The sequence below is a fragment of the Miniopterus schreibersii genome (genome assembly GCF_964146895.1).
Source record: "Miniopterus schreibersii genome assembly, chromosome: 11".
Classification (NCBI taxonomy): domain Eukaryota; kingdom Metazoa; phylum Chordata; class Mammalia; order Chiroptera; family Miniopteridae; genus Miniopterus; species Miniopterus schreibersii.
In genome coordinates, this window is record NC_138111.1 from 3,119,561 (window position 1) to 3,362,646 (window position 243,086).

The 243,086-nt window shown below is 52.4% G+C and overlaps 1 protein-coding gene across 2 annotated transcripts; it reads right to left on the bottom strand.

Annotated features, from left to right (window-relative positions):
* Window positions 1-51,135: 51,135 nt before the first annotated feature.
* Window positions 51,136-196,331, bottom strand: MED27 (mediator complex subunit 27). 2 transcript variants are annotated; one of them, XR_013999790.1, is made up of 8 exons: window positions 196,079-196,331; window positions 194,061-194,205; window positions 136,917-137,047; window positions 92,859-92,952; window positions 74,071-74,178; window positions 65,778-65,819; window positions 52,255-53,691; window positions 51,136-51,596 (listed from the first exon to the last, which is right to left on the bottom strand). XR_013999790.1 is itself a non-coding variant. In XM_081150633.1 (8 exons), exons 1-8 carry the CDS (start codon window positions 196,279-196,281, stop codon window positions 51,462-51,464), a joined length of 936 nt encoding a protein of 311 aa, XP_081006759.1. In that variant the 5' UTR covers window positions 196,282-196,331; the 3' UTR covers window positions 51,136-51,461. The 2 variants fall into 2 exon arrangements, 1 of the variants encoding a protein (XP_081006759.1); XM_081150633.1 differs by having other exon boundaries at window positions 53,614-53,691.
* Window positions 196,332-243,086: the final 46,755 nt, after the last annotated feature.

Consider the following 243,086-nt stretch of genomic DNA (forward strand, 5'->3'; position numbering starts at 1 on the left):
TGCACTGGTCAGGATGCTTGCTTTCACCGTCAGAAACCGGCTCAGCTGGATTAGGGCCAAAGGGGGATGTGTTGGTCATCCCAACTAGCAGTCCGGGACACAGCCAGGACCAACGTGGCTATCCCCAGGCTCGGAATCAACCACAGTGCTCCTCTGCGTCGGCTCTGCTCTCAGGTGATGTCATTCTAAACAGTGGTGGAGCTGGGACCAGCAGACTCTCGTTTAGCCTACTTTGAGTCACATGCCTGTCCCCGAGCCAGTGACTGCAGGCAGGCGGGTTAGAATCTGTAAATTGGCCAGGCCAAGGAATTGTGCCAAGTGCGGGAAAGCTGGGGAGTGGGTGCCTTAGGATGGGCAGCGAGGGGTGGGGAAGGGTGGGTGCTCGGAGCAGTATCGGGGCAGGAGATGCTGATGAGGCAAAACGCACAGTGGCTCGCGTGGGCGCCCCAGCCGGTGGAGGCCTCACAGCCTCCTGCAATGCTCCTCCGAGGCACACACCTCCGAGGATTCCCAGTGTCTGTTCACTGTCTGTCCCCTCCAGACACCGTGAGCTCCATGCACGCAGGGGCTGTGTCATCTGGACCCCTGAGATTTTAATTTATGGAGGTGACTGAGTGACGACAAGGAGAGGTCAGCGCCATTGAGAGAAGCCATTACTCACATTTCCCGAGAGGAGGGGGCGCTCCCTACCAGGCAGGGCCACAGGGGGCACGCTCGGGTGGTCCAGGGGCAGGGACAGGAGCGAGGGGAACGCTTAGGTCAGAGCCTTTACTGGGGTTTCTTTGGGAAAGGCAAGGTGGGGCGGGGTGAGCAGTGTGGGACTGGCCAGTGGGATGATTCCAGTGGGCTCTGGGAGATAGGGGTGGCCTCTAGTCGCCTGGCCCTGGGGTGACTTAGGGCAGGGGAAATGGTGGCTGAGGCTGACGGCTCAGGATTGGTTCGGTCCCTTCCCATCTCTAGGAATGGGCTAGCTGATCCCAGGCCAGCAAGATGTTTAAGATGTCAGATCATAAGATACAGAAAATGAAAAACACTAGTTAGTCCACGGACTATGTCTGGCTCCTGAGCTGCAGCACCAACTCCAACACATCAAAGGAAAGAGCAGCCAGGTGACCATCACGCGCAGCTCTCTGGGCTGGGAAAGGGACAGCCAGGTGGCCTGGAGCCTGAGACGGGCCTTCCTGGAAGGTCACACCCTCTTCTTGGCATTTGCAGATGACGTTCAGCCCCTGGGACCACAGGAGTCCGGGAGACGGGGGTAGAGACAGTGAGGTGAGGCTGGCGGCTCCGGGGCTCACCTCAGCTTGGAGTGTCAGCACTCGGAGCACAGGAACCTGCCTGAGCTCCGACTGCAGATCTCAGAGGACAAGACTGTCTTCCTGGCATCTTTATCCCAGATCAGAAGAAGAGATGGAGCCCATTAATAGCAGCAGAAGTGGTAATGAGGGCTACCTGTGGCTGGCAAGTGCTCAGTCCTTGACCCAGCCTCACAGTAGTCCTGGGAGGGTCACCATCTAGGTCCGGGAGCGTTTGGTCACATGTTACATACATCAATTTAATAATCGCTCTGCAAAAAGAGGAATTGATTGAAAAGCACGGGCGTGTCTCATGGTAAAACCGAAGGGCAAGAGGTAAAATATCTCCCCAGCGCCTGAACTGCCCACACAATCACCTGTCCACCCGCCCCCAGGTCCCTTCCTCTCCCGCCTCAGCCAGGAGACCAGGCCCACCAAGCAGGAGGCTCGCTCCCAAACCTCACCGCCGGGGGGGCCGATCTGGTTGGCCCAGCTGCACGGGGGCCGCGCCCGGCCCGGCCAGGACTCGTCTTTGACTCACAGTGCTACAACCTCTCTAACCCAAACGTGTCTTTAAGTATCCCACGGTATTTTATGTGATGCTCGACTTTGGTTCAACTCGTCAATTCAGTTCAGTTCAATTCAGTTCAGTTCAACTCCCTTTCATTCCCATAGACAGAATGTCCTCAAAGTCCTGGGCTTCATGAGAAAAACAAAGATGGACCAGACCTGGGTCCTGGTCTGCAGGAGCTCGGGGGGACTTGGGGTGGAACTCTCAGGTCCCAGTGACTCTCCCATGAGGCCAGCTCTGATGAACGCTCCAGCAGGGGGCCCAGCATGCCGTCTGGGTGTGTGGTACTTGTTTCTATTTGGAGCATCAGGAAAGTCCAAATAGAGGCAACAAAAATTTTAATGACTCCAGCAATTTTGTTTTTGTTGAGATTTTGCTCATGTTTCCTTCTTGCGAGCCCGAGAGCCCACATTCCACCGTGCCCCAGGCCCCCAGATGGCCTCCTCCTGACCTGGTGTCAGTGCTCAGGAAACTGGGGAAGTGTCCACAGACGTCCTCAAAAGGGCGGGGACAGATGTCTGGGTCGCCTCTCCCCGATGGAAACGTGGCATCTCCCAGACTATCCAGCAGAGCAGGAAGGAGGTTGCCTTCCTGGGATCCTCAGCCTTGTGCTCACCGGTGGGGGTTCTGGCCACTCAACAGGCTTCTTGCTCTGAGCACTCAAACGCTGGTAGGAACAGACCCATTTTTAATGACACACAAGGTGACCGCAGCCTTGAGGATCTGGTCACAGTGGGGTGGTTGAAGCCTGCAGTACGAGAGGCCTGGGTGCTGTCACTTCCTCAAACCGTTGGGTGAAGGCTGCAGATGGCCTGTCTACAGAGGAAATTGTGCAAGAAATGTAAACAGCGATTAGCCAACAGCAAGCGCTGGCGCCCGCGCGCCTCCTCTGCCCCCTAGTGGGCGTTTAGGATTCTGAACTCCATTCGCTTCGGGTCATTTATTTTGATTTATTTATTTAATTTTATTTTAAAAACTATATCTTTATTTATTTTTTTAATTTTTAAATTTTATTTTTGTTTAAATATATCTTTATTGATTTCAGAGAGAGGAAAGGAGAGGGAGAGAGAGATAAAAACATCAATGATAAGAGAGTCATCAATCGGCCTGCAACCCGAGCATGTGCCCTGACTGGGAATCGAACCCCAATCGCCTGGATCCTAGGTTGATGCTCAACCACTGAGCCACACCTGGCTGGGTGCTTCAAGTCATTTAAATAAGCAACACACTCTCATTTCATGGATCTTTAAGTGTTAATCAGAGAAAATATGTGCCATTATTAAAAAAACAACAGAGAGCTATAAAATAAAAGTGAGTCTCCACTCACGAGAGGTAACCATTGAATGTACAGCCTTCCAGACTTTTCCCCGTGAAAATATATGCATGCACACCTTAACGGATTTTTAAATATATATGAGAGGGTTTAAATGGTACATACCAGTCTACATGACAGATGCTGGCTAAGTGCTCCCCAAGCCATTTGCTGGACACAGCTGGGCGACACCCCCAGCGTCCCCTTGCAGCGAGGTGTGGCCCTGTGGACAGCGGGATGCGGAATGTGGTTAAGTAATGACTGCGGCTTCCGTGCCCGGCCCGTAAAAATCTCCCACACCTGCTCCTCTACTCTCGCTCTTCTATTTCTGCCGTGATGATGAGTTGAGGATGGAAGGGAACCGGGTCCCTGGACGGTTGCCTGGAGCAGAGCGCCATCCCTTCCCACAGACCAGCCTCGGACTGTAGGACGGAGACTTGAGCAGGAAATGAAGCCGTCCGGGCCTTGCTCTAGCAGTTAGCCCATCCTGTCCAATGCAGTCTACAACTTGCATTTTTTTCATCAAATATATCTTTTCATTACGTATAGATAGATAGAAGATCTTTCATGCCTGTACCTACAAATCTATCTGATACTTTTCAACAGTCGTATAGCATTCCCTTGTGTAGATGTATCAGCATGTATTCAATCATTCTCTTCTTGATGGGCACTTACATTGTTTCCAATTTTTGATATTTTAAACAAAATTGCCATAAATATCAAGGTTGCTATAGCTGTGCATTGATGCTGGTACTCCTGCAGGGGCTTCTTATTTCCTTCTGTGTTGGATGAAGACCCAGAGATACAACAACCTGGGCAGTGGAGAGCAACCTGGAAGAATTACATTTGGTTATGGCGTGCATTTGGAGAGGTGATAGAGTGCAGTGTTTAAGATCTTGAGTAAGGAAAGAGCCAGGTCCAAGTTCTGGTCCTGCTATTTGCTAAGCAAGCTTGTACAAGCCGTTTAACTTCTCTAAGCCTCATGGGGGTAATACTAATGCCTGCCTCATATTGGGGTTTCATCTGTAAAATGGGGATAATAAATTGGGGGTGATCCAGTTTATAAGGTGATCACGGTTAAATATGAATGAATGAACGAGTGAGTTAATGGCAGTGATCCCTGAGAAATGGGCACAAACGAGGCAAACCTTAGGATTGCCCCAGTTTAATGCCTAGAGTTTCCAGGGAGGGGGGACCCAGGGAGCCAGCGTTCCTCGGACGGAGTGCGGGAGAGGGAAGGTGCACTGAGAGCTGCGGGGCTACAGCCGTCACCCTCACTGATCCATGCTCCACCCTGAGACATGGCCCAGGCCGTAAACATCTCTCTGTTGCATATAAACCAGGTGCCAGGTGAGAAACAAAGGCACCTTCCTTATTCACCAAATTCCTGAGAGAAGAATACATCAGCTCATCACCTGAACTATTTTTTTAAATGAAAAGACAGTGCTCTGGACTTTGAAAGGATCAACAGTCCTAGTTCTCCTGTAACATTTCCTTTCATCTTCACCTGAGAAGCCTTCTTGAAATTCTTTCTTTTTTTTTTTGTACCCTCACCTGAGGATGCTTTTTCCCACTGATTTTTAGAGAGAGTGGAAGGGAAGGAGGGGAGACACATCCATTGGTTGCCTCTCCCGCACGCACCCTGACCGGGGCCGGGGATTGAACCTGCCACCCAGGTAAGGTCCCTTGACCGGGGAATTGAACCCAAGACGCTTTGGTGTGTGGGCCGACGCTCTGACCACTGTGCCACACCGGCCAGGGCGGAAATCCTTTCTAGCCTCACTTCTGTTGCTCTGAAAAAAATAAACTATGTAACCTCTGGTCTCCTGGAGGCGAACATGTTAATTTTCTCAGTCTGCCGTGGCCGGAATGTAGAGTAAGAGAATCTGAGCGGCCAGGACCGGGCGGGCCCAGCTCCGTGATGAGGGCTCCATCCTGGCCCCGGGGGCCTGCCTGGTTCTGGGTCAAGTTATTTCAATGCTTTTCAACCTGTGTTCCTGAGTGTGAAATGGGTGTAATAATAGCGACCGTTCTCATAAGTGCTTTTACGACGGCTCCGTGCCCGCTCCACAGGCCGGATGGGGAAGGGGCTGATTTGAGGAGTAGCAGCTGGTCAAGGGAAGGGCCGAGGCGCCCAAACGAGGCTTCCCTGCTGCCCCGGCGCCCAGCCGGTTTCCAGGCATGGCCTCCTTCCCGGGCCTGCTGAGGGGTGCGGGCTGCTCCTGCAGGGCCGCCGTCTGTCCGGGCGGGGTCTGCCCACATCACGGGGCCACGCGAGAAGCCTCCACAGCTCTGCCATGCTGTGGGCGGACACGCAACCGTGGTGGGCGAGACCTAGGCCCCTCTGAACCGCCTGGCACCTGGTGGCCGGTCCTGCCATCCGAGCCACTAGAGGGCGGCACAGTCCCGCAGAAGGACAGCGCTGTGGCCGGCGATGCCCCTGGGAGAGGGGAGGGCGGACGTGGCTTAATACCCTCCGGGGCCCACCTTTCTCCCCACCACCTGCCCTGGCGTGGAGGGCGGAGCCCTGGGAGGAAACCCAAGGACCGCTAGCTCTGTCACTCACTAGCTCTGGGATTTGGGGAAAATCGTTCAACCTCTCTGCGCCTGTTCCCACACCTGCAAAGTGGCAATAGAAACACCTCTCTCACTTTACGGGTCTCTCGAGGGGCTTAATTCTAGTAATAATATCAACAGAAGTCATAATAATAACAATACGATCCACTGCGGGGTTCCTCTCAGCTGGACACCCGAAGCCTCCTTTCTAATCTCACCACTGCCCCGGGCAGGGCTCAGAGGGGAGCCTCGCAGCTGTGACATCCCCCCTTCCAGGGGCGGGGTGTCCTGCTCCTGCTCCAGCACCCTGAGCTCCCTCCTCGCACCACAGCCCACCACGCTGGGCACTGTCATCGCTCCCACTGGACAGATAGGAAACGGGGGACGTGCCAGCCGTCCAGGTTACAGGAGCCAGGCTGGGTGCCCCTGCCCCTGCCCCACCCATGCAGCCTGGCCAGAATCCCCGCTCAAATACGCTGGGCCACACTCAGTGACCGTTCGCGAGGCTGGTGGCCTCGTGAGCGTCTGTGGCTGTCACTGCCCAGGTGTCCTCGGCACCCCCGTTGTCGTAGGGAAGGCAGGGAGGTCACTGCGTCGCTGGGCTCCCTTCACCCCTCACATTGCCCCCCTTTTTCCCTGTGGTGTGAGGAGGTAGAGGGAAGTCAGTGCCTTCCAATCAGCCCCCCTTGGAGGTGCCCGAAGGCCTTGGGGTCCAAGGGGCAGTGGGGTGGAGTCCTCCCCCCCTGCTGTCAGAGCAGCTCTTATAGGCTTTGTGAATTTTATTCACTGAAAAAAAAGAGTTCTGATGCTAAAATTAACCCAGAAAATCTTTCAAGCCACTAGACTAGAGGATCCCCGGGGTCCCGCCTGCTCCTAAGTGTTTATGAAAACCTTCCTTGAACCTGTTTCTATTTTCAGCTGGTAAGTGCAGGTGACGTCTTCCCTACCGCAGGCTTCCTTTGTTGTTGTTGTTGTTTACTGATTTCAGAGAGAGGAAGGGAGAGGGAGAGAGAGGGAAACATCAATGATGCGAGAGAGTCATTGATCGGCTACCTCCTGCACGCCCCCTGCTGGGGATCGAGCCCACAACCCGGGCACGTGCCCTGCCCGGGAATCGAACCGCGACCTCCCGGATCATGGGTTGCCACCCAATCACTGAGCCACACCCAGCTGGGCCCTTTTTGTTTTTTTAATCTTACGACTTCCTTACTGGAGCTTCAGGTAGCCCAGCCCCACACCCAGCTCTGACACCCCAGCTTCTCCCTGGCGTTTCTGCTCTCCCCCGTTTCTGGCCCTGTCTGGGTGACCGCACTCGCTCGGCAGCCTCCTTCGTTTCCCCAGCCTGGGTTAGCACCCTGAGCCCCAGGACCTCCCTTTAACACCATCAACCCGGCCCTTCCCTGGCCCAGATCTGCGCCATTTCTCAAAAAAGCCCAGCACCCAGAGGACCACTCGGTGTTCCAGGGGCGGGGCACCGGGTCTGGGAGGAGAGACTTTGTTATTAACAAGTGAGAGAGGGCAGGCCAGTTTCCCAGGGAAAAAGGGAGAAAGAGCGTTGACTCGTGGCTGTCTTTCATCCTCGTTTTCTGATCTATGCTTCCAACCTTCTCTGTTGAATGCAGAGATCAATCCATTGTATTTGAATAAGTTCCACATTTTAAGCAGTTTTCAAGGTGCCTGAGACAGATGGTGAATTTAGACCCCAGCACACCTGAGAGCATGTTAATGCCCCTGTCCTGCGGGGGAGAAAGTGGGTGGCAGGCACACACTTTGCCTGTCAATAAACTCCCCCCGCCCCCCGCCTCGTCGCGGCCCAGCTCCGACGGACAGTCTCGCTGTTTCTACCAGGAACTTTTCCAGATGTTGCCATCCCCTCGAGGTCACAGTGACCTTCACGACCAAGTGTCCCACTCCCCTGCGTAGGAAGGAGGTGACCAACCAACACCAACAACCAATCCATCCAGAAATCCATAGTCTGCCTGACTCGAACCCTGTAGTGTTAGGAGCACTGGGGGTGGGGCAGCTGTAAGAAAACTAAGCTTCTTGGCGCCCCCAACGCGAATGGCGTTTGAGAGCAACGCGGCCTTGGCTTTGGGAGCCGCTATGAAATGCAGCAGGAACGAAGAGAGATGGGGTCTGGAGTAAGATCCACGCCTTTGGCCTGGCCCCAAGGCCACGTCCGAGCTCCGGTCTTCCCCGGAGTCCCCTCGCTGTGCCCACTCTCTGCCCACACAGATCCGCCTTCAGCCACGGTGATGGGCCCCCCCTCGTCCCCCCCAGCCCTGCGTGCTTGGTGGTCACAAAGGAAATTACAGGGTGGGGCGAAAGTAGGTTTACAGTTGGAGTACATGGAACAGTTTATTCTTATCTTATCGATTACTTACTGTATAATTTTCCACACATACAACCGTGAACCAACATAGGCTAGAAAACAAGAATAAGAGTGTATTATAAAAAAATAGACTTTTGCCCTACACGGCGCGCTCGGTGGTCAGAGCGCTGGCCTGCGGACTGAAGGGCCCCGGGTTCGATTCCAGCCAAGGGCTCGTACCTCGGTTGCAGGCTCCATCCCCGGCCCGGGTCAGGAGCGTGTGCGGGAAGCAAGCAACCGATGTGACTCACATCGATGTTTCCCTCTCTCTCTCTCTCTCCCCTCCACTCTCTCTGAAAAGCAATGAAAAAAATACCCTTGGGTGAGGAATTTAAAAAAACACTCAAAAAAAACCCAACAGAGTTTATTTTTCTGGAGCAGTTTTGGGTTCACCGTGAACGCGGCAGACAGCACGGACCTTTCCCATATACCCCCGACCCGACGTGCACAGCCTCCCCCACTATCAACGGCTCCCGCCCAGAGAGGTGCGTTTGTCATAACCAGTGACCTACAGCGATGCGTCATCGTCACCCGAAGTCCACAGTTGACGCGAGGGCTGGCTCCTGGTCGTGCGCATCCTATGGGTTTGGGCAAATGGAGAGTGACACGGTCCCGCCCTTAAAGGATCATACAGAGCAGTTTCACTGCCCTAAAAGTCCTCTGGGCTCTGGCGCCTCACTTCTCCGCCCCCAGGCCCTGGCCATCATGATCCGCTTACTGCCTCCCTAGCTGCGCGTTTTCCAGAACGTCACGCAGCTGGAATCAGAGAGCATGCAGCCTCTCCGATCGGCTTCTGCCACTCGGCCATCGCGTCTGACATTCATGTCTCGACAGCTCAGTAATATCCCACCGTCTGGGTTTGTTTATCCATTTACCTATGAAGGACACCTTGGTTGCTGAGGAATTTTTAAAACATCAGATTTCATAAATAGGTTTCATGCAGGAAAATCCAAAGAGAAGAAATACAGTGTTTATTGGGGTAACGATGACTTCAAAGCGGACCCACGGCCCTCTGTGGCAGGCTTGGTGGCGGCTCCGTCGGCCTGGCAACGCAGACTCATCCCTCTATTCCACAGACGTTGAGTGAGCACTGACAGGGCCGGGCAGGTTTTTGGCCACGTTCTAGGCCACGTTCTAGGCCATGTTCTAGGCCACGTTCTAGGCCACTCTACAGGCATATGCTTCGAACACAATGGATGGGCTTGCTGGCTGCAGGGAACGGCCCGTTAGCGGGTCTGGAAGATGGGTTGGGACTGGCTCCTTGGGATTTTTTTTTTTTTTTTTTTTTTGAGGAAGAGGATGCTGGGGCTGGGTGGGGCTCCATGGGGAGGAGGCTGTGACCCCTTAGTGCTGGCAGTAAGGAGACCAAAGCTCTCCGTTTGCTCGCCATGGTCCTGGCCTACGGCTGTCATTTCCTCGATGAGCTCTCTGGCTCGAGGTGGGCAGGGGAGGCCAAATTCCTGCCTTCCTCCACCCAGGAGAATCATATAAAATACAACCCCCCAGGCAGAGCCTCAAAGGCCTAAAAATTTTCCTGTGAATTCAAATCCTGAGATCAGGAAACAAATTTAGATTTTTCTAGACTTTAAATATTAATTTTGTTGATTGTATTTTTTTAGATCAAAACTTGGAGATGTCTATCTCAGGGAAAAAGAAACCCCAATAAATTATAAATTGAAAACATCATTTTGAAGTTAGTGTCATGGGGAAGGAATTATGAACTGCACGCATATTGGGCCTCGGCTGAAAAGTCAGGGAGAGGGTGTAAAACAGGTTTTGATTTATAGCATCTTTTAAAATATTAACATCTGTTGCTTTTTAAAAATTGATCACCTGCTTTGTTCCAGACTCTGTGCCAGGTATGCCAGCTTTACATTCTCTCAAAAGTTGTCCGTGGTGTGTATTTTTTATCAAAGGGGAGTCTGTGAGCCTGGGAGCAGGAAGAGGAAAGCGGGATCTGAACCACTTGCTGGGCCTGGAAGTCTCATCTTTTCCACAGCGGCGAGGCGGCCTCGTGGGAACAGACCACATTTCCCAGGGAGTGTCTCACCTTCCCTTGAAAACACCACGGAGGTGAGTCATCATGGGCCCCTCTCAGGCCCCCGGGATTTTTCTTTTTAACCCTAACCCGAGGATATGTTTTGTGCTTTTTTAAAAAAATTGATTTTAGATAGAGGAGAAGGGAGAGAGTGAGAGAGAGAGAGAAACATCGATGTGAGAGAGACATCAGTAGGTTGCCTCCCATTACGCACCCCAACTGGGGGTCAAACCTGAAACCCAGGTATGTGCCCTGACCGGATATTGAACCAGCAACTCTTCAGTGGAGAGGACAACACTCCAATCAACTAAGCCACACTGACCAGGGCCCGGGGACTTTTTGTCTGGTCATTGTATCACCTGTCAGCCTCTACTCAGTCATAGTAACCCCTGACACTTGGGACGGAGCTCCCTGTTTGCCAACCTTAGTCATTCGTGAAGTGCAACTTCATTCATTCAGGCACCTGGTGCCAGAGATACAGGTGCACACAACAGATGCTCCCCCTCCCGGGACCTCACAGCCCAGTGGGAGAGACAATGAAATGGAGACTCAACCGTGAGGAGTGCTGGGATGCAGAAAACGCAGGCCTGAGGGGCACACGGCAAGAGCGTCTAGCCCAGGAGAGCTTCCTGGAGGAGGTGGCATTGAGATTGAGACCTAGAGGCTTGGTAAAGTATTCCATAGCACGTGCACAAGCCTGGAGGAGCGAGAGAGCGTGGAAGCTTCCGGAAGCAGAGGAAAGTTCAGTCTGGCTAGAGCAGGGGTGGGGAACGTCTGGCTCGCAGGCCGTATATGGCCAGTGAAATTATTTGGTCTGGCAACTGCAGGCAGGACTCAAAATTCAATAAATCTAGGAGCTTTTTCATAGCTAATTTTAAAGTTGATAATTTTGTATGGCTCGCAAATGATGTCATAAATATCCAAATGGCCCTCAGCAGGAAAAAGGTTCCCCACCCCTGGGCTAGAGGCCAGAGGGGAGTGGGAGAGTGACAGGAAGCAGAGCCGGGGGTGTTCCTGTAACAGTGCAACGACTGATAACGGGGCCCTTACATGAGACGGGAACATTCACCCCCCTCATTCCTTCCCTGCAAGGACACACTGTGATTCTCTCCATTTTATAGACGTGGTCACTGAGCCCCGGGGTGGAGGAGCTCCCCAAGGACTTAGCCCAGGCTTCCCTGACTCCAGAGCTTGCAGCACACTCTGGGTACCGTGAGCAGCTGGGTATAGCAGGGGCCTGGCTTTACCCTGAGGGCACTGGGCAGTGAGTGTTCAGCCCTAGGAGGCCAGCACGCCCAGCCTTCGGATGGACTCTGCTCCACCCCTCCAGCCTGGCCAGTGCAGTAGCGGCCCTGGCATCTATGATCTCCACCCCCACCCAGCTCTCCACAGCGGCTGTCCCTCCACGGGGTCCAGCTCCTCTTTTGGGGCCTGCAGAGCCACTCTGCTCAAAGGCGGTGGAGCCCCTCCCGACCCTGCTGCGCCGGAAAAAAAGGTCCCCATCGATTGGGGTCTCCCTGGGGTCCTGCCTTTCTTCCCTGCCTTTCTCTGTGGCCAGGAGACCCTCTGGTGGGGCTGGCGGGGTGTGAAGGTGACCCCAGGCGGCCTCTGGGAGGATTGTGGGAACAAAGGCCTGACTGAACAATAGGAACACCAGCAGGGAGCATAGTTCATGTTCAAAGTCGAGTCACAGAAGGCCACTTGGAGCCGGCAGTGGCCTGGAGGCCGGCGTGAGTGCCGTGGGAGGCTCTGCGCACCCCTCTCCATAGGGGACAGTGTCGCTTTTTGCTGGCAGAATTGTGAGGCTGGTGCCACTGACTCGGATCCTCGGCATCAGAAACCTGCCCTCCAGTATTTGGGCACAAATGAGCCCTGTGGCCTGGGCCATCTCCCCCTCTCTAGGCCTAAAGAGGAGGAAACTGAAGATGAACTGCTTTTTCCAGCATCATGAGTCTGACTCCTGCCCCGTCCAGCCTGGCCAAGGGGAAAAGGCCTCTGCCACCCTGCCTGCCACCTGCCTCCACTCCTTCTGGCATCAGGTGTTTCCTGAGCCGGCACTGTGGTTTGCAAGGACAGTCGGCTGGGGACAGACATGGTCCCTGGGGTTGGCGGGCAACAGGGGCTGAAGGCACTCACTTCCAGATCCCTGGGACCCATGAATGCGACCTTCCATGGCAGAAGAGGGAATCTTATCTAATTTGGAAACAGGGTCTTTGCAGATGTGATTAAGTCAGGGATCTTGAGACAAGGAGGCTATCCTGGGTTATCTGGGTGGGTGCTCAATGTTGTCCCAAATGTCCTTCTTGGAGACAGGCAGAGGGAGATTGGACACACAGACGAATAGACCGAAGATGGCGCAGAGGTGGGAGGGTGGCTGCCACGAGCCCAGGACTGCTGGTGCCTCCAGAAGCTGAAGCGGCAGGAACGGGCTCCCTCCAGAGCCTCCAGAGGAGCGCGGACAAAGCCTGGATCTCAGCCCAGTGACACTGATGCTGAGCTTCTGGTCCCCAGAGCTGTGATTCAGCTGTTTTAAGCTGCGCAATGTGGAGCGATTCGTCTCGGAGGCCACAGGAAACCGATACAAACGGCGAGCTCTCAGTGGAGCTGCCCATGGGGGCAGGTGATGATCGGCCAGTGCGGTCAGCGCCAGGCTGGCGGTGGGGACAGTGTCCTGGATACCCCCCAGAAACTTGGTAAAGGAGCAGCCAGGGGCCGAGGCTTGGTTTCCAGAGGCCTGGCTGCCTCCTGCTCCTGGTTTCCGGGAGGCACCCCTGTGACTTCCAGTGTCCCCTGTGCCCAAGACTTGCTGCTCTTTACGTGTGGAGCGCGCCCCCCCGGCCCCCACTGCCTTGACGCTTTACTTTGTGGTTTCATAAAAACCCGGTTTCACAGATGACCCCATCCCCTGAGACCCAGAGAGGTCCCATGGCCAACCCCGGGGTGTGGGGCCCAGGGCAGCCTGGTGGCGGTTGTAGAAGGGGGCAGATGGAGGAGTCAGGCAGGGGCTGGGGTGGAGGCTGGACAGGCTCTGCACCGACGTTGCCTGGAGCCCAGGCCTGCAGAGCAGCTCTGAGCTCAGGCGAACTGGGGCCACTGTGACATCTCGGGAGACTCCCCGAGGGAGAGGGCTCCTCGCGTGGGGCCCAGACTGTTGCCTGTGTCACTGCGGCCACCCCCAGCCTCTCCTGGCAAGAGAGGACAGACGGATGGCAGCCAGGGGGCAGGCTGGCCAGCCCAGGCCTGGGGACAGGCCGGGAGGTTTCACCCGCTTTGAACGCGGCCCTGGTTTCAGGAGGCAGACCCTTCCCGAACGGCCGGGCTGGGTCACGGTGGGCAGACCCGGGAAGCCGGGCCTCCTGTCCATGCGGGTCACGTCTGGCCCATCTGAGTGTCCTCCTTGCTCTCGCTCCCCGCCACGGCCCCCGGCCCCGCCGTCGCCCCGTGCTCCATCGGAGCAAACACCTTTCAGGGGAGAATCAATGCGGGCAGAGGGATTTTTTCCCAAAAGGAATGAGGTTCTTTAATTAAACTCTCCATAAGCTCTTAAATCCGGGGAGCTTTTCTGGCTTCATCTGGAAGTTGGGCCCTGACATTGAGAGAGGAATGACCTGTGACCCGGGGGGCAGGATGACTTTTGTCCTGGGGCCCTGCGGTTGTCTCCCTGCCCCCCCCTTCATGGTGGGTGGCACCGAGGTCCCTGCCATCCCAGTGCGACCGTGGCTCCCCTCCCCGCGGCGAGGCTCTGCCCACTCCCACCCGTCAGTCCTTCAGGGGCCCGTGGGCTGGGAAGAGGAGCGGGTGGTCCTGGCCTCCCAGAGGCTGCAGTCGCGAGCTAAGAGGAGCAACAGGAGTGACAGCTGGTACAGGTCACAGAATGTGAGCTCCACGGGGACTCTTCCCCCGCAATAGGTGTTTCCTGAGCCGGCACCCGGTCTGGCTCTCCAGGGGGTGGGACTCCCCCAGGCCACCGAGCGAGCGAGTAGACGGATCAGTTAAAGGATTTTAATAGGCACCGTGTGGCACTTACTACACACCCCGCTCCCTGCCGGATCCTGTTACCTCATTCAGCCCCACGAAGACGCAGATGAGAAAATGGAAGCTATGGGAGGCTGACACCACTTGCCCAAGGTCACTGGTTAGCAAGAAGCGGGGAGGGGGGGAGCTGAGAGCGCAAAGCCAGGTCTGGAGCCCTCTAGGAATTCAGTGGAGGTGCCAGCCCTGGGAGCCCCAAGCCGGCCTCAGCTCTCGCCCTGTCCCAATCAAAGACAGAGTGTCCACGGTTCCCCGTGGAGTGGCAGGCTGGCACGGTGCTGCGGGGTGCATGCAGCCTTGGGCTGCAGCCACGGGCCGGTGCCAGCCCAGTTGCGAGCATCGTTTGAGACGGTCCCCGGTGCCGCGCTCCCTGCTGCAGCCCGCAGGCTGTTCGTGCCAACACCCTCGTGGGGCATCCGCTCTCCAGTCCAGGAGGAGAACCTGAGAACCACGAGGTCCCTGTCGGGACTCAGGCAAGGGCTCTGCAGGGCAGAGCGACGGGGGGTGGACACAACTGACCCACTCTCCGTTTTCAGATGGGCAGCCGGGGGCTCAGGGTGGGTGGGGCTTGCCTAGCGCCATCGTCCACCATCAGGCAGGGGAGGTGGGTCTCGCATGGTGAGTGGTATCGGCCCTGGGCTCCTGGAGAAGCTTGGTCTGCTCTGCGCATGCCACCAGCCGGAGGGACTTGCGCCCAGGTCCCCGCCAGCCTCCCGGGCGCCAGCCGCAGGAGCAGGGGAGGTGCCGCTTGGAGAGCCTGGCCCACCCCTGGGAGAAGTGGTACCAGCGGTGAGATGAGAGGAAAGAGATGGAGGACCAAAACCTGGAGAGAGCCCCACATGAGGGGCGTGGGCACCTCATGGCCCAGAACACGAGTGGATCAGGTCAAAGGCCGACCGCGACGGCGACAACTATACTCGGGGGACACAGGCGGTGAGTTCCAGGGACCCTCCTCCCACTCCGCCTCCTCCAGCCCCTTACACTATCCCTCCAAGGAGAGACCTTCAGTTCCCAGAAGACGCACCATATGGGGCCTCATTTCTCAAACAGTCCATGTCCCCAAAGCACTTTTCCTCTCCAGGTACAGGAGCAGGTGCTCTGGGGAGTGGCCCGGCTGCCTCTCTCACAGCAGCCAAGGGCGCGGCCTGGGGGGGCTTGGGCAACGTCTGGAATGAAGGAGGGAATGGCTGAAACGCAGGACCCCACTGATTGACTCGCTGGCCGAGTGCCCCCGCCCCACCCTGGGGTTCTCGGAGCTTTCCAGGTGCGTGAAGTCAGACTGTGATGAGGCCTCCAGCCCAGGACAGGGGTAGGAACAAGGAAAGCCGGGTTCCTGGGGTCAGCCCCTCTCCTGACAGCTGGCAGGGGGTAAAGGGAATAGAGGGGCCTGAAGCTGACCCCCGGTGACCACCGTCCTGACCTCGGGGGTGGGGTCAGCAGGACTGGAGGCGCCAGCCCCTCTGCTCAGCCTTTCCTGAGCCCCAAGCCCGTGTCTCCCCCTCCCCCCTCCCCTCAGTGGTGCCCGACTTTGCAGGGAAGCCGGCTGCAGGGGTAAAACACCACTCCCCCAAAGATGTCCATGTCCCGCATCCCGGAACCTGTGAGCATGTTACTCGACACGGCAAAGGGACAGGCAGATCGGAGTGAGTCGAGGTCACCCTGGATTATGAGGTGGGCAAAGTCATCACAAAGGCCCTTATAGAAGGGAGGTGTGAGGGCGAGGGTCAGAGAACGGAGCGAGGGCAGGGACGGAGAGATTGGCTTTGAGGAAGGAAGGAGGGGCGGGAGCCAAGGGAGGCAGATGGCCTCCAGAAGCTAAAAAAGGCAAGGAACAGCCTCTCCCCTGGAGCCTCCAGGAAGAGCCAGCCCTGCTGGCACCCGAGTTTAGGACTCCTGACCTCCAGAACAGTGACATGAGAGGAGCCACCAAGCTTGTGGCGATGTGTCGGACAGTCACAGGGGGCTAACGCCACAGCGGCCGCGCCTTCATTTCCAGTTGATGGGGGAGGGATCCGCTGGAGGGTCCCAGTGTGGGAGCCCCCTGCCTTCTCGCCAGGCCCCGGTCCCGCTCTGCACTGGTGCAGCTGTGCGGCCCCGGGAAGCGCCCGACTCCTCTGAGCCTGCCCGTCCTCCCGGATGGAAGGAGCAGGGTGACACCCACCCGCCGGGCGCCGTGCAGGTTTCACAGGCTGCCTGGCAGGTGCTGCTGCGGAGACGTGCCCCGGACCCAAGCTCCTCTTGCTTGATTTGGAAAAGGTACCAAGCTGTGGCAAGGCCACCCACCCGGCAGCTGGCCATACCAGTGAACCTCTCCTGGCCTCAGTTTCCCATCAGTGAAGATAAGCGGGTGCAGCTGTGGCTCCCAGGCCGGGCTCAGCCTACAGACGGGTTTTGCGTGGTCTGCACACTGGTTGCCGATGTTTGAAAATTGGGAAATCTCATTGTAAAATTGCTTCAACCTTCCTTTGAAAAATGGGGAGATCTGACAACAGGGACCCAACTGTTCCATTGCCAGGGTGACTGACCGAGCTCAGGGACAGCTGCCTTTTTAAGACCAGGCCTGCGGTCCCCAGCTTGCCACAGTCACCACCAAGCCCTATTGCCAACCCTTCTGTTTCTTTCATTTATATGACCTGGCTGCCCCCGTAAAGGCGGTCGAGTTTGTCACCCCTGGATGACAAGCTCCCAAATTCTCCATCTTCACCCGTTGTGATCCTTCCCTATGATTCAGCAAAAAGTCTCAGAGCTCTCATTTCTCAAAGACGCCATTTCTGTGGAGCACTTGTTGTAATTGCTTTAAATTTATGCAAGTTAGACTTGTCTGACTCCTTTGCCAAACCAGAGGTCCCGTGAGGGCCTGCCCCGCGCCAGGTGGCCCCAGGTGGCTCTGCCTCTTCCCCCGTGTGCCTGCTTGCTCCACGCCATCCACCCTCCCCTCGCCCGGCGGCCTCTGTGGCGTCGCCCTGTTTACAAGTCTTATCTCCACGTGTCCACCTTCCCCCTCCCCCTTCCCCCTTTCCACGAGTCAGCCCTTCAAGCCTGCTGGGAGAGAAGAAGAGCCCCCATGCGTGTTAGCAACGCGTCCAGAACAAGGGGGACCGGCCTGCGGGCCTCTCCGTGGCTCGAGCACAGGAGCCTGAAGGCCTGGGCTTGGCGACCTTGAAACGGCCCCTCCAGAGGACGCGTTAGCTTCCTTGTTGGGTTCTCTCCAATATTCTAGATCGTGCAGCTGTTCACCAGGTGACTTCCTGGTGATTGAGGCATTTCTAATATTAAACCATTTCAAACCGCCTCCTCTGGACCTACTCATTTTGCAGAATGGCACTTAGCGTCCCAGCGTGGCCGGCTGCCGGGTCATCGCAGACAGTCCCCACCCCAGGCACCCCTCTCCTCCCTGGCCTGCCCCTCTGTCCCCAGGCCACGCCATTAATGCACCTGGCAGGGAACCTGAGGCACAAGTCCCTCCCGCCTCTCTCCAGGTCCCCTTCCCTTTTCTGTCTTTTCTCTCCGGGTGGCAGGATATGGGACAGGTGGAGGGGCTGCAGCGTGCAGGTGCAGGTGCACCTGTGGCCAAGGCCCTGTGTGTGGGGGGGATGGGAGTCGATTTCCCTCCCTTTTTTTCTAATCTTCACCCAAGAATATTTTTTCCATTGCTTTTCAGAGAGAGTGTAAGGGAGAGTGTAAGGGGGGGGTGGGGAGAGAGAATGTGAGAGAGACACATCAACTGGTTGCCTCCCGCATGTGCCCTGACCGGGGCTGGGGATCGAGCCTGCAACAGAGGTATGTGCCCTTGGCCAGAATCGAACCTGGGAGCCTTCAGTCTGTGGGCTGACGCGCTAACCACTGAGCTAAACCGGCCAGGGCAGGAGTCTATCCCTTTAAACAGGGATTAGCAGCTCCCTCCCCAGCTCGCCTTCCTTAAAAAGAACTTGTCAAGGTTTCCATCAATAATAAATAATGGTGCATCACTGTGGCAGGTTCCAGCCGGAGGCTGTTTTGATATTTTCTAGAGAATTTGTCAGCAATTGTGCAGTCAAGGAAAAGTGGGGGCTGTGGGGGGGGGGCGGCGGCAGGCAGAGGGGGCACCTTCATTAATTTTTTCTCATTTGCATTCTTGCTGTTAAATAATGTATTGATTGCTCTCCTGGTCTGTAGTCCTCCCTCCTCCCCGAGCCTCACCGGGGTCTCCCCTCTATGAGAGATGAGTTGGCACAGGCTTTGACAGCCGGAGGCAGGGGCAGGGCTGGGAGGGATGTCTGGGCAAGGCCCCCACAGCCCCACTGAGCCTGTCCCCAGGGTCCTCATGGACAAGAACTCCCCCCCCCATCTAGAGGATCATTACCTAGCATTTATTAAATCCTTACTAGGAGTAGGTCCCGAGCTGACTGGCTTATAAGGACAGCACTGTGGAATCCTTGTGATAGCTCCATGAGGTTGGCACTGCTATTAAGTCCATTTTACAGATGAGAAAAGTGAGGCTCAGGGAGCTCAAATACCTTCCCCAGGTCACACAGCCAGGAGATGGTGGTCCTGGGATTTGAACCCAGGTCTGTCTGGCTCTGAAGCCAGGGCTCTTGACATCTAAACTTGCAAACCTCACACCCACGGGGAGTCCTAAGACAACTGAGGAAGGAGCCCTTCTCCATCCATCCATCCAGCCAGCCAGCCAGCCAGCCAGCCAGCCAGCCAGCAAATGCTAATGGGGCACCTCTGTGCCAAGCGCTGGGACGCAGCCTGGTTGAGGGGCTCAGTTCTGGGCAGGCAGGTTGGCACCAATGAGTAAGTTAGAGAGCATGCTAGAAGGTGGCTGGCACCAGCGGGGGCAATGAAGCACCTTCTTCCTGCCGCTCACCCGGATCCCCGCGTCTCTGCCCCCAGCCCCGGCCCAGCTGCTCGCCGCCCGCCCTCGGGCGCCCCTTGTGGACACAGGCGGTGCTGCGGCCTTCCCGGGCCTGGTCCCCGAGCCCAGCATCACTCCTGACGCCTCTGGGGGGCTGAGGGGACGGTTACTGAGCGGACACGCGAGGAAACGATGGCTGTGTCTTTATGTTTGTGGCTGTAGCTACAGTCTAGATGTGTGTTTGTCTCTGTAAACTCCGTGTCCACCTCCTATTTATTAAATCCATACAGATCCATAAACTCAGTTTCTGGTGCATCTGTATCGCTAATTCTCTGGGTGATTGTCCTGAGCTCCGGGGAGGGGCAGGCACTGGCCGACTCACTGGTCCTCAGGGTATCCTTGGGCCTACAGGTCAACAGCCTCTGCTGGTCCTCCCTCCAGGCTTGCCCACGCCCAAAGACACCCCCGGGCCGCCTCCACCTCTCACCTCCTGCTCTGAGGTAGTGCAGAGAGCTCAGGGATCCTGAGGCCAGGCTCTGAACTGGACAGAGTTGGGTTTCATTTCTGGCTCACCCGTGTGACCTTGAACAAGTCACTTGTTCTTCCCAGGCTTCAGTGCACTCATCTGTGAAATGGGGTAACAGCACCTGCCTCATCAGGATGTCAGGGGGACCAGGAAACGTTTGGCTTGTAACGCCCTGAGCTGGGTGCTTGAGGGGAACTGTGCAGCCAGACAGCCCCTGCACACCCCAGGGTCCCGCCCCCTGCACCCGGCAGCCCATTTCCACCCCAGTACCCTCCAATGCCACTTGATGACAGTGATGACAGCTATCACAGCAAAGCTCGGCGGTGCTCACTGCGCACTGGGCGCTGAGCCACAGCCCCACGTTACAACAATGTGTGGGGTGCATGCTCTTATCCCCTCATTTTACAGACGACAAAACTGAGGTCCCGAGAGGTGAAGCAATCTGTCCAGGGTCACACAGCCTAGAAGCAGCAGGGGCAAGACGCTAACCCAGCCTTTCTGGCCCAGGCCCACCGTTCTGTCATGCTGAGTCCTACAGTGATGCCGTGTGCTGGGCGGGCCCGGGGCAGGTAGCCGGTGACTCTGTGCGTCTGCCTTGAGCTCCTCCAGGGAAAGGAGAGGAGCCAGGAGGCTCTCCCCAAACCTGGAGCACAGAGCTGCTCACTCTGTTTTCGGGACTGTACTCAAACCGGCTCCATCCCTCTCTCCACCCTGGCCTGCTTGCCCATAACCTCTCTCCCCGCCTAGCGCAGGACCTGGCACCGAGACACACCCAATAAATGTTGGTTCAATTCAATCCAGGCGGAAGGACAAGCTCAGCAGTGGGGGCTGACAGTGAAGACCCCTGGAGACCAGAGGCAGCTGAATCCCCCTTGTCCCTTCCAGCCCCCGGCTTTGTCTGGGTTTCTCCCACCTCTCTACTCAGCAAACACCAATTGTCCTTCCGGGGCAATAGTCTGGTCTCCTCCCCACCCCCATCCCAGTGCACGGAGACCTTCGTGATCACTCAGGATTGGGAGAGAAGCTACCAGGAAGTGGGGGACAAGGGGGGTGTCAAGCATGGGGCTGGGGGCAGTGGCAGGCCGAGGGGGGGCGGTAAGCAGCGACCTTTGGTGCAGGCTGTCTTCCCTCACGTGGGTCAGGGGACCTGGGAGAGTCCTGGAGTCCCTGGGAGTGGGAGGTCTGGGAGCCCCCAGCAGTGGCCCCCTTGGCAGGAACACTGTTTTTCTGGGGTAGGTGGCAGAGTGCGGGGTCTCCAGGCAGGTTTGTGGGCGGGGGAAGTAGATGAGCAGGAGCTGGGACTGCAAGATGCCAGGTGGTGACAGCTGGCAGACCAATGTAGGGCCACGTGATGCCCACTCAGCAACTCCCAGCGAGATCTGGGCGCCAGGGGCGGGCGGGCTGGGGAGGCTCTCCAGCCAGTGGGCATCCTGGGCTCACTGCAGAAGAAGGTCCCGGTTCCAGGTGGCGGAGTCCTCGGATTCTGAAGTTGGTGGGACATAAGGAAGGACAGGCGTCGGGAGACCCGGCGAGGAGGGGGAGTCTCCACGCGGAGGCCCCTCCGGCTAACGAGGGGACAGGCAGGCTCACCCGGGAAAGGGCAGAGGGGAGAGAGGCAGGGATGAGACGCTGGAAGCAGAAGCTAATGGAACTACTAAGCGGCTCGCATTTCCCAGCTAATGAGGCCCCTCTGTGGGAGGGGGGGTCGGGACAAGAAAGCACCTCAGCTCGAAGGGCTCCGGGCGGTGGAGCTAATGAAGTCACTGGAGACTTGGAATTCCTTGGGCGCATCTGACACGGCCTGGCAACGCGATTTTAATTCAGCCCGAAGATGGATCAAAGGAGAGAAAGTCCCCTGTTAACACGCCGAGCTTGGGGAACGGGAATTTGGAGGGAGGCGGCAGGAGCTGGGGGGGGGGGGCGTCTAACCTGGACAAAGGGCCCCAGACGGATGCAGGGATGGGAGGGGCTTTCAGGCGACGTGTCTGAAAGGACAACCAAGGCTGCGGCCACGGGGCTTCGGAGCAGGTGCCACACGCTGTCCCTGGGGGTGGCATGCACACTGCAGGAGCTATCACGGCCAACTGCACCCCCCAAACACACGCGCAACAGAACCCACCACCTGACATTTATCCAGCGCCTCGTGTGTGTGCGGAGGCAGGGGCCAGGCTGCAGCTGGATGCACGGCCGCTCCTCCGGGTCTCCTCTGCCCCCTCCCCACACACCTCCTCTGCCCCCCACGCCAGCGCTCTGGGTCCCTCCCTCGGGGCCTCCTCCCTGGCTCAGGGCCTTTGCACTTGCCATTCCCAAGATTTGCACTTGTCATTCCCAAGCTTGGAATGCTCTGTGCCGCTAACTCTTGTACAAACTCCAGTCTCTGATCACATGTCATTTCCTCAAGGACTGTCCCTGACCTTCTAGACCAGGAGGGGCCTTGGAGACTGTCATAGTGTCCTGGGGCTCTGCAGCAAACTGCCACAAACCGGTGGCTTAAAACAACAGAAATGGATTCTCTCCCAGTTCTGAAGGCTGAAATCTGAAATCAAGGTATGAGCAGGGTTGGTTCCCTCTGAAAAAATCCGAGATAAATTGCTCCATGCCTCCCTCCCAGCTCCTGGGGGCTTCTGCCATCCCGGCCCCCCTGGGGTTTGGGCTGTAGACCTGTGACCTCTGCCGCATCTCCACACCACCCCCTCCTCTGTGCGTCTGTCTTCTCCGAGGCTCTGATGAGGACACTGTCATTGGATCGAGGGCCCACCCTAATCCAGGGTGGTGTCCTCTCAAGATCCTACCCTACTTTCATCCGCAAAGACCCTTATTCCAAGTAAGGTGACATTCTGAGGTTCCAGGTAGATGAATTTGGGGGGCCCTCTTCAACCCACAGCCTGTCTGTACAGAATTCATCGCAGCTGGAAACATTCAGTTACTAATGAAATGACCTGCCTGATGTCTGTCTTTCTGGTTAGACATTCAGGTCCAGGATAGCAAGGACGGGGGGGGGGGGGGGGGGGGGCTATTTCTGCTGCCTCCTTGGTGTCCAGCCAGGGCAGGCACTGCAACTGTTTGTAGAGTGGGTGCTGGACTGGCAGGCCCTTGGAAAGGCGGAGAGGAAGGGCCTGGGCATCTCTGCATCTTTCCGTCTCAGGGGGAGGATTTGTGGGGTGAACGAGGCAAATGTATCAGTGACCTCGCGGGAGACTCTAGGCTTTGAGAGTACGACATACTAAAAAAAAATTTAAAAATGCCAGGAGTGGGGACCTGAGAGTGGGCACAGCAGGAGAGTCGTAACCAGCTTCCAGAGGAGACGGTGGGTGCAGGGTGGGGGTGCTTTACGGAGTCTCGAAGAAAATCACTGGCATTTTGAGCCCCAAGTTGTGACAGGGAGGCCCTGGGGCGCTCTCCGTGGTGCTGAACCAACACCGCAGGCGGGAGGCCGCGTCTCATCTCCGCCTGGGCTCAGGTGCGGCCTGCCCACCTCCTTTCAGGAACCCTGGGCCAAGGGACAAAAGAAGCGGTGGGTGGAGCGGGAGGGACAGAGAACGAGAGGTGACACCCGGCAAAGGCTGCTGGTCAGACACAACCAGACTGCCGGAGGGGACACTTCCGTTTTCGTGTTATTGCATCGCCCAGCGACAGCGCCCTCCTCTGGGGGCCTTGGGCACCTCCCCACCATCCGTGGTGCTTCTGACACCACCTTTACGGTGACAGCCAAGCCCATCCCATGTCCCCAGGCCTGGGATCTGTGCTCACACTCCTTCCTCTTGTCTGGCAGCTCTTTGCACACACTCCGTTCCTTCCAGCCCCGGCCCTTCGTCCCGCTCACCATCTTGTCATCTACTCGCCTCTTACGTCCTTCAAGGCCCAGCCTCAGTGTCTCCTCCTCCAGGAAGCCTCTCTTGACCACTTCATCCCACTGTGCCCTCTCGAGCCTCTGACGTCCTCCCCAACTTAGAGCCACATGCTTCCTCCACACGCTTTCCCTTCGCCCCCGCCCAGCCGCGGGGGATCGGGGGACCTGGTGCTCGCCTCCCCTCCCCTCCGTCCAGGAGCCCCGAGCCTTGCCCCGCGTGGCCGTCGGGCTCCGAGGGCGCTTTTCATGTTCGGTCGCAGGGAAAACACAATAACTCTCGGAAGCAGGTCCCGTTATTACCACCATTGCGACGGGAGGCTCGGAGGAATCGAGCAAATTGCCCAAAGCCATACACACACCAGAGGCCGGGTTCAAACACAGGTCTGCCTGGCCTCAGTGTCCGGCACTTAACTGCCCGTCCGTCTGATTCATAGAAACGGCCCGCAACCGAAACGCACGAAAACCAGCCCAGCGCTGCTGTTTGATTACGGCGAAAACAGACCCCAGAAGAAGCGGCGCTGGCGGAGTCAGAGACAGAGAAGAGAGCACCGTCATCCCACCCCTCCCGCCTCCAACAGCATCCCCATCGCTTAGGAACCACGTTAACGTCTGCACCCATTTACCGAGCCCCACGGCAGGCCACGCACCACGCGTGATGGCGAGCGCTGGGTTAGACGGTCACTCGTTCAGCACACGCTGGCACTGTCAGCCCGCGACAGACGCTTTTACAGAGAGAATTAGGAAAGGGCCCTGTGGCCCAGCGCCGGCCCTCTCCCGGGAGCCCTGCCAATAGGTGGCACCAGTTCCCCTGCTTTCGGAGACCAGAGCGATCTGCAAATTGCACAGGCTCCTGGAGAGACCAGAGGGACGGTTGGGGCTGGGGCTCGACTTTTCAGCAGACGGCGAGTCGTGGACATCCCTTATGTGGCGAACGCTTTGCTTTGCCAGGATGTTGGGTAACATCAAACCCCCCAGGGAGCCACGCCGGCCCCTTGGGAGGGGCGTGTGTGTGTGCGTGTGTGCGTGTGCGTGTGTGTGTGTGAGAGAGTGTGTGAGTGTGTGCAAAGCTATAGCAACAAGAAAATGTTGCTTCCTCTGCTCTCGGTGATGACATTGAGCAGAACAGGGTTCTCTGGGGAACTCCTGGAGCTGCAGGGTTGGGGTGAGCAGGATGCCTGTGAAGGGACCTGGGCAAGCTCCTCTCCTTGCACCCCGCCCCGGAGATGTCCCTCTGGGAGGTTCCTTGGCCTCAGCTGGTCTCCTTTAGGCCTGAGCCACACAGCGGCCTCCCTGCTCTGCGCTTTCCCTGCCCCCTGCGCCGCACCGTCTCCTCTTACCTGCATCGTCCCAAGGGGCTGTCATCTTATCAAAAGCCCAGAGCTTTTTAAAGAACCTCTCTCTTTCTTTATCCATAGACTCTGCCCCTGCTTCCCCCGGGTCTGCCAGAGAACAAAGTGCATTCCAGAGCGGTCATGTGTCCCTCGTGTGGGCCTTGGCTCCTGGCTCCTGTGGTGGGGAATTCTGATGGCTGCTTCGGGGCTTCTCCTCTCCCTGCTGGAGGAGTCAAGGCCCCATGTGCTCCCTGAGAGCAAGAAGGGCCTCTCAGTCGCCACCACTCAAAGCAGGACTCTGTCACTCACTCAACAAACACCGGCTCCTGCTATACATGCTCAGCACCATTCTAGCTGAGGCAAGCGGGCAGCCGTCAAGTCTTCAGAGGAAAGCTTTGGCTTTCATGGGGCCTGCGCCCCAGTGGTGAGTGGAGAGCTAGGGGCCGATCCAGGCTCTGCCATTTACCAGTAGTAAGACTTTGAGCAAAGTACTTGACCTCTCCTGGCCTCAGTTTTTCCATCTTCGAAATGCACACAGCGAGAGTGTGCCAGTCATATATTGCTACAATGATGCTGCGTAACAAACAGCCCCCATCTCAGTGGGTGCAACAAGCCAGGCCTGGGCTGGGCCCACCCCGTGTCTGGGGCCAGCCTGCTGTTGGCTCCGTATTGTGTTTTTCATTCTCTATCCGGCCAGTCCATGCATGTTCTCATGGCAACAACAGGGCAAAGGTGAGCACAAATCCCGTCCCATGAGCAATTCTGGACTCTGCTGGCATCGGCTGGCACATCCCTTCGGCTGAAGGAAGCCTCCCGGAGGACTCCAGAGTGAGAGTGGAGGAGAGCTACGCAGTCGCTTGGCAAAGGCAGAGGGTAAAGCCTCCGGTCCAGTTTTACAACCTGCCACAGGCTGCTGGGAGGTGAGAGAAGGGTATGAAGCCCTTGGCCCAGCTCATATCAATAAAGAAGCTAGATTTTAAAAAAAGAAAAGAGGGGTTTGGGTGAGTGAGAGTCCAGGCAGGTCTCGCGCATGGTCATATCCCCGGTGCCCCTAACGACTGTTGAATGAATGAGCCGCTCTTCTCAAGATGAAGGCAGCAGAGATCGGTGACTGGCTTCGCCTTCCTGCTGCAGGCCGATGGCTTCCCTGGCGGAGCTCAGGTGGAACCATTCCATCCACTCCGGGGATTTCCAGCTCCGACAAGACTCCGTGTCCAAACCAGGGGAACAGTCCCAGGAGCGTGCTGGAAACACAGTCTTGCTGTCAATGCTTCCAAAGACTGATGAGGGAGGCCTCCTGCCTGGGGGTGATTGCAGGATGGACCAGGGGCAGGAGGGAACCGGTGACCACTGAAAGAAAGCCTCTTTTTGCCCATGTTGCTCCTGGACACACAGGAAAACTACATTTCCCAGCACCCTTTGCAGCGAGGTGGGACCATGCCGCTGAGTTCTGGCCAATTTGACCTGGTGGGGGCGGAGTATGCCACTTCCAGGCCTGGCCCCCAAAGCCTGCTGCAGGATCCCCCATAGCTCTCTTTCCAGGTCTCCTCATCAGATGCAGAGGGTCCTGTGAGGGGCTCTAAGGCTCTAGGGCAGGGTCGGAAAGCCACAGCCCACAAGACAAATCTATGCCCCCATCTGTTTTTGTAAATAAAGTTTTATCGGAACGCTGTCGTGCCCATTCCTTTCAGTGTGGTCTGTGGCTGCTTTCCCACCACAGTGGCAGAACTGAGAAGTTGCCACTGTAGGGCCTGCAAAATATTTACCATCTGTCCCTGTACAGAAAAAGCTTGCTGGTTCCTGCTCTAGGGGATGGTGGAGCCACTTATAGGAAGGATTAGTGGCTCCCCTTTTTCAATAACCTCTACTAAACTGTGACATAAGCAAGAGAGAAACCTTCCCTGGGTCGAGCCACTGAGATTTGGGGGCCATTTGCTACAGTGGTCGGCCTGCCCTGGATATGCACAGCCCACAGAGCTACAGTTCTGCAGGAACACGCTGCTGGTCCCTCTTCCCGCTGTGTGTCCTGCACCCCCCTGGGAGGCAGGCCTGTCTCCAGGCCAGGGCTCCTGCAGGACCAGCCGCTCAGACCTGGAGACCTTGGACCCTCATGGGGTGGGGTTACTTTTACGGAGTGGGGGGGCCCTTCTCTCCGCTTGGGAAGATAAAGTGCTGAGGAGCCGTGAGAGTGGGGAGAGGAAGCCCACCCAGGTGCCAGCCTGCCCGGCTAGGAGAGGCAGGCTCGCTCCGAGGACAATCATCTTAGGGAATCTGACCTTGAGGGCTTGTCAATTACTGGCCGTGTGATCCTAGATAAGTTACTTAACTCTCCCTCCGCCACCTCCACCTCGGGGTTTCTTATCTGAAATGTGATCAAGAGTTCGGAAGTCCTGGAGCTGCTGTGAGACAGGATCTCCAGCGGAGGCACCTCCGCCCAGAGTGGCACTTACAAGCCCTGTCAACTCTCACTCGCATCCCGATGCTCTGGGCCCTGGAACCACGTCCCTTCTGAGGAAGCCACCTGCCCTCAGCCCTGGCTCCCCAGGCACAGCCCTGACACCCCCCCGCCCCCCCCCGCGGAACTGTCTGCACAGGGGCCCAGTGTGCATCGCAGACGGGGCTGAGCCAGCCGTGGTTTCTCCCGTGGGAGGGGCGTCGGCTGAGGGGCAGGTGAAAGGCTGGGCCACGTACCAGAGAATGAAACAGAAGGATCCAGCCAAGAGAGAGGAGGGCAGCAGCCCCACGGAGAGGAAAACCCTTGTCCCCATGAGACCGGGTGTCCCATAGAAGCCTCTGAGGGTCTCAGTCTGCACCGATGGCCGGGGAGGCGGGCTCAGCTTTGGTTTGTAACATGTGGCTACTGAGCCCTTGAAATGTGGTGAGTGCAACTGAGGAGCCGGATAGTAAACCCCAGTGAACTGAAATAAATTTAAATCAGACTCAAATTTGCGTAATTAAATTAATTTAAATTCAAATGTGGCTGGTGGCTGTCATCTTGGACAGCACAGTTTGGGTGCTTTGCTGCCATCCCCCCAGGCCTCGGCGTCCGCTGGCCTTCGGTGCCAGGAGCCCTCTCTCCTTTACACCCGCCACCCCCCCATGGCAATCTGTCCCGAGTGGGGTTTCTCCTGCCACCCGGAGCTTTCGGGCTGAGGTCGGCCCCAGCTTGGGTGCGGGGGCCTGTCAGGCTACAGCTGTGCGAGTGAGTGTGTGCAAGCGATGCGTGTGCAAGCCCGCGTGCACGGAGCACCTTGCGGGAAGGCAGATCCTGACAGATGGGGCCAGGCAGGTGCGAGGGAAAAGCAAATGAGCCCACGTTTTCCTCTCCATCGGCGTGGCCTTGGACCCCAGTCTTCACCCCTAGTTTCCACTGCACAGAGCTCTTAACAGCAGAGCTTTTGAACGGAGCTGCTCTGGGAATACGTTTCCCAGGCCATGAATTCCTAAACCAGCACCATTTACCCTGTTCCTTCTCAGACCGCTTTTCATTTTGCCTCCTGATCTGGCAGCTCTAGAGGTGGCAAAGGGAGCAGGTGGCAGAGGAGGGGTTTCCTCGGTGTTGCTGGGTGACCTGGCCAAGCTGGTTAACCTCTCTGGGTCTCGGCTGACTCGTCCACTGAGGGGTAAGTGTGGCATCGGAAAGGCCTCACAGAGGGTGAGGGGCTGGCGTCGGGGTTTAGGCCACACATTGCCTGCTGAGCCCAGAGACAGCCAGCAACTTACTTATAGTCACACAGCTGGTAAGGAACAAACACAGACTATGCCACAAACAAATGCCATAAACCCAGCACCTTCACACTTTGAAAATAAAGGAATCGCACAGTCACTGAGGACCTGAAGCCCAAGCTAAGCCGTAACGTGGGGAAAGCCGCAGCAGGTGATGGGGCTGAGGCGCTGCAGAGCCAGGGGCAGCCTCGGGGCACCTCAGAACACGGGCAGGGGCTGGGGCTTCCAGGACCCTAGATCTGTGTGTTCCGTGGCCCCCAGCCCCCCAAAGTGTTGGCAGACTCCATGATCCTGACTGAGCCTTGGTTTTCTCACCTGTAAAATGGAGATAATCACAGCAAGGAGGCTCCAGGCGGGCGCTGGGGGAGTTCAGTGTGCCACTGCGTGGAAGCAGGTGTGCAATCGCGGTACAGACCCGGTGGGTGCAGGAGAGGGCTGGTCGGAGCAGGGACCAGGGACCGGCCTGTCCACACCTTTCACCAACAGTCCTCGCAAAGCCAGGCTGAGAGGGAGCCTGACAGGGGGCCGTGAAAAAGCCTCACCCTGGCTGTGACCTTGGGCCACCCTTCCATCTCTAAAAGGCAGGGTGGGAGTAGCTGACCTTGAGGCCTCCAGTCTGAAGGTTTAAACCTGCCCCCCCTCCCGCTGCTGAGGGAGCCGCGGGCAGAGCCCAGGGGAGGGCGGAAGCCTTTTGGCTTCTCTCCACCCAGACTCGCCCTGGGCTCCGGAGAAACTTGAATTCATTAGCGGCTGCAGCTCTGAGCGTTGATTAAAAAGATGCCGACTTTTCCCCTTTCTCTGGGTTCTTTCCTGAGCCGTGATTTCAATTTGCAGCAGGCTCTCTCTGGGATCGAGAGGAAGGCAGGCTGCGAGCTCGGCCCATCCCCTCCGGTTCTCTGCCCCCTCCCCTCCCCTCCCCTCCCCTCCCCTCCCCTCCCCTCCCCTCCCCTCCCCTCCCCTCCCCTCCCCTCCCCTCCCCTCCCTCGGCCCCTCCTCTCCCCTCACGTCCCTCCTCCCTCAGTCACAGGCAGGATTGGACACACCTGCCGTGTGCATTGATTGCCTGATTAAGGGGGAGATTGATTGGTCCCTGCTGTCATTAGCATATAGTTAGTGGTGACCCCTCTGTTTGGCCTCTGGCTGCCCTGCTGGGACCTGAATGGATCAGCAGGCAGGCTGGGAAATGGAGCCCAGTGAGAGGAGGGGCTCAGCGGGGGAGCCCAGGCTGCCCAGGCGGGTGGGTGGGGAGACCACCCAGGGCTCTGGGCAGGAGGCCCCCTCATTGGCTTGGCCCTGGACCTTCCACTGAACCCAATGGACCTCAGTTTTCCTCTCTTCTAAATGGGAAGATTGAACACAATGCTTCCTAAAAAGGCTTCACGAGTCAGAGAGGCTCTTGCCTCCCCAAACCATTCACCATTTTCCCGCCCTCCCAGGCCCTCTGCCAGACTGGGTGGGAAGCCCCCACAAGCTGAGCACTCCTTCAGGGAGACGCTTCCTTTCACCGACGTGTCCTGTGGAGAGAAGCAGCCAGCTGCTGCTTCAGCGGTCCTGGGAGCAGAGCAGGCCTGGTGAGCATGGCCGGGCTGGTCCGATGGCCGTGTCCAGGCCACGGGCTGGAATACCTGCGAAGTAGACCCCAGGATACTGGGGACCCCATGGGGAAGGTCATGTGTTCATTAGTTTGCTAGGGATGCTGTATTAAAGGACCGCAGCTGGGCGTGGGGCTCGAACAACAGGCCTTTCTTGTCTCAGTTCTGAGGCCAGAATTTCAAGGTCGAGGTGTTGCCCGGGTCGGTTCCTCTGAGGACCCTGGGGAAGGCCCGGCCTCGTCCATGGGCTTCTCCCTGCGTGTCTCACATCATGTTTCCTCTGGCATCTCTGGTCCGAGTTTCTCCTTTCTGTAAGAACATCTTGGGTAATTAGGGCCCATCCTAAGGGCCTCACTGAAACTCGGTTACCTCTATAAAGACCCTATCTCACTCTAGACGGTTTGGTTCAGTGGTTAGAGCGTCAGCCCAAGGAATGAAGGGTTCTGGGTTTGATTCCAGCCAAGGGCACATACCTCAGACCTGGCAAAGCAGGGAGGTGCCAGCCGAGCGAGAGGCAGCCCCAGCTGGCTGGGCCAGAGAAGACTCCCTGTGAAGTCTCGGCCCTTTGAAACACTGACTAATGAGGTTTTCTTCTCTTTCTAAGTTGAACAAGTTGGTAGCTTCATATAGGATCCCATCTGTCTGAGCCATCCCTGCCAGTCGGGTTCCAGGCCCTCAGCCAATTAAAAACCCAAACTAGCTTAGTGTGAGTCTGCTTGGTGACTGGTCTTGGTGAGTATCGTTTGCCCTGGGTCAGGGAGAGGCCTCTTGACTTTCCTTCTGGGTCCTTCTGCCTCCGGAATGAACCTGGAATCCTGCGCCGAGGAGCCCGGGGGCCGTCAGAATTAGGATCAGGAGGCAGAAGGCGGCAAGGAGACCAGAATCAGCTCCCCAGGCCGGTGTCCCCACCATGGCGATGGTTGGAAGGGAGAACCCCGCAGTGCTCGGGCCTGTTTCGGTTTCAGCACTTGGCCCCAGCGTGAGGTCAGCTTCCTTCACCCGGCGCCTCCTCCGTACACTCCAGGCCCCTCGAGGACAGCGCCCGACGCCCGACGTTTGTCATGAATGGTTATGGGATGAGATCAAGTGCCCAGGGAGGAGCCAGGCCATCACCAGAGCTGCTCACCTGGGGTCTCAGTCCCTTGAGGGAGGGGGCGGGGGTGGGGCTCTGGGAAGGCAAATCCCCTAGTGGGTCAGAAGCATTGTCTCAATGCCAGGGGCTCTGTGCAGACAGAGCTTTGCAGCAATAAGAAGACAGGAGGGGCCCGGGAGGTTGAGGGATCCATCCCCAGTAGCGGGTGTGCAGGAGGGGGTCTGCCCCAGTCCACAGCTGTGCAAAGGGGCCACCGGGCAGACACTGGCTACTGTGAGAGGGGCCCTGGTAGCAAAGAGACAACAGCTGTCAACAAAGAAGTGGGGGAGAACCATGGCATTTGGGGACCATTTACATGGGGGGAACCCCTTGCAGAATATTCTGTTGTCAATGAAAGTGCTCATCCTGTCATCCCCCACCCCCCAGATCTCGGATAAACACCTCTGGGTCCTCTCCACCTTCTCTGGGAGCCTGGCCCTGCGCGGGTCCGGGCCCTGTCTCCTGTGTCCCTCTGCCCCCAGCGACTCTGGCCTGTGGTTCCAGAATCCTCCATCACCAGGTCCTCTGCCCCAGGGCTCTCTCCTCTGGTCCCCGGCTGCTGATCTCTGTCTTTGATGCCCAAACGATTAGATGTCAACCTGAGCCTCCCCTCCTGACCTCCCCGACCCCAGGCCAGCTCAGGGCCCCCCTCCTGGGTTCTCAGCAACCTGACTACCTTCCCTTGGAGCCGACTCCCAGGTGGAAGCACCTCGTGGATTTCTGGGATTGTTTGATTCATGGCTGTCTACCCGCCTGACTGGAGGGTTCCCTGGAGCAGGGATGTCTGTCTCGCTTGTCACCATTTTATCCCCAGACGACGGCACAGATTTAGTTCATAGAGGCTCACAAACTCCTCCAAGGAGAGCGATTCCAAACAGTTCAGGACGCTCACCATAGCAGGATCCAAGGCCAGTGTTCCCGACGAGGGAGCCCAATGGCTCAGAGAATGTTTCTAGACCCAGCTCTGGGTTCAAATGTCCACTATTAACAGTGGCCTTGAGTAAGTCGGGGGACCTCTCTGAGCGGGTGTTCTCGCCTGTTCCTTGTACAGGGCAGGGGAAGGAGTCGATGAGATGATACAGGGCAAGGAGGCATCCGCACAGAGCCCGCGCGGTGCTCGCCAGGCAGTGGGGCCGGAGGCCCTGCCAGCCTCTGTTTCCGCAGGCCTGGGGGGTCTTCTCTGGCTGCCCTAGAACCGTCCGAGGCAGCAGCTGCCCCAGCTGGCAGGGCGGGCAGGCCCCGCAGAGACCTGGACGGCAGCTGCCGCGGGCACCGTTGGCGGCAGTGGCTCCGCTCCAGCCCGATGACTGTGAGGAGCTGCGTCCTTCCCACCGGCCAGTCCTTGTGCTCCAGGGGGGCCTCCAGGAGGAACGAGGGGACAGGGGTCCTCGCAGGACACCAAGCCCTCCCCGTGGTCGGGCTCCTGGGGCGCCTCCAAAGCTGCTCCTCCCCCAGTCAGACCTGGGCACCAGCAGCACGATCTCCAGTGGCTCCTGTAACCCCCGAGACTCAGTTTCCTCACCTGTAAGTTGGAGGTAGCAATCCCTCCTGTGCACAACGGGATGTCCCTAAAAGTGCCTGGCACAAACTAGGCTGCCAATGGCCTCAGTTCCCTGCTCTCTGCCCGCAGCTTCCCTGCGCTGTCGGCTCCCTTCACCTCCCTTCTAGAAGCAGAAGCCTGCTCTCTCGTCGGGAAAGGATCCCAACCCCTTCCAACTGCAGAGTTAGGGCACAAAATAGGTCCCCCCCAGCAGGGGGCAGTATTGATAAGACAGAAGCCAGCAGCCAAAAAAAAAAAAAGGGCAATAATGGTGACATTTCAGACTGGCATTTGTGGCAGGAGATTTTCAGGCTGCTCTGCCCATGATTAAATGGCTTCTGGTGAGAATGAGATGGTGGGAGGAGGGACCGTGCGGAGTCAGGGTCCCCTGAAGATGAGGTGTGAAGTCCCAGCTCTTCCATTCCCGGGCTGTGTGACCTTGGACAAGGTCTTGACCTCTCTGAGTCTCCTACTCGGGGAGGGGTGGTGAAGATGGGCTGAGCTGAGGATGGCCAGGCTCCGTCCGCACTGGGAACCTTGGGCAGGGAGCCTGGCCCGCGGCAAGGGCCCTGTCCGCAGCCACGGCTGCTCCAGTTCACATGTTCATTGCCAGGAGTTGCCGGCGTGGTTGACAAATTCATCAGCCCCAAAGCCTCGGCTCCACATCAGCGCGGCTGGAGGGGCAGGCGTTCCCAGGCTCCCACCCGGCTGATTTCTTGGAGGACACTCCTGATGTTTGTCCGGGGCCTGGCCAGCTGTGCTCACGGCTGAACTGGCTTGCGGAGGGAGTGGAGGGCCCAGCGTGGCCAAGGCCCAGGCAAGGACACATGTCCCAGCACCTCTGTTTCTCCACAGACTGCCTCCTCCCAGGGCTGCCCTGCTTTCCTGCTCCCGAGGGCCTCGCCACTGAGAACAGTGTGACCCAGGGGACCAATGGCGACGGGGAATAGGCCGGACGGTGGAGCAGGGAGGGGAGCCCTCTGGATGAAAAGCCAGCATCTGAGGCCACGGAGGACTGGAATTTTCCAGGACCTGCCTGCGGGAGCGGTGACCGTGGCCGACCTGCCAGCGTGTGCAGGAGCTCCTGGCGCTGGCCCAGAGGCAGTTTTCGAATATTCTTAGGCGGAGGCACCGGGAAGCCACCCAGGCTCCCAGGTTCCTGGTCTGGAGGCAGCCGGGGCACCGGCCCATAGCAGCAGGAGGGAGCCCGCCACCACCCACGGGGGGGGCACGGCTGAGCAGGGCCTGCCTGGGCGAGGGACCAGGAGGGCAGAGCTGGGTGGGGCAGCATCTCTGTGCCCGTCTCCCATGCCCACAGGCCGGCGGGGTAAGGGGGAAAGCAACAGGGATGGAGGGAAGGAGACAGGCGGGGGAGACCCCACCTTCACCAGCACGCCTAGCCGGGCGATGGCACTACCCTCGCTTGATGGTCACGCGTCGGGGCTCAGAGGCCTGGCAGCGGCCCAGGGTCCCACACCAGTGCTGGAGCTGGCGCTCATCAAGTACAACCGAGCTGGGGCAGGGGACACTGCTGGAAGCCGGGCGGAGGACCAGTCCCCGTCCCACATTCACCCCCACTTCACAGACCAGCAAACAAAGGCCAGAGAATCCAGTGGCTACCTCAAGGGATCGTGGGTAGCCAGGTGGATCTGGGGCTGGAGCCCAGGTTCCTTCCCCGACTGGGGACGGCAGACCTCCCACTGGCTGGCTACCAAGGCCTGGAACCCTGGGCGGAGAGGGCTCAGAGGCCGGGCAGTGCTCAGTGGGAAAGGGCATCGATCAGCAATGTCTGCCAGGGGTGTGGGCGAGGGCGTGGCAGCCTGCCCGCCACCTGCTGCCAGGCTCGATTATACCCGTTGCCCAGGGCTGAGGGACGCCTCCTGCCCCAGCCGCTGAGAAGTCACCCCCAGGAGCCAAGTGGGGAAGACGATATGAAAATCTAGAATAATCTCCAGTAGCCACAGCTCAGCAGGCCCGACTGCGGGGGGAGCACCTTTCCCAGGGACGCATTATCTTTGAGTTTCTACAGGGAAAGTGTGTGGACCAGGCAGGCTGGTGGCTGCCCAAGGTCACCTTGCTGGTCGTGTGTGCAGGACTGTGGCCTGAGTTGTCCCTGGGGGTGCACCTCCTACTAGGCAGGTGGCGGTCCGCAGGGCGTGCTCAGGCTGACGGAGGGGGCAAGGGGGCAGTGCCCAGGAGTCCTTGTCTCTGAGATGGCAGACCATGGACAGGTGTCACCCCAGCCCCGGAGCCTCCCTTTAGCTCTCCACTTCCTGAAGGAGCATCTCCTGGGGGTGGCGGCACTGGGGGACGGCAGAGGAACAGACGAGGGGAGGACCCCCATCTCCCACACCCGCTTCCCAAGCCCTCTCTGCGCCCAGCTTTGTCTGCTTGCGCGGTGGAAAAGGCCTGCTCAGAACCTGCAGTTGCTCGGGCTCATGAATTATGCAGGGCGCCGGATCAATCCGTCAGCACCCTGTCAGGGCGGAATCAAAGGGCCGGCGACAGCTCTTTCTGCTCAGAGACTCTACTCTCAAGGCCACTGTGGGGCCGCTGCTGAGAGCCCTTGGCCCGAGCCGGCGAGCCTGTGGGCGCTCTGCTCCCCACCCCTCCCCAGTGCCCCATCTAAGGCAGGGGCGGGGTGGCGGAGCACATGCCAAGATGCCCTGCCTGAATTATGGATGCCAGGGCAGGGTCTGTCCTGAGAAGGTCACCTTGGGTGGGGTCAGTTTCAGCCACAGCATCACAGGCTTCTTGTGGAGCTGACGAGATGGCCCCTCCTCGCCCAGGTCCCCATCCGTGGCAAGCTGGACGGCGCTGTGGCTCCTGAACAAGGGTGTCTGTCCAGCTGGATGAGTGGAGGAGGGCGGAGAGCGAGGCCCAAGGGAGCGGTGGTGGGCGGGTGGTGGCTGGGCGAGGCTGCCCCGGGAGAGGCGGGAGGGCGGGAGATGGGCCTCGGAGGGCGGTGTCTGAGTGTCCTGTGGCTGCCACACAAACGACCACACAGCGGTGGCCGAAGACAACCGAGATTTACCCTCCCAGTCAGGAGGCCAGGGTCCAGGTGTGGGCAGAGTTGGCCCTCCTGGACCTGGAGGCGCCGCGTGAGAATGCGCCGCACACCTCTCTCCTGGCTCTCCCTCCCCCGCTCCCCCCCCCCCTTGCCCCGTGCAGGCAACCCTTGGCGGTCCTGTTTTGTAGACGTGTCCCTCCGGTCACCGCCTCCGTCTTCATGTGGCCTTCTCGCCGCTGTGCCTCGTGTCTATGTCTCACCTGTCATTGGATCTAGGGCCCTCCCTCATCCAGACGATCTCCAGGCCCTTAGCTGAACCACACCTGCAAAGACCCTTATTCCGGGTGGACACACCTTTCAGGGCCACGTCTAGCAAACTCGTTGGGTGGGACCGAGGACCCCCGAGGGAGACGGTGTCCTCTAGGAAAGCGGCTGTCAGTTGACCGGCCTCACGCAGCAACGCCTCAGTGGCCTGGAGCCCAGATGCCATTCTGAGTTGGACGGTGGTCACCCGCGGGTACCCTCCTCTGACCCCTCAAAGATTCATACCACGTCCAGAGGACAGAGAGGGCATAGCGGAGCCGGGAGAGCGGCTCTACCAGAAGTTCTGATCAGATCCCAAGGGTTTGGATAAGGCTCCGCTGGGGCATCCAACAGAACGGAACAAAAAAGGGGGCGATCCTGCCGAGAGCTTGGAGGGGCGAAAACTTGGGAAGTCCCACCAAGGCGCCCACCCTGACGGTGCTTCTCCGCCAGGGCCCAGGGCTCTCCCTTCTGCTGGGAGGACAATGGTCCCTGACCTCACTGGCTCCCTCGGACGGCTGCTCCTGCGGCCTCAGCATTCGGCTCCTCCCGGGGAGGCCCAGCAGCGCCGGCTTCCAGACGTGGCGTCCGCGCCGCCAGCAAAACCATCCATCACCGCGGCGCGCGGCCTGCCTCCGAAAGGCCACGATATGAGAAGATGCCAATACGAGCATTTACATTCGCGGGCTCCGCCGGGGCGCCGCGCAGCAGCAGCTGCTGAATCCGGACTTTCCTTCCACGGCCCCATCTGCTCCTCGATCCCTCCGCATCGATCGCACGTTGAGTCCATCTAGGGCGACCAATCGCCGGCGGGGTGGTAGCATTTTTTTCCTTTTAATATTCTGTATCAGGTTTAATTAAGCCAAGGTGTCCCCGACCCTGTCAAATGATATCAAAACAGGCCTTCTTGCTGCATGAGGAAAACATCAGCATAAATTATTGATTAATCTTCATTCAAACTAATCTATCAATGACTTTCTCCGGCTGGGTGGACCTGGGGAGCCCTTAGATAGTTCGATGCAAACGGCATTTGAAAGCTTCATCTCAGAGAGATCTGAGATTCATTCAATAGCCGTCGGTCGCTTCAGCAGCCAGTGAGGGCTGCCTCCTGAAACCCGGAGGTTCAGCCCTTCACCCTGGCCCCAGGTCCGCAGTCAGTCCGATCGGGTGTCCCGTCTGGTCAGTGAGCTCCATCTGGTCTCTGCTCTGGGAGGGGTGGTTCACAGCTCACGTGGGGAGGTGATAGGCACAGATACACGCACGGGACAGGCAGGTATAATTTGTCAAGTGCTGCGATACAGGTATTAGGAAGTAACACTGATAATCGTACAGAAACCTATGTAATCATACGGAGGTCTAAACGCTTTAACTGAATCGGAGAAGACATCAGGAAGAGCTTTATGCTGATAAATTTGAAAATTAAATGAAATTTAAAAATATTTTAAAACACAACTTACTGAAACTGTCACAAGGAAAAAAATTACTTATCTAGTAAAGAAACTGAATCCAAAATGAAAACAATCTGACCAAAAAAAAAAAATTTCCAGATGGCTTTGCTGGTGAATTCTACTAAACATTTAAGGAAGAAATAACCCCAAATGGACATGAAGTCTCTAAGAGAAGAGAGAAAGAAGGGACACCTTCCAAGTCATTTTATGAGGCTAGCGTAACCTTAATACTACATCCTGACAAGGACATGGGCCAACTGTTCTCACGAAAACAGATGCAAAAATACCGAAAAAAATATCAGTGAATCAAATAAAACAATAGCACAACCAAGAGGGACTTATTTCAGGAATGCAAGGTTGGCTTAACATTCAAAAATAAATCGTTAACGTAGCAAAGGAAAAAATAATCTGATCAACTCCATGGATGCAGAACATTTATTCAATGGAATTCGATGTCATCCATGAAAAGAGAAAGCTCTTAGGAAACTAGAACTAGAAGTGAACATCCTTAACTTGAACCAAAAGTCTACAGCACAGTCATACTTAACGATAGATTACAGAAACCTCCCCTTCCCCCAACCCTGGGACTAGAAGTGAAACAAGGTTTCACACCATCATTGTTTTGTACCGACACTTCTAACCAATGCAATAAGGCAAGAAAAAAATATAAGGCTTGAAGGAAAAAAAAACCCACTTCTTCAGTTATAGATGATAGCATCATATCACCTATTATAGGGTGTCCCCAAGAAATGTATACAGACTTTGACAGCGGATAGTTGAGTTTTGAAAATGAAATGTAGTTTAATAAACCCTGCCTTTATAATTATTCAAAGTGTGTGCAAACATTTTTGGGGGGACAACCTATACATTGACGTTCTAACAGAATCTAAAACAAACTACCAGAATTAATAAATGAATTTAGCAAGATGGCTGGAAACTAGGTCAGTATACTTAGTTTCCTTATTCCAGAAACAAAATAGAAAATAGCATTTGCATTAGTGAAAGAAAATCAAATACCGAGGAATTAATCTATGGTGAGGGGACATTATCGACCAAAATCTACCACTATACTGGATAAAGCCTGTAGTCCATTTCACAGCATTGTACCAATGCCGATTTCCTGGTGTGGATATTGTGCTAGAGTTATGTAAGATGTCACCTTTGGGAGAAGCTGGCAGAAGGCTACATATAGTCCCAACTCTGTACTATTTCTGCAACTTCCTGTGAGTCTATCATTATTTCCAAATAAAAGTCTTTAAAAAGTGCATACCCTTTGATGAACTAATCCCCTTTCTGTGATTCTAGCTTACAGAAAAATGGAAAATGTACTCAAAGGTTGAGCTGGGTCTGCCATATTAAAATACCACAGACTGGGTGTCTTTAATGACATAAATTAATTTTGTCATTGTTCTGGAGGCCACAGTCCAAGATCGAGGAGTCAGCAGGTTCGGTATCTGCTGAGGCCTCTCTCCTTGACTTGCAGGCGGCCACCTTCTTGCTGTCTCCTCACATGGTCCTCCCTCAGTCTGCATTGTTTATGTCCTGCTCCCCTCCTTATAAGGACTCTGGTCATATTGGATGAGGGGGGCCCACCCATATGATCTCATTTCAACTTATCCACATTTTTAAAGATCCTGTTCTCCAGAGAGACATTCTGAGGTACTGGAGGCTAAGATTTCAACATATGAGTATTGGGAGTGGGACCATGACTCGGTCCATAATGTTGTCTAATCCAGGGTCGCCTCGAGTAATGAAAAACAGAAAACGACCTACATGTCCCCTCATGCGGGGCTGGTGGGGTGAACTGGGGTGCATGGAAATGATGGTACACCAGGCAGTTATTTGAAAAGATAGAAACATATGCTTATTAATGTTTGAGGATGCTCAGGAGATGCTGGTGAGCAAAGCAGCCAGTTACCACATGGAATATAAAAACATCACTGATATGTGGGAAGAAAGTCTGTATCTGCATCTGGAAGGTATACATCAAAATAGAAAATGTGGCCCTAACCAGTTTGGCTCAGTGGTTAGAGCGTCAGCCCACAGACTGAAGGGTCTTGGGTTCGATACAGGCAAAGGGCACATACTTCAGTCCCAGGCTCGATCCCCACCCTGCTAGGGGACAAGCAATTGATGTGTCTCTCTCACATCGATATTTCTCTCTCTCTCCCTCCCTTCCACTCTCTCTGAAAAGCAATGGAAAAAATATCCTCGTGTGAGAATTAAAAACACACACAAAAAGCAAGTGGGCTCCTTCCTGAGTGCTGTGGTTATGTGGAACTTTTCTTTGTGGTATTTTTTATTTCTTGTCTTTTAAAATAATGAACATGTATTATTTAATGGAACAACTTTTTAAACACTTATTAAGAAAAGAACTTTATAGCACATTTTATTGCCCTGGGAATTCACTGGAGAAAATCATGAAGATGAATCCCAGCAACTGACAGGTTCTTATTTGTAAGCAACAGAAATAGTGTCCAGCTGATGCAGGCAGAACGTGAACTCATTAGAAGGGTCCCTCCGGAGAGACCCGAGGACCCTGCTCAGAGCCTGTGAAGCCAGCAGGGCACTGGAGTGCCACTGGGCACGAGATACTGCAGGTGCCCCTTGCGGCCGCTGCCACCCGGGTCAGCATCACACCTGCATTTGGAGTGTCATCCTCATCACGGGGACAAGTCCCACAAGGTCCCCACTTCTCACCCCTCGCTCCTGGTCAAGGGCAGGGCAGTGCTGCTGATGGCCGAGTCGGGGCACGTGGCTGTTTGGCTTTGACAGTGGAAGGTGGGCTCTGCCTCATAGTGGGGAGGCCTCCGCAGGCCTATCTCAACTCAAGTACCAGGCTGGAAGGCAAGTGGATGAATTCAAAATTGGGCGGAAATGAAAAACCAGAGGTCAAGACAAGGTGAGATGTCCAAAGACCAGGTAAAAGTCTGGGAGGGGGGGGGCCTTGGGGCGTCTGCCCTCAAAATGGCTGAGATGCTCATAGGCCGGGAGCCAGAGTGGGCAGTTAGAAATGCACATAAACTGAGGTAAGAAAAAAAAAGTGCCCGGCCGGAGCGGCTCAGGTGGTCAGGGATCATCCTGCGACTGGGGGTTGGGGGTAGGTGGTTGGTTGCCAGTTTGGTTCCAGGTCGGGGCGCATGCCTGGGTTGTGGGTTTGGTCCCTGGTTGGGGAGTGTGTGTGGGGCAGTTAATTGATGTTTTTCTCTCTTGCGACCTCCCTTCCTCTCTCTGGGCCTGTCCTCGGGTGAGGATTGAAAAAAAGAAAAAATAAGTGCTTTAAATGGGAGGTGATGTCATTGGTCACACGTGTGGCTTCTGATGGTTTAACTTGGGCGCTGGCGATGTTTGCAGAGCCAAGTTGTTCCCGAGCCGAAATGCCAGCTTCCAGCCCGATGCTCTCGTCAATGTCACCGCCCATCCTAGTTCACGGGTGGCAGGGTGACGCTGTCTCACACTCCCCAGCATGTACAGCTGCGTGAATCAGGGTGGGGGAGTTGGAACCGGGACCAGAATATCTTGGTATTTAGTCGTGGTGAGAAAGGACACGGATGGGAAATCAAAGAACTTTGCTGCTAAATGCCTGGTGGGAGCTATTTTAAATGGAGCCGGGGTTTAGAGTAAATTCCAGGCAGCCCTCCCATGAACCCCTTGAACTTGGCCGTGGAAGGTCTTGCTGGGTGATGGTCAGGGATCCATCAGAGGTTCCTCAGAGAGCTGGAGGAGGGACAGCTCCGGGCCGCGCCTGGGTGAGCACGAGCTCCAGACAGAGGTGTGGTCACGGGGCACATCCATGCAGGTTTAGGGGGACCTCCTGGGGAGGAGGAGATGGTCCCAGCGAGAACCTGGGAAACAGCAAAGGTCTGTTCTTCAGGTCGCTAAGTGTGGGGGGTAATTTGTTACGCAGCAACAGCTAACTAATGCAGAGCGTGGTTTCAAACGGGTCCTTGAGAGAGGGCATCCTCAGAGGCTCGATCAAAAGAAGCCTCAAGGTATTCCGTTCAGACAGCAGGCGAGGCAGCATCTAAATCGAGGACCTGGCGGCGCCTAAGTTCATCTCTGATTTTCCAGCAGCCCCCAAGTGAGGGCAGGGGACGCAAGGGTCAGCGGTGGGTCGGCCGCCCGAACCCTCCGCCGCCTGAAACAGGGAAGACAGGAACGCGGTGCAGGGAAGGCAGGGGCGCGGGGGCCTGGACTTAGAAAATTAAAGTTGTTTGCTGTGAGTTGATGGCTTAATCAGCCGATCGATACCGTTCACAGGGCAGAGGAGCTGAGATGAAAAATGCATGAGGGGTCAGGTGAAAATGAGAAAGCGGCCTGTTCTATTTGTCCAGCGCCGGGCAGGAAATGCAGCGGGCACGGCGGGGGATGGGGGTGGGGCTGACCCCAGCTTAGAACACGCTCGCGCCTCTTTCCCTTCGCGAGGCAGGACCGTGCTAATTAACCAGCGCTCCCCGGCTGAAGATGGATTCGGTAACCTTTAGCGCGTTAACCACCAGCAGAAACCGAAATCGAGTGGGCCTCGGCGGCGGCTGGCGGCACGGGGGTGCTAATGATCCCGGGGAAGGCGGCCAACAAGACAGGGAGGTGAGCTCGCAGCATCGCCTGGGCCTCGGGTGCAGCCACGACAAACGCCACATTCAGGAACAAAAAAATGGCAATTAACTGGAGCTCTCAATTAGCTCCTCGGAGAGGTGTGAGCGAGAGACAGGAAAGCAAGCTCATATTGCGCGTTGTTTTAAAATCCCAACTTCCATCGGATATTCTTGTGTCAATTAGGGGTCAAATTCAGCTAATTTACAGAAAATTTAGAATGGCAGTGGCTTAAACAAGATAGTTCTCTCCCACAGAAAAGAAGACCGCGAATGGACGTCAAAATCGCCAGAGAGCCGGGCTCCCTCTCTGCTGCTGCTCTGCCCGACTCCGCGTGCGGCTTCTACCTCATGGTCCAATCTGGCTGCCTGAAGCCGGCCGTCACACCCCCAGGCCGGCCCGCAGGAAGGAGGAAGGGGCAGGAAGGGCCCCCCTCCTCTCGCCACCCCGAGGACGCTCCTAGCAGCTGTGCACAACCTGTCCCATCCCGGCGGCCGCCCCCGGTCAAGGACCCGGGAGATGGTCTGTCCCCGGCTCACGCGGGAGCTCCCTTGGGAAGGAAGAGTGGAAGCGCGGCCCCTGGAAAGGCAGACAGCAGGCCTGCCAGGTCCCGAAGGCAAAATACATTCAAACGACCTCTCGGCCCTAAACCAGACACTGACCTTGAGGGCGGCACCGGGGAGGGGAGACTGGCGGCCGTTCAAGTGGGTGGAGTGAGCCATGTAAACTGTGACGTTAAATCACACGCTACTCGTGCTGCGCCGTGTGAACGTGGTGAACGTCACCGGACAGGAAGCAGAAACTTACCGTGACCACATCCAAGTCACCAGCGCTCCACTGGCTGCCGGCGTTCCGGTCACACTGTGCAAACGGTCGTGCAAGTCCCGTGGTCTGGACCCCGAGCTCCTAATACACACCTACTGTGTGCTTAAAACCCACGGGGTGGCAGACAGTCAGACACCGAGAGAACAGTCCCGATGCAGGAAGGGCCAGCCCCAGGGTGCATTCGTTAGGACGGGTTAGCACGAAACGTGCCTCAGGCAGGCAGGGCTTCCTCCTTGTGGGGCCGGCCGGGCGGCGGGCGGGGGCTGCCCCGGGCTGTGGAGCCACCGGACACTGAGCCGTCTCTATCCCGTTCCGGGGAGTGGCCTCCATCCCCAAGGCCACTTCAGGGTCTGAGAGCGGCATGAGGAGGACAGAGGGACCGCCCTCCCCCCCCATCCCGTTCTCGTTTTAAAACAAGTTCACGCACTCTGGACGCTCCTCTCTCCGGAGGGGGGCTGCGGAGGCCCTGGCGAGGGCGTGAAGGGGGTGGGAGTCACTGGAAGGAGGGGAGGGGACCCTGGCTCTGTGGTGCCCCCGCCTGTGATGAGGTGGAACCAGGGAACCGCCCGGCGGATGGAGCCCCCGGCTCAGGGTGGGGGAAGCTGCCTCGCTTCTCACCGGCCGAAAGAAAACGGTTCCGTTTTAAGAGGAAATTTAAAGAAAATCTAAAGGACCCGTAATGCGCTGGGCCTGAAAATAAAGCTGTTTCTCGTCCCAGCCTCTCCAGATGGCAAAAACCCCTCAAATTAAAATATGGCCTCTGGGCAAAGATTAAACCCGGGACAGGGACGGGAAGGTCCTTTGTCACAGAGCCATCTGAAGCAGCACCTGACCGTGCAGCCGGCGGTTTCCCGCCGTTCAGTCCAACCCACCCTTCGGCGCCCGACCTACAAGGGCAGCCGGGCCCCCGGCTCTCTCCTCCCGCCCGCTGGGGCTAAGCTCGGGCCACGGGCGTCTCAGGAAAAGGGGCTCCCCTTCCCGCCCCGCCCAGGCCACCGGGGGTGAGCTGGGTTCCCGCAGAGGGAGGCCCCTCCAGCCCCTGCTCCAGCAGCATCTCCACTCCCTCTGCTCAAGCTCAGGGGCACCGGCGTCGATGTTCTGAGAAAGGAGCGGTGGGCAGGGCCGCCCGGGCCCTGGCGGCCTCAGCCCTTCCCGCACACCGAGAGGGCGCCCCCGCCCCCAGCAACGGCCTGGCCCGCGTCCCTCGCTCCGGGCTGAAGACAAGGTCAACAGGGCCACGCGCCGGCCCACCCGGGGCTGCCCCTGGCGGGGACTCTGCCCCGCAGGGACCCGGCTCCTCTCGCGAGCGTGTCTCGCGGCCCTCCCGCGGCTCGGAGCCCCAAGTTCCTGAGAAAGTTTTAGATCCGCCTGCCCGCTTCCTAATTAGATTCCTACCCTTTTCTGCTGGGAAGTTTTCTTGAACTTGGCTGGTTTGCAAACTAATGGAAAGAAACAGGAAAGAGAGCAAATTAACTGTGGCCTTTGGACGGTTATTAATTTGACCAACTACCCTTTGGAAACGAAAGGCCAGCGCCTGTTAGCTTTAGGGGCGTCGAGCACAGAGTCAAATACCAAAAGGCCAGGACGGAAAGGGGAGCGCGTTCTAATCACAGAGACGCCGCCGGGATCGGGAAACGGGGCGGCGGTGGGGCGCTCCCTCCGGGCACCTCCGCTCGGGAAACGGCGTCTCCACCCCTGTGCTTAAGGGACGGTCTTGAGGCGACGTCCCCAAGGGCGGCCCTCCCACGGGACTGCCGACCACGTTCCCACTCAGTTCTCGGCATCTTCTCCTCAGAGCGAGAAAGGGGAGTGGGCGGGTGTCACGAAGGCCGCGTGGATCGTGAAATGGGCCCACGCTCTGGCCACTGCCTCCGGGCCCCTGTGCGCGTGTACCTGCAAGGGAGCCGCTGACAAGGTCATCGCACTGTCTGGTCCTCTTACTTTATGCGTCGACTGTATGCCTGGCGCTAGTGCCTGCACATAGTAGGTGCACAGTAAGCGCTTTGGTGGGGTCTCTCACAGGACTTCCACACCGGATGCCCAGGCAGGGGCTCCACGCCGAGAGGCCTCGAGTGACTGGCCCGCAGTCACCTCCGTGGGAGCAGAGCAGAGACCTGGGCCCGGCTTTCTTATTCCAGCCACCACTGGGCAAATGTTCATTGAGCACCTACTGTGTGCAAGGGGCAGAGCAATGCCCAAGGCAGACACAGTCCCTGCCCTCATGGAGCTGGCCCTCTTGTGGGCGGACAGGCGATGACAAGTAAACAAATGACTAGTGCCGGGTGCAGTGGGTGCTCTGAAGGGCAGCAAGGCGGCCGGCAGGGACGGGGGCGTGCACCCGTCCACAGTGAGTGGTCAGGGAGGCCTCACAGGTTACTCTTCCTGCAGCAAAAACAGAACAAGGCTGAGTGGACATCTGCTGTCCTCTTATGACCTGAGTGGAAGGTGACTCGGACCCAAGCTAAAGCAGCAGCAGAACCAGGGGCCTCCTCCACTTACCAAGTACTGACTATTTGTGGCATTGTTTCCAGGGTATTTTTATGATGTTTGGGGCAAATGACATACTAGAGGCTATTTTTAAAACCCCTAAATCCCAGGGATTTGACACGTCTAAGTTGAGTTCTCACACAGCCCCACTGCAGGCGGCTCAGGAGCCGCTCTCCTCCGGGCGGTGACTCAGGGATTCAGCATCCTGCCCGCCGGCTCCACCGCCCTGTGGTTTCCGACGGTGCCTCAGGGGAGGGAGAGAGCACACGGGGAGCGAGGGTCTTCCCTTAGCCGCCTCCGGCGCACGTCCCACGGCCCCCCGTATACGCAAGGGACCCAGGAGCCTGGCTTTCCGAGGAGGGCTGTCTGGGCAGAGGGCTGCAGCCGGGGCGGGGTGGGGGGCGCGGAGGCGGCGGGAGGGAGAACAGTCGGGCACGTGACTGCTCCTCTAAACCCCAACGGCGACGCTCGACGCCAGAAGAACAGTTGGTAAGTGAAAAAAACTGATACACTGGACCTCAGGGAAACAGGGTGTCTGCTGAGGAAGAGCCCACGGGGGGAAGAAAGACAAGCTACCGTGGGGCGGAAACGTGCCAGCCCCACGCCCGACAAAGGACCCGGATGCAGGATGCACGAAGGGCTCTCAGGGCTCGGCGTTGGCGAGAAACAGCCCAGTTAGGAAACGGGCGAAAGGCGCGCACAGGCGTCTCGCCAGCACGCGGGAGGCCGGCCACATGCTCAGCCCTCGGACAGCCGGAGGGAAACCAGGCGAGGAACCACCCCGCCGCCGTCAGAGCGCTGGAGCAAGGAGGGAAACGCCCGTGCCCGCGGGGACCCTGCCGGCGGCGGGAAACCAGGCGAGGAACCACCCCGCCGCCGTCAGCGCTGGAGCAAGGAGGGAAACGCCCGTGCCCGTGGGGACCCTGCCCGCGGCGCAGAGCAACGGGCTGGGCGGTTCCTTTCGGAGCGAACCCCGGGCTTCCTCGGGACCCAGCACGTGAGCCCAGGGCGCGCGTATCCCACAGAGATGGAAACGGCCCCTCGCGCGACCCGAACACGAGCGCTCAGGACGGCTTTGCTGTGCCCTCTGCAAACTCGGAAGGAGCCCGGGACTCCGTCCACCTTGCGGACCCTGCCCCCGGTCACCGGGTGGGGCAGCAGGGGGAAGGGACAGGGCCCCGTGTGACCGCAGGGGGCAGAGCCGTCTTCTGTGCCCCGCGAGGCCTGCATTTCGGGGCCCCTGTGTCAGAGGTGCGTCTGCTCAGTGAGAAGCAGCAGGTTCCCAAATGGCGCACAGTAGGATTTCTATTTTTTTTTTTTTTTTTTTTACAAGAAAAGTACTCACACAAACACGTCCATAGGAAGGTCTGGAAAAAGAGGCACCAATGAGCCCTGGTAACTCTCTCTTGCTAGCCAGGATTACGGATATTATCTGCCTTTCTTTGCTTACCCACATTATCTAATTTCCTATAAAAGGAACATATGGGCTCCTTTTGTAATTAGAAAGCAAGCGTATGACTGAGACAGAGCCAAGAGTGAGTGACGCCCCCAGTGACAATCCGCTCGGCAGGGTGGGGCCGAAGGCTGCAGGGTCCCAGGCTGGCTCCCGCGCTCCCGGCGCTGACTGCCTTCGTCCGCCCCACCCCTCCTGCCCCAGGGACGCCTCACTGCGGGGTCCCTAAGGACCCAGGGGAAGCACGCACGGGGCAGACGGGGAACCACAGGGCGCCGTCCCCGAGGACGGCCCATCTCCTGGAATTTCAGGCTCAATTAGCTCAGACGGGCTGCAGGGCCCTCGAGCAGCTCGCGGTCTTAAGGCTGCCAGGCGGGCGCCTCACCCGGGATGCCCGTGAACTTGCCGGTGTATCTGTTCAGGTGCTAATAATAGGAAGCAGCCAACCTGCAATTTAAAATTCAACTTGGAAGTAATTTTTCTGAGGTTCCTTCCCACTAATTTAAGGAGCCGGGGTGGGAATGCGAACGGGGAAGGATGGCAGAGGCTGGCGGGGGAAACCTGCCCGTCCTAGAAAGCGGAGCCTCATTATTCCCGGAGCAGGCGACTGAGGGCTGGCGGCGGGCGGGCGGGCTCCTGTCACTCCTGTCACGGCCGCAGCCTTGAGGGAGCGGCCGGAGGGAGCGCCCACCCTTTCCTGTCCCACCCGCGCGGTGAAGGCTCGCGGACTAGAGGGGATGCAGAAGTGGGGGCGCAGACGGGCAGGCGGGTCCGACACTTCCCATCCCGTAGGCCTGGAAGCTCGGCGATGCCCCCCTTCCCTTACGCCCGGAGGCTGCAGATCTCGTGAGGATCCTGGTGGCTGAAGCTGCCGTCCCTTTAAGGGTGACCTTCAAAGGCTCTCGATTTAGCGCCGGGCCCACACCCTGACACCCTGCGTGCGGCGCGACTTCGCGCGTTCGCGCGGAAAGATCACCATCTCGTGCCCGCAGCTCTCCGTCAGCGGCGTGAAGCGTGGAGCCGCCATCGACAGCAAAAGGCCAGCTCCCAATATAGTCCAGGAAAAAATCTGGACAAACGCAGAAGGCTGCTCATCTGCTCTGCCCGCTCCGGGCGTTGCGCTCGCTGCTGACTCACCGCCACCCGGCCCGCCGAGCTCGGGCGAGAGGCAGGTGCGGGGTGCGACCTCCAGCTGGGCCGAGGGCACCACTCGGGCAGCGCCGGACGCCACACACCTGGCGGGCGGCCCCGTCCCTCTGCTCTGCGACCGGGCAGTGGGGCTCGGCCCTCGGCTTCCTGCTGTGCGACCCCCGCTGGGCCCTCCGCGCGCAGCAGGGAAAACGCCCGCCCGCCTGGACGGCCGGCTGAACACCTGCCGGAGTCGGCGCCCAGCTGGCGGGGTGGCAACGAAGCCACGTGAAATACCGAGTGGGTCCGGCCTCGAGACCGCCCGGGGCAGTCTGTACAGCGTTTGGATGGCCCAGGCGTCCACGGCCGCGCTCCCCTCCGAGAGGCGCCACAGGCCGACTCCGGGACCCGCGACCGCCCACGGCCCAGGCCTCCTGCTGCCCCACCCGTCTCGGAACTGCCCCCGAGGCACCCGTGCGGGCTCTGCTTTGCCAACGCAGGTCAGTCCTTCGTCTCTACTTCAGCGCTGAACACAAGCCAGTCTCTCGTGTGCGCCTTTTCCGGCACCCGGCGCCCAGCACCCGGCACTCGGAGACTGGGCAGCAAGCCCATCGCCCCTCCACCGACCTCCGTGCGCCCTCCCAGCTTTCTCCTCGCAGGACCGGGGAATGGGGCCGTCAGACATGGGAAGGCCTTAAAGTTGACTGGCCCAACCCTTGTGTCTTTCCCCCTTTTTATTAGGGAAGTTAAAAAAGTTAAGAAAAAAATCAGAAAAATAGGATCCCCCCCGCTGCCATCCAGGGCCCAGCCCTAGTTATCAGCTCTGGCCAATCCTGTTTCCTCGGCATCATGGCCATCAGCCTGGCACCTCACGGGAGAGGGACGGGTTATAAAGAGGGGAGGGACTTATCTGACCCCTACAACCCGCACAGGAGGCCAGCGTGCAGGCCCTGGCCTGACCCCCCATTAGTGGGCCACGGCCATGGCCACTGGCCTGCCCCCTTCATACTTTTGCTAGAGCCACACTCTACGTGTGCTATTATTTATTTAACATTTTTCTTTGATGGTCACCTTTTTGCCTGCATACATTTGTTTAAAGTGAAAACTTTGTATTGCTCCCATAAACGGGAAATAGGCATCATTTGCCACAAATACAAGGCATCACTAAAGATGACCGAAGAAAAAAAGCCGCTAAATTCTAAGTAGAAACTATTGGCCGCCCGCAGTGCTGAGCTCTACTGAGAATGGAGCCTGGCGCGAGTCAGAGACACGGCCGGTACCGATGGGCCCGCTCAGATTTGTGACAACCAGGAGGATTCAAACAGTTAAAATCCAGCCAGCTCTCGCCCGACGTGACTCATCTCTCATCTGAGGGCTGGTTTTTCACGTGTGAACACCTCTGATGTGAGCTGTAGCCAGCTGGCAGTCACGACCTACTTGTCACCCGCACATCACTTCATAAGAGCTGTGGGCGCCTGGAGCCCTGCACCGGGTCAGTCCACTTGCCATTTAAATGTCTTCAAAGATGTGCAGCAATGAGACAAAACATTACTGCGGCGGCCCCTGCTCCATCCGTGGGCAACACGCTCGCAGACCCCGATGGATGCCTGAGGCTGTGGGCAACACCGATCCGACGTACACTACTTTCTCCTGCACACACACACCTGCGATGAAGTTTAATTTATATATTAGGCACGGTCAGAGATTAACAGTAACGTAAATTAGAAAATCGTAACAATATACCAATGGAAATTATGTGAATGGCATTAAGTAAAACGAGAGTGACTTAAACACAAGCCCTGTGACAGCAACAGTCGCTGCTGGAACCCTGTAAAGGGACGGCCTGTCACGTGACAGACTCTAAGACCGGAGGCGGGAGAAACTGCCACCCCCCCCGGAAGATGAGAGGAATTCTGGAGCAAGGCATGGCTGGTGTGGCCAACTCATGTCACACAGGATCACCAGGAAGGCCGTGCCATAGTTTAACTGGCAGCGTGTTTTTCTTTCTTAGAGGTTCATAAAATAATGGTGCATCTTACAAGCAAAGGCACCTCGAGTGTGATGAACCGCGGTGCTCGATCTGAAATCTCTGCTGCACGGAAACACTCCTGCACCGCCCCTCGCCGCCTCACTGTGCCCCCAGGCCGGGCACTGAACGCAGGGCCACCTCCTCCAGAGCCCGATCAGTCACCTGGGGGGGCTCGTGAACAACCAGGCTGCTGGACCCCACCCCAGGGCACCTGACTCAGTCAGTCTGGGGCCTGAAAATTTGTTCCTGCAAAGCTCCATCGATGCGAATGCTGCTGGGCCACCTGGCCCTGCCCTGTCGTTTCCATCATTAAAGTCCCCTGCATCCTCTGCTCCTTTCGGCTGGGTGGGGGTGAGTGGGGAGTGTCTGGGTGGTGCTAGACCCAGGTGGGAGCCACCCGTCCTTGGGGACATCTCGGAAGGCGGCGTCTCTCTGGCATCGTTTGCTGCTAGGAGAACGTGATTTGTAGCATAGGCTGGGCTGGGAAAGCTCTGGGAGGCCCCCCACCCTTCTCAAGAACTTCATAAGCTAAGGCGACAGCTTTAAATGCTGGGGATCAAGGCCCTGAGTGAATCCAGCAGACTTGGCGGGAAGCTGTTCATAGTAATATTGAGGTAAAAACTCAGGACAAACAAGCCAGGCACACCAGCCACGTCTGCTCACGGGTCCCAGCTGGTGCCTCGGGCAGGTCCCTCTCCCTTGGGGGGGCGGGGAGGGTGGTGCGTGCTTCTGGTTTAGTAAAAAGCAGCATCCGTGCACTTTTTTCTCAAAAAGGACAATATATTTTTTGAGTTGCCAGAATCTTTGAAATGGAAGATTTGCCAACATTGCCCTTTCTCCTGAGAGCAAAAAAGCAGAAAAACCTGTCCTCAGACACAGACATCACTAAGTGTTCTCTCCAAAGGCCAGGTCTGCTCGGTCTCTGACCGCAGGCGGGCTTTCAGAAACGGGAGTGGCCCGGCCGCCGTGGCTCAGTGGCACCGGGTCACAGTTCGATTCCTGGTCAGGGCACATGCCTGGGTTTCGGTCTCGGTCCCCGGTGGGGGTGTGGGGGCGGGTGGATTGTTTCTCTCTCATCGACGTTTCTCTTTCTCCCCCTTCCTTTCTCTAAAATCAAGGAAGAAAAAAAAGCAAGAAACGGAGCCTTACCCTGGGTACAGGTTTATTGCTTATAAAAATAAGTTACAAACAGAACAGCACACCCAGCGCGACAATGTGTGTGAACACGGGGCTCATCCGGACCATGGGCTCACGGGAGTGACTGGGAACACGATCCAGGAGGATGGAGCGCCAGCATCGCCCACGCCACGCGCTGACGCTCCTCACACTGGGCGCTAAGGCCTCTGCCCCCCGCACGCCCGCGAGTGTCCCATCAGACGGAATCTGTCCTTCCAGAGGCTCAGGCCTCGCGAGCGGCATGCGTCTTACGGGGGGCGGGCTGTGCGGACCTGGGGGCGGCCCGGCAGGGCGGGGTCACTGCCGGCAGGTGTCGTGGAAGGCCTCGAGGGTCCGGAAGTCCCTCCAGGTGGGGGGCAGGCCGTCCTGCAGGAACTTCCCGCAGCGCTGGCAGGGGGCCTGGAACAGCTTGATGTAGCTCCGCAGCCAGGTCTGGAAAGAGAGCGGGGACAGGAGTGAAGACACGGGACCCGGCGCCGCCAGCGGCATCCTTCCTGCCAACCTAACGGCCGCGAGGACAGAGGCCTTAGGGTGGCTGCGCGGAACCCACAAGGTCACGGGCTGCTACTGCAGTTCTGCCCCCACCCGCCCCGGCCCCGAGGGAGCGTTTGAAACAGAGATTCCCCTCGGGCAGGACGCGCTGGGAGGCGGGCCGCGACCTGGCCGTGAGCTCGCTGCGCCCGGCGGCCGTCGGGACAGGGGATCGATCCTTCCCGGTTCACCACCCACGAGCCACGGCCGTGCAGAGGGAGACCTCGCATCGCTGTCGACTTGATTTCTCCACCGGGGCCGACCTGCCTCCTGCCTAATCGGATTCCAGGGTCATCCCTCACCGTCACAGTGAGGCCTGGGGTGGGGGTGGGGACAGCCCAGTGCCACCAAGTAACATAATAAGCGGCAAAGACACACCCGAGCGGTTCAGGGTGCAGAGTCCTCGCGGGCGCCATGAATAAGGATGAGGCGCACGTAATTCAATTCTCCCGCCGCTCAAGGAGACTCACCCCCCCCCCACACACACACACGCGCACACACACACTCACACACTCACACCGACAGGTAAGCAAGTTCGCGCTGTGACGGGCTCACGAACCTCGTCATTTAACGTCGCCTGGAATTACGTCCGTGGGGGAAGGCTGGTGTCTGAGGAGTCGCAGGTCTGTGGCTACACATTCCCCTCTGCATCACAGCCGCCTTCACAGGGCAGCCTGTGCCCCGGACACCGCCCCCTTCCGGCGTCTGTGTTGGAGATTTTTTAAAAAATTCAGTCTCCATAGAGACTCAAAAATTGCCAGTGCCGACTACATTTCAAGTCGTCATGGCGGGGTACCGGGAATTTCAATGAGCAACAATTGAGTCTGGGACAAACCCCGCGCACAGCCGCGGTGGAGGTTTCGGGTCATTGAGTTAAACTATTTATCCTTTGGTGCTGATCAGGTTCAAATGGTCCCCAAATTCCCAAGTAAGTCACACTAGGTTAAAAGCCAGCCTCTGTCTACCCAAACACAAAGCCGCTGGGGACGGCCGGCTGACTTGCTCCCTGGGCACGCGAAGGAGCCGCCGGGCGGACGGCTGGCTGAGCACCTGGGCTGGCGTAAGCTCCCGGCACCAGGAGCCAGGTTTGTGTCTTCCAAGAAATGAACTGCAGGCTCCCTAAGAAGCTTACCTGTTGTGGCAAACATGATGGGATAAAGGGCTCGAGCAATACCCCGCCCAGCCGCCACCGCTGGGGCCCGCTGACAGGCATGTGCTCCGGCGGGCGCTCTGCCTGGCAGCCCCGCTGGCAGGAACCGGAGGCGCGGCCAGGACCTGCGGAGCCAGTTGCTGGTCCCGCCTCGGCCAGCGGGCGGTCACGCGATGAATTTGGGCAGCAGAGGGCTGCTGAACTGGCTCTGGAGGTCGGGGGAGCAGTCCTGACTCGTAGCGTTTGCCACTTTCCATGGTATAAGTGTCTAAGTCTGACTCCAACCTACCAATGGCTGAACAATCAGCTCGCAAAACTGGGGTTTACAGGAGCCGGCAGGAGCGGATCCAGCACTCCACGGGGTGGCTGTTTGGGGTCATTTCTCATCCTGAGCCCCAACTCCTTTAACCGAAGGATGATATGTCCTGGGAGACACGTGAGGTTATCTCAGTTACTGTGGCCTGCTCAGCGCCCAGCACAGGGCCTGGCTAAGACCAGGAGCTCACCAAACACCTACTGACTGTTGGAAACCGCTGGGCGATCACTTCCGAAACCTCCAATTGTTCCACAATGATAGAAGAACACCTTAACTAAGCGGAAAAGGCTTCTCCTAAATCCCTCCCAGCTTAGAGGGAGCATCATTTCGATGCTGGTCCACCTGTGCTGTGAGGCGCGTGCAGTGAGGAAGGACAACCCCTGCCCCTGCGAGCCTCACTCGAGGGAGGGGAGTCGAGGTTTACGCGCGTCTCAGCTCTGACACCCGCTTACCATGAAGGACCTGACCACGACATCCGGCATCTGGGGCAGCTGGTAGTGGAGCAGGGCAGTGGTGGCATGGTCCGTCACCTGGAACCAAGGACAACGACCGAGTCAGAGGCCACGCCAAATCCAGAGAAAATAAGACACCTGCGTTCCTTTTAGATCACAACCAAGTCTGCGTTTGAGCCCCCCGGAGGGAGGGACATCTGAAATAAGATCTGAAGTATGAAAACCAGTCTGCAGAGTTGGGGCACGGAGGGGAGGGGGGCGGGAGGCAGAGAGGAAGAAGGTGTCCAGGCCCGAAGGCCAGCGAAGTGTGGAACATTCCAGCAACCTGAGAGGAGGGGTGTGGCCGGGGCCAGTGGGAGGTGGAGGGGCCGAGGAGGGGCTATGAGCGGTCACTGCATGCCCGGCTGCATGAGTGCGTAGGAGCTCTCGAGCGGCCCCACTTCCCTGCACACTGGACCAGGACCCCAGGGAAGTGACCGTTCTTGCCGCTTCCTCCCATCTCATTCTGTTTCATGATTTGTAGCCACACAGGTTTTAGGATCAGGAATATGGTCTTTCTGAGGATCTTTCCCTGGGGCCTCACTACTGCTATCCTTCTGAGGCCCCTTGCCACTCAAAGTGCAGTCCTCTCGCCACCCTCCAAAGGGCGTGGTCTGTTTCAGCCCCTGGAGGCCACAGCCCCCCGATTCCACGCAGAGGCTCTGTCAGCAGGGTGAAGGGCACAACTGCTTTAAGCCCACTAGAGGCATCGGCGACCAGATGGATCCCACTGGGCATAAGCCCTGGCGCCGTCCGCTGACCCTGATCCAAACAATCTCTCTGGGTCTCGGTGCTTCTGGAAACAAAGGGCTGATCTGAGGTCCCTTGCAGGCCTGAAACTTAATGACTCCACGGATTGCTAATGCCTGCCATCCATCAACAAATTAATAGGCTACATCTAATTTGACGGTGATGCTCGAACACATGGTTTACTTGATTGTCCTCATTAGGGATTCTGGCCCTTACAGATGCTGCGTCTGAAAGTGAAGCGGCACTCTGTGCACAGGAACACACCATGGTCTACCTTGTGCCGACCCCCTTGGCTTCCAGCACCCATCAGCACCGTGTGATGTGCTGGGCCTAAGGGCAGTTAAGCATTAGTCAGGTGGACTCGAAAGGGCCGGTCCAGGCCCCACACACTCTGAGTTGTAAATGACCCAGAAATGAGTCCAGCTGCGGGTCTACCCCCAAGGCCACCGAGGCCATGCCCCTAAGAGTGAGGGCGCAGGCCCCCCAGCTCACAGACCCTCTCTGAGCCCAGTTTCCTGACCTCCAGCCTGCCTCCCGTCTCTCTGCTCTCCCTGGACTTGCCCTCTGCCCCCACTGGCTTTCATGGCCTGCTTGGTGGCCAGTGAGCCCCACTAGATGATCAGCTTTGTGGGGGCAGGGATCACGTCCATCTGGTTCCTGCCATGTCCCCACGGCCTAGAACATCACCTGGCATCTAGCATGTGCTCCATACATATTTGTTGAGTAAAGAAATGAACTTAAAAGTGCCCATTCACCAAAGGCCACATACCAGAAACACCTGCTTGGCTTTCTTGCAAACACAGCAAATGGTTCACGTGTCCAATGTTGCCGAGAAATTCTTACCCAGTCTTTCAGGATAAATGGCGCGTATTTCTTCAAGTGCAAAGACTGTTTTTATTTTAAGCATTTTTGACAGACAGCTTTCTAAAATGAGCAACTTTTTTTTAAACAGTAGCGATGATAACTTGGTAAATTGGCAGGTGGGGAGTGGTGGGGTGAAACTAACCGGGACAAAACAGCCAAGCTAACTCGGCCCCAGTGGTACCTGAGCTGAGAGCTCGGTCCTTCCCTGTCCAGGGGCCTTGCTAAAAACCCCGGGCAAGTGCCATTTCATAAGCTGAGGAGACATTCCTGACAACCACATTTGCCTTACAAAAGAAACCAAGTTTCTGGAGAATTCCTTCTCCTGCACCTACTTTTTTTTTTTTTTAAGGTATCTTTATTGATTTCAGAGAGAGGAAGGGAGAGACAGAAACATCAATGATGAGAGAGTCACTGATTGGCTGCCTCCTGCATGCCCTCGACTGGGGATGGAGCCCAAAACCCGGGCATGTGCCCTGACTGGGAATCGAACCCCGATCGCCTGGATCCCAGGTCCACGCTCAACCGCTGAGCCGCGCCCGGCCGGGCTCCTGCACCTACTTTGTAATGCCCCTAACAAAGCCTCCATCCCCCATCACCACTGTCACAGCAGGGGACCCAGGCTGGCTGGGTTTGTTGGTGCCCTGCTGTCCCCTAGTTCGGGGTGTCCGCCTTCCCCAGCCGTGGAAGGTCCCACCCGGGAGTCCCCTGAGATGAGCCTGGATCCACCCATTTCAGCAGAGTGAACACCAGGCCTGGGGCCTGACTCCCCATCAGACTGGCCCCCAGAGGCCACCTCCAAGGCTGGGATGTTTTGTTTGGCTGCATAGTATCTTTGCTTTTCCTTTGACAATTAAAAAAAAAAAATTGATTTCAGAGAGAGGAAGGGAGAGGGAGAGAAACATCAATGATGAGAGAGAGTCATTGATCGGCTGCCTCCTGCAAGCCTGGACCGCGGATTGAGCTGCAACCCGGGCATGTGCGCTGACCGGGAATCGAACCTCAATCTTCTGGATCATAGGTCGATGCTCAACCACTGAGCCATGCCGGCCAGGCTTCCTTTGGCAATTTTTAACATGAATGACTAGCATTTAAATTCAGGAAACTTTACCTAACTTGCATCTCCAGCTTCAACTGAAGTACCAGGAGATCTGGGGCAGTAACTGTGGGCCTGTCGCATGGGTCACTGTGCGGATGAGTCCCGCCATGTGACCTGCTGGGGCAAGGCCTGGCCCCCGCCTATCCACTTGGCGGCCATCAGAGTGAGTCCAGGAGGAGCAGCCATCGGGATGGGGGGAGGGGCGTGGGAGGCGGAGGGCGGGGCATGCAGCTGTGGTGCAGGGGTCCCCAGGGCTTACACCAGCCTGCTTCACTTGTGCTACCTGCCTGGCCCTGGTCACCTTTGGAATTAGGGCCTCTCCCCAAACGCTGCCAAGAATGTCTGCCCTGAACCCTTCTGCTCTCGGGGGGCCTGGCCTGGCAAACCTGTGCTGTCTCCTGGCTGAGTTTCATGGCTGCCTCCTGCAGACCCGCGGCTCCTCCAGCTGCTCAGTGATGATGCCACCAACCACTCGGGGGTCTAAGCCAGCCACCTGGGCTTGTCCACTGCTCACACTCAAGTCTCTGAGTCCTGGGGTGACAAATCGTTGATCTTCCCATTCCCCAGTCTAAGCTCCGAGTTCCCTCCAGCCCTGCTCAGTGAGGCGCAAGAAGGGCCCTCCTGCAGCCAGGGAAGGCGGAGGGCTCTGCAGGTCCGAGTTCTGCCTCCGCCTCTCCCAGCAATGCCACGCGGGCAGTCATTTAATTTTTCCAGCTGCGGTCTTCGCATCTGGAAATTGGGGATAGTGACAGACAATACCTGTCACGTGGGATAACGGTGAGGTCAAGTAACAGTCGTGCAGCCTGTTGGTAAGCGCTAGTGGTTATTCAGCTGTAACTCTAACCGTGCCACTCACCTCACTGCTGGACACCCTCTGAGTATGTGGGTGCTCCTCTCCTCTCACCCCCCTGCTGAAAATGCTGCCGGGCCCCCTAGTGCTCCCTCCCCCTCAGTTCCCTTTCCCCTTTGGGGGCAGTTCAGATCAGAGAACCTCCCAGAATCCCAAGTCGGCCCTGTCCCTGGCTTAGGTCTTTTCCGTGGAGGCATTCATTCCTCACAACTGAGCTTGTATAATTATTCTTTGCATTTTGGTTAGTGTCAGTTTCCCTGAGTTGACTGTGAACTCTGAGGCCACAGCCCCCCCTACCTCGCCAACCCGGAGGTCCCTGACTCGTGTGCTGGCTGAATGGATGACCCACTCCATCCCTGAGAATCAGGGAGGCTGGCTCATGTGAAGTGTGGGGTAGAGAACTAGGCTTCACGGGGTGGGGGCGGGGGCCAGGAGCCAGGACCCTGGTCCCCCCGGGCCTGTTGGGACTCCTGGGCTTCCCTGTATGAGTTCCCAGGGCTCACTGCCAGGTCCTCCTGCCCTTGCCAGCACCTGGGAACTTCCCAGTCAGGTTTGGTCTGTGTGGCTGGCCCCAGCCGACGCATCGGGAAATGGAGGTAGCTGGTGTCACTTTATTTGGAGCCAGAGAAGGGCGAGTGGGGTTCCCCGGGCCCTCTCTCCTTCCAGGGCGGGAGCTGCGCTCGGGGTGGACTCACAAGACGGTGGTGCCTCTGTTAAGCCAGGCCCCTGAGCGACGGCAAGGAGCCAGCCCTCAGGGTGGTGTGTAGTGAGAGCAAGAGAGAAACTGGCTGTTTGAGTGACAAAATAAGAAGTTCACCAGTCGCAGCAGGTCTCCTCTCCTGTCCGGGCTGCTCTGTCCTCGCGGGACACTGAATCCCACCCTCGAGATGAGCCAGTGTGGGCCAGGTCTACAAGATCAAGCTGTGCCAAGGACATTCCCCTCTGGTAGGGTGCTGCTTGGAATGTGGTTCGTGGACCAGCAGTGCTGGCCTCACTAGCTCCTGGGCCCCACTGAGGACCCTAGAGCCGGAGTTTCTGGGCTGGGCCCAGAATCCATCTCTGCAGCTGTTCTCAGGGATGCTGAAATGCAGGATGCAAATGTTAGCGAGCACACTAGTCCCCTGGGCCCTGATGCCCGCAGATGCTGACTAAGCAGGTCTGGGGTGGAGCTCCTTCCAGACTGGCCGTTTGCTGTAGGCTCCAGGCTGAGGCTGCTGGGGAGGGACCCGGCTTTGAGCAGCGGCTGGCGGAGTGGTCCAGGCACCATGGGAAAGATGCCCCAGAGGGGCAGGCATTTCGTTCTGTGACACAAAATCAAGGAGGAAAAACCTGAAGGACTTGTCTTTTCCAAGAATCAAAGTAAACGCTGGTGCTCAGAGTTCACACGAGCGCTGTGTTATGGGGGTGCTGGTGCTGAGCTAGGGTCTTCCTGGGTCTGAAAAGTGCTGTTTTAGGACTGCAGGGCTATTCACTAACTTACAGCCCCTGCACCCCTGAGAGCCTGTGACGCTCACACCCCTCGCACTTCATCCCCATGGTAACGGAGGTGGGCGCTCTCTTCATCTCCATTTTACAGAAGAGGAAATGGAGACTTACGGCAGGGAGGGCCATGGCTGTCGGAATGGCCTGAGCCTGTGACCTCCCTCCCGAAGACACCCTGGCAGGTGCCCTGGTGCCCAGGATGCCATCTGCCCCCACCCCAGCCTGGTGATGTCCTGGAAAAGCCAGAGGTCTGGTTCAGGTACAAGTTAGGAGATTTGTCACGTGGCTCCTATCCAAGAGCAGAATGAACGGAATTCACTGGGCAGTGTCCTCCTCTGGCTCTGGAGGCTTGGTGGGGCTGTACCCCCCAGCTGTCCTGGCAGGTGGCTCCGAGGCAGGGCCCTGACTCAGTCTCCCCTCACTGGGCCTGTGGTCTGGCCAAGTGCAGGCTCTTTTTCAAAGGTCCAGTGTGAAGTGCTCCCTCAAGTGCCAACGGTAAGGGCTTTTCTCTGGTGTTCACATGTCTATTTAAATGATTTAATTTCTTGAATTTCTAATAGAAGAAAACAAAGCCGATTCACTCCGTTTTCCCTCCCTTCCTCCTGTCCAAACTCCTCCACTGCTGGTTTTCGGGTGGCCAGGACCAGACTCCAAAGCATGGGGCAAGACAGGGCTGCCGAATGCTGGAGACACTCACCTACAACGATCTTCCTTTTTGCCAAAGCATCTCACCTTCAACGGATTTTTGTTTTACACTTTTCAACAACTAAGTTGTGGGTTTTTTTGCTCAGCATCCAAGACATGGGGGAAAAAACAGGCCTGGGGCAACAAAAAACCTCACTATTAACTAACTTAAATCGACTCTGCAGCCCAGCGAGGTCGGCTGGTGCTCGGTGAAGCTAAGGAGATTCCATCTGGAGATAAAAGCCGCCCACCCGCGGGGCGTGGGGCGGGCGGTTGAGGAAGGGCACTAATGCTCCCGAGAACAGAAACGTGCCATTCATCCCACCAGCGAGTGAGGCTCTGGAAAGAGCTGGGAAAAGATCAAAGCAGATGGCGAGTCCAAGGAGAGGAGGGAGGAGAAGACAAAAGTAACAGTTAACCAGCGAGATAGGGACCCAAAAGGAGGGGGGGAGGGGGAAGGAAGGACAGCAACTCAAAAAAGGAGGGGAGAGGGGCCCGGGCTGAGGAAGAGGCCCCACTTATCCAGCAAAGCAAACCGCGCTGCTGCAGCCTGGCCTGGGCTGCGCGGCCTCCGTGTCTCCTCGGCACTGCAGGTGACGTATCCCGAGTGGCGGCATTTCCATCCCCCCCCCCCCCCCCCCCCCCCCGCAGGTGCACTTTGTTCCCGTGACCTCACTCCTGCCCACGGCCAGGGCTCAGGGAGCCCAGCTCAGGGAGGAGGGAGCAACCTTCCAGGAGACCTTGGAACAGCTGCCAGTCAGCACACTGGAGGAGACGCCCGTCAAAACAAGTGGCCCAAAGCTCCTCCACCATATTGTGTGCAAAGAGCTGCTGACGTCTTCATGCCCAGGATCTGAGCGCTGGAGGGTGCTCGGGAGATGACCAGTTATTTCAGCTGCACCCCAGCGGGACTGCCTGCAGTAACAGTGGCACCTGCCCGGGCAAGGCTGGTCTACACCACACAGCCTGGGCTCTGGAGCCAGACTGCACAGGCTGGGCTCTGGTCTGTCCTTAACGCTGGTGACCTCAGACAGGGATTAAATGTGTTGTGAGGGGAAAGCACGTGGACAGTGTCTGACAAACAGCAAGCACCACCTGGTGGGAGCGGTCCCACAACAGCCTTGTGACTGAGGGTGACGAGAGTTTCCATTTCCAAGTCTTCTCTGCCAGGCTCGTCTCTAACCTGCACTGCGGACGTGTGAGCGGCCAGGGGGTCAGCAGGTCTGAGGACCAGGGAGGAAGCGTCACTGTCCAGGGGGACGCGGGATTCCTTAGACAAAATCGAAACTCCTCTGCTAGATGAGGGAGCCATGAGTACGGGCTCCAAGGGCTTGCCCACAGGAGCCTGGCTGTGCTGCCTGGGTGAGACGGGGCAGGGCTGTCTGGGCTGGAACCGGAGAGGTGAAGATGGACCTGCTGCGCCATCTGCCTTCAAGTCCCTGGTCACAGTTCTGAGACCAAGCTCTGTGGGAAAAGGGTGAGGCCTCCCTCCTCTATAAAGTACCGAATGCAGCCTGTGGCACATACCAGGCACTCCATAAAGGAGTTTTTCTGGGGGAGGGGTTGCATACTGACCCTCTTTAAAGTCCCAGCCAAGCTGGCACGACACTCCAAAGGGAAGCCCCTCACCTCCCTGACCCCGGGTCCAGACTGGTTGAGGATGCCCACCAGGACAAACAAGAACCCTGCAGCCACCTGCAGGGCCCTCGGAAACATCCCGAGAAGTCTGTCCCCACAGAGGCCGGTCTTGGCATCAGAGAGGGAGCGAGCGAGTGAACATGTGGATGAAGCAGCAGCGACAACCCGCCCAGAGCATCGCCCACCGCTGGACAACCCTCACGGGCACAGCTGGCTCTGCCTCTGCTGCCCCAAGAACAATGACTGTGGACCGAGAGCCAGGCACCCCAGGCCGCGGAGCATGTGCCAGTCGCTGGCACTGTCCCCCGGCCCCACCTGCCTACCTGGGCTGCCCCCGCCCCCCTTTCTCTGGCCTCCCTGCCAAGGTTTAACGCCGGGAGTAGCCGCACACTGCCTCTCGCACTTCCTAAGCCACTGGATGGAAACGCACTGTTTTGAACCGAGGAGGTTCAAGATCAAAACAGCTGCTGCCCCGCAGAGCTTAAATGTCAGGAAAGCGCAAGCACGCGGAACCTTTCCCGGCTCTTTGTCACTCTGCCCTTTCAGACGGTACCCCTCCTAAGCTCCATTCTCTGAATCTGCTCCGCCGGAGGCTTGCTGGCTGTGAAAAGCTTCCTCGCCCTGGGACGAAGTACAAAGGCCTCTGGGACACCACAGTAAATGACCGGAGCCTGTCGGCAGCCATGGGCCACAGCGAGCTGCCCCCCGCCCGCCCCACGCCCGGGGATGGGGCTAATGAGGAGCGGGGAAAGGGCCTGCTGACCGAGCCCTGCAGCAGACAAAGGCAGGCCGCACCTAGCTGCACGGGGTGGGGCTGGTGACAGGACTGGTGAGAGGGGAGCTGGACAGGTGCTTTCAGCTCCGATGTGGTTTTCCAGAACTGACAAGGCGAGCGCGAGCTGGGTTTGGCCGTGTGAGGCGGTCCTCCCTCCCACCCCTGCTTTGTCACACAGAGGGGAAGGACCTGGGAGGCTTCCTGCCTCCCCAGCAGGCCTCTCTCTGCAGCGGCCACCGCTGCTACTTGTGGACAGGAAAACACACGTGACACACAGTAACTGCAACCACATAATGATGCCAAAGAAAGGAAGTCCTGGGCTTGGACGCAGAGCAATGCAGGCAGTAGGTTCCTGCACCCATCCTGGGGGTCCGAGGGGCAGCCCAGCAGGCCCATCTCGGGGATGGGTGCAGTTGCAGCATCTACTGCCATGGTCGGGACACTTGGCAACTCTTTTCTGTCTGAGAAACTCCATCTGTTTGTGACCAAGGAGCCTCCTGGGCCATGTCACTGCGCTCTCCAGGGGCCTTGCTCCTGCTGCCTGCCTGTAGCGGACCCGCCTCCCTCCCCCAACCTGCCTGGTCTACCTGGATGGGCGGACCCGGCAGAGGACGGTCAGGAGGCCACGGGCTCTCCAACAGTGTCCTCTGGAAATGCCACAGGCGACATCAATCGGGACTCTGAAGTGTAAGCAGGTGGACAAGGGGAACACAGGGTTCTGAGGAAAAGCTGATATGGAAGCGCGGCGTTTAGGAACGTTGCCACCTAATCTTCTCCTTGGCATTTTGAGTTTGAAGTGCCTACATGTCACCCCATGAACTGCACCAGGCCTTCAGAATTGGCAGTGACAGAGTGGTCCCCACTTTGCTTTTAACACGGGCGGCTGTGGAGCAGGGAGGCCTGCCCTCAGGCCCAGCCCGGCCGGGGCGACGCTGACGTTAGCACAGCCCAGCCGCCCATCCCTCCCGACCCCACGGCACAGTTGTCATCCTCTCCGCAAGCACAGCCACACCAAAGAGACTTTAAAAAGCAAAACCCCAAACCTTCTCCATGTGACGATACTTAGGTGAAGGCTCTGTTGATAAAGGATTAAGCTTAATTCTGCGCTACATTATTTTCCAATTCATTCCTTAATTTGACAGCATGTAGAGGACGTTTTAGCAGGATGAGGGAGGGCTCCCTAACCCACTAATTCCTCCCTGCCTCTGAGGAAGGAAAAGGACTTCCCGTTACCCGCCTTCAGGGTGAATCAGACAGTGTCGCCTGTCCCTGGGTTTTGCTTCCTGAATCTAGTACCAGCCATTATCAGAGGTCAAGTCTTTCAGGTGAAACAGGTGACAGCAGAGACGATAAAAGAACCTCAGAAAGGGTTCTGTGCAAATACAGACAGAACCCCATCCCTACATGTGCACCTGTGTTCACTGCTGGACGCGGCACACAGATGACAAGGGAGCCCTGGCCAGTGCTCGGGAACCTCCCCAGCCAGCCTAGTATCAGGTTTTAAACACCGCTTCAGTGTGGGCTTGCGGGCTAGACAGATACAGTGTCATTTTCAGGGGAGGTGGAATAAAAATATAGCCCTGTCTCTCCAAGTCTCTGCTCCACACATTTTACAGCTTCCTGAAGGGCTCTCTGCTTGCATCAAACCCACTGCTACACACACCAGTAAAAGCCGCACACGCACCGGGAGCGCGGACAACCCCTCCCTCCCAAGGGGTATGCGGGTGCAGCCGCGGTCACCGCCACCCTCCACGCACTGCTCCCTGCGACACCGCGGAGGACAGACACCCCGGGAACCAGCTGGAAAAGAACCACCCAGCTGTCCCCCGGGTCCTCACGATGAGAGCGAGGCTGATGCAGGTAATGACCAGTGTTCTTTCCCCTCAGGATGTTCTCCACCAGCGGCTGGGAAACGGACAAAGGCGGTCAACGCGGACCACGTTAGCGCTTAGGGTCGGGACTCGATGCCCGCAAAGGCCGCAGGGACGGTCCCCTAGGCGAGGATGCCGAGGTTAAACGGCAGATGCCTGCACCGGGGCGCACACACGACCACACCCCTTCCCCTCGGGCTCCAGACCGGGCGGGGGCCACCTGGGCGCAGCTGGGTAGAGCAGTGTTAGAGGAGTCAAGACTATGGTTTCCTCTTTTAAACAAACTTAAACTTGACAGAAAAGTTGCGAAGACGGCCCACAGTTCCTACACCTTCCTCCCCCGTTTCCCCCGTTGCTAACATCTTTCCATTCGTCACAACTAGAAAACCAGTACTGGTTAGTGTGACTAAACTCCAGAGTCTGTCCGGAGCCCCAGTCTTTGCATTAACGTCTGTCTGGTCAGGACCGTCAGGCCGCAGGCTGCTCTGCGCGGTGAGGGGTCACGGCACGCCAGTGCGCGCAGGCCCCTCGCCGCGTGGTGTTGCGCCCGGATCTGCCTGCCGCAGGCTCCCCGTTCACTGTCGGCTGGTCGGGAACGTGAACCTGATGTCTGCTAGACGCCGCCACGGGCCAGTCGACCACGCTCCTCTGACACAAAAGCCTGTGGGTACGGGGTTTATTCTGGGGCGATGGGCATGTTTTGGAACTAGACAGAGGTGGTGGTTCCACAACTCTGAGTAGGAACCGAAAGCCGTGGGTTGCTGCTGACTCTGAAATGGTTAGTGCTCGTGACTTTCACCTCGATGGAAAGAGAGGCCGTGCTCTCCGAGCGAACAGGCCCACCTTGGACACACTGTCACACGGTGGGAATGACATGGGCCAACGTTCAAAGTCAAGTCCTTCCTCCACATCCATCCTTCAGTGGTTTCTCACTGAACTGGGAATAAAATCCGAATTCCGTTCCTGGATCTAGAGGCCTGCCTGCGCCGGCTCTGCCTCTCAGCCCGCTGCGTTCCCTCCGGCCCTCTGCATGCCCCAATCCCACGGGTTCCCTCCGCCCTCAGAACACGGGCCCCAGCACAAGGCTCTGGGCGCTGCTCCCATCGCCTGGGAACCTCTTCTGGTGGCATTTCAAATGGCTGCCACCTCCTCAGGCTCCCTGCCTCAGGTTAGTTTGCCCCGGAGGCCTCCCTCCTGTGCCTACCCCGATGTGGAAGGCCTCCCTGCTGCGTTGATCGCAGTCCCAGTGACAACCGGAGTTCTCTCACTGTGCTTCCTTTCTGTGTGTTTCCCCGTGTTCCTAGCAGCTGGCACAGTGCCTGGCACAAGGCGAAGGGGCCCAATAACTGTTGAGCTCGATGAGGCCGTGAATGAAGCTGCAGCCAACTCTGTGGCTTGCGCAGCTGGATGAGAGCAGAGGACAGAGGGTGAAGGAAGCAGCGGTGCTCCGTGGGGAGCTGGCAGAGGGCCGGGGAGGTGGCGCGACACTCCCAAGCCCAGTGTGCAGCTGGTTCAGGGACGGGCCCCTCCCACCACCAGGAGCTGGAAAACGGATTTTCTCTAGTCACGTTTAATTCTCCCTAACACTTCACAAACAACATTTCACGAGGAAGTCCAATCTCTGAAAAAGGTGTCACAAGAGTGTAAAGGGGATGGGGGTAGGGTCAGGGCGTGGCTGGTCTGCCTCCTGGGCTGTCCCTAAGGCACCTGCATGGACCACAAGGGCTCTGAGTACAAAAACTGTGGGTTGAGCTTGAAACAAGCCAAAAGCCTTATTTTTTAAAAAAGGTATGATTTCTATGTACGAAAGTCGCCTTCTGTAGGTATATATTCCATACAGTTATGTAATCACCACCACAATTAAGAAGCTGGATATTCCCATCGCCCAGCCATGGTCGCTCATGTCCCTCCGGGACAATCTCCTGCCCTCACCCAGCCCCTGGTAACACTGATCGGATTTCCCTCCCTCAGGCACTGTTTTTTCCAGAGCCATGTAAATGGAACCATAAAGTGAGCAGCCTTTTGTGTCTGGCTTTTCTCACTTTTTAAAGAGTCTAAGAACCAATGTGTACCCCTCAGAGCATTCGTATTTAAGAAGCGAAAAGCACAACTTACCTTCTGGAACACCTGGTAGTTAGATTTGGACCATATATCCAGCTGGGGGAAGAGATAAAAGAATCATCAGTGTCGATTTTAGAATCTGGAGGTCAAAAATGAGATTCTAGCTACTGCTATTAAGCTCAAAAAAATAAAGCACGATCCACCACCTTGGGGTTGGAAGGGCTTAAACATCCTGCTCGAGCGTCTTTCTCACCAACCTGCTGGTGACTTAAGGAGACTACAGAAGGGACACAGGGAAGTCACCCTGACTGTGTCCAGGGCCCCATGAGCTGAGTCCCCTGCTCACTTTTCTAACCCTGACTCCTACCATGGTTCTCTTGTACCGTCCAACAGGCCAAGGTCAGTCCTGTCTCAGGACCTTTGCCCCGGCGGTGCCCTATCCCGGGACTGCTTTTCCACGACCCCTCCCACGGCCCGCCCGTGCTTCCTTCAGCTCCAATGTCCCCTGATCAGAGGCATTTCCCAGGTGCTCTGCCTGGAATGTCTGTTACTCCCATATCCATTGCTTTCTCTTTGTTCTTTCAAAAAGTCTACAGTTCATAGCCCTTCTGTGTTCACGTTGTCCTGGTCTGGCCCTGGCTTGTCACGGGCACCAGTGGGTCTTTGCCGAGGGGAGGAAAACTCCCAGCCGGTGGGCGCCTGTTCCACACCAGGCACCACACCGGGGCCTCCACACACACGCTCACTGAACCCCCAGAACAGCCTGTACGGCTGATCCCAGGAGCAGCCTTGCTTTCCCCGTGATGGACAGCGGTTCAGAGCCGTTCAACTGCCCGAGATAATGTGGAGAGGCCCCTATGGACTGTCTTGCCTGACGGTGCTCACAGGTGGTAGCATCAGAAGCCCGGTGACACTCTTGTTTTTTCACAGACACCCTGGTCCCTCCCCTGGAGTGTCTGAAGTAGCAGGTTTGGGGGGGCCGGAGAACCTGTCCATTCGTTTGTTTGAGTGCTGCTCTCCAGGGTAACAGAGATGGCTGCTCAGGTCAGAGCCTGTGATGACCTAGGGCACCCATGCCTCACACACGGGGCAGGTGGAGGCCTGAGACGAAACGTGGGCAGGTGCAGAGCAAACAGTCCAGTTCTCTGGCCGCACTTGGTCCTGTACAGGGCACTTCATGGCACAGTCTCACCAAACCAGCCTGGTTTTATAGGCTTGCATGAGAAATCAAATCAGTGCCCCCGCACTACTTCAAGAACAAATGAAGTACAGTGAAAACAGAATCAGCCCAGTGCAGCGGAGCCCAGGGAGGGAGCTCAAGGACAGTGCAGATTCAAGAAGGGGCCGTCAGTATGCCCCCTGGCGCTAAAAAGTCAGCTTTAATATATGAGTTCATGAGTCGAGCAAATTGAAACACCTGGTCAATGGGCCTCTTGGAACCTGCCTCTGGGGTTGGCCAGTGGTCACGGTGGAAACGGAGACATGGCTGTCGAAGCCTGGATGCTGTTATTGATTTTGGAGCGCCTGGGACCAAGCAGCACTCGGCTGGGAAGCCTTCGCCAAGACAGGAGGGGAGTGCTGCATTTGGCCGGGCGGTTCTGCTCTGAGGAAAACACCAACACCTGGCTGGCAGAAAACAGTCCGTGGAAATTCAAAGCCGGGCTGTGGCCCTGGCCGGTGGCTCGGTTGGTTGGAGCATCATTCTGTGCACAAAAAGGTTGAGGGTTTTATTCCAGGTCAGGGCACATGCCCGGGTTGTGGGTTCAGTCCCCAGGCACGTATGGAAGGCAACCAATTGATGCTCTCTCACACTGATGTTTCCCTCTCTCCAATCCCCTCTCTCTAAGTCAATAAGCATATCCTTGGGTGAAGATTAAAATAAAAAGCTGGGCTCTGAACAGACCTGTATCCAATTCTCTTGGCTTCTACCTCTTCACAATTAGCTTTACGTAAATTTCACTGAGTAGGAAAACTTTTGGGGCAGTGGAGGTTCAGAGGACTGAGGACCTGACCTCCGACCTCTGCAGGGCTCCTGCTGGACAGGGTAGAGGTTTCGCTCACCCAAGTCCAGGAGGTGTCAGGGAAGAACTCTGATCGACAGAATGTCTGTTCGGACCTTCCTTTCCCTGCCCCACCACCATCCCATCCATCCCTGGATTTCCACAAAAGCCCCAGGCACCCCTCTCCTCCTGTTCTGGCCACACGGCTCTCCAGAGGGTGCTGTCGATTTTCAGGCACTGCCCCCCAGTTTAACCAATTGATGGAGTAACAATTTAAAAATCTTTAGGCATTAGAATTTTAATTTGACAGGTTAGCAATTTCTAGGGGAAAGTGACATGCTACTGTACCAGATAAGTCTGGAAGGAACCTGAGAAGGAACAAGAAGTGAATTCCCTACATAACCAATTCTGCTGCAGAGCAGCCCCGTTGGGCAGCTGGTCATCTGAGGGGGTGAAATCAGGTTCAGGTTCTATTCTTAGTGCAGTTTAGCCCAGGGCTTAGAAAATGCAGCCTGAAGGCGATCGCGATTGCTGAGTGAATGACGTTTTGTATCTTTAGTTCTAACAAATCACTGCCAAGATGACAGGAGGATGACAAAGACTCCAAATCTAAATTTCAGGAAGAGTACCCTCCACGTCTGAACTTGGACGAGATAAACCCTCCTGCTGTTTTACGCCCACAGCGGTTCCTTCTGAAGCTCTCCTGCTTGTCCCTCCTCCTGTTCCCAGCACACAAGGCACACCGAAGGCTTAAACCCGGGCCAGGAAAGAAAGGGAGGAGTCTGCGTACAGATGGGAAAGGGACCGTTTTTATTTAAAAGATGAAATTATTAAAAAAAACACCTTTAGCAATGCAAAATGTTTTAGTAGAGAAATCCTAGAGGGACACAGGCATCGGTTTAATTAAGCCGATTGACCAGCCTGACTTCTGAAAACTCCTTCTGTACAGAGAGCGTGCTGCTGTCTGAAAGGCGCTTTAAACATATTACGCAGGGCCCCTGAGGAATAGTTCAGACCACCTGGGACAGAAAGACACTGGACAATACACCCGACATTCACCAGGTGCACAGGGGTGAGAGAGGGACCCGGTCACAATGGCTCTGATCTCGGGGAGAAGGCACAGCAGGTGGTCTGTACTTGGTTTTCTGCTAGATTTATGCCAGAGAAAGCCATTTAAGCAGGCCTTCTGGGGTCGGTGCCCCGCCTCTCCGCAGGGCCAGAAAGGTTCGGGAAATTCATCTCAGGGAGCCACTCTGACCCAGGTGAACATTCATGAGCCCAGCTTCTGGGCTGCGAGGCGGCAGGGCTGCCAACGCCGCTGGCGGTGCGTTCAAACGGCAGTGCTCCGGAGGCTGCGCTCAGCTACAGAGCAGAGCAGCTACTCTCAACTACAGTGTCGTGAACAGGAAAGCGAAGCGCCCCTCAGCCTCTGGGTAGGCATCGGAAAGACCTTAAAACGGAAAAGCCAACCTGCGGTGACTGGCAGGCATGGTCTCGGGGCGGCTCTGGGGCTGGGGGGAGTATTCCAGGTGGGGCAATTCCGTCCATTCGAAGCTAGATTAACAGACTCCACAGACGACCGACTGCTGGAGCACAGACACAGCTGCTCCCCAGCCAACCATCAGGACGTCAGGGCCTCTCCAGCACAGGAAGAACTAGTGACAACAGTGACAGAAACTTACTTACCGAAAAGAAACATTAGAATGACCCAACATCGGCAGGCCAGGGAGTCCTAACTACCCGATGGCTACCACATGACCCCACCATGCCTGGCGAGGCACGTCCCTCTTACTGATGGCGCTGCCCTCGGCCTGGGCTGCGCCCTCCCAGCCATCGCGCGGGGGTGATGAAACCATTCCAATCCCCAGGTGAAGACACCGAGGCTCAGCGAGTTAGGCGGCCTGTTCAACACTGAGCTGCTGTGATGGCGAGTTAGCAGCCCGGTCTGTCTCCAGAGGCCCAGCTTTCAGCTGGAATTCAGACACAGGGTGGCTTGGAGCCCCCAGCTGTCACAGACCTGCAGGAAGTGCCTTTGCAAAGTTTAACGTGACGAATCTGCTCCAAGGACGCAGACGTGACAGTCATCACCACTAAAACTCAGCAGCAAGTGAAAATTTTGGCAGCTTATCAATTCTTCATTTCAAAAAACAGTACAACGAACTATAAATTATCTTAAAATTGACACTTCCAAGTAAAACTCATAAGCCTCTCAGGGGCTTCAACTTTTAAAGCTTTTATTTACTAGTAGCTTCATCTTGCAAGGTCAAAGTCAGCAGGGGCAGGTGCCATAAACCAGCAATGGTGATGGGTTTTTTCATGGTTATCCGAGTTTCCAAAACCAGGAGCTTCTCTTCGGTCACCTCTGTGCCTCCGCCCGCCCTGGAGAATGTAAGAGCGGGCCGGTCTCACCCAAGAGCGCAGTCACAGGCCTGCTATTCACGAATTTCACTGTCCATCAGGACACACACCTGCCACTAAAAGCTGCTGCAGGCACAGTTCCAGGGCGTCCTCTGCATGGGGATCACACAGTTTCCCTTCCTTGGCTGGGCCCCTCCCCCACGAGTAACAAGAGGCCGTTTTTCTGAAGGTCGTCTGAACAGTTTCAAAGGCTGTAACAAATCAAAATGTTCCCTGCATCTAATATCAAACGGGCTGATGCCAACACTTATTAGGGAAACCAGATTCAAGCTCCCCCGACCCAAACACGCACACGCCCAGCTTTGAAGTGGGAAGCATGCAGGGATCAGGAATTACCCTGGAGACAGCTCTCGCTGTCTTTGAAGGTTCCCTTTGATACCACCATTTCTTTTCCTCTCTTACGCTAGGCTAAAAGCAGCCTTTAAAAAAAAAAAAAATTGATACGGGGTAATTGATGGAGCTATAGCATTAACATAACCTAAATCCCCTAATAAGATAAATTCGAGACACTTGTATTTTTTCAGCTAAGTCTGACGGGTATAAATCAGGACAATGGCCAGGTATTCACCCCAAACCCGACTTTACCATGCTGAGTCATGGCTCTGCGCCTCCTGGATCACAGTGGACACCCGGTCGGTGAGTCTTAGAGCATTTTTCTATTTCATTGGAGGAATTAGTCACAGGCACTCAGTATAAAAAAATGTGCAACACAGGTGAGGGGACAGAAGGACAGGGGCAGTGGTTGGATGTTACTGCAAAGGGACAGCCCTGCTGGGACTGTGATGGGGAAGCCTGCCAGATGTGGACAGTGGGGTGGGGCCGGCCACTGCTGCAGCAGCGGGACATGGGAACCTTTTAGAAGGTACTGGCTGCTTTGGGTTTGGAGGACACAGGCACAGCTCAGAGCCTGCAACCCAGGAGAGGCCTTCCAGGCTCCACCCCCAGTGCCAGTGGCTGCAATCTGGAGACTGCGGCCAACACCCTGCAACCGCCAGGCACCAGCTCAGCAGATGCAGGCGCTTCCAAGGATCAGTAAGGCTGCAAGCAAGGACCCATTTTCTTTTCTTTTTTTCTTTTTTTAAATATATCTTTATTGATTTCAGAGAGAGGAAAGGAGAGGGAGAGAGAGAGAGATAGAAACATCAATGATGAGAGAGTAATTGATCGGCCATTTCCTGCATGCCCCTGACTGGGGATCGAGCCGGCAACCTGACCAGGAATCGAACCCCAATCGCCTGGATCCTAGGTTGATGCTCAACCGCTGAGCCATGCCTGGCCGGGCAAGGACCCATCTAAGACCACACTTGAGCGCCAATGGCTCCTTCCAAATGTTACATTTTATTTGGGACGAGCTAGACATCTCAACACATCGACTGCACGAATGCTCACCTGTATGTAAATATACTTAAGTTTGCATATACCAGTGTCAGTGCCAAAGCAGGACACTATCACTGGCTGCAAGGCTTTGCTTTTATTCTCTGTAAAGTGCTGTGAGAAAGGCGCGGGGACTGGGTTCTGGGCAGAGCAGTCATTTGAGAGCTGCTCTGCCAAATGTGGTTAATGTACCTTTAAAATAACAAGCGAACTCAGTCCTTCCATCTCGCTAGTCCCAGTCCGAGGGCCCTGCTCACCACCCGGGCCAAAGCCTGCAGTTGTACAGGAACGAGAGGCCCCATGCATCGCACTGGTGATATGAATCACGGTCCTGTGCAGGCTCCGGGACACACGCATTCTCCCGAGAACGGAGAGCCCACGCCGCCCGCTCATTAGGGAAAGGCGTGCGCGCATGTGTGCGTGTCCTTCAGTCTCGCATTCACTCATTACCTCGCCCCCCGCTGCTTCCTTTAGTTCCCACCTCTAATTTTCACTCCGCAGTGGGCCTTCTCATCACCTCTCCCATGTTACTGGGCTTCTGGGTTCCCAGCACTGAGGTCTATCCTCGGAGGCAGTCGCAGGACAGAGTTTGGGCCCCAGCAGCTCCCGACAGAGGGAGGTTTCAGATCTGGCTCGGTGTGACCTTGAGCAAGTCACTCTACGGTTCTAGGTCTGTCTCCCTGTCTGGAAACTGAGTTTAGGGAGGGAGACAATGAGCTCAGTTTGGGACAGGCTAAATTTGAGTGCATCTGGGGAGGAGAGGTGTCACACAGGCACAGGGCCGGAGGGAACCTGATGTGGGTGACACGAGAAACCACAGGAGTGGATGAGAGAGGCCAAGGGGATGAGCACGGAGAAGGGGCCCGGGAAGCGGGGCATCCAGGGCGGATTCGAGGGCGGGAGCCACCTAAAGCAGCTGAGGGGACAGGGAAAGAAACGCCAGGATACACAGGGGACTCTTTTCCAAATTCCTCGCTTTAAGTGCAAAATAAAAAAATACTAATTAGCATTTACTGAGTATTTACGAGGTGGCAAAGTACTAAGTGCCTTTGGTGTGTTATTTTGGACACTTTCACTGTGGGGCAGTTAAGTAAATACAACACTGAAGATCTCGCGCAGTGCAGATAGAGGAAATCTCCACTCCTTTAGCCTTGATTCAGAGTAGGCGTCGTCTGCACCCTGAATCTGGTGCCTCTCTGAGCATGGCCATTCTCAGTACCTAACTTTTTATGCATTTGTTCTTTTCCCCCCCATTTCACTTGTAAGTCCTTGGAGAACACGGGCTGATTCACACCAGGTGAGACTGTGAAGCGGAAAACCTCGAACCTAAGCAACGAGAACCACATCGCTAAGCGACCACCGACGGGGCTCGTGGCCAGGGGTCCAGCACCCGGGCGCTGCTCCTGCTGCCACCACTCGGCTTAGAATCTCTGGAGAGTCGCCACCCGTCTATGACTCATACATACCACAGATCTCGCCTGCCCCGATTACCTACTTTGTCCCCTACACTTGTTCCAAAGAGATTGTCTTTTCCAAAAAGAAAAAGGAAACCTCCCCTAGGGAATGCTTTGCCACCAATGGCGAGATTCATGAGAACCTGGCAGAAGACTTAGAATGAGAGTCGCTTCCCAAGGGGACAGCCCCCGTATGAATGTGGAAATTCTGGTGACTTGCTCAAGAATCAAGTTCGGGACTCTGGGTCAGACCTCACTACAACCCAGTTACGTGCCAGGCTAGGCTACGTGTCACCTTTTTCTTGAAGAACATTCTGTCCTCATTATAATGTGGCCGTTGGGTGGAACGAACTAACTTTTAAATTCACGTGGGATTCATGGAGAGAGGAAAGCTCCGGAGAGGACAGGCGAGTCCCAGCGCTGGGAGGGCCCAGGGTGCCTGGGTGGGAGTCTCGGGCGGAGCGCTCATTCCACTCTGGGAGCAAACACAAATGAAGGCTGTCAGCTCCCATTAGTGTCTCTGATGAGCTCTCCTTAGCCATATGGACAGTGTGTGGTGATGAGAAATTAGGGGTACACAGGCGTGAACTTTCCATGGAACAAGTCACCCGTGGAAATAACTTGTCTTTTGTCAAGTGCATCATTCAGTATGAGCTGCTGTGGAAAAGCGACTTCCTGAGGGCGACCTGTTAGCTTCATGGAAAAAGATTGTCAGTAGCTTGTGTGTCAAACTAACTCGAATTTTCCTCGTGGTCCTAGGAAGAGCAAGATGCCAAGCCTTGGGCTATTATTACGCTGTGCCACTGGGCGAATAAAAGAGAAAATCCATTTCCTCAGAAGACACATTTAATGAGGCAACTGGGGTCTAAGGCGATAAATCAGAAATTCAACTGAGGGCATCAGGCTTGGAGGAAAGCAGGAGTTTGATGGGAAATGCAGGGAGAGCGGCTTCCGCACAGTGTTCAGCCTCACGCGAGAGATCTGTGCTGCTGGTCACCTTACCTCTGACTTAGTGACTAATGTCACTCACGGGGAGCCCCCACATCTGTCTGGGGCACAGGAAACAAAAGGAAAAACAAACAAAGGCCACCATGCGCCTACCTTGCCATCCTCGGTGTAGACGTTTTCGTTGTAACCCTTCACTATCGTCCGGTCGATGAACAGGCTCCGCATGACGACAATCACCTTCAACACCTTCCCCAAGGTCACCTGTCAACACACAGGCGCAGACATGAACACGCAAACCACGCCACGTCGGGCAAGACTATGAGAAGGCACATGGGCTCTCCCTCCTGTTTCTGAGGTACTGGGGACACCAAGGGAGGCCACCGAGGGAGGGCGTGGCCTGTCCCTTGCGCAAACATCCCAAAGCATTTGGGAACAAAGCCCCAACAGCACAAGTTCTTCCTTAATCACTTAAAGATGGTGCGGGCCCCAACGCATCCAACCACCCCGAGTGTATTTATAATTCTGGCTTATGAACGGCCAGGATAAGTTCCACGTGTTTACTGTCTGCTGGATAAAGTAAGATTTCCTCCCACTTTCTCTGTCCTGAGACGATCGCCTTCGAAGGCTCTCTGCGCCTCCGGGACTTCGGGAGTTAGTGGGCACGGTTCCCACGCACCGCTGTGGCCTGTGCACGCCCGTGGATTACGCAGAGAACAGAGGTTAAAGGCAGGCACCACACACCCCTGGTGGGACTATATCATGGCTGGTCAGCGTGGGCAAGCAATGCCAAATAAATTCTGACGGTAAATGGAGAGTAGCTGAATTTTATCTCCAAAAAGGAACAGAATCCTGGTAATACATGTGTTTTTACTCTTTTAGAACTTCAAGGAAGTATATGGATTAAAAAAGAAAAACCTGAAAAAGTGCAGTTTCATAAATGCCAGGGAAAAAAGTGCCCGCTGCTTGCTGGAGTAGCTTCAGCACTAGACTAGAAACGGCACCTCCTTTCTTTGGAGGCTCCTGTCACCCTTCCGATACTTCACCAAGCCTCTTCTTTTCATTTCCTAGATGAGGCCCTGGAGGGACACTTGGCCCAGGACCCAGTAGGGTCCATGGTCCGGCTGTTCCAAGGAGGCTGACACCACAGAACTGGCTGAAAGGAGGTCTGGTCTGAGTAGGACAAGAGCCTCCGCCCCGGACAGTAGTCCCCGTCCTGCAATTCCACTACGAAGTCCTTCCTGGGGGTGCCGCCCCACCCAGCCTCTCCTTACTCCCCCGCATTCCTGTGGATGTTCCACTGCTTGTCCTCAGCAAGAACCTTCCTCTTTCCTGAACTAGTCCCGGGCATCAGTGAACATTCCCAATACCTAGTTCCTTCAATAACTTCTAGTTCTGAGTTGACGTCTCCATTTTTTTAATGCCTAAAATGGTCAGAAAAAGGTATACATTTAAGAGAAAGTTAAGAAAAACATCTCATTTTGTTAACTGTATAGTACTTGTATTTCTGTACAGTACTGCTAATTACTGTTACACCACGTAACATTTAAAGGCTCACTTCTACAACTGGAAACTGCTAGTTAAGGGAGCCAATAAACCGCAAAGGTAGGACAGCAACCGTCTCCAGTTTATTGGCAGGGAGAGAGGGAAAGAGGGAGGGGAAGAAACTGAATTATAATTCTGTAACGATAAGCACTGAAATTAATAGCCTCTTAGTAGGTGACAGTGGCAGTCCAATGCCGGACCTCCTCTAAAAGGGCCACTGTTTCAACCGCACATTTTAACTCTTTCCTAATAAGCAAGGATAACTAAGCAGCTGTTTCCTTAAAAAACCCAAAGTCTAGCTGACTTTAATTAACTGATAAATGACCTTAGTGATTTCTCTAGTTTCTCCAGATGGAATTCAGGAAAAACACACACCACAGATAGTAGAAATTTTACATGTAACTTTTTTGTTATTAAGAGTAAATTGGTATTTCAGAGTTAATTCTGACAAAAGCGTCCTCCCTCCCACGCTGCCCACACATCCCTTCGGTGGCCACACTGTAACTTCTCCAGCCGCTCTATTTGTTGGGCACGAGTTGCTTCCAAGTTTCCCCGTAATATAAATAGGGCTGCAACACACACTTCTGTTCACAAAGCTTCCACTACATTTGGGATTCTTCTTTCTTTTTTTAAAAAAATGTTTTTATTGATTTTAGAGAGCGACGAAGGGAGAGGGAGAGAGAGAAGCATCAATAGGCCGCCTCCTGCACGCCCCCTACTGGGGCGCAAACCCGCAACCTAGGCATGTGCCCTAACTAGGAACTGAACTGGTGACTTCTTGGTTCACGGGCTGATGCTCAGCCACTGAACCACACAGCCAGGCAGGACTGTGCTGGTTCTAAGGCTGTGATGACCGTGGAGTCTGGTAGACTGATAAGGCAATGCCTCACACGCCGGCCAATGGGCACCGTCTGCAAACTAGCCAACGCTGGCCGTGGTCACAGGCAAGACGCCCAGTGACGGGGCTACAGGTCGGCTCTTGGCGACTGCTCTGGGACACCACGAATAAAGCTAATGCCATCTGGTAATGAAGCAGGCTTGCTGTTGCCAAGGTAACCCTTCTTCTAGACTAAGAAGCACATTTCCAAAGAGTCACTCAACGCTCCTCCTGTGCCTGTTCCTGTGAGTGCTCAATGGCAAGTGGTGGAGAGTCAAGGGGGCCAGTGGGCTCCCCGCAGGGTATCAGCCTTCCAGGGAAGCGCCTCAAAGACGCTGTCCCTGCCTGGCTGCTGTCCAGGGAGAGCTGCGTGCTGGGTGGCTGGGCTGACATCTCTGGTCTTCTCTACCTGCCGGGCAGCCATCCAGTCAGAGAATTTCTAGTTCACTACAGCAAGGCAAGTCACACACAGGAAAGGCAAAGTGGGAGCGAAGTTGAGGATAATCGCGAAAATCTGTTCTGCCACCAAATGCTAACAGAGACCAGGCAAATACGGTACTGGGACTGACACCGCTGGGCCGTAGGAGACACCGATCGCTGCGAGCTTGAGCAGTGTCTGTCTAGGCCGTGGGGAAGGAAATGACCAAAGCTTAGCTGCATGAGGAACCCAGGACCAGATGTGCATGCCTGACCACACGAAGGCCACGAGCGGGAGCTGAAGGGGTAGCACAGTGTTTGTCACTCAGACAAAGGCTGCACGGCTGACCTGGGCCTTGGGGAGGGATGTGTTAAAAAACACATAGCCACCCACAAATGTTATTTTCCAGGTACAAACAAGGTAAAAGTCTAATATGTATCCTTAAGAGGTCTGTGGTACTTTATCATTATTTTTATTATTTTTTATTGATACTGACCTGAGGATATTTTTTCCATTGATTTTTAGAGAGAGAATTTGTGTGTGGAGAGAGAAACATTGATGTCAGAGAGACACACTGATCGGCTGCCTCCCCCATGTGCCCCGACGGGGGGGGGATCACGCCTGCAACGCAGGTACATGCCCTTGACTGGGAATCGAACCCATGACCCTTTGGTGCGTAGGCCGACGCGCTGTTTTCAAGGTGCAGTTAGAAGGCGGGGGAGGAGGAGAGAAGACCGCGGAGCTACAGGACAGCACTAAGAACCTTCATCTTTGTACTAATCCTGAAGAAAGAGAAGGCACAGTGAGGGGCCCCAACAGCAGTTACTTATGAACAGGTAAGTGTGCGTGCCACGGGCACACTGGGCGCGGACACGGATTCAGAGAACAGTGTAACTCTAGAGCCCCAGAGAACTTAAAAATCGTCTGTCCGCCTCTCCCATCTGTCAAGGGGTAAACTGAAGCCTCGCGAGCGTGAGCAGCATCCAACACAGCTCCTACTTTGGAGGTGATAAGTGACGCAGGACTGCAGGAACTGGAGGGCAGCAAGTGCGCCCCCCGAGGAACCCCAGGGAGGTGCTGCATCATCACCGAGCCGTGTGCCACTATCAAACACACTTGGTTCAGCGCCTGTCCCAGTCATCACAGGCACTAAATGGTGGGGGTGGCCTGGCCAGTGTGGCTCAGTGGTTGAGCAATGACCCAGGAACCAAGAGGTCACCGGTTCGATTCCCAGTCAGGGCACATGCCCAGGCTGCGGGCTTGGTCCCCAGTCGGGGGCATGCAGGAGGCAGCCAAGAGATATTTCTCTCTCACCAATGTTTCTATCTAACCCTCTCCCTTCCCTTCTCTCTAAAAATCAATAAAAATATATATTTTTAAAAAGGCAGGGTCTCCCCACATGGGGTCCTATGGGACACTCCTCCCAGAGGTGTTCTTAGATGTGTCCTGGAAGCAACATTCTGTCCATCCAGGCTTTCCCTGACTCCCTGGGCTCCAGGACAAGGGCAGGGTGTACCTGTGAGGCCACAAACAGACGTCTAGGTGTATGGCCTGAGCACTAGGTAGATGGTTCTGCTATTTACTGGCATGAGAGGGAAGAACGGGGGGGAGACACTTCCGTTTTATTAAGTTTAAGGTGCTGCAGAAATGCCTCCATGGAGAGATGCTAAATGGGCATACTGGAGACTGGGACTCACAGAGGAGGTCTTGGCGAGATGGTTCACGAGTATGAATGATTTTTCCCGAGGTGGCTTGTGTGAGTTCAGATGAGCTGAAACCCATCCTAAGCACACATCTGAGCAGCACGATCTGGGCTCTGGGGTGCTCAGGGGCAGGGGTGCTCTTCCCCCAAGAAGGCAGGAGGTAGGCTCAAGTTCAGGTGAGGGTGGTCGCCACATAGCCCCGCCACCTGCTGCCTCCATGAGAAAGGCACCCGGTGCCCTCTGTGGCAACTCGGCCTGTTACACCCCCACCCCTGCTGTCGATACCGTTAGGCAGCGCTTGGCTTTTTACCATTTCCACTGTAGGATGTGTGCCAACTTGACCTTGATGTAAAAAAATTTAATTCAAATCGATACATAGACAAGGTCACTTTAAAACCCAATTAATATGAACAGGAAAATATGCCCCACAGTTCTGTGAGCTGAAAGGAACAGTCGCAGGTTAGCGACAACAGAGGAGACCTGCGCCAAGCCTGGCCGGGCCTTCCTGCTGGCGGACGCAGCTCGCAACGCCCTAAATAAAGGCAGTAGTCAGGACTCCAGAAGGCTTATTTTGGCTTCTATTTAAGGGTAGCTTAAAATTAATCTATTTTGTTTGAAGAAATATACTGAAAACTGTGAATTCCTATAATCCGAGTTTAAATAAATTAAACCCTGGACTTCAACACACCCAGGAATCCCCAGAGAAACCTAGGTGTTAATACAGTTTGAATGGCAGCAACTTGCATTTATATAGAACACAGCCACAGAATGGTTGGCAGCAACAACCAGAAGAGGGGGGACACTGAGGCACTGGTATTTCAGAGGCTTATTCCCACCAGGGTCCGCACCCAGGACTCGCAGTGCTTCCTCCTTGGCGTGGCCGCCTCTACCCCGCATTTGACTCCTTGTTAATTAGAAACACTGATGCTATACCAAGAACCAGAGAGCGACACAACACACGACGGGAACGGATGGTTACTACCAGGTCCCTTCCCTTCCGCTTCATCGCTTTCCCACTTGGAGCTCAGCTGTCCTACCCTTAAGCCAGGCTGGAACGGAATGGAAATGATCTCGAGCCTGTCGACAGAAGACAAAACTGCTTTGCAACGTCGGAACGACTGCCGATTACGTGACATTGGAATGAGATGTTAGGGACGCCAGTGAAATACCATAAACCGCTTTCTCAATTTATTTTACATTGGGATTTTTTTTTAGGCCGCTGAAGGGACTGGGGCTGAGCCACCCGAGGGGAGCCCCACACCTCGCTGGCTGTGTCAGCTTCCCGGGAACCCTCACTGACCTGACCTGCAGACGTCCGGCAGCGCAGGGCTGGAAGGAGCCCCAGCTGAGTGAGCGTGTGGGCACCTTCACAGGTTACGCTCAGCAACGGGTGACGGCAGCCCAGCTCTGCAGCAAAGGGCAAGCCGCTGCCGTGAGCTCGCCCGTACCCGCGTGGACCGGCTCAGCGGACCCCTCACTCCACGCCAGCGACTTCCCACGCACCCCCCACCACCTCCGCTACCTCACCTGCTGCTGCATCCCTGCTCTTCACTCTCAGTATCCTCTAATGACGCCTGTTTGTAAATAGCAGGATGGGACGCAATTAAACCGTGAGAGGCTAAATAAACACCCACACTAATTAGGACATTTACAAGAGATTGTTTTCATGTATAGACTGGAATTTACCTTTCATTAATCTAATTGCAATAGTGCACCAATAAAGAGTCAACACGAATTAAGTGCTCTAAATGGCTTCCCCATATTACTTTGGGTAACAAGCCACCTTCTGCCGAAGGAGGGGACTGGCTGGAAAGACAGCCAGCTTCCTCTGAGCGTCGGGAAGGATTTGGCAGTAAGACAGGCACTGCACTGTTATCATTTGCTCAATTCCATGGCAGCAGACCCACCCCTTCCACGTGTCAGCTTTCTATCACCGGTTCCAAGAGGGACAGAGTCAAGGTTTGGATCCATTGGCTCACATCCATCCCCACTCCGAGTAAGAGTGACCAGGAACACCTGCCCCGCGGCTGGGCCGCACGCGGCGAGTAGCTCCAGTACTTGCAGGAAAGGAAAAGTTGGCGAGCTTTAACCTTTGATTCTGGGTATGAAAGATTACATACATTTGACAACTGAACTGAAACAGAATGTGATGGTGTCAACACTAGACATTTTTTTTGCAAAGGCCTGGAGCACGTAATGATTTACTCAACAAATACCGACCGAGCTGTCCAGGTAGCAGGCGCTGGGTCAGGTCAGGAAACCACTTGAGGAAAAGCTACTCGTTCCAAAATGCTTTCCTCTTCCATGCTCTACTTGTCCTTCCCTCCTCACTGCTGCTCATCACATGTCACCTTCCCCTCTTTGTCAAGTACAGACATGCACAGACACATAGAGGCCCAATCTCCGCCCTGCCTCCGGCAGAGCCAGTGGCACCAGTGGCTTGCAACTGACACTGAAAGAAACCAGATCCTACAGGTTCAAAGTGGCAAGATGGCTGAGGCAGCCGCCCGAGGAGCTGAGACCTGCTAAACTGCACGACCAAGACAGCACCAGTTAGGTTCTTCAGTTCCTGATTGTAACAAAAGTACATAGGACATTCTCCATGACAGTATGTCCCAAAGAGGATTCCATGAAAAGACAAGACGCCTGTGGGCAAGGGTGTCGGGGAAACTGGACATACATTGTTCTCCTCTTAAAAGTTCACACCACATACAGGCATATTAAAGGCTCTGAAAAGGACTGCAATAAAGGAACCTGCTCGCTCTGTTTAACCACTGAGTGTTTCCCAAACTTACTATGCATATCAATCTCCTTAATGATTAGTGTTGCAAGAATCCACACTGGGAAACACTGTTATATTAGTATCAGGAAGAAATGACTTGCCTATTCTACCAGTCACCAGCCTGGATCGTATTTTTCCATACTACACCTCACCTCACTCAGTCCCCACTGCACAGCCTGCAGGTAGAAAGAGACAGCAATGTACCCTCTCCCCTCACCCCCGAGCCAGGCAACCACTGCACCTGGGTTTGCTGGGCAGCAGACCACAGCGGCTCCAAGAAGAGAGAATGGCTCCCTGACACTGTGGATAAAAACCTATCAACTCGAAGATGTTTAACTGCTCCCAGTTCAAGAACTTGCAAAGATTCACTCTTAAATTCATTTTTATGGTTACATTATAAGTCTCTGAAAATCCTAGTCTTGTAACAGCATCACCGACAGCCCTCAATCACTCTGGTAGATCATATATAAAAACAAAAAGAGCTAAAAAAATCATCCTGTGCTAGTGAGCAGATGTCTAGCCCATTTGCAATTAATACGACCCACTTCCATACAATCAGACTGCTTAAAATTCCTGGAACAAGATGTAAAAGTTAAGATGCAAATGTTCTGATTTTAATGAGAATGAATGGAAATGATAGATCCTCTCTCCCTTTGAGGGTAGGTACAATCTACTTATAAGTCCCAACTGCACCCTAAATTTATCAACAAAACAATCATTCGATAAAGCCTGTGGGAAAGAAGAAAACAGAGCTGGGGGAGTCAGATGTATATTCAGAAAGTACTTCCCACCAAAATCAAATGTTACCCAAACCATTCCTCTTTTAGGAAGCTTTTAAAGAAACCCTGACTCACTTCAGCACATGTCCCCCAGTTACCCACATGTCCTAGGAGCTGCCTGTATCTGTCTGATCCAGTCATGGACAGCGCAAAGGGTGACAGACAAGGTGCGACTCGGGCTTCCTGGATCTCAGTCAAACCCCAGCTCCACCGCTCACTGTGGCCTTCTGAACCTCAGTGTTCTCTTCTGTAAAATGGTGCTAACATCTTGCATGGAAGGGTGGTGTGAAAATCAGTAAGCAGAAATTAGAGCTCCAACCACATGGTGGGCATATTAACTGGTGGCAATGGTTAGGATTCTATCCATGACGACAGGGCAGACTTTTCTAGAATCAAGTAAGTCTCACCCTTCACTCTATTCCTCCCTGCTTGGGAGGCCTGGGTGGCTTGCTGAAATCTTGCCCCTTCCGTGAGGGCGCAGCTGTGAGGTTTCTCCTGGAGTATGGCTATTTACTGGGTGAACTCCACCCACCCCATCTGAATCAGACACCCCAGTGCCCCTCACTCCACCAGCTCTGGTGGGGAGAAGATACAGATCACGCAGAGCCTGAGAGAGCATGGTAAGGACATCGCTAAGTGGGATGGAAGCTAGAAGAGTCTTCTGGGCAAAGGAGCGACATTTGAAAAACAGTACTCTAGCAACAGTGCGTAGAGGGGCGATGGTAGAAGCAGAGGGGACAGTTGGGAGGATGTTGTAAAAACTCAGGTGAGAGGCAGCTTGCCCTGGGGTGTGGGGTAGAGCTAGCGAGAAGCATGTGGATTCTGGACGTGCTTCTAGAGAAAAAGCCAGAGCCTGGCTGCGGAGCCTGTATTCTTACCAGTTTGCTTATGAGGGGGTTATGATGCCGAGGGGTGTGATGACCACCACCACTCCTATGACCACATACAGCCCAATTAATTTTAATTAAAACTCAATATAATATAACTTCTATAATAACGCCATAGGCCATGTTAGTGTGAACTCACACATATTTTAATTCAACTGCCAAAAGAAACGGATCGTGTATGTCACTCTTATCATACAAGCAACTGTTCTACATCAACGCAGAGACACAAGGCAAAGATTAACTGGAGGAGAAATCAACAGTGGAGACCGGGATTAGGGAATAAAGTGAAATACAGAGATAAACTGCTTTTAAAATCTGCCGAAGATTTAATACAGCTCCGGAGGGCTTCAATTATTTACATGCTTGGTCTACGCAGTGTAAATCCGGGCTAATGAGATTCAACTGCTGTGTGTAAATCTGCAGCAAGACAAGCCGAGTCCATGGGAAACAGCAGCCTGGCTCCCGTGTTAATAACTCTTCAAAACAAAGATTATGACTCGGAAAGAGGAGCATCATTTTGCTCCCATTACTGACTGCAGTGGGTGCTGGGAGAAATGGCTCCGTTTGGCCAAATACGAACGGAGACAAGTTACAAGAGATTCCAAGGATGTATTGATCAATAGCGTTGTCTTCTAATAACAAGATCAACGCCAATGATTTACACCGTCTCTTTGTCCTGCAGAGATTGTGAAGTTCCAAGAGCAGACTTCTCTGTAAAGTGCCAGGTCTGCACTGAGGGCGAGGGGGCTACGTCAGGAGGAGGGGCGCAATGATGTTATGGGTAACTGGCCAGACCACAGACTCCCCTCCAGGAGCTCCACCGAGGCACCGGGCTATGTGATATTGGAGGACAGTCAAATGGCATTTTAAAGCAAAGTGACCTGTTTAATATCAACCCATGACCCTCTACACCCTGTAATTCCAGCACCGACAGTGCTTTGGGAGCCCACGGGAAGAAACTATCGCGGCCTGAAGAAGTAAGGGTGGGCTTCTTGACAGGTGACGCGAGACTCCAAACTCAGAGAACACACAGCAGTTTTCCCTGAAGAGCCAGGAGGTGGACAGGACATCACAGGCAGAGAGCTGGAGTGGAGGCTGGGAGTCCAGAAACAAGGAGACCAGGGGGCCCGCTGGAAGCCTGCAGCCAGAGCTCGGGCAGTGGGAGCGGAGGCAGGAGAGGCGGGCAGAGGCCGCTGGAGGACACGCGGCAGGACCGCCAGTGTGTACATGACACTTGGTGTGTCCGTGGCCAGCTCACTAGAGGGATTACTATGCGGATATTTTCTACATAGTACTTGATCGATAAATATTTGCTACAGAATGAAGACGAGTGCTGGAACAGAAAGCTGTCAACTTGGGTGCGGGGGTCAGACAAGGAATCTGGGAACCAGGTACCCTGAAAACAGAGCCAACACTTACTGTGAAATACAATGGAACTAGGTGATCTAAAAATCCCATCCAGTAGCTGTGGGACCGGGCGCTTACTCAATCCACTTTTCTGAATTTTGAACATAGCCTCACCTGCCTCAAAAAGGCAAGCGGCACCTGTTTGTACCAGACATTAAGTTCATGTAATGTATGCAAAATAGTTTAAAATAAAAGCCAGTAAGACACCTTTGGAGCATGAACAGCTTCTCCAACATTTAACTTCACCGTTGTAAACGCCTGTCCAGTGATATGTACCTGGTAGGGTTGGTGAAATGTGCTTCCCAACTTCTGGGGACAAATGCAACTGAAAAGTGCTGAGGAAACTAGAGAATGAACTATGGGCTTTAAAAAGTATCATTAGAAATGATAGGGTCTGAGCATTACTGAAATATCTGCACGGGGGGTGGGGGGGTGGTTCTGGGTGCCCAGCTGGGCTACCACTCACTTAGACTATGTATTTCTGGGGAATCTTAGGGAAACTGTCATGATCATTAGGTCCCAAGTACATTCCCTGACAGCCCCGAGTGTGCCACTGCCTCTGGGGCCACTGTGCTGAACCAAGAGCTACAGAAACCAAAGAAGCATCGAGCCCCCAGTAATGAGATCCAATCTCAAGATGAACAAACAAACAGTATGAACCACCCTTTCTTGGTGTTTAAAAAATGTTTACTCGCTCATTTAAATTACTCCTTGAAATTAGCTCTAAGAAAAAAATGCTTCTGTCAGAAATTAAAACTATGTAACTAAAAAAAATGTTTTTAATGTCTTAGTTGTCAGAAAACTAAACAACAGATTTAACGATTGAGCGTGTTCTGAGCTGCTCCATGCCGGGGCCTGAGTCCGTCACCTCTGTCCGCTCCCTTACGAGGCCCTATCTTCCAGGGCCGCATCTCTAGCATTGGGCTTTAACCTGAAATCACCAGAAACTCACCTGGAAATGAACTACAAATGCTATTATGATGAATATAAAACAGGAGTGCACAGTACAGATGCTCCATCGGCAGGTAACTGGAAAGCCCAAAGGGAAAGGCCTGGAGCCCTGGTTAAGGTCTGAGGCCAGCGATCCTAACCTCTTTGGGAACTGACCACCTTTCTCCTGGAAGAAGGCACACAGCAGGTCTACACACAGAAACTGCAGGGCTCGGAGGTTTCCTGGCCCAGCCATGGCCTCCCAGGAGCGCATGGAGGCAAGGTTGAGATCCCTGAAACTGCAACGACAGCTAACGCCAGACGCTTAAGTAGGAACGGGACAGGAACTCCACAGAACGGCATCTGTGTGTATTAATGGGATGCCACATCCACACAGAACTGAGAATCACACACCTCCTAAAGGGGAGGCCAAGCACGGCTTTGACACCCATGCCTACACAAAGCGCTGCAGATCGTTTGCTAAGAAACCTCAGAATAAGGGGGCCTAGATGATGACTGAGACCACACTAGTCTTGCAGAGACGGGACATAGAGCAAACCCGTGGGCACTGAGGAGCAAGGCCAGGGTATCTAAGGGCAGAGGCCTGAAGGCAGGAGTGGGCCCAGTGAGGGAGGGGGAGCGCCAGGGCCGGGGTCAGAGCGGATGGGGAGCCATACAAGGACTGGGGCTGCTTTTTATTTTTTTAAATATGTCTTTATTGATTTCAGAGAGAGGAAGGGAGAGGAAGAGAGAGAGAAACATAAGTCATTGATCAGCTGCCTCTTGCACGTCCCCCACTGGGGCTCGAGCCCACAACCCGGCATGTGCCCTTACGGGGAATTAAACCACTATCTCCTGGGTCATAGGTTGATGCTCAACCGCTGAGCCTCGCCTGGCCGGGCAGGACTTAGGCTTTTAGGGAGGGAAACGGGGAGCCACTGCCAGCTCCAAGCAGAGAAGACACATGACCTGACATTCCCTTTAAAAGCCCCTGGCACAGAAGGGAGGCAGGGCAGCAGGGAGGGCAGTTACACTAACTCAGGTGACAGAGAGCAGAGGCTTGGGCCAGGGTGGTGGCAGTGGGGGAAGGCAGAGCAACAGTCACATTCTGGAACAAACACACAGAATATTATCTAATGTATAAATCTAAATATGCATGCTTAAAAAATGTAACTTCTTACTTTGACATAATTTTGGACAATTTTGGACTTACAGAAAAGTTGTAAAAATAGTACCAAGAATTCCTGACTACTCTCCACCTAGATGTCCTAAATGTCAGCATCATACCACATGAGCCTGGCGGATGTGAACACATCCGCTGCCCCTGTGTGCGTGTACACGCACATGCGCACGAATGCACACAAGCATGCACACCAACACACGTGCTGTCGGTTACCAAACTTTTACCCATTAATCTCAGCATCCACGGATGATTCCTGATTCTTTTGCGAAACAATTATTACTATGGTGGCTGCTGAATTTTCCAATTCTTTGTACATTTATTAGCTCACATTCTACTATAAGGAACTGCTTTCCTGTAGCTATTGTCATGTTATACTGATCCCTCCGTCTCTTTCTTTATTCACTGATTTTTGGATTATTGCTTCTCTGGGTTATAACCCATTACTGCCATAACTTATGCTGGTGCCCAATGGCCCAGGTCTGGCCTCTGAGTCCCTGTAACACAGCCCACCCTTCTTTGGGCACCTCCTTACTTTCCGGCACAGCAAGATGTCCCAGGATCACCTTGTACTTTCTCCACCCCAGTTCTGGAGTCAGTCAATTCTCCAAGAAGCCTAGGTTCCTGGGAGTGAGAATGATACTTAAAACTAAGACATGGACAATAGATGTGCTCGTGGTTCCCGGAATCTTGCTGCTTCCAGACCTTCTCAGCAGACAGAGCTGGGACATCAATGTGTGTGTGCGTGCGCTTGTGCACATACGCACTTGTATCTATTTCTCTATCTATCTACATATATATATGTGTACATTGGAAAACAACCAGTTCATACTGATGCTCCAATCCGACACCGAGGATTTACCCCAGCTCTTTCTGTGTTTGTAATGTCCCTCTCCAAAAGGGGACACCCGGCTCCTGTCACACACAATTATTTCCTTACTAGCTCCATCCTGGGACATATAGCTTCAGAACCGCTAACCCCCGCTCCTGTGAAAGACTGGCCTACCTCCCGAAGTTTAATGTTGGTTCAGTCACAACAGTGCTCAGCCTGAGGATTTAGTCAGGACTCCGTGTCAAAGGCTCCCCCTGCAGAGTGCGGCCACTGTCTTCATGTGAAATAGGTTTATCTATCTGAGCTGCATTCCACATGCTTTCAATCCACTCTTGTCGATTAGATTTATTTTTGAGTATGTGAAACGTTGCCTTGGTTCTAAAAGTCAGGGCTACACAAAAAGGACTCCTCAGGGGCATGTTCCCCCCGAGGCCACCCCCTCCCCGCCTCCGTCCCCGTTTCAGGCTTCTTTTCCCTGCGCTCTTCCCTCCCGAGGAGCAGAGCCGGGTCCTTGGAGTCACTTTCTTCAAGGACGAAGGTCTCCCTCGTTCTCTGTTTGTGTTTTTGTTTTTCAATCCTCACCTGAGGGTATTTTTTCCCTTGCTTTTCAGAGAGAGTGGAAGGGAGAGAGAGAGAAAGAAAAAACCCCTACATTGATGTGAGAGACACATGGATTAGTTGCCCGCTACTCGTGCGCAGACCGGGGCGGGGATGGAGCCTGCAACCGAGGTACGTGCCCTTGGCTGGAATCGAACCCGGGACCCTTCAGTCCGCGGGCCGGTGCTCTAACCACTGAGCAAACCAGCCACGGCCCTCATTATTTTAAAGGTGAAAAAAGCAATGGCGAGGCTGCACCGTAATCCACGCAGTCACTGTCTGCACTTAGAATTACAGACAAGCTGCAGTTAACAGTGCAGCGCACGTGCTCTCGTGTCGCGGGTGTGTCTTCAGGGTGACCTGGAAGCAGTCCCACCGGGTCAGCAGTAGACGCGCACGGAGTTTTATGGGACACCGCGGGCCCTCCCATGGCCGGAGACCTGCATTCCCACCAGGACGCAGGGCGGTGCTGGCTCCCACAGGCTCGCTGACAATGCTGCTCCGTCTTCCTTTGTGCCAGCCTGGCGGGTGAGGAATGGTACCTCAGAGCAGTTTCAATGTGCATTTCTCCAGTTATGGCTACGGGTGAACACCTTTTCCTGTGTTTAAAGACTGTTTTTCCACCTTTTGGTGGGGGTGGTCTGTCTCTCTTCATTCTCTATCCCACTTTTGGTCGTTTCCCCTTCATCTTTAAGATTTTTAACATGACCTCAGGGAGAACAGCCCTGTATCTCTGAGACATGTGGCAAGTATTTCCCCCCAGCTCGTCAGCTGTCCTCTGACTTTGCTCTGATGCTCTCTGGACATCCAACCTTTTTCCTTCTATCACTGAGGCCCCACTGATCAGATGCCACCGTTTTCATAGGCTGACCTCTCACAGGAACTTCAGTCTGTTTCAGTCAGTTATCCTACTAGCCTGTGTGGGGACTCGCCAGCCACCCCAGTGTCGGTTACAGGTGCTTTAGAGTGTGTTTTAGTGCCCGACGGTCACGTCCTGTGTCATGTTCCTTCGGGGTGCTTTCCTATCCTTTGTTGCATGTTTCTTTTCCATATGAACTTTAATATCATCAACTTGAAAACAATCTTTCCACGAGTACATTAAATTCACTCACATTTGCCGGTATGACTGATAAATGTGGTCGCAACCTGGTCCCCAAGCCCCAGTTTTCATGCGCTGTCAGATTGTCAGTGCTGCTTTCTCCAAGCGACACTGCCCCTGCCGGCTCACTGTTTACCGGTTACTGGCTGAGTTCGGAGGGGTTAGGTTTGTTCCGATGCTTACCGTCTACACACTCTAATGCCCCCAGATAACACGTCAGCATCTCGCGTGTTCATTTTCAGTGGTAGCTTCAAGTCTCATCTATCACACATACAAGAACCAGTGAGCACCTTCGCTACCCTCCTCCCACGTCCGTCTGGATCATCCCCGCTGTGCCAGGACACGCGACACTGGTGTGCCAGCACCGCCCTCATCTCTGCCTTTGTTTTAGTCTCAGAGACAGTGACATACAGCAGGCGCTCACCACAGTCCTCAGGCTGAAGCCCCCGGGGACAGCACATTCTCCTGCAGGTTCCTCGGGCCCGGCAGACGGCTGCAGACTTCATCTGTCGGAGGCGGTTTTTCTCTGGCCATGCTGCTTGGAAGGCTTATGTATCCTTGACTCCCACCTTCTTTGACAATGCGGCTCCATCACTGCCTTGCTCTACGTATTGATCTCGAGAAGTCTGATGCCCGTGTCATTCTCTCGCCTTGTAAAGTATTTGATTTTTTTGCCTGGACGCTGTGGGGACTTTTCTGTATCTCTGAAGTCTAATACTATCGCTCGACTACATCTTAGGCCTGACCGTCGCCGGTCAATCTTCCCAAGCCCCCGGCGAGCCCTTTCAGTGTGTGGATGCAGACCTTTAACTTCTAGATATGACAATTTCACATATTAGTTCTGCTCCACTGTTTTGTTTTCCTTCTTGGGCTCCAATTATAATCATGTTTTTTCTTCCCTGTCTCTGTTTCACTTCAACCGCCTTCTCTCTGGCCCTTCCTTCTTTCTTTGTCTGATTTCCATTCTCGTGGTTGTTTCCCAGCATCTCTTCAATGCTCCTGTTGCGTTTCATTTGAATCTATTTTCTCCCTTGAGCATGTTGAAATTCAGTCAACTTCTGAGACGATTTTACCATTTCCTTCCATTTTTTACTGAGTATAATAAACCCTTTTCATTTCTTCATACTGTTTTCAATTCCTGAATTTCTGACTCGACAATATTTTTCATCTCTCCTACAGCCGGATCATGATTTGAGAACCGCTGCCTTAAACGAGTCTCATTTTTAAAAACAAATGTACAATTTTTATGTGTCAAAAATGAAGTAGGAAAGAAAAGCTGATTAATTTTCTAATGAGTCTTACAAAATAGCATTAAAAAAAATTTAACAAAGAATTCCAATAATATTTGGTGCTGTGACAAAAGTGTTAAAATCTGGTACAGATTCCTCAAGAGGCTGCCGCACACCCCAAAACTTGGCACTGGTGGGGGGGTCTTTGGAAACTCCCAAAGGACACCTGAGCTATCATCCAGCCTCGGCACACTTGGGACAAATCTGTTTCCCACTCAGCGCTGCCTCTCAGGGAACATTTTGGCATTTTCACGGAAGGCGCGCATTTGCATGCGCTAAACCAGGGTTTCTCAACCTTGGCACCAAAATGTGTCTGCGTGGTTTAAAAAAGACACGTCACTCAAAAACAGGCATGAATGTGTTACAGAAACGGAAGGTTAGTTAAATGTATGCCTAGAAAGATTGACAAATGAGTTTTATCTCTTGTAAATCATGTAACATGAAGATTAAGTTACATAATACCAAGGTATCTTTCTAACATCACCGTTGAAGCTTCATCTTTTTCTTTTCTTACATTGTTAGACCTGGTGAATCAGTCACAATTAGACACTGATGTTTTAAATGCCAAAAGGAGCCAGCTGCCTGCTCTAGTCTCTGACTCAGTTAAGCTCTTACAGTATTTTGACTGCTTGGAGAACATTAATAACGGGATGTTAGGCGGTAGATTAACTGAAACTAAATATCAACATAGCTAGATTTATTTCTGGATGACTGAGCTCATCTCTTCAAAGAGCGGAAATAGGATTTACCGCATCATGAGTTACTAACTTACACAACCCCAAAACAGCCCCGCCCGCGGACAGGAGGCCGGAGGCTGAAGTCCAGGTTCGCATGAGCCGTCTGCGCTCCCGGCGCTGCAGTTACGGCCGCGGGCGACTACCCAACACTCAAAGGCGCCAGAGCAAGTTGAGGCCACACGTGTCCTGAGAGTTCTGGAATAAAACTAGTATGCGAGCCTCCCCTGTCCCACGTGGCAGCCCTGGGACACAGAGAAAAGAAGGTGCTGGGCGCTGCCCCGCGTGTATCCCACGCACTCACAAATACTCACCGAGCCTGTCTGCCCTCCCTCCTCTCGCCCCGAGAGGCAACAGCTAACTGGCTAGATGCTCCTGATCTGAAGTGGCCCCTCGCGGGGCTAAAGCGGTCTACATAAAATGGGGCTCCTCCCTTGAACCGAGCCCAAACTCTCATCAGTCTGCGGAAGCAAACTCCGTGAGGAAGCAGACGAGGCTCACGGGTCATGTGAAATCAGCCGGCTTTCTCGGGCAGAAAGAGCTCGGCCGCCTTAGACCTGCTTACCTACAATCCAGTTCTCTGCTCATTCCCTTCAACGCCAAATTCCTGCCTTCCTCATGCCACGGAAGCTCAAGGACCAGAAGTCATTGCACAAACCTATCTCCCGGGGACGCTTTCCGTGTTGTCTTCATTAACTCGGGGTCCTTATCAAGTGCAATGAAAGCAGGATTTGTTTTAGCTGCTGGATCTAGAGGATCGTAAAGTTTAGACCATTTCTACGCTAAACTGAGGCAGGAAATATTTCACGTTCTGTAGACAGATACAAATTGTTCTCGTTTTCTATTAAAAAAACACCACATTCTCTCATTCACTGTACTTTTTAACTGAAAGACTTTTAAAGAAAAGTAGCATGTTACCCCGATAAACTTCACTCATTTCCCCCACAAATGAAACATCACATTCAACACACCCACTGCTCCTTTCTGAAGAGAAACGTGCACACAGCCTGCTGCCCCTGGGAAGGGTGTGAGAGCAGTGGCTCACCCTGGGTGGCTGGCTCTTTATGTTTTTATAAAGTAAAATGCTGAAGCCTGGGCCGTTCACACGAGGCACCAAGCAGCAGTAACTGGCGAGACGGGAAAAGCCCTCATGCCTGAAGCTCACCTCCCCGATACCCGTCAAAACCCACCCCTCTTATTCAGTTAATTGTTCTCCTGTAAGACCTGGTGGCTCTACAAGACAGAGCACAGGGAAGAGTCCTCCCAGTGCTCCCTATCACAGCCTCGGCAAAGCTCCATCGTAGTCTCTGTGCCTTTCTAATTACTGATGTGACGTAGCCTTTCTGCGCCACTGTATTTCCCCAACACCCCGTCTCTGGTGAACTCATGCAAACGCGAACACCAGCGGGAGGCTACGAGGCCAGCTTGCTCACAGCAGACCAGCAGAAACAACGAAACTGGAGTCGCCAGTGAGATGATCTTGGAACGCTTTCCTTAAGTACGCAATGGGTTTTAGAAATGATTTTCCACAGGCCCTGGTTCTGTCTGAAGAGGGCGCTTTCTTTAGCAGGACCCAGCAGCTGATCATTACTCCTGTCTTCGGGACAACATAAAACAGCCGCAGCAAAGCGCCACGGACTGGCTTGCAGGTGAGATGGTCTTACAGCGTCTTCCCTCTCCGGCGTGGACGGGCTCTGCAATTCCACCCAGAATGGGGGTTCAGAGTGCAGAGCTCTAACCTAGTGAAGGCCGGTCAAGAGCACTATGCTGTTCTGCTGAGCTGGGGCTTAACTTCCACTCTGCAGATCCTACAGCCAGCACCAGAATTTAACCTTGAGGCCAATCTTCTCCCACATGTCCCAACAGATGCTCAGGTGGAACTTACCAGAAGCATTGCTGACGTTCCATTGGGCCTGGAGAGGTGGATGGACATTTCGGGAAACATCCTGTCGATGCGGCTGATCACGTCGTCTACGTACCTAAGAGGGAAAAAAACACATGTATGAACTGAACCTAGTCAAAGAAACACACATCCAGTCTGCCAGGCTCACTTTTCAATCTAATTTTTTATTAATGGAACATGTTTTCAAGAAGGCAAATGGGTTAACAGGGCTTTTTATAAAAACACTGCCGCCCATTCCTCCTCTAGTCTTCCAGTCAACCACTTTTTAGCGACTTCTTTGGTATTTCTACGTAATGTGGTTTTAATGTGAGCTCTTGCCTTTTCACCGTAAGGCATGGCCTAGTGACTTTCTTCTACAGGAGGTCAGAATGGAGCTCTGTCACCTTCCTGGGCTTCTGGGCTCTAGTGACAGAGATCTCTCTGTCTGTCCTTCAGTATAAGACTGGCAGCTGCTTCCTGCTGTAACTCAGCCCTGGTCGCCTCACTGTCTCCTGCCTGGCTTCTCATCTCAGTCACCAGAATAACCAATTCCCTGGATTAAATTCCTTCTGAGTACCAGAAGTCATTCCTGTTTTCCTGGCTGGACTCTAAGTAATTCAAGTTATGTCACAATTTTTTGCTTAAATGGGTATTTGATGGTCACGTTCTATAACCTATGCATGTATTTTTTAATAACTGAGCTACATGGTGGCTCGAGTACATTTACTTACTTGTACAGTTTCCTTTCTGCCTGCTTTCACTTGTTTAGTTTTCTATGTACCTCTTACAGCTCCCTCCCTGCACTCTCCACCTGACTCTAAAACCCCTCTCCCTAGTCATGCATGTTGGGTACTCCATCAGCTCCACTTTCCCTGGAGATGTTCCTCCGAAAGGCAGTCCTCTGTTCCTCTGGCCCAAAAGGAACCTGTATCTCTTAAGGTTTAACAATCATTGAGGTAACTGACTTTAGGCACTTAGCATGACATCGGGCACATACCAACAATTCAAAAACTATACTACTGGTCCACCGTGAACCTGTTCTGCAAAAATGCCCTCTCAGCAGGCGCACTGTCCTTCCAGGGGAGGCTCACCATGAAGACGCCAAGCACAGCTCCAACAGAGCTGGGTCTGGCTCAGATCCCGAGAAGGAAATCACACCAGCATGTGTGCTCACTCTCCAGTCCACTGGCCACAGAGGGGATGTATAATACAATAACTGAGATGCAAAACTATCCATTAAGGATTTTGCATTGGATTTCCTATCTGTTGGATATGACAAATTAAATTACATGTCCATTAGATCAGGGACATAGAAAAGCTATGTTCTCTTGGGGGGAGAGGGAGATTAGCTCTCCACTCACAACATGAAAAGACTTAGCCTGAGACCTAGGGCTCCTGAGAGGCAGCAGACAACACAATGCCATTTGTTTAAAAAGCGAACACGGCATATCAGCTATGAAGTCAGACAGCGGTCCCACTGATTAACTTGCAGGTTTCCCTCAGGGAGTGTTGTTACAGATTTAAACACTGAGCTGGAGCAGGAAGAGAAGAGCTATGAAGGCAGTGGTAACAAGGAATGAATGGCAAGAAGACGCGCAGAGGTGCGCGAGAAGACGTGGGGTGCACTGAGGCGTCTGCCGCTGGGGAGGACCCCAGGAGGGCATGGCAGTAAAAGGCAACCTCGCTCAGAAAGAACGAGAGGCAGTTCTTAAAAGTAAGGCCCCGTTCTACTGATTTTTAAAATGACTAAGAAAGACTAAGAACGCACATCCTGGGTCCCGCAGCCCCTTCCAGACTCACAGCTGCGTGACGCATGTACAACCTCGGCTCTGAGCTTAAAGGCTGAAGGTGAAAAGACAGGGAAAGCAGGACATTAGGTCACGGTCCCTCACTGCCTGATGTTCCTCAAAACGGTGGGAGACACGGGAAGCTTCCCTCCAAGCTGACACCAGTCCCTGGGGCATTTGTGTACTCTTCTAAATCTGTGTGTGTGGTTTAAACCCAGTTAATTCAGACTCAGCAGGAAGCAAAATTCTGCTGTCCTGTGCGAAGGGAGGTCGGTGCTAAGCATATGCTAACGGAGGGGTGGGCAGTGGTTTCTGAACGACCCTCAATCGATAGCCATCATAGCTCCGGACAGCAGGATGCAAATGGCCACGCGGAGCTGCAGCACAAAGGTAACCTCGCATTTACTCTCCACGTGCCGGTCACCTTGACGGTTTCAAATATTTTCTGGAAAACTTGTCTCTAGTGGGCTAGGAACTAGGGGGCTGAGCAGGCTGAGCAACGGTTCCAGAAACCAAGCTCGGTGCAGATTCCTAGGACGCCTCTGGTAAGGGCCAGAATCCTACCTGCGCAGCGCACACCTGCTCCTTGCCATTTGGGGTCCCTTTCTCTCTGAGTTCTTTCCTTGCAAAGAAAGGAAGGCAGCGGCAGGAGGAAAAGGGTTCCTAGGAAAAATGCCTGCTGTCGACACGGGGGAGTGGAGAGGTGTGGGTGGTATCTCTGTTTTCTTCCCAACCAGTGATCTCAGCAAGAGCTCAGTAAGCTCAACCCAAAGATCTTATTAAGCAGAAATAAACTTCAAGGAGTCTGTGTTTCATTCCCATGCCTAACATAACGGAGATGCAAATTTCCTTTTCACAGGTGACATTACGTGTTTGCCAAAAAGAGAAAGAGAGAAAGTCAGCTGTGCCGTTAACTGAGGAAACAGTGTCTAAATCCTAGCAGCAAAATCAAAACATTTCATTTGCAAGTAGATCCAGCTTTCAAAACATGTATCCACTGCCTGTGACCCGACAGGAACACGGAGCTGGTGACACGGGCACTTTCTGCCCACACGGGGCTGGCCCAGAGGCGGGGGTGGAACAGAGGTGAGGGTGGTGCGGAGGGGGGCTGGGCTAGAAACGGGGTTGGTATGGAGACGGCTCCACCTCGGGCACTCTCTGGCAGGACGTCCCTGGGCGCTGCCTCCTAGGCCAGCGCCCGAGCAGCAGAGCCCCGCTGCAGGTAGGAACTGCGTGCTCTCCTCCCACCCGCCACCATCTGTCCCACCCGTTCGTTCTGTGGCAGGATCAGATTACTTTAATTTTTACCTTTGGAACACAGGCAAACACACAGTGACACAGCAGTGGTGACAGTCACACTTGAGCAGATGCGACGTGGAGAGATTAATTTAGTGCCAAATTGAGCAGTGAGTCACAATTTGCACATATCTGTCAGCCTGCTAACAGGGTAATGACTGGGGGGGATGCTGTTCCAGTTGCATCACAGAGGCCTTTCCAGAGGGAGCTGCTGGGCTCTCCTCCTGAGGACCTGCCGAACAGTGACCAGTGACCAGCGACCAGTGGGCTTGATGGTTCAAGAACCGGCTAGAAACCCCCCCCACCCCCCCCCAGAATCAAGGTCCCCGTCAAGGTGTGACTCATCCCTTGAGTATTTTCAGGCAGAAGATTAACTTTTGAGCAAGTGAAGAATTCCATCTCTCTGCCCTGCTCCCAGTTACAGTCAGACTCTCAATGGTCTCCCATCCGTTTCTTCCCAGTACAGGCCAACCGATTCTTCTAGAAGTTTCTAAAGGCTTCCTTGAGACTCAGCTTCAGAATCAACTACTTTGCCATCTCTGCTGCGTCAGAAACAAGCAGGCGCCTCGCATCAACTTCTGAAGCCTTTACCTTGCCCTCTTCTGACCTTCTTCAAGTAGCTTGGCTTGCCCCTTTATTTATTTACTTTTAAATATGTCTTTACTGATTTGAGAGAAAGAGGAAGGGAAGGGGGGAGAGAGAGAGAAACACCGATCAGCTGCTTCCTGCACGCCCCCTACTGAAGATCGAGCCCACAACCCGGGCACATGCCCTGACTGGGAATGGAACCGGCCACCCCTCGGTGCAGGGACGACACTCAACCAACTGAGCCACACCGGCCAGGGCTTGGCTTCCTCCTTTAAACGTCCTTAATCAGAGAATTAAAGGGCACTGGGATCTCAGAGCCCTCGTCCAGCGTCGCCCTCATCCACCCCCTGGAACACCTCACAAGGCAGCCCCTGCCCGGCTGGGTGTTGCAGTGTCTCCACCCACTCAGCCCGCCGGACAACACGCAAATATTTCCTCCCAAACCCACAGGCTTCTGCAAGCAGGTAAGACTCTGGCTTTCCGGGTTTCTTTATCAGCCTTTTTACCTTTCTTGGGTCACAGGTCCCTTTGAGAACTACTGAAAACTAAAATATATGTCTGCACAAATTGTACAGACCAGTTTCTGTAGCTCATAGGCCCCTGAAAGTCACTCACAGACCCCAAGTTCAGAATAACTGCTTGAGACCTGTTTTAGAATTGAGGTATCTGGTTTCTTCTTTGTTCCTTTCTGAATGGTAAACCGTATTTTTCAATAAAGCTATTTTCTTTTTAGGGGGAAAAAACACAAAAACATGTTGCAGAGGTACAGCAGGTGCTGTGAATCTAAGAGTTCCGATCATCTTAATTAACATCATGCCCCCACAATGGAGTCCAAGGTTGGTGTTTGTTTTTAAACTGCTTCTCACTGCTAACCTTCCCAACAAGGTCAAGGACTTGCTCCATGACCTTGGAGGGCGTCTGACATGACATTCCTGCCCTCCACAGCCACATTCACCAGCTGTGCAGAAGCTCCTGCTTTCTGCATCCTGCACGAGGCACAGCTCAGTGGTGAGCTCAAGTGTGAGTCCTCAGAGGACCGAGGCGGCCCTGCAGCCCAGCTGCCGCCACTGCTCCAGCCGGGCCCGGCCCCCAGCGTCTGCGAGTGACCCTGAGCAGCTTGCGCCACCTCGCACCCGCCGCCTGCACACTGTACATCCTCTGCCTGCAGGATGATGCTCACAACTACGTCCCCCCGGGCAGGCGGGTCCTGCTCCCACTCTAACTCTCTGGGTTCCAAGTTCAATGACACTTTCTCAGGAAGCCTTCCCACACTCCCTTTGGCCCCCATCAGCCAGTACATTTTGTCTGACCCCTTATGGTGCTTTTTAATTCTCTTCTGTGTCTCCTGCCCCACTTGTAATTAAGCAATTTTTCTGATTACTTGTTTAATGCCTATCTTGCCAAGAGAACTGTCCCTGGGATGGCAGGACTGCCTCCTCCAGTGCTGGATGCCAGCTCCTTGCCATGGCCTGGTGCCCTCTGAGCTCTCCTTCAGATCTGCTGAGCTGAGCAGGCGGGATGTTGAAAGTCAGCCGTGTGGACCCAGGTTAGGCAGTTATGAAACAACACAAATGCAAAGTTCTCTTTAGCAGATTTTAGCAATTTGAGGTGCTGGGAGAGTCCATTACACGAGTCATCAAAAGTGAGCAACAATAGCAACCAGAGAGCCCCGCAGACAAACCTTAAAGAAAGCAGGAGAGGCTTCAAAGTCTCACAGCTCAGTGGCGGGCGGCAGAGACCCGCCCCTGTTCTGGCAGGAGCTCAGCCCTCGCAGGAGCCGGAGCCGGAGCCGTGCACCGCACTGCAGACGCGCCAGCTCTAAGATGCTGCTTCTAATGAACTAATTAATTCTGCGAAAACACTAGTACAAAGACGTGAGCTACCAAATCGGGGTTACAATACCAAAATGATAATAAAACAGTGTGGATGACATTTCTAAAGATACCAGTTCCACAAAACATGAATCCTCTACACATTAAAATATATTGCAAACTGTGTGTTATTAAAGCCTTAAAATAATTGGCTGGACAGATGGCTTAGTTCTCTAGAGTCTGAACCTTTCTCAAAAGAAAAACACTAACAAATCTGGACACCAGCCAGTGATTCCGCGTGTCAGATGCTGAGCAGCTCAAACCAGACTTAAATAACGCTTACCCACACCGTGCGTGTGGGACACACAGTTCCTCCTCCCCACCCACGCGGCACCTGAGTGCCAGGGATGTGCACATTAATAAGCCACATTTGGGGCGAGGGGATGCCCAGTGGACGTCACGGGTGTGATCAGAGAACGTACTAAGGGCTTCCTCCACCCCTGTCCAGAGTGACGGCACCGAGGGCTCTGCCAGTGGGTAGAAGCAGAGGGGGTCTGTTTAATTATTTCACAAGGATGTGCCTGAAACTTCAACTACTGATCTCAAAGTGCTGAAGGAAGAAGACTGGAAACTTAGGTCAGACTTCTCAGCCTGTACACTATCTGCATTGTGTCCACGAGCCTGGTTCTCTTAGAAAGAAGCTTGTTCCAGACTGTGCATCACCGACAAGACCAGGGGTGCTACAGACAGAAGTAAGAGCGCTCGCTCGCCGGGGCGCCACCTCTGCCTCGCTCCCTTACCTGCTGTGTTTCTCCATCCACGGAGAGAGACAGGCAGAAACTTCGAAACTTCAAAAGTTCATTATGGAAACGCGCCACCCAAACAGCCTGGCCCCTGGAGTGGAACTGCCAGGCACAGGAGTGAAGGGGACCCTTCGGCTCTCTTCCCAGCGGCACACGCGCTCTGAACTATGTAAACATGCTACCCGAACAAATCTAGGCGCACCTGGCCAATGAACAAAAGCTACCTTGCGCTTCTTAAAGTTGAAGTAAATGCACAAAGACCCACCACACACCAAAAATAAGAAACCTGCCTTCTTCTGCGGGTGTCAGGCTGCCCCGTAAGTTCATGGGCTTGTATGAACTAGAACACATGGTAAACACCATTACGAAACAATTCTTACTACACAGGGTTTAGAGAGGCAAATAATTTAATCTGTAAGCTATCCCTACTGTATCTATTAGTAAATATTTGTTGAGTGCCTATAGGCCTCTACAAACAATCACGGTGTTCAGGGGATGGTATTAAGTGCTAAGGACAGCAAAAGCCTGAAGCAGCTGGCGGCGCAAGGCAGGCTTTCTGTGGGCACTGGACGGCCGGAGCGGCGGGTCCCGCCAGGCTTCCTGCTGCAGGAGTCGGGCTGAGCAGAAAGCAGGCGCTGCGTCCCCTTTTCAAAGCACACTGCACCCTTTACCCTATCTGATCTCTCACCTGCTCTGGGACATAAGAAGGGCAAGTGAAACTCCCGTATCATAAATGACAGAAAAGAAGAGGCTGAGTTGCTCAAGGTAACAGCATGCTGGGTGGTGGAGCCGAGCCCAGGACCCATGTCTGCCTCCCGTTCTAGGCCTTTCTTGTACACCACAGCGCTCTGACTAGGCCTGCAAGGACTCCATGGAAAAGGAGATTTCATTTTTGTCACACCTGGCATTTTTCAAAATAAAAAAACATTTTTATTGATTTCAGAGAGAGGAAGGGAGAAGGAGAGAGGGAAACATCAGTGATGAGAGATACATCGATTGGCTGCCTCCTGCACGCCCCCTGCTGGGGGTCAAGCTGGCAACCCGGGCATGTGCCCTGACCGGGAATTGAACTGGGGACCTCTTGTTTTATGGGTCGACGTCCAACCACTGAGCCACACTGGCTGGACACGCCCGGACTTTTTACAAGACAACCGAGAAGTGTTTCTGTACCGTCTGGACAAAATGAAATCAATCTCTGATCTTCTCCCTTCCCCTCGTTCACAGGCGTGACTGGTGCTCCCACTACACACCATTTTCCTTCAAGGCCATGGGCTCATTTCCAGGAAAACACGACAACTAAGTTAAAATGCCTTCCGCTCTCCTGTCGGGTTTTTGATTTCATGACTCTCAATTCCTGTACAAAGTTGCTAAGTAACAGGAAGGGGCAAAATAGTAAATACTTGCTTTGTATTTTATTTTTTATTACTAACTAAAAGGCAGATGCTCTTCTAAATGTCTGTTCTTCTTGCACTAAAAATGTATTCGGATATCTGTGGGTCCCAGTTTGCCCTGAAGCATTTAAACCATGTATTAAGCTGGGAAATAATTATATTTTCATTCAACATCTACTTCCTCTGCGAGCCCTGACATGTTATGGAGAAAACAAACAAACAAGAAAAACACCCCCACTGAGCTTTCCAGCACCAGTCACAGTAGTTACTAAATCAGTCATCCCGTCGGATCTGGTGAAATGCTCCTGGAGCGCAGGTGGGCAGCGAGGGAGCAGCTGGGCTGCCCGGGCCGACAGCGACAGAGGGGGCCCTCTGGGAACCGCCGCCGCCTCCCAGCCCCGGCTTCCTGCCCTGCCAGGGCCACTGAGGGCGCCCCCGCATCCTGGACAGTCAGGCTCTCAGCTCTGGTGTCCTCACCTGTGCAGGGCGCATAAAGACAGTCTCCCCACGTGCTCACTGCGAGAGAGGGAGGGAGCGGCACACACAGCACCGGGCTCCGAGCGAGCGGACAGGAACAGGGCTGCGGCTTCCCTGGGGTCGAGCCTGCCAGACACCCTGCTGTCGCCTAAGAAAAGGCCAGGCGGTCTCCGGGGTCGGGAGGAGCACAGCCCGGGAGGTGCACGCAGCCCCAAACTGCAGTGTCGCCTCTCGGGTTCGCTCATTCTAACAACTCTCACACTCCATTCTAACAACTCTCACACTCGGTCTGGAGGGAGAGCTCACTTACTACTTTCAAATGAAGGCGGGACGAGAGGAGAGGAGGCTGCTACTGATGCTGAAACAGGACCTGGCAGGGGGTGGGCTGAGGCAGGGCAAGGGAGGGAGGGAAGGGGGGGTCAAGTACTTACCCTGCTGACCCCCCTCCACTGGCTCGCTCCCTCTCTCTCTGGGGTCCAGTAACCACACCCCTCACCGCACCACCCCTGTGGTTCACCTGCCTGCAACTTTGGGAACCGTAGTCCCCGGCTAGAATAAGAAATATGAAAAGCTAAAAAATGTTTAAATTAATTGAGGGCTACAGTGATATGAATATTCTAAATTGGTAACAAAATAAAATTTTACATACACTCTGCTTACCTAATTCAACACCATTCCTGGTACGGGAGGTGATATTAGGTGATATATGGACAAATATTTTTAACTTAAATATATATGTACCTAGAAAAATGTGTAACACATGAGACAAAGAAGAAATAACAAGGGAAATTAGAAAATACCCTGAAATGGAGGATAAAAATATATCAGAATTCGTGGGATGCAGCTAAAGCCACGCTGGAGGGAAGTTTATAGCTTAAAAAGGCTTATATAAAAACAGAAAAATGACCGAAGATCAGAGGCCTGTGCTTCCATTTAAAACATCAGAAAAGCAAAGCAAACTAATGCAAAGTAAGGAGAAGGAAACTGTAAATGAAAGAGGAAAAAGAAAACTTAGAGAAAGGCTGAAGTCAAGAGAGGTAATTTGAAAGAAAACAAATAAAACTGAGAAATCTCTGGCTAGATTGATCAAGGAAAGAAAAAAGACACAATTTAATAGCACCGGGAATGAACCAGGAGACACCACTCAGGTGCTAAGACGTGAAAAGGCTAATAACAATATGATGGACAACTTTAGGCCAGCAGGCTCAACAACTTACATGACGTGGACAGTCCTTGAAAGACATCCACTAGGTAACTGATATAAAAAATAAAAATCTAAATATCTATTTTAAAAAATTAAATCTGTTATTTAAAAAAACCTTCCTATAAAGAAAACTCCCGTCCTACATGGATTCATTGGTTAATTCTATCAAAATATTGGGAAAGCGCCCTGGCTGGTGTGGCTCAGTGGTTAGGGAGTTGGCCTGTGCACCGAAAGGGTTACAGGTTCAATTTCTGGTCAAGGGCACGTTCCTGGGTTACAGGTTCCATCCCCAGCCCTGATCAGGGCACACATGGGAGGCAATCAATTGATGTAACTCTCTTACATCGACGTTTCTCTCTCTCTCTGTCTCTGTGCCTCCCTCCCTCCTTCCCTCCCTCAAAATCAATGGAAAAAATATCCTCAGGTGAGAATTAACACCACCAAAGAATTTAGGAAAGCAATAATAACAATAGTACAGAAACTCTTTCAGAAAACAGAGGAAGAGGAAACAGTTCCAACTAATTCAATGGGGCCCATCACTCTGATACTGACAGTAGACAATGGCGTTACACATGATACATTCCTTAGAAACAGAGACAAAATTCCTTAACAAAATAGGAGCAAACAGAATCCCGCAGCACGTTGGAATGACATCGTATCATGATCAAGTATATTCTGGAATGCAAAGTTGGATTAACATAGAAACCAACCCATGTAGTGATATATGCATACAATGGAATATTATTCAGCATAAAATGGGTGCATTTTATGTAAGTTATGCCTCAATAAGGTTGATTTTTAAGAAAAGTTTAGAATGTGTTGAATTCTCTGCACTAATCGCAAATATTAATGGATGAGAGTCAAAGTAAGTGGTTTTTAATATGTCCTGGGGAGACAGACGAGATTGGATCCCTCTGGGCTCTGGGTGCTGAGCACTGCAGCTCTGCAGCAGGCGAGGGGCAGCCCGGGCGTAACACATGCCTGTGGAGTCACGTCCTGAAGGGCTCAGGCACAAAGCGAGCTTCGCCACCCACAGGGCCTCGGTGGGCACGCCACCCAGCTTTCTGGCTCCGGTGTCCTCTTTTGTACTTGATGATCTCTAAGGGTCCTTCTAACCCTGGTCAATGCAACACACATTTCCTAAGAGCTTGCTATGTGCACAAGAAGGTAATTATACAGCTCTAAAGACTATCCATCTTCGAGTGGTACACATGGTCATTATTCTAGGAAACCCAATCAATCAGAACACCCCATTCCCTAACCTTTGAAATAACTGGAATCTAATGTACCTGAAGGATCTTAGTAAAATCCATCAGCATTTTAACCAAAGTATTCCAAGTACTGGCATAAAACACATTGCCTTTGCCACTGTCAGGGGGCGGCGGGGGAGGGAAAGCACATTACTAGAAATTTCTAAAGAAACTTGTAACTAGACAGGACCACTGCAACCAAGTCTTAGAACTGAAGACGAGTGTCTTAACAAGAGCCCAGGAAAGAGCAAATCTGTCACCAAGGGAACTGACAGGAAAGACCCTGCCCACGCGAGTTCACAAGTGAATATTCACTGTGGCTGAGCAGGCTGCCCTGATGCAGCCCGGAGGATGTCCAGAGGACACGTGTGACTAAAGGGCACATAACTAATGTCTTCTAGTTGAAGATCTCAGACTAGAACAGGTAAAAACCATTACTTCCCTAAATGTTAATGGCTTTAGAAATAGGAGTTGCAGAATAGTACCCAGGTCCTTAAATTCTTAAATTGCAGACACTCTCGTAAACAGATCTGCCCCAGTGAATGGGAGCAGCCGTAACTCAGTTATGTTGTATCAATCACTCCGTTTAATGCTCCAGATTCCACCATCTGCCCCCACCCCACAAAGGCCGTAACCCAGCTCTGACCTGAGAAGTGGTGTGCGCACACCCGCACACACACATGGGGTATTTCAGGGGGCAGAGCACACTGCTCAGGAGTCGGGCACAGCTCACAATGAAGGAACAAGTCCAGTTTCTCTTGTTCGGACCCCACAGCTGCCCAAGGAGGACTGCAGCGAACCACCCTGCGAGTGAGTCAACGACATGCTTGGAACAGTGTGAAAGCGGGAGATTACGTGTAAAAGGAGATAATCACCCCACCTGGAAAAGCAGGTGCAGCACCGTCGTGGGTGACAGCGAAGGGATGACAACCTGCAGGCTGTGTGAAGATGACCCAGGCGCACAAAGACTGCACAAGGGGAGCAGGTCTGTCTTCAACAGAGACGAGTGACACCCTCACCCCTAAAACACGCAAATGGAAGTTGATGAGCAAAGACAGATCAATTATGCTTGGCCAATGAGAACAATAAGAGTGCGTTCCAGCAGGGACACCGAGGTTAAATAACAGGCAAAACTTGCCCTGGCCAGTGTGGCTCAGTGGTTAGAGCGTCTGCCTGAGCACCGAAGGGTCATGGGTTTGATTCTCAGTCAAGGGCACATACCTGGGCTGCAGGTTCGATCCCCGGCCCTGATCAGGGCACATGTGGGAGGCAACCTATCGATGTCTTACATCGAAGTTTCTCTCTCCCTCTCCCTCTCCCTCCCTCCCTTCCACTCTATCTAAAAAATAAAAAAATCAATGGAAAAATATATCCCTGGGTGAAAATTGAAAAAAAATAAATATCTAGCAAAACTTTACAACCAGACAAGACAGCCTGCTAGCGGCATAGAGAGGCGAGGGGTGGGCGAGGCATGGCGGCCTGCAGAGGGGCTCCAGGTGAACACTCGAGACCTGCCTGAGGCCGTGGAATTATCCCAGCCCCGGGTCAGGAGGACCCGAGCGAGGCGCCTGGGGAGGTACGCTCTGCTCCAAATGAGAAGGAAGCAAGGAGGTTAAACTGCTTTTCAACACTTTTAACTCTAGTGTGAGTGAGGGCTTTGCCCACTGGGCAAGCTCCTGACATTCAAACCCGTCACAAGCTGTTAAAATGGGCTGCAAACGCCGCAAGGGGCAAGAAATCAACACAGAGGCAATGCGCCAGGGCGGGGCGGGGGCACTGGGTGCACACATCACAACCAAAGGACAGCTCCAAACGCTCCAGCCTTAATTCAAAGGTTTCTTTCTTTGCAGAGTTCAAAACAGTGGCATTATCTGTTGCTAAACAATGTAAAGCATTTAGGCTCAATTAGCATGACTCAGAAACTTTTCATCACTTTGAGGAAGGTTCCAGGCGCCTGCTGATGACTCCAGCAAACAGGACTTTTCCAGATTTCCACTGTGAATAATGACTGACCACTGGCCTCCGCTAGGAGCTCCAAGGCCTAATGAAGGCAGCAGGGTGCAGGAGGGAGCTTCTGCCTTCATTAACCAGCTAAGGAATCTTGAGCTGGGGAAACACTTTCTACAACACTCTCACACCTAACATAGCAGAGCCCACCCATGTCCCCGGGACCCTCACACTCTAAGGCTGAAAGGCCTGCTTGCACTCTGAAAGATGACATGTGGAGTGTCCCTTCGAGCACTGTTTTCTCCATGAGGATGAAGGCGCGTCAGTGAATCAATTCCTGTTTGTAAACACATCCCAAGAGTTGACAGATTTAAGAATTATAACAGCCCCCATAGGAGTCATATGATTCTGAAGCCGGAAGGCAGAGGCTACCCAGTCCGAGTTTTTTCCTCTCCGGAGAGTGAAACCGGGGCACTGAGAGGCTGCCTGGCTCGCTGAAAGCCTTCTAGCTGCTGTAGGCAAAGCTGGGATTAGAACTCAGACCTCTGAACCTATTCTGGTCCTAGATACAGACCTTCCTTTAAAACGTGACTACACAGCAACACATAAAAAACACCCAAAAAACTCTTCCAAAAGACAGATTTAAGAGCCTTTAGCAGCCACATGTAAAAAAGGTTTCCTTGTATATTTCCACTGTAGTCTTTACAACACTCTTATCCACTCTCGCTTTTCCAACACTAAATTCTGGTCATAGCTTAAGTGTAACTGGAATTACGCTGCACGGTTCTGAGAAATCGTCTGGGTCTGTCTTCGGGCACGGCCTCTGGAGGAAGACTGAGTTTGTGTTTAAACGTGTGTGTGGACGCCCTGAAGCCAGTCCAGGCTGGGCTGCCCGGGCCCAGCCAGCGTCCGCTCTGGTGTTTTCGGAAGCCCCTGGACAACAGCAGCAGCCCCGGGAAGCGCGCTCCTGCCCAGGCCCACGTTCCCTCCTGCCTCCCGTGCAGAGACCGGCGGGTGAGCGCGCAGCGAGACGCTTCCTTCTGCATGGATTTCATGAACCTGGCCAACGGTTTTCAATCTGCAGACGTGGATGACATTTCAGCATCGATTCAAACATCCTTGATTCATCTATTTTGCTGCGTGAGAAAGTTTCCACTCGAAAAATAAAACTTCAAAGGACCAGACATGCATTTCTAAAACCCGTGCGGGATGACCAGTCAAACCCTGAGCATAACATCCCATCAGACCACGCCCGAGCCATGCATCACTTTCAGCCTGGGTGCCTCCCACCTGTTTCAAAGCTCATTTTTACAGTGTTTGGGAATAACAGCACCCGTATCACTCACAGGAACCATGTCCAGTCAATTTCTACAGCAAAGAAATGGTATTTTTACAAGTAGATTAAGTTTTAGTGTAGAGAACAAAGACACCCAAGAGGTTAGTGTTTCTGAAACAAAATGGTCAGAAATTAACTTTGGATCATTTCAAGGGGTATTTTTCAACTGTGACGGGCTCAGGATGGGAGGCCCGCTACCTGAGACATGACATTTTTTCAAGCCCCAGAAGCAGACACAGAAACAGATGACGCACAGTGAAGGTCCCTACGCCAGGGCAAAGGGATTCCTGACAGCCAGCCGTCACCGCCTGCTGGTCCTCATTGCCCCCCGCTCCGAGAGCGCGGCCCCTCATCAGCAAACGCTCCACGTGCCTCACGCCTCTCTCTCCGGAAGCCTAAACTTCGTTTCATCCACTTCCATGAGTATTTTCTTAAAACAAAAGTATGTTTATTCCTAACGAGAAAACAATTCTATGAATGTTCTGCTCTCATCCTACTTGGTTCTTGACTGTGTTCCCGGTTGTCATGGGGTCAAGAACAGACAGTGAGTGAGCGTGTGGCTTACTGTCTGCTGGTTACCCCCCGACAAAAGGGCGTCTGGTCTGACTGTGAGGCGACGGAGGAGGCAGCATGAACGGTGGCAGGGGCGCGAGGACGGCCCCGGGGTCCTGGGCGAGGGCTCCAACGCTGCACGCCAGTCCCCTCCACTGTAATGTGAAGGCGACAGCTGCACCCAGCTCAGGAGGTGGTTAGACAGCGTGTTACGTGCTTGGAACAGCGCCTGACACCGAGTGATCACCAATAAACGACAGCTACGTGTGGCGGCGGGGGACCACCGGGAAGCACCATCCAGGCACCTGCGCCTTCGCTCACTCCTTCAACGCCCAGACGGTCGATGAAGACGTACGTCATCCACCGGGGACTCCCTCTGGCCTCACATCACACAAGTCCACAAGTCCACACGGTGGGGGGTTAGGGGCTTGAGAACAGGAGAAAGAAGAGGAGGGGCGGCGAGAGGGTTTGGTATTGTCATAGTGCACCTGGCCCCGGCCCAAACTCTCTCTGAAACCTTGAGCAAGGACTCGGACTCGTGTGAGACGGGGGTCTGCTCCAAGGTGGAAGCACGATGCTGCGGCGCCAGGGCGCACGCCGCTCCGCTTTCACGGAGCCCTTTCCGGCCCAAGGACGCGGTGACCCGTTTCAAGCTCTCCCCGGTGTTATGCTAATACACGCTCGGCGCGGTATCTAAAACCCCGCAAACCCAGCAACTCCGGCCCAGTTCTTACTTTAAACTCACTGTGTTTACACGATTGTACCTTCTCAACACAGGTTCCCACGAGTGAAAGTACATAAACGCACACACATCAAGTGTGCGCGATGACTCTCATGCATCCGGATCGAAAGCACTCGCAGGCATTTTCACTTTAAGTAAAAAAGATCTGGGAAGGGGAGAAAGTTCAGATCCCTTCATCTTCTCTTTGGAAATAAATTATTCATGAAACTCTCTCCCTCATTCCCAAATGGTTAGGTTTAAACAACTGCTTACAGTGCTGTTTTCAACTGAAGAGCACATTATTCAGGATGCCTACAGCCCAGGAAACACTTACTGTTCACTGGTCGGCTTCCCAGATCAATGATCAGGGTGGAGACACAGCCCCGGAGGAAGGGGCTTCCAGCCCGGCCAGTGGCCTCCGAGGGCCACCTCTCATAAACAAAGCAGGTGGCTAATGGTCACCTTAGGGTCTGCCCGCTACCTGAGAATCTACTCCAGTATGGCTGAGTTAACCTCATCTGACATGATTTGGGGGTACAGGCACAGTGGGAACCTTCCTGTAACAGGTCAATGGATCAATTTATTTATTTCAGATTTGTTCAAGTTGAAAAACCACTGAAGACTTTCACAGCCATCAGCTCCACAGATGTGTGGCGAGGCAGTCGTCTGGGATCTGTTGACCATGCGTGGCCACCTCTGCTGGCCACGGTTCCTGGGTGTTGACCGTGGCCTCCTCTGCCAGCCATGGTTCCTGGGTCAGTGCTGTGGCTCACCAGTGGCCACGTGGCAGAACCGAGAAGACGCAGAGCCGGGCTCTGTCGTCCCAAGAGCAAAAGTATAGATGAAAGTCTTGGGCTACCTGGTGCTCAGAGATCTCATTGGGCTCTACTTGTTCTCAAATACAAACCCGAAAATTAAGAAAACAGTTCAGCCTGGCTGGTGTGTCTCGGTGGTTGAGCGCCGATCCGTGCACCAAGGGTTGTCTGTCTGATTCCCGGTCAGGGCACATGCCTGGGCTGTGTGCCTGATCCCCGGTAGAGGGCATGCAGGAGGCAGCCGATCACTGTTTCTCTTCGATGTTTCTATCTTTCTCTCTCCCCCTTACTCTCTAAAATCAATAAAAATATATTTTTAAAAAAGAAAACAGTTCAAGTAGCACCACCACCCCCCGAAAAGGATTCTACTTAAAAGACAAGCCTAGGTCACTCTCAGCGGTCGGTGTTACCTCAAATTTCTCATAAAATAAAGTCACTAATTTGAGGCCTCACCCCCCCAAAACAGGGACCTTCTCTCTAAATGAACACATTTCCAAAGTGAAAGCTCCAGGGCAGAGTGACCAAGTGTTAGCCAGACAGAGGTGACAGCCGGTCCTCTGTGCTGCCTGGAGCCATGGGCAGATAGAGGGGATGTCCACTTTGCAATACAGCTGGACACCTGAGATTAAGGGTGAATTCCTGCTGACAGCACCCCACCCCCACCCCAGGCTCAGACTTCAGTGACCGGCCAAGAGACAGGTTTATTTTTGCTGAATTTCAGGCCACATGCAATACGGCTAACACTCAACGTTGTTCCTAAAGTAAGGGCCAGGTTGAAAATGTCTTCACTTAGCTCCCCTTTCGCTCTTCTGTTGTGATTCTAGTGGCCTGGCTGACAGCAAGGACACTGGAGTTATTCTGCCCAACGCCAACTGTTGCTGGGTAACACTATCTATAGAGAAGACCCTGGGTGGACTCTGGACCGACCGCCACGTTCAAATCCTCGCTCTGACAATAACTAGCGATGCGGCCTTGGCCAAGCACCTCCCCGCTCTGTGCCTCAGTTTCCTCATTTGTAAAAGAAACACAGTAGTACCAACCTCACAGGGATTTTGTGGAGATTATGTGGCTTAATGGACAGACTGCGGAGACCACAGGGCAGCCCCTGGCAAGCACCCCGAGCGCTCACCAAACCCTGGCCTCGCCACACCTCCTAGGCCGCGTGGCGTGCTTCCCCCCTCGCATCTCAGTTCTTCATCTCTGAAGCTGAGGAATGATGTTTCCCTCACGCGCAGCCTGGCTAGGTAACAGCGGGCACGATGCGCGTGGCTCAGGGTCTGGTGCACAGTACGCGGCGCGTTACTGATACGTGGTGGCCACCACCATCATGTCAGTAACTGGACACTTTCTCACACGGTTCTCTAATCTACACAACAATCTCTGTGCTTATGCAAAATACAAACCCTGGGCCATTCCAATTTGTGGGTGTTAATTCAAAAACCTCGGAAAGGTGCGGTACTAAACTGAAGCGTGTGGTTTTAAAGGTATTATTTGTGCCTTCATTATCGGGTTCCATTCCAGCAGGGACTCCAATCAGAAACTCTGTGTCTCATGACTCCTGTGCTCGGGAGTTAGAAGCTGCCTGAAGCTAGCAGGAGTTTATGCTTCAAGAACCCTAGTCCTCTGAGCGGAAAGGCCCCGAAAACCGCATGGCATTAGGTGGTCACGGTCACGCAGTTACTAAGGGCAGAGATGGGGCAGGAGTCCTGCTCTGCTCCTGGCCCCAAGTCCATCTTTCTTCCTGCTACATTACGGGGCTCCCTAATGGAAACACCTACTTGTGAATCTAGGGTTTATACTGTTTTAGATGCCAGTTACTATAAAGTTTGAGCAAATGTCATCTCTCTGGGTTTGTTCCCCCGTTTTATACTGAAAAAGCAGCTGTGGTCGAGAGCCATTCATTCTTCTGGCCAGCGTGTACCACATCCTGCACTGTCATCTGCGCGAAGATGGACAAGGCCAACCCCTGCCCTCGGCTCGCAGCCCAGAGAGGCAGAGAAGCACAAATGCACGGTACCCGGTGAGATGAGGGACAGGGACAGAGACACACATGGGCTTCACGAGGATGCAGATGTCTGCGGGACCCACTAAACTAAGGGACAGGAGCCACTAAACTAAGCTGAGGGGAAGAGGGAAGCTCCTGGGCAGGACACCCAGACGTCACTCACAGACCCTCCCAACAGGAAGGCTGCAGGCCCTCCACAGGAACTGAGGGGCTGTAGGGGATCAAGGCAGCGTCTGTCTGTCTTTACCTGAGAAAACAACTGGTGGAAGAGGTAACTATCAATCTAGGAGAGAGAAGGTTCTAGAAGGATCAGAGTGACAATATAAAGAGGAGTTAAAAGAGGCTTTGGAACTGTACTAGTCCAACTTCTCGTAGTTAAAAGTAAGGGAAATTAGATGAACTGGAGTTGAGTCCAAGGCCATCTGGCTAACCTGAGCAAGCTCAGGATGGACCAGCTCCTCGTCTCTCACCCAATCCAGGACCTCACTACGCAGACTCTGGGTCTAAAACTCGATGATGCCAGAGAGTCGATTACCCTCTCCACCATCCCAACCAGCTCATGATGAGTTATGCTCTTAGGATCAAAGGCCAAGAAAAACAAAAGCAGACACTGGGCGGAGGGTGCATTAGGTTATTTTATTATTGACAGTGATGGCATTGTCCCCAGGTCTGGGAGTGCTGATCCTGTAACCAGATGAGACAAATGTTATCACTAGTCTATCGTCTGTTACTGATGGGCCTTGCCAATGAATTCAGACCCACCTGCTGGGGAAAACAAGGCCATCCAGGGAAGTGCGCGGAGAAACATGTTCAAAGTCTCTCCTTCCTTGACAAGCTGAACTCTGACCAACCTGCTTCATCACTTGCTTTAAAAAAAAAAATCTGTACATATAAACTGTTTACAGTGATTATGGAAACAGCCACCAAAAGACAGCCAACCAAATAACAAAGGCGTACAGCAATGAGCTCAGCTGGCTCTGCGTCTGATCTACGGTGCTATTATCTAATCAGGGAAGACAGGAAAACAGATCATTATGCGTTAAGAACACTACAATTATAGAGAGGCCTGCCCCCTTTCTGCTCTCCCAAACCCTGATCACAGCTCCGCTATTTCAGGATCCAACTTGCAGGAGCCCCGTTTAAACAGGAAAAGCACTAATTGGGACTCTGGTAGCAGCTGTACGGCTTTGATGTCAGCTTCAAGGATGAACTTGCGCAGAATTCTTGATGGCCTGGCCAAGGCAGCGAGTCCGGGAGGTTAACCCTTAGGCCGCTAGTTATTCCAGCCATGGTTTCTGTAACCTCTTTCAAAAGCGGCTTCTGCGGGAACACTCCGCACAAACACATCCTCTGATGAGGTCTCTTCTGGGGGAACACTCCACCCGGACATATCCTCTGATGGGGTCTCTGCTGTGCCCACCACAGGGCAGTAAAGGCCAACCGACGTGCCAAGTACGGAGGTGGCAGCTCCAAGGCAGCCAGGTATAGCCTGGTGTGCTGGAAACAGTGCTGCACTGAAAGTCAGGACATGTGGCTTCCAATGACTACTCTGTCACTGCTGCTGTGGCCTCAACTCTTCTGAGCCTCCCTGCCCTCGTCTGTCAAAGCACGCTGGTCTGGATGGCTGCTGAGGTTCCAGTGCCTTGACACCCAAGGTCAGGGTAACCTGGTTCATCCTGCCCGGCCCCAGGCCCCTGAGGCTCTGTGTGGTGTGGACCACTGCTCTGCTGGCGGCCCAAGAGCGACGCACTGGCCACTCTAGGAGGTGTCTAGACCCCAGTGCACTCAGCAGCTCCCACAGCCTGGGACTGCTCTAGGTCCATGGAAAGAACCTTCTAGGCCATCTCAAAAATGAGGGTTCTTAAGCAAAAACTAAAGAGCTTAATTTTATTTTATTTTTAAAATATATCTTTATTGATTTCAGAGAGAGGAAAGGAGAGGGAGAGAGAGAGAAACATCAATGATGAGAGAGTCATTGATCAGCTATCTCCTGCACGCCCCCTGCTGGGGATCGAGCCTGCAACCCGGGCATGTGCCCTGACCGGGAATCGAACCCCAATCGCCTGGATCCTAAGTCCATGCTCAACCGCTGAGCCACGCTCGGCCGGGCTAAAGAGCTTAATTTTAAAATACTTAGTTAGAGTTGGTCTTTGGTGAAGGATGCTATAGAACCAACACTATTTTGAAAACTGGGAAGTAAAGGGAAAGAACCAGACATGACTTTGCCTACCCTGTTCAGGCTGTACCACTGGGTAATCCAAGTCGACACGGGGAAGCGGTCTTCACAGGAGCATCCCAGCTAACAGATGAGCAAGGAACGATAGCATGAATAATATATCACTGTGCGAATAATCCAGACCTGAGCATAGATGGCTGCTAATGTCATAAAAAAGGCAGCCACCCAGACATTCTGTGCCTCCTGGTAAGAGAAGGCCGTCGATGAAGCAGCCTACAGGAACAAACCAAGCTCGACTCTGACCAGCTGCTGACCCCAACCACAAATTCACACAGAGGTCAGACAGGCTCGGCAAGGTCAGGGAACACGATAGCAAAACCCACACCATGGAAAACAGAATGGGATAGCGGCCTGGCCCTTCTGCAACGTGGGAGAGCGGGGAAAATAAGATGGAAGAGGGAGCCGTGGAGGGAAACTATAGATTAAGAGAGACACAAACACACATCGACCAATCACAAGACGTGGACTTTCCTGGGATCCCAATTCAAACAAACTGTCAAAGAGAGAGAGGAACCAGTGACACCCACGGGACACCTGGAAGGCTGAAGACTGACAGGAAGCTTGATGTTAGGAACTATTGTTGGTTTTATGTCAGCAATATCACAGTATCGCGGGCAAGCATTTTAAACAGTCCCTACACTCGATGTGTCTCTTGATCCTCTGAGATGCACGGAGGCACTGTGGGTAAAATGGTGTCTCAGCTGTGCTTCAACACAACGCAAGAGGCTGCTGGCTGCACCTGAGTTCATGACAATATTCTATCTACTTTTGTGCATGTTCAAGATTTTCCACTAAGAAGTCAAAGTAATGAAACAGTTCAAAGAAACACTGGGGAAGAAGGGGCAGAGCCCAGGGTTTTAGGGAGTGAAGTGCCGTGTGTGTGACACTACAACAGAGGGTATGTGTCCCCTGACACTTGTCAGAACCCACAGAGTGGACACCACCAAGAGCAACCTCCACGCACTCCGTGGACTGTGGGTGATGCTGTGAGCGTGGGTTCCTCAGCTGTAACCGTGGAGCCTCTGGTGGGGGTGCCGGCAGTGCACATGGGGAAGTGGTGCAGGGACAGGGAGTACGTGGGAACGCTGCACTTTTTGCTCAGATCTGCTATGAACCTAAAACTGCTGTAAAAAATAAAGTTTATTAAGTTAAAAAATATCAGAAGAAAAAGACTGTCCCATGCATGGTTCCACCCTACCATGCGCCCTACCGCATGGGAGTCCGGACAGGCGGACACCAACTGGAGTCCAGACAGGCAAGGCCACACTGCTCTCAGGTCAATTGCAGATTTGGATGAACCACCTCAAAGCGGGCATTTTATTCTGTTTTTAATTTCATATATAAAGAACTTCCAGCAAAGAACATCTTGCTGCTGTTTTTAATATGGCTAGATCATCGCCATCCTTTCCCCACGATCCCTGCCCTTCATCTATACCACAAAGCCCTAAACAGTGTGCCAAAGAGCCCTCTGTGCACAGACCTGAGTTATGATCCTAAACTTCACAAACACTGGACTCTCTAGCTACAACATCTGGTGACAGTGTGGTGCACAAGCCCGAGCAGGTAAGTGACGCACCTCAGAGATGACAGAGATGACGGCTGTCACTTGTATCACTTGGGCCTCGGGAGCTCCCCGGGGTACTGTGGCTCTCCAGAGGCAGAGGGCTGGAGGCTGGGGACACCCAACCAAGGTCAACGTGGACCCTAGCAACTTCCTTTTTGTCTCACCAATGAATTAAGATCCTGATAAGATCTGGAGTATCTGTGCTATCATTTAAGCAGATTAGGAAGTTTAACCAATACTTGTGTATCTTCCTGTCTGTATTAGGAACATATGATAAATATGAGCAAATATTTGTTTTTTCCAACTAAGTTGCATTACTTACCACTAAATATTAAAAACAACACACACCTGAATTTTAGTACTGAAACAAGATAGTGCAGGGAATTCTGGGGTTACTACTGCCATCTGCCATTCCCCTTGCGCAGTGCGTGGAACACGGCAGTGCTCAACGAAGAATCTGCCGAAAGAAGAAATGAGTGCAGCTCCCTTAACTGAGCTCCCATGTGTTGGAAATGGGGAGGTCGTGAGACACCCCTGTGGACACGCATCTGCTCAGCAGCAGGACCTCTTACCCCCGAGTGCCCTTACCTGGGAGTGGGGTTCTTTCCACTTGCAGGCTGCCTTCTTGTGCAGTAGCACCAGGACCCAGGAAGGAGGGAGGGACAAATAATAAAATTCACCCGCCCTCAAGATTCTGCAGGACCTCCTTTTTTCCTCAAAACCTTGGGCTACTTGGTCTACCCCAACTGACATTTAAACTTCTAATTTAAAACATAATAAAACTGCATGTATTTCCAATTCAGAACCTCAGCTCAAACTGCAACTGTTTCTTTAAATGGCTTTGGTCTGCTAAAAGTACAAATACGTCGCTACTAAGAAAACTGCTGTTTCTCTGGGGTGGAGGAATATACATTAGATACATACCTATGTATGAGCTCACGGTGTGAACACAGCCTTTATAAAGGGAGCGCGGGGCGGGGGAACAGAAAGCGAGCTGCCACTGAACAAGAGCAGTCGCCCTGAGCACTAAGCTGCTTTAGAAATAAGCCAGCCACCCAGTTCATTATCAAATGCTGGGCCAGGCAAAACTGTCCTCATTCAGAGCACACCTGATCCTGACCCCATGGCACGGGCCACTGCCATCAGCAAAGGCTGCGGCGATTAAGAGATTCCAGCATTCGAGGGAGCTGGAAGCAGACGGGCAGCCCCAGCTCAGCACACAGCTGTCATGTGTCTGCACTTTGCCTTCCCACAAAACAAATGGGACCTCAGGGCAAAGAGGTAAGGGGTACAGAATAACACATCACTCTCCGCTTATCAGGAAGATGTGACAGCAGGCAGTTATACTTCCCAATTAGTCCTGAAAAATCAGTGCACAATAAGCAATCATTTTGTGGATTCTGCTCTATCTTGGAAACTATCTCTTGAAAATGGGTTTTGACTGTTTGGTAGAAAAGCTGCATAGAATCATTAGCCTGCCTGGTCCCATTTTTTAAAAAAAGGCACAAGAAATGTTGAGTGTTAACTACTTCCCTGCTGCTAAGGACAGGCCTCTTAGTTCAACGAACTCTGACGCTTCTCACAGCAGACAGTCGGCAAAGACGCAATTCTCCTTAGTGCAGGAAGCTGTTCGGTGGAGCAGGTTAGGAAGTAAAACCCAGGACGAATGTATGACACAATTTGCACACTTTAAAAGCAAGGATTAAGCCCTGGTTTTCATCAGAAACCAGTGCAGTTTTTTTCTTTTTTAACCAGGAGCTAAATCGGGATGAGGGCATCATTTCTCGAAGCAGCAGGGCTCCTAATTGCAACAAACAGCACTGAAATTGTTACCCAAAATACAAATCTGATTTCAGAGCTGCTGGCTGGAACTCACATTCTGTGACTATATGAAACTTAATTTCACACCTTGTATAAACATTTGCTCATTCACAGTGATTGTTGCAAGCCTTAGGAAAACCACTATTTGTTTTGGCTAAATTATAAGAAATCAAATGCTTTGGATTTTTGCACAGGGTGATGGCTCAAGGCATTTCCCCTCAAAACCGGCAAAGACATGCGTGAAGCTTCACAGAGCCTACGCCCATGTGCTGAAATGAACTAAAACGCCACTGCTGACAATGAAGGAGTCCAACACACAGGAGCATGCACATATGAGCCAAACGTATTCTCTCCCCCAGTTTATTTATTTTAAAACGTGGCCATTTGTGAGAAACAATCCCAACTGAAGCAAGCTGCTCCCTTCACCAGCAATGCCGAGGAGGAGGGGCAGAGGGGCTCAGAGATTTACAGCCGCCTGCGTGGCTGAGGACACTGCAAAGCCACAGTCACGGGGCAAAGCCACAACAGGGGAAGGAGGGCTGAGGCGCGCAGTGCGGCCAGAGCCCGCACCCAGACACCCGAAGGCAGCGGGAGCAGCTCCAGGGAGGGGGCGCACACTGTGCAAGGAACTGACATGCTTTCTAACCAAAATGGGGCCTCAGGTTTCCAACCAGATCTGACCACTAGTCCATTTTCTCCTTGCTTGACTCTGAAGTGGTAGGGAAGGTGGGAAAGGGGTTCCAACCAGGAGGAAAGCATCTGGGAAGGGGCTAACTTTAGACCACCCCACATTTTGCATATATTAGTAGCAGGCAGCACATAGTATGCATGTCCTATGCTCATGCATGTGTGGTAGTCGGCTACAACATGGTCCCCAGCAGAACACTTCCTGGGACTTGCCTCCTTGTGTGGTCCCCTCCTGAGTCCGGGATGATCTTGTGACTTAACTAATCACACTTGGCTGTGCCCTGGCGGTGCTCAAGTCTCCTCTTACTGTCTCAAGACGTGCTCCGGTTTTAGCACGCGCATGCAAACCTTAGATTCAGAGTAACCACCGGCCCAGAGCAGGTCCTGTGAACCCGGCAGACGCTCCTTTTAGTCCAGCAGCAGGTCTTGTTCCGAAGGCTGCCGGCAGCACTCCACAGAATCAACTTTGACTTGCGTGTGAGACACTATGGAAGTTTACTACTACGTCAAACCTAGATTTCCCTTCAAGTCATTAACAGTGACTATTTTTAGCACCTAAAAATGTGCATCTCAGACAGATATGTAAATATTTAGCTCCATCCTTCTGAGACTGTCAGGCTCTCACTTTCAATCATGCAGAGGTAGGCAAGTGTTTTCATTAAAAGTCTAATTATGTCGTCTATTTTCATTCCACACAATATTTTGCTTCTATGTTTGAAATAATTGAATGCATTTGTGCTAATAAATGTTCTAAATGGACATTTTAATAGTTGAAATCAGCACCTATTGTACCCCTCGGAACAATTTATAAAGCTAGAACCATCGTTTATAGTGCACCAAGGCAAAAATGCCTGCAATCGGAAGCTTGGCTCAAGGTCACGTATCAGTTTAAACTCCGCCTGCTGCTCCCAGTCTGAGCTCTAGTCTCAAGAATAGGTCCAAGCACCTTCACTTGGTGTTCAAGGCTCCAGCTGGTCCTTACGACCTTATCTTAACGGTCCCTTCTCTCTTGTGCTCCTCTTTCCCTCAGAGACCTATGTGGCTAACTCCCTCCAGGATACCTTGTTCAAATGTCACCACCTCAAGGAGGTCTCCCTTCACCATAATTTTTAAGTTGCAACCCTCCTGCCTGAGCCCCGCTCTCTGGCTCTCCACACCCTGCTGCACTCCCCACTGTCTAGGCCCTGGATGGTGCTTGCTTACTCTGGACTGTCTTCCACATCCCCTTGCTAGGATGGAAGCACCGGGGCAGGGGGCTGCGTTTTGTGCACTGAGGGATTCAGGCACCTGGAACACTGCCTGCTCTGCACACACACACCAGGCACTCACAGACTCTTGTTCCATCAAGAAGGACTCGCCTGCAGGCTCTGCTCTACGTGCTGGGGCTGCAGCAGGAACAAGACAAACAGGGTTCCTCTTGCACAGATTTTGTCCAAATAATTTAAACAGAAGAAGACAAAAGCAACCCCAAGGTAATAAACCAAAAAGAGAACAGCAGACAGCAAAGGTTGTATGACAGTGACTGAGGAAGAGTCTCTAGATTGAGTAGTCCAGGGAGGCCTCTCCGAGGAGGTGACATTTCAACTAAAAACGACGGTAAGGAAGATGCTATTTGAATCCTGCATGTGCTTGTCTGCCTTTCTGTCTCCCTGGTCTGCTGCGGGTTCCGTCCTACTGGCAGGCTCGTCTGTGTTTCCTGGCCCTTCCTGCCATTGATACGTCAGTATTTTGGCCCCGGGTTTGCCTGTCCGGGCCTCGCTGTGGGCTGTGCACTCTGTCGGGACGTTTCCCTTTGCCGCCATTCATACCATGTGCCTGAACTCACCTGTCCATTACTTCCGTCACGACCCTAATTCTCCTACTTAGAAATGCAGGCTTTGTCTCTGTCCAACAGCCCTTGAGAGTTGTACACAGCAGAGCTTTGGTTTTGGGGGACAATCCAAGTCTTTTTACTTTAATAGAAATTTATTCCATCAGTACTTACTGATAACACAGATGTGTGGCCTCAATCTGCTTGTCTTATTTTATGTTTTTAGATATTAATGCTTTTTACTATACAAACAGTCTTTTTGTTGTCTTGGGAGGTTGTACTGAAACTTCTTTAAGTTCTTCAAAGGTTTTTCTAATTTTTTATCCTGTAATGAAACCTCTATTTCTTGATATTTAGACATGTTTCTGGCTCCCAAATCAGATGATGCAATACCCCTACTCAAACTCCTGACTCTACTTGCTCTGTGAATATTTTTACATTCCCATGTTTCATAACATTTACTTTATGATATGTTATACTCCTGGCAATTACGTGCCCTTGGCTATATATTCAAGAAGACCGGTGGCTTTGCCGTCACTCACCAGAATGGACGCTGATGAGCTGTTGCATTCCCAGGCGAGGCCAGGGCCAGGCACACAGCAGGCGCTCAGCATCCCCACTCACTGGGTAGGTTTTTACAGAAAGGCCCATGGGCTCTTCCTTGAGTGTGTGGTTTGTTGGTTGTTTTTAAAGAACACTGCTGTCTTCCTACGTAATGAAAGCTGGCTGAATGTAAGATTCCTGGGTCAAACTCTCTGCCCAGGTTTTGTGGTCCTGCTCCTCGGTCCCCGGCACTGAATGGATGCCGCGGAAGGATCCAAGGCAACGATTCCTGTAATCTTCAGGGATGCCATCCCCGGCCACCAGCTTTCAAAGAGGTTCGGCCCCTTCCCTGAGGGACTGGTGGAAGATGCGGGTGCAGTGAGGAGTCCGACGCCGCGTGCTTGGTCCCTCCACCTGCCCCGCAGAGTACTTTACTCGGGGGTGGGCACAGGCAGGAGCCTCAGCTCCTTCCAGGGCTGCGGTAGACTCGGAAGCTGTGTTAGGAACAGGTTCTGTCTTAAAGAAATCCTCACCTCCCCCAAATATCACACCTGACAATGCAGGAGATCAAAATATGTTCCTGATGATACTAAGTCAGTCTCTTAGGTATTTCAAAGGCACTCTCATTTTCTTGTAAATTTACTCAATTTTCTATCTCCTCTTGCTTTCTGTTTACATTACCCTGACTGTCAGAAGGACAATATTTTGACACAATAGCAAGCAATTAAAAGCTACGGGCCTTCATGTAGAATTGTGTGTGAAATAGGTCCTCTCCCTACTAGAGAGAGCAAGTACCAGAAACCATCCTCAGTCTGGATGCTGCTGAGGGAGCCGGGAAAGCAGCCTGCTGGAACCGGGACACGGATTAGCTCGGCTCGTGTCCTGGCCGTGTGTAAGTGACCATCCTGTCCAGGGCCTCGGGGTTCCCTGTCACACTGTGAGAGCACGTGCCGAGGGCCTGTGCAGCAAAAGACTGCTGGAAAAGGTAAGAGTTCCTGTCTATTAAGACATGGATCGAATTAGCTGACTTTTAGGTTTACAATTTTTAAAAAACTATGAGCTGAGAAAATCATTTCTGTAAAATACAACAAAGTTAAATAAAATCATGGTATTAAAGAAGTAAAATTGTGAGCTCATTTCCTTTTTCAACATTCTCTAGCATAGTGATTACTCACACTTTTTAATTTTAAAAAAATGACCAAGTAAATATTGAGGAAACATTCTCTGTTAGCCACAGAGCTACGCTTGCTTACAGCTATGAACACCTCAGCTGTGACTGACCTATCGCAAGAGCCCCTCGCTTGACAAGCCTCCTTCTGACGGGAGATTCAGAGCGTAGGGAGACAGAAACCGTGCGAGGCTTCTCTACACTTTTATCTCACTTAAACATCAGAACAACTGTAATCTCTATTTTATGGGTGAAGAGTCCAAGGCTTACGGCCATTATATAAATAGCTGGTGATTATTAGAAGGAATATCTTCAGCTCATCATGCTGAAGATATTCCATTATTCAAACATCACTAATTAAAGACTGAGCTTCCTCTTGGCAAAACCACAAAGCAAGGAAGCGGCTGGTTCCAACACCTTGCCTGGAACTTCCCCTCAGGACAGCAGCAGGAGCCCAGGGGTCCCCTCACCTTCCACCCCATGGAAATACTGCCTTTAAAAAATTTATTTGAGAGACAGAGAGAAACGTCAATTTGTTTTCTGCTTATTTATGCATCACTGGTTGATGCTTGTATGTGCCCTGACCAGGGAGCAAACCCGATACCCTGGTGTATCGGGACGACACACTAATCAACCAAGCCACCGGCCAGGCTCAAAGTATGTCTTAGGAGGCCTCCTCAGTAGGACGTGTGGCCGCCAGTGACAATCTGATGTCATCCCTTTGTGGATAAGATGTGTATTATTTTTTTACTGTGGTAAAATATACATACAAAAATATGCCATCTTAACCATTTTTTAAATTGTGGTAAAAAACACATGACATAAAACTGACCATCTCTACCACTTCGAGGGCACAGTCTGGCATGCACTCGCAGGCTGTGCAAGCAGCTATACTATTTTCAGTTTAACTTTCTATTGCGGAAATGTCTGAACACATCCCAAAGTAGAGAAAACTGTATAATAAACTCCCATGTTAGCCACTCTAGCAATTGTTTATATTTTACCAGCCTGTTTTATTTACCCCCCCAACATAAACAGACTTAAAAAACACACACAACTAAAACAGGACGCACATTCCAGACATCACTATCAACTCACCTATAATCTCCTTCGGCATGACAGCTGTATTTTAACACCCACCACTGGGAAGCAATACACTCACCCTGAAAGAAAGGGAACTAGCGGAGCCCGGCGGGAACCCGCCACCCTCCCAGTTCCCCAGGAGCGGCTCAGCGCTGGAGCTCCTCACGCTGTCCTCCCGCAGCCCCCGGCATTTCCTCCCACACCTTCTGTTTACAGAAAGGCTCTGCCTCCTCCAGGTCCAGCCCCAGCCTCACCTGCGAAGGGTCACGGCCCCAGCAGTGCTCGCCCTTCCCGCGGGTGAGCCCACGCAGACCCTGCAACACAGTTCACCACTAGCACCTTGGTGATGCTCCAAGAGCAGCCGCTCTGGAGCCTTCCCTGCTCTATGGGCACCTTCTGTTCTGTCCATGGGCCTCTACCTGAGGCCCTGAAAGTGCATGACTCTCAACATGCTCACAAGACCACCCCTCCATGAGACCAGGCTCCTGTCTGGTATGGCTTCCCAGATCCCTGGTCCCTGCAACAGGACCCAGCACCCTGACTCCTCTACCGAGCAGCCTACACATTTTCTAAAGCCGGGGAGTGTCTGATTCCAAACAAGGTCCAGAACCACCAGCCAGTCCTTTGGATTCATGCCATGGTCATGCAGCCCACCTGGTCCTTGAACTCAGGGTTACCCTAGGAGGATGCGATCTCCTGGTTCACCCTGAACTCCACACTCTGCAGACTGAAAGCCAGTCCTGCCCCGGGACCCAGGTTCCGAGCAGACCTAGGGTTCCTGTGAGAGCAGATCTGGCCAAAAGGCACCTCCTGGAGGATGTCAGCTCACAAGCTCACACAGGACTGTCTGGACGAGTCATCTGGAACTGATACTCTCTCATCTGCCTCTGAACATAATTTCCCCCTTCAATCGGACTGCCAGCTCCTCAGTCAAGGGCACATAACACTGCACTAATCAGACATGGAGCGGGAAATCCATAACCACTGGTCAGTTCATTAGTCAATGCCATCGGCATCCACGCAGAACCTGGGAGGTGTGCTCAGGAGCAAAGAGAGATGAGCCCTGCCTTTGAAATCATAACCCAGAGGCACTACAAGAAAAGCCTGTCTTCCCTTCCACGACAACTTCTGACAGTTTTTCATAACTGCTACTTGTACTCAAGTATCTTGAAGACTGCCACACAAAACAACAGACACCTTCTATGTTTAAGTTCAGCTGCATCACAGAAATCACAGGTGCCACCAGGGACCCAAGCCTGCACCTGTCGCGAGAAATCCCCTCAGATGCTACCACCGAGAACTAACATTTTAAGTGGAGCTATTGTTTCCACACGTATCCAGTTCTGCTAGGACCCCTGAGAAAACACAAGTCACTGCACTTTGCACTGTTCCCACAGGAGAGAAGCACAATGTCCGGGGGCCTCTGTGGCTGTCAGACCCAGCGCATCTTGAGAATGTGCAGGCCCAGCCACCATCAGTGCTCAGGTGGAAGCAGCCAGCCTGGACGGAGCACCTGCAGAGCCAGAGCCCCCAACCCCATCAACCCACCATGGGGACCCACCCCTCCCACAGCCTGGGTCTATGGCTGCATTGGGGTGGGGCGGCCCTATGTGATCAACTGGAGGAGGAGAGGAAAGCCCAAGCCTGCTTTATGGACAGGCCGCCTTGGTATGTGGATACAAGCCAAAACTTCACACAGCTAAAGAAACACTGGGCGGCATGACCGCCAGTGGGGAGGGGCAAGCCTCCCAACGGGCAGGGCTTCGAGCAGTGCAGCCAGGTATCAGCCATGTGTGCAGAGAGGCGGCGCAGGTGAGACTACATGGACTCCTGCGCAGTGGTGAGAGGTCCAGTCAGAGTGTCAAGGTGCAGGAGGAGAGACTGGACCGGTCAAGACAAGAAAGTCTCAGACACAGACACAGGCACGGACACATGGGAGAGGTGTGAGGGTGGACGGTCCCTGTACCACCAAGTGGACAAAGTGACCTGCCCACTCACAGCAGCCAACCACGGTCAGTCTGGTGGGTCAAGAAACAAAGCAGCCACAGTGGCTGAAATGGGCCAAGAGCACCGTCCTGCACTGGACAAAACTGATGCAGTTACCAAGGCCAACAATGTCCAATCCACCAGCAACAGACCAGCAGTGAGCCCCGCGGCGGCAGTAGCACAGCTCACAAAGATCCCGAAACAGACGCCGCGGCAGGTCCCTCTCCCGGGGAACCTGCGCCCGGCCACGGGGCTGTGCCAGCAGCCTCCTCACAGGCTAGGTGACCGAGCGAGGGGTATAACCGCCAGGACAGCTCTTCCAGGCGACACTCACTCTGGACACCTCCTGGGTTGGACGAGGCTTGTTGGGCCCGTCTCACAGTCTGCAGTCTTCCTGTCCAGTCCTGTTTCTTCCCCTTCCTTTCATAGGTGTTGATCCCTAATAAAGATACTCATCCCAAACTCCACCTCAGCACCTGCTTCCAGAAACCTAATCTACGACAGAGACGAATACAGGGCACAACTCTACTTGGGCAGCTCAGATGTGTGGCTTCTGGAGTCCCGGAGCCCAGGTTGGAACCAGGATCCCCCATTCCCAGCCGGGAGCCTCTGGACGAGGTCCGAGCCTCAGCGCCATCATCTGTGAAGCCGAGGAGAGTAATAGGACCCCCAGAGGATACACATAAAAACCGAATGAGCGCCTTCATGCTGGCCTCCATTACCAACCAGCCCGGCGGCGTCTCCCCTCGCTGCAGATTTGACTTTGGTTGGTACTCTCTCGTCTCACTTCTTTGAACTCTGACTCTATAAATCTGGGCTCATTTGTAGAACAGAAATATCTGCTCCTATGGGCTAATAAAGTATTGCTTCTCTGCCAAAAAGCAGAGCTAACAGGGGAGCGCTCCAGGGCCACGGAGCGCTGAAGCAGAAAGAGGGGTTCTTAGCACACAGACGCCGAAATCGCCCCTTCCCCCCCGCAAGGGACCAGGAGCCAGGGGCTGTGCGGCTGCTGGGTTCATGGGCAGGACTCAGTATGCAGCCAGCCAAGCGTCCAACCTGGGGAAGCCTCAAAGAGCAAGGCACAGGTGGGAACTCTGTGATACCATCCAAAACATCGCCTAAAAAGGTACAATTTTTTAATACCCTGGTTTTCCCCTCTCGCCCTCCTCCATTGCCCCCCACCCACCGAGCCCAGGAGCGGGAGACGGTAGCAGACTATCAGCAGAAGTGGTAGGGGACAGTCTAGAGGTTGCAGCCTGGCCCTGCTACAGTAACTGTGGCTTCCCTGAGGGGAGCACTTCACGGCCTGCGCCCTCAGTTCCCCTACTGGTGAAGTGGGGAGGAGGCTGCCTCCCGGCTCTTGGTTCCTTAGGGGTAGGACAATGCCACATACTGTCTAAATGTCTGCTGAATGAGCTGCATTGGATTAACTGGTCTTAGGACACCTTTGCATTGTAACTGCCCTTTGTTAAAAATAAAAATAGTGCCAACAACAACAACAGGAGAGAGGACGTGAATTTGTAGGAGCCAGACCTAGCCCCAAATCTGATGTGCAAAGTCAAGTTCTGTGCATGCCACACTTGGGGCGGGGGGTCCATTCTAACAGACAGGAAATGGAGTTTCTAGCAAAGAGAAGAAAAAGGAATTTGGTGGCTTTTATTGACTTCATTTCAATGATTTTATTTTTCCCAAGGTGCTCATGTCCACACACACACACAAAATTAAATCTATTTTACACCAGAGAGAACAGACCATCTTTCTTGAACTAGGGTGCTTGGATTTGATCCCAGTGAAGTGAAACCGTACTGGAGACTGTGAGAGACGTACAAGGGTATTTCCTGTGGAGCCATGAGATGCAAGCACAGGAGAGACAAGCGATGCAACAGGACTTATGGGCTGCAGTGAGTGGGCGGGAGGTGGAGAGGGGCAGGTTATTGAATCTTAGCTCAAGACCCCTGGGTTTCTTCTTGGGGTCAGGAAGCCTGTGTGTGGAGCTGGTGCAGCTGTGTGTGGAGTTTGCAAGTCTGTAGACCCAGCAGTTCCCTTCCTGTGAGAGACTGAGCGAGCAGGACCACCTGTCCAAGCCCCACACACGCAGGGAGGAGGGAGGAGGGAGGAGGGAGGAGGGAGGAGGGAGGAGGGAGGAGGGAGGAGGGAGGAGGGAGGAGGGAGGAGGGAGGAGGGAGGAGGGAGGAGGGAGGAGGGAGGAGGGAGGAGGGAGGAGGGAGGGGGCTGGCGCAGGGAGGCTTGGCTCAGCCACAGTAACGTAACGGAGTCCCCCTGTGGCCAGGTGCCAGGGGATCCCAAAGGCTGTCTGGTCCTACCAGGATGTGTCCAGAAACGAGAGTCTTCTGTAAGTTTGATCTGAGACTCAAGCCTGGTAAAGTCTCTCACTGTGGTTACTAAACAGTGAAAAACAAGGTTTCTAGGGACAAAGACAAGAAGGGTGTACATGTATGAGGGTGCCTGCCTCAGTAAGAGCCCGAGAAGGGAGCAGTGACTCAGGCCACGCCCACAGCAGTTTCCCAGTCTCTGTCACACCGTGGCACCCAAGGAGATGAGGTCTCCAGGACAGTGGGAAATGCAGTGGCCCTGGGCCCCAGCGAGTCTCCTCAGGGGCCGAGGGACCTGTGTGTCCTTCACACTGCAGAAGGCGGGCTCCGGGAACCAGGGGAAGAGTGAGCGGGAGCCGGCTGCTCTCATTCGGCTGTTCCCGCTTCCCAGAGCCCTGCAGCTCCTGCCCTGCCCTTCCTCTGCCTCCTCGTGGGGAACGGGCACTGGGCCTCTCTTACGCTAGGCGCCCACTTATAGGGAACTGCAACTTTCCTGAGTCCACACCCTCCCATGAACTAAAATGTACTTCTGATTTACATAACTCTATGTAGAAGTGTCCATAATGGCACTGCAACATGCTTCGTTACAGATACAAATTTAACTAGAAGGACCAAGCCACTACTATAAAATAAAAATACATTCAAAGAAAAAAGTAAAGTATCACCAGACTGTCATGTTCTGGGGCCCCAAGGGTCACAGCTGAACTGGTCAGGGAAGTGACTGGTACTGACCACAGTGGGTATGTCTGGTAGCCACCGAGGAAGCAACCAAGTTAGGCCCACCTCCTTCTGGGCTTGAAATTCCAGCAGGTCCCCATCTGCGGCTGTGAGCAAATCAGCTCCACCAAGTGTCCCCACAACGATCCTTCCTTTGTCTGACAGGTGTTCTGACACTTTTCCCAGGCACCTCCCTCCTGGAGTGTCCCCGGACCCTCCAGAGGCAGTGGTCCTGAATCTCAGGTGCAAACAGAAGCCGTCCTGGGGGCCGTGTAAAAATGTGGGCGAGGGGCCTCTCCCTGCAGAGGGCTCCCGTGTGTTCTCACACGTAGCCAAGACTGGCCACCACGGCTCTACAGCTCCCTCATCTCTGGAGAAGGACCAGGTTCCCCACGCCTGGCTGGTTGATCCCTTTCTAGCCCACTGCTACCCAGCTGTCAGAGTGTCTCCAGGGCAAGGACTGCCCTGGATAGGTCACTCTAAGGACCAGCAGGGCCTGAGCTCACAGTTTAATCGAGGCTGATAAACTGCCTCCACAAAGAGACAACATCCAGTTCTTTCCATTGAGCAGACTTGGAGATTGGTATACATAATGCCTCCGGAAGCTAGAACTAAGTATAACGTATTTAATTACTAAAAATCCCTCTGTGTCTACCACGGGTGAGGACCCTCAGAACAACTGTGCACCAGATCCAAACCCATTTATTCCACAGACTCAGCTCAGAGACACAGCCACTTGCCACCAACGCCGCTCTCATCACTGGGGGCACGGGAGCTGTTAGAGCTCAGGGACAGTGTCCACCACAGGTGAACAGAGAAGCTGGCTCGCTGCTTCATCACTTATAACCTTAAATAGGGGCTTTCTGGGCCAAAATCAGTGGGTTACTTGTAGCCTACATGGCAGAGAGAAAGAGAGACAGACACGTCAAAAGACCAACAAAATTACTTTCCATTCCAGGAAAGAACAGAAAGATTTAAAGAGAGTGCAAGCGTTTCTTACAAACAGCGTCGTTGGTCCGGAAAGGCACAGTGTGAAATAGGAGAGATCCCGAAGCTCTTTGTTATGCAAAAAGATTAAAGAAAGAGCCGGCCCCATCTGCAGAGCTGCACTACACAACCCAGTCTCTGCTTCCTCTCCGCCTCTGCCCAGGAATGGCCACAGTGATGTAATAACCGCACCCGGGAGCTGTCTTCCTGGATACCGTTACCGTGCAAAGGAGAAGTGCAATTACAGGTGCAGTGAAACAGGATTTTTAAATGATTCCGCAGGCTGCCACATCTGATGTCGTGCTAATGGCCAGGTTCTTTATTACAGTTCTCTATTTTGTACAGTCTCTCCTTGGTTCAGTATCTACAGAAGACACTGAGTTTTAAACTTTAGTCTATGTCACAGCAGGTCTGAGACAAAGAGGACAGAGTAGCTGAAAGTGAGGCCAGGACCAGCCCAGACAGAAAGGGCTGACGTGCCGCGCGGCGGGTGGGCGGCAGGGCTCCTGCACCCACCTCCCTGCCCCCCTCTGCTCTTCCTCCACTAGCCCTGGTGGACCCGACCCACTCCTGACACTTCTGCCAACCCTGCACTGCTGATTACCAAAACTGTTTCTTCAGTAACAATCCAAGCTCCAGACCCATATTTCTAAAAACATTTCACTGTGAACATTTTCAAATTTACCCAAAAGTAGATAAAACAGTATAATGAGCTCATCAACAGCATTATGTTCTTGCCACCAGTTTCAACAATTAGCCGCTATTTTTATCTTACCTCCGCCCTCCAGCACCGGGGAAGGAGAGGGTGGAGTGGCTTAAAGCAAAGCGAATTCACCATCTTTCACCCCAGCTACGAGCACCTGAGCTTGCGCTTGAACTGGAACTCGCCACCTTTCTCGCCTGTTTAGAGACAGGCTTCTGCCTGCACCTCTACTCCCAGCCCAGGGAGCACAGACCCAGCCTTAGAGCGCTGAGCAGACGCACGCAGAGGCCTAACCCAGGGACAAAGGCGCAGGCAGAAGGCCTGGAACACAAGCCAGGACCCAGGACTTCCTCCAGGCCTCCTGCCATGGCCAGCACTTGTCTGGGTGAAGCGGGGAGCAAGGCCCTGCTGTGCCTCTAACGTACGACACCCCTGCCCGGCTACAGACTTCAGTAGTGGCTACTGGCTGAACTAAATGTAGTTCTCTTGGGGGAGACAGATCTTTTGCAACATATGCTAATGAAGCACGGGGACACGGAGCATTGAAACAAAACGTCCCTCTATTTATTCTCCGCAGACAGATTATTACATTAACATTTATGAGCAACTCCTCCTTTATTTCTCCCAGTTTCCTCCTGCCCAGAGAGAAGGGATGAGATAAGGAGCCTGAGCCAATTAGCTGTTACACAGCTACAAAGGGCTGCCTTCCTATCTGCATCTGCTGCTCGATCCATCTTCCTGACAAACCACTTGTCCACAGCACCCCGCTCCTGCCACCAGGCCTGCTGCTCCCGGCGGCAGCAACTGCAAGGCCTCTCTCTGCTTGGCTTTGGGGCCTGCTGGCTGCCTGGGCCTCTGGACGGATCCTACGGCCTCGCTCGGCAGGGCTGGACTGGCCACAGCTCCCAGTCCTCCCCCGCAGGCATTTCTGTCTGTGCCTGGTTCCCAGGCATTTCAACACCCAGCGCTCACTCCTCCAACTTACAAGGAGACATGAGCAGTGCAAACAGGCCCAGAACCTCCTGTAAAGAGACGCTCTCCACCCCACCCACGGGGTGCGCGTGTGTCTGTGTACGTGCTCGTGTGCACAAGTGCATGGCTGTGTGTGTGGCGCAGCAAAAACGGGAACTGGCTTTAGGACTCGTTCACTCAGCCCTCAGTACCTGAGCCAAGGCCAGGCGGCAAAGGAGACCCAGAGAGCCCCGGTCCCCAAGGCGCTGCCAGGGTGACCAGAGCCCGGGCAGGCAGGCTGTGGCAGCGCCGTGGGAGGGCTCAAGGGAAAGCCCTGCAGGGGTTGTGAGCTGCAGTCTGTCCAGCCACTGAACCACGTTTCCCTTCCCCAGTCAATGGCACAGACTGAGAGACACATGCTCCTTCTCTACCCGCCACAAACACGAGCACATAAACACATAAAAAAGGGCATTTTGCGGACTATTTCCGAGTGTCTCCTCCAGCCCTGGGATGAGAAACTAAAAGAGAACAAGGCAGCAGTGAAGATGGATTCTACTTCAGAGCAAATGGAAAACCAACCAATTATGAACAGCAACCAAAAAAAACCCCAACCCAGAGCAGAGGAAGACAAGGAAACAGGGCCGCGCCGTGAAACGTGACAAGCCGGGGGCAGGCCCGGGCTCCCCTGCTCACTCGGGGGCGGCGGCTCCAAGCAGCCCAGGCACCAGGTATCGGGCCACCAGGGTTTCTTCCCGTCACTGTCGACATGCTGTGACAAAATTTATAGTGTCCTCACCCCTTCCCAGCCACAATTATAAAACCTTGAAACAGCCAGCTACACGAGTTCCTTCCAACCTTTAACCCCGCACAAAAAACTGGCTGAAACCAACAGACGGAACATTTTCCTGTTGGCAAACGAGACAATGAAGTTACAGGATGCGGCAGAGCAGCCGGGGACCTCGCTGGTGACCGTTCCTGTCAAACCCAGGACACGGGACAGGCGTGGGCACATTTTTTGAGGTGAGGCTGGTGTCCCGCCCCCCCCCCCCCCCCCCGTTCCTGGGGACAGCTCCAACCCTGGACTGAGCCGGGTGGCTTAAGCGTGTGCTAATAACGGAGCTCGAGGTGCTGGTTATTGGAAACTGATCTCCTCCTTATTAACGTGGTCCCACGCGGAGAGGAAGAGTCCTCCATGTTCTAGAGTGCAAACACTGTTTTAATCTTTAATTACATTCTCAATTTCAGCTCTTCTGGAGCATCACAGCCACCAAGGCCAAGGATTATTTCTTCATTACACAGCCTCTCAGCGGTATTTCGTGAATATTGTTACTTAATACTGCCAATAGGGGAAAGAAGGACTTAGCGAACTTCTTCTCAAGTTTTGATGACTTTTTCTAAAACTCAGGGAACTTGCAGCTGCAAAGTTCTCTGGGTCCTCCTGGGGACACGCGGCACAGTCAGCACACTCGCCAGCCCAGCCAGGGGAGCTCACCCGAGCCACACACATCCCTAGAAAAGGGGACTGGGGACGACGCTCTGGGTTCCAAAGCTCGTGGCCACGCACCAGTCTCTCCTCCGCCGTGGCTCACCTACTGTTACTCTGCTCGGAGGCAAACGCGGCCCCAATGGAAAGCGATGCCTGTTCCTGTTCATGCCTATCAGCACTCAAGCCCAAGAATTTAACATCAACTTAGCAACACAACAAATTCTTCCCTCGACAAAATATCAAGTCCCAAGTCATCAGGAAGAAGAAAACAGGTCCCTGAAGGAAGCAGGTCACAGTCACTACCTGATGGCACCGGTACCACAGTGTCTGTAACGTCACAGCAACTAGAGTAACCTGGAGTCCCGCCTGGGTGGCTGACGACTCCCTGCACAGGTCTTGAAGGTCAGCAGCAGAGAGGGTGACGTAATGGCCAGGAAGCTCCAAGGGCCTCTGGGCGGAATGTGCCACCATCCTGCCAAATACCTGCCTCTCTGGTTTAAACGTCCGTGACCACGATAAGCCCCAGCCTCCCTCGTCTCTGTGTCTGGGATGGATTTATGTGGTGGTTCTGCTCCGTGTGGTTCCTGCTGGTTTCACGTTAAGTAGGAGACAGCAGGAGCCCCTCCTTCAGGAGTGGAAGCGGCGTTTACTGCACACCGTGGAAGGAACCAGTCATCTGTACGAGCACCACGTGTCATTTCAGGTCGCTGATCTTCTCGGGAATTAGTGGGCAAGGCAGCAGCAGAAAACGAGTCTCTTTCAGCTCAACTCCCGAGGCCAAGTCAGTGGCCGCGCTGACGGCAGCCGGTAGCTCACACACCGGAGCCCGGGGCGTGCGTGCCATTGCTGTTACCTCCCAAGTCGCGGCGTCTCCCTCCAGCCACACAGTCCCTGCCCACCGTCTGTGTTGTTGTTACTCAGACCCAAGGCAGGTCATCTGAGCACAGGAGCGGAGGGGAAGACGCCTGCACTCGCGAAGGCATCAGACGACACTGGCGCAGAGGATGGTGCTGGGGAAATGCCACCAGGAGGCTCCGACGGACCCCAGGGCCCGCTATTCAGCCAGAAAATGGAACAAGCCACCGAGACATACAACATAAATGAGTCTCCAATCACCATGTGACGCCAAAGATGCCAGAAAGAAGACCGTCCTGCATGACGCCGTTTCCGTGGAGTTCCGTTGAGGCAAAACAAGGGGACAGATAGAAACCAGACAGTGGCTGCCTGGGTGGCGAGAAACTGCAGCTGAGTCCAGTCGACGCTTTTGGGGAGCCCTGATATAGAGGGGAGGGGGTTGGGGGCAGAGAGAAATGGGGTCACGAGCTGGGCGCCCTTAATGGAGACGGGTCTGCGTTAGCATGTCTGCACTCTACCAGGACCGACCTGGGACAAAGGGAACACTGATGACAGGGAAAGGAGACCAGAGCAGCTGTGGCTGGGGCAGGTGAGTGGGGCCCAGACCTGGTGGGCAAGTGGGGGGCTATGCTTGGCGGAGCGTGGATGGCACCCCTCCTCTCTGCCCAGTGACTAGGCAGAGGCGGGGCCTGGGAAGGGGACTGCCCTTGATTTAGAGGCGGGACCTTTTCAAGAAAGGATGTGACACAAGAGAAACGCCTGTCTCCACAGTTCCCAGGGGGTGAAGGTAATATTTTTAAAATAACCTTTCTGTAAAACAATTTTATTCCCTCGAACATGAGCGAGCTTGCGTGCCCAGAATAAGAGCAGAGGAGCCTTTGCCTCTGCTATGGCCAGAGCCAGTGTTCCTCACAGCAGCCGTGCAGCCGGAGTCCTGGGTGTCCACCGGGGCCGACCAACACCCACAGTCACCCAGAAGGACACTAACAACACACCGTGAAGCTGAGACCAAGGCCAGAGACACCTCCACGGATGTCTGTTAAATACAGAAATGTCTCAATATACAACTTACAGATCAAACATGACAGCCACTGGCCAGACTGATCGAAATCCTACAAGGTCAGGGCCCGACCACGCCGCCCAGCACCGGGCCCACACTCTAGGAAAGCGACAGTGCCCCCTTCGAGACTCCACGCGGACCCTTGGGAGCCAGGGAGGGGGGAGCGAGCGGCCTCATCAGCGCCCTCTGAAAGCCAACTCGATGAAAGATCTTTCACCACGAACATCTTTGTCTTCTCACGAGCTTCTTCGGAGGGGAAGCCAGCAATGAATCGTTAATCCCACAAATCACCAACCCTATGGGAACACGGGGGAATCTGAGTGCTGCATTTTAAAAACAAACACACTGTACAAAAGGCCTGCTGGGCCTGTGGTCTCGCGCACTCAGGCAGAGCTGGGGTTCTGTCAAGGCGGCCTGACTGCCCCCACCTGCTGGCAGGAGCCACTGCCCAAGCCCAGCCACTGGACCTTCACTGGATGCCTTTGCTGTGTTCAATCCAAACCTTTCCTTAGAATCCCACTAACCTACGCAAGGACGCATCCAGCTCCCTTACTAATGCGAAGGCTCTGTCTCCACACACGCAGAGAGGCCCGGTGGCGTGCAGCTGGCCCGCATGGGTCTCGGGCACGCCAGGACATCATTAGGCGTGGCACCCCCTGCTGTGACTCCCTCCTCTTTGCTGTTCCTGTTTCCATTCTGCGCTTCCCGAAAGTCACAATTATAGCCTATTCACTTCCAAGTCCCAGCACAGTGCAGAGAACCAAGCATTCAAAAGGCCCTGAGCACATATGTTCTGAAAAATAACTGAGTGGAGCTTCCAGGCTCAGTCCTTCCCCATCTGTGCGACGTCTCTCCTCACTGGACACTCCGACACTCCTTCCTTCTGAGGGGCATCTCCGCCCCGCCCGGAATGTCGGTCACACTCACCTCTAGCACACAGGGCAGGTGGCACTGAGGCTATGTGTCGTCCGTCTGAGGCTAGGCCATCAAAAGGAGAGGCTCCGTGGGCTCGCACTCTCCTAGGTCGCCTGCTCTGGAAGAAGTCACCCAAAGCCATGTGGATTCTCAGGCCCCGTGGAGAGGCCTGAGGTCTCCTGTCGAACGCCAGCACCCACTTGCCCGCCAAGTAAGTGAGCCACCCTGGAAGTGACCGCTGAATCCCAGCCCATCCTTCAGATGAGTGCAGCCCTGGCTGCTGACTGCAATCTTATGAGACACTCCGAGCCAGAACCACCCGGCCGAGCCATTCCCAGATTCCAATGCACAGAAGATATGAGAAGCTGCATTTACTGTTGTTAAACCACTAAGCTTTGGGGAAGCTTGTTATACAACAATAGATGACTAGTGTGGCAACCATGAAGGATTCAGGTGTTGTTTTATATGAGAGTGCAAGGGATTTTCTTAATGACAAGAATATTTTATAGTTATGCCATGCTCATAATAAAAAGTTTGTAGTTAGTGTTCTACAGAATACAACCATAATATTCATAAATGGTGATTAATGTACAAATTTAATCTATACTACCTTAAAATCTAACAACTACATTCAATAAGTATTGAGATGTGACACAGAACAATATAATCCTTTTTGGAGGTTTTTTTTGTAAAAAAGTCTAGAACAGTATCCATCAAAACCTTAACAACAGCTTTCTCAAGGTGAAAGTATTATTGTTTTTTCTTTTTTGTTCTCTTCCTTTTTCCCAAAACCTATGACAATGTATGTATTAGTAGTATCCTGTTTTTAATTTTAAAAATGTTATAATACAATTAAGCCAGCAGCTATGTCTTATTGGTGTTTCTGCCCTGATATCTAACACATGAAGTGGCACATAGTAGATGCTCAATAAAAGTGCACTAAATGACCTTGAGGTATAGATCCTACCTACCGGACAGTAGCTCTATAAAGGGATTCCAGGATAATGAGAGCCCAGAAAGCTCAATGCTGTGAAAAGGCGACAGTCAATTTTCACAGGAAATAGGCTACTAAGTATCGAAAATCATTTCAACATTGTATTCTTAAGACACAGTAACCACTATTCCCTTTGAAACTAAGTATTTTGAGTGATTTGTTATAAATTTATAATGACAGTTGTGAACACCTCCTTTTTTTCTGGCATGAGAACAGTCTGTTGATTGCCTTGGTGCTTAAAATAGCATCTAAGTGTCCTCATAATAGCATGTCACCTGTAAACAGATTTCAAGCCAATGCAAATTAACAAATGGCGAACAGATGGACCAAGCACGGACTTTTGTCAGGAGAGTGTTAGCAACACACACTTTTTGGCTCCAGTCTTACGGGACCATTAGAAAGTCTTTCACTTCTCGCCAATGTCCTGCCTCAGAGACAATCCATGCAGAGAAAATGACAAGTTACAAGGCCCATTAGACTTCTGAGAGCTGGGAGTTGAGGTTTACAGAATCACCACATCAACATATGAGAAAACAGACCGAGTCATGTTCCTTAGGAAGTTTTCTGCCCGACGGTGAACACTCTGCCTTGCATCACTCAAAGAACCAGTCCCTTAGTCTGAAAAACAAGGCACCTGTGCCTGCAGCAGACAAAAAATAGCTTGGTGGAGGCTGTTTGGTTATGTTCATTCTATTCTGGGAGCAAATGTGAATCGTGAAGAAAACCTGAAAGTCATAGAGACAGTGGTCTAAGAGTGTCCACCGGGGAGAAGAGGTCTCCAGCCATCCCCTGAAACACCCCCAGCTTCTCACTGGCCTTTCTTTTCCTTACTCTCCAAGTTTCCACCATGTCACCTCCTCGGAGAGGCCGTTTCTGACCATCTGGGTTTAAAAAGTTTCCCCCAGTCATCCCCACCACCCTCGTCTTCCCTTCCTAAGCACCAATCATAACCAGAAATTACTATATTGTTGTATGTATTCATTTGTTTAGGGGTGCTTTTGTTTGGTCTTTTTCTACCAGTAAACAAAATGCTTTGGGAAGATGGGAACACGTCCGTCTTGCTCATGACTTTATCCCCAGGGCCTAGGACAGTGCCTGGCAGATAGTAGGTACAATAAATATTTGCTAATCAAACAGAAAATAAGTGAAGGCAAAATATGTGAGTTTCGTCTGCATACACTTCTCTGGACTGGAAATTTCAAAATGTAGTTTGTACCTGAGGATGTAACTGAAATAACTGAGGGGCACGATGGGCGAGGGCGTGTGTTTTGAGTCCACATCAAGCCTGTGGGGAGGCCTGCCCCTCTTGGGGGAGTGCACGCTGACAGAAAAGCCATGAGCAAAGACTGCTGTGTTCACATTTCTGACTCCACATCACTGAGTGAGCCCTGGTTCTCATCTCCGGGGGCTCCTGTGGCAAAGCCACCCAACAGGAAAATGAATGAACTGACTGTGGCATTTTAAAAGGAATATTACACGGCTACAAAAAAGAATAAACAACCTAGATGAATCTAACAGATGATGAGGGGGGAAAAAGCTGATGCAAAGTATTTCCTATTGTACAATCCATGAATACGAAGTTCAAGAACGAATGGGAACAGTGTTAAACTTGGGGAGGGGGGTGGCACGTGTGTAGACTGGGATCATGAGGAAGGACCCTGTGCGATCCAGGCCCTGGCGGCCACATGGCTTGATCTGGGGAGAGCTACACGGAGGTGAACATGTGTAAAAAAGTACCCAGCTGTATACTTCATGAACCTCACAGTCATCTCTCCTGCTGAGAAAAAGAAGGGCACATGTATTCCTATTTAGAAAGGAAACAGGCGAGCCCAGCTCCAAGTCTGATGCCAGCTCCCGGTTCTCCAGTTGGTGGATTAAGGACAACTGAACGTTCCCTCTGCCTGCCGCGGGAACGCGACCAGGACACGGAGAGCTGTGAGGGGTCTTAAAATCCTAGGTGGAAAAGTCACAAAACGCATACACTCTGAACTGTATTACAACTCTTCACTTAAGATCTATACAAAACATGTTACCCACATGCTAGGTTTCCCTTCTAACAGATACTTTTTTAAAAGAAAAGGAAAAAACACACAATCTCGCAAAAAAAACGTTCAATTAGCCAAAAAGCAGCACAGAGAAGAGCTGGCCGCGGACGGCGGGCCTGCTCGGGCCTACTCACTGCGGAGGCAGGACGAGGGTGGTGGGCTGCGCCTTGGGCCTGCGCTTGGCGGAGACTCCCATCTGGTTGGCGGAGCGCTTCAGCGACTGCTGGTTCAACAGGCCGGACGCCAGGCCCGCGTGGTACTGCAACTGCAGAGACGCCGGACAGGGAGACAGGTAAGGTGCGGGCCGGGCAGAGCCGCACGGGGCCAGGACCCCACAGGCCTTACCCCTTCAGGTATTTTAAATCATTTCTAACACAGCTGCTAATATTTTGCTTCAAGGGATGTATCAGAAGGAGAGAGAAAAACAGACGAGAACATGAATGAGGCTGCTCAGCACAGGGTCACACGGTGGGGAGCCTGACAGGATCCAAATGGCAACAAGGGCTGGGAGGCGGCTAGAACATAAAGAGGAGTTCACACCATTTCGGTGAATTGTAAAAACAGGTTACATTGTGAGCAGAGAGACACTTAAAAAGATGCTCTCTAAAATGTTAATAGTGCATCTCTAAGTAGTAGAATTAGAATAATTTTTACTTTATATTTTACTACCATTCATATATATGCTTTATGTAAATAGTTTCAAAGCCAGTGTCATTTTTTATAAAAAGATCCACTAGTTCTTAGAGATAAGTTAGTTCTGGGAACTCCTGCTACTGTCATGTCCTGCTTATAATAAAAACCATGTGCTCGGAGACCACTGCAATAAACCAGGGGGCACAAGGCTGCTTACAAACAGATTCAAACACAGGCGGGCTCAGGGGTGAGAAGCTCGGGGCCTCTGCTTTCAGTGGTTAAGACACAAGTGTCAACCATAAGCTCGGCAGGACAGCTTAGGACAATGGATACAAATGGATACAGACTCCATGAAGACCAGGGATGAAGTATTTTCACTCCTTTTACACATAAATGGATAAGGTAGGGGTAAGGAAGCAGCACACTTTTTTTTTTTTAAATCCTCAGGGAAGATCTTTTTTCCATTGGAGGGAGGGAGAGACAGAGAGAGAAACACTGTCGTGAGAGACACATCGATTGGCTGCCTCCTGCACGCTCCCCAACTGGGCCGGAGCCTGCAACTGAGGTACGTGCCCTTGGCCGGAATCGAACCCAGGACCCTTCAGTCCAAGGGCTGGTGCTCTACCCAGTGAGCCAAGCCTACCAGGGCAATGAGTTCTGATAATGTGTACCTCTGTAAAACTGCCAGCCAAAACAAGCTATAGAAATTTCCCATCGCTGCAGAAACTTCCCCTGTGCCCCAGTGCAGACAATCCCCCTCACCCCAACTCCTACAACCAGGGTCTTTTGATTTAAATACAACAAATTCTCACTCGTTGACAAATGGAGCTTATATCCAACTTGACATGTGATAGAGGCTCCTAGTTTCCCTTTTTAATCCCACACTTTTGTACTTCAGATCATAAGAGTTGTCATCAAGCTGTCGATAACAGAATGATCCTTGAAAGGTATCTGAATTCAAGCAGATGTAAATAAAACCTCCAAGTGTGAAAATGACAAGCTAAGAATGTGGAGGAGACCCCTCACGACATCCGGTACGGTTCTTCCCCCTCCCTCAAGTTAAGCAAGGTCTTTCAGACGCTTACTTAGAACTAACTGAACAACAAACAGTAATTCATTCTGAAGCTCTGAATCAATTTCTTTTCAAAATGCTCTTCGAAGGATAGATTTCCTTTGCAGAGTCAGCTACACCCCAGCTCATGGTAATGAAACTGGTGACCACCGTTTAAAAGGGGCTGGGCCCTGGATGCAAAGGGTAATAACGTTCTGAAAAATAAATGGCCTCACCTAAGCCATCGGGCTGCACACAAATAGAGAATGAAGGAAAACAAAACCAAATGAAATGATCTGCTTCTTGCAAGTGGCTATAAAAATGAAGATCTCCAGTCACCCAGTAAGACTGAAATGTCTGTTTGGAGCATCCATATTGCTTTTTAACAGCCTCTTGATTTACGTGGTCGATTTGCTGCGGGAGCCTTATGGCTGCACAATACAAGACAAAGATCTATCACGTTCATAATGGAAATGGAGCTCCTCTCATGGTGGAAAAGGGAGGCATAATTTGGTTTTAACAACTCATCTTAGACCAATGAATTCTGCTCAGGTTTGTTTTTCTCCTACAGGGTTCTTAAATGGGGATCAATGGAAGCGAGGGACAGTACAAGTTTGAAAGACAATGTTTCAAAATGTCAGCTACTTGGTTTCGATCGTCCCCACCAGAATGTGCAATGAGTGCAATATGCACGGGGCTTTATGGAATTAAAGGGAAAGACAACTTGGCAGGGGTCCCCCACTCAAGGCGGCAGCTCCCTCTGGCTCTCTGCTCTGTCTTGTTGGGGTCCATGCAAGCTCAGCCATTCCAGCCCTGCTGACTCCTCGAGTGGAAGGGCCTGCTAACTAGGCAGAGGGGCAGGGCAGTTTTGCCCACCTGGCATCATTTCGATCATTTGCACAAACAAACAAACAAACAAACAAAAGCAAAGCAAAGCAAAGCAGCAGAGATGCACGCGGGCTGCTGCTGCCTTTGAAAGGGTTCCTTCGAAGCCTCAGCCATCTCAGGCAGCCTCCATGGACCCTGCATCCCGAAGGGCACACGTGGGTGGAAGAACTCTTCTCCCCAAAAACAAAACCTGCCCTGAAAGCTGACTTGCGGTGATTAAGCGGCATTTGTTAATCATGTGTACTTATCCCAGTTTCCAGGAACACGGCTCCGGCTGTCAGGATCTATAAGGGGCCCATTAAATATTTACCGAACCATCTTTATAATGGGAGAAAAGGTCAAAGTTAATAAAACTGACAGGCAGCTCCTGTCCAACTGGATTTATACATTATTTAAGCACCAAATACTCCATTCTACAAAACAGTTTAGGTCTGAAAAGACTCCTGAACACGTTCACTCAGCCAATGGATCTAAAACAGCAGCAGGAAGCTCGGAGCTAACCCACAAATAAACATTAAGAACACACCACTCTCCAAAATACTGCCGTGAGTTTTCAATTACAGGTTCTGTAATATTTCTATAAAAATGTATTTCAATAAACATACTTTGCTCCAAATATCTGTAGCATGGAAACAACTGTTTCAAAAAGCAACTTATTAAAGTTCTAATGCGATGTTTCTATCCAAGATCCACTCTCCGCTAACCAGCAAGAACAACATGAAAAGGGGAAACGTGAAGTGACCTGTTCTCTTAACCCCCACATCTTACAGCTGGGAGGAGAGTGTTTAATGCGGCCGGGGTCAGGGGGTCTTTACTAAGTGGTAAGTTATCACTCGGTAATAACAGTGATTTCAGTGTTTTCTGGATTTTGAGAACATTTCTCTCAGTTCCAACTCTGCTGTCTATTAATGTCCACCCTGTATTTCCTATGACTGACCTAGGATTTTTCTCTCAGTTCTCAGCCTAAAGCCCTTTCTAATCCATTATGTCTGCTAGTTACCTCTGTACATGGGAAAATTTCAACAACTCATAAAGACCTGGGGAAAACACCATTTAGAATTAGGAAAACCTTGATTTGCCGAATAGTTTTAAATGAAGGCTGTTTTAGTATCATTTAACATGCAAACGTGCCAAGTGCTGCCAGGTAGGTGCCTAGTAGACTCTAACGGCCAGACTAGGAGCCTGTGTAGGGAGATGACACTGGAGACTGCTGCTGGGCTCTGCTACTAAGAGTTGCGTGACCTTACGCCTCCCGTCCCCCTACAGAGCACTTGCGAATCCTCTCCCTCTATCCCCCTGCTCTGAAGTCTGACTCCTTGCAATTTTTAAGGGAGTCACATGGGAGTGTGGTTTCACCCTAGAGTAGGGAGGTAATGTCCCTACAATTTCACACAGTAAGTTAACAAACCTTACACCCCTGGGTAACCTAGGTCTTTACAGAATCTGTTTTTAAAGAAGTCCAAACTATTAAGGCCCAAATTCAATCAGCTTTAATATGATTCGAATTACAAATACCATACACTGGAAGGAAATTATGTGAAAGGAAATTATAAAAAGCAGGATTCAAATGCAGTTTCAGACTGAAATTTTGGGTTCAGAAAATAAGGTGAGCAACCACCCCTCCCCTCCTCAGTTCTCTACTTGCTTCAAGTCTCCCACGTTGTTCTGAAGGCTTCTACCTGCTCCAAGACTGACAGAGGACATACTCTGCAGTGGACAGAGTCTGAGAAGAAAGCAGAAGGAAATCCATCACAGGGATCGCTCCACTGCACTCGTGATGCCACCAAGGCGCTGGTGAAGCAGTGGCGTTCAGTCAGGCCCCGGACATAAAGCCACAGTGTGCGCGGAACCTCTCTGGGGCCCAGGGCACAGAGGCTCTTATGCAGCGTCACCTGGCCCTCACCATATGGCCTGAATCCCACTTTAAGAAAACCTGACATTCAAAAACCTCAAAACGTACAGGCCAGATCAAGCAGGCCTGATTCCTGCCACTACAAAGACCACTACTTCCTTCTCCAGCATCCACCAAAAGCTACTTGGGGGGAAGGGGGTCCTCTTACCCTCCTCCTCTTACCCTGAAGGCACAGTTCACTTCATTTTTAAGTCACTTTACCTATAATGACATGTAAGCTTCTAGGGAACACTAACAAGACACATGGACACTTCTAGTATCTAAACCCTCTGACCAAAGAATGAGATTTAACTAAGTCGTAACAAGTCCTGGCTGGCTTAGGCCAGAGGGCCCATGGAGAGAAGAGAGGACGAGGCCAGGCCCCCAGCCAGTTTCCCTTCCCCAGGCACAGAGCCCCTGCCTGTGGCGGCACCTGGCACCTGGCACCTGGGAAAGGCGGCCTGTGTTGTTTCTTGGTCTGACTGCGAAGGCAGCCGCCTAGGGAGAGCTGTGGGCAAAGGCCTTGCTACGGATTAACTCTGTTCCCTACCACGTCCAGGACAACGCAGTGCACACAGGTGACGCGAACGAACCTGCCAGCTCGTGAGTGGACTGGCAGGTTAGCACGACTGCGGTGGCCTGGCCTGACCTGTCACTGCAGCCAGTCTAGGGAACGAAAGGCTCCGTGAGACAGTTCTCCCCAGGCTGGCCTCCCGAGGAAGCACACACACTGCCGTGCAGGTGCTCTGTCATTACAGAGCCACGACGGAACCCTTTCTCCTCTCATTCCCACCGCCCCAAAGGAGGTATGTCTGAACCCCTCTGTAGACCTGAGTTCAAGAAAAGGCGTCCAGAGGGGCTGCACGTGGATTACTGCAAATGACAGAATTCTAATGTTTAATGCCTTAGAGAAACCCACGACAGCCTGAGAGAGGTGACTGACCCGAGGCCACACATGTCTTAAATGGAAGGTGGCCACTTGGCAGTTACCTGTGGGGGAATGAGCTGCACCTTTCTACCTGGAGGCCTGGCTGGCATTTGTCGTCCCTGCTCCAGCAACGAGACACAGTGGTTCCTCCTGCACAAGGACCCAGACGGTGCCAATGGAGCCATGATGTTAGCATCACAGCACTTGCTGGCTCCTGTCTGCTCCCTTCACTCTGACCTCTTTTAGGTACTGAGATGTCGCCTGCTCTTCCTTCCTGACTCCAGTCATGTCTAGAGTAGGGAGTTTGGAGAAGTTCCGTATATTACCATTTTAAGGTTTTAAAATATCATTCAGGGTAAAAAAACAACATACACACAAAAAAACCTTAGAGAAAAGAAATCATAGAAATGTCAATGTTGTCAGGAAATCTAAATTCTAGACTCAGCGGTAGCACATTTTACCTGCCCCACGGCTCTGGCACTGTTGTAAGACGGGCCCATCATGCTACTGTAATAGGTCTTTATACATCCTCTCACTGTCCTGAGAATCACATGCACAATCTGTTTTCTCGCAGGGGTTCTCTTTGAAAAGCTGTGTACCATCTCACGACAGCAACAAGAAAGGACCCGTCCATGCAGTGTCACTTCCCCTCAGCGCACAGCCCACAGCCCCTACCTGAGGACACACCCCACACAGCCAGGGTGTGAGCACAGTGGGGGCGGAGGGCCAATCTGAGATTCTTATCCAGTCCTGTTTCCCCCAAGTCATTAAACTTCCAACTAGAATCGAGGTTTGAGCCACCCAGGAACACTTCATCCCCGCTTTGAGCTGCAGAGACCTCTGCCCTCATTACTGAAATGTGTTTTGTTTGCAGCTAATGAGAAGAACCACGCACGATGCTAAAGCTCTGCTTCTTTTGAACGTAACTCTAGGAGAGAAACAGGAGGCCTGCCTTGGTGTTACGGGCACCCAAGAAAACAGCCACAGAAAAACACCAGCCATTTAATTGGTTTGCTTGGATTTTTATCTAAATATTACTTCTTTCCCCCTTTTATCTCCTAAGACTTCTTCCAAATAGCCAACTTTTTTTAAAAAAAAAAAAGAAAAACAACCTTAAGTTTGAGCTTTTATGGGGAAAGATCTTTTTATTTAGTCACAACACCATCAATAAGCCATAAGAAGGAAGCCTCCAATTTAGATGCCTATTTGTTCTCTTCTGGGAAGCTGATTTCAGGCTTTTCAATTACTAAGAAAGCAGGACAGCAAATCTGGGCCGAGCCTCCTGCTCAGCCGGAGCATCAGTGACATGCTAAATGCCATTTGTTTCTTTCTTCCTACGTACAAATCCTCAAATGCCCGAACTTCACAGCCATCAAAGAAGTAAACAGAGAGGACGGATAGCTGTGTTTTCCTTTCCTAAGTCTCTGTGCTGTGTGGGGTCGTTGAGGACGGGTCCCCTGGAACACCCCAGAACTCACACCTTTATTAATAGCCTGTCTCACAACTGGCCCCGTTTACACCACAGCTGCACCGTGTCACCAGGCTTCAGAGATGCCAATAAGTTGGGAGAGATGTCACTCCCACCTCCGAACAGACTCACTAACAGAGCCAACTGTGCACGTGGCTAAATATGGACCATCTGTAACGAGAGAAGGAAGACAAAAGAGAGCAAAAGGGAAGACGAGCCGCAAACTCTGGAAGAACAGACAGAGGGGTGCATGAGACTGTATCCCTGTCTCCAGGGAAGCACCTCAAGTTTCCCACCAGGCTCTCAACTATGTGCCCCACCTGGTCCTAGAGAGCAAGGCACAGGGTCATAGAGAAAGGCCATGCTGGAGGGTCACCTGGCCACTCAAGAAGGTGCAGGCAGGAAACAGAAATAGGATGGGGGCAAAAATCTGCCAGGGCACCAGAGAGCACCCTACCGGATTATAAAAGAGTGGTGACAGCCAGTGAGACCGGGGCCTCGGGAGAGGGGCAACAAGGTGCAATCCTGCTCGCGTAGGCTCCTACTGGAGGAAGAAGTCCATGTCCCAGGGCCACCTTGTCCCTGTCTCCAACGGAGCTGAACCACCCAGAATAACATCCATTTGCACACTGTGCTCGATACCCAACGAAACCAGAACGCGTACTTGACGGTTCTGTTCCCCCCCGGACAGGAGAGGAAGGTCTTGAAGAGTAATACGTCCTGCAGTCATCTTTACACTTCCACCAGAAAGGCCCTTTCTAGCTGTTTTTTTATCAGAAGTATATACATTTTTTTACATTCAATATTACTCTGTATTAGTTTCGGGTGTACAGCACAGTGGTTAGACAATCCTACAATTTCAAAGCACCCCCCACTATTTCCAGGCCCCACCTGCACCACACATAGTTATGACAATATTACTGACTACCTTCCCTGTGCTGTACTTGCTGAATATTAGTTTTTAAATGCATATTAAGGCCTGGATCAACAGTCTAAAAAGTAAGGCTAGAATTATGTCTAAGGCCCCTTGTAACATTAAAATTCTATCATGTTATAAATATTTCTCCATGAAAAGGCAGTCTGAACTTGACTTCCTGGTATAAAAATCAACAGCAGTAAAATTTAAATACACTTATAAAATGCAAACATTTCACTAGTTACCCAAAGTCTCTAATTTAAAGGCCATTCGGGGGGGTGCTCTCTGAAACACCCGATGCCGTATTAGCTGAAACCCAGTGCACCGCTACAGGCCTCCCAAATGTTTACTGACATACAATAAAATGACAAACTTTATTTAGCTTGTTACTCTGCCCACTCACATGGGAGGCACGGGAAGAACTGAACACTCCTGAGCAACAAGTATGTCCCTGGATGGTTCTTCCCCCCCCCCCAAAAAGAAAGCAGGTTTTTCAACTGAGAGCTGAGTAAACTGAAACTGGATGCTTCCATACTCAAACCTAGACCTGAATGGTAAGCATTCATCATCTGCCCAGTTATCACTGGAAAGGTTTCAGTCAAGACACCAGAAAATAGGATTCTTGAAAAATCACCAATCTGACAAACAAAACTACAGTTAGGTTACCAGCAGCCTCTTTCACGAGGAGTAAAAGGGGTTCCTGGTGCCCTCGCATCAGTTTAGATCTAGGTGGAGAGTTTAAGTCTTTCTGCCATGTCACCAAATGACGACTTCTGCTTTGAGCACCACTTACCTCCGACGCAGCCCCCCCTTACTCCCATGTCACCTGGGAGGCACCCGACTGCTGCCTGGCCGCACTCCACCCACCCGCGGAGTGGGAAGGCGGAAAGGCGGTGCATGCAGAGGACACTTGGCGGAAGGAGAAGGGGAAACGGGCCACAGGTCCCTGACTTTGAAAGATGCGGAACCGTGACGTCAGACACACGGAGACTCAGGGGGGGAAGCTGGGGACAGCTGCCTGCCAGGAGGCCTGTGCGAACAGGAGTCAGGCAGCAGGAGGAAGCCTTTAGGACACATTTTTTTATCAGTCATTTTTGACAACCGCCTTTTCCCTCAAGAACAGGAGGAGGAAAGCCTGGTGGCTGAGAACTGCCGGTGGGCGAGGGGCCCGGGACACACAGGCTGGCACTCTGGAGACAGGGCAGCCCCGAGGGTGCTCCACGTGGCTGCGGTTGCTGAGCCGTTTCTCCGGCAGCGCACAGGGAAAACATGCTGACCTCCCAGGACGAAGCTGTTTTCTTGTTGACTGAGCACACTCCCTGAGGCAGCCTCACAAGTGCCTTTCCTGATCTCAGAGCCCGCGGAAGGAGTTTCCGTCGGCCTTTCACAGTGAGAAGGCAGAAGAGCAGCTGTAGGATTAACTGACAGGATGCGTGCCAAAGCCTTGAGCGGCGCCCCGCGCACGCGGGACAGAGCTGTCTCGTTACCAGGAGCCACCTCCCCAGAAACGCACGCCTCCAACCTGCCAGCAATGACCGAACGTTCACAAAACGATTAGAATTATCATCTTTTAATCAAACACTGTCACCCTAAACACGTCAGACGATAAACTGGTACGTGTAAAGGAAAAAAGGAAACAGAAGAGCCCTCGAGGCCGCTCTGAATGAGGAGCTGCGTTGAGGATGACCGTTGGGTTCCTCAGCTGGGTTCTGGTCCAACTGAGGCGGAGGTTCCAGCAGTGGCGACCCTGTGGCGACTTGGACAGGCTCAGCACAACCCAGGGCTCTGCCTGAGGGCTGTGGAGATGCCTTGAGCTCCCCAAAGGAAAGGCAGTGCAGAGGAGCAGGGGAAACTCCCTCTAATGTGCTGTGGAGAGTGTTCCTTTATCTACACACAGCCTCTGTGCCCAGGAAGCTGGCTCAACCTTGGTCAGGAGTATTTCTTACGCAGCTAACAGTGCTCAGCACTGGAAGATCAAGTTTCCCTCCGGACCCCAGAGCCCCATCTCCTTTACAGGACGACTGAAGTTTATTGTTGGTTTAAGTTCCAGCTGTGATTGTCTACACAGGAAGTATGAGAAAAGGCAAAGCAGGCGTCAGCTTACATGGTAGGATTTTTCTATGATAAATATGGGGCTGTGATTTCCATTTTTTGTAAGAAAAAAAAGCAAACGTCATACATACTAACTGTGGTATGTTTTGGGTTTAAAATGAAGCACAGATCAGAGTGAATTTCCTGCTGATCGACATGACCGAGGTGTGATTTCTATTCCACTTACTCTAAGAATGCAGAGAGGCAGCCACCTGTTTGGAGAGAAATCACAGGGCCCTTACTTAACGACAGTGTGACCTTGGGTGAGTCACTCTACGTTCTAGAGCCTCAGTCCTCCCCTCTCACTGGGGATAACACTGTTACTCAATATTACTTGATTACTCTAAAAGCAATCTGGGATTTCACTGAGCAAAACCACACTCAAGTTCTTGGAGTCAGTGAAGGCTGAGTACAGGAAAGTGCTGAGCAGAGTGGCTGGCACACAATACACAATGAATAAATGTTAACTAGGACTATGAACAGGCTGAGGTTGCTGAGCCACTAACAACGAAACTGAGCTTAGGGGTGATTGAGCCAATAACTGGAAGGCCTTGCTTCTCACAAAAACAAAAACAAACAAAAACCCTAGAGGAGGTGAACCAGTGAAAAACAGGCCTGTTTGGGGATGGGTCTGAGGAAGGGGAGTGTCCAGAGATGGCTGGACTGAAAGAGAGCTTGGCCCATGCTCAATGTGCAAATTAAACTTACTCCCACGATGCTCTGCAGCCCTCCTCAAAGTTCCTGAATTGTGCTGTGACAAACAAGCCAAGCAACCACAATGGGTATCAGCGGCAGCCAGCTAGGAGTGTCTAAGCAGCTGTCACCAACCACGCTCATCCAGAAGATCCAAATGGGGGAAGCAGCCTTCTTTGGGACCGGGGGCGGGAAAATAGGCAACCGGTACCACATCCAATGTGCCCTGTCCGTCCACACCACCACACAGGTTGCCCTTCCCCTTAGGACCAGGCATGCAGGGAGCTGAGAAAAGTTGAAGTCTGTTCAAGCCAGTCCAGAGCCTCTCTGAACCACCTTCTATGGGGCTGACCATGTACATTACAGTATGTATGCTTCCTGCGCATCTACCTTTACTCTTTCTCTCAACAGAATGCCAGAGGCCGAGCTCTCACAGGTCTAGCCTAGGGCCTACATGGAGCTCAGTAAGTATCTGCTGAGAAGGGGATGGCCTGATGGATGCAAAGCCTAGTGTTAGACATGGACAGATACACGAGATGTCCTCTGTTTTTAGAAGGTCAAGGTCACCTAGAATTTAAGTTCCACAGCTGTGCAGAGAGCTCCCTGGTCTTCAATGCCACATCCCCAGGGTCTTGAACAGTGCTTGGCATAACAATAAAAAACAGTAACAATAACATTAGCCAATGTATATATAGGACTCATTGTGAGCAGGTGTCACTCTAATTCATTTAATTCAATTAATCAACAGGACCACCCTATTTTACAGATGAGGAAACTGAGGCACAGATGGGAAATGGCCTGCCCAAGGTTACAGAGCTAGTAAGTGGCAGGGTCAGGATTGGAATCTGTACAGTCTGGCTCCAGGGTCCCTGCTCTGTAACCACCATACCCACGGCCCCTCCAGAACTTAGTATGTTCTCAGTAAGTATTTTAAAGTAAATGAACACATAACTAAGCATCAAAGTAAGGTAGGAATGTGGGTTCGGAACACCCTTCATGTGCATGGTGCCTATGGGGAGGTGAGGATGACAGGACTGCTGCCTCCTGTTCCCCAGCTTGTCCTGTCACGTTGCCACGGGCAGGCACACGGAGCTGCTGTGCGGCTCTGTGGGAAGTGGAGAAAGCAGGAGATGTGTCCAGCACAGGCCTCTTGGAAATAGAAACCCGGCTCGCCGCTGGTCAGTGAGCAACCCCAGCGCCTCCCAGCTGTTCTCCTTTCGTGGCTCTTGGCTTCTGATTCCCTGCCAGCTGCCGCCTCCTCCAATCTACTGCCGCTGCTGCCCGGGACGTGCCCTTGCTCCCCAGGACTCCGCCTGCTGCCCCGTGAGAGTAAGAATCTGCACACACACCTCTTCCCATTCAGTGCCTTCTGGTGTCTGGCCCGAGAAACGGGATGGGACAAGAATCTGCCAGGACAGAGCCATAAATATTTTTTTTCAATATAAAAATGTAAGAAGTTCTCATTAACATTGGTGCCAAAACTGTGGCAGCAAACATGGGCATGAGCTGGTGTGAGCCTATTTAAATCTTAATGTACCTCACTGAGTGTGACTGGTCTAACAATCTGCTACACGATACTTGATTACAGGGTACTGCCCGAGATCCCGCTGGAGAAATTAATGTAATATGTGGTAAATGAACCATGCTACCTTTTGATAATCCGAAGTATTCTAAACTTCAAAACAGTCAAACCCCCAAATCTCTGGCTCGGGACCTAGGACCTGTGCATGCAGTGGAGGGTGGTGTGTGGGCAGAACGCCATGCCCCCGGCACCTCAGTAGCTGCTGGCAGCCTTTGCTTGGGCACCAGCACCAATCGCATGGCCACTGCCAGTCTACAGTCACAGGGCACAGAGCACGACAACCCAGGTGAGCTGGCCCTGCCTCCCCTTCGCCTCACTGGAATCCCGCCCCTCTCCCAGCTCACCCCCTCCACTCTGGCCCCTTCTGTTCCTAGAACCCCAGCTCACTCAGTCTTAGGGCCCCTTCTCTAGCTGTGGAGCACTCTCCACCCTGATCTTTGCATAAAGCCCAACTTCCAGTCATGCAGGTCTTGACCTGCATGTCACCTTCTCAGAGCCTTCTCGGCTACCTGGCCTCCAGGAGCCTCCAGACTCTCTCACCAGGGTGTTTTTAATCACAGCAGTAAACTCAACTAGGTATTTCACCTGTGTTATTTATTCCTTTGTTTAGTGTATACTCCCCCCCCCCCCACCCCAGTATAAGAGGCTCTATTAGAACAGACTTTGGCTACTTTGGTCACTACCGTAGCCCCCACCTAGAGCAGGGCCTGGCACAGCACTGCAGCTCAGTAGGTACTTGCTGGGTGAAGGAATAAATAGGAAAATACTCAGAAGAGGCCTGTGGGCATCGCAGGAGCTGTGCACAGCCACAGCCACAGCCACAGGGCCTGCCCACTCGAAATAAAAACCTGCAGTACTGCCAGGTGATGTGGATTGTTGACACCTTCTGTGGACCTTACTCAGCAGATAGCTGGGGGAGGGTGTCACTAACAGTAGCAGGGGGTGGTACAATCAAAGGGCACTACAGCCTTCAAGTCATTTTTCAAAACACAGCCAGACATCACCTGCACCAGAATCAGCTATAGAGTGTCTACTGCAAACGCAGGTTACAGGGTCCCTGACTCAAGTCTGCTGGGTCAGAATTTCTACAGAGGAGCCCAGAACCAACATTATAAGATGCACCCCAGGTGGCGCTGAGACCACTAAAATTTGAATACAATCACAGTACAATCTCAAAAATATTTGATGACTCATCAATTGATTGAAGAGGTTGGTCTCTACCTGGGACCCACCAAGAATACGCTACAAGGGAGACCTCAGACAAATCACAGTTAGCTCCTGCTGGCCCAGCACATGGGCTTGGGCTTTCAAACACGGATGCAACATGCCTCCAGCAGCCAGGGCGCCCGTCTTCCCAAATCCTGTGGAAAACCTGAGTGTCTCCTGCATATACTTTGAAGAGTGGAGGGGAGAGCAGGACAGGGACATGCAGGAGAGACTAAGGAGCTCGTAGAATTCTGATCTCCTCGGGTGCCAAACTACACTGGATTAAGCAGACACAGAACATGCATCAAAGGGTCTTCAAATAGTTAAATTTTCAATCTTTATGAAAAAGAAAATCCATCAGATTTGATTGATAAGTGTACTTTTAAAAACTAAGAGTAAAAAAGTGAAGATTGGCAACATTTTTTGCCACATAATTTGCTTTCTTTGCCTTTTTCCACAGTACTGCACATAAATCAAAGAAATGTTAAGGAGGCCCATACATCACCAACTGGCATCTCACAACTATTTACCGAGTCTTTAGCAGACACAGGCCAGGGTGTGGGAAACATGACCAGAGAGGCCAACACCAACTCTCCAACAGTCAGAGAGCTAATTAAGTTTACAAATACCTCTCCAATGAGCACATTATGATATTTAATAAGAACGGCCTCCGTGAGGCAGGGTGACAAATACGGAGGGTGGGAAGGAAGACAAGCCAGCAGCGCTTTCCAGAGGGTACTGTGTACTTGAGCAAGCGCGGAAATCTGGGGCGCGGGGGGAGATGAGGGTTCAATGAAGTATGAAACCTGCTTTTCAGACGCACTTTGCATTGCCCTTGGGGGGAGGGGTGCGCTCCAGAAGTTGAAGGTCGCGGCACACAGGCTACGTGTGAACTGCTCCTAAGGGCGGCAGAGGTCAGGAAAGGCGGGTTTAAAGGGCTGCCTTTCCCACATGGAAAATGCAAGGATCCCGCAGGCACAACCCAGTGAGTCCTCACTCATCATCAGTAGGTTCGGCAACTTTAAGCAAAACAGATAAAGAAAATCCATTTTACCAAAGGATAAGTACTATAAACAAGAGTTAAGCTCCCATGGCATCTCATCAACATCACAATGAAACAACTTCGAGTGAAACGCTGCTATTCAAGACCGGTTGCACTTAACTGGTGGCTTAGGTCGGTTTCCCAGGACGGGAAGGGACGTGAAAAGGCTCAGGCTGCCGCAACAGAAGGCCACAGCGGGGCTCTGTCAGCAGTACCGGCTCCTCACACTCTGCAGAACGGAAGTGCAACATCCAGGAGCAGCACACCCGGTCGGTTCTGGGTATTGGGTACGTGTCCTCCTGGCTGGCACATGGCCGCTGTGTCACAGTGAGCTCACGTAATCTTCACGTATCCCCGGGGAGAAAGATTCTGGTCTCCCTTCCTCTTCCTGGAGGGATTCTAATCCCACCATCAGGGACCCACCCCACCCTTGGCCTCATCTAATACCTCCCGAAGGCCCCACCTCCTGATACAATCACACTGTGGGTAGGGCTTCAACATATACATCAGGGGGACACAAACATTCAGTCTGAAACACTGCGTCTGTCCAAGGCGGCACAGCCTGGCGAGTGCCCGGCTCCATCCACTCCTGTTCCCAGCAGGCTGTCTGCACGGGCAGAGGCCGGCTTGGTCTCAGACAGCGCCCCTCCATCCCATCACTAGAGCACTGCCTGGCTCCCCTGTCCCAGCACAAGGGAAGTGGCTCTAATTCTAATGGAGTGGAAAGTTCGGCTTTTAACACTGCCACCCACCCACCAGGTACTCCTGCCCTCCACTCTGCACCCCAGAAAAGCGAACTGCCGAGTGCCAAAATAGGAGCGCTCCGCTAAGGAAGGTTTGCAACCAGCTTGTCGGCAGAAGAGGGAAAGGGGTCCGTCTTGTCTTCTCAAGAACTCGGCGTTTCATTTTCTCTCCCTCCTCCTATGTAATGAAACGCTAGCACCAGAGGGATCTTCTTAGAAAGCATACTAGGGACCAAAGATGTAGTCTCTGTTTCAAATCACCAAGGTACAAACCTCTGCACATGTTTCTTAGAACCGTGCAATGAAAAGGAGGCCCTTCATGGCAAATGAAAGCCCATTACATCAAAGTGTGTTTTTTAAAACCACAAAGTTAAGATGCTGCAGACCTAGGTGCAAAACAAAGCAAAATGTATTCAAAAACCAGAGCCAGAGATCTATCTCCTTGGTGCACATGGTGGAATGAACAGTCCTGTCCACTGTGCTCCTCCTCAAACCACTAAGATGACAGCAAAGGAATAAACCCAGGTGTGTGCCCACAGGATAGAGTAGGAGGGGGACAACAGAGAGGGGTGGACATAATTCTAGAAGACAGGAAGCCAACAGACCGAGCTACCTCAGCAGAGAGAAGTACATGGAAAAGGTATCCTAGCATTGGCCGGTGTGGCTCAGTGGTTAGAGCGTCAGCCCGCACACAGAAGGGTCTCGGGTTTGGTTCCCGGTCAAGGGCACGTACCTGGGTTGCAGGTTCAATCCCCGGCCCTGGTCGGGGCACGTGAGGGAGGCAACCAGTCAATGTGTCTCTCACATCGATGTTTCTCTCTGTGTGCATCTCTCTCTCTTTTACCTCCCCCCTTCCATTCCCTCTGAAAAGCAATGAAAAAAATGTCCTCAGGTGAGAAATTAAAAAATAAAAAAAAAAGGCACCCTGCACGGAGGGGAGGATGGGAAGGTAGAAAAAGTCCATAAAGAGCAAGCAGAACTGGGCTGCAGAATTTGCAGAATTTCTAAAGACTGAAGAAGTGGGGGCACTCTGTATGCGAAGGCCAGGTGTGAGGTGGGGTGAAGTCAGCTGGGCTGGCTAAGTCCTTTCTCGACACCCAGAAGCCAGCAGGTGCATTCTCTGGAGAGGCTGACCCAGAGACGCTCAGGGACAGCTCAAAGCAGGGGGGCAAATCTGCACTCTGAATGGCGGGACAGCCCCCTTCCCCCAGTCTTCAAAAGAGGAATGGCATCATAGCACACTACATGGCTCAGCTGTGGACTGGATCTTACAGCCCTAATACCATAAAAACTGAACGTCAATTAGGCAAATCAATGGGAGAGAGGGGGATACAAACGTGAAATCTTTCTCTTCCACAGCTGGGTCGAAGATAACATCTAAAATAGCAGTTTAAGCAAGTTATTTAGAAAAATGTAGGCAGGTATCCAAAGAAAAGAGCCAGAAGAGTTGAAAGGAGTTCCCTCCAGGGAGCGGCACGTGAAACAAGCAAAGGACCAATGTTGTTGTTACACATCTCGTAGGATGACTTACTGGCCTTTTCGTACTCCTTTGATGAACATTAAAATTATATTGGCCAAAAAATTAAATTTAAAAAAGAGCCTCAAATTGAGGAGGGTCCTGAAGTGTAAGGCCCTGTAAGGACGGCGCCAGTGCATCGCCTACGGGTGCTAGTTTACTCCAGTAACACTTAGTTTCACTGCATTTTACTGCGACAGTTAAAGGTTTTCACTACAGCAGATGCCTTCCCTCCCACACATCAATTAATGTGCAAATCCGCTCAGGTTGTAGAAATAACGAGGTGCGGAGAGCTCCCACACTGCGCCTGCCATCAGGTGGATGTAGTGGGCGAGGTGCTGAGGGAAGCTGCTGACAGCGAGCTGCTCGCCAGGTTGGGGGGTGTCCCAGAGCTGGTGAGCCCACCAGCCCCAAGGCCCACCCTACTTCAAATCAACATGCGCGGAAGGGCAGGCACCAGGAAAACCTGAAAAACAATGGAAAATGCAGGAGACCTGTGAGGGTGGACTTGGGGCTCCTTTTGCAGGTTCTCATTCGGGGTTTACCAAGAACCGACGTTCCTGATCCTGAGCAGCAGCGGCGCAGTGCCCCGAACTCACCTTTGGCCTGCAGTTTGGCAAAACCACCCATCGAGCCCGTGCGCTTGAGTTTTTTCCTTTCCGAAAGACTAAACCACAACCAGTGTTGTTTCAAAAGAGGCTGGAAACAGTCCCGGCGCTTCTGCTCTGCCACAGGGCTGCCTCCTTCCTCGCTTTCACTCACATCTTTATTTTAATGACTTCACTAGCAAGATGAGCGAGGAGACGTTTTCACTTTCACCTATGCAAACATTTTATGCAGAGCGCAGGACCGGCCAGATCCTAACGAGGGAGGGGCTGGCGGGCCTCAGGAGCCGCAGCTAGGGGCCGGATCACCGGGGTCAATTCTCCAGGTCCCAAGGGCTCTAGGAAAGGGCTCTTCCTCGCCCGGCGCCCTCTGGGCCTCTCCTGTCCCCTCTCGTCTCCCAGCGCCTGGCGGTGAAGCCATCCTCCTCCTGGGCGGTGCCCCAGCCTCCTTTCTACTTGGTGGTAAACTGTGGGAGTGTGAAGAAGCATTTCACATGCCTTCCTGCTTTGAGAAGTCACCTTTCCAACAAGTTAAAGAGCGTCTCCATCAGCCTGACAGGCAGTATGAACACGTTTCCTTCTCCGCCATGGTCTGGGCCAGAAGTAAACTCCCCCGCGAACATTTTTCATCCCCACCAGCCAGAGGCAGCCTCCGCCAGGTGTCTGTCTCTCTCCACACACCACTCTATAAAGATTGCCCATCACAGCCTCTGGTTTTGAGGGCAATAACTTTCTTTACGTCCTTATGAAAGCAATTCAAAGTTCCCCTGACATTTTTTGACCTGGCATTGTTTGTAAAGGGCACAGGTTAACAATGTTTAAGAAAAGATCACACACAATAGATGAATCATAGAGATTCCTGAGATGCTGTCTGGTGCGGGCACCGCTCTGCTTCCCGCTTGCACCACACTGGGCTCAACAAAGCACCATCAAAATGCCAACACGGGCATTCTGGGATCTACAATCACCTGACATTTTTTCCAAGAAAATTTAAATTCGAAAAACTTTGGTAAATTTAGTCTGTGAAGTACCACCCGCCTCCCCTTCCACTCCCCTAAAAAGGGCAGGAAAATTCATCATCAAAGGTTACTCTGCGCCCAATGGCATCAGAGGGTATTTCAGCACATGCATTTGTGTGTGTGAACCTCCAACTGCTCTGAGACAGCGGCCGCCGCTGCCACAGCCGATGAATTAGTAATGGAGCGGCTGTCTTCCTGGACTCTTCCCTCCTCATTTTTGTCAGTGTAACTCAGATCCTGTGTCCCTCTAGGTCTCTAGATTCTACTGTAGAAAAGTAAGAGGCACACACCTCCCTTCCTCCCCTATCAACCCCCTCCCGACTCAAGAATCCAAGGACGTTCCTAACTTGGTGATTAAAAATACACCATTTTTATTTCAAAAGTTCAACCATAACACATTCTCTTCTTTAAAAATTTTATAGCATCTACACTTTCAATTTGAGATGTTTCATTCATGCTAGGTGAGCCTCTCATGTTCTGTATTAAATGCAAGGCGTGTGTGAGCGGAACTATTAATAATATAACAGTGCCAATCTCAGAAGCAGCACCCAGCACCACACTCGGCCCCGCAGGAATAGACGTGGGACGGTGAGTGCACGGCAATCTTTATCAAATACATGGGAACTGAGGACAGGGCTCACTGCTCCCCTCTCCCAGCTGGAGAATCAGGAGGAACTTTCCCTTCTCCCCCAAAGGCATAGCACCTCATTAGCTCTCACAGACACAGATCTGAAACAGAACACAAACAATTACCTTTACTAGATTCAAAGAAGAGAGGGAAGGTGAGCTGAAAAGTGTTTGTGGACAAATGAAGGTTCTAAATTCACTGAGTACATCAAACTCGGGATTGAAGGTCACTAAAGTCACTGACAATGATGGTAAAACAAAGTCTGGTTCTCATGTCTCCAAGAACCAATTTTCTAGCAAAGCCTGCCTTCCACTGTGATGACATCACGTAGCGCTATCCAAGGATGCCACCTGAGCCAAGGGCCTGAGGGATGCTAATGATCGCTGAGGTGACCAAGGAAACTCCTGGTAGAGATGCAGGTGAAGGTGGTGGCCACCAACCCATCAACAGACGGTGAGAACCCTGGGGAGCCCTTGTCGGGACAACTGCGTGTCACGCCTGCTTTGCTGCTCTTCCTCTGGGCTCCTCGGTGGTCCCAGCCTCCCCTTACAACGCACTGGCTGACCCTGACCCTCTCTCTCTCCAGTTCCGTCTGCCAACGTTCATTCCTCACGAGTGCTCCTTCTGACGCTTCTCATTCCACACACGCTGGTAAAACATAGTCATGAACTTTTGTTCATTGGCTGGATTAGCAAAGATCTAAAAATGAGGTAATACAGAGCATGAGGGAGAAAAATGCCCCAGGCCCTACAGGCGGAAAGTGTCAACTGGTACAACTCAGGGCAAGTGGGCAACAGCTACTGACATGACCACGCAGCTACCTTTGGGACAGAGGTTCCTCCTCAAAAACCGTATCACTCATCAGGGCAACCCTCCCACCCACACCGGGACACCTGCGGAGCGCTGCTTGTAACGGGAGAGACTGCGAGCAACCTCCCTCTCTCTGGGGAGGGGCCTCACGGCAGACCCGCGCTCACAGCAGATCCTACGGTGGGCTACAAAAGCCGCTCTGTGGAAAGAACGAGCTTAGAGCAAGGGGGCCTGGCCTCCCAGGAGCGCGCGTCTGACAACTGCACTGTGGCCGTGGATGAGGCACCCCTGTTCTTAGGAGGAAAGGGTCAGGGTCAGCTTTACAAACTGAAGGGCTGTGGAAACCCTGAGTAGAGCAAGTCTATTGGTGCCATTTTCCCAACAGGAAATGCTGAGGATTTTTTAGCAATAAGGTACTTTTAGCAATAAGGTATTTTTACTTAAGATATGTACACTGCTTCTTTAGACAAAATGCTATCGCACACTTAAGAAACTACAGTATAGTGTAAACATAACTATCACAAGCAGCGGGAAACCAAAGAATCTGTGTGACTCGCTTCACTGCAAATCGGCTCTACAGGGGTGGCCTGGAACCGAACCCACAGCGCTTCCGAGTGACACCGTATGCTAATCATATGTACACTGACAAACGGAAAGAAAACGTAGCAAAGGTAGGTAAGAGCATACAGAGCTCAATGTGCTCTTCTTGTAACTTGTCTAAAAGCTAGAAATATTTTCAAAGTACAAAGTTTAAGGAAAGTGTCAGACGGTGGCCAGTCCTCACAGAGCAAGCTCACAACACCCAGGCCATGAGAGCCCCTTCAAAGGCGAGAGGCAGAGCAGAGCCACAGGAGACCCGAGCTAGGCTGAGGCTCCATGAGCCAGCACTCAGCCAGCCGCAGTCCCGACCCCGCGGGGAGGTGCAACAGCAAGTTTCCACACAGCCCTGGGTCAGAGCTGGGTGGCCCACCCTCCCAGTCCAGCCAGTATGAGCTGCATTCTGGGTGATGGCCCTGAAAAACCTTCAGATTCCTCAACAAAAACAAAAAAAGATGAAATTACATTCGTGCGCTGGATTAACGCAGAGGAAGAGGTATTTTGGAAACATCTGAAAAAGCTGAAGGACAAAAATACTGTCTGGCTAACATTTAATAAATAAGAACAGCTCATTCTCCTGAGCACTTGGATTCGGTGAGAACAGGTCTTCTGGTTCCTGCATTGCTGTTTTAACTGCATCAGGAATTGATTAGCACGCCACGAATGCCAGCGGCCCCTGCTTCTTAGGACAGAGCACACTGAAATGGTGCAGGTCTGAATCCTGGTTCTGCCACTTACCACAATGGGTGACCTTGGGCCAGTGACCTGACCTCTCCTGCCCCAGTGTTCTGGTCAGTAAGACAGAAGTGACAATATGCACACACTTCACGGACTGTGTGCGGGAACCAGAGCACATCCCTTACTGCAGAGACAGCAACGAGATTCTGTCCCAGGTACGGTGCTCGATGCTAGGGACGCAGCTCCGAGCCTCATGCAGCTTACAAGCCTGCAAGTATAGACTGACATGCCCCTCAACTAGGGGTGGGGAACCTTTTCTCTGCCAAGGGCCATTTGGATATTTGTATTGGATACTCGTGGGCCATTCCAAATTATCAACTTAAAAACTAGCAATGAAAAAAGCTCCTAGATTTACTGAATTTCGAGTCCTGCCTGCAGTTGCCTTGGCAGGGCCAGACCAAAGGATTTCAGCCAGCTGGCCGGAGGTTCCCCACCCCTGCCCTAAACCAAAAATGGATGACCTTTGTGACAAATGCCTTGGCATTTGGAAGGTACAGGTGCTGAAAGCCTGCACTAGAAGGACACTTCCGGCAGAAGGAACAGCACGTAAAAAAGCAGAGGGAGCGGGCACGTTAAAGAAAGCGCAGGAAGAGTGTGTGAAGTGTTTAATCGGCGCTGGGAGCAGGTTAAGCGCTCCACAAAGGGGGTGGCAATAGCAAAGGGTGCCAGGGGATAAGCAAGCCCCTTATTGCCACGCTCACATACCACCCCCTTTATCACGGAGAATGGCAGCTAAGTCACAATGCAAATAAGCACACTTGAAATAAGTGTGCTCTTCATTTACCAGCACACTGTGTGTGGCGCTACTATATGCTAGTAGCTCTCGGAAGCGATTTTCCGATTTAGTGTCACCTATCGGAATGAAAGCGTGAACAGTAACAGCTGCGGGAGATGTTTTCAAGCCCACGCTTCAATTAGCCACCTAGGTACCAGTTCATTCAGCCTCCATGATTGCCCAAGGCATCTACACAAAACAGGACTAGGCAGGGCTTTTAAAATAAGGTGGATCTGGTGGTTCTAACAGTTGAAAGACGAGTTACTGGCATACAAAACAAACAGCGAGCAGCTGAAATCCATGGAGCGGTTGGTAATTCATCTATCAAAATCTAAAGCTTGGATGGCACCAAGAACAGATGGCTGTGCGATATGCAAACAAATCCACAGCAACAATGGGCTCAGGCTGGCTGCGGTGGCACCGAAGGCAAGCTGGAGCTGCCACGCTGGTGAGGGGACATGACAACAGTGGGGCTCAGAGTCTCTGGGGAACATCACGGAACGAAAACCAGCAACACAGGCAGGGCCTCCAGCCCTGCCCCACCCCCAAGGAGCTGGCAGTCTGGGCAGAATTGCGTGTTTCTTACACATCAGCTTTGGCTGACACAGAGCATGTTCCCCCATCAGAAATGAGACAAGAACTCAGATTCCTGGATCCAGTATGTCATGTCACCTGCCTCCTCAGCACCAGCAAAATCCTTCCTGCCCCACAAATACCACATCCTGGGAGGGGTGAGGATGGGTGAGTGACGCATCCACACGACTAGGATGCAAAGAATCCACAGAGCGTACAGTCAGGAGGATGTGACATTTCATCTGATACAAGCAGCTATTTGATTTTAAAAGGCACAGAGAGAAAGTGGCTTCACCAGGCAACACTCATCCATTTCTTTCCCTCAATCATTCACTCATTCATTCATTCAAAAAACACTTATGGGCCACTCCCTAAAATGTGCTGGGCATCTTCTAATCATTTGGGAAACACCCATGAAATAAACAGAGAACACCTCCTAGTAGAGGAAGATAGACAATAGCTCTTTATTTTTTTAAAGTAAAAATACGGTATGTTAGAAGATAAAACGTGTCACAGTTTCTAAGATGTGCAGAGGAGGGGGACTGCTAGTAGGGAACGCTGCAATGTTAAACACGGTGCTTACTGAGACGATGACTTCTGAGCAAAGATATGTGGACTATCTGGAAGAAGAGTGGTCAGCACAGAGGCCGGGAAAATGGAAGCATAGCGTGAATGTTTTGGAATCAGCAAGGAGTCTAATGGCTGGAGCAGAGAGAGTAAAGGGGAGAGAAGCAAGGCGGTGGGTGGTGTGGCGGGCAGGTCACGTACATGGGCTTGTACTAGGGGTGAGGGGGGAGCCCTGCAGGGCTTTAAGCAGCAGAATAACATGACCTGACTTTTCCAACTAGAGGATAGCTGACCGCTGGGTGAGAAAAGGCTGCAGAAGAGGGGAGAGCCAACAAATCCACAGCAGGGCCAACACAAGACCCTGAAGGCCAACCTGGCTTACCAATGGCTCTAATGCAACTAAATGGTATTACTTTAGTCCCTTTGCTTCCAACTTGGACTTCTACATTACAAGGAATGCCACAGATCAAAGTGGCTCCCCACGGAATGAACAGTTGGTTCCTAGGTGAACTCTTCAAGCACGGAGCAGAGCAAGAGCACAGGAGAACTATCCGTAGCTGGGACGTTCCAGTGTTCTAATCTGATCATCAAACCTGTCGTTTGCTGAGTGGGTGCAATCTGTCAGGGGCTTTGCTGAGAGGCATGAGTGCTTGAGCTGATGAAGGCATGGCTCTGGGGCCAGACTTCACCAATGCCTGGCCAACTCACTTCACCTCTCTGCAACCCCATTGCCTCACTCTAAAATGAGTGATAATAGCTGTACACATGCCTTAAGGCTGCTGTGGGGACTAAACCTGTTAATTTGTGCAAAGCACCTAGCCCAGTGCCCAGCACATTCAAATGCTCAGTAAACGCTGGCCACTGTCATTACCAGCTGCCACAGCACAGTCCTCGTCTGACCACTGTGTGAGGGAAGAAATGAGACTGGTAGTGGACACAGCCCTGCATTCACCCCCAAGCTGTCTGCTGTCACCTGAGCAAGGGGAGCCCTACTTCAGAAGAATCCACATGGAGAGTGAATGGAGGCACCGTTGTCCAAGGATGAGGCGAGGAGCCAGCAGGCAGTGCTCACCTGCCCAGGATGACAGTGGCCACCAGCCATGTCCCATGCGGGGCCGGGGATGCAAACACACACAAGACTGGGACCCGCCTCAGGGGGCTTCATAAGGGGACACCCTTCAGCTCTGTGACCACAGGCCCCTCCCTCATAGGACATAATACCTCTGTGGCCTCCCTTCTAGCTCTGAAATTTCATGACTCCACGTTCTGTTTCATAAGACCATAGCAGGGGAACAGCATCAATAAAAAGGCAGGACGTTTTGATAAAGTGAAAATAGACAACCTATATTCCCCTTCACACAGACTTTATATGATAAATCTTACACTACCACACCAAGATCAACTACTTACACATCACTTTTCAAAATGCTGTCAGATACAAATTGATTACTTGTGAGATTTCATCTTGTCCTGCTCAGTATCAGTCTTCACACGTGGCCCAATGACACTAAACAAAACCAGGGCCTTTCAAGCCGTCAGAGCCTCACTCTCTTCCCTGCGGCAGGGAAACGAATTATTAAATGATGGAAAGCCAGTGCCACCATCGGTTTTGCTTTATTTCCCTATGGGGGAATAGTTTACACCAAACTAGGCAAGAGACTGCATGGCCAGCCACTGGGGAAGAGCCATTTATAAAAGGCACAGAGCTCACAGTGGAGACGGACGGTGGGACCATGATGAAAGGGGCTGACGGAGCCCAGCTAGCCTCACACACGCAGAAGGTATCACCTGATGGGAGCTGCCCATGCAAATGTCACGAGAGCGCTATAAATAGGGCTTTAAATCTATATGTTGGGCAAAAGTGTGATGTGGCAAACAAACACTAAGACAGCAAGTTTACTTTCAGCTGAATCTCAGTGGGAACACAGCAGAGTTTAGCTGCACCCAGACCTTTTAGCCCAGTAAGACTGAAATCTGGATCAAGGACACGAAGGTCCCAGTAAGAGGCATTAAAGGAGATGAAGTATTCCACTTACTCAGCAGGTGCGTGTCCCCTCTGCTGGTGCCTCCCCCCGCAGTGCACCCCTCCACTCACACACCAGCAGTCCTCGGGACTCTAGCAAGGCCCCAGCTACAGTTATATCTCCCCCTTATTTTGCTAATTTCAGACACAACGGATGCTCACCACAATCATCTCATCTCATGCTGAGATTAGGTCAGAGCTCAGCTGCACCAAAAGCCAGGACCAGGATCTGGGCCAACAGGCTCGTGGCTCCATGGGGTGCCACTCACAATCTATCCGTGGGGCAGTGCAATGCACTGGCCATGGGCATGAGTGGCCAAGTGCAGCAGAGAGTAAAAGGCAGGAAAAAGAGAGAAAATAAAGCAGAAGGGCCAGAGAAGGACAGAAAGAACAAAGGCAGGCCAAAGGGGCCACAACTCCTCCTCGGCATCCCCCAGCTCCTACCCTGGGCCGCCCGTGGAGGCAGGAAGGCATGGAAGGGCGGAGAGGAGCACGTGAGGAGCTGAAAGCAGCAGTCATGGTGGAGTCCAGGCATGAGTGGGTCTAACTGGACTGGACTAGACTGGACTAGAGTCTGAATATTATCATCGTCTCGCAGCCACTATCTTTCACCATTAGCTCGGAGATATGGTTGCAAGGAGCAAGTCTATAGACAACAATCTTTGGAAAGAACAGGGGGCGTGGCATTAATAAACATTTAACTCACGGGCACTGCGCTGTGTGCAGGAGTGACTGTGCCAGGACTGAGCACAGCGCCAGCAGCTCACACGCACCCTCCTCTCCGGGGCTACAGGCACAACCCCATGTGGGCAGTCAGCCTGCAGTGCTCATGTGCATCTGGACAAAGCTGTGGCCGAGCGCTAACCCCTACCATCGAAAAATGTACAGCCATGGGATTTGTGGACCAAAAACACGATTAGGTTGAAAAAATTTTTTATTTTTATTTATTTTTGAATCATCACCAGAGTATATTTTTCCCACTGCTTTTTCAGAGGGGGATGAGGGCATCAATATGAAAGAGACACATCAATTGGTTGCCTCCCGACCGGGGCCGGGGATGGAGCCTGCAACCAAGGTACGTGCCCTTGGCCGGAATCGAATCCAGGGCCCTTCGGTCTGCGGGCCGACGCTCTAACCACTGAGCCAAACTGGCCAGGGCTAAAAAAAATTTTAATATTCAGTGTGGCTTAAAAACTTAGGACCAGAGTCCAAATTAGTACTGAGAGGCAGAGAAGAGGGGGGGGAATTCATTCTGAAGCCATTATGTGCCAGTGCACACAAGGGGTCTGCCTGTGGAGGCAGCTGCCACCGACTGTCGTCTTCTCAAGGGTGCAAATGATGAGGACAGATCAAACACCCGCTTCGCTTAAATACTCTTGATAATGAGTTTCTTTCCTTCTTTTAAGGATGTTTGATGTTGGCAGTTGATGGATCCTGAGTTAAATTGTTTTAATTCAAAACAGCACCATCTGTTGTCAGGATCTGCCGGCTCAAGAGAGGAGGCAAGAAACAGTACTGCTGGGAACCAGAGAAGGTGACAAAGTAAATGACTTAGGTATGTGTGCAGAAAGGCAGGTGGTGGGGTGCAGAGAGCTCTGCAGAAGCAGGGTTCAGACACTGGGATTCTTGTCTCAGCTCAGCCTGAGTGGCTGTATAAGAGCTGAGACTCAGTTTCTTCCTCTACAAAATGGGAGACTGGCTAAAAGATGGCTACGATGACAATGACAGTTGTCACTGGCAGCTACGATCACTAGAGCACACTGTGTGCCAGGCACTGAGATAAGGGTTTGACACAAATGATCTCATTCTACTCTCTTTATACTTTGTCTAAACTCCTTATGCCCAAGAGTGTGTGTACTAAAGTCCCCATTTTGCAGGTGAGAAAACGAGACTCAGAGAGGTCAAGGTCACACGGCAGGCAGTGGGAAAGCCAAGATATGTGAGACTCCAGAGACTGCTTTGTGAGCACGGCACTGCACTGTCCAGTGGCCTGGGGGAGAGAGGACCCCCGCTCCTGCCCCTCCAGCATCCAGGGTCAGCAGCCAGGACCTGCCTTCTCTCTGCGTCATCACGGAGCAGCACGAAGCACTGTGGTGTTGGCACCTAGGTCTGTAAGTGGACTCTGCTGTGCCCGCATTACTGCAAGAGAGGCCTTATTTTACTGGCTCCACTTTCAATCCACATCTGTGATCCAAATGTTGATGTGAGCTGTAAAAATTAACAAAATATGAGCTAGACCCAGTGGAAAGTCCCCAGCAAGGTGTTTTGAAAGGCTAGCTAAGCATCTTCCAAGATATGTTTGTTCACTTGGGCCCCTCACACTTCCTGTACAAAAGGAGGGATCCTGTTTCCATCGATGATGGATCCTTTATCTCTACCAACTCTAGACATGGGAACAAATCAGGAGGGTCAACAGGACCTCCACAGACCGCCCATCTACTTTCCCAGGGCAAGGCAAGTTTTCTAGCATCTGTAAGTTTTCCAGTAACATCTGAAGTAGACAAATGTAAAACCCTAAGGTTTTAAATAAGAAAATAAAAGTAGTAATTACTTTCAAGAAACAACCTGACTTCACTCTTCAAGAATCCACGTGGTTAAAGTGAGGAGGAAAACATCACACTACTAACTGGGGAGGAGGCAGTCACGTTGCCAGAGAGAGACAAACCAGAAACCCAAGAGGCAGGTGCCAGGACCACAGCTGCTTTTACTGTCAGGCCCTGGGGAACTCACTGAACCTTTTAAGGCTCAACTTTCCCATCTAAAACAGAAGAAAGGAAATAATAAACTCAAAACTCAAAACCCAGAACACTGCCCGGGGGCGGCGGTGTCCAGGAGGAGCTGGGGAGGATGTCAGGGGAGGGTGCCCGGAGGAGGGGCTCACATGCACCTAGGCGGGAGCTGCTTCTGTAAGCTAGGAGCAGGTACACAGGTGTTCACTTTATTATTGTGCATATATTTCTATAGATTCATATTTTATATAGCAAATCTTTCCTAATTTAAAAAAGGAAAAAACTCTTCTGATGCCCCTACTGTGGAGAGCAAATGAAAATATGTGCTATCAAAAGAGAGTAAACTGAAAATAATGACTCATTAAAATATGAGTTAACAGATTTTAAAAGGAATTCTAAGGGTAACATAATTTATGATTCAGAAAAAAGATTCTTGGGAGTAGAGAATCAGTAGTGGGCAGCATAGTGGACAGGATGTGGATCTCAACAAGAAAAACCACCAGCATGGACCAGCGATGTGCAAGCACCACCTCCCTAGGGCAGCGGGAAAGGCCTCTTCTGTTACACCCAGCACTGACGAAGCGAGGAAAGGATTCACACACACTGGTCGAGGGTGCAAACTGGGAACGATTTTCTTCCTCGTGTTTGCTATATTTTCCAAACTCCTATAATAAACCCGTTATTTTCAAATTTTATTTAATTATTTATTTATTTATTTTAAAATAAGTTATTTAGTACACCCTCTAGAGCTCATTTTCTTTTTTATATGTATAAATATATTTTTATTGACTTTAGAGAGAGGATAGGAGAGGGAGAGAGAGAGAGAAACACCAATGATGAGAAAGTCATTGGAGATCGAGCCCGCAACCTGGGCATGTGCCCTGACCCAGAATCAAACCTCGATCTCCTGGATCCTAGGTTGATGCTCAACCACTGAGCCACGCCCGGCCGGGCTAATTTCAAAATTTAAAGTGTAATTTTTGCCCTGGCCGATTTGGCTCAGCCATTAGAGCGTTGGCCTGCAGGCCGCAGGATCCAGGGCTTGATTCCGGCCAAGGGCACATACCTCAGCTGCAGGTTCACCCTGGTCAGGGTGTGAGCAGGAGGGAACCAACTGATGCATGTCTCTCTCTCTCCCTCTCTCTCTCTCTCTTTCTCTCTCTCTCTCTCCCCCCTCTCTGAAAAAGCAATGGAAAAAGCATCCTCAGGTAAGGATTAAAAAATAATAATATGCCCGGCCGGACGTGCCTCAGTGGTTGTGCATCAACCTGGGATCTAGGCGATCGGGGTTCGATTCCTGGTTGGGGCACATGCCTAGGTTGCGGGCTCGATCCCCAGTCGGGGGAGAGCAGGAGGCAGCCCATCAATGACTCTCTCATCATTGATGTTTCTATCTCTCTTTCCCTCTCCTTTCCTATGAAATCAATAAAGATATATTTTAAAAATAGTATTAATAATAATAAAATGTAATTTTTAAAGTGACTCATAAGGTAACAAAGGAAAAAGGAGAAAAGGGGGAAAAGAACACAACGGGGAAGGGAGGGTGGAGGGGAGGGGGGAAAGGGAGTGTGGGGTCTGGGATTGGGCAGGACCTGTTCTGGGATCCGGCAGCACCTGGTCTGGGATTGGGCAGGACCTGGTCTGGGATCGGGCAGCATCCTGGTCTGGGATCGGGCAGGACCTGGTCTGGGATCCAGCAGCACCCTGGCGCCGGTGCTTGGGAGCCGTGGGCCCTGGCGCAGGTCCTGACCTCCAGGCTCAGTCTTCTCCATGAATGAGGGACCCTAGTGCCTAAATTACAGAGTTGCTTCTACATTTAGAAATAATATGAATCACAGAGCCCAGCATTTGACAGTTTATAAATGCAGAACAAATGATCTTTTTTTATTATTCTTACTTCTGACAGCCACCACTTTTTCAGGGTCTTTCATCAGAAATGAAAGGGAGGGGAGATGGGGCCAGGAGGTCTGTCCTGAGAGAGGGAAGGACCAGCCAGGCCTCCCTCTCCCCGGCGGGCAGGCGTGCTACTGGCAGCCCGTCTGCCCACTGCACCATCTTTTCAGTTTGCAGAAACTGTGTTTCTAATTATCTGCTTTGCAGATGGATCTGCTGACCTCACATCTGAAGGACAATCCTGTATCTGCTTAAATGATCAAAAACAATGCACATTTTACCCACAAATTCCGTGGCTGGAAAATTACCTGTAGAATTAAATCAATCTTTCTCACTTCTGGTCAGTTTTCGTTTAATGAGAGGCACGCTGTTAACAAGGCAAAAATAAAATTCATTTAATTTGGTGGAAATACACTAAAAACAGGAAAAATGTGAATTTAGAGTGTTACTGCATGCTATACACCAAAAGTAACTGTAGAACAACTGGAGTTAAAAGTATGAAATCAAATCACAGGAACACGTGGGAGAAAAGCAACGTGAGCGTCTCACAACTACTTTCTCAGTTTGAGAGACAGAAGACACAGAAAAAGACCAACAGGTTTGGCTGAATAAACACCTCAAACTTGTGTGTGTTAAAAAAGAAAACAGAGCTCAGCTGGTTGGGGCACCGTCCCTGCACCAAAAGGCAGGGGGTTCGCTTCCCGGTCAGGGCACATACCCAGGTAGCGGGTTTTGCACCCACCAGGCGTGCACAGGAGGCAACTGATCAATGCTTCTCTCGCACATCCATGTTTCTCTCTCTCCCTTCCTTCTGCTCTCTAAAAATCAAAATTAAAAAAAAAAGAATAAAATGAGGTCTAAGGCAAACAACAAATTCAGAAGATATCTGCAAAAAACGAAAAAGCTTAATATTAATAGTTTTATAAAAACAATGAAAAATATTTCCACAAAGTATGCCAAGCTATGTTTTCAAGAATATCCCCTGCAGCGTATTTTCAAGTATGAAAAAACAAGGCAGCCCGAGGAAAAGTTAAGTAAATCACAGCACATCCCTGTAACAGAACAGCCTCTGGTGCACTTACATACGATGCTACTGAATGAAAGAAAATTATAATATGTTTAGTAGGATCCCACATTTGGATTTTTGTATTGCGAACACGAGCACACATGAAAACGTCCTAAAGAACTAGTCTCGAGCTGTGAACAGTGGTTACATCTGAGTGGTGAAGGGAAAGGTGTCCACGGCGGGAATCCCACCCTAGCCATCCACTTTTTACTGTCAGACCTCTATGTGTGTTTGCTTGTTTTATTAGAAACAGATATTCTCTCATGGTTCTGAAAACAATACTGTGGCAGCCACCTATAACTGCCCATCAATATCCAGTCCCCCTAACTTTCTTAGTAACAGACCCCAAGTTTAACAGGACTCACTGCTGCTGGGCCATAAGGCTCCATTTCTCAGCAACCTATATAGCTAGGTATAGCCGAGTGTCTAAGTTCTGACCAACAAGTAAACAAAATGTTCTGGGCAGGTTCTGGAAAACCACCTTAAAAGCCCATGATGAGTGCCCTCTGCTCCTTCACTCCTTCTTCCAGGTTGTGCCAGGAATGAGAATGTGATGGCTGGAGCTCCGGCAGCCACACTGGAGAATGTGAGATGAAAGCTATGCTTGGCAAAGCAACACGATAAACTGAACACTGGTTTCCTGCTAACATGGAGCTCCGATAACAGCCCTGGAGTAACTTGAGAGGTCTATGCTATTTACAGCCAAACCTGATCCTGATATCAATTTATATGTCTAGATTTAGCAAAGTAATAGACAATGGATCAGAATTGACAAGTGAAAAGAAGAAAAGAGATACATCTAGGTAATAAGTTTAATTCTAATCACTACTAATTAGGGAAACTAACACAGTACGGTGCTGTGGTTCACCTATCAATAAGATGGAAGTATTTGTGTTTTGTTCTGACAATCTTTTCCAATGCTCATAAAGAGTACTGAAATGGGCCAACTAATATTGTTATGAACTATAAACTGGTACTGTCAATTTGGAAAGCAACTTGGTAATATGCACCAAGAGTCTTTTAAAAAACCTATTCCTCATTCCAGGTCTAGGAGAGAGAGTAAGCGCCCTCCACTGTCTCTCCACTTAGTGCAGCTATAAGCCTGGACAGAATGAATGGAGCAGTTACTTGAGGATTCTGAGAAGTAAACAGTAGCAGGTAAATTAAGAAAGAAGACTAGATTCTGAAGTACCACTGAACCAGATGAGTTAATCATCTGTCCCCCAGTACCCCCAGCCTCAACTCAATGCTGCCCCAAACTGGAAGTGCAGACCAAGACACTACAGAGGACACTACACTGGAGTGGACAACTGGGGTTTCAGATTCTAGTTCTGGCTCAAGGCCCCTAGTTCAGACAGAGTGGGAGACGTCATCTGCTGGGTTCTTTCTTCTCTCCGTCCTCACGCCCCAGCCCTCAGCAATCGTAGCCATTTTGGTGACATCAGCATTAGCGGCTGCAATACGAGCCCAAAGAGCATCAGATTTTGAAGGTAGGGAAATTTCCCTTCCCATCAGAGGAGCTGCAGTCCCAAGAGGGAGAAGTGCCCCCCCCCTTATTCTCTCTGCCCTCCCACTGCTTTGTCCCAAATGCCACAGTGCGAAGTACAGAGCAGAGCAGGGCGAATGAAGCGCCAGCTTCTGGCCAGGGACCAACAAGGAGGGGCCCAGAGAACCAGAAAGCACAAGGGAGACTGCAGAAAGAGAAGTGCTTGGAGAAGCAGCCACGTGAAGCTGTTCCTGAACTCCTGGCTTCGTCCCCAAGCTATGCAAGCGTAGATTTGACCTTAGAGAAAATGAAATATTTTAGCAACTGAACCACAGGACAGATGCGACTGAGTCACAGACACTGGGTGGCACACATCTGAGGCAGGTGGGATACCCATGCAAAGGCTTTGAAGGCAGAGCTAACACTGAAACCTAAACCCACAGATCTGGATTTGGATAAGTCCCACTCTATTTTCTGTGGGACTTAAACAGTCTCCTAATACAACATCAAAAACGTCTACGATTCAATCCAAAATTACTTGGCGTATCAATGGTAAGGAAACTCTCAACTCATGTAGGTAAAGATGCCACTACAAGATGCCAGAGAGGTTGGAACTTTCTGACAAAGACATCAAATGGCTATTATAAAAATGCTCCAACAAGAAAAGTGCAAACACTCTTGAAATGGATAGAGAAAGGAAGTTTAAGCAAAGAAATGGAAAATAAAAAGAGGAGGCACGTGGCATCTTTAGATGTGAACACACACACACATTCACACATATGCATACACATATACACACACACATGCACACATTCAAGTATACGGGCACACACACACACACCCATGCACACACACACATGCACATATGCGCGCACACATACATTCACATATACACCACATGCATACACACACACACACACCTCAGTCCACCTGGCACCTTTCGAGGGCTCCACTGGTGAGCTCTGATTTTATAATAAAGCTTATCCAAATCCTGAGAAGTAAAACAAGCCATACCCTTTGACACAGGAGCTCTACTTTCGCGTTTCTTTCCTTAGAAAGTACTCCTAGACAAAGACAGCTGTGCACACAAATGCTTATCCCATAAACATCTGTGACACTGGTAAACTAAATAAACGTCTGACCTAACAGAAAACGGTATAGTAAACTATGAAGACATCACAGTTTTTAAATGTTAGATTTTCTGAATACTATATAATAATATCACCACATAATGGCACAGAAATTCTTAGGATATACTGGGAAATGGGGTAGGGGTGGTTTTCATTGTATATAAAGAATGACCACAACAACATTAAACACAAACATTTGCCCAGAAAAAGGCTAAAAGAGCCCTAAACTGGTAACTGTGCTAAACTCTAAGTGCAGGGATATAGCTGACAGATTTCTCCTTTATGCTTCTCTATGTTTTTCAGTTGGGGTAATGAGCACATATTATTTTGAAAACAATAATTAACTATTTCCTGCAAAAATATTTTTTCTGTCTTGCAAACATTCACCACATTATCTCTCAGGATACTGAGTCATATTATATAAATTTCCCAACCAAAATTTTTCTCTCAAGAATGAAAGTCATGTTTCTTGACTGCAGGAATCTCAATCGCTCTTGTTTCTAGTCCTCTGGTCACCCACTATGCCAAGGAAAAATATTCATCCTGCTGATGGTAATAATAATGTGAAATTATTCAGAACTATTCAAATCAGACCAGTCCTTAAAGGAAAAAATTTTAATATGACACATTTGCAAGAGCACCATTCCAAAGGAGCTGAGTCTCTGTGGACAATTATAGAGTGTCAAGCTGTCAAGCAGAATGCCACTAATAACTAAACTGTTCTTTTGATTCCTCATAACTTAAAGGTCCCCACCCCCCTCCTGAACTGTCAAGGAGGCCCCTTCCCCTCCATCTGTTCTACTGCGCCAGGCCTAACATGAAAGGCCCGTGGCAGAACCCCCCTGGACCTGTCAGCCTGGCTCACCAGCCGCACAGATGAGCCGACCCACTCTGCGGCCACAGCCCGTCCTTCAGCCGACACCCTGATAACGGGGGCGGAGAGCAGGGCTCGGCAGCATACTGGGTGGGGTGTTACCCATTAGTTAGGATTCCCACAAGCAAAACAGACCATTTCTGAACCACAGCAGACTAGCTGTGACTTGTTTTCAGGGTAAAAATGCACACGGGTCTCTGCCCTTAAGCACTGGGGTAACTGCTTAGTAAATGAAAGAAGAGCTGCTAAAAGCAAACAGCAGCGAAGGAGAGCGGAGCTGACTATGGTGCCCGGGCGGTCTGGCATCTTCCTTAATCTTCCCAAATGTCATTAAGTGTGACCTTTAAGAGTAGTGGATCAACCAAGCAATTTTGGTGGAACCACCTTGCATGTGACACAAGAGTGTGCCCTGTAGAGGGAGGGACCTACTGCGGCAGCAGGGCCTAACCACCTCATCGTGCAGGAAAAGTTACCGAGATTTATCTCAATTGATTTTACTTGCAAGAAAAACACATCATAAAACTGCAGCCTCAGCAGGACACGAAAGGTCGGTCTTGGCTTCTTGAGGGATGAACTTGATATCAATAGTTATTAGGACACATCATACAAAATACACAAGAGAGACGGAGAGAAGATGCTGGTAATCTTACTTAATCCTGATGCGGCCCTAAATCAGGCTCTGCAGACTGTGGGAAAATCAGAAAAAGCTTCAGTCTTCCAGAGACGAGATGTGTGCACCTGTGCTCACATCTGGAGCCAGGAGCGCAACAGCGAGGTTGTGATGCCAGAGTCCTGTGGGGGGGGCATCGTGCAAGGAGCCACAGCACAGGAGTGGACGTGTCGCTGCTCCTGACAATCTTCGGTGACAAGTCGGGAAGATTGGGTTGAATCTCCAGAAGAGACCAGGCTGGCTCAACCAGGCAAACATACAGGATCACAAAGGCTAGATGTGGGCAGGCTCACAACCGGAAAGGGAGAGAAAGAAGAGACAATGCAAGCTGTCCGCATCGATGAGACTGGCTCTCAGACCCCCATTACCCTAAACCACACAGTCGGTTCTCAGTTAAAGTAGAAAACTGAAAACACTGCCAGGAAGAAATGGAGGGATCCAAACAGAACAAAAAAATTAAAATTTCTTCAAAAGCACCCAGAATTGGGAGATATATATGTGTGTAAATATATATACACACACATACATATATATGCATATATACTCATAGGCTAAGCATATTTTAAAATAAAGATATCCTTTTTTCTTAAACCTAACAACCCAAAGAGTCCTTGAGAAATTGGAGGAAATGTTTCTTACGTGTTTATTACCAATTCGACAAATATCCAGGCACTGCTTATGACGTAATACAAACAGGACTAAGTAGGAATCAGGAAATATGGGTTCCAGTCACATCTAGATGACAGGGACAGAATCCCAGAAAAGGGAGGCCAGGTGGGTCCTGGGGATGCGGAGGAGCTGGGAAGGTGTGAGGGGAAAAGGGTGTTTTGGAAATTTGGAAAGTACAAGCTATGGCCCAAGGACAGGAATGGAACAGTCTGACTAAACGAGGGTGCGCGCAGGGCACTGGGTGGGAGAGGACAGGCAGTCAGGGTGGGCTGCAGGCCGCATGTGGGACAGGGAGGGCGCAGCTGCCAATGGGCTCACCACTGAGGACACCACAGGCTGGCGGGGAGGCAGCCGGCCACGGTGGCCATCTACACCCTGGCTTCGGCTGAAGGTGACCAACAAGGGAAGTCACTATAAGAGGTGCAGGCCCTAGTAAAGAACACTAGGACGTCGCTGTGAACTACAGATGGAGAGTCTCTGAGACTAAAGGTACTAGCGGCAGCAACTGTAGCAGAACCCCCTCCAAAGGCTCCAAGGCAGACTTGCTGCTGTTTCCTCTATGAGCTCTCCCCAGACAGCTGCACGCAGCCCCTCTGCTCCTCACACGGGACACGCACACACACTCGCCAACCCCGCTAACGGAGCCCCACGCAGTCTCTCTCTAGCCTTTCATCCTGCATTATTCTGTTTCTAAAGCACTTATCACAACATGATGTTATTTATACACCTATGTGTCTCCCCACCAGAATGTAAGCTCTACAAGGGCAAGGACCCTGAGCTTTTTTCATTTTGCCAACATCTGGGCATATGGTAAGCACTCAATAGACAGATCCTAGAGGAACGACTGAAAGACCCAGTCCTGGCCTCATCAGTGTTTCCCAGCCACAGTTCATCCAGGAAGCCCCTGCTCAGTGACTGACTACAAACACACATGTGTGGATACACACGCCCCGCACACTGCTGCACGCGCTCTAGTCAGTCCACCCTTTCTCAACTGAGGCGTCCAGGCAGGCGTTTTGTAACCAATTGTGAGGTGTGTCCCAAATAACATGTTGGCAATAACAAAGTACACGAGACTGTCATTACTCACTGAGAAGTTAGAGCAGATTCGAGGTGACCCCTGTAACATCTGCCACCCGTCTGCACGTCAGTACGCTTTCTTGAGTGGGAAAGAAAGGAGCAAAATCACAGCCAGCTGTTACCTGGGTTTCTGGAAAGATTAACTCATATACCACATGTACTTTGTTCTAAAATCTGACGATGTTGGGGGGAAAAGGGGCTTGTCTTGGCCACAGACTGACCCCCTCTAGCTGAGGGTCTGCCTTCTTTGTCATCCATCATTATAATCTGTATATCCAATGCGTTTCAAAGACCTAAACCCCCACCCCACCCCATCCCTGAGATAGACAGCAGGGCTATGGAAACATAGGCAGCTAAGTCAAAAAGGGGGCGAGTTCCGGTTCATATGGCCTGGGTTCCTTCCAGCCTCTAGATCTATGTCATCCAAAATAGTGGCTACTGGCCACATGTGACTATTTAAATTTAATTAAAATGAAATAAAATTTAAAATTTAGTTTCTTGGTTACACTAACTACATTTCAAGTGCCCAACAGTTACCTGTGACTAAGGGCTACCATATGGAAGAACACAGCTAGAGAACATTTCCCTTATCCAGAAAGTTCTGCTGGAGAACACTGCTCTGGGGCGCAGAGATGAGCATGTCACCTGGCCCAGTGCGAACAGAGGACGCCGACGGAGGAGGAGGCGCCAAGTGGACCCCTTGCCTTGCCATCTTAACTATGAAGGGGCCTTCAGCTCCCAGTCAACTGGGCAAAAGATGAGCAACGAAACAAAACACACTGGCCCAGGAAAGGGGCCAGGAGAAAACAGCATGGCTGCCATTCACTTGCGGGCCCACTTCCCCCAGCCCAAGCGTGGGCTTTGGCGCGATGCGGGCAGCTGCGGGGCGCGCTCACAGGTAGGGGCGGCGGGCTCGCGGGGCGGAACGGGAAGGACGCAGCGAGCAGCCGATGCCGTGCTCTGAGAGGCAGTCACCTTAAGACAATTTTACCCTTTTACATTTCCTTTAAAAGGGTCAGCTATTTGTCTACAAACTTCTGCTTCACAAGCAAAACAAAACATCTCGGAGAAGAGCCGACATTTCATCTGCAAGCAGGCCCCGTTCTGAGGCTTAATAACAAAAGATTAATTCCACAGAGTGGCTACCTCGCAGCCGGGCAACAGGCATGTTTTTGAAGTATATAATGGCTTCAGGATAAAGCCTAATAACTCTCTGCAGAAGTAACATTTCAAAGGAAGACTTAAATACACACGCGGAGAAAAAAATCTCTAACAAAGCCCAGCCAAACTCAGGTGCAGTGAGATTCGCAGAGCACATCCAGGTCAGCCGAAATCACACTCCACTGCTCTTCAGGAGCTGTACCCCTAATGAGGCCGCGAAGGCGGGCAGAGACCCGTTACCACAATGGAGTGGGAGGCGCTAGTTTCCTAAGGAGAAGCACCAAAGATCAGAATACAGTATGAGGGAGAGGGGGAGAGGGGAGGGAGGGGGAGGGGGGAGGGAGGGGGAGAGGGGAGGGGGGAGGGGGGAGGGAGGGAGGGGAAGGGAGGGAGATAGTGAGAGACTGATTAGGGAAAGCCGCTTATCTCTTTAAAAACAGAAACAAGGACACTCTAGTGGGAGCTGACTATGAGTCAAACCCTATAGAGTGTAATTTATAGATATCTCAATTCTCACAATAGCCCTGTAAGGTAAACACTATTATTAACCCCATTTTACATGCAAAAAACTGAGGCACAGGGACATTAAGTGACATGTCTGAGGCTACACAGCTAGGAAAGGGCAGAAGCAGGCTGTGAACCCAGACAGCAGCTTCCAGAAGGTGGGTCTGCAACTCCAGCGCCACCCCACCTCCCAGCCCCGCCTCTCCTACTGTTCTTCCGGTACCTCTTGCTCCAGTCTCGTTAACTGGTGCAGAGCTCACCAGAGTGTAAGATGTGCACTGGCGTCTGCCGGGTGACTCCTAGGTAGTTCCCAAGTGAACATGCTTTTCATTGCAGTTGCTATGTATTACAACGTCTATTAGAAAACACACACATAATTGATATCGGATGTCATAAAGTTTCCTTGTTAAAGCAAATGTATTAAGAAAAAGAGTTCATTTAAAAAGTTATTAAGTAATAAAGTAAAAATGGTATGGGAATAGGTACAAAAAACATAGTCAAGAGGGTGGCGTGGGAACCTAACGTTTTAGACGGGGAGTTTAGTAGTCTGTCAAAACCTTAATTTCTGTGTTTTTTCTGTTTTGTTTACACTGTCCTATTAAAAGCACAGACACCTTTCTGGGCAGGTCAGCATTCCTCCACTAGTCCTCTCTGGGGTGTACTCACCAGGTATCTCCCTGTAAGACCCTCAGAGCACTATGTCCAGGTGGCTGTGACCTTCTGCACCATGTGACCTGTGCCCTGCCTCCCCTCCTATGGACTGGAAGTACACTGAAGGCAGGGCCTGTCTTTCTAGCTCCCCTCCCCCAGCTGAGCACACAGCTTTGCACACAGTAGGCCCTCAAGAAGCATGTCCTAAATGACCCTGTTGGGCTCCCCCCATCATTCTCAGGAGACAAGATTCGGTGTCCTCACTTCTCTCAACAAACAGGAAAAGGTACAAAACAGTATGCCCCAAATAGCTCTTGAAGCCATGGACCCCAGCAGGACATTGTCAGTCAGGTCTACAAGGAAGCAGAAGCCCTTCTCCCCAGTGCTCACTGAGCTTCAGCCAAGTCTGCAGGCCTACATGGACAATGGGCTTTCCTAAGCCCTCCGTAATGTGCCCAGCCCTCTATGAGCACTTTATAAACAAAATACAGTAATTAGCCCTGGGACCATTGAAAACCACATGTACAACCAGACAAAATTAATATTTACAAGATCAAACAGGACAGCAAAGACGATTAAATCAAGGGGGATTTAGATGTGGGTCAACTCATACTCCAAACCACAAATGAAATCTGCTATTAGGATGCCTCAACTCCCAGCACCGATGAGCTGCTTCCAGGACAGAATGTCAGGAAGGGTAAGGCACTGGGACTAACATCAGTGCCGAAAGGGCTCCCACTAATCCATGCGCTCCCTGGAGTCAACAGAGCAGAGAGGACTACTATATCCTCAGAGGATGAAAAACTTGTTTCAGTCAAATCTGCACCCACCACAGTGCAACTGTAACATTAATAATGCTAAGAAATGTGGCTATTTATTGAGCCCTGACTGTACACCAGCCATCACTCTAAAAGCCTGAGGTATGTTAATTCACTGGGCCTCACTGTTAACATCCCAGTGAGGCGGCTGCTGAGGGCAGGCCCATTGCAGATGGGGGAGTACAAAAGGGCTTAGTCATTTGCCCCCAGGACACAAAGGAAAGGAGTGGAGAGGCAGAGCTTTAGCCTGGATCAGACAGAGCCCAGTGCTTGATCACCATGTCACACTGTGGACCTAACTTTGCAAGCTGACCCTCAGATATAACTGGTGTGACATCTGTTCCCATCTCCAGCACAGTAACCATGGCAGACTGTTCATTTCACGCCTTCATTACAGCGACTTCATTATGTAGACACACTGGCCACGTCGACGGCTCACCATTGGTCCTACAGCACACACTGCTCGGGTGAGGAAAGCCAGGATTAACCTGCTTTCTCCCGGGAATGGAGCCCTCACAGACCCATCACCACAGGGCGCAGGAGCAAGCCTCAACTCACCAGGCGGGCGCTGCCCTGGTGAGTGATCAGGCGGGAACCAGTCTCCCACCCACAATGGCGAGAACTGAGGGGCGAAAACATCCCCAACTTCCAAGCAGGTCTGAGCCATTTCTGAAAAGCAACTCATCGACTTTCTGAGTAAAAAGAGGAAGGTAGAGACCCAGAACTGAGGACTCACAACCCTGTAGCAGCAGCTCTGACCTCAAAGCATGACCCTCTCTCTAAGAACTGCCCACCCGACTCCAGGGACACACTCGCTCAACCAGAACAGATGCTGACTCAGCTGTCCTCATGGAAAGCAGAGCTGAAAGGTTCTTCACAGGGCCCATACTGCTCACCCAAGCTGGGGTGATGTAAACACCGAGGTGGGGGCGGGGGAGAGCGAGGGGAGTGGGGTGGAACCTCGATGTGAGAGAAACATCAATTGGTTGCCTCCCAGGCACTGGCTGGCCAGGGATCAAGCCCACAACCTGGGTCTGTGCCCTAACTGGGAATCACGCCCTCAATCTTTTGGTGCCTGGGACGACACTCCAACCAACTGAGCCACCTGGCCAGGGCCTGGCCACCAATTTTAAAAGTAAAATCTTTATATTAGGCTGAGTGAAAATATACGAAATGCGATCATTTGAAAGTCATACATAAAAAGGGCAACATAACATGTCTAATACAGGGGTCCTGGTCCCCACTCCTGAAGCACCGACAGGCAAAGTGCATTACATTTTTCAGCAACTGGAAGGTCATGTGAAGGACACTGCCTGACAAAAATGTCTGTGTCCTCCAAACTCACATCTCAACAACTCCAGGGAAAATGCATCAACGACTAAGGATTTTATAACTAACCCCATTATCTAGCCATCACATTTCACTTATTCTAAAACCTGATGAAATCACACTGTGTCTTGTGATCATGGTGTCTAGACATTACCTTTGGCAGCACCCTGTCCTTCTCAGTGGTACGCGAAATAACAATGCACGTTACAACCAACAGCATCTTACAGCCAATACAACAGAGGGATTTGGTGACTGTGCCACCCCTCACCATTTGCACCCTGGAAAGAGCTAATAAACCTCTTCCCAGCCCTGGAAGAGCTAACAAACGTCTCTAGCCCCATTCTGAAAATCCCACTTTATCTGAAAGAATGAAGCAGCAGCAACAGCTATGTATCCGCACTATACTAGGGAAAAAGAAATGTAATTCACAGGCACATATACAGGAAAGCATGTCTCCCAAGTGAGGTGTGACCGAGGGAGTCAGAATCCAAACTGCTTTCCCTTCTACAGCATCACCTCGGACAGAGGCTGGGGTCTGGGGGAGGGCAAGAGGAGTCACCCTCAGGAAGACTGCCCAGACCAGCATGGGGCTTGGCTGGAGGGAGACATGCTCAAAGTTTAAACAGTAATTTGTGCTTAATTGTCCTCTCAGAATGATACAAGATAGTTAGATTAAATAAATTAAGCAAGGCGCGGGCTGCGCTGGCGAGCTCCAGGCCTCGCTCCCAAGAGCAGCCGGCCACAGCTCCAAGGCTGGTTCTCAGGCACCGCGGGGGAGCCGGCAGGTGCGGGGCGGCAGAGGCGCAGCCCTGCGCTGAGCGGGGCGGAGGGTGCGCTGCTGAGCCAGCCGTGACGATGGAAACCTTAAGCACAAGATCCATTACAGTCTGAACACCCACAGCCACTGACACATCACGGCTGCAAATAAATCCTCGGGAAAGCAAAGGCCGAGGGGAAGCAGACATTAATCTGCTCTGTTCGAAACACAGCTCAAGATCTCCATCTGCCCACGTGTGGGACTGGGACGCGTGATTCTCTGCCGCACCCTCCTCCATCGGAATCGCTATTAGGAAGTCAGGTCAGCATTAACAAATCAGTCTCCATCCTCATTAGTATATTTCAGTGGTGTGCTCCTAACGCTCATTGAGCCCTGGGCCCAGTTCCTTACCAGCATCAGCTCACCGAATCGTCACAAAAACCCAAGAAGGTAAAAACTGTTATTATGCCCATTTAATGTGAAAACTGAGATGCAAGACAGACCAAGGGCCCTGCCCAAGGTCACGGTAAATAAACACAGAGCCTGGATTCAATCTAGATACCTACACTGCCAGGGAGGGAAGAGAGGCTCAAGGTAGAAAAAATTATTAGCAAATTAACAAAAATTCCATTTCCACTTCTTTTGTAAAGAGTAAGCAATCAGCATAAGTCTGGCCCCACATGTGTGGGACATCAGTGGCAGGATGAGGTGCAGTAGCAATGACACAGTTTTGTAGAAATGCAAACACATTGCCACTAGCAGCCATCACCAAGATCAGAGACCATTTCCGTTTTCTTGGGGGTTTGCAAAGCTGTCATGTTCTAGCAACTCAAATTTAAAGGTAATATCACCAAAAAAACAAAACCTGAACTATAACAGTACAGGCAAGTCATGGAACTACAATCCACACAGAGAGTCCCCTCTGATTTATAAAAATGCTCAGGAACAGTTTCACATTAAAGTTAGTAAACTCTGGAAGTTTCTACCCAAGGATTTTTCCTGCAAGAAGAGCCACTTCCTAACAATGCCCTCACTATAAGTCATCACCGTGTTCTCAGAAGGAGCTGCCTGGCCAAGCTGCTGCTGAGACACAGAGGCCAACTACAGAGGAAAGGGACTGCAGTCAGATGATCTGTGCATCTTCTGGGTCCCTTACAAGCTGGAGCCTGAGGCAGGTCGCTCAGCTTTAGGAATCAAGTTCCCTCTTCATTAAATAAGGCAGAGGCAGGTTACTAGAGAATTGATGGTGACAATGACAGTTGAGTGTACCAGCCATTCTTCTGAGACCCTCACAAAGACCAAGCTCTTGATCTTCTCAACCCCGAGGGAGACCCAATATTCCACCTCGTGTTACAGATCAGGAAGCAGGAGGGAGCTGCCCCAGGGCAGACGGAGTAGAGGGAAGAAGCAGGGCTGAGCCCAGGGAGTTGGGCCCCAGAGCTCATGAATTCAACAGCACCCTCCGAGGCTTCTCCAGGTCTGATGGGTCGCTGGCCACTCCCATGCATACAATGCTGTCAAGTGCTGAAGTAACCAGAAGGCACTTCAATAACTTACACTGCATCCTTTCTTCGCCCTTTCCATAGCTGCCTCAAAATAATCAGGATAATTTGCCTTCTGTTTGTCTCCTCAAACCAGTTTTAAAAAACCTCAAAAGAACTTAATATGCATTACCCTTCAGCAAGTAGGCTATGAATGGAATACACGAACTAGACAGAGACACAGCCGCAGCTATGTGCTCAGGAGACAGTGAAGTGTCGGATCCACCAACCCCAGTGAGAAGTGGGCCCTGGGGTCCCACCTGCGCCCTCAAAGCCACGGTTAATTAGCACTGCAATACTGACTTCAAAGACCAGTAAGCTACTTACTTAACTGAAGTGTTTTGCTGATTGTTTTCTCTGTGGGCCTGTTGGGCACTGGAGATACAATGCTGATCAGGCAGACGGGCCCGTCCCCACCCAGACAATCAGCACTTACAGTTCAACATGAATCACGCCCACAATGGGGGAGTGCGGGGACTGCAAAAGCTCACAGAGGGGGGTTGGGAAAGATTCTCCTAAGTATGTGACTACAAACAAAAATGGGAAAATAAGATGAGATGGTATTAGCCAGACAAAAAGAGGGGTGGGCCCATTGCAGCCTCAGCAAGGGCAGGAGGCTGAGTGTGGTGCGAGTGGCCACGTGCTGGGGCACTGCGGGAGTCAGGCTCAGACAGGTACGAGCTACATTCATACTATGTATGAATCCTGAGCACAAGAAGAGAGTCATCAACATATTGTAAGCAGGAGACTTACGTGATCAAAAGTGCATTTTTAAAGGGTACTCTGCTGAGTGGGGAGACAGGAGGTGCTAAGACAGGGAAGCCAGTTAGGCGACAGCTGCAAATGCCCCAGCTATGACAGGTGGTGGCCTGGAGTAGGGTGGGAGGGAGTATCTGCTCATCCATTTAGCAGCAAATACTGAGCACAGCAGCGCCAGGCTCCCTGCTTGCGCTGGGAACGGAGCTTGTAACCACAGTGCTGGGCGTGCCCGGCTGATGTTGCTGGTTTTCCTTCGTCACCTGGAGTCCGCTATTTCCAGCTCCCCTCTGGACATCGGCTTTCAGCTCCTCACCTCCCTCACAGGCTGTCCTGACATCTGAGAAGTGGGAGTGGAAGTCACTGGGAACCGCCCCCCAGACCACCAGAGTGTAGATATCGTCAATGTTCCTTCTGGACCAAAAGCAAACTGGAGGCGTACACGAGGCCATTCCCATCCCGTGAGTCATCAGCACAAAGTGACTCCCTCACAGGAGGCCTCTGCTAAACAAGAGCATTGGAAACCTTCCTCGAAAGCACCGCAAGCCCAGCACTGACTTAGAAGGCAACGCTCCACTGCTCAGAGAAGTCTCGACAGGAAAGCAGCACTCCCCACAAGGTTTCCTGCTAGGAACCTACCATGTTCTGGCTCTAAAAGCCGAGGTCCCCAGCACAACATTTAGCTGAGGATTTCAATGAACTGCCAGCAGGATAAAGTGGTTACGCTGTCCAAGCTAATGTGAAAACGTATTAACATCTCAATGCTAGAGCTCATCCGAGCAATTAAAATTAACATGGACTGCTCTGTTTTAATATGGTGTTTTTTAATTGATTTTTTTAGAGAGAGGGAGGGGGAGAGAGACAGAGAAACATGGATAGGTTGCCTCCTGTAATGCACCCCGACCAGGGATCAAACCAGCATCCTGGGTATGTGCCCTGACTAGGAAGGGAACTGGCAACATTTCAGGGCATGAGACGATGCCCAACCAGCTGAGCCACACTGGACAGGGCTGGACTGCTTTGTTTTAGACTGGGAAAAACAAGGGACAGGAGAGTGTTGCCTCCATAATCCTGTTATTTCTTTATACACTTTAAAAGTATATAGAGCTAGCAATTTTGCTATCCAAACCAACTAGTGAACCAGGAATGTCTCCACTGGCTGGAGTTAAGTGTGTGGGGGTGGAGAGCACAGCAGATGGGAACTTGCAGTCATGAAAGAAAAACTACTACCCAGCAAGTGCCTACCTACTGTGTACAGGCCCTGTGCCAAGTGTCTTCAAAGTCATTCTGCAGGTGAAGAGGGTGAAAGCTGGAGAGGAACTAGCGCACACAGAAATGATCCCAGTGGTTTCACAGGGAACACGCTTCTACCTACCACTTAAACAGAACACTTCAACAACCGCTGAGTCATTTTCTGCTCACTGAGAAGCAAAGGCTGGGAATTCAGTCCATCTTGAAACTCAGGTGATTCCAATTCTCATCACAAACCAATGGCTGACGTAGGAAGGATTCTGAATCAATGCATTCAGCTCCGGGAGACGTACTGAACTAAAGTGTGATTTTAAATGGTGAGAGATAGATGACAGAATGGATAGCAGGCGGGCGGTCAGGCCACGGGAGAGCACAGTGCACCCAGTGGGGCCCGTGCCTGCCCTACCCCTGGGTGAGGTACTGAATTTGGTGCCTAAGGCCAATCCCACCCACAGGCAAAAACATCCTTCAGGGCTCCAGGTACCTGAATGAAATGTAAACAGACCCATAAAAAATCCAGGGAATAACATATGTGTAGTGCCCTTTGCTACAGAGTCACTAAACTGTATCACAAAGAACACACAGAGTTCTCTGATGGCAGAGACAGACCAACCAACCAGGGGTGGAGTCAGAGGTGTCAAGCAAGTCAGCACCCTGAAGCTGACTGAACGAATGCTTTTCCCTCCAACACAAATGTAAGATGTGCATTTACTGTTCCCTTGAAACCAATGAGAACCCCCCTTCAAACAAACACAACCTTAGGCTGAGTAAAATAAGGGCAAACTGGTGGCGTGCCGAGGGCAACCAAACCAGAAAAGTATATATTACTAGCAATGAACTTGCATTTGCATTAAGCATACGACAGAATTAAAATGCACCAAGCTATAAAAACAGGATATTTAAGATATCAGGATGACAAGAGAAAATCTTTTATATTCAGACAGAAAGTTACATATGCCAATTGAGTCACCCAGCATCCAGGAGTTACACTCCTTTCTGACAGTACAGTCTGGTAAGCTGCCCTGGAGGGTGAGGCTCAGTTGGTTGGGCATGCACCGAGGGGTTGCCAGTCCGATCCCTGGTAGGGGGCATGCGGGAGACAGCAGATCAATGTTTCCCTCCCTCAGCAATCTCTCTCTCTCAAATCAATAGAAATATATTTTTTAAAAAGGACTGGTAAACTGTGGAATATAAAGGGCACTGATTAAAGAGGGAGAAAGACCAGTAAAAAAAACAGGAATTATTAAAACTAGGTGGTTTGGCACTTAACTCCTCTGATGAAGTTAGAAAATTGGATGTAGTCTAAGTTCCAAGAAGATGGGAACTTACCAGTTTCATTCGCTGTACCTGGACAATAATAGGTGCTCAATAAAGACATACTGAATGAATGGATTAGATATTTCCTAGCAAAAAAAAAAAGTACACTCCTCAAAAGCAGTTTGGAAATGAGTAAGACTGAGCATTTACAATAAGTGCAACCATTTTCTCACACGTGGAGGTATGCACACACTCCAAACCTGCCCTCTCTACCTGCAAAACCTACCACATACACGGAGTCATCAGGAGACAGCCAAGCCCGGGATGCTTAGTGGTGGCAACTGCTGACAAGCTATTAATAGTCAGAGTAGCCTACTGACTGAAATAACAAGGGTACAATGTAACTAACTCTTCAACCCTAAGACACAGACACACACAAATGGGGAAAAGATAAGAGCAACTGGCATCTCCGGGACTCAGTACAATTCCTGTTAAAAAGGGAAAAAAGTGAGGAGTGGTCTTACCCTTACACAGCCATCCTTGGTGTCCCCACCCATGTCAGCAAGGGCTCCAAGGCAGTCCCTTTCTTTTCATGAAATGCCCAGCAAAGATGCCAGTTAGCTGCTAAGCTCCTAATTTATTGTATTCAGAGCTTAAAGCAGCCAAGGGTACCTGCCTCTAGAAACTAAGAAGGCTAGGGCTGCTTCACTCTAGAGGTCAAGGCAATGCCCTGAGCCGTGTCCCTGCCTGGGCTGGGACAGCACAGCCTTGCTTGTGCACAGACTGTAGTGGTCACTGGATCACACCTCTCTTGCTGGAACCCTGTGATGTGCCATGTGGATTGCCCACTGCTCCTGCTTCACTGACAGGATCAGCAGCTGCAAAACTACAGGTAAAAGGCAGTATTTTAACAGGCCTCACAACGGAAGAAAGCTCTCCACTTTTCTGGACATCCAGTGTGTCCAAGCTGCCAAACACTGCAGATCCCAGGTACAGGAGCAGCCGTGTGGCTCTGGAGAAGTCACTGTCTCTGTAAAATGAGGGTAATGACCTACCTGATCGCTGAGGGTCCCCTGAGATCTAACACTCAGTCAAAGGGGGTACAGTTCTAAGAGTTTGTTTGGAAATAGGGTGGGGGACTTCGATTACTAAGTGCCTGCTACATACTGGATTCGAGGTGTCTAAAGATGATGCCAAGTCTCCAACCCTGGAGAAGATGGGACAGACCTGCAGAGCAAGCAGCCACAGCACAGTATGACCACTGCAGCCACCACGAGGCCGTGGGGCAAAGCAGGGGAGACCAGCCCTGCCCAGTCATTGTGGAGGCCTCTCTACAGAACATTTCAATGGGCTGGAGGAGGAAGGGGCAGAGAATACAAGGAGGAAGGTACAGTGTACTCCTGGGGGGGGGGGCAGTAGGCACTATCACTGCTCTGGGCTCCTCAGGGTGGCACCGGTGCCTCCAGCAGAGCAGTCACAATAAAGCTGGAGATTTCAGAATGAGCCTCAACCCACAGGGCTGAGGGGAAGCTGACGGTGTACCAAGGGCGGAGGGGGGAGGCAAAAGGTAATGACTTGCCAGAGCCTACTGGATGAGTAAGCTGTTCCGGGGCAAGTGAGGGTCATGGGGAGTTCCATTCACTTTGTCAAGCAAGCAAGGAAAAGCAGAGGCCGAACAAAGCCCTGGCCCAGGGAGCGGCCCGCAAGTAGCTCCAACAGGCCCAAGAGGCTGCAGTGAGCTGGAGCCTCCCAAAAATAAGTGAGGCAGCAAAGAGCTCTGGGCGAGGGCGACGCAGACCCAGCAAGCTCCAGAAGCCAAAGGTCAGCATGGTGAGCTGGGCCAGAGACACGCAGCTTCCCTCCCTCCAGGGCAGAACCCGTCTGACCACAGCCTGGAGGACCCTGACATTGGGGTACAGCGGCCAGAGAACTCGGGGTGAAGCTTCTTGGCACGCACTTCCCCTCCCACTCTCCTGTGCCTAACCACCACCACCACCACCTGAACAAAGGCAGGTGCATACACAGAAGCAGATTCTAAAGGGAAAACACACAAAGAACCTAAAAAGGAAAAGAGTTAGAGGCTTCAGGTGAGCCGTCAAATACTGTTTTCTGGCACACTGGAAATCGGAGCAATAACAGCTATTTGTAAAATGCCACTAAGTATCCTACCCCAAACTAGAAACTTTAAACACATTTTCCAATTAGACTCTCAGACCAACCCTAGGAGATCCGCATTATGCCTACTTCACAATCCCGCAGACTGAGGCTCAGAGGTGTTAGGTAACCTGCCAAAGTTATCGAAGTCTAAGCCCTAACACAGAACAAGGCTTCATCCTGACAGGATGACATAGGCAGAGTGGGATAAAAGCAGTAACAGGTGCAAACACAGGGCACCTGACTTCGGTACATCTCAGAAGACTTCCCAGAGTAACAACTAAGCCGAGACCTAAGTGACTAAGAGTAACAGGCTCTGCGCTTGAATACTCCAGCACAGTCTTCATGCAACCCCACAAGTGCCCTGAGAGGCAGGGCTGCTCATGCATGTTACACACGAGGACGCTGAGCGAGGGAATCTGGCCACTGGCTGTCTGCTTCGGGACTCAGGCCCTGAGCATGATGAACTGAATGCCTCTAAGTACCAGCTGGGAGCTGGGCCGAATCCAGGGAAGATGGAGGAAAGCACTGAGGAGCGACCATCAAATGCCTACTTTATCAAGACCCCAGGGCACTGCAGAGTGGAGAACAGACTAGAAGGGGAGGCTGCAGCTTGCCTCGAGCAACAGTGGGGCCTGGGCGCAGGCAGTGGTGGTCGAGACAGAGAAGCTGCAGTGGGAGGTTTTGAATAGGTAGGGTCAGACCTCAGTCAGAAGGTATAAGGGTCTGGGCACCTGGCTGGGAAGGTACCCCATCAGGAGGAGCATCTGAGGGCACAGGAATTTAGTTCTAGACTCATTCTGAGGGGCCCAGGAGTCTCCAAGGGCAGGTGCCCCGCAGCCACTTGGGATCCGTGGGTCTGGATGTCCAGGGAGAGATCAGGCTGGCGACAGACTCAGACGTCACTGGAGTGTGGTTGGCAAGTGAAGCTGCAGAAGACACGGATGACCCAGAGAAGGCACGTAAACCAGAGAGAAGCACTAACCCACGGCTCTTCCCCAGGTCATACCTGCCATGACTAGAAGACAGGAAAACAGGGAGCCTGCAAACAGGGTCTTCCTGGTCTAACCACCAAGGAAAATGCCATGGGTCCATTTTCTCAGCATCCCTGGAGGAGAGACAGCGCCCTTTACAGGCGCCCTAATCAGCCCACAAAGGGCAGCCAAAGAGGAGGTCAAGATGAGTCCCCCAGGGTCAGTATGTCCTGGGGCAGGTGTGACCCTGCAGCCCCTGCGCCTCCCTAGGGCAGCCCAGGGCGGCTTCAAAGAGAGTTCCTGCTCTTCCAGAGAAAAGGACGAAGGAGTCACAAACCTGAGGCCAGGCAACAGTAAAGTGACAATTTTCAGAAAACACAACTAGTAAGTAGACCGTAAAGAGGTAGAATCCGGTCAAAGCCTGGGGATAGAAAGTGTCTAGAATTATGGGGGCAGCACTTGGTTTTCATTAACATTTACACTTGGTATAAATGTTACAAGAGGCCACTGCTGTCTAGAGAGCCTCTAGATGGTAATTTTCCACCGAAGGCCTCTAGGCTGCTGCTCCACTGGTGTGTCTGAGGCTCTGAGGCGCACACAGCACACCCAGCTGGTGTGCTTGAGACACGTTCCCGGCCAGGAGCTACCCTTCCCCACTCCCCCCCAGGCTAGGCTTTCACTTCTGTAGCCACATACACAACTCCACTGAACTCCCAAGTTAGAGCCGAAAGGGACCCGAGAGATCACCAGCCCAACTCCTCATCCTACCCACTAGGAAGCGGGAGCCCAGAGGAGCAGAGCCACCGGCATAAGGTCACACAGCCGGTCACGCAGCCAGACAGTGGGCCGCCATGGCTCAATTCTGGTCTCTCGGCACCACTGCCCAGTGTTGTCACAACTACACACTGCCTTAGCACCACCTTCCCAGTAAAATGAAAAGGAGCCAGCTCCCTACGCAGTGGGCACTGCTCTGGGTACCTCAGGCGTATTAAGCTCATTCATCCTCACAGCGGCCTGTCAGCTGGAAGCTGTTATTACCCACTTCTGACTGACAGGAGGTTGAGACAGAGAGAGGCTATGTAACTTGCTCCAAGTCATAAAGCTGACAGGGAGCCCAGGGGTTCAAACCCCCCAGAGTGGACTCCAGAGCCCTGCTGATAACAAGCGCCCAATTTACAATGTGGATATAATCCAAATGTTTACTTTTACACTGGCCTCTGTGTACAAACATTTTCCTAAAGAAACATTAGAAATCCCAGACTCGTCCACAATCTTTTCCCACCAGTCAGACAACTACAGTCCAATTTGAATTCTGAGCTCCAGGAAGACCTGAGTACCTGCCCAAGTAAGAAGACTCATCCTCAGTTTGGACACATGGGCAAAATGTGGTCCGTCCCACCTCCTCCAATGCGGTCCCCTCTCTCCTCCTGTGGCTGCTTCCCAGGACCCTCACTCTGCCTTTTCAGTCCCTAAATTCCCACATTCCATCCAAGCCCGGCCAAACCCCAGGCTCCCGGCCAAAATCCCAACCCCTCACCCCCACGCCCAGGTTTTATGAGGAAAGATTCCCCCACCCACTGATTCATACTAACGTGTAAACTGTTGATGTCTGTGCTCAGGCTTCCCCAAGGAAGGAAGGTGCTGGTTCTCTAAAGGAATTTCTCACTGCAGAATTTCAGGAGAATATATAAAAGTCCAGCATGGGAGGCCTTGTGATGGAACAGAAATCACAGGAAGACAGGAAAGTGCTGCAGGGGGGCGGAGTGGGGGTCTGTCTTCGCGGTTTGTTAAGATAATAACACCAGTCCTTGACAGTGTTCCCTGTGCCAGATAAGAGCTTTACTTACATCATCTCATTTAGTTTCATGATACCTTTCTGTAGTGGGTGTAATTATCAACCTCATTTAGAGAACAGACCCCGAGGCAGAGAGGTAAGCCTCATGGCTGGGAGGTCGCAGAGCGGGGATGCCAGCCAGAGTCATCCAGCTCTGGAGCCTATGGTCCTAACCACTCCACAAGTAAATACAAACATGCTGTTACCACGCCTGGTAATTATGACTACATTTATATAACATGTACGTATGTGAGCTACCCTAAGGCATTTTTATGTGCACTATTTCACTTAATCTTCAAACGCTATAATACAAATACTTATGATACAAATACCCCATTTTACTGATGAGGAAACGGATGCGTTACAAGACTTTTCACTTGTTCAAGGCACAGAGTAAGTGCAGAGCTGGACGGAACTCAGGCAGCCTGACTCAGTAACTTCCACTTAGGTTTGACAGTCCTGGCTATGCCTTCCTTCAGTCCTGAATCCCACAGTATCTAGAAAGCCAGGAGACTGGTTTTGTCTCTTCAGTGTTTGCTTGGTTGTGTTACTCTGTGTTCTCGCAATGGCTCCCATGTATCAGAGCTTGGGGTGGGGAGGGAGGAGAACAGCGTAGGCTTCAAGGCCAACTGGGGCCATTTTCCAATAGTCAAGCCCACTCTGCTGGCAAGTACTTGGGGCCGGGCGCTCTGAAGGTCAGATTTAGGTGGAAGAACACATCTGAGGTGGTCCCTGGCACCTCTGCTGATGGTGACAGTCTAGACAGGGTCTGGGCCTGCATCACGATGACTAAGCTGTGTGGGACACTGGTGTGATCTTTCTTTCCTCGTACATTCTGAACGAGTCCGAGTTTCCCGAACACGTGCCAGAGAGAAGGAGGAGCCAGAGTTGGGCCTGGTGGGAAGGGGGGCGCTAGGCAACGAACTGGTTACTGATGACGGACAAAGCGGGGTAAGCCCTACGAGGCTGATGGAGGCGACGCTCCTCATCCCGACGGTCTTCACAGCACTGCCAAAGCGACAGCTGCCCCAGACCACCCGGCGTCAGGTGCATCCGCTCGGATCGGCCAGAAGACTCCCACCAAGTCCCATCCCCTCCTCAGCACTGGCTGTCAACCAGCTCTCAGAGAGGACACACCAGGTGACAAAGACACAGATAAAACTGCTAACCTCAGCTCTCAACGAGCTTTTCATCAGATCACCAACTGACCTCATCCCGTCCTTCTAAATTCCCCTGCTGGGATCCAGCCACGGCCAGCACGGCAGATCTCAAGCCTTTCTCCACAGTGACACAACTAGGTTCTCAGTGACGGCCGAAAATAAAAATGCCCCTATCGCGCCTCATCAAAAATACAAGCAGGCAGACCACAAAAGGGGTTGTAAATTAAAAATTCAACAGTAAAAGCTTTGATTTTTCCTTTCATTCATTCGAGGCATTTTAGCTGAATGCTCACTGTACACCAGGCACCTTAGTAGGTGCTGGGGACTCCTAGCAGGGAACAGGACAGGCACAGTGCCTCTCCTGGGGGCTTAAAAGAGGACAGATCTCTAAAGGAAAAGGCTCAGTGTTGCCATTTAAACAATGCCACCAGTTAGCTCCACGGTGCCCAAGCATGAAGGATCCGAGAGAGATGAATGTCCCAGTCACTTAAAGCCATCAAGAAACTATATTCTGATAAGAGCAGTTCAGGAGGGTAGAGCAGAGAAAACGTCTCGGACTTTCCAACTGAATACTCTTGGGATAGAGAGGTGCCTTTTCTCTAATAAAACATAAAATTAAGCATGCAAAACATAAAAGGCAGCAGCAGCTTCCCCTGGGCCCGCTTCCCACCCCTGGGAGAGGGTGACGGCTGGGGTCTTCGTGGCCTCAGAGCAAGGCTGGAGTCTTAGTCTGCTTCTCAAGCAAGTAAACAAGCAGTCTTCAGTCCCAAATGAGGAAAGTCAAAGCCAGAAATAACAGCCTGGGAGCAGGGCGCTGAAACCTTAGGAAAGGGGCCTTAGGAAAGGTTCAGCCTAATTCCCGGCATATCTGGGCATAGTAAGTGATGCGAAGTGCACGCCGACTGCCTCACAGCAGGAGCAGCACTGCGGCCAATTATTTTTGCCCTCGTCGAGGGAGCCTGTCATCCCTCCACGGAGCAATGATCTATAGGTGCCTAAGAGTTAAAAGCAGAATCTTTCCCCAATTCAGCACAGAAAAAGTGCTGCTCACAGCAATTCGACATCATTTCATCAGATGAGATTAATTTTTAAATGTGTTAGCCTAACAATTAATGCCAACTACCATGTAATTAATATTCCAACTGACTTTACAAAAATTACAAAATCCGCTAAAGAAAAGAATTAGTTGTCCAGCATGAATGAGACTTCTCTATGGCCAATGGCACATAATGCAGAAAGTTTACCACATAGTGGGGGGCATCAGCCTCCCCACTTCCTTCAGTCCTCAGCCAGCACGGAGAGCTGACAGCGGTGAGTCCTCGCAGCCTCACTCGGCATTTTAATGCACTTGCTGGTTTAAACTCCTTGAGGCTAAAGTGATGAGTGATGAAAGCCTCACGATTAAAAGGCCCTTCTCATTTGCAGCACAGGCCAGGCACACCCATATAACTGCTTGCTGCTTCCGTATCCCCAGTTGAAGGTTAGAATGCTGGCTGGCTTATTTCTCAGGTTATTTCTTCAGATTTTAAAGAAATTTAACAAGACATCCTTCCCCTTGTTTTCTTCATTTTTCTCACGAGACAGACTCATAAATGCCTACATCTGGTTTTAACCTGTGGCATCACCAGGTACCCTTCCCAGAGTCTGGTAAGCAAGCCACAGTCTAATAGGACATGATCTACAGTAACAGAAATAAAAAACACATCTCCCTGCAGCCCACCTTTGAGTTACCGGCAGGGGCTGCCTCGCTCCAGAGCAGAGTCCTGAGCCCACAGCGCCTCGGCAGGAAAGAACGCGGCAGCTGATTAGTGATGTCTGCCCTGGACAAGAGCAATCGTTTGAGGACACGTGTACCATGTACTTGCCATCTCCATCCTTCAATAAACCATTAAATATCAGTGAAATGCAAACAGGTTCATGGAAAAATACACGTGTTGTTTCTAGGATGCAGGCTGAAGAAGGGGAGAATGTTTTCTACAGTCAGAAATCTTAGGCCAAACTGGATTAAACCATCAAGCTTCAGAGGAAAGAACACTGACCTCAGTCAGGAAATGCAAGTTCTAGTCTTGCTGTGGGGCCAGGAGCAGGTCAGTTCACTGGGCCTCGGTCTGTCAGCCATAAAATATTAAATATCAGCCAATAAATATCAACCTCTTCCTTTCTACCGATCAATGACACAAGCAGCCCCAAGTCCCCTCTCTGCGGGTGCTAGGGCGCTAATACAAGAGCAGCTACTTTATAGAGCATGACTAGAACCCTCATCTGTCCCACTGCTCACATGGGACTCACAATCTCGCAAATGCCTACATCACCAGAACCAGAGCTCCACACATACTACTTCCTTCCCTAATGCGACCTCTTTTCCACCCTGGGGCAAGGGTGAGGGTAGGGCAGGCATTTCTCTTTTTAATACTGGAACTATTAAATTCACTGAATTAAGCTACCTTCATTCAAAAGTTAAGTGTCATCATTTCAATTTAAAACCAGTCAGTCCCACTGGAGTCCCAGTCACTCGTGGTTTCAGGATCAGCCTAAGCATTCCCATCACTGAAAAGTCTCCATCATTCTGGCACATTCCGAGAACAACTTTACCCACGTGAAACATCAGCACAGCTTCCATGTCCAAACACCAAAAAGCAGACTAGGAATCCAACCAGAAATAAGCTGCACCACGCACACCATGCACCGACTGATGGCATCCCGCCCACTCACCAGGTAGACTCATGTTCAGGTGACCAAGAGCAGCCATGGGAAAACAAGGAAGCAAAACAGGACAGCCTGGGAGGGCAGTGCTGTCTGTGAAGGGCTGGGAGTCTCAGGTCTGGCCTAGGCAACTGCAACAGACACACATACTTTATTTCTTGGCCCTGCATTCCCTCCTTTTGCAAACTGCCTCTCCCCAACTCCAGGGAGCCCTACTTCCTGTGCTTCCTGTGATCCAGCGATCTGTGTCGGCCAATCAGAGACTCCCAATCAGAGAGCCCTGGGTTTAACGAGCTGTCTCAGGGGCCACCTACCAAGCAGGGCCAGAACACTTTTCCAGGGTCTGATGTGGACACCAGGAGATCATATGGTATAAGGACCATGCAAACCTACAACTGCTGGGCTATCTTTTCTACCACTTGGAGAGCATCAGGCCAACCAAGGAGAGCAGAGCAAGAGAGTGACAGATCCCCACACCATCTGCGCACCCTGATCCTCAAGACTACATCGAGTTTCTGTCACCGGCAGCCCAGAGCTTGGGAGACAAGACTTAGAGGCAAAAATGTATGCATACGAGGCTCAATGCATACGATAGCACCCCGCAATCAGTCACTTCTCTCTGAATCTCAGACTCAGTTTCCAGGGTTCCACCTAAAACCAAAGAATACTAAATACCCCTGGAGAGAAATTCAAAGAAAAAACTCTGCACACCAGAAAAACTGTCATCCAAGACCCAAGAGGCAAGGCCCACAGAAAAGAGGAAAAAACAATGGATAACTGGAGGGAGCACAGCAGTTCATGACCGATAACTGTAAGAGCCACTGTCTCCAGGGACGTAGCACAGGCTAAAGAGAAATGCTTCCAAAATCATTCCAAAGGAAAAAAACACACAGAAAAACACAACCACCCACAGCACCCAAACAAAAGGTACTTGTGGGTAAGCTAAAGGTTTCCAGGCTACGAACATAATTGGTCCTGTTCTCTTTTGACTACAGTTTAGTTTTCCTTTTACAGCCGTCTCTGCACGGGCCTGCTGCTGAAGGAAACCACAAAAGCATAGTCTACGGAGCGTGTACAAAACAATCGCCCTCAGATACGGCCTAAAGTAATTACAGAGACATGTAACAAACAGCACTCTGGCTCTCCCACCGAGGACGGGGCAAAGACAGTACAAGCAGCACAAACAACGTCCAGTGGCTGGACATTCAGACCACCAGTCCTTAACCTTCTGGGGGTTATGGGCTCCTCTGAGAATCTGAAGGAAGCTAGGACATCTTCCCCAGAAAACAAAGGTCCATACTACATTTTGTATATAATTTCAAGGGGTTCTTAAAAGCTGCTTCCTATGGCCCTGGCCAGGTGGCTCAGTTGGTTGGAGCACTGTCCCACACACCAATAGGTTGTGGGTTCGATTCTCCATCAGGGAACATACCAAGCTTGCGGGTTCAATGCCCGATCGGGGCGTTACAGGAGGCAACTGATCGATGTTTCTCTCTTACATTGATGTCTGTCTCTCTCTCTCACCACCTTTTTCTCTTTCTAAAATCAATAAAAGGCATACCAAGTGAGAATTAAAAAAAAAAAGGCTGCTCACTATAGCCAGCTTCCAGGTTAAATACACCTTAGATTTTTAATTTAATTACCTGAGCATCATGAATAAGCCCCAAAGACTTCAAAGGACCACACAAGAGTTCATAGGGGAATTCTAAAGCTCCCAACTCTGTAACCCCATGCTGAATCAAAACCAAAAAAATAAAATAAAAACTTCCCCTCACCTTCTGCATTCACGAAATATAAGGAAACTTGGCTTTTCCTATATTCGCTCCATTTCTGACATGTCACCCTTACCTTATTAGACCATTTATATGCCTGAAGGAGTTGACTGTAGAGAGGAGTTTTGTCCTGCACAGGATCCAGGCTTAACAGGCCACTGTTATGGAGAGGATGGTTCTCAGACGGCCTGCCTACCAGATTGCTCAGACGTTCCAGCTCGCTGAAAAGTAAACACATAAAGCGAACCTGAGCCCTTGAATCTCCAGTGGTCAGCCCACCACACTGGTCGAAGGCTACTCTTCAAACTGGCCGTCAGAAGTCCTTCAAAAATAAATACCTTCTTGACAGGTGAAAAAGATTAGGGGCAATCAAGAAAACCCCTGGCTGGGTGCTTATCTTATTTTAAAACCAAGCTCTCTGGTGCCATTCCAAAGGAGGGGGGGAAAAAGTTAAGAGCAGTGGAAATGATATAAATCCTAAAACTGGGATTTAACAACTAGCACTGTTCTCTGCGAGGGGGGAGGAAACGGTCTGGAATTTTGAAACATGGTTTAACACTGCTTCTCACCAAGTTTTCAGACCCACACACAGATCAGTACGTTTGGCAGAACAGCAAGTACCTGAATGAACTATTATTTGTCTCTCACATAGGGATAGATTTGTACATGGTGCTTCACAGATGGTAAAACTTAACACAACAAAGAAGAGACAAAATAAACAAATGGAATGGGACGACACTGCTGAGGGGGCTGTGTCAAGCAAACACACTTCAGTCTAGCAGGAAAACTCCAGAGACACTGGGGAAGGGAGCCAAGAGCAAAAGTACATTCCAGGAGCACGTTTTGAGGGGCCTGTCCCCAACTGTCCACAAAAGACTCTGTAGGAGCAGCTTCTCAGCCCACGTTCATTTTGGACTCTTCAGTCACCTTCTTCCTGGCCCGACTGTAGGAGGATTTAAGAAGACAACGGGGTAATGGAGACGTTCCTAACCTTTCTAAAAGGGTGAAGGGCTTTCACATCCTGAACATTACAGAAGGGAGCAGATCAGAGAGGAAATGGAAGGCAGGAAAGGACGACCAAGGCGTCCCCTCAAGCGGGGAAGAGTGCTGGCCCGAGAACAGCGAGTGCTGTGGGAGTGAGGAGGGGTATGTGGATTCCTGGCTTTCCCTCAAAAAAAAAAAAAAAATTTTTTTTAAAAAAAAGGCAACTACTTGGGGGGGGGGAGAGGCACCCATCACTTGGCCGCCACCTCCTCCTCTATCCTACCTCCCTCTCCCATCTGCTTACCCAGGAGACAAGTTGAGAAAAGAAGATCCAACCACTCCAGAGCTCAAAGGAGGGCTAGCTCCCCAAACGCCTTTCCCTGCTCAGGTCAGTTCTGAGAAATACGACTCAAAACTCCTGACGTGCTAACCTCCCTGGGAAGGCCTGGCTCTCTGAAGGGAGGACCTCGCCGACGACAGAGCGCCTACTACGCGCACTTTACGAACTTCCTTGGTTCTGCCAACACCCCTTGGAGAAGTAGGGGAGACCAGCTGTCAGGCAGAGAAGAAACGCGCGGCCCTTCCCCTCAGAGGCCGCCAGCGAGTCCGGCGGGGAGGGCGTTAGGCAGCAGGGATTCCGCCCGTTAGGCCTGAGATCGGGTCTCTCCCGAGGAAGGAACTCAACAGGTGCCGTCAGCGAGCCCGGGTTTTGGAGGGGGGAGGGAAAGACGGGTCAGGCCCGCTCCGCCGGGTTTGGGGGTGCGGCGGCGTGGACCTGACGAATCCCAGGAACCGGGCGCCCCCGGGTTGGCGGCAGGGCCGGTCGGGTCCCGGTCGGCGCCGTCAGTGCAGCTGGAGGGAACGCCAAGGGCCTACAGGTGAGAAACCTGACAGGTGAGAAGCGGAAGTTCGCGGGAAGGGCCCGTGTCCTCGTGAGGAACGGAGCGACCACCGAAGGGGGCGGGTCGGCAGGGGCCAGGCGGCCAAGAGGAGGGAGACGGGAACGCGGGGGTGGAGGACGGTGTCCCTGAGGGGCAGGCAGAGGCTCGGCGGAGGGAACGGGAGGGAGACGCGCGCGGGGTCCCGGCCCCTTCTCCAGCCGGTACCTACTTGAGGTCCCGGTTGACCGAGTGCAGGTTGTCCTGGAAGTGCGCGATGAAGGCCTTCTCGCGGCCCTCCAGCGTCTCCTTGTTCCGCATGCCATCCTTGAGGCAGTCGAACACCCTGCTCACGCTGGAGCGCAGCGCCTGGATGGCGCTGATGGCCTGGGAGAAGGCCTCCAGGTTCACGCCGACGCTCAGCACGTCCGCCATCGCCGCCGCCGCCGCCGCCGCCGCGGGCTCCCGAGCCGGCTGCGCCAACGAAAGCCGCGCGCGCTGATGACGCGGCGCGCGCTGAGGACGCGGCCCCGAGGGCCTCTGGGAAATGTAGTTTCCGCGGACTCGGCCTGGACAGCCCAGGTGGCTTGTGCGGAAGGGAACCCTCGAAAAGGGGTTTTCCATCTCAGCTGCAAGAAAGTGATCTCGATGTAGGGAAGCCGGGCTGCTCGCTCGGATTTCTTGATGGCGACAAGGAAATACAGAAAGTTCCCGCATTTCCTCAAATGTGCTCTCTTGAGAGTTATAGGGAAAAGAATTGCTCAGAGCAGAGTGTCCATGGAGTAAAGAACTGTAACCCATTGAATAAAAGGAGCCCATATCCATAAATAAATGGGAGATAAGGGAAAGTTATTTCCTACAGTAGAATGCCAACTAATAAATGTAGCAGGAATGATGGAAGGAAAATTACTATTTGGCAACATTGGAATAATAATTGATTTAGATAGGATCAAGGGATGCTAAAACTAGTGCGTGAAAATGTGAGGAGTAACAGAGTATTTACACAGGCTTGGAATATCACCCCACGGGGGAAAAATAACGATCTAGCCATTTCATTTCAGGTACAGATCCAAAAGAAGGGGAGACGGACTGGAGCAGGTGTTTGCACACGCCTGCTCATAGCAGCTATATTCACAGTACCTAAGAGGCAGAAGCCACCCAGTGCCCATCCTCAGACGAATACTTACCAAGCTGTGGTGCACACATACAAAGAATATTTCAGCCTTAAAAAGGAAGGAAATCCTGATGCCTGCTACAATATGAATAACATTATGCTAACTGAAGGACAAGTACTGTGTGATTCCACTTATAGGAGGTCCCTAGGGTGGGCAAATCCGTAGAGACAAAAAGTGGAATGGTGGTTGCTAGGGGCTGGGGGAGGGGAAGTGGGAAGTTAGCGATTAATGGGGACGGAGTTTAAGTTGGAGTAAATGAACATGTTCTGTAGAAGGTGGTGATGGTTGCCCAACAGTGTGAATGCCCTTGACGCTACAGAACTAGACACTTAGCGATGGTTAAAATGGTGAATTTTAGGTTATGTATATTTTACCATGTTTTTTAAATTCAGTAATGTAAAGGGAGAGGGGAGGAACTGGTGAGTTCCCAGCAGAGAAACTTGGTTGACATGACCCTAACCAAGAGGTCGAGGTCAACATCGCCTCCTGAAATGGTGCACTGAGAAGAGCGTAGCATGACTTCTGTGACAGTCCTGCCCAAAATGCAAAACCTGAGTCTGGTCGGGACATCAAACTCAAACGGAAGGAGAGTCGACTACATGACTGACCTGTACCTTCCAACAAAACATGTGTCGTGAAAGACAAAAAAAAAAGGGCTGAGTGAGAGAGACTCAAGCAACAGGACAGTGGAATGCAGCACGTGGTCCGGGATTTTCTTTCGCTGACAAGACGCAGACAGTCAGTGAAATCTGAATAAGGCTGTAGGTTAGTTAGCGGCATTTCATCGGTGATGATGTCATGGTTTTGACCATTGTGTTGTGGTTATGGAAGAAGATGCCCTCATTTAGGAGAAACAGACCTTGAGGGGATATAGGAGCGTCATTACGTCTGCATGAAAAAGAAAATAGCACGATATATTTATTTAAAGACAGATAAAGCAAATGCGATAAGATATCAGCAGTTGTAGAATCTGGATGAAAGGTATTCAGAAATTGTTTGTACTAATCTTGCAAGTGTAAGACTGAAATTATGTCAAAATAAATTGTTTTCGAAGGCCATCAAAAAGGAGCATGGAAACTGTAGGCACCGTCTAGGAGGTAAGAAAAATCTCCAGTTTGCCAGGCTATGTGGTCCAGGATTTTTGAAATTGTGTAGCTTACCTTAAGCCTACTTCCATGATAGTCCCATTTCTTATCCAGCCTCACTCACCATCCCCCAACCTGCAGACCAGCTCAGTTCAAATCCTGTTGTTCTGCAACAGTGAAGAGGAGTTCTGCTTAAAAACTGGGCCCTGGTGCTGCTCCCCGTGAGACAAACGGCTCATAAACACTCTTCCGATTAGTTAATAGTCCCATGAGAACGAACGGGGTTTTGTTGTCTTGGGTTTATGTAGCTGCTTTCATTTCCTGGCATCTGCCTCATTTTTCTAAGTATTGCCATTTATAGGAGTGGGGGGGTTTTGTTCTGTTTTGTTTTTTAAGGGAAAGGGGTAGAGATAGCAGGAAACTTCTGTGAACTTTAAACAAGTTACGGAATCTTCTGGGTCTCAGTTTTCTCAACTGTAATAAGACTGATAATACCTATCTTTATAAAATGTGTGCAACAGTACCTTGCAGGCACAGCTCTTGAAATAATACTTGGCAAATAGTAAACACTCAGAAGATCATAGCGGGCAGGAGAACGTGCTAAGAGGGTTCCTTGTGGGTCACAGACCCCGGCATCTCCAGCTGAGGACTGTGAGCAGAGTCAAGCAAGGATGCACAATGGGCCTGTGACTTCCAGTGATTGCTAATGATGTGACCCTGCAAGTGGCAACTCAGATACAAGAGCTTGTCACTGAACTGTCTCCTGTCATTCACGATTTTTTGGTGGCCTTTTTATCTTTTGAGGGATGTAGGGTTTTTCTTTTTGAAGGTTTTTTTTTTCCAGTTTGGACTAAAAATTATTTTTATTGAGGTGTAACTGACACACAACCATTATATTAGTTTCAGGTGTGCAACATACTGATTTGATATTCGTGAGCATTGGCAAATGGTCACCGCAAGGTCTAGCTGACATCTGTCGTCACCCATAGTTACAGGATTTTTCCCTCAAGATGGGAACTTTTAAGATTTGCTCTCTTAGCAACTTTCAAATGTGCAATACAGTATTAGTCACAGAGTTGCCATGATGCTTTTAAGGTTTTTGTAGAAAATGCTTTTTCTTTTACCGTCGCAAAAGTGAGATATCTGTGCTCCTTGGCTTGTGTGGGTTTTGGCCTGATCGGTTCACCCTCCCCAGGGGGAGGTGAGAGAAGGCCACCTCCGCTGTCGTGGTTACCCAGCTTTTCGGGACTCCCTGAAGGTTTAGAGAGTGTGACCCTGCTGTAGACTTTATCCTCAGAAAAAGAAGACCAGTGTATTTCTGCCTACTCCAATATCTACCTATAAACACAAGGTTTACATACAATTTGGGGGGTTCACAGCCCCCCTAAAGCCCAAATGTGGACCTCTGGTTGAGAGTCATGCTCCAGGCAAGTGCCGTGGGGTGTGGCTCACGGCCATTGGGTCTCCCACGCGTGGGGCAGAGTCGGAGCTCAGAGTAAACCGAGCAGAGAGCCACACAACATATCATCTCTGCCTTCTGGACCCTCTCTCCAGATCATTCCATCTCTGTCTGCTCAGACATCATCTCTCCTCCCCCGTGCTCAGCCCCCCCCCCCAATAAGCTTTTCCTTTGTCTCAGCCTCCGATTCAGTGGTTTAGACCCTGATTGGCGCAATAAAGTCCAAATACACTCTGCTCCCACAGCCATTCGTTTCCAGGCTTTCTCGGCGGGTCCCCTCTTCTGGGAAGGCAGGAAATTGATCCGTGGAAATACACATTTCCTCTGAACTGGTCAGGAGTCTTCCATCACATCAGCAGAGAGGTTTTCATTTCGGAAGGGAATGGACAGAGTTTCTCCAAGGTGTCATAAATTCTTGAGAATGTCGGCACATATATTGCACCTGTGTGTGTTGGTGGGCTATAAATTACTTCAGAGGAGTTCATTTTGAACAATATCAGATCTTAATTATGATGATCTCCTGTTTGGGTAAGAGGCAGGGCCCTGCTGCTAATATCTTCCGAAATGAACAAGCCATTAGCTCGGCGCGATCAGCGCGAGAGTATTAGAACGAGCGATCGAATTAGAGTTGTCAGGATTTAATTAACTATGCGGCGGCTCCCGCCGTCTTCAGAGGCCACGTGGTCTCAGCATCCAGGATGCGAAAGTACCCTCATCAATTAATAATTATTAAGGATTTGCTGGGTGCAGAGCCCTGCATTGGCGGGCTGGCCAGAATGTCACCGGAAGGATTTAAAACCAATCTGCCTGGATAAGCCACAACGTCGTGATCAGTGTGGCATGATGCTCAAGACCCCGGGGTTGCCCCGAGGGTTGAACTGAGGCGCATACAGTCCCGGGGACACGCGAGCTTTCGGGTCAGCCATTCAACACTGTAGCTGTTTCGTGTGCCCGACAGTGTGCTGAGCAGCTGGGGAGCCGACGGTAAAGCCGGGCCCGGTCTAGCCCCGGTCACCGCCACTAAAAACACCTGGAGTGGATTCCGTGTCCCTCCACGTTTACCTGTCTAAGACTCGTGCATCAATCACCTTTAAATTGCTTAGCATCAGATTTATCATAATTAATCCAAAGCAAGAATAGCAAGAACCGCCCCTCTCCCGCTCCTGCTTTCCTCTTACGTCCTGCCTATCGTGGCTTTGACATGACAGTGACGGTGATGACACAGTGGCCCCAAGGACAAAGATTCGGGACATTGGCTTGGACTGGGGCCTTGCCCCCTGACCGGTGGACCTCAGGTTTTGAGTCAAGACAGTAGGGAAGTAGGAGCCCCTCCGGAGGGAACCGGGAGCACGGCGTTAAGGGGAGGCGGCTGCTGGCTCAGGAAGGGGGAAAGCGAGGCATTCACCCTGAACTCCGGTCACAGCCCCTGCCCCGGGTTCCTGCGCTCAGCGGCATTCACCAAATAAAATGGTTAAGCGAGGATCCGAGTACAAGGCGCTCCTGCTCCCACAGCCCCCCTCGCGGCCTCGCAGGGGAGGCAGGACACATGGAACATGAAGTGCAGTGGGGGCCAAGTGCAGAAGAGACCTGCACAGAGGGTGTCGGGGTCTCCAGAGAGGGGGTCACAGCATCCTGGGCAGAGGGGAGGCCTGGGCTGAGCCCGCCACAGTGGCAGGAGGCCAAGCAGGAGCGGTGGGGGCACAGGGAACCACGGCGTGACGTCGCCAGGCCTGTGTGTTTGGAAGTCACTCTCTATGGAGAAAGTGGGCAGAAGTGGCCGAGCTTACAGGCAGAGGCCAGAAAGGCGGCGAGATGTCCACCTGCAGAGCAGCCGCCGAGGAGCACACGTGAGCCACATCCTTCCCACCCCAGGAAGCCGGGAGGTGTTTTAACTATTTGAGTAAATGATTAATTGCCCATTTGGAGGCTCACTTCATCAACCACCAAGCATGTTATTAGGGGCCTCCACTTACTGCCACATTCATACGTAATTAAGTGCGAAACAGCTCAGGAACGGACCCTTTTACCGGCGCATTAGGCTAAATCAAAGTGGAAGAAAACGCAAGTTGCTAGCACAGCCTCGACCGCAGCCCATTTGAGGGAGGAATCGCCCTCCTGTTCTCTCGCTGTGTTATGTGGATGGCGTATTTTGATCAAGAGGGACAATGGACTGCGAGCCGGGAGCTACTGAACCTGGAACCGTCGTCCGGAACCTGGGGGCAGAGGGCAGATCCCGGCTTGCAGCTCCCGGGGCGGCCACAGCAGCCGGGTGGGGGCCTCGGTCTGGGGCCCTCTGCTTGAGCAGCAGCCCCTCCAGCTCTTGGTTAAGCCTCGGGAGAGACAACAAAGGAAGGCACATCACCTGCCTAACAAAGAAACAGTCCATTCACCTAAAGCAGGAGTCTCATTTTAAAAACGTGTTGCTTTATTTCTCCAATTACAAAATACACACTTACTTGAAATCTTGGAAACTACAGAAAAAAACTACACAAGAAATTAAGCTCTGCATAATTCTACCACTCAACAGTCTAGTTATTCACACAGACACATTTTTTTTTTTTTACAAAATAGGAATTGCACTGGTTTTATGACCTCCATTTTTCATAACATAGCTTACAAAGTTTTCTCTATCATAAAATAAAAGAGTCTTCCAAACCCGTGTTTTTAAATCTTCACTTGAGAATATGTTTGTATTGATGTGAGAGAGAGAGGAAGGGGGAGAGAGAGAAACATCCATGTGAGAGAGAAACATCGATAGGTTGCTTCCCGCACACACCCCGACGGGGGATTGAACCTGTAACCTAGGTATGTGCCCTGACCCGGAATCAAACCTGCAAGCTTTTGGTGGATGGGGTGACACCCCAACCGTCTGAATCACCTGGCCAGGGCCTAAAACCATTTTAATGACCGCCAAAGATTCCATTTAATGGCTTTACATAAGTTCTTTGTTTTCTTTTTGTTGATTAAATTTACTGGAGTCACATTGGTCAATAAACTTACATAGGTTTCAAGTGTACAATTCTATAATACATCGTCTGTATGTTGCATTGTGTGTTCACCACCCCAAGTCAAATCTTCTTCCATCACCATATATTTGACGCCCTTTAACCCTTACTACCCCCTCGCTCCCCTTCCTTCTGGTAACCATCATAATGTCTCTGTTGATGAGTTTTTGTTTGCTTGCTTGTCTTGTTTGTTCATGCATTGATCTCAGTTTTATATCCCTCCCTGAGTTCAAGTTATACTTCAAAGGAACGATCATCCGAACAGCATGGTATTGGCAGAAAAACAGACACACAGACTAATGGGCCAGAATTGAGAGTCCAAAAGTAAACCCACATGTATATATTACCCACATGCAAATAGTTTTCGACAAAGGAGCCAAAAACATACAATGGAGAAAAGAAAACCCTCTTCGATACATGGTACGGGGGAAACTGGGAAGCCACATGCAAAAGAATTAAACTAGACTGCTGTTTCTCCCTATGTACAAAAATTAACTCAAAATGGATCAAAGACCTAAATATAAGACCTGAAACAATAAATTACACAGGAGAAAACATAGATCCTAAACGTACGGACCTCAGGGAGGATTTTATGAATTTGACCCCACAGGCAAGGGAAGGAAAAGCAAAAGTAAGCACATGAGACTACGTCAAACTAAAAAGTGTCTGCACAGCAAAAGAAACCGTCAGCAGAACAAAAGGGCAGCCAAGCAAACGGGAAAAGACATTTGCAAACGACAGCTCCCGCAAGGGGTTAAGATCCAAAATACGTAAAGAACTCACACAACTCAACAGCGAACAAACAAACAATCCAAGTAAGTTCTTGAGTCCCTTGCCGGCCACCAAGGCTTTTCCGCTTCAGACAAGGCGTCCGTGGACGGCCCAGCGTCACCTTCGTGTGGAGGGGAGCGCGCTGGGCGATGGAGGCCTGCGCACCCCTTGGCTTGGGCCACAGGCGCGGGCACAGCCACCGGCAGGCTCCCGCTCGCGCTCGTTGGCAGGGCGCTGTCGCCTGGCTACCTCCCCCTGCAAAGGAGGCCGGGGCATTGAGTCTCATCTTCCTTAGCCCTACTGTCCCATGGACATTTGGAGCGAGCCATAACTAGGAGCTATGTGTTTTCTAAGAGTCACATTTCAACAGGTAAAGAGCCTCGGCCCTGTTGTTAAAAACGAAAGAAGAGTTTGGGTAGGGATGGGTGCAGAGAAATCGAAACCCCCGAGCGCCGCTGGCGGGAAGGTCAAGTGGTGTGGCCACTGCGGAAAACACTGTGGCCGTTCCTCAAACACTCAGAACAGAACTGCTGGGTTATCTAACAATTCCACTCTGAGTTTACACACGAAAGAATCAAAGCAGGGTCTGGGAAAGATATTTGTACACCCCCGTTCATAGCGGCACGACCCACGTTAGCCAAAATGTGGAAGCAACCCAAGTGCCCCTCGATGGGTGATGGATAAACAAAATGTGGTCTGTCCGCTCCATGGAATCTTTAAAATATATTTTCATTGATTTCAGAGAGAGGAAGGGAGAGGGAGAGGGAGAGAGACAGGAACAGCAATGATGAGAGTCATTGATCGGCTGCGTCCCGCACGCCCCCGACTGGGGATGGAGCCCGCAACCCGGGCCTGTGCCCTGACCGGGAATCGAACCCCGAACTCCTGGATCCCAGGTCGACGCTCAGCCGCTGAGCCACGCCAGCCGGGCACGCACCATGGCATGTTATTCAGCCCTGAAAAGGAAGGAAATTCTGATACGCGCTGCACCGCGGGTGAAGCCTGAGGACACGATGCCGAGTGAAATAAGCCACGCGAAGGCCAAGATGGCACGATTGGCTTGTAGGCGGCATTGGAGCCGTCAGATTCGCAGAGGCGGGAAACGGAAGGGTGGCTGCCGGGGCCGGTGGGGAGGAAAATGGGGACTTAGCGTCTAACAGGCGGAGTTTCCGATTTGCGAGATGAAGAGCCCTGGAGATGGATGCGGAGAAGGCTGCGCGACACCGAACGTGCTTAAACCAGTGAGATATACACCTAAAAATGGCCCATTTTACGTTATGAGTATTTTACCGCAGTGGAAAACAGAGAAAGATGAACAGGTGAAGTCTATATATTTTATTTAATCCAACACACCCAAAATATGGTCATTTTAATATAAAAGTTACTAATGAGATACATTGCTAATGAGATTATATTCTTTTCTTAAACAGAGCCTTTGAAATTCTTTGCGTAACTGCACCGGCAGCCTGTTTCAATCGGGCGGGGCGGGGTGGTGTGTTGCAGCCCCTGTGCCCCGCAGTCCCCCGTGCCCCGCAGTCCCCCGTGCCCCGCAGTCCCCCGTGCCCCGCAGTCCCCTGCAGCCGGCGGCCGTGACACGGGCGGCCCAGCCCTAAAACAGAGGCAGGCGAGGCAGACGCGAGAGTGGGAAAAGCAGGCTGGATCCGCCGGCTTGACGCGTCCGTGACACCGCGGCCAGGTCGCTTAACCTCCCCGAGCGGGCGCTGGGGCACGTGCAGCGACAATGGCCAACTCCCCGGGCCTGGTGCAAGGATGATGTTGTGGAATCTGTGGAAAGCCCCCCAAACCGTCTGGTGCACAATCTCCGCTCCTGTAACTAGTTGTAATTGCTGTTCCTGTTTTTATGTTTCCATGGAGACACAGGTAAGAATAAAAGGACTTCGTACAAACTGTTTCTTTAAAAATTTGTAAGACAATAAGCGAAATTTGATTATGTTTTGCGCTTTTTTAAAAAGTCATCTCTTTAGAGGTATATACGGAGATATTTATGGGTAAACCAATATGATATATGAGCCAGGCTTGCAAATAATAGGGGCGCAGAGGTAGGTGGAGAAAAGGTGGAACAATAGGCTGTCGGTGGATCATTGTTGAAACTGGGGCGAGTGTGTGGGTTTCATTACACTGTTTGTCATATATTTTTTTTAATATGTCTTTATTGATTTCAGAGAGAGGAAGGGAGAGAGAGAGAGAGAAACATCAATGATGAGAGAGTCATTGATCGGCTGCCTCCTGCACGCCCCCGACTAGGGATGGAGCCCGCAACCCGGGCATGTGCCCTGACCAAGGACTGAACCTCAATCTCCTGGGTCCTAGGTCGATGCCCAGCCGCTGAGCCACGCCCGGCCGGGCTGTCATACTTTTCAATAGTTTCCATAATGAAAATTTTGGGTTTTTTTTTTTTTAAGGATACCATGTGAGTATTCAACATGCCTTTAGTTCTTCAGATCCTAGGTCTTTTTTTTGTTTTTAAAGAATTTGTTGATTCTGGTGACTGCCTGTTAGAACTAAACGGACATCGACTGTGGGTCACGTTGACGATGCACAGATGCCTTCCGTCGAGTCTCGGTCGGAGTCCTTCATGTTGATTCTGACAAGTTTATTGGCATGTTTCTTTCTCATGGTAGAAGAGAGAACAGGTAGGAGCAGGTCTGAGGGGTCTCTGGCCGGGCGGTGTGGTCTCAGGCCCTCCCGTTTGAGAACCTCTGGACTAGTCAGAATCCGGTTTCCAGCGAGGTCCACACCTCTGCAGGGAACTCACACAGAGGCTGTGGGGGGACTAGAAGGTTTGGGATTCAAACAAATCTGGCTTTGTGAAGGTCCGAGACCTGTCCTTTGTCCCTTTGTCCTGTGTCTGCCATGTACAGGTTCCCAGAAAATTATTGTTACTGGAGAAGCCCTGTCCTAGCTGTCAGGTTCGGTCCTTGGAGGAGCTGGGTGTGCTCAGTTAGCTCGGAGCAGAGACGGCGAGAGAGCAAAGGTCGGGATGGTGACCTTCAACTCACCTCACGTCAGCCACCGGGAAGACTCCTTCCGTGTTATCCGGTGGCGACAAGGACCAGTTGTAGGGAAGCTGTAGGGAGAGAGATCTCAGCCTCATATTGCAAAGGACTGTCTCCAGCCGGAAGGCAGTGAGTCCCATGACCGGAGGTGCCCATGGAGACAGTGAATGAACATCTCTCCGGGATCCGTGCCCGGGATCCCGGCACCGGTTGGTAGCGTGGACCAGAACCCCTTCGGAGCTAAGACTCTAGAGTCCTATCGCCCTGTGTTTCTCCAGGCAACAGCCGAGGCCATTCATGGACGGGCGCCCCGCGGAGCAGCGTGAAGGTCATTCCCAGCGCACCCTGAGTCCTCTCCTCCAGCCGCCTGCTGCTGAGGGGCCTTTAATTAAACTCGCCCCTCCAGGCGCAGCCAGCCCGTCGGTAGTGAGTGCAGTGCGCCGTCCCACAATATGTCAAACTTCATTTGCAAAATATCAGACTGCTGTTTCCTTCCCAGAGCCAATCTGCAGAGTAACACGTTCAATAACTTTTGCTCTTTTTTGCTCTCAGAGCTAGGTCTCTTTTTGGAGTTGGTGGCGCAATAAATGCGGAATCTGGTGCAGATTCCAATGGGAAGAAAAGATATTGTTATTTAAAGGCCAAATAACGGCTTAAAATTAGAGTCGCGAAGGCATTGAAAAACACCAGACTTCCCAGATGGCTTGGAGATAATTCACTTTGCACTCAGTCCGTTCGGCGCTAAAAAAAAATCCTCCTGACTCTGTTTCTCCTCAGCTTCAAAGTCGGTGCCTGCTTTAAACATATGTGCCTCTCCCTTTAAATTTAGCTCTGAGTCATGTTGCATTACATTAGGAATTCAGCAGGCAGGCGCTTGGAAAATGTACATCAATGCGTTTATTTTTAAATTCTATAAAGATAAAAATATATGTTTAAATATATTAGGCTGTATTTTTGCCCAATTTCAGAATGGTTGCCCTCCATCACAGATTAGATTAAAACAATAATAAAGATGATGATACTGCGATTCTGGACAGCTGCCCATTTCCGAGCATCCCAGAGCAACTTGACAAATCCTGGCCCTGCCGCCCAGCTAAGTGAGGGATTTGTCACTGAAACCTCCGCCTCCATGGGGGACCAGGCAGCCCCCCGCACAGCTGCAGGGCGGCCTAGTGAACACGCACCTTCCTCCAGGGCGGCGGGGCCTGCGCGGGGGTCAGCCAGGGGCAGGGACGGGCGGACAGTCTCAGGGGCATCTTTAGTCCAGCAGCTGAGCTCGTGGGCTTCAGGGCTCAGACAGACAACGCCAGGCTCAGATCCCGGCCCTGCCCCCCTAATCCACGCATCCTTGGGACAGGGACGGGGCCTCGTCTGTGCCTCGGCTTCCTCACCCGTGAAATGGACAATGGTTCCCACTTCTAGCACTGCTGTGAGGACTGCTGGCAACAATATTTGATTCATTTAGTCACGTGTCACAGATTTATTAATATCGATGGGACAAAGTGCTCAACAAAATGAACTGATCTACCGTCCAGGCCCTTATGGTCCAGTGGGTAGAGAGACACCTGAGGTAGAATCACAGGTGTCATCATTCAATCCGAATTCGGACGAATGCAATGAGGGGGAGCTTGCAACGGGGGCCCCCTCCTGGACTGCAGGCTCCGAGAGTTTCAGCAAAGTTAACCAATGCAAACTGTTGGGCAGAGCCCAGCACATAGTAGGTATTCATTAGGCCCTACACGGGTTTCCTTATGGCTGCCATAACAAATCGCCACAAGCCTCGTGACTTAAAACAACGCACGCTTCTTCTCTTACCGCTCTGGAGGTCACAAACCCAAAGCAGGTCTCACTGGGCTAAAATCCTGTGTCAGCAGGGCCGAGCTCCTTCCGCAGGCCTGAAGCGAGGATCCAGGAGCTGACCTCTGCCAGCTTCTAAAGGCACCTGCAATCCTTGGCTCGTGGCCCCTTCCTCTGTCTTCAAAGCGCATCACTGTGCTCTCTGCTTCCCTAGTCACATCTTCCTTTCCTGCCTCCCTCTTATGAGGACCCTCGTGATGGCATTGAACCCGCCTCAGTAATCAAGGCGAATCTCCCTGTGTCATGATTCTTAATCACATCTGCAAAGTCCCTTTGCTGTGCCAGGTAACATACTCAACGGGTTTCAGGGATTAGGGTGCAGGCATCTTTGGGGAGCCATACTCTGTCTACCACATCCAGGAATATCAATATCCAAAAACAGGAGTTGCAGGCAAAAAAGAACAGAGAGAACAGAGGGGAGGAGATTATCAAAGAAATAATATCTGGCAATTTCCCAAAACCATGGGGCGCACGCTTCAAGATTTAAAGAGCCTTCAGAGTGCCCAGCACAGAAGCAGGGCTCAGAGCCCTACATGCGTTTGCAAAACTAATGGGTCCCTGAGATTTTTATTATATTAACAAGAACTTTATAGCTATGACGGAGAGTTTAGAGATAAATTATAGTTAGAAAACTAAGCGACCAAAAAATTTACTAACTCCGAGAAACATAAAATTGTACAAAAATGTCATCATAGTGCACTGGTGGTTGTGGGAAACAATGTTTACATAAATCAGAGGACAGTAAATGCTGAATATTGATTTAACTAGAATCTGTGATACTGGGAGGATGGGGAGAGAGAGACTGTGTGTGCGCACGTGTGTGTGTGCGTGCGTGCGTGCGTGTGCATGGGCATGCGTGTGTGTGTGTGTGTGTGTGTGTGTGTGTGTGTGTGTGAGCTAAATATTCATTTTCTACAGCAGGAAGTCCACTAGATGATGCCCAAAACAGAAAAGGTCAGGTTAAAAGAGTTGAAGGTGGCTGCTTCTGGGGTTAAATATTAGGGTCAGCAGGTGGGGCTCTTTTAAAATAGAAGCCTTATAAGTCTATTTGACTTTTTAAATTATGCACATGTATTACTTTAAGGAAAAAAAACTTAATTTAAAGAGAAGGGAAGGCTACTAATGCTTTCTGGGAAAGGAGGCAAGCGGTGGGCTCGGGAAAGCAGCCCCTCCTGCTGTTCCAGGTTTGCTCTGACTTCAGCCTCCTTAAAGCACAGAGGTGACCTCAGCCAAGGGCATCAACCCCGTGGGCGGTCCTGCGAGGCCATGAAGCCCTCACCCTCTCTAGGGACTGCGGTGGCTGCTGCTGCGAGAGCACAGGGGTGGCGGACAGGCTCCTGGGAGCTGCCAGCACCTGTCACTGCCCAGAATCCTCCCAGCAAGCCTGGTGGCCACGGTGCAGGGGTCAGCTTGGGAGTGACAAGGCTTCCTGGGACAGACCCGGGTGAGGAGGTGGAGAGGGCGAACTGGAGGGGTCAGGGGGCTCGGCTTTGACTCCACCCCGGACACTCATTGGAAATGTGAATACAATTCCACTTGCTCTGCAGCCAGGGACATCCTCTGTCTTCCGCTGTCCTCAGCTCTCTGCTCCAATCTCCAACTCACAGGGGATCTCACGGGAGGGGTCAGCCCTGGCAGGGGGCTCGGGGAGTCAAGGCGAGTGTTGCCCTGCAGCAGCAATGAAGGGCCTGGATGCTAGAAGGGTTCCTGGAATTCAAGCCCCCAGGCAGAGCTGACACCGTGGAATCAGAAGTTGAGCCAGTGGTTGTTAGGCCCACACAGGGTTAGAGTTAGGGTTAGGGGTTAGGGGTTAGGGGTTAGGGGTTAGGGGTTAGGGGTTAGGGGTTAGGGGTTAGGACCAGGATTAGGATCAGGCTTAGGGTTAGGGTTGGAGTTAGGGTTAAGGGGCAGCAGGGCTGCATTAGCTCACCTGAGAAATGAGAAAGGGAGAAGTAGAGTTTCACCAATTAGATTAGATCTGGTGCCACTTATTTCCTAAAAACAGGCCCATGTCCTCTGGCCGTCCTTCGTAAGATGTGGGCATTCAGCCTTAGGCACTTGATTTTGTAAATAAAATTGCCCCCTTCCCCCACACACTCGCCCCAAATCCCTGACCCGTCCTGAATGGCTCAGGAGGACACACCTGCAGTACACAAAGGACACGGGCCATTTTTGCCACTTGGCTCTAATGTTTTCTCTCTCTGGGCGGGGGGAATACTCCTTAAAAGCTGTATCGTAGCATTTGAGACTGTTGAAGGTGGAACAGGGAAACGCAACGAACGTTCTGGATTTCCAAAGTGCGCTCTGTGCTCGAGAGCGAGAGTGTTTTTGTGTGAGTTCCCTGGCTCAGTGCCCCTCACATTTTAATGTGTAAATGAATCACCTCGGTGCTGATTAAAATGGATCATGATTCAGCAGGTGCCTCTCTAACAAGTGCCCAGTGAGCACCGATGCAGCCAAGCACAGCAGCTGCCAGGCCTCAGAGTCCCCCGAGTGAGGGTCCTCCTGCCATTTGCTCCTGTGGGACCTCAGCGCGTCGCTTACCTCCACTGAGCCTTAGCTTCTCCCCTGTAAAGCAGACAGCTAAACACCCGCTTCTTTACACTGTTAGGATCCCACGAGAGGATGCGCGCACGGTCTTGCATCTTGGAGGCACTCGATCCATGCGGGCAGTAACACCCCTCCCCCCACCGCTGCCTTCTAAAAAGGAATCTCAGAAAGGGAGACAGTTAAACAAACCCTCCATCATCACATCTACCTGGTCTTTGTCACGGCCTAAAACACAGGACTCACCCAGCCGGTGTGGCTCAGGGGTTCAGCATCGACCTATGAACCCGGAGGTCATGGTTCGATTCGAGGTCAGGGCACATGCCCGAGTTGTAGGCTCGACCCCAGCAGGGGGCGTGCAGGAGGCAGCTGGTCAATCAATGACTCTCTCATCGTTGATTTTTTTTTTTCTCTCTCCTTCTCCCTTCCTCTCTCTGAAATCAATAAAAATGTATTTAAAAATAAATAAATAATAAATAAAACACAGGGCTCACAACCTTTTTTCTAATCCCAACCCTGGCGTGTAGTAAGTGCTCAGTAAGTAGCTGCTGAATGCGTGGCGACCGCTTCCATCAATAATAGTAGCTGTATCTGGCAGGGGACCCCTTCTCCCTGGGGCAGTAAAATTAGAATATGTGGGAGGGAGTAGAAGCCAGATGAGAAAAGCTCTGAGCCTCTGATACCTCCCCCAAGGGGACAACCCGTCTTCCATTTAAGAACCAATAGTCCCAAGGAACCTCCAGAAAACTTACCTTTGCCGTCTCTAAAATCGCACATTACTCAGCACTGTTCTTTCATGCAAACCCCCGAGACAAAAAGAGCTCCCAGGCGGCTTGGGAGCCAGTCCTTGTCGGCTGTGCCAGGGGAAGGGTCACACCGGCCCCCCGGGCCCCAGCCTCGGAGGCCTCCCAGCTCCACCAGCTCCTCCCTGGGGCTCGGAGCGACACGCTCTGTAGGGTTGGCGGGTGTTTGGCTAAAGACAGCATTGTCACCTTTGCAACCTGCTGTCCCAGCATCTCACGGGCCGTGCCCCGCCCCACCCGGCCGGGAGGTCCTCCCGAGCCAGGCGGAGCCTCCCCTCCTCGCTCCCATTCTCCCGTGGGTACCACGGGGACCCAAATGTTCCCTCGTCACGCGGAGCCGTGTGGCCCACGAGGCCCCTTCTCATGTTGTTTCCACCACGGCTGCGATGAGCACAGTTGTCCGAGGAAAACCTCAGCACACGTTGAGGAAACAGCAAACTTCGCCGCGTCCCAGCAGGTGTCCCGGCGGCCTGGGGACCGGCTCAGGCAGCCCCGCGTCCCCGCCTGCCGTTGCGGGCCCAAGGGGGCCCGTCTGCGAGAGCTGAGGAGCCGGGGGGCAGCCGAGGCGCGGGACGGGTCGGCTGACCAGCTGGCAGATCGTCAAAAGCTGTCGTTCGGAGCTGAGAACCGGGAACGAAAAAGGCAGCGAAGGCGACGGCCTCCCCGAATCCACCGAACCGCACCTCTCTCCAGTACAACCGCATTCGACTTATTTGTTTGTCTTAAAGGGATATTTTTCTGATTATGAGTTATAATTTCCTATTTAAAGTAACTTAGAAAACAGAGAAGTGCAGGGAAAAGAAAACTGCACGCAATCGCACCTCTGGCTGCGTACCCGCCCGCGTCTGCCCAGTTAACACGTTCCCAGCGGCGCCGGCGCCCCACCGCACTCGGGGGACCTGGGACGCGTGGGAGATGGACGCACCCCTGCCGCCCTCCCCGCAGCCGGCCCCTGAGGTCGCCACGTGAGAAGCAGCCCAACCGCAGACCAGCATCTACAATTCCGAGCATCATGCTCACGACCTTTAAGGCTCATATTAGAATTTGCTCTTTGTTTTCTAGGTCCACAGTCACTTGGTATGTGTGGCATGTCATCCAATCAGTCATCGAGTCCTGATTGTGCCACCATCAAAATGTATTTGGAATCCAAGCGCCTCCTCCGTGGTCTCCTTGGCCTGCGTCACGGTCAGCTCTCCTCCGGAATGCTGCTTGAGCTTTCTCTCTGGTCTCCCGTCTTCTCATTTTTCCTTATGGTTCATTCTTCTCACAGAAGCCAAAAGCGTCCTTTAAAACTGTAGGTCAGGTCACGCCATCCCCTGTGACCTCTTGCTGCACTTGAAATAAAGCCCTGACTCAGTGCTCTGCCCAGGAGGATGCCAGCGGCCTCTGCACCTCACCTCCACCCCTCTTCCCCTTGCAAATTCCATTCCAGCCCGGCCGGCCTGCTTATTGTTCCTTGAATATGCCAAGCTCATTCCCCACCACAGGGCCTTTGCATATGCTGATCTGTCTCCCAAGAATGCTTTTTCTACAGATCTTTGTATAACTCAAGCCTTTTCTCCATGGAGATATTCTCTAACCACTTTTTCTAAAAAAAGCTAACTCTCTAAGCTTGTTTTCTCTTTTAAAAAAATACAGACATTACTATGAAATGATTGTTAAAGTACACAATTACTCACGGGGAATCTTAAGTTACAGACTTCTAGAATTTGAGAATCATAATATTTTGTCATCTAAGTTTTAGCGTCATGGAATCTTTATCATGTCAAAGCTGAGAGTTCAGGATTCCAGAAATCAGCCAGCCTAAAAAAGATGAGCTGTAGAGATGGAGAATGGGCCCACTGGGATTGAATGACTCCCTCAGGGTCCACCAGCTAAGGGCAGAGCTAGGAAAGAACCAGGTCTCCCAGCTTAAGGCCATGCTATGCCTCTGTACCAGTGGTTTTCAAAGTGGGTTCCCCAAGGCACCAGAGTTCCTCAGAAGTACCATGCAGGTTCTGGCTCGGGATCGAGGTAAGGAAGGGATGGGCAGAGAGTAGACCCTCAGGCCCTCGTCAACCAAGACAGCTCTACTCTTCTCCCATTTATATTGAGACCTGAGTAGTTCACTTTTTAGAAAAGGGATTTCTTCACCCCCCCTGCCCCAAATTTCAAAAACCTCAGTACTATATACTATGTTCAATAAATAATCATGAGACACAATGAACAGGCAAATGAGCCAAAACCAAAGAAACAAAATCCACACACAACCACTCTAATAATACAGATGAAATCTTTAGAGATATTAATTAGCCAAACTCAGGTTGATACAAACTTTGCCTATATTTCTTGGTAGTGGTGGTGTTGATGGGGGCGGTTAGGACCAGAGCTGCCTACAACAACATACAGTCTAGAAATCTGCCTCTGAGCTCACTTCTCAAATATGCCCGGCGATTTCCAGTGCTGGGCATGGAGAGGAAGGGAAAAGCCTGCCCTGAAATGTGCTCTGGCATCGTCAGGAATCACATGCACCTACAAAGAAAGCGCCCGCTCCTTAAGAACCTTAGTTGATGACAATAACGTGCCTGGAGGACCGGATCCTCACCCCCATGAAGACCTCCCGCTACACAATGAAACCTCTCCGTTGATCAAGGCTGAATCTCCCAGTTACCACCCCTCCCCAAATGCATGTTTGCCATCTCGGTGAGGCAACACTCCCCAAAATTCAACCAAAGTAACCAGCCCAGGATTCAAGAATAGCCACCAACAAGAATAAGTGGATTAACAACTGGCTGTGAGGAGACACTTGTCCAGGTCTGCGACGTCTACTTGTAAAAGCGACAGCACCGTCATGAAGCTGCTTCCACTCTGGGACCTCTGCGAGCAGGGAACAGGCCCCCGAGGGGTTCGCTCGGTTAGCTCCCTACCTTTCTCCTCGTGTCTGGTCCGCTCAATAGGTAGATTAGGAAGACACACATAGAAAATGTGTTTGTAAAGCACTTCGGTCCCCAAGATGGGAAGGCTCACTCCCACATTGCTTGGCTCAAGATTTTATTTCACTGAAGTCCAGTATTTCTGCGACTGCTCAAAGATTAAAGATAGGAGGCGTCATCTATGAAAAGCTACAAGGAGCAGAGGGGATTCTCAAGAGGGACCAGACCCTGCTTTTAGAGGCCTCTTTGTCTCCAGTGGGTTTTAAAGCAACCCCTCTTCTTTGCTTTCCTGGTCTGGTGGTTGGTTTTTCACGCCCATTCAACAAGGGTCGTGAAAAACGTGGCACTCTCGTTTTTTTGGTTCTCTTTATTTTCTTCATAGCCGGCGTGACTTTACGCCTTATATTCCAGATGACACCACCAGAGTTAAGGGGGCACTGCCAATAAAGAGCCTGCGCCCGCTGGCTTCCCTGTGTCCTTTCACTCAGTTTCCGTCACTGTGGCTTCTGAGTTCCGTGGGAGCGGCCACCCCACTCAGCATTGTGTTCTCAGCACCACGGGCAGTGGCCTGCAGAGAGGGCAGTGCCGTGGCCAACACAGTGGGTAGTCAACACAGCGGGTAGTCAACACAGCGGGTAGTCAACACAGCGGGTAGTCAACACAGTGGGTAGTCAACACAACGGGTAGTCAACACAGTGGGTAGTCAACACAATGGGTAGTCAATACAATGAGTAGTCAACACAGCAGGTAGTCAACACAATGGGTAGTCAACACAATGGGTAGTCAACACAGCGGGTAGTCAACACAGCGGGTAGTCAACACAAGGGGTAGTCAACACAATGGGTAGTCAACACAGCGGGTAGTCAACACAGCGGGTAGTCAACACAAGGGGTAGTCAACACAATGGGTAGTCAACACAGCGGGTAGTCAACACAATGGGTAGTCAACACAATGGGTAGTCAACACAACGGGTAGTCAACACAACACAACGGGAGGCGGCTAACCTGGGGGGTGGGTCAGACGTACCTGAGGTGGGACCTGAATGATGAGAGTGGGCTTCCCACACAAGCACTCAGGAAGAGACTGTTCCGAGTGGAAAGAACAACTTGTGTAAAAACCCCGAGAAGAGAGTAAGACTGTGTCATGTTTGAGGAGCTGCAGGAATGCACAGTGGCTGCTGTAGGGAAGACAGGTGGGAATAAGGGGAGAGACAAGGCAGATCTTTCAGGTCCTCATGGGGGCCTAGACTCTATCCCACGGGGAGTGGAAATTCACTGAAATATACTAAGGGGAGCAGTGGCTCTCAGTAACAGTCACTTTTTAGGTGCATCCACATTGAATAATATCAATATACTTCAGTGTGTTTTTATTTTACTTTTTAAATTAAATATATCTTTATTGATTTCAGAGAGAGGAAGGGAGAGGGAGAGAGAAAGAGAAACATCAATGATGAGAGAGTCATGGATCGGCTGCCTCCTGCACACCCCCTGCCAGGGATCGAGCCCGCAACCTGGGCATGTGCCCTGACGGGGAATCGAACCGAGATCTCCTGGATCCTAGGTCGATGCTCAACCACTGAGCCAGGCCTGGCCGGGCTATTTTACTTTGTAACAGATACTTGTACATGGCTCAAAATTTGAAAGGATTCATTGAAAAGTCTAGTTTTCCCCAGTATTTTTCCCCCTGGAGTCAACCAGTATTATTAATTTCTTATATTTCCAGAGATGTCTTGTGCCTATAAAAGTATATGTGCATATGTGTGTGTATTTATTTATATGTAATATATATATTCATATATTTTTTCCACCCATCTTGTTAAAAAATAATAAAAGCACGCTTCTGCATCTAGCTTTTTCCCACCTGACACAGTATATCTGGAAGGTCTTCCTTGCCAGGTATGTGTTAGTCTAGCATTTAAGGCATCTCATCTCTCCAAAATTGTTTCCTGCTATTTCTCATTACCTGTCTTTTTCTGTGATACCAATGAATGCCTTTGATCTAAATCTATAGATCTTTCTCTTCTAAACTGTTTCATAGTCATGGACGTTCCTTTTCCCACCCTACCTCCAAGTGAGTTTGGGAACTGCCTGGTTAAATGAGGGTAAGTAAGGATTTTGTTTGTTTGCTGTCGAGTTCTCTGGACTTCAGTGGGCTTCAGTGCCCGCATCGAGGCTCCCAGAGGGATGTGGTGGGCAGTACTGGCCCCCTGTACTGGTTTCTGGAACTTCCCCCGAGCATTTCAGGGAACCGGCGAGCTCCCGGGGGGACTTGGAAGTGCTGTCTCAGACAGGGCCTCCCTTCCTTGCTGGATAAAGGCTGCCCGGTGCCTCCCCTCCGTTTCGGCTTGATGCCGACCAATACTTTTCTGTTTATAGTTTCCCTCCAGGTAGGTTAGAGCACGATCGATTGGGTTTCTACTTTCTTAGTCAGTCCTGATGACATACCCTGGTCCCTTGATTAGATCTGAGTGTCTCCCAAGTCAGCAAGGCATTCCCGGGCTCTATTTCAGAGGGAGCCAATGCCCAGCTTTCTATGTTCTCTGCTGATTCATGCTAGATCTACCTTGAGGAAGGGTCTTCAGCTCCGAACCAGGAGCACCTCACCCCAGCTCCCTAATGACTGACTATAGACCAGGGGGCTTTGGGTTCCACCTGCAGTGTTCTCTCTGCTGCCCCACCGTCTCCCAGCCCTGTTCCCATACTTGATGGTAGAAGATGTTTTATTGGGCACCAGTCTCCTCTCTCCAGCATAATTGCAAAATCTTTCAAGTCAGGAGCTTTTTTTTCCTCTCCTTCGAATGTTCTATATCGAGCCCTGACCGTTCCAGGCACACTAGAGCTGATTAATATTTTATTATCTTTTGCAATAACTTTACGGGAGGGGATGGGTGTCTCTGGCCTCTCTCTCCACTCAGAGAACGGAAGCTGCATTGTTCAGGAGCAGCTCCGCAAACCAATGTTCACAGGACCTGGCAGGCCGCAGGAGCTCCACGATGCTGGGGACAGGGTGCCCATTTATCTGAATATTCACAGTGCCAACAATGATAAAGGTTGGGGGTTTTCGGGGATCACCAAGCCTGTCAAAGAGGGTCATGGCTTTCCCAAATCCACACAGAGCCTGGGACTTGAGCCCAGGTCCACTGCTCTGCCCTGGCTCCCCGCCCCTGGCAATGCTACCTCATTTGTAAACTGGGGTCGGCGATGCCCACCTCGAGGGCTACTGTGAGGCCCATTCAGCGGAGAGGGTGCATGTGCAGCTCTTAGTGCAATACCTGGTCTGTTACCACTCAGTGTGCGGTTGTTGTTATTGCTAAGCAAACGTCCTTCCACCCCGATACCTTTAAGCTTGAAAGAGTAAGGCTGACGTCCTGGCGTTTCCAATGTCTGTCAGTGTCTTGCACCTAACAGGGCCCAGCAAGCACCTGAGGACAGTGCCCAGCAGCCTGATCGCTCATGTAACTTCCATCTTCAGTCCCACATGCAGCTGGCCCTGCCCTCTTCTCCTGGACCATAAGATTGAATCTGGGGGGAAACTGAGTTCCTCTGTGGCTTTCATTAGACAATACTCTAGACTACCCCCTGCCTCAGTTTCCCCATTTGGCTCACTGAGCTTGGCCCGGGGAGGAAGATGCAGAAAGCCTTGATTGATGGATTCATTAGGGCGTGGAAGGGCCTCCGAGCCAAGCGCTGGTATTTAAAGAACACTGATGGAAGAGCGGAGTCAGGTATTCAAATCGTCCTCGGAGGACTGACGGGAGGCCAGTCACTGCAGGGCATTTAGAGAGCTAATTCCTCGCATCAGTATTTAAGACCTTCGAAAAAGCTACATCCATCTTCCACGGAGCAAAAAAAAATGTTCTTGCATCTTCCGCTATCTAGAGATTATTTAGTGCTCTGCTATCGACACGGCCTCTGTAGAAAGATTCAGAGATAAAAATGCAATGTATTCAAGTGCTGCTCATTCCTCATTGTCACTTAGTGACAGTACAGCCTGGAGTCAATTGCCGCAGATTTATGTTTTGCGATATTGATTGCGTGTGTGTGTGTGCCTAAGCTGTTTGCAAATACCTGGCCCCGTCCAGGGGCACTGCGAGGGGTGGGGGAGGGGCCGGCAGGAGCCCCGCTCCCCGTTTTCTGCTGGGCCAGAGTTTTCTGCTGAGAAGGTCCTGGGCCAGGAGGCCCAGAACACGCCGGCCATCAAATGCCTGGTGGGTGACCCACTGTTTAATTGTCATCAAGAGCCCCTGAGTTTCGAGGGCCAAAAAGGCATCGTCTGTGTCCTCAGGTGTATCAGAGCCGGGGTTGTAGGCTTCTCTGACGTTTGTCTCTCTTTAAAAAGTGGTCAATGGCTCCCCTGTTTGGGAGGCAATTAAGTGGTAGCACAACACCCCCTTTTCTCCTTAGTGACAGTGGTCCTGCTTACAGAGGACCTACTGTGCGCCAGGCACCGCCCTGGAAGTTTCCCATGCGCCCTCCCCAGGAGAGCAGCGCCATGGGGGCGAGGCCTGCAGAAGTCGGAAGGGGTTGGTGGTCATCACCCCGCTTTTTACAGAGAAGCCTGAACCTTAAGAAGTTAAAAGACTTGCCCCAAGCCACCTGCCTTTTGTCCCTTATTAATTTTTTCCTATCTTATCTCCACTGATGGCCCCTGCCTGGCCACCTTTCCTTCAGATCCAGCCCCAGCCCGCACATGTCTCCCGGGAGCGGTTCTCCGCACACCTCCCGCCCTCAGTGGCCACCACCAGGCCGCGCACGCCGGGGGTTTCTCAGGAGGCTGAGGTCCCTCTCAGCTTCTCCTCGCTATTTAGTCGCTGTTTAGTCGCTATTGCGTCGGCATACCCGTGTCTCAGCGCCATCCCCCCCCCCCCCAAGTCGCTCCTCCCGCACTTTTTGGCCCTGGCCCCTCCTCCTGCCAAATATCAGCTGTGATGCTTGAGACTCGACCAGGAAACGAGGGATTTGATCCCTGCCCGCCTGGGCCACCGACGGCAGACTTCCCGAGGCAGGAGGGCCTTAGAGGTTACCAAGTACCCAGCCCTCCTGGCCGGCCTGCTCAGTGGTTAGAGCGTCGGACCTCGGACTGAAGGGTCCCGGGTTCGATTCTGGCCAAGGGCATGTGCCTCGGTTGCAGGCTGGGACCGGGGCAGATTGGTGCAGGAGGCAACCAGCTGATGTGTCTCTCTCACATCGATGTTTCTCTCTTTCCCTCTCCCTTCCCCTCTATCTGAAAAGCAATGGAAAAAATATCCTTGGGTGAGAATTAAAAAAAAGAAGAGTGTGGAAAACAGCCTTACCAAAGGGGAGACCGGGAAAGAAAAGCGCCAGGCAGAAAACATACCACAGTCCACGCCCCGCCCGTGTTACACACAGGAGAGTCCGCATGCTGACCTCACGCTGGACAGACGGACAGTACGAGCACGTGGCCAAGATCCCACCTCCAGATGCTCAGGAAATGCGGGTGTTGCCAGCTGCCTGGTGCAGAGCAGTGAGGTTGTGAGGGTCATGTTTACCGAATGCGTACGACAGTCAGACACAGCACGAGGCGCTTTAAGTGCCTCATTTCACTTAAGTCTCACACCAAGTCCCGAGAAGTAGGTGCTGTTGATAGTCCCACTTTCCAGAGGAGAAAACCGAGTGTCAGAGAGGTTAAGTGACTGGCCCGAGGTCACACAGCAGGAAAGAGTTGCAGCCTGAACTCGAAACTCAGTCTGCTAACTCCAAAGGTGTGTTCAGGTTACCAGGGGGCCGCCCTTCTCGTTGAATTGTAGACTCGAGACCCGAGCAGAGCAGTCTTGGGCCTGTTGAAAAACTTCTGGCACCCATGTGCTGGGAGCTGACAGTGACCCATACCTTAATTTCTTGTTATTTATCTTCCTCTTTCCAAGTCTGTCTCCCTCTTCTTTAATCACTACTAGTCACCTGATGCTCTCCTGGAGTTTTTTTTTTGGGGGGGGGCAGAAAAGGTTTGTATAGTTATCTGGAGGATGGTATCTTCCCAGAAAAGACCATCACATCGCCGCCTCTTCCCCATTCCTTTAGAAGAAGGGGGCCGCCCAAGCCCAATATAACATCCAGCAGAGTCCGAGCTCCAGGAGGACAGCGACCGTGCCTGTTTGGATGCCTGGCATTGTAGTGGGTACTCACAGACTATTCGTTGAGTGAATGAATTTCATATCTCCGTTGAGCAGAAAGGGTACTGTCATCTCCGAGCAGAGTGGGGTCTCTATAGGACACGGTGGCCCAGTCTCCTGTTTCCCAGTCTCTGGGGAGCAGTTCCAGAAGCCACAGTTTCAGAAAACCACCCAAGGCCATCTATTGGGTCAGCCTCACTGGCCCAAGTCCACTGGCCGTCCAGGGGCCAAGCTTTCCTGGCCCGCCGTGCCCTCCGAGATGATGAAGCTTCTGGGAAATGTACATCCTGCCTCCATGGACCAGGATGACCTCATCATGGAAATTCCCTACAGCCCTGTAAGGACACTTTCCCAAGCACAGGGGCTGGGGCCCGGGTGGCCTGCGTGGCCCAGGATGGAGTCTCTGGGGCCTATGACACCCTGGGAGGGCGGGGGGGGGGGCACGGGGATCCCATCACTGGCATTTATATCTCCTTTCTGAATGTCCTTCATAATCTTGACCATTTCCCCACGTTGCACTTCCAGCTAAGGTTGCTCTCTGCCTGAGCCACTTTCAGCATTATTTTTGCATGGTTCCCTCCAGGGAATATCCTGTTTTAGACTCTCCTCCCAATTGAATTTGTCTTTCTCCCTCTGAGCCAAATCTTATTTTGTTATTTTCCATCTATATCTTTAACCCCCCTTTGAGGCATCTGCATTCCTTGCTCTGCCCTTCCTGGCAAGAGCGACGCCTCCCAATTAAGGATCTTATGCAAATTTCATTAGCGTGCTGTTTACTCCGTCTTCCAGATCATTATTAAGGATGTTAAATGAGAGCAGAGCAAACACCAGGTCCGCACACCTCCAGCGAGACCGTGCCCTGCCGTTCGTCTCGGCTTTGTGTGTACTGTTCCATTTCCAGAGCAAGGCTGTTCTCCGTCCTGGTTTGAGTTTATTTCGGAAGGAACATTTCATACTGAGTTATGGCAAACGTTTTAATAAGACCTGGCCGCAGAGCTCTCCACAGCACCCCTGCACAGGTGGCCCCAGCGGCCGGAGGGGTAACTTAGAGACCCGCTTGCTCCCCGAGGAACTCCCACTGCCAGGAAGTCCACGGCCTTTGGGACGTTAGCTGAGTTCCCCTGGCTACCTCGGTGTCCCTTGGTTGACCAGCTTAGAACACGCATTAAACACCGGCTGGATCAGGCTTCCTTCCGCCCGTGCTGGGGAAAGAGAACAAATGGGAAAAGGGGACCCTGTCCTCAGGAATCTCGCAGTCCAGCTGGGCGGAGAGAGCTTTCCCACCAGCACCCCGCACGGAGGGACGTGAGCAGGTTAGGATTCTCACAAAAACAACAGGAGATCAGGTCCAGACTGCGTTTAAAAATATTGGCACGTGACACGTGCTTGAAAACGTTAACTTTTTATTGTGGCAAATTTCAGACATACGCAAAAGGCAGAATGAATATGAGCCTCTGTGAACCCATCCACGAGTTTCAACTGGAAACAGTTTGCCTTCTAGTTCCCATATCTCTGCCCTTTTTTTTTTTTTTGGACACTTTAAAGCTAATCCCAGGCACGATCGTATCTTTGCATCGGTAAGCGCTTCGGCATAAGGACCTCTTGAAACATAATCATGATGCCATAAGCACATCTAACAATTGAGGATAATTCCTTATGACGTATCATCTACTACCTGGTTCTTGTTCAGTTTTCAACTGAGGATATTTTCCCCTCACACTGCTTTTCAGAGAAAGTGAAGGGAGAGAGATTGATGGAGCCTGCAACCGAAGTACACACCCTTGGCCAGAATCGAACCTGATCGAACCTGGGACCCTGCAGTCCGGGGGCTGAGGTTCTACCCACAGAGCCAAACAAGCCAGGGCTTAAACTACAGCCTTTTAAATGACATTTAGTTGTTGAAGGAATGAAGTCATTTATCTCGTGGAATTCCAAATGTAGTCTGTCTTAAAGGACACTTGTTATGTAAAATAGAAACACAGAGAAAGATAAACTAGGAGATCATCTAAGATAAACTAAAGATACACCAAAAATGCCAGGATGAAGCCTGGAGGCTGTTCACACTAACCCAGCCTCCACCCGAAAGACGGTGGCCTTGTCGGCAATGACCCCGAAGCGTCCACCCTCCTCTCTTGGCAGGGAACTCTCTTTGGGATTCTTTTGCACGGAAAATCGTTCAGCTTAGCCATGATTACAAAATATGTTTATACAAATCTATAGTAAAATCTATTGGCCCAAAGGCTCCATGCCGGGCAAGGGCCCTGAAGGGCAGGGGAGAGAAACGGTGGGAAGGCAAAAAAACGAGAGAAAGCAAGGTGTAGGAGATGCAAGGAAATCCCAGCCAGAGGAGGGAGGCTTAAGAGGCGGAGGGGGGTTTAAGAGCAAAAGCTCGTTGAACTTGAATGTGGCCCTGCGACCTCTACACTCTCCTGAGCCCTGGATCACTGGGGTGGGAAGGCAGCAAGGCCGCGGGCGCAGTGCCAGCTCGATGCCAGGCTGTCGGGCACTCCCGCCTCTATCTGAGCGACTTCCTGAGCCTGTCTTCCCCTCGTGACTGGGTTGACAACCCTCATCTCAGGGGCGGTTGTCTGTGTGAAGCCAAAGGATAAAGGAGGGCGGCCAGGTCCCGGGTCTGACACACGGCCCGGCTCCACGGGGCAAGCTGTGTGTGTGCGGGGTCGGGCTCAGTCCCGTCTGCCCCGCACCAGACTGACAACCTGTTCACTCTGCTCCACCGCAGATCGTTGCCTGGGGAGAGTCTATCAAATTGATTGGCTCTACTAACAGGTTGATTGGGGGTGGGGGTAAAACATTTGCTCAGGGGGGGAAAAGGTGTAATGTGGAACTACCTGTGTCCTGTGGGGAGGTGGCCACGGCTGGCGGTTCAAAGTTGGGGGAAGGACTGGAGAACACCCCCGTCTTTCCTACAGATCACCCTGCATTTCCGGTCTCGGCTTTATCCCGTACGGTTGTCCCAAAATACTAAGTAGGTTAGGTGATTCCTCCAGGGCCCTGGGATGCTCATGTCCCTGGCGTGCTGATGCTGCATTTGTTTACCCAGAGGGATCCAGGTGAGCCAGAGCCCGGCCTCTCCTTCCTCCCAGTCCTCCCGGACACGGACACGGACACGCACACGGACACGGACACGCACACGGACACAGGCACGCACATGGACACGGACACAGACACGCACACAGACACGGACACGCACACGAGGCTTTCTCCACCCGGGAGGGGTGGGGGGACCTCAGCCTGCCCCTCTGGCCCCAGCCTGCCCCTCCACAGTGGGTCTGGAGGGAAGGCTGAGAGCCTGAGTAAAGGGTGTGGGCCCCTCCCGAGAGAAATGCAGCTGTTATTGGCACCATCTCAGTATTGATCAGGGCTCATAAATTTAGCATAATCCCGAGTTTTTATGCATCTTTTTAACTCCCAATCTTCAGTCCTTGTTCATTTCAGCTTTCTGTCGGAACCAGGTCAGCGGGCAGCTGGGCTCCCGGGGTGGCGTCGGGTCCCCCTCCCCCTTCATCAGCGGACTCTCTGCTCCTCTGGTCTCCTCTTCTCAACAACCAGCCCCCAGCACATGGCTTGGTTTCTGGAGGCCACCAGGGGGACAACAAAGCTTCTCTAAGCCCATTAGAAACACATCATTTAGGGCGGCTGCGCCTACTTCCTCCCCAGCCCCTCTCCCGCGACCACTAAGATCCGGTATCGGGAAATGCGTTTGGTGTCCTGAGGGGAAAAGCCCCTCTGCTTCCAGAACATGCTCCGTGTGCCGTCCAATGTCAGACAAAAGCCCCCCTGTTTGGAGGCGGGACAGCCAGAGCGTGGCTCGCACCAGCATCGTCTCACCTCCAAACCCACCTGCGGGCCCGGAGAGCTCTCCAAACCCTGACGGGGAGAGGGAGCCAGGGAGGAAGGATTCCTGAGTCCTTCAAAGCCAGCGACTCAGACAGAACTCTTTACTGCTATCGATCACCGGCGATCAATAATTTTTTTCAATAAGCAAGTCTCATAGTCCACCCTGCTCTCCGAGAGCCCCCAAAATAAACCCAGCCGCTCACGAAGAGCCCCCTCCCCTGCTGTCTGTTCAAAGTACTACCTTGAGTTTCTTTTTTTAAAGTGGGTATTTCCCCCACCCTCTGCCAGCCACCCCCATTACTAAAATATGAAACAGAGAGCAGTAATAGAGAGCTGATGTCTTTGCAATTAATAAAAGCAGGGACAGCCAGCCAGGCCCACGGCCTCGCTGAGGATCTGCAAGCGTACACGCTCTTTCTCTCAAAGCAAGGCCCACGGAGGACTCATTCTAGCTTCTCCAAACACATTGTCACTTTATTAATAATTTAGCCCTGGGGTGGGGTTGTCTCTGCTGGTGAGTGGCTTCGGGGCCTCAAGTTATCAAAATACTAATGCTACCAATTCATCAGCCCAGGCTGATGGAGTGTCAGAGGTTGCTGGTAGTTGTGGGGGAGGGGAGCCCATAATAGTAAGAAAGACCTTGGCCAGCAGAAATCTCTGGCCTGGCCTGTGTTCCCGGCCTTCCTGGGACTCTTCACAGAAGACTGGCTCAGACCTTGGTGTCAGTTAGACCACCCCCACCTCCAGGGACCAAGGGCAAAGGGGGGATGGATGGTGCAGTAAACATTGTGGTTCTCTGGATTCCCGAAAGCTGGTGCGGGGACCCCCCGCGGAGTCTCCTTATGGATAATCTCGCAGCCTGCCAACACGGGAGCGCAGGCCCTGGGGTACATGGAAGGGCTTCAGTGGAACCGGGCACGATGCTGAATAGTGTTGAATCACAGTGAGCGTCGCTCCCTTTCCAAGTCTCTTTCAACCTTCACGTTGCTTAAAGGGAAGTTTCTGACTCAGGTGCTGCTGTGCCTTCCACGCCTCCCTGACACCTGCCCACCTCCCTCCCCAGCAAGCAGAGAGGTTCTTGGGCACTCCAGGGCCTCGGAGGCCACGGCTATAGGGATGGGACCTGGTGGCTGTTACCCTTTTGACCTGGACCTTTTATTTTGCATAGGATTTACACATGCAGATCAGGAGGGAGGGGGGGCCCATGTACCAGAAGTAACAGGCGGCTGAGTTTGGGTGCGGGGTCTGGGTGGGCAAGGTGGGACTCCCAAGGTCAGAGGGGTACTTTCTTTTGAGCTCCCCCTTGGCGTTTATCCGATGATGGTCCTCAGTGAAAGCTCACTGATGGGGCGTCTCGGGGCTGATTTAACTCCTACCAAGACTGGACTTTTACCCAGTTGTCCTATCACCTCTTCTTGTGTTGACACAGGGAGCAGGAGTGAGCCTCCCAGGGCTGAGTCTGTACGATGCCAACATGCGGGCTGATGTGGTCAACTGGCAAAGAACAGCTTTTGGGAAACACAGACTAGCTGCCTCATTAACTAATAATGATAATTAACAGCCGACGTTTATAGGTCCCTCCTAAGGTGCCTCACACATGCCCGCCCAGCTCATTGAATCCTGCACCCGCCTACGGGGCGGAGATCATGCCTACTTTATGGATGAGGAAACCAAGGCACGGAGACTTTAAATGAGTCGATTACTTGTGTATTGACGAATACGTTAACTCTAAACAGCCTGCTTGGTGGTTCCCTTGTAGGCAGTTTAGATAAAACGTAGGCATATCCTGTCACTTCCTATAGCACACAGGTGACAGAAAGAAGGAAACCTTCACAGCTTACCATCTGCTGAGGGCCAGGCAGGGTCCATGCTTCTAATGAATGACCTGGGGGAGTCCTTTCCAGGGACCTGCGGATGTGGAACGCAGTGTAAGCAAGTTCAGTGACCAGCCTGAGGTCACTAGGAAGTGGCAGGATGGGGACCCAACCCCAGGGCCAGGTAACTCCAAGTCTCGCTTCCCTGCCTGGTCAGCATGAGCCGCGCCGAGCATGTGACACATGGGGGCTGCCCGCTGCTGAGCATCAGCCACAAGTCCAGCGGCCCCTGTGCCAGCCAGGGTGCCCTGCCACGGGCCAAGCCTTCCCTGGAGCCTCCTGCCTCTCCCCGGCTTCTCCCTCTGGCCTGTGTCTCCTTGTCTCTGCCTGGGCACGAGTCAAGGCCTGGCTTCTCCAGCGAGGCCAGGGCGGGGCAGGGGGAGCAGAGGACGGCACCTCCTCCACAGCCCTACCTATAAATGGGGATATTTCAGTTACTTCAAGGGCAGATGAGAAAAGCCTAGGAAAGTTCTTACACATGGAGAAAGTGTGATAAAAAGGTAAGGAATGGGTATGGTTAATGATGTCATATACTATATCTCCTTTTACCAACTGGCCGGGACACACCCCCCCAACCCAGCTTTCTCCTGAATAAGTGAGATTTAGGAGTGAAGCTGAGGGGCCTCCTAAATCTTACCCTCCCAGCATCCCAGACATGGGGGGCTGCCCTCAGCCTTGGTTGAAGGCAGAGGTTTAAAAGGCAAGGGAACCCACCAGGGGAGGCTGGCTCACAAGCCAGGACTCTGACATCAAACCTCCCCTCCCATCCCCACCACCCTCCTGCCTGAGTTTGTTAATAGCAGGTCATTACACGGTTCCCTAATCAAAACTGCGCGGGAAGGCGTGCCCTGGGGAGTCCGGCTTCTGCCCGCCACCCCCTCCCTCCCTGCACTGCAGGCAAGTGTTTTATTACCTCTTTATTAATCCTCTTTATGCACACACAAACAAACAGGGAGATACGTATTATATGCAACATATGTATTCTTACTTTGCCTCTCTTTTTCTTATATTAAAGGTAGCATGCTTAAAGCATTGGTCTGTACCTATGTTGTTGTTTTACTGAATGATAGATCCTGGGAGCTGCCCCTAGTAATACATGTAGATTCATCTCCTTTTTCATAGCGGCGCAGTATTCCGCCACCCAGGGCTTGGGCCACGATGAGCCTCCGTAAATGGTCATGGTGTTCACATGATGATATTGATAACTGGCAAAGACGTCTTTGGAGACCATCTCACCCAATGGGTGCACAGAAGCCCGGAGAAGGTCATCGTATGTATCAGTAGCTGTATAGGTCTTACTTGCTTCCTTTCCTAATGACCTTGACCCTGACAGGGTTCTGACCAGGAAGAGTGGGCTGTGCTGGCCAGAGCACCTCCCTCCTCTGCTGACTCCAGGAATCCACTCAGGGTGAACCTACCAGTCTCAGCCACCCACACACTCAGCCACCCGTCCAGGCAGCTAAATTGGGAAGTGGCTCAATTACCTGACCCTGAAAACCCTGAGGCCACACGAAGAATCAGAATGGGGCCTCCCCCTCTCCTGTGACTCCCAAGGACGTCACGTGCAACACCTAGGAGCTGGGGCTCTGGAGTCCGGGGAACGGAGATTGGCCCCAAGGCAGCCTGGCCTCGGGCTGGCCATGAGACTGCCGGGTCTCTGTTCCCTGCCCTCCAGAATGGAGCCATGAGGGGATGGGCCTGCTAGTGTTTGGAAGGCTCAGTCCTCACTGCATTCACATCAGCTCGCGTAATTCAGGAATAGTGAGTCCGCCACCCAGCCAGAGCGAGCACCCAGGCCATGGCAGGTTTAATCAAGTGATGGTTGGTTTCAGATTGCTGGCATCATTCGTGACAATAAAGAAGAGTGAGAGGTCTGGCCATGCTCACAGGCCCGGAAGTGGAAAAGTCACCTGTGCCAGGAGGCAAGGCACAGAGCCCTCTAGCCACGTGACCCCAGGCAAAGCCTTTTCCCTCCTGGGTCTCAGTGTCCTCACCTGTAAAATGGGTGGGAAGAACCCTGAAGAGATTTCCTGGGTCCCTTCCAGTGCTGGGATGTGAAGATCCGAGGATGGGCTCCCATGGCCTCTGTTTCCAAGTCTCCCGGGGGTGACTGACCCACCATATGGGCTGTGACTCAGCCCCCACCCCAGCCTCTCCTTCTTGCAGAGGCATTGCTCCTTCCAGGAGAAGGGCCCCCAGCTCTCCAGCAGCCACTTCTCCCCACTGACAGAGCGGAGCAGGCTGTGTGGAAAGGCTTTTAAACCTTGCTGGCTGCAGCCTGTATTGATTAGCCTTGCTCCTTAATGGGATTCTTCTGTGCTCTCTGCCCGCCTCCCCTCCGCCAGCCCCCATCACTCTGGGCCTTAGCTGCTTCAGGCCTTCTCAGCCCTCGACTCTGAACCACGCTCCTCAAAGGGGGGTGGGGGCTCGTACCAAGGAGACAAACAAGCCAGACTGCTGCCCGGGGGGCTGGGGGCCCTGAGCCTCTGCCCGTCACAAAGGATGGCTGATTTCTGAGCTCCTGTTCCTCTTGCAGAGGCTGCTGGCTGTCTGGGGGCTGCCGGTGTTGGGGCCGAGCCCTCACCTGAGCCTGGCTGTGAGCCTCAGCCCCTGAGGGAGACCCTGTGCCCCTTCCAACTTCCCTCCAGGGTCCTAGGCCCCCCATATGTGGGTGGCTTTGACATAGCACCGGAGCTTTCTTTCCCTTGTCTCCAAAGAAGCCCCCAAAATGTCATTTGTGAGCATTTCGCCACCTCCTTCCTGGGCTCCTCATCTCTGGGTAATGATGGAGGTCTGGGACTATGGAATTCAAACTCACGGCAACTTGGTACCGTTTCCTTGGCCGCCTGCCTTTGGTTCCCTGACTTCCTTTACAATCAAGTCAATAAAAAAGGTCACCTCGCCTTCCTCTCTTTAGCATTTATATTTCAAATCGATGTGAGGCCCGAAGCCCGTCGATGGCCCTCCAATGGGTTGCAAACAGGTGCAGCACTGAAAAGGGCTGGCTTTGAGATGGACCCAGGGACGTCCCTGGGAAATGAGTCGGGTCTTTCCCACACACAGCAATCTTTTATTTATACGACTGCAATGTCGGCCTCTGCTTGAGCCTGTTACCTTCCCTGTGACCTCAGGGGGACTGCATTTCCATGCCTTGGCACTCTGAGTCCTAACAATTTGTACCTGCCTGTCACAAGCTCTCCCCGGCAGCCTCCAGTTTTTACCAGGAAACTAGCCCTGAAGAGCAGTGATTGTGTGCATAGCACCTTCTGTAACCACCCAGAGGAGGCATCTTTGCAAAAGAGCTGGCCCCTGGCCCAGGCCCACCCCACTGTACATGAAGGAAGCTGAAATCACCGGTTCCTGCCCATCTGGGGAGAGAAAATGCTTTTGCTGGGGGCGTGTAACACTCCTGATGGCCAATCAATACTCCAGTTGCCAGCTACGATGTCATCTGCCCTCGACTTCCATTCTCCAAGAACCCCCTCCCTGGTGATCAATATGGTGGTAATGATGGTCATCTCCAACCTGGTACTGGCCTCTGGGCTGCTTCCAAGGCCGCTGGCACATCTCTCCCGGGCCTGGGCAGGCACACAGCTACCTGCAAGCTGGCCCTCTGCATCCACGCACACCCCTGCAACAGGGCCATAAACGCACAGCACGGAGACCTGAGCCCTGTCACGGCTCCCGTCAGTGTCCTCTGGGTGATGTTGCAGTGGGGATAAAAAAGGTGACCATCCAGTTTTTTTAAGCAGAGAGAGACTGTCATGAAGCCACGGCAAAGGGGGCAGGGGGCAGGGAAGGAGTCAGGGGTTTTTGATAGCAGATAGTTTAGGAAGCCTCAGAGCAAGCACGGTGGAGCTGGGCAGGCCTGAGTTCAGTCTGGGGTCTGCTGCTTCTCAGCTGTGTCATTTGAAGCAAGTGACCTAACATGTCAGTAAATCAGGGTTCGTGATCATGCCTGGTTGACGGGGCTGGTGGGACGTTAGGTGGAGTAATACAGGCAGAGTCTGGTCTGCGTGTCTGGGCCGAAGAAAGTTCTCGAGCCCTCTCAGCTGGCGTTTTTGTCTGCCCCAAGCTCTGTGCCAGGCCCAGTTCAGCTCTTTCCTGTACATTAACTCGCTGGGTCCTCAACGATGGGACAGCTAACCGGCCATCACAGCGGTTCCCAGGCGATTCAGCGCAAACCCGAGAACTCGCCTGATATGGACACTGGAAGCAGAGGTGCTTCTCCGGGAGGGCCGGGGAGGGCCGGGGAGGGCTGTCCGCAGGTGGGCGCGGCCCATGGCGGGGGCCGCACGCGGCTTGCGTCTCCCTGCCCGGCTTCTCAAACACTCGTTTTCTTTTCTCACCTTTTTTTAAAATTTTTTTTGCACTGACATTCACATAACATAAATTAACCATCTTAAAATGAATGATTTGATGGTGTTTAGCACATTCACTGTGTTGTGCAACAGCCACCTCTGTCCAGTTCTGAAACACTTTCACACACACACACACACACACACACACACACACACACCCCCCCGGGTAAAACCCATGTGCATTAGCAGCCACTCCCTCCTTCCCCTCCCCCAAGCCCGGCCCCCACCATCTGTTCCGTCTCCATGGATTTGCCTCTTCTGGACATAAGTAGGATCCCGCGACACGGGACTGTCTGTGTCTGGCCTCTTGCGCTCGGCATGCCGATTTTGAAGTTGGTCCATGTTGTAGCCTGTAACAGACTCCATTCCTTGTCATGGCTGGATAGCATTCCATTGCACAGATCTAACATGTTTTATTTATCTGTCATCCGTCGATGGACACTTGGGTTACTTCCACTTTGGGCGGTTGCCGTGAAGGTGGGTGTGCAGCTCCAGAACTCTTGGTTGGCACTACGGGCTGCCCTCCAACCTGTCACTTCAAAATCCCTGCCTCTGGGCCTTTGCACCTGCCTGTCTATCCCTGGCGTCCCCTCTCCCCTTCGGCGACCCCTACCCGCATTTTAGGGCTCCGCTTTATGCCACTTCCTCCAGGAAGCCTCCCTGCTACGCTTGGACATGCGGGTGGCCCCCTTCCTGGAAGGCTCCCGCTGCGCCCAGCCATCTCCAGAGGTGCCCTTCTGCGGGTGGTTGTAGTTGCTCGTGTCCCTGTCTTGGCTGACAAGGGGGGGCTGTGATCGCTCCGACCACAGCTGCGTCCTCAGAGCCTGGCGACGGACTGGGTGCGTAGCGGGTATTTCTCAAATGTGTGTTGCGTGAACGCGTGGCCACCGTCTCTGCAATGACCAGGTCTTCCCGGCAGCCTCGTGGGTATTCTAACCTGGGAGCCGTCGCCAGATTGCCGGCTGGCCGCGGGCTCCTCCGGGGGAGGGGAGCAGACGCCCGTAGTTAATATTCTGTGGCGAAAGGCCCCTCGGGAGACTTGTTGATTAAAAATACAGTATGGAAGCAGAAGCAAGGCTGCCATTAAAAATGATTCGTTAGAGTCCGGCTCATTCTTCAGTTTGGAACAACGCTGTTAATATTAATGACCCTTAGAAATACTCCCCCTACGGGCTCTCAGTCTTTGTTTCTGCGCTGCCCACGCTGTGTCATCCCTTCCCCCGGCTCTGCGCGCCTTAGTTCTGCCCCCAAACCGTCCCCTTCGGGGGGCACGGGCCAGAGCTTCTGCCGCCCTCTCGTTCGGGGACTGTCACCATGGTTTTCCCCGCCCCCAGCCACCCTTGCCCGGCATCTCAGACAGTGCCACCCCTCCCACTCCAGCCAGGACGCAGGTCGCGTTCGGTGGCGCAGCGCCATGGCCACAGCGGGTTCTGGGAAGAGGACAATGCCCGCCCCTGGGGGAGAGGGCGAAGCCCTCCCTAAGGAGATGACAGCAGAGAGGTGACGGGCTGAGAGGACCGTCAGGGGGGAGATGAAAGACGGTCGTTCCCTGGGAGGGCAGAGTGAGAAGCCTGCCCCCCCCCAGCTCAACGGCGCCCCAGCTGGGTCACTCCGCCCAAGCCCAGAAAGCTCCAATTAAAATATTAACCCCGGCGCCAGGGCTCCGGACGCGGGGCCTGGTCACAGCGGGAGCGGCAGCCCTGTTCTTTGAGGGGGGTTTGCAGGGATATCCTGCAGGAAACGGGGGAGGCGGTGGCGACTCGGTCTTGCTCACGCTTTGCCTGTCCTGGTGGGAGCAAGAAGTCACTGCCTCGCACTTGGTGCCTGTTTTGGCCCTTGTGGCATCTTTCCCATCCATCTGCTCCTTGGGCGTCCTACCTCCAAGACCAGAGGCAGTGGCATGGCACGGACCTGGCCGACGTGTCCCGAGGCGGTCCCTGCCCACCGGGCTCCCTACTGCCCGGCGTGAAGCCTGCTCACGGCCGGCCAGCGCCGGGTAAACACCCGGAGTGGCAATAGTAACGGCGCTGGGCGGCTTCCCCCCATTCATTACAGGCAGCTCTCCCGCGTCTTTGAACTGATGGGGAGGGCGGAGCCATTTCAACATCTCTATTTGTCACGGAGCGTGTTTCTTGGGCTGACATTTCATAATAAATGTGTATACACCAAGAATTTAGCAGGCATTTTCTCCTCCAGGTCCGGGATGTGTTAATTGCTTTTGGTTTGTTTGTTTGTTTAAAGATAACTGACATTCGTTGGACGCTGGGTGCTGGGCGCCGGGCCCGCTCTGAGGGCTTCCGCTCGGGCTCACCGAGGCTCACGCTGGGCGGCAGGCGCAGTGGCCTCGCTCCACAGCCGGTGAGCGCCACTTAACCAGCGTGTGCCAAAGAGCAGACAACCACCCGCTCCCTCACATGCACAGCTGCGCACACACACACACAGCTGCATGGCCACAGTTAGTAATTAGCTAATATAAAAAGGGTTTACAGAGCACCAAATGTTTAAAAACTCCTTCACCTTCCCCAACAGGTTCATTCCTCACCTGTGACTGTGATCAGAAAGCTGAGGCTCAGAGCATCAGTCCTGGTGCTGAAGGGTCAAGGGTGCGATTTCCAGTCAAGGGCACGTACCTGGGTTGTAGGTTTGATCCCTGGCCCCCGGTCGGAGTGTGTGCAGGAGGCAACTAATTGATGTGTCTCTCTCACATTGATGTTTCTCTCTCTCTCTCTCTCCCCTTTCTCCCTCCACTCTCTCTAAAAATCGGTGGAAAAAATATCCTCAGGTGAGAATTGGAAGAAAAAAAAAAGAAAGAAAAAAAACCCTGAGGCTCAGAGAGGTTAAGTAACTTCCTGAGGTCACACAGCTGCTAGTTAGCAGACTATAGAACAGGGTGTTTATTTTTAAATGCAAATTTATTCAAAAATCTAAACTAACGGGTGGCCATCTGATTGGCTATGAGGGGAGCCCTTCCAGAAAGCAAGCTGGTGTTCTCCACACCCGCCCTGCTGGGGGCAGCCACAGGGCTGCTGCCCTCCCAGCTCCGCCAGCTCCCCATCTCACCAGGTTGCTGCCATCTCTCTTGATGATCAGGCAGGTCTTCCCCAGCCTCCGTGTTCCGTCTTCAGTCCTCTTTAATTAAACAGCAGTTCTCCCTGGAAAGCAATTGAATTATCCAATTATGTGCTCCTAACCTGATTGCTATCATTATCGCCAGGAACTTGGTGACTCAGGTGTTGATGGGGCTCAAACAGGAACCAGCGTGAATGAGCGGCAGTGATGGATGTGGCCTCCAGACCCAGTCCCCTCCCCTGCCCCACTCCACCTGCTTACCCCGGTGCCATCTGTGGCTGATCAGACAGCGTCCTGAATAGTGACCAGTTCAGAACCCCATGGCTGGGCCACCAGGGGCCTCAGCTACCAGGAAGCCCTCCTGAGTGGCCGGGGTAGCACCGCCCTCCCGGAGCCCCCATCACTCCGTCTGGGCTCCTTGCACTTCTCTGTGGCACCAACAACATTCAGCTGCAGCACCTGCTGGTCCCTTCTTTGTACTCACCCCTCAGCTCTCCAGCAGGCACACTATAGGAGCTGGGCGTGGGCGAGGAAGCCGGCTGTCACCTGGCCAGTCTCCTGGCCGCAGTCTCTGGGCACGGCCTTCACCCTGAGGTCTGAGTGTGGTTCCCCCCACCCCGGCCCTGCCTCTGCCAGGGCCCGGCCCAGATCTCCACTCAAAGGACAGTTCAAGGCAAAAGCCTGCACCCTTCGCCCAGTTTCCCCAGTTGTCTCCCACATAACCATGGTACCCACGTCAAAATGAAGAAATTAGCACGCGCACACACTGGTAACTAATCTTCAGACTTTGGATTTCACGTGTTTTTCTACTAATGCCCCTTTTCTGTTCTAGGGTCCCTCTTGGCATTTAGCTACGGCCACCTTAGTCTGTCCTGAGGTTCACTGACGGTAGGTCCCCACTTTAACTTCCTCAACGGCGCCGTGATGCGGGTGCATTGTCAGGCTCTGCAGAGGAGACGGTCAGAGGTGACCTGACTTGGCCAAGATCACTTGGTAAATGAAAGGGGGACTCAAGCCCATCAGCCTGGCTCCCGAGCTCTCTCTCCATCCTTTGCATCGTTAATGTCACACACACATTCTCTCTCTCTCACACACACATCACACTTACACACACTTACACACAGCTTTATGGCCATATTTAGCAATTGGCTAGTATGAAAAATTTCACAAAGCACAAAATGTTAAGAGAATCTCTCACTTTACCCGCCAGGTGCGTTCCTGAAAAGTTGGCTGTGAAAGAATTCACTAGGAAGTTGGCACAGACCAACTGATTGCTGTGTGCTGAGTGCTTTGCATATATTTCTTCACTGGATCAGAACACAACCCCTGGTGGGACGTGTTGTGCCCATTTTACAGATGTGAACATTGAGGCACAGAGAGGAGAAGTGACTCATTCCAGATGGAATAGCCAGATGGTAGCAGAGCTGGGGTTTGAGCTCAGCTCTTTTTACCTCCACTACCCAGATCCTTAACCACCAGGCCTGACTCGCTTCCAGGTCCTTGTGCGTCCCAGTCCCATGGCCATCAAGAGCGCTGGTGGGCCAGCTGAAGAGGCTCCCTATTCTGTCTCAGGGGCTCCTTTGCCTCAGGAAGCCGGTGCCACTTTATTACTCACATGCAATATGCTAATCCCCGGGCCTCCACTTTAATAATGGGTCCAGCTGGCAGGAGCTTTTATTTCAGCGACGTGTGAATGCTGTTGCCATGGAATGCAGCCTTATACCCCGGAGCAGGGCCCGCCGGCAGGAGAAGCCACTCCGGGCTGTCTCCCTTTCTCCGGACTCCGTTTCCCTCGGTGCTTCACGGCTGATTTTCAGTTTAGAGCGCAGGGGAAACCGGCGCGCCGAGGCCAGCCTGAGGCAGGGCGCTCAGGGCGCTCCCCCCACTCCCCATATGTTTACAGGCCGCCCCTGCTGGGTGGGAGGGGGTGAGATACTTATTTTCCCACCGTGCATAAAAATAGCATCTGAGTAGAGAGCGGAGCAGGACTGATCTAACACGGCAAACATCAACGCCTCTTTTTCAACAGGGCGGTGGTCCCCAAACTGCTCCTCTGCCACCCTCGGTTCCTGCTGAAACACGGAAGATGGGTTGGGACCCCAGCAGGGTCTGGCTTGGCATTTACACACGGCGACTGCCCGTCTCCAACCACGCTGTGCGGTGGCCTTGATCCCCAGCTCCAGAGTCAGCAGCCCTGGGTTCGTTGCCCACTAGCTGGGTGACCCTGGGCCAGTTACTTAACTATCTGAGCCTCCTCAGTTTTCTCATTTGTGAACAAGGGAAGCAAATAGTGACAGCACAGAGCAGTGGGTGCGAAGGTGATGGTTGCAAAGCACAGTGCCTGCACAAGTGGTAACAGCACCTCCTTTTCTTTCCATTACCACCTCTCCTCCCTCCCCCCCCACCTCCCTCCCTCCTTCCTTCCTTCCCTCCTTGACAAAGCGGGTGGGGTGTGAGGTTGCAGGACATAAAAGAATACAGTGCGTCATAAGTGGTCCCTGCCTTCAAGTCCTTCACAGCCTAGGAGAGGACATGAGCCATATGCTCAAATAGCTACAGTGCAAGTCAGACAGTGATCACGACACACTCGCCAGTGTCTGCAGAGCAGTTACGACGACCAACGTGTGACACACGGTTTACAGCCTGCTTTGTATGTGTGCGAATCTCTTCTAATCCTGAGAACAATCTTGTGGGGGAGGGGGCTCTTCCTATTCCCATTTTGCAGATGAGAAGACTGAGGTTCTGAGAGATTAGTTCATGTGTCCAAAGTCCTACATGGCCTGAGGATGGAGGCTGGGACTCGGCGCCAGTTGGTTGCCTGCAGAGCCATGAGCTTCATCACCAAACTGTGCCATCTCCCCACAGAACAATGGGGGGGGGGGCTTGGGGGTTCTTCCAGGCAGGAAGGCCAGGGGCGGCTTCTCAGAGGAGGGAGCATTGGTGCCAGCCTCTGAAGCCATGTGGGAGGAGGCCCTGGAGATCGCTGGAGGCAGAGGGCCTGGGCTTGAGGCTCACACCCACCCTTTAAGTATCTACGCTTTTGTTCCCAGTGGAAGACACCTCCGTCCGGCAGGGGGCATCCTGGGGGACATGCTTGGGGGCCAGCCTGGCTCCCACTGACTGAGGCAAGTGGAGCAGGGGCGGGGGGGCATCATGATGGGGATGGTGAGGGTAAACTGGGCTGACATTTAAGGGTCACTTCGAACCCTTGTCTTCTAGGCGATGGGAAGCTGAGCGTGGCCGGCTAAGGGATGAAAGGGGGACGGCAGGGGTGACTGCATCAAGGCAGGTGTCAGGAATTAACTGTCTTCTGGAGGTTTTACCTGTAGCACCCACTTACGTATCAGAGACGCCCTTGAACTGTCAGCTTCTCTGCTAACCCACATGCCCACTGAGGTCAGGAGGAGGAACGCACTTCTGGGGTCTTTCAGGACATCAGGGTCACGACGTCCAATGATTCGGTGCCGCTTGGTGGTGCCACTGGCTCCGCCGTCCATCAGCTGGCCCGCGGGTCTCCGATGGATCACTGCCTTCCCCTCCTCTTCCTCCCTCCCCCTCCTGTCGCATCGCACACAGGACATCGTGAGGGATGTGTGAGCGGAGGGACCCCGAGGTGGGTGCTGGGCGTCCACAGTGGGCTGTGCGCGGCTGTGTTTGTCTTCTCTGGATTGGAGGGCTCTTGGGGCCCGGGAACTGCAGACGGGGCAGAAGAGCTCAGATGGGCTGTTTCGACTGGCAGTGATGCCAAGTAACACACGGGCAGACCTGTCTCTCATTTCTTGTCAGAACACTTAGGAGACCTTCCAGAACTGTGATGGTCAGAGCCTAGTGTGTAACTTGGCAAAGCTGACGCTAAGACACTTCTACTCGGGAGGGAGAGAGCCGGGGAGGGCGGGGGGGGGGGGGGGGGGAAGAACTAGAAGAATTTGATTTTCATATTCCAATTAGCAGCTATGCTGATCTTATTAATCTACTAATTATTCAGCCATACCTGTGTACACAGGAGTGATTTAAAATCAACAGCATCGCCCCCTCTTCTCACTCATTGCTTGTCCATTCGTTCATTTAGCAAACATTTATTGGGCACCTCCTGTGGGCCGGGCACTGGGAGGTCTGTGTTGACCCAGACAGGCAGGGTGGTCCCACGTGGAGCTTACGGCCTGTGGGGGTGTGGGGAGGGGCACCAGTGACCAGGAATCGTGGTACAGTGTGGGAGGGCTCCATGGGGGTGGGAAGCATAGGCTCTGGGGGGAGCTGAAGGGTCCCGGGGTCCCCCATTGTAGGCCCCTGTGACCACCTGCCTCCGGACCGCCTGAGTTTCACGAGGGTAGAACGACCCACCCTGCTTCTGTGTCGTTCCCCAGACAAGGCGCATGGAACGGTCTCAGTGGGGACTCGGATGAGCAGCCATCACTGTTTAACCCCTGCTAGGGGCCAGGCCCTGGCATTAACAGTCTGCGCAGCTGCTGGTCTCATCTCCTTTTCGTAAATGAGGGGACTCAGAGAGGTGACGTTTCTCACGGCGGGCTAATGAGTGGCAGAGCGGGCATTTGAACCTGTTCTCCCCCAAGGTCTGATTTCCCCTACAGCTCTTTCTTCCAAAGCCAGACCTCTTTCCTTCAGCACCTGCTGCCTTCTTGACAGCCTGGGGCAGGTAGAGGCCAGGGAAGGAGCAGGAGGGAGGGACAGGGCAGTCAGGAGTCAAGAATATCTATCTCCTTGTGATGCTGACACTCAAGAGCCCCCTGACTCAGCAGGATGTTAACAACCCTGGCTGGTCCTAGGAGCAGGGCTCCACCGGGGCCTGGGAGAACAGCAGGGCTGGGCCCACCCCTGCCACCGAGGCAGCACCCCCGACCTGTGCTCACCTTGCCAGTCTCCCCACACTGAGCTGCAGCAGGTGCTGGTCTGCCTCTCCAGCCCCAACACAGAGCTTGGCATACAGTAGGCACTCAATAAATAACTGTAGAGGGAACTCATGAACAGATGGGGGGGTACATAAACTGACCCTCAAATTTCCCAGGAACGTTGCTCCTTTATCATCCAGGTAATTGCTCACAGTATATGCTCAGGAAATGCAGGCTGCTTGGTTCATGCTTAACATTGCCTTCGATTAGAAGCCTTTCCCAAGCACCGATTTGTACTTGGGCTCTCTGTGGGGTGGACAGAGACACACCCCCTGTTCCAGACAGACATGACGAATCCATTGCCAAACAGCCACAACTAGTAGGCACAGCGTCCTGGTAACTGGGAGCCGGGTCAGCACAGCCCTCTGGGAGTCGGCATTGCCCGTTGGAACTGGCCCCTGCTCCCCGGCCCCTGCACCCTCCATCCCAGAGTCTGTTTGAGAGAGAGCAGCCAGGGTGGCCGGAGGAGCGCTCCCTCCCTACAAGCAGAAGCCACTATTTCCCTAGTTATAAAGCGCAGAGTGGTGGGTGGGCTTGGCTGGAGAGAGGTTAATGGTGGCAGGGAATCACAGAGCCCGAGAGGCCACCGCACCCCTGTGGGTGGGTGCTGCACTCTGAGGCACCTGTGGGACCGGAGGTTGTCTTCCTGCCCTAATGTGGGGAGACCCCAAGGGGGCCAACCCAATGAGCCTGGGCATAGTGGGGTCTTCCTGAAGCCACCCACAGGGGACTCTGTGGGACAGCAAACAACCCGTTACCCCGGACTCTGGGCTCTGTGTATGTGGGTGTGTGCCATCAGCAGTGATAATTCGAATAGTTAACCTGTGGGCCACAGGTGCTGACCAATCCAAGCAGGTGCCAGGCGAGGGCAGGGGTGGGGCCTGGTGGGCCCTGCTGCTGTGCCAGGAGCAAGCCCGGGTAGCTGCTGGGTTGTGGGGAAGGTCTGCAGGATTCCAAGGAAGGGCCCTGGAAATGCAGGTTGGAAAACAGGATGGTGTGGGAGCCTCCAGGGACTCCGGCAGCGGGTCCTTACCAACTGGTCAATGCATGAAGCACGGACGTATCCCAGCAAACGGGGCCTGCGGTCCCGGTGCAGACCAGCTGAACAGCAGCAGACCCTCGTGCTAGGAGGTTCTCTCTGGAAGTGGTCCTGTCACCTGTGGCTGAGGAATTCCAGCCTGGTCCTCAGGTGCCCCGGGCCCTGCAGGCGTGTCATGGCTGCTTGGTACACGTCGGGCCACTTAGCCGTGAAAAGAGCGCTCCGCTGCGCTGCGAGGCTTCCCGGGCGTTTCGGGCCTGTTTCCCGGCTGCTGCCTCTGTGTCCCCGCGGCCAGGTCTCACCCAGCGTGTGCCTGGCGTGTGAGCGTCTCTCCTGTCCTTAGGGAGCTGTCATTCTGCTGATCACTCCGAGAAACATTTGTACTGGGGGCTTAGACGCCGGCATCAGGAGAGGACCTGGGAGGCCGGGTTCACCTGGGAATGTTAGCGCCCGGACGACCCTCGGGCAGCCCCCGCTCGAGCCAGTCGGTGCCGGGTGAGAACCTGCCGCCCGGAGAGCGCGCGGCCTGGGCGGCGCGGTGGGGCCGGGGCGCTGCCCTGGGTCTGGCTTCCTCCTGGCGCAGGACATGGAGCAAATCGCTCCACCTGCCTGAGCCTCCGTGTCCCCTTTCGCACAGCGGAACCAAATGAGGGCACCTCCCTCGGGGTCTGCAGCACCCCCCCCCAGGAAGTAGCACTATTATTATCCCCGCTTGACCCATGAGGAAACTGAGGCTCAGAGAGGTGGCCGTGGAGGTCTGCGTCCCCAGGGAGCCCGGGGTTTATTGTTCTTGGTGCTCGTGCCTCGCGCTTTCCTCTCTGCCATCCTGACTTAGGACCAGCCTCTGCAGCCAACTGTGGGTCGCCTGGCGCTTTTTGGTGATGCTGCCGAGCTGGCACACTCACAGTGGGCCTGCCCACATGTGTGTACACACACTCACACACTCACATTCACACTCACACACTCATACACACATATTCACAGACACACTCACACACACTCACACTTCCCCGGACTCAACTGCCTCTCTAGCTTGGCCTGCCAGTGTCTGGCACATAGTAGGTGCTTAGTAAACCTTTGTGAGGTGCACAGGCAGACTGGTGCCTATGACACGGATAATCTTGTGAAGACTTGCCACACTCTGGAGGCAGGACCCAGTGGAATTGTCACCATTTGCATCCCCAGGGCCCTGTAGGGTGCTGGCACACAGTAGGTGCTCAGTGGGTAAACCAGTGTCCCCTGCAAGGAAGTGTCCCCTAAGATCTGAACTGGCAGGGTTCCTGCTGAGAGAGGGAGGCCAGCACTCTTGGCATCACCATCTCCCAAACCTGGGGGACCCCAGAGACCCCGAATGCACAGATGTGAGCAGCAGTTGGTTCTGCCTATGGGGCCTTTGGACCAGAGACCTGCTATCTGCCAAAGGCGCTCTGGGCACAGACTGGGCACCAACAGGGCTGAAACCCCAGCTGTCCGCTGGTGCCCCAGGAACTAGGGAGGGGGCTCCCTCCTTGCAGCAGCCACACCTCGAGAAGGAGTTGAGCAGCTTGGCTGGGAGGAGCCGGGCTCTTCCTGGGCTGAGCTCTCTTCTCTGCCATGCTGCCTGGGGCTCAGGAATGGGACAGTCCCTTGTGGAAGGAAACCCAGCCAGTGTGGAGGGATGGGGGGGGGCGTGGGAAGAGACTCAGCAGGCAAAGGCATGTGGCCCAGGGCACATCCACCCACTCAGCAGAGCCTGTTCTGATGGCTCCCCCAGGCGCTCGCTTGCTATGTGCCCTGGAGAAGGCACTGGCCCACTCTGGGTTCCCAGGTCTTCTGCTAACAGTGGGGACTACAATGCCAGTCCCCTCCCAAGACTGTCGGGAAGAAAACAATGTTGGAGTAGCCCGCTTAGTTCAGAGACCACACATCGGTGAGCCCATCCACGGGCCGGGGTGCGGATACCGACCCTGCCTAACCCCTAACAGAATCGCCCAGGACAGACCCAGCCTCGGAGTTCTCGCCTGAACGGTGGGAGGCTAACAGCATCTTTCACAGGTGGTGGTAAAGCGGAAACATGGGGACATCGCGGGCTGGTGTGCACCAAGGTGGGGTGGAACCAGAGCCACCTTGTGCAAAGCATTTCCCAGCCACTCCTTAAATCCTCACACCAAGCCCAGGCTTGGACACTGTCATGATTCCCACTTTCCAGAGGGGGCCGCCGAGGCTTGGCAAGGTGAGTTCTTCGCCCAAGGTCACACAGCTAGGAAATGGAGCTGGAGTGCGCTTCCAGGGCTGCTTGGCTCTGAAGTCCTGAATCCCAACCCCTGCTATAGTGAGCACTTATCGAAGATCTGGAAGGAACCCTCGAAGCTGACCAGTCGTCCCATTTTATAGCTGAGGAAACTGAGGCTCAAACAAGGGAAGAGATTGGCCTAGTCACAGCACTGCTGCTGCTGCTACTGCGGGAAGCAGTCTGCTCACATTCATTGAGCACTTACTTACTTACTATGTGCATCATTGCATGTAAATTTTACAGTAACCCTGGAAAGAGAGACTTTCATTCATCTTGGTTTTCATTTGGGTAAGCTGAGGCAGAAAAGCGCAGTAGCTTACTCAAGGTCACACAGCTAATTAACAGGAGAGGCAGGACTCACACCCAAACGTCAAACTCTAGAGCCCTGGTCCAGTGCCACTTGAAGTACCGCCTCCCTGTGGAGCCCAAGCTGTCCTTGCCCAGCAGCCTGGGGCCCAGGCAGACGAACCTGCCAAGGGAACGGGGTCTGCGGGGTTCCCAGGGCATGGCCACACCAGGCAAGGCAGGGCGCGGCGGGAGGGAAGGCGCTGCCTGAGCTGCACCACCCAGGGAGATGGGCACCGAGCTGGGGCTGGCAAGCCCAGTCTGCCCAACACCATTAGCCCCCCGCCTCTGGCAGACAAGTTTATCCAACAAAATGCAGGCGAGCAAAGAGCGCGCTCTGCGTGCGTGTCTCCTGCCGTAGGCAGCAGCGCCCATCTTGGGAGACGAGCGGCTGAGAGGCGCCATGTAAAATGCAATCAATTATGAATCCCCATTACTGAATTAATCACAGTATGATTAATAAGGTAATAATAATTAATGGGAGTATGGTCTGGAGCTTAGAGCGGAGAACTGACAGAGAGGAGTCGGGGTGCTCCTCGCAGCCCCTGCCCCCGCCTGGAGGTGTCACCTTGGGGAAGACCTTGGGCTTGGGGCTTGGTCTCTCCCCCCCACCCCGCCCCTGCCCCGGCTGTGGGAGTGAAGGGCCCAGGCCGGCCTGGAAACTCCAGGATGGTCTCCTGGGCTAGTTCCCAGGATCTTACCACCTACTTACAGCCACATCTCAACTGCTCAAGGTCAAGGGGACAAATCAAAA

Excerpts from the sequence above, each read along its gene's own strand:
- MED27 (XM_081150633.1), bottom strand. The coding sequence starts at position 196,281 with ATGGCGGACGTGCTGAGCGTCGGCGTGAACCTGGAGGCCTTCTCCCAG. Across the intron at positions 194,206-196,078 it reads TCGGTCAACCGGGACCTCAA|CGAGCTGGAACGTCTGAGCA; the intron begins GTAGGTACCGGC and ends TTTACTTTTCAG. Across the intron at positions 137,048-194,060 it reads CATATAAATGGTCTAATAAG|TTGCAGTACCACGCGGGCCT; the intron begins GTAAGGGTGACA and ends GCGTCTCTGCAG.